This window comes from Pongo abelii, chromosome 20 (genome assembly GCF_028885655.2).
Source record: "Pongo abelii isolate AG06213 chromosome 20, NHGRI_mPonAbe1-v2.0_pri, whole genome shotgun sequence".
Taxonomy (NCBI): Eukaryota; Metazoa; Chordata; class Mammalia; order Primates; family Hominidae; genus Pongo; species Pongo abelii.
In genome coordinates, this window is record NC_072005.2 from 46,209,015 (window position 1) to 46,460,908 (window position 251,894).

Below are 251,894 nucleotides of genomic sequence, written 5' to 3' on the forward strand. Positions count from 1 at the left end.
AGCCTCCTGAGTAGCTGGGATTACAGGCGCCTACCACCACACCCAGCTAATTTTTGTATTTTACACTTGATCTTAGCCAAAAGGCCAAGAAGCGATAATTTTGTATTTTTAGCAGAGACGGGGGTTTCGCCATGTTGGCCAGGCTGGTCTTGAACTCCTGACCTCAGGTGATCCACCCGCCTCGGCCTCTCAAACTGCTGGGATTACAGGCATGAGTCACCACACCTGGCCTGTTGTGAGTTCTTATCACGAATGGTGTGTCTCTCTGTGTGTCTCTATCTTTGTGTCTCTCTGTTCTTCTGTTTCTCTCTGTCCTTATTCTTTGTCTCTCTTTCCTAGTTTCTTTCTGTTTCATTCTGTCTGTGCGTTTCTCTCTCCCTCTCTCTCTCTGTCATACTTTCCCTCACCCGAGGGGGTGTCGCCATGGGAAGCTAAGTTGGGGGTGGCACCAGTGTCCTGGTTCCGGCTGTGGCCACCGCAGTAAACACAGGACATCCTGTGAGGCTAGGGAAGGAGGTGGACACTTCTCCTCAGGGACCACCCTCTCCGGACCCAGTCTGAGCCAAGCAGGAGCCTTGGCCTGCCCTGCATGGCCTAGCCACTCCGCCCCACCCAGTCCAGCCAAGGGATACTGGTGTCTCCCTCGAGCCCACCCTTCACGCCCACCCCCACACCCCAGTCCTCTCTCCTGAGCTCTCGGCCCAGGGCCCCAGCAGCTCCATGCCTTCCCCTGGGTGTCTCCCCAGCCTCTTGCACCCACTGGGTCCCTCCCTGGCCCCAGCCCCAACCCCAGACTTGTTTCTCTCCCCAGTCGCCATCTCAGGGATGGCCCCAGTGTCTCCCAGTCCCCTGATTAGAGCCCTGAGCCTGGTCTAAGACCCCTCCTCCAGGCCTTGTCAGTCCCACAGCCTGTCTGCTGGGCCTCCTGAGTGCCTCTTCCCTTCCAACAGCTGCTCCGTCCTTCTCCAGATTCTCCACCCCTGGGATCCTGGGCTCCTGGCCTCCAGTGTCACCTCCCCAACGATGCCACCCACCTAGCGAAGGGATCCTTTTACTTCATGACTCCCCAGCGTCTTCAGAGTTAAGTCCCCCATCCAGGGTCCTGTATGCCCTGGCCCCTGCGGACCCTTCCAGTCTTGTCATTTACCTTACTGCTTTCCTCCTCCTTCCAGCCAAACCCAGCAGCTTAGAGATCCCTGAAAATGTTGTAGGGTCTCTCTCTCAGTGACCCTTGCTGTTTCCTTGCCCACCAGAACAATAGTTCTTTGGGGCAGATACTGTTACTGTTCCAGTTTACAGGTGAGGACCCAGAGGCTCAGAGAAGTTAAGTACCTTGCCTAGAGTCACACAGCCACAGAGCGGTAACTCTTTTTTCTTTTCTTTTCTTTTCTTTCTTTCTTTGTTTTCTTTCTTTTCTTTCTTCCTTTCTTTCCCTTCCTTCCTTTTTTCTTCTTTCTCTTTCCTTTCTTTCTTCCTTCCTTCCTCTCTCTCCCTTCCTTCCTTCCCTCCTTCCTTCCTTCCTTCCTTCTTTCTTTCTGACAGGGTCTTGTTCTGTCACCCAGGCTGGAGTGCAGTGGTGCAATCATGGCTTATTGCAGCCTCAAACTCCTGGCCTCAAGTGATCTTCCCACCTCAGCCTCCTGAGTAGCTGGGACTACAGGCATGAGCCGTCGCATCTGGCCAAAGCTGGGGTTCAAAGCCAGGCAGTCTGGCTTTCAGGAACAGTCTCTTCTCTCCAGCTTACTGCTTCAATAATATCTTTGTTAGATTTCTAAAGTGTGCTGGGACTGCATACCATAGGTGCTGAATAAGTGTTTTTAAATTTTGTTTTGTTTGTTTTTTTTTGAGATGGAGTCTCGCTCTGTCACCAGGCTGGAGTGCAGCAGCACAATCTTGGCTCACTGCAACCTCCGCCTCCCAGGTTCAAGTGATTCTCCTGCCTCAGCCTCCTGAGTAGCTGGGATTACAGGTGCGTGCCACCATGCCTGGCTAATTTTTGTATTTTTTAGTAGAGATGGGGTTTCACCATGTTGGCCAGGATGGTCTCAATCTCTTGACCTTGTGATCCACCCACCTCGGCCTCCCAAAATGCTGGGATTACAGGCGTGAACCACCATGCCCGGCCGCTCAGTAAGTGTCTAATGAATAGGGACAGAGGTAGAAGGTGAGCCTTGGAAAGTACAGAATTCAGACCCCAGAGAAGTGGGGTAATACGGGCCCAGGGGCAGGGGAGAGATGTGGTCAAATTTACCCTTTACATAGGGATAGGCAGTGCTCATAAAGTTCTGCTGAATGAAGGACAGGAAGAAGGGAGGGAGGAAAAGGAAACCAGATAGCTGGTCACAGCTCTTCCAGGTATCAGTGTGAGAGTGTGTGTGTGTGTGTGTGTGTGTGTGTTTGGGGGGTGTTCCTGTGAATGCCATGGAGGAAAGCTGGCCTAGGGGGTGTCATGGTGGGCATGCACAGAGGCTCTGTGAAAGGTGGCAGCTGCACCAGGGCTGGCGGCTCAGCTAGGAATGGTGTGGGCCCTGGAGTCTGCTGGCCAACGTGGTGTGGCCTCTTGGGGTTGAGCCTGAGGGTGGAGCAGCACACCAGAGCCAGGGAGCCTGCATAACCCATCTGGGGGTGAGACATGGGGAGAGGGGGCAGGTCCTCACGCATGAGCCATTCATAAACCTGAGGGCACCTGGCGGATGGGACCAGGGCTGATGTAGCCCATATAGTGCTTTTGTGTAAAAGACATGCCCCTTCCTGGAGGTACTTGACCTCCATCTGCTGGGAAACTTGTAATAAATACGTAAATGCAGGGTACCTGGAACACAAGTGGCAGCCCCTTACATATGGAGCCCATATGCAGTGCACAACCTATGCAACTGTACCTAGAGGCTCTGGGGAGAGGGGCCATCACTGGCGAAGCAGGCACAGGGGCAGATGGAAGGATCAGCTCACCCCCATATTGGGCCTCGGAGACATCAGAAACAGGTCCTTAGCTGGGCACAGTGGTTTGTGCCTATAGTCCCAGCTACTCCGAGGGCTGAAGCCAGAGGATACTTTGAGCCTAGGAGTTCAAGGCTGTACAGCACTATGATCACTCCTCTGCACAGACACTGCTCTCCAGCCTGGGCAACACAGCGAGACTCAATCTCTTTGAAAAAGGGGGGAAAGGAAAGAATAAGAAACAGGCCCACAGGAATCCCATAACTTTGGGAGGCTGAGGTGGAAGGATTGCTTGAGCCTGGGGGTTTGAGACCAGCCTGGACAACATAGGGCAACACTGTCTCTACAAAAAATTTTAAAAATCGGCCGGGCGAGGTGGCTTACGCTTGTAATCCCAGCACTTTGGGAGGCCGAGGCAGGGCGGATCACTTGATATCAGGAGTTCATGACTTGCCTGGCGAACACGGTGAAACCCTGTCTCTACTAAAAATACAAAAAATTAGCCGGGCGTGGTGGCGGGTGCCTGTAATCCCAGCTACTCGGGAGGCTGAGGCAGAATTGCTTGAACCCAGGAGACAGAGGCTGCAGTGAGCCGAGATCGCACCATTGCACTCCAGCCTGGGCGACAGAGCGAGAACCCGTCTCAAAAAATAAAAAATAAAAAATAAATAAAAATAAGAATAAAAATAAAATCAGCTGGGCGTGGTGGCACGCACCTGTAACCCCAGCTAATTGGGAGGCTGAGGCGGGAGGATTGCTGAAGCCCAGGAATTCGAGGCTGTAGTGAGCTATGATTGCACCACTGCACTCTCCAGCCTGGGCGACAAAGCGAGACCCCGTCTCTAAAAGAAAAAGAAAAGAAAGAAACAGGCCCGCAGAGTGTTGTAAACAGAGGGCGTTCATGATCCCTCGACCACTGGACAGATGTCTGGGGAACCCAAGACGGCGGCACCGCAGAGCCCGACTGGGCACCAGGGGGCGGTGCTGAGCTCAGCCCAGGCGCCCAAGTTTTGAGTCAGCGGCAAAACAGTCCGAGTCCCATTTGCCCCGGGGGGCTGGAGTCATTCGGGGTTGGAGTCAGGCGCCTGGAAGACACTCAGCCTGGACGACAGCTCCCCGCAGGCCATTTTCACCCGCTTCCGCGGCCCGCCTCATCCACTTCCAGAAATGGGCACAACTTCCTCTGCTCCTCCAGGAAGCGCCACTCTGCCCGCCCCTTCCCGGCCCCTGGGGCCGACCCGGGTTCCCCATCTGGCCCAGCTGCACTCCTGCCTCTGCCTCCTCGAGGCTTCTGGCCAGAAGCGAGGCTCTGGGACCCCACGATGGCGGCGTTTCCCTCACTCAAGGCTCCGCTGGCCCCTCGGATCACCGTCCAGCCCCCTGCGCCTCTCTGCATGCGCACCCGCAGTTTTCACGGTGACACTCCCTCCCCTCCGTGCACCCCCCCTCAGGCTCCGCCCTGTCCCTGCGGCCGTCAGGAAGGACGCAGCCTGGGTCCTGTGCCAGGCCGCTGAGTGTGCGGCCCCTCCCAGCCGGGCCTGGAATGCGGCTGGACCGCGGGGGCGGCCGCTGACACCCGGCGCTCCAGCCAGGCCCAGCACACGGGCAGGTGGCCCCAGCTCGTCCGGGTCTGGGTTTCTTCTAGAAGGAAGGCACAGCTGCCTGCCCTGAGCTCCCTCTCTGCAGTCCAGCTACCAAGCCTAGTGGCTTTATTTCAGACACAGCTCCAAGCGGCCCTATCCTTTGCCCAGAGATTTAAGACCAGGAGTGGATTTTATTTTTAAAAATGGGCTGTTGTCCCCCTTTCCTTCCCCCATTTTCCTGGAGAGCCGACTCTCAGGGCTCCTTGGAGAGGATCTGTCCAGGGTCCAGGTTTTGTGTTTTTATTTCTGGACCATTCTGAAAGCAATCTCCCCTTCTCTCCTCAGTAAATACAGGTAGACTCCAGGCGAGGACTTGCTTTCATTTTTAAAAATTTGCCTTGACTTCCTGCTAGCGAGGAAAAGAAATAAAATTTAAGAAAAAAAAAAAAAAAAAGGCCAGGCACAGTGGCTCATGCCTGTAATCCCAGCACTTTGGGAGGCTGAGGCAGGCAGATCACGAGGTCAAGAGATGAAGACCATACTGGCTAACACAGTGAAACCCTGTCTCTACAAAAAATATAAAAAATTAGTCAGTCCCAGCTAATTGGGAGGCCGAGGCAGGAGAATCGTTTGAACCCGGGAGGTGGAGGTTGCAGTGAGCCGAAGTCACGCCACTGCACTCCAGCCTGGGCGACAGAGTAAGAATCTGTCTCAAAAAAAAAAAAGAAAAAAAAAAAAAGTGGCCTGGTAGGAGGATCGCTTGAGCCCAGGAGTTTGAGGCTGTAGTGAGCCATGATCAGACCACTGTACTTCAACCTGGGTGACAGAGCGAGACCCTATCTCAAAAAAAATAAATAAATTAAGTTCATAATTTAAAACCCACCTCAAGTGATAATCTTGGAGCCTTGGTTTTCTCACCTGTAAAATGGGGATGATAATACTACCAATCTTGTAAGGCTGTTATAGGATTAAATGAGTTAACACACTGAAGTGCTTAGAACTGTGCCTCGTACACAGTCTACGCCCAATAAAATGTTTGATGTTTTTATCTCGCCTTCACATTTGCCCAGAGACAAAGCAGCACACGGATTTGGGATTTCCCAGGACTGGCTTTAATTTGAAAAATCTGATTGGGGTCTCTTCCCATATCAGAGAAGGAACAGCCCAAGCTATGACCCCAGGGCCAGGGAATTCAGTCCCCACCAGACCCTGTCATTCCATCACTAGGGGGTAATTCCAGGCTCCCCTGCCAGCCCTGAGACAGGAGGACGGATGTGAAGTTGCCTAGGACTGGATTCTGTGTCTCCAAAGTGGCCCAAGCCCTGTTCTCTGTACTAGGGAAGCCAGCTGTGTCTTTTCGAGGACAGTTGGTCCAGCCAGCAGGCTCAGTTCAGATACCAGACAACCATCCCAGCATGTGGGCTCAGCGCCCTGGCCCCGGCGGCCGCTCCAGTGCCTGTGTGCCCACCAGCACATCCATGAGGTAGTCCAATTCAGCCTCGTCCAGCTCCGGAGCTTCCTCCTTGCCCGGCCCATCCTCAGGGCCTGGTTTGAGGCCCTCAGAGGCTGGTGCCCAAAGTTCATTGTCATACATAGAGGTGTCAATATCCTCAAACAGGCCCTCGAGCCCATCGTCCAGTAGACAGCCAGTGGCTGGGCCCAGCAGGTCCAAGGCACCCAAGCTGGGTGCTGCTCCCCCGATGCTACGGCCTGGTGGCCCCTCATCTGCCAGGGGTTGGGGAGCCTGACTCAGGCCCTCAATGTGGCTGAGGTCCTCTAGGAGGCTGGCCATGGAGGCTGAAAGGGCAGCGTCCGAGCTTGCCAGTAAGTTGTCAGCCACACTGGGGGCTGCAGGTGGGCTGGGCACAGGTGGCAGGGCAGCCGCGGGTGCCATGGACGCCTGGATGCGCCGCAGAGTGTTCACCACCAGCACCAGGTGCCGCAGGTCCGGCTCACTCTGCTGCAGGCTGTGGTGGAGTTTGAGCACTGAGAGGTCAAAGAGGGAGCTAGAGGCCACGGCCGGGGGTGCCTGTGCCACTGCTGCGTGGCCAGGATCTAGCCACCAGGCGTCGACTGCCAGAGGTTCCTTCTCCTCCTCCTCCTCCCGTTTCCGCTTCAGACCCTTGCTCAGCATCTGCAGAGGGCAGGGAGTTATGGAGTTATAGTCAGTTATAGAAAACCAATGTTAAGTTCAAAGCCTGGATCTGACAGTTGCTACAGGTCGGATCTTGGGCAAGTCACTTAACCTCTCTGTGCCTAGCTTTTCTTAGGGAACTTTAAAGATATAGACAATTTTTATTTAACTGTATATGTATATATATAGATTTTTTTTTTTTTGAGATGGAGTCTCGCTCTGTTGCCCAGGCTGGAGTGCAATGCTGTGATCTCAGCTCATTGCAACCTCTGCCTCACGGGTTCAACTGATTCTCATGCCTCAGCCTCCCCAAAAGCTAGGATTACAGATGCACGCCACCACACCCGCCTAATTTTTGTATTTTTAGAAGAGGCAGGGTTTCACCATGTTGGCCAGGCTGGTCTTGACCTCAAGTGATCCGCCCACCTCTGCCTCCCAAAGTGCTGGGATTACAGGCGTGAGCCACCGCACCCGGCCTATAGACTTTTAAAATTTTAAATTTTATATTTAAGTATATTTATAGACTTTTTTATCTGGAAAAAATAAAGATGGGGTCACACTATATTGCCCAGGCTGGTCTCAAACTCCTGGCCTGAAGCGATCCTCCTCCCTCAGTCAATAAGTACTTTTTTTTCCCCTTTTATTTTTTGTAGAGACAAGGTCTCACTATGTTGCCCAGGGTGGTCTCAAACTTCTTGCCTCAAGCCATCCTTCTGCCTCTGCCTCCCAAAGAATTGAGATTACAAGTGTGAGCTGCCTCGCCCTGCCAATAAGTACACTTAATGATAACATTATTATTTCCTCAGTGAACCATGTGGAATGGCCAATATTCAACTTTTTCCCCTACAAAAGCAGCTGTTTCACATATTTTATTATAATAACATAATTATATCTAAATAAGTTATAATATTATAAATACTAGCTTCACATAGTTTAATATTGTCTACTATGTTTCAAACAGTAAATAAATAAGGAAACACAGGAAATGTACAGAGAATTACAGGAAGACACTAAAAGGTAGAGACCTTTTAGATGATCAGAGAAGGCTCCTGTAAGGAGGTGACATTTGAATGGAGCCCTCAGGCCAGAGAAGTCAGCCATGGGAGACCCTGGGAAAAGCATTCCGGGAGGAGGGAACAACAAAAAAAGGCAAAGAAAAGCCCAGAGGGTGGATGGGCTTGAACTGGAAAGAGACCAGCATGGGTAGCACACAGAGAGTGACATGGTAGGAGACCAGATTGGGGAGCAGCTAGGGGAACGGGCACAAGCCAGGTCACAGAAAGCCACATATGCAGAAGTAGGGAGTTTGGATTTTATCCTGAGTGTGGTGGGCAGTCATTAAAGGAATTTGAGCAGGGAGGGAATGGTGTTGTGAGCTGATTAGGTTTCTGGAAGATCCCCCCCCATGGCTGCTTCGAGGAAGACTGTGGGGGGCAAAAAGAGGGGGGATCTGAGACCCACTGGTAGGCTGTACTCGTTTGGGACGGACGATGGTGATGGCCTGGAGCAGGAGCTGGTAGTGGGCATTGAAGGAAGTCGGTCGAGTCAGGACTTATTTGGGAGGCAGAATAGACAGGGCTTGTCGGGAAATCGTGATCGGCACGGGGGTCAGTCACTGAGAGAAGTTTGAGGGTCCACTGTTCTTGGAGTGGCGGGGGTAGGGCTGGAGTTTTGGACCCCTGGCGCTACCTACTTTTTTGGGCCAGGAAGACTGTAGAGTCCAGTTCTGGGATCCTGCCTAGCAAGATTTTAAGAGTGGCCCACCACCCTGTTTTGAAACAGGGTCTTCGTCCCCTTCCCCGCAGTCCGGGGAGTCCGGAACCGCAGGAATTCCGCCCCCACCCCCGACTCCGCCCCCGAGTCCCGGCGCCCCCTAGCGGTGCCCAGGCCGGCTTTCCCCCGGGGATTCTGGCCTCTCTGACCCCAGGACCCCTTCTACTGCCCCGATTCCCGGCTGTGATTCCTGCCGGCCTCCCGGCGCCGTGCGAGCCGGGACCCCTGGCGGGCTGTTCTCTGCGCCCGGCCTCCGCTCGCTTCCGGCAGTGGAGGCGGCTCCTCCCGAAGCGGCGGCGGCGGGGGCGGGTGAGTCACGCAGCCGGAGCCAAGGAGCCGGCGCCTCCGCCCCCTTCTCGGACTGCGGCGTGATTCACCCGGCCCGGCCGGGGCAGACAGCACGTAGAGGCCCGTGCGTCTCGATCCCGGGCAGCCCCGGCGGGCACCTGTCGGACCCAGGGATCGAACTCTGTGAAGGACCCGGCCGCTGGTAGCCCTTCTCTTCCCAGGCCCCTTCATTTACATACCTTGCTCACTAGCGGCCAATCAGAACGAAGAGGTAGCCACCCACAACCAATCAGGAAACAGCAGCGGCAGCATCGCTTGCTGGCTCTCCTCCGGAAACCGGCGCCTGGGTCGGGAGACGCAGTTCTGACTCCGGCTCACGACTCCAGACCTCTAACTACCCTTAGCGACCGCCCACTCTCGTGGCTTCCCCGCCCTCCGCCCCAGGGATTGGCCCTGCATGGTGATGGGCGGAGCCTGTAGGGGGCGGATTCTGAAGGAGGGGCTTCAGGGCGCATGCCCGGGCAGCTGCGCGAGTGAGGGGTGGAAAGAGGTGGCTTTTTACTCCGGGGAACGGTGGCGAGTGGGGGCTTTTGCCTCTCAAAGTACGAGCCCCTCACAACTACCCATGCACCTGCCAAACCCGGCAATTAAGTTTCTTACACATCCAGCCCCGACAGGGGTCTACACTACAGATAATGCCCGGGTTCAAATTCCAACTCCGGATTCCCCACTCACTGGATGCGTGACCTTGGAAAAATGATCAACCTCTCCAAGCTACACAAAGTTAAATGGGGATCGTCTTGCCTACCTCTTGACAGGATAGTTTAAATAGGATCGTATCTGTAAGAACACAATACCACACTCAAGCAATGCTGGACAGTTGGACTTAATTGTGGTTAAAGGCGGGAGTGAGGTTGGAGTGCGATACCAACTGAATCACATCCCGGGCTCCATTCCCTAAGCAGCTGTGTGACCTGGGGCAAGTGTTTTAATCCCTTCTGGTCTGTTTCTCCTTTAAAATGAGAGAAAATAGCGCCTAGTTTACAGGATTGTTTTTAAGGATTAAATTAATTCATGCAAAATCTTCAGAGTGGGTTGCAACGTGTTTTGTGTTTTTTTTTTTCATTTTATTCATTTATTTATTTATTTGAGACAGATTCTCACTCCGTCGCCCAGGCTGGAGTGCAGTGGCACGATCTCGGTTCACTGTAACCTCCGCCTCCCAGGTTCAAGCAATTATCCTGCCTTGGCCTCCCGAGTAGCTGGGACTACAGGCTTGCACCACCACGCCCGGCTAATTTTTGTATTTTTAGTAGAGATGGGGTTTCGCCATGTTGGCCAGGCGGGTCTCAAACTCCTCACCTCAGGTGATCCGCCCTTCTCAGCCTCTGAATGTTAGGATTACAGGGGTGAGCTACCGCTCCCAGCTGCTTATTATTTTTTTCTTTACTTTTTATTTTATTTTATTTTGTTTTTGAGACAGGATCTCGCTCTGTCATCCAGGCTGAAGTGCAGGGGTGCCATCTCGGCTCACATCAGCCTCCCGGATTCAAGCCATCCTCCTGCCTCAGACCCCCAAGTAGCTGGGACTACAGGCGCACACCACCATGCCTGGTTAGCAGCGTGTTTCTTTGTTAGTAGTAATAGCTGTTGTAATAAGACAAGCTCTTCGTTCAAGGTGGATAGACATGCAGGATGGGGCTAGAGGTAGACAGGGTATAACACTCCTCACATGGCCAGATGCAGTGGCTTACGCCTGAATACTCTCTCACCTAGATTTAATTGCTAGTTGTTAGCTAGGCAACAACTGTAATCCAGTACTTTGGGAGGCCAAGGCAGGAGGGTCACTTGAGTCCAGGAGTTCACTTGAGTCCAGCCTGGGCAACATAGTGAGATCTCATCACTACAAAAAAATTTAAGAATTAGCCAGGCGTGGGCTGGGCGTGGTGGCTCACGCCTGTAATCTCAGCACTTTGGGAGGCCGAGGTGGGCAGATCACGAGGTCAGGAGTTCGAGACCAGCCTGGCCAATATGGTGAAACCCTGTCTCTACTAAAAATACGAAAAATTAGCCAGGTGTGGTGGCAGGCGCCTGTAATCCCAGCTACTCAGGAGGCTGAGGCAGGAGAATAGCTTGAACCCAGGAGGTGGAGGTTGCAGTGATCCAAGACAGCGCCACTGCACTCCAGACTGGGCAACAGAGCAAGACTCTATCTCAAAAAAAAAAAAAAAAAAAGAATTAGCCAGCCGTGGTAGCATGTTCCTGTGGTCCCAGCTGCTTGCGGGGCTAAGGTGGGAGGATTCCTTGAGCCCAGGAGGTCAAGGCTGCAGTGAGCCATGTTCATGCCACTGCACTCTAGTCTGAGTAACAGAACAAGACCCTGTATCAAAAAAAAAAAAAAAAAGTAATAGTTGGTAACATTGTGCTAAGTTGCCTTTATCTACCTATGTGTATATATTGTTTCTTTTGCTAAACCTTTGAAGAGTAAATTGCAAGCATCTTGATATTCTCCCCTTAACAGCTCAGCAGACATCTCTTAAGAATAAGGACATTAGGCCCTGTGTGTTGGCTCACACCTGTAATCCCAGCACTTTGGGAGGCCGAGGCGAGCAGATCACCGGAGGTCAGGAGTTCGAGACCAGCCTAACCAATATGATGAAACCCCGTCTCTACTAATAATACAAAAATTAGCTGGGCATGGTGGCATGTGCCTGTAATCCCAGCTACTCAGGAGGCTGAGACACGAGAATCGCTTGAACCCAGGAGGTGGAGGTTGCAGTGAGCTTAGATTGCGTCATTGCACTCCAGCCTGGGCAACAAGAGCAAAACTCCATCTAAAAAAAAAAAAAAAAGAATAAGGACATTCATGTACAAGCCACAAAAATACTATTTCACATCTAATAGAATCAAGAATTCCATAATATCACCTAATAGCCAGTCTATATTCAAATCTCTCCAACTGACCCAAGAATATCATTTATAGTTGCTTTCTTTTCTCCAAAATCAGAATCCAATGAAGGTTCACATGCTAATTTGGTTGTAATGAAGAAATTACATACTATATTTTATTCTTGAACATTCCCCCACCCAAATCCTTTTTTTTTTTTGAGACAGAGTCTCGCTCTGTCGCCCAGGCTGGAGTGCAGTGGCATGATCTCAGTTCACTGCAACCTCCATCTCTGGGTTAAAGTGATTCTCCTGCCTCAGCCTCCCGAGTAGCTGGGATTACAGGCGTGCGCCACCATGCCTGGCTAATTTTTTTCTGTTTTTAGTAGAGACAGGGTTTCGCCATGTTGGCCAGGCTGGTCTCAAACTCCTGACCTCAGGTGATCCACCCGCTTTGGCCTCCCAAAGTGCTGGCATTACAAGCATGCACCACCATGCCTGGCTAATTTTTTTGTATTTTTAGTAGAGAGAGGGTTTCGCCATGTTGGCCAAGCTGGTCTCAAACTCCTCACTTCAGGTGATCTGCCCACTTTGGCCTCCCAAAGTGCTGGGATTACAGGCGTGAGCCACCACGCTCAGCCTCAAATCCTTTTTTATGTTTTGTTGACATTGAATTTCTGGCAAAACAGCCTAGTCATGCTGCATAGTGTCCCACATTCTGGATTTGTCTGACTGTGTTTAATTTGTTCCTCTCTTTTTCTAATAAGCTGGAGGTTGGGTCTAGGGGCCTGGCGAGATTCTGCTTATGCAGTGAACAGGGAGACTCCACAAGGTGTGTCCTAATCCTTATTAATGTACTTCCTAATCCTAATGCATTATAGTAGTTGGTACCCAGTGTCAGGATGTCCCACCATTGGTAATGCAGAGTTTCATCACATGATTAAGATTGTGAGGGTTACATCGTAAAAGAAATTTATCTTTTCTAGTTAGCAAATAACGTTTGGGATGATGCTTCAGAGCCTGTCAAGATCCTATCTTCAGGATATATGTGGTGGCTCATGCCTGTAATCCCGGCACTTTGGGAGGCCAAGGCGGGAACTTGAGCCCAGGAGGTTTTGTGATTTTTTTTTTTTTTTTTTTTTTTGAGACAGAGTCTCACTTTGTCGCCTAGTCTGGAGTGCAGTGTCACGATCTCGGCTCACTGCAAGCTCCGCCTCCCGGGTTCACGCCATTCTCCTGCCTCAGCCTCCTGAGTAGCTGGGACTACAGGCGCCCGCCACCACGCCTGGCTAATTTTTTTGTATTTTTAGTAGAGACGGGGTTTCACCGTGTTAGCCAGGATGGTCTCCATCTCCTAATCTCGTGATCCACCCGCCTTGGCCTCCCAAAGTGCTGGGATTACAGGCGTGAACCACCGCACCTGGCCGGTTTTTTTTTTTTTTTTTTTTGAGATGGAGTCTTGCTCTGTCGCTCAGGCTGGAGTGTAATGGCATGGTCTTGGCTCACTGCAACTTCCGCCTCCCCGGTTCAAGCAATTCTCCTGCCTCAGCCTCCTGAGTAGCTAGGATTACAGGCACATGCTACTATGCCTGGCTAATTTTTGTATGTTTAGTAGAGACAGGATTTCACCATGTTAGCCAGGCTGGCCTCAAACTCCTGACCTCAGGCGATCTGCCTGCCTTGGCCTCCCAAAGTGCTGGGATTACAGGCGTGAGCCACCACGACTGGCTTTTTTTTTTTTTTGAGATGGAGTCTCTGTCACCCAGGCTGGAGTGCAGTGGCACAACCTCAGCTCACCGCAACCTCCGCTTCCACGTTAAACAATTCTCCTGCCTCAGCCTCCTGGGTAGCTGGGATTATAGGCGTGCACCACCATGCCTGGCTAATTTTTGTATTTTCAGTAGAGACGGGATTTCAACATGTTGGTCAGGCTAGTATCGAACTCCGCCCACCTCTACCTCCCAAAGTGCTGGGATTACAGGCATGAGCCACTGTGCCTGGCCAGAGCCCAGGAGTTTGAGACTAGCCTGGGCAACATAGCAAGACCCAATCTCCACAAAATACTGGTTTTTTGTTTTTGTTTTTTTTGTTTGTTTGTTTTTGAGACGGAGTCTTGCTCTGTCGCCAGGCTGGAGTGCAGTGGCACTATCTACAGAATACTGTTTTTAAAAACTTATCCTAGCTTGGTGGCATGCACCTGCAGTCCCAGCTTCTTGGGAGGCTGAGGTGGATCACTTGAGCCCAGGAGTTTGAGGCTGCAGTGAGCCATGATTGCAATAGTGCACGCCAGCCTGGGCGACAGAGTGAGACCCCAAAAAGATCCTGTTTTCCACTAACTTTTCACCCAACGGTTTGAGCATTCATTGACAATTGCTGCCTGAATTAAAGTGTAGTTAGCATTTTTGAGAACTTACTTTGGCCAGGAGCTTTATTCAAAACTAAAAGCTCTTCCCACAGCTCCGGAATTAACAAATGAGCTACTTGAAGAAGGTTAAGTCTCATTGCCAGTTTATGGGACGAGTATTTTTTTTTTTTTTTTTTTTTTGAGACGGAGTTTCGCTCTTGTTGCCCAGGCTGGAGTGCAATGGCACTGTTTTGGCTCACCACAGCCTCTGTCTCCCAGGTTCAAGAAATTGTCCTGCCTCAGCCTCCCGAGTAGCTGCGATTACAGGAATGCGCCACCACGCCTGACTAATTTTGTATTTTTAGTAGAGACGGGGTTTCTCCCTGTTGGTCAGGCTGGTCTTGAACTTCCGACCTCAGGTGATCTGCCCGCCTTGGCCTCCCAAAGTACTGGGATTACAGGCGTGAGCCACCATGCCCAGTCCACGCCTGGCTCTTAAATTTTTTTGTAGTGATGAGATCTTACTATGTTGCCCAGGCTGATCTTGAACTCCTGGACTCAAGTGACCCTCTTGCCTTGGCCTCACAAAGTACTGGGATTATAGTTGTTCCCTGTCCAACAACTATCAAATAAATCTAAGTGAGATAGTATTCAGATGCTCAGAATACTTTTTTTTCCCCATCTTTTCTACGTGCTTGAATTTTTAATAATAAAATTAAGGTAAGATGCTAATTAGAACCAGGCCCCCGCTAGGCAAATTCACATTTTCTGCCCTCCAGAATCCATTTTTATGGCTGGCAAAAGGGAGGCCTGGACCTGGAGTCTCCCATTGGCTTACTCCAGGTCATACACTGAAGGAAAAGGAAATTTTCCTTCATGCCTGTAGTTCCAGCTGCTTCAGAGGCTGAGGTGGGAGGATCGCTTGAACCTGGGAGACAGAGGTTGCAGTGAGCCAGGATCAGGCTGCTGCACTCCATCCTGGGTGACAGAGCAAGACTCTGTAAAAAACAAACAAACAAAAAAAAACCAAGAACAAGAACTCAGAGGAATCATCTGATTAATATATATTTATTAAGCACCTACTATGTAGTGGCCACTGTTGTAGATGGTGAGGATACAGCACTGGGTAAACTTCACAGAGTCTCCCCTCTCATGGATCAGGGTAGGAGGTGAAGAGAGAAAATATATTTGAAAACAAATGCATTCATTGATTTGCAAACATTTATGTCTTGAGCCCCTTTTGTGTGCCAGACACTGTTATAGGCACTGAAGAAAGGGCAGTGAAATTATAGATGAAAATCTCTTATGGGAGCAGATGAACAATAAACAAATTACCTTGGCCGGGCGCCGTGGCTCACGCCTGTAATCCCAGCACTTTGGGAGGTCGAGGCAGGCAGATCCCTTGAGGTCAGAAGTTCAAGACCAGCCTGACCAACATGGTGAAACCCCATCTTTACTAAAAATACAAAAGTTAGCCAGGTGTGGTGGCAAGTACCTGTATTCCCAGCTACTTGGGAGGTTGAGGCAAGAGAATCATTTGAACCCGGGAGGCAGAGGTTGCAGTGAGCTGAGATTGTGCCACTGCACTCCAGCCTGGGTGACAGAGCAAGACTCCATCCGAAAAAAGAAAGAAAAGAAAAGAAAACAATCTAAACAACAACAACAACAAAAATTGAAAAAAAGAAAGCAAATTAAATCAATTTAATTTGCATTTTTAGTAGAGATGGGGTTTCGCCATATTGATCAGGCTGGTCTCGAACTCCTGACCTCAGGTGATCCGCCTGCCTCGGCCTCCCAAAGTGGTGGGATTACAGGCATGAGCCACCGCGTCTGGCCAGTTTTTTTTAAATTTTTTATTTGTAGAAGCAGAGTATCCCCATGTTGCCCAAGCTGGTCTTGAACTCCTGGGCTCAAGTGATCCTCCTGCCTCCGATTCCCAAAATGCTGGGATTACAGGAGTGAGCCACCTGGCCGGGTCTACTTCTTTTGTTTCATCAGGTCTCTGCTGAATTGTCACCTTTTCAGACATGACACATCCTCCTCCTCAAAGCTGCACATCTCTCAGCTCACTGCAACCTACATCTCCTGGATTCAAGCAATTCTCCTACCTCAGCCTCCCGAGTAGCTGGGATTACAGGCGCCTGCCACCACGCCTGGCTAATTTTTTTTTTTTTTTTTTTTTTTTAATAGAGACGAGGGTTTCATCATGTTGGCCAGACTAGTCTCGAACTCCTGACCTCAAGTGATCCACCCGCCTGGGCCTCTCAAAGTGTTGGGATCACAGGCGTGAGCCACTGCACCCGGCCTGCTTTTTTCTTTTCTTTTGCATTTACCTGCTCCTAAGGTACTAGATAATTTGTGTGGTTGTTTTGGTTTTGTTTTGTTTTGAAAGTAGCCCGGCATGGTGGCAGGCGCCTGTAGTCCCAGCTACTCGGGAGGCTGAGACAGGAGAATTGCTTGAACCCGGGAGACGGAGGTTGCAGTGAGCCGAGATAGTGCCACTGCCGTCTCAAAAAACAAAACAACAATAACAACAACAACAAAAAAATTAGCCAGGCGTGCCTGTAGTTCCAGGTGCTTGGAAGGCTGAGGTAGAAGAATCACTTGAACCTGGAGTTTGAAACTGCAGTGAGCTATGATCGCCCCACTGTACTCCAGCCTGGGCGACAGAGAACGACTCTGTCTCAAAAAACGAACAAACCAAAACAAATGAGAGAGGTAGGAAACCTAGAGGAAGAGCATTCCAGACAGAGGCGAGAGCCAGTGCAGAGGCTCTGAAGTGCCGTCTGTCAGGAGACAAGGCCAGGGCAGCTGGACTGGGAGCTGCCGGGAAGGAGGTCCGAGAAGTGAGGCCTTTTAGCCTACTCTGTGGACCTTTGTTTTTTACTCCGAGCGGGATGAGAAGACCCTGGAAGATGAATCAATGAGAAAAATAATTTCCCTTTCCGTTCAGTGACTTGAAGAAAACAAAATAAGACGGGATAATCGCCTGTAACCAGGGTGGTCCTAGAGAGAGATTCTTCGAGGCGTTGACATTGGAGCTGGGGCCAGAAAATGGAGACAGAGCCAGGAATTCAAAGGCTGGGGGAAGGGAGAAGAGGAGAGGCCGGGCCTGGGGAAATGAAACCATCGGCGAAGCCACCGGGCCCGGCAGGCCTGGAGAGAAGCCTCCGCCTGCTGGGGCGGGAGGGAGGGGGGTCGGGAGGCGCTGCCCGCCCCGTCCGGCCTCTGGGGAGGGAGGAGGCGCCAGGCCGGCTCCGGGCCGCGGCCGCCTCCCGGGTACCCCGGCCGGCCCAGGACGGAGGGTGAGTAGCGGGGAGGGACCGGGCCTTCCCGCCACGCCCAGGGCGGGCCGCGGGCCCATCCCCCCCCGCAGAGGAGGGCAGGTTGGGGAACGTGGACGCTGCCCTCGGGGACTCGGTTCCTTCTGCAGGGCCAGCCTTTCCACTTCTGTGGCCAGTTCTTTTTAACAAGTGCGGTGTTAAGGAAGGCGCTGGGCCTCTCGGAGCCTCAGTTTTTTCATCTGGAAAGAGGGTGCTCCTCTTACTGGCCTCATCGCGGTGCTAAGGAACTGTGCGATTCCCCTTCCCAGGGTTATCTTCAGGGCAGGCAGAGAGCTGTAGGGAAAGGGGGAGGGCGGGGCACGGTGGCTCACTTTTTTGTTTTTGTTTGTTTGTTTCCAGACGAAGTCTTGCTCTGTCGCCCAGGCTGGAGTGCAGTGGCGCCATCTCGGCTCGCTGCAACCTTCGCCTCCCGGGTTCAAGCAATTCTCCTGCCTCAGCCTCCCCCGAGTAGCTGGGATTACAGGCGCCCGCCACCACACCCGGCTAATTTTCAGTAGAGACGGGGTTTCACCATGTTGGTCAGGCTGGTCTCGAACTCCTAACCTCGTGATCTGCCTGCCTCGGCCTCCCAAAGTGCTGGGATTACAGGCATGAGCCACCGCGCCTAGCCTGTTTGTTTTTGAGACGGAGTTTCGCTCTTGTCACCCAGGCTGGAGTGCAGTGGCCCCATCTCTGCTCACTGCAGTCTCCACCTCTCCGGTTCAAGCAATTCTCCTGCCTCAGCCTCCGGAGTAGCTGGGATTACAGGCACCCGCCACCTTGCCCAGCTAATTTTTGTATTTTTAGTAGAAATGGGGTTTCACTATGTTGGCAAGGCTGGTATTGAATTCCTGACCTCAAGTAATCCGCCTCCCTCAGCCTCCCAAAGTGCTAGGATTGTAGGAGTGAGCCAGGGCGCCCACCTGTTTTTGTTTTTGAAACAGGGTCTCGCTCTGTAGCCCAGGCTGGAGTGCAGCAGTGGGATCTCCTCTCACTGCAACCTCTGCCCATTCTGGGCTCAAGCGATCCTTCTACCTCAGCCTCACCAGTAGCTGGGACTACAGGCGAGCACCACCCACCCAGGTTTTTTTTTGGTGTTTTTTTTTTGTTTTTTTTTTGAGTAGAGACAGGACCTCAGGGCCTCGCCATGTAACCCCAGGCTGGTATCAAACTACTGGGCTCAAGCAATCTGACTGCATTGGCCTCCCAAAGTGCTGGGATTATGGGGGTGAGCCAACTTGCCTGGCCCTTCTTCAGGTTTTTACCCAAATGTCACCTTGTCTCAGACGCCCTATCTGGCCACCCTATGTAAATTGCAACACCCTCCTCACTCCCCTGCTCCCCGCCTGCCCCCACAGCATTTATCACCACCTGGCTGACTTACACATTTTCACTTCTTTTTTTTTTTTTTTTTTTTTGAGACAGAGTCTTGCTCTGTCACCCAGGCTGGAGTGCAGTGGTGTGATCTCGGCTCACTGCAACCTCCGCCTCCCGGGTTCAAGTGATTCTCCTGCCTCAGCCTCCTGAGTAGCTGGGACTACAAGTGTGCATCACGATACCCAGCTAATTTTTGTATTTTTAGTAGAGATGGGGTTTTACCATGTTGGCCAGGCTGGTCTCGAACTCCTGACCTCAAATTATTCACCCACCTTGGCCTCCCAAAGTGTTGGGATTACAGGCGTGAGCCCCCACACCTGGCCTTATTTTTCTTTTTATTTACTTAATTATTTTTGAGACATAATTCTACTCTGGTTGCCCAGGCTGGAGTGCAGTGGCCTGATCTCGGTTCACTGCAACCTTCACCTCTCAGGTTCAAGTGATTCTCCTGCCTCAGCTTCTGGAGTAGCTGGGATTACAGGCGCCCGCCACCATGCCAGCTAATTTTTTTGTATTTTTGGTAGACAGGGGGTTTCACTGTGTTGGCTAGTCTGCTCTTGAACTCCTTACCTCAGGTGGTCCACTCGCCTTGGCCTCCCAAAGTGCTGGGATTGCAGGTGTGAGCCACAGCGCCCGGCCCTATCTATTTATCTATCTGTCTGTCTGTCTGTCTGTCTATCTATCTATCCATCTATCTATCTATTTATTTAGAGTGGGAGTCTCACTCTGTCGCCTAGGCTGGAGTGCGGTGCTGTGATCACAGCTCACTGTAACCTCCAACTCCCGGGCTGAAGAAGGGATCTTCCCACCTGAGTCTTCTGAATAGCTGGGACTAGCATGTCCAGCTAATTTTTTTTTTTAATTGTTTTAGAGATGTGGTCTTGCTATGTTGCCCAAAGTGGTCTTGAATTCTTGGCCTCCAATAATCCTCCTGCCTCAGCCTCCTGAGTTACTGGGATTATAGTCACGTGCTGCCGTGCCTGGCACTATTTTTCATGTGTATTTCACTCTTCCCCCACTGTTAAACTTCATGAGAGCAGGAATTGTCTATTTTATTTATTTTCCTGCTGAAGAGTGCCAGGTCCACAGCAGGCACTCAATAAATCTGAGCCATTATTGGAATCCTTGGCGTGACTCAGGCTCCCTGACACTTTGCTGTGTGAGGCAGGTATTACTCCAGATCCTTCAGTTTGGAATATGGTGTATTTGAGGAACAGCAGGGAATGGTGTGGTGGGAGTATAAGAGTGAGGGTGTGTAGGGGAGATGAGTTCAGAAAGGTGGGAGGGAAAGTTAGTCATTGCTAGGTCTGGAGTTCATTTTTTTTTTTTTTTTTTGAGACGGAGTCTTGCTCTGTCACCCAGGCTGGAGTGCAGTGGTGCAATCTCCGCTCACTGCAAGCTCCGCCTCCCGGGTTCACGCCATTTTCCTGCCTCAGCCTCCTAAGTAGCTGGGACTACAGGCGCCCGCCACCTCGCCCAGCTAATGTTTTTGTATTTTTAGTAGAGATGGGGTTTCACCGTGTTAGCCATGATGGTCTCGATCCTGACCTCGTGATCCGCCCGCCTCAGCCTCCCAAAGTGCTGGGATTACAGGCGTGAGCCACTGCACCCGGCCATTTTTTTTTTTTTTTTTTTTTTGAGACAGGACCTCCCTCTGTTGCTCTGTTCCAGATGGAGTGCTGGAGTGCAGTGGTGCTATCTCTGCTCACAGTCTCTATTTCCTGAGCTCAAGCGATCCTCCCACCTCAGCCTCCTGAGTAGGTGGGACTACAAGGGCATGCCATCAGCCCAGCTAATTTTATTTTAGTTTTTTGTAGAGATAGGGTCTCCCTATTTTGCCCAGGCTGGTCTTGAACTGGACACAAGTGATCTTCCTGCCTCAGCCTCCCAAAGTGCTGGGATTACAGGCGTGAACCACTGCACCTGGCCAAGTTTTTCAACAACAAGTAATTTTTTTTTTTTTGAGATGGAGTTTCGCTCTTGTTGCCCAGGCTGGAGTGCAATGGCACGATCTCAGCTCACTCTAACCTGTGCCTCCTGGATTCAAGTGATTCTCCTGCCTCAGCCTCCCAAGTAGCTGGGACTACAGGTGTTTGCCACCATGCCCAGCTAATTTTTTGTATTTTTAGTAGAGACAGGGTTTCACCATGTTGGCCAGGCTGGTCTCGAACTCCTCGCCTCAGGCAATCCGCCCGCCTTGGTCTCCGAAAGTACTGGAATTACAGGCCTGAGCCACCACGCCTGGCCTGTACCTGGTTGCTTTCTTTAGATCCTCTGGGCCACCTCATTCCTCTCTCTCTGGATTGGCACCCACCTGTTCAGGTTATCCCTCCACTTTCTGACAATGACCCCTTCAGGCTGAGAAATCTGGCTTTGACCCAGAAACCACAAGCAAAATCCCCATCCTTTCTCCACCCATGGACTATACTCAGGTGTGGTTCCTCCTCGCAACCCTTCCAGAAAAGTCCCTGATGCTGTGTAGCTCACTTGCTTCATCTCTTCAAAGACCATTGTAGAGGCATAGCCTGTACAGGTATCACATTACCTCTTCCTTCACCTCCTTTCTCCTCTCCCGTATCTCAGCAGCCTGGGCTTGTACCTCCAAAATAAAGCATCAGCACAGGTCAGGCACAGTGGCTCATGCCTGTAATCCCAGCACTTTGGGAGGCTGAGGCAGGCGGGTCACTTGAGGTTAGGAGTTGGAGACAAGCCTGGCCAACATGGTGAAACTGTCTCTATTTTTAAAAAAATACAAAAATTAGCTGGGCATGGTGGCAAGCACCTGTAGTCACTGCTATTCGAGAGGCTGAGGCAGAATTGCCTGAACCCGGGAGTGGAGGTTGCAGTGAGCCAAGATCCTGTCATTGCACTCCAGCCTGGGTGACAGAGTGAGACTCCATCTCAATTAAAAAAAAAAAAAAAAAAGCATTAGCACCATAACTCTAATCTGGGCTCTGCTTCCTAGCCAACTCTCCTAAAGAGGTCTTTTAGTACTGGGGGTCTTTGGGCATTTTCTTGCCCCTCTGGGCTCAGCAGCACATTCAGTGACACATACTCCGTGTGACTCAGTTTCTCCCTCCTGTGCCCACCCACGTGGCTGGTGAGTCTAAGAAGCAACATTTATAATAGTGAAGGACAAGGCTCTGGAGGCCATTTCAGCCTAGCTCCCTGGTCCTTGTTCTTCCTAGCTATGTGCTTCTGAATTAAGTGACTTGTCCTCTCTAAACTTCAGGTTCCTCCTGTATAAAAAGTGGTAACAGTACTTACTTCTATATAATTACGAGGATTAAAAGACTTAATTCAAATAAAGTGGCTAGAACAATGCTCTTAACAAGCACTAATTTTTTTTCTGAGGCTGGAGTGCAGTGGTGTGACCATGGCTTACTGCAGCCTCAGCCTCCCAGGCTCAGGCGATCCTCCCAACTCAGCCTCCCCAGTAACTGGGACTACAGGTGCATGCCGCCATGCCTAGCTCCTTTGTGTTTTTTGTAGAGGCAGTGTTTTGCCACATTTCCCAGGCTGGCGTCGAATTCCTGGCCTCAAGCGGATCCTCCCAAAGTGCTAGGATTCCAAGTGGGAGCTAGAGCACTCAGCCAACAAGCACTCAATAAATGTCATGTACAATGATACACCTACCCCAACTATGGCAGGGAAGTGGTGCTGATGTTTAGGAACTTACTAGGTCCCTCTCACTGACCCAGTGAAGTTTAGAAACATTAGACAACATCACTCCTTCCAAAATACTTTTATTAAAAAAAATTACAAACAATCCAAAAAAAAAAAAAGCCACCACAAACTCTGCCTTTCTTTTAAATAACGTGGCATGGAGCAGTTTGGTTTCCACCCTATTGCACGTGGTCCGGCCTGGTTATGAAATCAGGAGCTGCTGAGACTGGGGTCCTGCCGAGGAAGTGGGGTTCAGCCTGGAGGGAGACCAGCCCCTCCCACCCCCTCAAGGTGCAAGAGGCAGAGCCTGGGTTTCTATAGCAACCTGGCAGCACATCCCTGTCATCCTTCGACAGGCCCAGCTTTCTTTATCTTCCCTGAGGCCCCATTGGTCACAGGGGAGTGGGAACTAGCAGGAAAGGTGGAAGAAATGTGTAAGTGGAAAATCAGACTCCCAGAAACAGAGTCTCGTTAAGGCATTTGGAATAGATAAATTAATTCAGGAAGACCCACCTTCACAGAAGGTCGGGGTAACCAGACACACACATGCAAGACAGTTTGTGGAACCCTGAAATGGGAACAAAGGAGGCCATAGTCACTGCTTAGAGCCCCCACAAAAACACACACCCAGAGTTGCATTCAGGGATCCAGGCCACCGAAGATGACATGAGGAAGGATCCCCTCTATCACAGTTTTAGGACCCCAGAATGATTTCCATGATGTGATCCAGTTCATTCCACTCCCAGGAACCTGGGGCACAGAAGAGGTTGTGAGGAGGCTCTGGTGGGGCCCGTGCAGGCTCCTTTTCTACCGCAGATGTGTCAATGTCCAGAAAGAAGTCATCCAGGCCAGAGTCCCCCAAGTACCGGGAGCTCAGAGCTTCTAAGAAGACTGGATCAGGCTGGGGTGGCACTTCATTCTGGAGGCTGAGGGGAGCCATTGGATTCTGAGGGGGCTCAGTCCCATCCATGGAGGTGTCCAGCTCCCTGAGAATAGAGCCAATGGTGGCTGACAGGGAGAAATCCTCCTCGCCCAGGAAGAGGGGCTCGGGGGGCAGGGCAGGGGCGGGAGCCAGGCGAAGTGCAGCCTGCAGCTGTTGAAGGGTGTTATGGATAAGGACATGCCTGCGGAGGCTGGGTGCTCGGGGGCCCAGACTGCGCTGGACTTTGTCTAGGGAGATGCGGAGCAGGGCTTGCTGGTAGCTCTGAAGGCCTGCTGGACTCCACTTCCACCTCTCCTCCTCCTCTTCCAAATCAGAGTGTTTCCTCTTCAAGCCTCCCACCATGATGCTCTGTAGAGAGAAGAGGTGCACAGGGGAAGGTCAGACACCGGACACCGTAGTGCTGGCTCAAATCCCACTTTCTCAGGCCTATTGAGTTGTTGGTGATTTTTAATCAACGGAATCTCAGTTTACTGATCTATAAAATGAAGGCTGTCTGAATCCCACAAGGCTAAGGAGGTGAGTACATATATGATTAAGAAAATAAGATCTGGCCTTAAGTACAGCTAGATTTAAATCTCACTTACTTGCCTGTTGTGGCCTCAAACAATGAATTTACATCCATGAGAATCAATTTCCTCATCTGCCAAGTTCCGATCCTAACTCAAGTTCCTCTGAGTCTTAAAACTGTTCTTCCACAATGTTAATTTCTTCAAACATGGAGCACGAAAGACAAGTGTGGAGCACAGAGATCTGGATTGGAAGTAGGGAACCCCAAATTTGAATTCTGTATTGGAAACTGCGTGATCATGGAAGTGATCTGAATGAGTCAATTCTCAGGGCCTCAGTTTCCTCATCTGTAAAACGGGGACTGTAAAAAAATACTTCTTACCACTTCTGTCAAGGAGATGCCACGTATCTATAGGGCCCACCACACAGGAAGTGCTTAATGAACAAGAGTTGTGTTTGTTTTTTGCTAGAGACAGGGTCTCGCTCTGTCGCCCAGGGCTGAGTGCAGCAGCGCTATCACAGCTCACAGCAGTCTCGAAGTCCTGGGCTCAAGCGATCCTCCCGCCTCAGCTTCCTGAGTAGCTGGGATTACCACCACACCCGGCCTCGATCAAGAGTTAATTGCCAGTTATTCGCTCAACAGATTTACTGAGTGTCTACTATATTCGAATCTCCTGGAGCCCTGTTGGGGAACCTATGTTGAGATTCTTCTTCAACAGTCAGGATATTTCTATGTCCTCTTCCTTAACCGACTGGTAGCGCTCCCAAGAGTAGGAAAGGGGCCTGTCTCATTCCCTCTGCCCGCACTTTCATATTCCCCCAAAGCGCGCCCCATAGGAAAACTTGCTAGAACTCAGCTCAGACCAAGCCCCGCCCCGTCGGGGTCCCACCCAATCAGACCGCGACACTGTAAGGCCCCGCCCCCACGGGTCCTTACAGAGCATCCAGGAACGCCCCAATTTGGCCCAGGGGCTTCTGGGAAACGGGGGCCAACAGCCGCCAGGTACACGAATTGACGTCGAGCACGCACTACAATCCCCAGAGGGCTCCGCCCGTCCAGGGGACGAGCCCCCCGCCCCTCCCCCGGCTCTCCCTCAGGGCATGCGCACAGGGACACAGGCGGGTGGGGGAAGGGAACCCGGACGTCCAGCTGCCGGCGCCCGCCGAGCCCCGCCCTCCGTTGCCTCCGGGGCGGCGAGTCTGAGCTCCAGGCCCGGAACACCCCTCCCCCACCCGAGACTCCGGCTCTAAATCTGCTTTCTCCCGGTCCCTCCGTTCCTTGAAAGTCCGGATTCTCCTTCCAAACTGCCCTTGGATCCAGAGACCCAGATCCGAACACATCGCTCAAAGACGACAATGCTCCGATCTAGTTCGGGAGACTACGTATCCTAATTTTGATACTTCCTCCCACTTCTCCTATTCTCCTGACTTTCAAACGCCCCTGGACTTCACCTCCAAACTCGCTGTCCGGCTCCAAGACCCGAACATTGAACTCTTCCCGGCAACCCCCCTTCCCCAGCCAGTGCGTCCTGGAGTCCCAAGAATCCTTGACCCTAGTTCTCTCGCTTCTCCAAATACTCAGAGCCTCAGCCCCAAACCTCTCACACCTTTTCCAGAACACGATAAAGCCCCGAATTCAACCCGTCCGGAAGACCCAAGTGGAATCGAATCTCCAGGTTCCCTGTCTCAAAAGTTCCTCCCCTCTGTTCTCTCGCTTCTTCAAACGCCCAACGTCCCAGCTTCAAACTCCCTCCACTTGAAAATACTGCCCCAACAACCTCGCCTCCCCTCCTGGGTCTCGAACTCAGTCTCAGGTCCCCAGACCCTCCCTATCATCACCCTAAATCTGAGGCCCCCTCCCCCGGTCCCACCCAGACCCCGCCTCCGCAAGTCGCCGGGGCGCGCTTCTCTCTCCCCCAGCCTAAGGTAAATTCCCAAGCCAGGCGACCACTCCTCACCCCAGCTGCCAGGTTCGCCACGACCACCTCCTGGAACGCCCACAGCGTCGCGACCCGCCAGTGCCAAGACCCACCAGTGACCGGCTAGGGCCTCGCTCACCTCGGCGGGGCCTCTCCGTCTGGCCTCTGGCCCACCAGCCCCGCCCCGGAGCCGAGCTGCGAGCCGCGATTGGCTGGAGTCCCGCCCGCCGCGGGGCGTCGATTGGCTGGGCGGAGCCATCCGCCCGTGCCCCCAGACACCGGACCCGCCCACCCCTCCCTAGCGCCCCGGGCCATTTAAAGAAGTGCAACTGGCAGGGGGCGGGGCAGCGCCTCCGGGGTGGAGGGCGGCCGGTCCAACAGAACCGCTTCCTTCCACTCAGCTACAGTCCTCGCTCCAAGATCGTCACCATTGCTCCCTGCGGTTCCTTTATGCCAGGCCTGGACTCCACCGTGGAGCCAGAGGGGCTGGCATGCCCCTCCCCAAGTCGCTGTGCAGGCGGGTGGGGCCGAGCAACCGGAGAAGGCCGCGCCCCCGGGGTTCCGAGGGCGGACGCTGGGGCGCGGGGTTGACGTAGCGAAAGACCAGCGAATAGTGTGGCGCGGCCCGCGTTGCCTAGGCGATCGTAGCCTCGCCCCCTTGCTGCCCTTCTCCGGCCCCCTATACGTTACCGCGCGGCCCCTTCTTAATCCTCAGGTTTTCTCAGCACGTCCTCTGGTGGTCCCACCTGGGTCTCCTGACACCCTCTCTCCTTCCCCGCTCCATCAAGATGACTCCTCTGCTACTGTTCATGGCTTCCTACCCACCCCGAATACAAACTTCAAACTCCTTCCTTTTGCCACAAAGCCCCTCACGACCTTGCTTGATTCGTTCTCCTGGTTCTCTCCGATCCTGCCCCATTGAGTCATTTCCAGTTTTTCTAAAATGGCTTCAAGCTCCCATTCACCCCATCAGGAAAACGAAAGGATTTTGTCTGTTTGTTTTCTTCCCTGCCTTACCCCAGTGTCTACAACAATGCCAGGTACATAATAAGTTCGCAAACATGACAATAAAAGGCCTCTGGATCCTTATTATTAATATTATTTTTTGCCGGGCGCAGGGGCGCACGCCTGTAATCCCAGCACTTTGGGAGGCCGAGGCGGGCAGATCACTTGAGGTCAGGAGTTTGAGATCAGCCTGGCCAACAATGGTGAAACCCCGTCTCTACTAAAAATATAAAATTAGCCGGGCGTGGCGGCGCACGCTTGTAATCTCAGCCACTTGGGAGGCTGAGGCAGGAGAATCGCTTGAACCTGGGAGGTAGAGGTTGCAGTGAAGGAGAGATTGTGCCACTGCACTCCAGCCTGGGCGACAGAGAGACGGGGTGGGGGAGGGGGCAGTGGGGGTTTTCTTGTGTTGCCCAGGTTGGTTTTGAACTCCTGGCCTCGAGCAATCTTCTCGCCTCTGGATATTTAAACTTGTTTCCTCATCCTGAAAATATACCCTCAATTCCCAGGCTGCTTCTCAGAACTCATTTCAAAGGTTTCCTCCTCTCCGAAACCCTCCCTGGCAGTCCAGGTTGGGTTAGGATCCATTCTAGGATTCCATGGCCTCCTGTGCCGCCATCCCAGTCCTGGACTGTCAGTCACTATATGGACTGAGGAACGCCCCGCCGAGGGCAGGTACCAAGGATATCTCTGTCAACCCCCGCTTGGTCTGCAGGATCACCTAGCACAGGGCTGGACACGTAGCAGGTCCCAGTGAAAGTTTGCTAAATGCTCAGGAATGTGACAGAAAAATAAGGCAGAAAGAAGACACTGCTTAACGTCCTGAAAGCCCACACCCGTAATGCCCCGCCCCTACAACGAGTTTCCCTAAGGGGAGGAGGCAGTTTTCTCCAGGCCACCTCTGGGAAGGGAGGTTTAAGCCTCCTCAGACCAGTTCTTGCCGGTTGGAGTTTGTCAACCAAGTCATCCTGATGTTTGCAGGATAAAGGGGAGGGGAATAGGTAGGTGGGTGGTGTGGGTTGGAGGTAGGGAGAGAGAAGCGTCTTAGCTCACCCAGGCCTAGGGAAGGTGTCCCCGGGAACTAAAGAAAGGGACAGTAGGTTCCAAAAAAGGACATAATTAGGAAGGAGCAATTCTTCCCCTTCCTCCTCCAAAACCTGCTCCTCCTATAGGGTCCACAACTCAGGAAAGCCCTACTGCATTTGGGTTTTTGTTTTTGAGACGGGGTCCCACTCTGTCGTGGATGCTGGAGTGCAGTGGCGCACCTCGGCTCACTGCAGCCTCAGCCTCCCTCCTGAAGCACTACTGTAACTCTGTCCCCGGGTTACAGCCCTGTGCTTCTTCCTGATGCCTCCCCTCCACCCCTCACCAGCTGTCCACACAGGGTCCCACGCATTCCTCCCACCCACTCTCTCCTCCCTTCCTTACGGCTCCTCCTCCAACTCCAACTCCCTCTGGGCTATCAGCCTCCATTCCTGGACCCTTCCTTTCCACCTTCACAGAGTAGCCAAAGGAAGCTTCAGAAAACACACACCCAACTGCCCCCCCGCCTTACCTCTCTGGTGCTCCACTCCTTGCATAAATCCTCAAAATAAAGCACAAACTTTTTTTTATTTTCAGAGACAGGGTCTGGATCTGTCCTACAGGCTGGAGTACAGTGGCCAGGCCTTGACCTCCTGGCCTCAAGCCATTCTCCCGCCTCAGCCTCCTGAGTATCTGGGACTACAGGTACACACCACCATGCCCAGCTAAGTTTTTAAAAATTGTTTTGTAGAGATGGGGTCTTACTATGTTGCCCAACCTGGACTCCTGGCTTCAAGCCATCCTCCCACCTCAGCTTCCTGAGTATCTGGGACTACAGGCGCACACCACCATGCCAAGCTAAGTTATTATTATTATTATTATTGAGATGGAGTCTCGCTCTGTCACCCAGGCTGGAGTGCAGTGGCGCGATCTCGGCTCACTGCAACCTCCACCTCCCAGGTTCAAGCGATTCTCCTGCCTCAGCCTCCCAAGTAGCTGGGATTACAGGTGTGCATCACCAGGCCTGGGTAATTTTTGTATTTTTAGTAGAGACGGGGTTTCACCATATTGGCCAGGCTGGTCTTGAACTCCTGACCTCAAGTGATCTACCCGCCTCGGCCTCCCAATGTGCTGGGATTCCAAGCGTGAGCCACCATGCCTGGCCAGACTCAATAAACTGTTACTGGGCTGGGCACAGTGACTCACACTTGTAATCCCAGCACTTTGGGAGGCCAAGGCAGGCGGATCACGAGGTCAGGAGATCAAGACCATCCTGGCTAACACGGCGAAACCCCGTCTCTACTAAAAATACAAAAAGTTAGCTGGGTGTGGTAGTGGGCGCCTGTAGTCCCAGCTACTGGGGAGGCTGAGGCAGGAGAATGGTGTGAACCTGGGAGGCGGAGCTTGCAGTGAGCCAGATTGCACCACCGCACTCCAGCCTGGGCGACAGAGCAAGACTCCGTCTCAAAAAAATAAAAAAATAAAAATAAACTGTTACTGAACAAATGAATGAATGCATACCAAGCAAATCTTACACAGAGGCAGGCAGACACACCAAAATACTCAGACAGAGGTAGAGAGAGGAGGAGTCACAGAGTCGGTTTCTCTAGAGTAATTTGAAGCTCTTGGCTCAACATTTATTGCCCCCTTCCTTTGCTCCTCATGTCCCAGAATGCCACCCTCCCAGATGGGGACAGAGTGCTACTGGTACTGGTGGGAGGGGTAGGTGCTGTGTCCGTCGTACTCATCAGTGGTGAGGCAGCGCAGCATGAAATGGCCCAGGTCATGTTTGGAGATGACCCTCGAGGGCCCTCGTCCATCCAGGGTCACTGTGTACGCCCCAGTTAGCGGCTGGTCTCCTGTGAAGTAAAGACGGAGGGGCTGGGTGAAGCAGACACCTTTCCCTTCCCCCAAAATTCGACCCCCAGAAAGACCTTCCCAGGGTGCCTACTGTGTGTCCAGCCTGGGTGGTGTCACAGCCAAGAATGGACTTTCCATATGCAGGTGCTCATCTATATCCTTTGCTTCATTCATTCGAGAAATCCTTATTGATTACCTATTATGTGGCCAGGTGCTGGGCACCCAAGCAAGGGACAAAGCAGACAGGAATCCCCTGCCCTGGCCAGTGGCAGTGGCTCATGCCTGTAATCCTGGCACTTTGGGAGGCTGAGACGGGAGTATCACTCAAGCCCAGGAGTTTGAAACTAGCCTGGGCAACACAGGGAGACCCTGAGTCCACTAAAAATACAAAAATCAGCTGGGTGCAGTGGCGTGCCCCTGTAGCCCCAACTACTCAGGAGGCTGAGGCTGGAGAATTGCTTGAGCCAGGGAAGTTGAAGCTGCAGTGAGCCATGATCGTGACACTGCACTCCAGCCTGGACGACAGAGCAAGACCTTGTCTCTAACAACAACAACAACAAATACATATACATATTTGTCATATATATATATATATATTTGTCATATATATATTTGTCTATATATATATATATATATATATATATATAAAATATCTGACAGTAACCAACTAAACTTAGGGATAAAATGTACCATCACCCAAACAGAGACAGGCTGGAATTACGCACAGTATGGAACACACACCCTTGGCTGTGTGTTTGCTTGGGACAAAGCAGACAGGAAGCTCCTGCCCTGGCTGGGCACAGTGGCTCACGCTTGTAATCGCAGCACTTTGGGAGGCCAAGGTGGGAGGATCACTTGAGCTCAGGAGTTTGAGACCAGCCAACATGGCAAAACCGCATCTCTACAAAAAATGCGAAAATTCGCTGGGTGTGGTGGCTTATGCCTGTAGTCCCAGCTACTTGGGCAGGAGAATCACTTGAACCCGGGAGGCAGAGGTTGCAGTGAGCCAAGATTGTGCCATTGCACTCCAGCCTGGGCAACAGAGGGAGACCCTGTCTCAAAAAAAAAAAAAAAAAGGAACACACACCTTCACCCATGTGGCATTCCTGCCCAACATGTTTAATCTGAATCTGTGACAAAACAGCTAGAAAAATCCAGAATGTGGGCCTTTAAAGTCACCTGGCCTGGTTAATGTTATGAGAAACTTAAAGAAAAAGGGCAGAGTGGGTTCAATTTTTTCTTTTTTTTTTTGGATACAGAGTCTTCCTCTGTCATCCAGGCTGGAGTGCAGTGGTGCAATCTTGGCTCACTGCAACCTCCGCCTCCCAGGTTCAAGCAATTCTTGTGCCTCAGCCTCCCGAGTATCTGGGATTACAGGTGTCTGCCACCAAACCTGGCTAATTTTTGTATTTTTAGTAGAGATGGGGTCTCACCATGTTGGCCAGGCTGGTCTCGAACTCCTGACCTCAAGAGATCCACCCACCTCAGCCTCCCCAAGTGCTGCGATTACAGATGTGAGCCAGCACGCTGGCCTGACAGTTGAGGAAATTTTACTATGGAGTGGATACTAAATGATATGACAGAGTAAATGTCACTTTCCTTAGGTGTGATCATGTTTTGTGTGCAAATATCTTTCTTTTAGGAGATGGCTGTCTAGGTATTTAGGAGTGAAGTGCGACAATGTTGCAATTCCTCTCAAATGATTAGCCAAATATATATATGCATATATTTTTTCACAATATATTCAGCAAAATCTATCTATATATTCATGGAGAGAGAGAGAGGAGGAGAGAGGGAGAGAGAACAGGACAAAATGCTAAGCATTGAACCTAAACAAGGGGCTTATGTGTATTCATAAACCTTTAATGCTTTCAACTCAGGAGGTGTGAAAGTTTTCACACACTTGGCTGGGCGCGGTGGCTCACGCCTGTAATCCCAGCACTTTGGGAGGCCAAGGTGGGTGGATCACGAGGTCAAGAGATCGAGACCATCTTGGCCAATATGGTGAAATCCCGTCTCTACTAAAAATACAAAAATTAGCTGGGCGTGGTGGCCGCACCTGTAGTCCCAGCTATTCGGGGGGCCGAGGCAGGAGAATCACTTGAACCCAGGAGGCAAAAGGTTGCAGTGAGCTGAGATTGCACCACTGTACTCCAGCCTGGCGAAAGAGCGAGACTCTGTCTCAAAAAAAAAAAAAAAAAAAAAAAAGCCAGGCGCGGTGGCTCATGTCTGTAATCCCAGCATTTTGGGAGGCCGAGGCGGGTGGATCACAAGGTCAGGAGATCAAGACCATCCTGGCTAACACTGTGAAACCCCTTCTCTACTAAAAAATACAAAAAATTAGCCAGGTGTGGTGGCGGGCGCCTGTAGTCCCAGCTACTCAGGAGGCTGAGACAGGAGAATGGGGTTTCACCATGTTAGCCAGGATGGTCTCGATCTCCTGACCTCGTGATCTGCCCGCCTCGGCCTCTCAAAGTGCTGGGATTACAGGCGTGAGCCACCGTACCCGGCCATTAATATCTATCTTTTCTTGTCTTTTTCTTTTTTTTTAGACAGGGTCTTACTCTGTTGCCCAGGCTGGAGTACAGCAGCTCTATCACAGCTTATTGCAGCCTTGATCTCCTAGGCTCAAGCCATCCTCCCGCCTCCCATTAGCTGGGACCACAGGTGTGTGCCACCACGCCCAGCTAATTTTTTTTTTTTTTTTTTTGTAGAGATAAGTCTATGTTGCCCAGGCTGGTCTCAAACTCCTGGGTTGAAGCAATCCTCCCGTCTTGGCTTCCCAAAGTGATGGGATTACAGGTGTGAACCACCATGCCTGGCCTATGTATCTATCTATCTATCTATCTATCTATCTATCTATCTATCTATCTATCTAATCTCTATCTCCCATACTAGAAATGTAAGCCATGGCCGGGCATGGTGATGCAGGCCTGTAATCCCAGCTACTCGGAGGCTGAGGCCCCAGAATCCATAGACATAATGAATTAAACCATTAGCCAGTGGTAATCCCCTCAACCTTCAATCTCTCACCACTCCCCAGAGGGGAAACTCCCAACCCTCTAATCCAGCCTTAGTCTTTCTGGTGACCAGACCTGAAGCTGCCTAGGGGCTGCCAGCTCTCAGTGAACTCATTAGCATAGAAGAAGACATTCATCATTTTGGAGATTCCAAGGATTTTAGGAGTTGTATGCCAGGAAACAGGGACAAAGGCCAAATATATATGTCACAACATCATAGGAAGGTTTGCAATTTTAGGGTGGTCAGGGAAGCCCTTGCAGATCTCCCCAGAGGGCAGGAGGGAACAGGCAGATGGCATTGGTGCCACTAGGTCCCTGCCCTGCTTACCTATGTGTGGTGGCATCACAGCCACGTACTTCAGGCCCGATTCCTGCAGCACCTTGTGCATCCGGATGTGGTCATCAGTCACAGCCTGCAGTCGTGGGGGCACCTTGGTAGGGTCCCAGAGCAGGAAAGCTGGAGGGGAACACAGGGCAGGATCAGCCTGGGCTCTCTTGTCTTTTTTTTTTTTTTTTTTGACACAGAGTGTCGCTTTGTCACCCAGGCTGAGTGCAGTGGTGCAATCTCAGCTCACTGCAACCTCTGCCTCCCGGGTTCAAGCAATTCTCCTGCCTCAGCCTCCCCAGTAGTTGGGATTACAGGTGCACACCACCAGGCCTGGCTAATTTTTGTATTTTTAGTACAGACAGGGTTTTGCCATGTTGGCCAGGCTGGTCTCAAACTCCTGACCTCAGGTGATCCACCCTCCTCCACCTCCCAAAGTGCTGGAATTACAGGCATGAGCCATTGCGCCCAGCCAAGGCTCGCTTGTCTTGATGCCAGGACAAAACCCTGCCATGGCTCACCATTGCTTTCCAGTTGCAAAAACAGGGGAGTCCTCTGGGCCTCCTCTTTCCCTCACACCCCAGGTAAGAGCTGTCTGCTGATCACAATAATTCCAAATCTGACCTCTTCTCACTCCGCCTGGTCCTGTCCACTGTTACCTCTTGCCTGGACCAGCCCAGCAGCCTACTCCCTGGTCTCTCAGCCCCTCCTTCCCTCCTTCCAAGGAGCCCATGAACACCCCTGTCAGTTCACATCCATAGCTCCATCTCACTCAGGGTAGAAGCCAAGTCCTCATGGCCAGCCCTCAAGGCCTCACCTGATATGGCCCCATCAGCTCTCTGACATCCCTGCCTACCCTGCCTAGCACTCTCTCTTACACGCCTCTGCTCCAGCCAGGTTCTGCCTCCCAGCCTTGGCAATGTCTGATTCCTCTGCCCCTGATGCATTTCCCTCTCTTTTTTATTTTCTCTGAGACAGGTTCTCATTCTGTTGTCCAGGCTGGAGGACAGTGGTGTGAACACGGCTCACTGCAGCCTTGACTTTCTGGGCTGAAGTGATCCTCCTGCCTTAGCCTCCTGAGGAGCTGGGACCACAGGGGTGAGCCACCAAGCCCCGCTATTTTTTTTTTTTTTTTTTTTTTGAGACAGAGTTTCCCTCTTGTCACCCAGGCTGCAGTGCAATGGCGCGATCCCGGCCAAGCCTGGCTAATTTTAAAAAAATTTTTTAGGCTGGGTCCGGTGGCTCGCCCCTGTAATCCCAGCACTTTGGGAGACTGAGGAGGACAGATCACCTGAGGTTAGGAGTTCGAGACCAGCCTCGCCAACATGGTGAAACCCCGTCTCTACTAAAAATACAAAAATTAGCCAGGCGTGGCGGTGCATGCCTGTAGTCCTAGCTACTCAGGAGGCTGAGGCTGGAGAATCGCTTGAACCCTTGAGGCGGAGGTTGCAGTGAGCTGAGATCGCACCACTGCACTCTAGCTTGGGAGACAGAGCAAGACTCCATCTCAAAAACAAAGCAGAACAAAACAAAACAAAAAACCAAAAATTAGCCAGGTGTCGTGGTTCATGCCTGTAATCCCAGCTATTTTCAGGAAGCTGAGGCAGGAGAATCCCTTGAACCTGGGAGGCTGAGGTTGCAGTGAGCCGAGATCGCGCCATTGCACTCCAGCCTGGGTGACAGAGCAAGACTCTGTCTCAAAAGAAAAATAAAAAAAAAAATTGTTTTGTAGCGATGGAGGTCTTACCAAGTTGCCCAGGCTAGTTTTGAACTCCCGGGCTTAAGCGATCCTCCCACCTCGACCTCCTAAAGTGCTGTGATTACAGGTGTGACCCAGGACCCTTTGCCATTTCCCTGTCGTAGCCACATGGCTCCCTGTTTTCTTTGCAGACTTTGCTCAAAGGTCACCTTTCCATGCAGCTTTTCTTGACTGTCCTGTTTAAAATTGCAAAATCCCATCTCCCCTAGCCCAGTTTACCCTTTTCTTGGGGCCTTGTTTTCTCCCTAGGACCCTTCCCCAGCCACCACACCCTAGAGTTATCCTGTGACTGTATCACATTTCCTGCTCCAATCCCAGCCCTTAGAAGCATCTGGAACACTGTAGGTACTTACTAAATATTTGTTCAGGAATTAGCTTTCAACAAGCTATAACTTGGCCAAGCTATACCAGCTGACATTTATAGAACTTTTACCTCAAGCCAAGAACTATGCTAAATATTTTTAGGAGGAGTTTGGTGAATAGTTAAAGAGCTTGGGTTTTGCCTAAAGTCAAGTTCTAGATCGACCACTGGCCAGCTTCTTGTTTCCTCATGTGCAAACTGGGATGATATAAATTATTCAAAGGCTGGGCAGAGTGGCTCACACCTGTAATCCCAGCACTTTGGGAGGCTGAGGTAGGAGGATCAGTTGAGCTCAGCAGTTCTAGACTCGCCTGGGTACAATGGTGAGACCTGTCTCTACAAAAAATTAAAAAATTAGCCAGGCGTAGGGACCTGTGGTCTTAGCTGCTTAGAAGGCTGAGGCGAGAGGATCGCTTGAGCTCAGGAGTTCAAGGCTGCAGTGAGCTGTGATTGCACCACTGCACTCCAGCCTGGACAACAGAGCAAGACCTTGTCTCAACAAAAAGAAATAAATAAATAGTTTGAGTAATGTTAATGGTTATAAAAAGGTGTGTCACAGAGACCAGCCTGGGCAACATAGCCAGACTGTTGCAACAAAAAAATTTTAAAAATTAGATGGGCATGGTGGCATATGCCTGTGGTCTCAGCTACTCAGGAGGATCCCTTGAGCCTAGGAGTTGGAGGCTGTAGCGAGCTATGATTACATCACGCTCACTGCAACCTCCACCTACAAGTTTCAAGTGATTCTCCTGCCTAAGCCTCCTGAGTAGCTGGGATTACAGGCGTGGGCCACCACACCCGGCTAGTTTTTGTGTTTTTGGTAGAGACGGGGTTTCACCATGTTGGCCAGGCTGGTCTCGAACTCCTGACCTCAAGCGATCCACCTGCCTTAGCCTCCTAAAGTGCTGGGATTACAGCGTGAGCCACTGCGCCTGGCCTAGGATTTCCTCTTTACAGATGAGAAAACTGCAGTGCAGAGTGTGAAGTGGGTTTTTGTCTGCAGCCTCCAGTCTCCAGTTCACAATCTCAAATCCAGTCTCTAACTTACCCTCGGTTTCTTTCTTTCTTTTTTTTTTTTTTTTTGAGGCAGTCTCACTCTGTCGCCCAGGCTGGAGTGCAGTGGCACGATCTTGGCTCACTGCAAGCTCCTCCTCCGGGGTTTACGCCATTCTCCTGCCTCAGCCTCCCAAGTAGCTGGGACTATAGGCACCCGCCGCCACGCCCGGCTAATTTTTTGTATTTTTAGTAGAGACGGTGTTTCACTGTGTTAGCCAGGATGGTCTCGATCTCCTGACCTCGTGATCCACCCACCTCGGCCTCCCAAAGTGCTGGGATTACAGGCGTGAGCCACAGCGCCTGGCTGTTTTGTTGTGTTTTGAGACAGGGTCTTGCTCTGTAGCCAAGGCTGGAGTGCAGTGGTGCCATCACGGCTCACTGCAACCTCTGCCTTCTAGGCTCAAAGGATCCTCCCACCTAAGCTTCCCAAGTAGTGGGGACCACAGGTGTGTACCACCACACCCAGCTAATTTTTTGTATTTTTTTTTTGTAGAGATGGAGTTTTGCTATGTTGCCCAGACTGGTCCTGTACTCCTGGACTCAAGCAATCCGCCCACCTTGGCCTCTCAAAGTGCTGGGATTACAGGCGTGAGCCACTATGCCTGGCCTTACTCTGGGTTTCTTTCTAATCCTCTCAGATGCCTCCATAAAAAACAATCCTCCCCAAGCCCTAATGGATAAACTCCAAGCTCCTTAGATGACAAAAATCTTTCTAATCTTTTACCTTGACATTTGAATATGGAGGGAAGATTAAACTCTAATAATTAGAGGCTGGAAGATAATTAAAGTGTGACAAAGCACTGTGGTGCTGGAAGAGAAAGGTCCTTTTTCTTGGGACTTGCCGAAGTTGTCTGTGGGTGTGCAACTCCATTTCAAATAGTTTAGGAAGTCTGGGTGCAGTGGCTCATGCCTGTAATCCAGCACTTTGGGAGGCCAGATCACTTGAGGTCAGGAGTTCTAGACCAGCCTGGCCAATATGGTGAAACCCCATCTATAGTAAATATACACACACACAAAATTAACCAGATGTGGTGGCAGGCACCTGTAATCCCAGCTACTCAGGAGTCTGAGGCAGGAGAATCCCTTGAACCCAGCAGGTGGATGTTGCAGTGAGCCGAGATCACGCCACTGTATTCCAGCCTGGGTGACAGAGTAAGACTCCGTCTCAAATAAAAACAACAAACAAAAAACCCAAATAGTTTAGGAGAACAAAAACAAAATCTATTTGTGTATGTGTATGTGCATAGATAAACCAATTACAAAACACAATCACAATTTTAAAATCAGGAATATGGCTGTTGGCCAGGTGCGGTGGCTCACGTGTAATCCCAGCACTTTGGGAGGCTGAGGCTGGCGGATCGCTTGAGTCCAGGAGTTCAGGACCAGCCTGGGCAACATGGCGAAACCCTATCTCTACCAAAAATACAAAAATTAGCCAGCCTTATAACCCGGTCTCAAAATAAATAAATAAATAGATAGATAGATACAAACTTAAAAATAAAAAAAGAAAAGGAATATGGTTGTTCACACGATTATTAACTTTTCTGTTTAAAAATTTTTATAATAAAAAGTTAAAAAGTATATTGAGGACCTACACATTGAAGTAAGCAGCCATGATGTATGTAAGCTAACTTCAAATGGGTCAGAAAAAAAACATTGTGTGTCTGTGAACAGAGGACGGTAGGTGTACTGGTGTCCTTTCAATTTTTCTGTAAGTTTAAGATCATTTCCAAATAAAAAGTTAAGCTGCACTCAATGGGTCATACCTGTTGTCCCAGCTATTTGAGGGGCTAAAGTGAGGGGACTCCTTGAGCCCAGGGGTTCAAGGGTACAATGAGCTATGATCAGGCCACTGCACTCCAGCCTGGGTGACAGAGTGAGACCTTGTCTCTATGTTTGTTTGTTTTTTTAAAAAAAAAAAAAAAATCCTGGCACACCTAAGACTTTAATATTTAGAAAACAATCTAAACAAAACAAAAAAAATGAGAAAAAAGAAAGCAAATTAAATCAATTGTACAGGTTTGTCTTTTTCATGGAAGCAAAACTTAACCACTTAAACTGGTTTTTAAGACATGGGAGAGTCTGGACGTGGTGGCTTATACCTGTAATCCCAGCACTTTGGAAGGCCGAGGTGGGAGGACTGCTTGAGGCCAGGAGTTCAATATCAGCCTGGCCAACATGGCAAAACCTTGTCTCTACCAAAAATACAAAAATTAGCAGGGCATGGTGGCAGGCGCCTGTAATCCCAGCTACTCAGGAGGCTGGGGCAGGAGAATCACTGCAGGCCATGATCTTGGTCCCAGGCACCATGAACCCGGGAGGTGGAGCGGCAGTTGCAGTGAGCTGATATCACACCACTGCACTCCAGCCTGGGCAATGGAGTGAGACTTCATCTCAAAGAAAAAAAGACATGAGAGAAAAAATTAACAGCAGACCATTCCAATCTGCGAACAAAAGTAAGACCTTGTCTCTACAAAAATATCAAAACATTAGCCAGGTGTGGTGGTGCATGCCTATAGTCCCAGCCGCTTGGGAGGCTGCAGTGGGGAGGATCCCTTGAACCCAGGTTGAGGCTGCAGTGAGCCATGGTTGCACCACTGCACTCCAGCCTGGGTGACAGAATGTCTCAGAAAAAAAAAAAAAAAAAGTGAACCATTCTGAAATCGCAAGTTTACTTGTATATTACTTTTCCATTTCAAAGCTTGAGGAAAAAAGCCATAAATGATTTTGCTTCCTACCCTCCAACTAGGTCTGGCCTCCAGGCCTCTTTGCTTGCTTTGTCCTCTGCCTGGAGTGTAATTACAATCATCAGGCAGCCCTCCCTCATGTCACTTCCCTTTCCAGAGAGGCAATTTGTGTCATGAAACACACTTGAGGTCAGGAGTTCGAGATCAGCCTGGCCAACATGGTGAAACCCTGTCTCTACTAAGAATACAAAAATTTACTGGGCGTGGTGTTGCACACCTGTAGTCCCAGCTACTTGGGAGGCAGAGGCAGGAGAATCACTTAAACCCGGGAGGCGGAGGTTGCAGGGAGCCAAGATCACGCCACTGCACTCCAACCTGGGCATTAGAGCAAGACTCCATCTTAAACAAACCTCAAAATAACTAAAAATAAATAAATAAATAAATAAACAAACAAACAAACAAATAAATAAATGATTATACAGGACAACTATTTGCTTAATGTCCGTGTCCCCATAATTGGGAGCTCTGTGAGGGCAGAGACCTAGTATATATCCACAGCTCTATCACTTCCTCTGGGAGGCCCACCCTGACCTCTCTCAGCCTGAGTCAGATGCCTCCTCTGGGCTCCCATAGTCCTGTAGTTTCTCCCATTGTGGCCCTATCCCCTCTGCCTGCCTCCCCCATCCCAGCTCCGATGATCTGGATGTCAGTTTGATCATGGATCTGTTTACCACCTCTCTCCTATCTGTGAGCCTTGTGTGTGCAGGGCCCAGGGCTGTACAGGTCACCACTGTGTCCCCAGCATCACCCAGTAAGGTTCAGGCACACAGCTGGTGCTCAGTAAATGCACAGTAACATGAAATGGCTTCAGCGTCACCTTTCAGAGGCCCCTGGGCTTCCTCCCCAGTACCCCCCAGTTCAGTCCCACCTCCATGATCCCACCACCCACCCGAGGTGCAGGCCACGACCTTGTCCACACCATGAGCCTTCATGGCTGCCACAATGTTCCGGGCACCCTCGGACATCACTGTCGTGGGACCTTAGAGGGGACAGAGAGTGGCTGTCACTGGTGGGCGGCGGTGGCGGCAGGGGTGGCAGGGGCGGGGCCGGGGGCGGGGGTGGCGCTGGGGGCCGAGGTGTAGGGGAGGGCCGTGGGCAGAGGGGGGGCTCAGTACTGAGGTCATTGCGGGTGCCCAGCAGCACGATGACAGCGTCCTGCCCAGCCACGGTCTTGTCCACATCGGCTGCCTGCAGAACATCCCCCACTACCACGTGGGCTGGCTGGGGCCCCTCTGATGGCAGCCTGGAGGAGTCCCGCACCAGCACTGTCACTTCGTAACCTGTGGGCAAAGAGGAGCAGAGAGCCTGGTCAGTGGGCTTGTGGGCTGGCACTCTTGGGCTCCAGGGGCTGGGTCCTAGAAGCCACCATGAACTCTCAAATCCATCCCCTCCTCTGTTCTGGGGAAGTGGTCTTCGAACTTTTTTGGTTTTTTGTTTTTGTTTGTTTTGTTTTTGAGACAGGGTCTTGCTCACTTGCCCAGGCTGCTGTGCAGTGGTGCAATCACAGCTCACTGCAGCCTCAACCTCCGGGGTTCAACTGATCCTCCCATCTCAGCACCCCAAGCAGCTGGGACCATAGTGTGCACCACCACACCCAACTAATTTTGCAATTTTTTGTAGAGAAGGGGTTTTGCCATGTTGCCCAGGCTGGTCTTGAACTCCTGGGCTCAGGTGATCTGCCTGCCTCAGCCTCCCCATAAGCCACTGCGCCATGGCCTTCAAACATTTTTGCCGGCATACCTACAACTGATGCTTAGTATTGGGCTGATTATTAAAATAGACCATACCTTGGCCAGGCATGGTGGCTCACGCCTGTAATCTCAGCACTTTGGGAGGCTGAGGCAGGCAGATCACCTGAGGTCAGGAGTTTGAGACCAGCCTGGACAACATGATGAAACCCCATTGGTACTAAAAATACAAAATTAGCCGGGCATGGTGGCACATACCTGTAATCCCAAGTACTTGGTAAGCTGAGGCAAAAGAATCACTTGACCCGAGAGGCAGAGATTGCAGTGAGCAGAGATTGCGCCAGTGCACTCCAGCCTAGGTGAAAAAGCGAGACTCTATCTCAAAAAAAAAAAAAAAAAGACCATACCTTCATGATAATTCATAAATAATCTGAACTGAAGCCTCCAAGCACCACACCCTGTAACTTCCTTACCTTCTATTTATTATTATTTTTTTTTGAGACAGAATCTCACTCTGTAACCCGGGCTAGAGTGCAGTGGCACAATCTCAGCTCACTGCAACCTCCGCCTCCCGGGTTCAAGCGATTCTTCTGCTTCAGCCTTCTGAGTAGCTAGGACTACAGGCACGCACCACCACTCCTGGCTGTCATTATTACTTTTTTTGAGATAGAGTCTCACTCTGTTGCCCAGGCTGGAGCACAGTGGCATGATCTCAGCTCACTGCAACCTCCACCTCCCAAGTTCAAGCGATTCTTCTGCCTCAGCCTCCCGAGTAGCTGGACTACAGGCGCACGCCACCACATCCAGCTAATTTTTGTGTTTCTAGTACAGATAGGGTTTCACCATGTTGGCCAGGCTGGTCTTGAACTCCTAACCTCAGGTGATCCACCCACCTTGGCCTCCCGAAGTGCTGGGATTACAGGTGTAAGCCACTGTACCCAGCCAGCAACTTCCCTATCCTCTAACAACTAAAGGATTAATGCAGGCATTGCACTGGTCTCTGTCTCCCATCCATGGTCCTGGAAGAAATTGAGGTCCTGAGGAGGACATGGGTTGCCTACAGACTGACCAGTGCTGGGATTGGTCCCAGCCTCTGCTGCCCAGCCTTACTGCTGGGAAGCCCAGCCCTCCTTTAGTGGTCATTAAATATTTTTAATATTGTCTTAGTATGTTCCTTCCCAAAAGAATTTTGGATAATTTTGTTTCTCTTCAACACACACACACATACACACACATTTTAAAGTTTACAACTAACATATTTCTTCCTTTGTTTTAAACATTGGCAGAGGATGTTAACATTTGGGTATACTGTAATAGCAACATATATATATATATTTAGAGACAGGGTCTTGCTCTGTTACCCAGGCTGGAGTGCAGGGGCGCCAATCATAGCTCACTGTAACCTCAAATTCCTGGGCTGATGCCTATTATAATCCCAGCGCTTTGGGAGGCCAAGACAGGAAGATTGTTTGAGGCCAGGAGTTTGAGACCAGACTGGGCAACATAGTGAAACCCCGTCTCTGCAAAAAAATAAAAAAATCTAGTCAGGTGTGCTGGCGCAACCTGTAGTCTCAGCTACTTAGGTGGCTGAGGCTGTAGTGAGCTATGATTGCACCACTGCACTCCAGCCTGGGCTACAGAACGAGACTCTGTCTCAAAAATAAATAAATAAAATAAAATAAACAAAAAGTTTAGGCTACTACCTGGCACAGAAATAAGAGTTACCTGGTGCTGGGTGCGGTGGCTCACGCCTGTAATCCCAGCACTTTGGGAGGCCAAGGCAAGTGGATCACCTGAGGTTGGAAGTCCAAGACCAGCCTGACCAACATGGGGAAACCCCACCTCTACTAAAAATACAAAATTAGCCAGGCATGGTGGCGCATGCCTGTAATCCCAGCTACTCAGGAGGCTGAGGCAGGAGAATCGCTTGAACCCGGGAGGTAGAGATTGCAGTCAGCAGAGATTGTGCCATTGCGCGCCAGCCTGGGCAATGAGAGCGAAATTCCATCTCAAAAAAAACAAAACAAAACAAACAACAACAACAACAATAAACACAAAAAACAAAAAACCCAAAAAGATACAATAAAAAAATTTAAAAAAGAGATGGGGTTTTGCATGTTGGCCAGGCTGGTCTCGAACTCCTGGGCTCAAGTAATCTGTCTGGCATGGCCTACCAAAGTGCTGGGATTATAGGCATGAGCTACCGAGCCTGGCCTATTACACCTTTTAACCATTTTGTGACTTTATCTCCTGGCCTGGTCCAGGCCTGCGTCTCCTTCCTGGTCCCTTTCCTGAGTCCTCTCTGGGCTCCTGGACCCAGTCCTGCCCTCTCCAATCCATATTCCACACAGCAGCCAGACAGAGTTTTCCACAATAATATTTAAGTGCCTCCTTGCTCAGTTGCCTTCCGCAAGCCTGAAATGCCCTGTGATAAAACCCATGCTTCTCATGCCAGCCTTCCAGGCCCCTCGGGATCTGGCTTCTCCTCTCCAGCCTCTGCTGAAGCCTCTGCCCTCTTCACCCACAGCACCCTTTTTTTTTTTTTTTTTTTTTTTTTTGAGACGCAGTCTCTCTCTGTCGCCCAGGCTGGAGTGCAATGGCGCAGTCTCGGCTCACTGCAACCTCTGTCTCATGGGTTCAAGTGATTCTCCTGCCTCAGCCTCCTGAGTAGCTGTGATTACAGGCGCCTGCCACCATGCCTGGCTAATTTTTTTGTATTTTTAGTGGAGATGGGGTTTCACTATGTTAGCCAGGCTGGTCTTGAACTCCTGACCTCGTGATCCACCTGCCTCAGCCCCCCAAAGTGTTGGGATTACAGGCGTGAGCCACTGCACCCAGCCACAACTGCTCTTCTTTCAGTTCCTCAAATGCATGGTGCTGCTTCCTGCCTCCTGGACTTTGCACGTGCTGTGCCCTCTGCCTGGAACACCCTTTACCCTCTTTACCCGGTCCCCCCAGTAACTTGTACTTCCTCTGTCACAGCCCTCTTTATGCTGACCTGCAGCAAACAAAGCACCCTGTGGGTCCAGGGACTGTGTCTTATTTTCTGCCATCTCCCTGAAACTTTATAAACACAAAAGCACAGGCATTACTGCCCCAGGGACCTTGGTCCAAACTCCAGCTCTGCCACTTACCAGCTGAAGAACCTCATGCAACCTCTTCCGTGATTGGACCTCAGCTTCCTCATCTCTGAAGTGAGGATCACAGCACCAGCCTCCCCATGCTATGTGACCACCTTTCATAGGGGAATGACACAAGATCTGTGCTGCCCTCACACATGGGGGAGCAGCAGGGGCTTGCATGGGGCCAATATGGGCATTCTTTTTTTTTTTTTTTTTGAGATGAAATCTCACTCTCTTCCCCAGGCTGGAGTGCAGTGGCGCAATCTCAGCTCACTGCAACCTCCGTCTCCCAGGTTCAAGCGATTCTCCCACCTCAGCCTCCAGAGTAGCTGGGATTATAGGTGTGCGCCACAACACCCGGCGAATTTTTTGTATTTTTAGTAGAGATGGGGTTTCACCGTGTTAGCCAGGGTGGTCTTGATCTCCTGACCTTGTGATCCGCCCTCCTCAGCCTCCCAAAGTGCTGGGATTACAGGCGTGAGCCACCGTGCCTGGCCAATGTGGGCATTCTTTAACTGCTACTGTATTGGTTAAAATGAACCCTAGTATATTGTAGGTATTATTATTATCATTGTATTATTATTTTATTTTTGAGACGGAGTCTCACTCTGTCACCCAGGCTGGAGTGCAATGGCGTGGTCTCGGCTCGCTCACTGCAACCTCTGCCTCCTGGGTTCAAGTGATTCTCCTGCCTCCCGAGTAGCTGGGACTATAGGTGCATGCCACCACACACGGCTAATTTTTGTACTTTTAGTAGAGATGGGGTTTCACTATGTCGGCCGGGCTGGTCTCGAACTCCTGACCTCGTGATCTGCCCGCCTCATCCTCCCAAAGTCCTGAGATTACAGGCGTGAGCCACTGCGCCTGGCCCATTGTATTGTTAGTAGAGACGGGGTTTCACCATGTTGACCACGTGGTCTCAAACTTCTGACCTCAAGTGATCCACCTGCCTCAGCCTCCCAAAGTGCTAGGATTACAGGCATGAGACACTGCGCCCAGCTATTATTATTATTTAAGAGACAAGAGTCTCGCTCTGTTGCCAAGGCCGGAGTGTGCAGTAGTGGGATCATAGCTCACTTCAGCCTTAACCTCCAAGGCTCCCATCTCCCACCTCAGCCTTCCGAGTAGCTGGGACTATAGGCATGCACTACCACGGCTAGTTTGTATATACATAATTAGAAACAGGTTGCTGCAGTCTGAATGTTTGTGGCCCTTCAAAATTCATATGCTGAAACCTAATCTCCAAAGCGATTGTATTGCTTCTAATAGGGCTTTTGGGAAGTGATTAGGTCATGAGGGCTCTGTTCTGAGAATAGGATTATTGCTCTATAAAAGAGATCCCTGAGATTGGGAATGGTAATAAAAGGAGTTAAAAAAAAAAAAAAAAAAAAAAAAAGCTGGGCATGGTGGCTCATGCCTGTAATCCCCACACCGAGGGAGGCTGAGGCAGGCGGATTCCTTGAGCCCAGGAGTTCAAGACCAGCCTGGGCAACATGGCGAAACCCCGTCTTGACTAAAAATACAAAAATTAGCTGGGCATGGGGCGTGTGCCTGTAGTCCCAGCTACTCAGGAGACTGAGGCATGAGAATCACTTGAACCTGGGAGGTGGAGGTTGCAGTGAGCCAAGATCATGCCACTGCACTCCAGCCTGGGCAACAGAGCGACATTCTGTCTCAAAAAAAAAAAAAAAATTTAATACAACTTACATTAAATTTAGAGAACCACACATGGCTTGTGGCTACCATACCAAAAAGCACTGTTTTAGAATTCACAGATTTTGGCTGGGCACGGTGGCTCATGCCTGTAATCCCAGCACTTTGGGAGGCCGAGGTGGGTGCATCACCTGAGGTCAGGAGTTCGAGGCCAGCCTGGCCAACATGGTGAAAACCTATCTCTACTAAAAATACAAAAAATATTAGCCGGGCACAGTGGCATGTGCTTGTAGTTCCAGCTACTTGGGAGGCTGAGGCAGGAGAATCATTTGAACCTGGGAGGTGGAGGGTGTAGTGAGCCGAGATGGTGCCACTGCACTCCAGCCTGGGTGACAGAGCAAGACTCCGTCTCAAAAACATAAATAAATAAGTAGAATTCGGCCGGGCGCGGTGGCTCACGCCTGTAATCGCAGCGCTTTGGGAGGCCGAGGTGGGCAGATCACGAGGTCAGGAGATCGAGACCATCCTGGCTAACACGGTGAAACCCCGTCTCTACTAAAAATACAAAAAAATTAGCTGGGGGTGGTGGCAGGCGCCTGTAGTCCCAGCTACTCGAGAGGCTGAGGCAGGAGAATGGCGTGAACCCGGGAGGTGGAGCTTGAGCCGAGATCTCGCCACTGCACTCGAGCCTGGGCGACGGAGCGAGACTCTATCTCAAATTAAAAAAAAAAATAAATAATAATAATAATAATAATAATAAGTAGAATTCACAGATTTTACTCTTTACAGAAAACAAGGGTATTTGTGAGACATTTCAAAACTTCTTTTTTTTAAACAAATTCCTTACTTTATTTATATTTTTCTGTTAATTTTTTTTCTTGAAATAAAACCAGACTTTAGAGAAGTGGCAAGGCCCAGATTTTTCTTTTTCTTTTTCTTTTTTTTTTTTTGAGAGAAGTCTTGCTCTTGCCCCCCAGGCTGGAGTGCGATGGTGCGATCTCAGCTCACTGCAACCTCCGCCTCCAGGGTTCAAACGATTCTCCTGCCTCAGCCTCCCAAGCAGCTGGGATTACGCCTGCCACCAGGCCCAGCTAACTTTTTTGTATTTTTAGTAGAGACGGGGTTTCACCATGTTGGCCAGGCTGGTCTCTAACTCCTGACCTCAGGTGATCCACCTGCCTCAGCCTCCCAAAGTGCTGGGATTACAGGCGTGAGCCACCAAGCCTGGCATGATTTTTCATATTTTCCTTTGCTCTATCCTTCTCTACCTATGTGTGTATATATATATATATATATATTATGTGTGTCTATATAAATATTAAATGTAGTATATATTACATATGATAAGTACATACATATGTATATAAATAAGTGTATACACATGTATATATATACTTTTTTCCTATTTTAGAGTAAGTTGCAGAGGTCGTGCCCTTTTTAATCTTTTTAATTTTTATTTATACCTTTTGTAGAGATGGAGGGGGGGGTCTTCCTATGTTACCCAGGCTGGTATCGAACTGCTGGACTCAAGTAATCGACCCACCTCAGCCTCCCGAAGTGCTGGGATTACAGGCGTGAGCCATGGTGCCTGGCCTCTTTTTAAGCTTTTTAAAAATCTCAGCCATAGGCCGGGCGTGGTGGCTCACACCTGTAATCCCAGCACTTTGGGAGGCCGAGGCGGGCGGATCATGAGGTCAGGAGATCGAGACCATCCTGGTTAACATGGTGGAACCCCATCTCTACTAAAAATACAAAAAAAATTAGCTGGGCATGGTGGCAGGCACCTGTAGTCCCAGCTACTCGGGAGGCTGAGGCAGGAGAATGGCATGAACTCGGGAGGCAGAGCTTGCAGTGAGCCGAGATTGTGCCACTGCACTCCAGCCTGGGCAACAGAGCGAGACTTCGTCTCAAAAAAAAAAAAAAAAATCTCAGCCATCAACACAAAAGATTTCATTGCCTAACCTGGTGTGCACAAACGCATACATATATAATTAAAATGAGTTTCACAAAACTAATACTTAACATGTGATACATTTTGATACTATGTCATCATTTGTTACCCTACATTGTTGATACACATTGTGACCATATGTTTCAGATCTCACTGTAACTCACAGTTTGAGAAGCATCAGGTTGCAACAACCCTGCAAGGTAGGTATCATTATCCTGTCCACATTGATGGGGAAACTGAGGCAATTTTAGGCAACCGGGCCAGGATCACACAGCTAGTAGGTAGAGAAGGTTGAATTTTTACCTAAGTAAGTCTGATCCAGAGACTGCAAAATTCAATGATAGTCTAAGTACTTCCTATATAAGATCTCATTTAATTATCCCAAGAGCCCTAGGGGCAAGTACTACCAGTTTTGTCATGATCTTACACATATCTAGGTACACAGATGACAAGGCATTTGGTCACACAGGCTGTAAGCCACAGAGCTGGTGACTTGAATGTGGGCAGGCTGGCACCAGAGTTCATGCCTGTCAAGACTCTTGGCCCTACAGAACCATTGTGAACTCCAGTTAATCCAAGCCCCTTCTCCCTCTCTTCCTCCCTCCCTCCTTCCCTCCCTTCCTTCCTTCCCTCCCTCCCTCCCTCCCTTTCTTCCTTCCTTCTTTCCTTTCATCTTGCTGTGTTACCCAGGCTGGAGTGCAGTGGTGCAGTGATGCAATCTTAGCTCACTGCAACCTCCCAGGTTCAAGCGATTCTTGTGCCTCAGCCTCCCGAGTACCTGGAATTACAGGCACGTACCACTGTGCCCAGCTAATTTTTTTTTTTTTTTGAGACAGAGTTTCGCTCTTGTCGCCCAGGCTGGAGTGCAGTGGCGTAATCTCGGCTCACCACAACCTCTGCCTCCCAGGTTCAAGCTATTCTCCTGCCTCAGTCTGCCGAGTAGCTGCGATTACAGGTGCCCGCCACTATGCCCAGCTAATTTTTCGTATTTTTAGTAGAGACGGGGTTTCACTATATGGCCAGGCTGGTCTCGAACTCCTGACCTCGTGATCCACCTGCCTCCGCCTCCCAAAGTGCTGAGATTACAGGCGTGAGCCACCGCACCCAGCCTCTTTTTCTTTCTTTTTATGTATTTTTTTAAATTTTAGAGACAGGGTCTCACCCTGTCACCCAGGCTGGAGTGCAGTGGTGCAAACACAGCTCATTGTAGCCTTGAACTCCTGAGCTCAAGCAATCCTCCCACCTCAGCCTTCTGAGTAGCTGGGACTACAGGCATGCATCACCACACCCAGTTAATTAATTTATTTTTTAAATATTTTTGTAGAGATGGGGTCTTGCTATGTTGCCCAGGCTAGTCTCAAACTCCTGGCCTCAAGCCATCCTCCTGCCTTGGCCTCCAAAGTGCTGGGATTATAGGCATGAACCACCGTGCCTGGCCAGCCCTTCCCTTTGCTGACGGGGACAGCAAAGCGGAGAGCTGGGAAGAGATTTTTCAGAGCCACAGCTCTGAAGCTCCCTAGGCTCCAGTTCTTAATCCCCTGAGTGCAGGCCCAGCTATGACCAGCAGGGTGAGCGAGTGGAATTCGGTGGAATTAGTGGATTTCCAGGTGACTCAGCACCTCTCAACTTCTCTCTCTTACTTCCTTCTCCATTACTCCCAAATAAATGCTTATCAGCAAACTGGTTTTTACTGAGAGGCCCACAGCTCCCCCCTCTCCACAAGTCAAGATCCTCACGTGGTCTCCCTGGGGAAGGGGAAAGTTATGGACCTAGAGAAGAACTTTCAGAGTCCCTCCAAGAGAGACAGCAGAGTGGGGTCCTGGTGGCCTCCACCCTTTTGGGGCACGCAGATAGTCAATATCTTCAGCGTCCCCAAGGCCTGCAAGGGTGGGGCCCCGTATCTGGAAGTCCCAGGCCCAGCTGGGAGTTGGTCAAGTCTGGACTGTGGGGGCAGGGAGTGCTGGGGGATGGTTATCCTCTTTTCTGCCCTCTCTCCTGGGGCAACTCCAAATTTTCAGCCCTCATTGACTTTCCCAGGACTGCTGTCCCCAAGTCTTCACTCATGTCTCTCTGTGACTCCTTCCCATTAGGTACTCACAGCAACCTGACCCCCCAACTTTTTCAGTTTCCAGCGTGGGGACTTGTGGTGGCTAAGAGCATGAGCTGAGTTCAAATCCCAGTCCTGTCAGTTAACAGCTGTGTGATATTGGGTAAGTCACTCTCTGGGTCTCAGTTTTCTCATCTGTCAAGCAGGGTGATACTAGTTCCCACTCCAATTTGAAAGCTCTCGTGTGAAGAGACGACAGAGCAAGCTTGGCTTAGTAAATCCTCTCTGGGAGTGCGAACAACCACCACCACAACCACAATAATGACAACCGCATTGCATAAGAGCCCTGGACTTACACACGACTGTGCCACTGGAGTCCTCCCGGGGCTCCCGGGGCTCCCGGGGCCAATTCCTCTCTGGCTTGGACTCACATAAACTTGGATCTCACATCTTTCCCCATTTCTGCCCCCGTGGCCACTTGCTTTGGCCCCTGAGTCCTCATACACCTGGCTGGGGCACTCATGGCCCCAATCAGCCTCGGCCCGATCCCATGGTGCCCCTTCCTAAAGTTCTGCTCGTCTGTCCCGTGACATGCCCCGCCCGCCCCGGTTCATGCCTGCTTGCACCGCCTGCGCCAGGGTGGTGAGCCCGGTCTGGCCAGTGGCGCCGAAGATCGCGATCTTCTTGACGGCCATCCTACGGGATCGTGGGGGTGCAAGGCCTCAGAGTCTCGGCACGCGCGGGAACCCACTGGCTGCTGTGCGGTGCTCTCTGCCCTACTCAAGCAGGAACAACGGGGCGGAGCTGGCTCGAAGGGCCAGGCCTCAGCCTCGCTCCGCCCGCGGCTCAGGTCAAGGGGCGGGGCCTAACGCGGGCGGGCGGGACAGGAGTCAGCTTGCATTCGCTCACCCTCCAGCACCGGCCTCTCTGCCCGCCACTTAGACTGGAAGGCGGGGCCACAGAAGGCCACGCCTCCACATAGCAACAAATAGAGTGGGCGGAGCCGAGATAACTTGTCACTCAGCGCCCTGCCTCCGCGCTCCACCTCCCGGAGAGGGGCGGGGCCAGGCGAGCCACGCCCACGGCCTCTCGTAGCTCACGCCCACTCTCCCAGAGCCTGGAGCGGATCTGGGGCGCACTCTAAGCCCCAGGGGCTCCCAGAACCAGCAAGGGGAGAAAGTTACATGTGTGTGCACTTGCATGTAAGACACTATGTCGCGGCGTACCTATGCACTTATATGACCCTGTGTGACTCAGTGACCCGGAGGGCAAGCTGGACTGTGGGTGACACCTTGTGTCATCCTCTGAGTGTGATCGCGTGTTACAGTGTGACTACACGTGCGTGACACCACGTGTGGCAGGCATTGATTCTGTTCTTTTGTGACCTTGTGGTGACACCGTGGGTGACACTGCGTCAGCCTGTACGATAGGGTGGGGGACGTGTGAGGTGTGCTACCTGGAAGCGTGAGACTATTAGACTGTGACGGTGTGTGACACCACATGTCTCGTGTAAGGATGTGTGACACTGGGACCCCATTCGAGTGTGTGGCTGTGGGTGTCTGTGTTGCGCTGCTGTTTGTGACCCCCTGTGACTATGATGTGTGAGGTGCGGCGGTGCAGCATGTGTGGGGCGACTGCTGTGAAGGTTCGAGTGTGTAGAGTGTGTGACACTGTGGCTGTGAAGCTGTGCGTGATGTGTGGGCCTATGACACTGTTTGTGACTGCCGGGGAGTGTGCGGCTGTGTGTGACAGGTGCATTTGTGTGTGACGCCGCGTGGGCGGTGGTGACCCTATTGGATTTGTGTGGTGGTGGGTGACACCGTTCCAGTGTGGACGCCGCGTGTGATGGCGTAAGGGTGTGACCCCGTGAGACCCCACAGGAGGGAGTGACGGCGCGCGAGCGCGTGGATGCGGGGGTGAGTTTGTGCGCCGAGGCCCCCGCGAGTATGGCAGCGTGGCGAGCGTGACCCCGTGGGAGTGTGCAGCGCGTGACGCCGCCGTGCCCGCGCGAGTGCAGCCGTGCACCCCACGCCGCGGCCGGGTGTGACTGCGCGTGGGCCTCGGGCGGCGGGGCGCGGGGACAGCGGGCGGGAGGGGGTCCCGGGGGCGCGCTGAGAGCGGCGGCGGCGCGAGAGAGGTAGGCGCGGCGGCGCATGCGGGTCTGGCTGAGCCGCGGGCCGGCGGGGCCGGGCTGAGCCGGGCCGAGTCGGGCTGGGCCGGGCCGGGCAGGGCAGCGGACGCCGACAGGGAGGGCGGTCGGTCGCAGCGAGCAGCGGAGACAGCGACGCTGGCGGCCGCGGGCCCAGGTGAGCTGTTGGGGGGCCGACAGCCCCTCCCCCAAGCATGTCCCCACCTGGCGAGCATCCCTCCTCAGCGCGCGCGCGGGGCATGGCTGGAACCCCGGGTCTTCCCGGCTGGAGGGAGGCAAAGGGTCGAGGGCAGGACGAGCCCCCAACCCCCCCACCCGGTCTAGCTTCCGCGCCACGCGTGGGTCTTACCCCCAGGCCTTGTCCTTCCCAGGCCCGCTCCTTGGGCGCAGTGTATGGACCGCAGGGAGAGAGGCGCGGCCTCGGAAGGGTTAAAGCCTCTGATGCCACCGCAGCCCAGCGCCCCACCAGCCTTTGCCGGGGGGTGGCGGGGGGAGCTCGCAGGACACCCCTTCCCGGCTTGCCTATTACCTGCTCTCTTCCTTCCCATTCAATCGCGTTATGGCCAGAGCTGATCCTCGGCCTGGTCAGAGGGCTAACAGGAGTGCTAAGGGCCTCCCCATCTCTAAGTGTCCTCCACTGAAGAAAACAGTTGTAAGCCACCGTTTAACAGGAGGGAAACTGAGGCACAGAAAGGCCAAGTTAAAGATACTCGGTTAAAGATACAGCAAGAATAAAGCGGAACTTGAACTCATTTCTGTCTGACTCCAGAAGAGGCAAATCGATTTGCTGAGATATGTGAGGAAAAGATGAAGAATAATAGCAAGGAACATGTATCGAGGGCTTGCAGTGTACCAGATACCATGATCCCTGCATTAATAACTTACCTCTTCAAACACCGCTAAGAAACGGGTACGATTATCATTACTTTTTTTTTTTTTTTTTTTGAGACGGAGTTTCACTCTTGTCACCCAAGTTGGAGTGCAATGGCGCCATCTCGGCTCACTGCAACCTCTGCCTCCCGACTTCAAGCAGTTCTCCTGCCCCAGCCTCCCAAGTAGCTGGGATTACAGGCATGAGTCACCACGCCTGGCTAATTTTGAATTTTTAGTAGAGATGGGGTTTCACTATGTTGGTAAGGCTGGTCTCCAACTCTTGACCTCAGGTGACCCACCCACCTCCTCGGCCTCTCAAAGTGCTGGGATTATAGGCGTGAGCCACCGCCTGGCCTACTCTTTTTTGTGTGTGTGACAGAGTTTCACTCTGTCATTCAGGCTGGAGTGCAGTGGGTCGATCTCAGCTCACTGCAACCTCCATCCCCCAGGTTCAAGCGATTCTCCTGCCTCAGCCTCCCAAGTAACTGGGACTACAGACATGTGCCACCACGCCTGGCTAATTTTTGTATTTTTTTTTAGTAAAGACCGGGTTTTGCCATGTTGGCCAGGCTGGTCTCAAATTCCTGGCCTCAAGTGATCCACCTACCTCGACCTCCCAAAGTGCTGAGATTATAAGCATGAGCCACCATGCCAGGCCATCATTACTATTTTGCAGATGAACAAACTAAGGCCCAAAGAGTGGAAGTATTTCAGGCAAGGTCGCACAGGTGGTAGGTAGCTGTGTGCTCACTTTCACTTCTCCATGGAAGGAGGGAAGAACAAAAATGGATTTGGGACTGGGCACATGTGTAACCCCAGCACTTTGGGAGGTTGAAGTGGGCAAATAGCTTGAGCCCAGATGTTTGAGACCAGCCTAAGCAACATAGTGAGACCCCATCTCCACAAAAAATACAAAAATTACCTGGTCATGGTGGAGCTTGCCTCTAGTCCCATCTACTCAGGAGGCTGAGGTGGGAGGATCGCGTGAGCACAAGAGTTGGAGGCTACAGGGAGGTATGATTGTGTCACTGCACTCTAGCCTGGGTGATAGAGCAATACCTTGTCTCAGAAAAAAAAAAAAAGGATTTCAATGTGTCCCCCTAAGGGACAATTTCCACTCTACTCACTCTACTGACCAAGACTTAGACCGTGCCTTCCTAGAATTCAGTGGGTTGGCAATTGTCTGGGTCTTTTGAGGACTTTGATCTACCAACTTCCTCCTTTGTTAGTCTTTTTTTCCCCTTTTTCTTTAGAGAAGGAGTCTTACTCTGTCGCCCAGGCTAGAGTTTAGTGGCACAATCTCGGCTCACTACAACCTTCGCCTCCCAGGTTCAAGCAATTCTCCTGCCTCAGCCTCCCGAGTAGCTGGGATTACAGGCACCTGCCACTTCGCCCAGCTAATTTTTGTGTTTTTAGTAGAGATGGGGTTTTGCCATGTTGGCCAGGCTGGTCTCGAACTCCTGACCTCATGATCCACCCGCCTCAGACTCCCAAAGTGCTAGGATTACAGGTGTGAGCCACCGCGCCCAGCTGTTAGTCTTAGAATCAGGCCTGGGGGCCCAGAAGGTAGAGGAGATACATCTAATGTCACTTAACCCTTTAAATTTCTTCTCTTTTTTTTTTTTTTTTTTTTTTTTGAGATAGAGTCTCACTCTCTCACCCAGCCTAGAGTGCAGTGGTGCGATCTCGGCTCACTGCAACCTCCGCCTCCTGGGTTCAAGCAATTCTCCTGTCTCAGCCTCCCGAGTAGCTGGGATTACAGGCATGCACCACCATACCTGGCTAGTTTTTATATTTTTAGTAGAGTCAGGGTTTCACCATGTTGGCCAGGCTGGTCTGGAACTGCTGACCTCAGGTGATTCACCCACCTCGGCCTCCCAAAGTGCTGGGATCACAGGTGTGAGCCACTGTGCCCGGCCAATTTCTTCTTTTTTTAAATAATTTTTTGTTTTCTATTTTTTTATTTTCATTTATTTTATTTTTTCTGAGATGGAGTCTCACTCTGTCGCCCAGGCTGGAGTGCAGTGGCGTGATCTCAGCTCACTGCAACCTCCGTCTCCCAGGTTCAAGCGATTCTACTGTCTCAATCTCCTGAGTAGCTGGGATTATAGGTGCACAACACCATGCCTGGCTAATTTCTTGTATTTTAGTAGAGATGGAGTTTCACCAAGTTGCCCAGACTGGTCTCGAACCCCTGAGCTCAGGCAATCCACCCGCCTCGGCCTCCCTAAGTGCTAGGATAACAGGCATGAGCCACCGTGCCCGGCCTATTTTTATTTTTTTTATTTTTGTTTGAGATGGAGTCTCGCCCTGTCACCCAAGCTGGAGTGCAGTGGTGCCATCTTGGCTCATTGCAACCTCTGCCTTCCCAGGTTCAAGCGATTCTCCTGCCTCAGCCTCCTGAGTAGCTGGGATTGCAGGCATGCACCACCATGCCCAGCTCATTTTTGTATTTTTAGTAGAGATGGGGCTTCACCAAGTTGGCCGAGCTGGTCTTGAACTCCTGATCTCAAGTGATCCGCCTGCCTCAGCCTCCCAAATTGCTGGGATTACAGGTATGAGCCACTGTGCCTGCCCCCTCCACTTAAAATTTTTTTTCTTCTTCTTTTTTTTTTCTTGGGAATGAGTCTTACTCTGTTGCCCAGGATAGAGTGCAGTGGCACAATCTCAGCTCACTGCAACCTCCGCCTCCTGGGTTCAAACGATTCTCCTCCCTCAGCCTCCTGAGTAGCTGAGATTACAGTAGCCCGAAACCACGCCCAGCTAATTTTTGTATTTTCAGTAGAGACAGGGTTTCACCATGTTGGCCAGGCTGGTCTAGAACTCTTCACCTCGTGATCCGCCTGCCTCGGCCTCCCAAAGTGCTGGGATTACAGGCAGGAGCCACTGTGCCCGGCCCCATTTATGCAAACATTCTATCACCTTTTTTTTTTTGAGACGGAGTCTTGCTCTGTCTCCCAGCCTGGAGTGCATTGGCATGATCTCGGCTCACTGCAGCCTCCACCTCCCAGGTTCAAGCGATTCTCCTGCCTCAGCCTCCTGAGTACCTGGGATTACAGGTGCGTGATACCACGCCCAGCTAATTTTTGTATTTTTAGAGACAGGGTTTCACCATGTTGGCCAGGCCGGTCTTGAACCCCTGACCTCAGGTGATCCACCCATCTCAGCCCCCAAAATTGCTGGGATTACATGCATGAGCCACCGCGCCTGGCCCTATCATCTGTGTTTGAATCCGAGCTACTAACTGGCTGTGTAACCTTGGAAAAATAGATCAACTCCTCTGTGCCACAGTTTCCTCCTCTGTAAAATAGGTGTAATAATAGCCAACTGTTAGGGAATTAAATTTGTGGAAATAATAAGAGAATGTACATGAAGTACTGACCACAGTGCAAGTGTTCAATATGTTCATTATTGCTATTACTGCATTACAGAACTTTATTGTTCTAATAATAACAGTGACAATTTGCTGAGCCCTTAATATGTGCCAGGGGCTAAGCCATGTGATTTATCACATCCTGTGAAGTGGTGAGGGTGAACATTATTATTATTATTATTATTTATAAATAGGGTCTCGCCATATTGCCCAGTTTGGAGTGCAGTGTCACTATTATAGATCACTGTAGCCTTGACTTCTTGGGCTCAAGTCATCCTCCTGCCTCAGCCTCCTAAATAGCTGGGACTACGGGTGGCAACCACCACATTTGGCTAATTTAAAAAATTTTTTTAAAGACAGTTTCTGGCTCTGCTGTCCAGGCTGGAGTGCAGTGGCACTATCTTGGCTCACTGCAACCTCCACTTCACAGGCTCAAGCCATCCTCACACCTCAGCCTCCTGAGTAGCTGGGATTACAGGCACGTTGCCACCACATCCAGCTATTTTTTTTTTTTTTTTTTTTTTTTGAGACAGAGTTTCGATTTGTTGCCCAGGCTGGAGTGCAATGGCATGATCTTGGCTCACCACAACCTCCGCCTCCCAGGTTCAAGTGATTCTCCTGCCTCAGCCTCCCGAGTAGCTGGGATTACAGGCATACTCCACCTCGCCTGGAGAATTTTGTATTTTTATTAGAGACAGGGTTCTCCATGTTGGTCAGGTTGGTTATGAACTCCCAACCTCAGGTGATCCGCCCGCCTCTGCCTCCCAAAGTGCTGGGATTACAGGTGTGAGCCACCATGCCCGCCAATTTTTGTATTTTTTGTAGAGACAGGGTTTCACCATGTTGCCCAGGCTTGTCTCGAACTCCTGGGCTCAAGCAATCCGCCCTCCTCAGCCTCTCAAAGTGTTGGGATTATAGGCTTGAGCCACTGCGCCCAGCTTATTTTTGTTTTTATAGAGATGAAATCTTGCTATGTTGCCCAGGCTGGTCTCCAACCCCTGGGCTCAAGCGATTCTCCTGCCTCTGCCTCCCAAAGTGCTGAGATTACAGGCATGAGCCACTGTGCCTAGGCCTTATCATTATTATTATGTCCACTTTAAAGACAGAGAAATTGAGGACAAGAGAGGGACAGGACTCAAAGCCAGTCACTGTTAGAAATGGGACTTGATCCTAGACCTAACCTACCTCTCCCTATGTCCAGGCCTCACCTTTCCCGATGGCGCAGGTACCAGGGGAAGTGGACAACATGGAGGGCCTGCCTGCCCCTAACAACAACAACCCTGCCACCCGCTGGGAGAGTCCGGATCGGGGCTGGGAGCGGGAGCAGCCGGCTGCATCCACCGCAGCAGCCTCGCTCTTTGAGTGCTCCCGGATCAAGGCCTTGGCAGGTACCTGGAGGAGGGCTGGGGTGGGATGAGGAGGAGGGGGAAGGGGGAAGGGTGCCCGAGAACCTTGGTGGCTGGGAGGGTGGGAAGAGAGACCAGCACTGTCCAATAGAACTTTCCATGATGGTGGAAATAGTCTATATCCATAATGTACAATATAATAATCACTAGTCTATGTGACTTTTGAATGCTAGAAATGTGGCCAGTGCTATGTGACAGACTTCGAGTTTTAAATTTTATTTAGTTTTAATTAAATTTATTTATATATATATATTTTTTGAGACAGAGTCTTATTCTGTTGCCGGCTGGGGTGCAGTGGCGAGATCTTTGTTCACAGTACTCTCCACCTCACCGGCCCAAGCCATCCTCCTACCTCAGTCCCCTGAATAGCTGGGACTACAGGTGTGCGCCACCACACCCGGCTAATTCTTTTTGTATTTTTAGTAGACACGGGGTTTCACTGTGTTTGCCAGGCTGGTTTCGAACTTCTGACCTTAAGTGATCCACTTGCTTTGGCTTCCCAAAGTGCTGGGATTACAGGCATGAGCCACTGCACCCGGCCCAGTTTTTTTTTTTTGAGACGGAGTTTCGCTCTTGTTGCCCAAGCTGGAGTGCAGGGGCGCCATCTCGGCTCACCGCAACCTCCGCCTCCCAGGTTCAAGCAATTCTCCTGCCTCAGCCTCCCTAGTAGCTGGCATTACAGGCATGTGCCACCACGTCCAGCTAATTTTGTATTTTTCGTAGAGACAGGGTTTCTCCATGTTAGTCAGGCTGGTCTCAAACTCCCAACCTCAGGTGATCCACCCCTCTCGGCCTCCCAAAGTGCTGAGATTACAGGCATGAGCCACGGCACCCGGCCTGTTTTAATTACATTTAAATAGCCAAATGTGGCTTGTGACTGCTGTATGGGGCAGTGCAGCCTTAGAGCCTTAGAAATGTATAGTCCCACAATGGTGGGACTTTGTAAGCATATTCCCTTAGAATCCTAAAATGCAGAGCCATCAGATCCTTGGAACTTGAAATGTCTAAGAGATTCTTAGACCTCTTGAAATGAAGAAGACCTCTGGCCGGGTGCGGTGGCTCACACCTGTAATCCCAGCACTTTGGGAGGCCAAGGTGGACAGATCTCTTGAGTGCAGGAGTTCGAGACCAGGTTGGCCAACATAGTGAAACCCTGTCTCTACTAAAAATTAAAAAAAAAAAAACATTAGCTGGGCGTGGTGGCATGCATCTGTAGTCCCAGCTATTCAGGAGGCTGAGGTGGGAGGATGGCCTGAGACTGTGAGGTGGAGATTGCAGTGAGTCAAGATCGCGCCACTGCACTCCAGCCTCAGCAATAAAGCAAGAACCTATCTCAAAAAAAAAAAAAAGAAAAGAAAAAGAGCTTTGGAAATGTGGAACGTTATCGTCACAGACCTAAGAAATTTTAGTCATTGTTCCCTAGGATCATAGGCCCTTAGAAACCGAAACTGTGGGACTTTATAATACTAAACCTTTAGAGTTTCCAATTAGAAATGTGGATCCTGAGAAACTTGACATAGAGTGACCAAAACCTTCCTGCTTTTACCATAAAAATTCTCAGCCTTGGGCCAACCGGTACAGTGGGTCACCCTACCCATTTTTTTTTTTTTTTTTTTTTTTTTTTTTTTTTGAGACAGGGTTTCACTCTTTCACCCAGGCTGGAGTACAGTGGTGTGATCATGGCTCACTGCAGCCTCGAACTCCTGAGCTCAAGTGATCCTCCCACCTCAGCCTCCTGAATAGCTGGAACTACAGGCATGCGCCACCATGCCTGGCTAACTTTTGTATTTTTAATTGAGGCGGGGTTTCACCATGATGGCCAGGCTGGTCTTGAACTCCTGGGCTCGGGTAATCCACCCACCTCGGCCTCCCAAAATGCTAGGATTACAGGCGTGAGCCATGGCGCTGGCTCAAGAAACCTGGCTGATCTAGAAACCTGTAGTCCCAGCACTTTGAGAGGCCGAGGCGGGCAGATCGCTTGAGCCCAGGAGTTCGAGACCAGCCTGGCCAACATGGTGAAACCCCGCCTCAACTAAAAATATGAACATTAGCCAGGTGTGGTGGCACATGCCTGTAGTTCCAGCTAGTCGAGAGGCTGAGGTGGGAGAATCTCCTGAGCCCGGGAAGCAGAGGTTGCAGTGAGCCGAGATCGTGCCACTGCACTCCAGCCTGGGCAACAGGATGAGACCCTGTCTCAAAATAATAAGAAATCTGGCTAGGCACGGTAGCTCACGCCTGTAATCCCAGCGCTTTGGGAGGCCAAGGTGGGCGGATCACTGGAGGTCGGGAGTTTGAGACCAGCCTGGCCGGCACGGCAAAACCCTGTCTCTATTAAAAATACAAAAATTAGCTGGGTGTGGTGGTGTGTGCCTGTAATCCCAGCTACTCAGGAGGGTGAGGCAGGAGAATCGCCTGAACCTCAGAGGTGGAGGTTGCAGTGAGCCGAGATTGTGCCATTGTACTCCAGCCTGGGCGTCAATAGCGAAACTCTGTCTCAAAAAATAAATAAATAAATAAATAAATAAAGAGAGAGAGAGAAATCTGTATGTACCACAAAGTATGAACCAGATTCAACTGGTGGATTGCCAGCTTTGTCTGATCTAGAAACCTAGGCTGATGAAAACATACACTCATGTAAACTTAACAGTCATACTTTTAGAGCCTTAGAACCTTGAAAAGATAGGAACATATCAACTTAGAATTCTAGAATTTACTAATTTAGTGTAAGTGAGTTTGTTTTTACTTTTTTGTTTTGTTTTGTTTTTGTTTTTGAGACGGAATCTCGCTCTGTCACCCAGGCTTGAGGGCAGTGATACTATCTCGGCTCACTGCAAGCTCTGCCTCCCGAGTTCACGCCATTCTCCTGCCTCAGCCTCCCGAGTAGCTGGGACTACAGGCGCCCGCCACCACGCCCGGCTAATTTTTTGTATTTTTAGTAGAGATGGGGTTTCACTGTGTTAGCCAGGATGGTTTCGATCTCCTGACCGCGTGATCCGCCCGCCTTGGCCTCCCAAAGTGCTGGAATTACAGGCATGAGCCACCGCGCCCGTCCTGTTTTTAGTTTTTGTTTGTTTTTTGAGGAGGAGGGGGTCTCTCCATGTTGCCTAGACAGGTCTCAAACTCCTGGTGTCAACTCATCCTTCTGAGTAGCTGGGATTACAGATGTGTACCACCACTCCCAGCTGTAGAATTTATTATTATTATTATTATTATTATCATTATTATTATTTGGACTGCTGCCCAGGCTGGAGTGTGGTGATAAAAATCATAGCTCACTGCAACCTCCAACTCCTGGGCTCGAGCAATCCTCCCACCTTAGCCTCCCGAGCAGCTGGGACTACAGGCATGCACCACCATGCCCAGCTAATTTTCTTCTTATTTTATTTTTTTGTAGAGACAGGGCCTCACAATGTTGTCCAGGCTGGACTTGAACTCCTGGACTCAAGTGATCCTCCCACCTTGGCCTCCCAAAGTGTTGGGATTACAGGTGTGAACCACTGGAATTGATTTTATCTAGAAAATATTAATTCAGTGCCTGCTGAGTGCCTGGCCCATGCTGGACAACATGAGGGGCATAGTGGTGACTGAGGCAGCCCGGGTCCTGCCCCCACAGGGCTCTCTCAGTGAGAGAAAGAGATCCGGTTAGACAATGATGACCCAGAGGGGTCAGAGACAGGGTAGGGGAGGCACAGGCAGAGAGGTTGGGGCTGTTGACAGAGAGGCACAAGCATCAGGCTGAGATGGGGAAGCCCAAGGACTGTGGGAGCCCATAGGATGTACTTGATCCAGCCTGGAGAATCAAGGAGGGCTTCTTGGAGAAGGAGAGGCCTAAGTTCAGGCCTAAAGGATGAATTGGCATGAACACCGGAGTGAAGAGCGGAAGAGTATTCTAGGTAGAGGGAACTGCATATGCAAGGCCTCCAGAAGTTGGGAGTGGCTTGACTGAGAAGGATACAGGTGAGGAGTAAATGATGATGGGAGAGGAGCCAGTGGAAGCCAGATCCTTCTTTTTTTTTTTTTTTTTGAGACGGAGTTTCGTTCTTGTTGCCCAGGCTGGAGCGCAGTCTTGGCTCACTGCAACCTCCGCCTCCTGGGTTCAAGCGATTCTCCTGCCTCAGCCTCCTGAGTAGCTGGGATTACAGGCGCCTGTTACCTTGCCTGGCTAATTTTTGTATTTTTAGTAGAGACGGGGGTTTCACCATGTTGGCCAGGCTGGTCTCGAACTCCTGACATCAGGTGACCCACCCGCCTCAGCTTCCCAAAGTGCTGGGATTACAAGGATAAGCCACTGAGCCTGGCAGAAGCCAGATCTTAAAGGGCCTTGCGGGGTACCAGGGAGCTATGGAAAGATTTTAAGCAGAGGTGGGATATGGTAAGATGAGAATTAAGGACTCTCCAAATCTTAGAACCATGCTTCTGAGAGCATCTTGCCCAGGGAAATGTAGAAATCCGCTTTAAGATTAAAAAAAAAAAAATCCTCTCCAGTTTGGGCAACAAAGCAAGATCCTGTATGTATAAAACTTTAAAAATTAACTGGCCACAGTGGCATGTGCCTATATTACTCTGGAGGCTGAGGCAGGAGGATCGCTTGAGCCCAGGAATTGAAGGCAGTGATCTATGATAGCACCACTGCATTCCAACCTTCCAGCTTGGGCAACAGAGTGAGATCCCACCTTAAGAAATTATATTTTATTTTCTTTTTTTTGAGACAGAGTCTTGCTTTGTCACTCAGGCTGGAGTGCAATGGTGTGATCTTGGCTCACTACAACCTCTGCCTCCTGGGTTCAAGCTGTTCTTCCTCTGCCTCCCGAGTAGCTGGTATTACAGACGCCCGTCACCACGCTCAGCTAATATTTTGTATTTTTAGTAGAGACGGGGTTTCACCATGTTGGCCAGGCTGGTCTTGAATTCCTGACCTCAAGTGATCCACCTGCCTCAGCCTCTCAAAGGCGTGAGCCACGCCTGCCCTGTATAATTTTCATAAATGCTCACAAATGCACAACTCTGCTTAAATCTCCCGTGCTTAGGGTTCACATATAGCTCTACAAGTAAAACACATTTATAGAGGAACTCCAGACCCCAAACCAGTAACATTCAGCTTAATAGTAACTTCATGGTGCTGCTCTCCTGCTGAAACCACCTTGCCGCTCAAAGTGCAAATATGACATAGACCACTACGCTGCATTTCTTTTGCATCCCTTTGCCCAGCTCTCTCATGGTTTTTCTCCCTCTTTTATTTTGAGGCAGAGTCTTGCTCTGTCACCCAGGCTGGAGTGCAGTGGTTCGATCACGGCTCACTGCAGCCTCGACCTCCCAGGTCACCTGTAATCCAACACTGAGGCTGAGATGAGAGCATTACTTGAGCCCAGGAGTTTGAGACCAACCTGGGCAACATAGTGAGACCCTGTCTCTATCAATTTTTTTCAACATTAAGGAAAATTGTTTGGACCCCACATTCAGTGTGTTCTCCTACTCACCCTCCACAGTTTGTGGCTTACTACTGTCATTGATCTGTGTGACGCCTCTCTGCAATTCTCTTTTATTCCCAAATCTCAAATCAATTTCTTCTCCCCTGTAGGCAACCACTGACATTGTTTTGTTTTGTTTTTTAAATAAATATGGGGTCTTGCTATGTTGCCTAGGCTGGTCTTGAACTCCTGGGCCCAAGCAATTTTCCCACCTCGACCTCCCAAAGTGTTGAGAAGCCACTGCTTCTGACCCCATTCAGATAGTTTTTAATGTGAATCTTTTTCTTTGCATGAGGATAATTTTGCAAAATGTGCATTGCTAATGAGTAAGCATATATATATATATATATATATTTAACTTTTTATTATTAAAGTAGTTCATGACACAGAATGGCAGATAAATCATGCCAATATTTCCACAAATGAGTACTCTCTTGTAACCAGCACCCATATTAAAAAACAGAATATACAACGGGATGTGGTGACTCATGCCTATAATCCGAGTGCGTTGGGAAACCAAGGCATGATAATCACTTGGGGCCAGGAGTTCAAGACCAGTCTGGGCAACATAGACCCCGTCTCTACAAAAAAAAAAAAATTAAAAATTAGCTGGGCGGGGCCAGGCGCGGTGGCTCACTTCTGTAATCCCAGCACTTTGGGAGGCAGAGGCGGGTGGATCACGAGGTCAGGAGATTGAGACCATCCTGGCTAACACAGTGAAACCCTGTTTCTACTAAAAATACAGAAAATTAGCTGGGCGTGGTGGTGGGCACTTGTAGTCCCAGCTACACGTGAGGCTGAGGTAGGAGAATGGTGTGAACCCGGGAGGCAGAGCTTGCAGTGAGCGGAGATCAAGCCACTGCACTCCAGCCCGGGCAACAGAGAGAGACTCCGTCTCAAAAAAAAAAAAAAAAATTAGCTGGGCGTGGTGGCATGAGCCTGTAGTCCTAGCTACTCAAAAGACTGAGGTGGGAAGATTGCTTGAGCCCAGGAGTTCCAGGCTGCAGTGACCTAAGAAGGTGCCACTGCCCTCCAGCCTGGGCAACAGAATGAGATACCATCTCTAAAAAACAAACAAACAGAATGTGACATATGACAGCTCCAGAAAAGCATCCTCATGCCACCTCCCTATCACTACAGTCCAAGGGTGTACTCTCTTAACTTGTAACAGCTCAGCTTCATTTTGCTGGTGTTTTAACTTTCTATAAATGGAATAATGCATTGTGTGTTGTTTTATGTCTGGCATTATTTACTCAACATTATGTTTGTGGGACATTCATCCATGTCTCCCTGTGCTTGTGGGTTGGTCCTTCTCCTTGCTGTATAGTGTTGCATGGTGTGAATGTACCACAGTGCGTTTATGCATTCACCTGTCGATAAGCATTTGGGTTGCTGCTAGTTCGGGGCTACTATAAATGGTGGTGTTGGGCCAGGTGTGGTGGCTCACGCCTGTAATCCCAGTACTTTGGGAGGCCAAGGCGGGCAGATTACTTGAGTCCAGGAGTTCAAGACCAGCCTGGGCAATACAGCGACACCCCATTTCTACTAAACATACAAAAAAGTTTGCTGGGTGTGGTGGTGCATGCCTGTAATCCCAGCTACTCAGGGTGCTGAGGCAGGAGAATCACTTGAACCCAGGAGGTGGAGGTTGCGGTGAGCCAAGATAGGGCCACTGGACTCTAGCCTGGGTGACAGAGTGAGACTCTGTCTTAAATAAATAAATACATAAAATAAATGGTGGTGTTCTCAAGTTTCTAGTAAACATTTTTGGTGGGCATATGTGCTTGTTTCTGGTGGTTTACACCCACCCAGGAGTGAAGCTGTCCAATCATCGGGTAAGGGTATATATTTTATTTTACATATATATGTATCTGCTCTTGTTAATTGAGACAAGATCCTGCTGTGTTGCTCAGGCTGGTCTCCAACTCCTAGGCTCAAGCAGTCCTCCTGCCTTGGCCGCCCAAAGTGTTTGGATTACATGAGTGAGCCATGCGCCCGGCCAAGTGAGTGTGTATCTAACTTTAGTAGAGACTGCCCGTTTGTATCGTTTTATATTCCCACTAGCAGTGTACCAGAGATTCAGTTGCTGTGCACCCCACCCTTGCGATGGTCAGTTTTTTTTTTTTTTTTTTTGAGACAGAGTCCCACTGTGTCGCCCAGGCTGGAGTGCAGTGGCGCGATCTCGGCTCACTGCAACCTCCGCCTCCTGAGTTCAAGCAATTCTCCTGTCTCAGCCTCCGGAGTAGCTGGGATTACAGGCGCACACCACCATGCCCAGCTAATTTTTGTATGTTTAGTAGAGACGAGGTTTCGCCATGTTGGCCAGGCTGGTCTCAAACTCCTGACCTCAGGTGATCTGCCTGCCTCAGCCTCCCAAAGTGCTGGGATTACAGGCATGAGCCACTGTGCCCAGCTGATGGTCAGTCTTTTTAATTTTAGCCATTCTGGTGGCTGTGCATTCTGTTGTGGTTTTACTTTGCATTTTCCTGATGACTAAGAACAGCGAAGAGGGTGAAGCACATTTTCATACATTTGTTGGCCATTCAAATATCCTTTAGTGAGATGGCCATTCAAGTCTTTTTTTTTTTTTTTTTTCTTTTGAGATGGAGTCTTGCTCTGTTGCCCAGGCTGGAGTGCAATGGCACAATCTTGGCTCACTGTAACCTCCACCTTCCGGATTCAAGTGATTCTCCTGCCTCAGCTTCCTGAGTAGCTGGGATTATAGGCGTGCGCTACCACACCTGGCTAATTTTTGTATTTTCAGTAGAGACAGGGTTTCATCATGTTGGTCAGGCTGGTCTCAAACCTCCCAAAGTGCTGGGATTACAGGCATGAGCCACTGAGCCCGGCCCCATTCAAGTCTTTTGCCCATTTTCTTATTAATTTGTCTGCCTCTGATTAACAGAAATGTTTTTTCTTTTCCTTCCTTCCTTCCTTCCTTCCTTCTTTCCTTCCTTCCTTTTTTTCTTTCTTTCTTTCTTTTTCTTTGAAACAGAATTTCGCTCTTGTTGCCCAGGCTGGAGTGCAATGGCATGATCTCAGCTCATCGCAACCTCCGCCTCCCGGGTTCAAGCAATTCTCCTGCCTCAACCTCCCGAGTAGCCGAGATTACAGGCATGCACCACTACACCCGGCTAATTTTTTTTTTTGTATTTTTAGTAGAGACGGGGTTTCTCCATGTTGAGGCTGGTCTTGAACTCCTGACCTCAGGTGATTCACCTGCCTCAGCCTCCCAAAGTGCTGGGATTACAGGCGTGAGCCACCACGCCTGGCCTTCTTTTTTTTTTTTTTTTTTGAGACAGGATCTCACTGTCACCCTGGCTAGAGTGTAGTGGCATGATTTCGGCTCATTGCAACCTCCACCTCCGGGTTCAAGTGGTTCTCCTGCCTCAGCCTCCCCAGTAGCTGGGACTGCTGGTGCATGCCACCATGCTTGGCTAATTTTTGTATTTTTGTAGAAACAGGGTTTTGCCATGTTGGCCAGGCTCATCTTAAACTCCTGACCTCAAGTTATTCTCCCACCTCGGCCTCCCAAAGTGCTGGAATTACAGGCGTGAGCCACTGCACCCAGCCTAAAAGTCTTATTTTAGTCCTTTCACATTTGGATTTGTAAGCTGAATGAAATTCATTTGTATGTATTATTGTGTGCAGTGCAGGTCAGTTTGTTTTCTTCTCCCATATGGATATCCAGTTGACTCAGCTCCATTTATTTATCCTTTCCCTACTGAACTGCAATGTCGCTTTGTCATAAATCTGAGAGCCACTTATCTATGCGTTTCTGCATGCAGGTATTGCTAACTGATACAAGTTTTATCATGTTCCAGATTGCATTGTTAGCTTTTTTTTGTTTGAGAGAGTCTTGCTCTGTCTCCCACGCTGGCGTGCAGTGGCACAATCTCGGCTCACTGCAATCTCCGCCTCCTGGGTTCAAGCGATTCTCCTGCCTCAGCCTCTGGAGTAGCTGGGATTACAGGCGCACACCACCACACCTGGCTAGTTTTTGTATTTTCAGTAGAGACGGGGTTTCACCATGTTGGCCAGGCTGATCTCGAACTTCTGACCTCAGGTGATCCATCCATCTTGGCCTCCCAAATTGCTGGGATTACGGCTGTGAGCCACCACGCCTGGCCACATTATTATTTTTTTTATTCAGAACTCTGCCTTAAGTCTCATCCACATGTCTCTGAATGCATTTGTTTATTTATTTAATTCTAAGACAGGGTCTTGCTCTATCACCCAGGCTGGAGTGCAGTGGTGTGATCTCGGCTCACTGCAACCTCCAGCTCCTGGCCTCAAGTGATCCTCCTACCTCATCCTCTCCAGTACTACAGGTACTTCAGGACTGCAGGTGCACCCCACCATGCCTGGCTAATTTCTATATTTTTGTAGAGACGGGGGTCTCCCCTGGGTTTGAATTCTTGGGCTCAAGCAATTCTTCCTCCTTGGCCACCCAACGTGCTCAGATTACAGAACCATAATGAACCACTGCACCCGGCCAAATTAAAGTCTTATCCTAAGGAAATGTGTTTCACTTGTGATTGTTGTTGGAGAAAAATGTATAAATGGTAAAAAGCTGGGCATAATAGTACTTGCCTATAGTCCCAGCTACTTGGGAGGCTGAGGGTGGGAGGATCATTTGAGCCCAGGAGTTTGAGACCAGCCTGGACAACATAACAAGACCCCATCTCTACAAAAAGTAAAAATGAAAAACATAGCCAGCTGTGGTGGTGCACGCCTGTAGTCCCCTCAGGAGGCTGAGATGGGAGTGTCCCTTGAGCCTAGGAGGTCAAGGCTGCAGTGAGCCGTGATCGTGCCCCTGAACTACTGCCTGGGTGACAGAGTGGGACTGTCTAAAAATAAATAAATAAATAAATAAATAAATAAAAAGAACTCAATATAAGCACAATAGCAGACAGAGGAAACTCTCATTTGGCCTGGAGCATTTTTGTTTGTTTGTTTGTTTGTTTTGAGACAGGGTCTCCTTCTCTTGCCCAGGCTGGAATGCAGTGGTGCAATCACAGCTCACTGCAGCCCCGAACTCCCAGGCTCAAGCGATCTTCCTACCTCAGCCTTCTGAGCAGCTGGCACCACAGGTGGACACCCACCATGCCTAGCTATTTAAAAAAAATTTTTTAAGAGATGGGGGCCTCACTATATTGCCCAGTCTGGTCTCAAACTCCTGGGCTCAAGTGATCCTCCCACCTTGGCCTCCCAAAGTGTTCAGATTACAGGTGTGAGCCACCTCGCCCAGCCTGGCCAGGAGTCTTGAAACCCCAAAGGTATCTGTGTCAGCTACGGTCCTGGCAGGAAGCAGATGGCATCCCACAAAGGGGTAAAGTTGGGGCAAGTTTAATGAAGGGACTATTGACATAGAGGTGGGCTGGGTTAAGGGAACCTACAAGGGCAGTGGAGACCCGCAGTGACTGGAGCAGAGAAGGGAGTGGTGACAGAGGAGAGAGGTGTCACCAGCAGGAGCTGGGGATGTAGAGAAAGAAACCAGGCACTGCCAGGAGCAGGTCAGACAGGGAGGGAGGGAGCAGGAAGGAATAAAGCCCTTGACTCCTCTGATCTCCTGCTGGCCAAACCCAGCTGGAAGTCTGAGGGACTCTGAGGGTTGGGGAGTCCATTCATACAGTCCACACTGGCCAGCCTCCCTGGACCCACCACAGCGCGGGGAAGAGGAGTGGAGGGTGGCACCAGAGAGGGAAACGGAAGACCCCCACACAGTAAACACACCAACACGGTCAACATTCAATGTCATCTCAGGTCAGGGCAACACTCTGAGAATTTTTTTTTTTTTTTTTTTTTTTTGAGAGAGTCTTGCTGTCGCCTAGGCTGGAGTGCAATGGCGTAATCTTGGCTCACTGCAACCTCCACCTCCAGGCTCAAGTGATTCTCCTGCCTCGGCCTTCCGAGTAGCTGGGATTACAGGCATGTGACACCACGCATGGCTAATTTTTGTATTTTTTGGTAGAGAGAGGATTTCATCATGTTGGCCAGCTGGTGTCAAACTCCTGACCTCAAGTGATCCACCCACCTAGGCCTCCCAAAGTGCTGGGATTACAGGCATGAGCCACCATGCCCAGCCCCATGACAATACTTTTTGTTTTGTGATTTCATTTTGATGATACCCAAAGAAAGTGAATAGAAACTGATCCTGAGCTGGGTGCGGTGGCTTACACCTGTAAGCCCAGCACTTTGGGAGGCTGCGGCAGGAGGATTGCTTGAGCCCAGGAGTTTGAGGCCAGCCTGGGAAACATGGCAAGATCCTGTCTGTACAAAAAATACAAAAATTAGCCAAGTGTGGACATGCGCCTGTAGTCCCAGCTACTGGGGAGGCTGAAGTGGGAGGATTACCTGAGCCCAGGGAGGTTGAGGCTTCACTGAGCCATGATCATGCCACTGCACTCCAGAGCCTGGGTGACAGAGTGAGACAAAGAAAGAAAAAAGAAAGAAAGAAAGAGAGAGAGAAAGAAAGAAAGAAAGAAAGAAAAGAAAGAAAGAGAAAGGGAGAAAGAATGAAAGGAAGAAAGAAGGAACAAAAAAGGAAGGAAAGAAAGAGAGAGAGGGAGGGAAGGAAGGAAGGAGAGAGAAAGAAAAAAAGGAAAGAAAGAAAGAGAAAGAAAAGAAAGAAAAAGAAAGGAAAGGAAAGAAAGAGAAAAGGAAAGGAAAGAAAGAAAGAAAAGAAAGAAATTGAGCCTAGACCATCTGAATGGCAACTTCATAAAGGATTATATATATATATATATATATATATATATGCATATATTATATATATGTAGTTTTTGAGACAGAGTTTCACTCTCTCACCCAGGTTGAAGTGTAGTGTTGCAACAATGGCTCACTGAAGTCTCAACCTCCTGGGATCAAGGGATTCTGCCATCTTAGCCTCCTGAGTAGCTAGGACTATAGGCACAGGCCACCATGCCTGGCTAAGCTTTAATTTTTTTTTTTTTTTTTTGAGATGAAGTTTTACTCTTGTTGCCCAGGCTGGAGTGCGATGGCGCAATCTCAGCTCACTGCAACCTCCGCCTCCCAGATTCAAGCAATTCTCCTGCCTCAGCTTCCTGAGTAGCTGATTACAGGTGCCCGCCACCATGTCTGGCTAAGTTTTAATTTTTTTTTTTTTTGAGACGAAGTTTTACTCTTGTTGCCCAGGCTGGAGTGCAATGGCGTGATCTCAGCTCACTGCAACCTCCACCTCCCAGGTTCAAGCGATTCTCCTGCCTCAGCCTCCTGAGTAGCTGGGATTACAGGCGTGTGCCACCATGCCTGGCTAATTTTTATATTTTTAGTAGAGATGGGGTTTCACCATGTTAGCCAGGCTGGTCTCGGACTCCTGACCTCAGGTGATCCACCCACCTCGGCCTCCCAAAGTGCTCTGATTACAGGCCTGAGCCACCACGCCTGACCTGATTTTTAATTTTTTATACAAATGGGGTCTTGCTATGTTGCCGAGGCTGGTGTGGAACTCCTGGCCTCGAGCAATCCTCCTGCCTCGGCCTCCCAAAGTGCTGGGATAATGGGCATGAGCCAGCATGCCTGGCCTGATTTTTCTATTCCTGATTACAGTCTTGTTAGCATGGAGCAAGATTTGAGAACTGAAGTGCCCACCGAGACCAGATGGGCTGCATACACTGAGAGAACTGGGACCTCCTGTAAGACGGCAGCGGCCACGCAGCCGCCACGATGGCAGCCTGGCAGGAATGGAGGTCCAGGGTTGCCGTATCATGTAATATTTCATAAGAAGCCAAAAATCTAAATTTTTTAAAGACAAAATCTTCCTATTTTAAAATATTGGCAACTGATTTACATTTTTATAAAACGCAGTGGGGGTGCAACCAAATATATCTCAGAGGCTGGGCTCAGTGGCTCATGCCTGTAATCCCAGCACTTTGGGAGCCGAGGCGGGTAGATCACCTGAGGTCGGGAGTTCAAGACCAACCTGACCAACATGGAGAAACCCTGTCTCTATTAAATATATAAAATTAGTTGGGCGTGGTGGCGCATGCCTGTAATCCCAGCTACTCAGGAGGCTGAGGCAGGAGAATTGCTTGAATCTGGGAGGTGGAGGTTGCAGTGAGTCAAGATTACACCACTGCACTCCAGCCTGGGAGACAGAGGGAGACTCCATCTCTAAATAAATAAATGAATAAATAAACAAATAAATAAAAAATATATATGTATACACATATGCACACACACACACCCCAACCCCTACCTCTCTGAAGTATGAGTTCCCCAAACCGATGATTCCCCCAGAATCCATTGAAGAAAGCCAAATCTAGTCCAAATCCCTCTTTTTGCAAATGTGAAAACTGGGGTCCAAAGAGGGAGATGACCTCGAGAAGTCACCTGGCCAGTTATTAGTAGAGACAGGGCAGAACCCAGTTGTCCTCATTCTGGTACCACTCTGGGGATGCACTAAAGTTCCACTTTGGCTTTAGTACTAGCCAAAACCTGCTATTTGGCGTGGGCATCATCTGTTAGAAGGCAGAGGAATAAATACTCAATTTAGCATCTTTTCTGCCATCACTTTCTCAGGTATGATTGATGATCAGTATTCACGTAGGGTCCCATCTTATCTAAACAGCACAAAACCCACATTGACACAAACAAGATATTTCCTTTGCATTTACTGTTAATATTTGCATATTTGTTTTCAAACTAGAGGTAAACATTCAAGGTGCAATTTAAAGTTAAAAAAATACAGATAAGTAAATGTATATTTTCTACTGCTAGAGTAAGAAGCAATATTTTTTTAAAAAATTGTATTTTTAATTTTAGTGGGCACATAGCAGTTATATATATTTATGGGATAGATACTTTTGTGTTGCAGACAATCCAATTATACTCTTTTAATTATTTTAAAATGTGCAATCAGGCCAGGTGCAGTAGCTCATGCCTGTAATCCCAGCACTTTGGGAGGCCAAGGCGGGTGGATCACTTGAGTCCAGGAGTTTGAGACAAGCCTGGGCAACATGGCTAAACCCTGACTCTTCTAAAAATACAAAAACTAGCTGGGCATGGTGGTGCATGCCTGTAGTCCCAGCTATTCGCAAACCTGAGGTGGAAGGATGGCTTGAGCCTGGGAGGCAGAGGTTGCAGTGAGCCATGATCTCACACCACCGCACTCCAGCCTGGATTTTATACCGGGCAGACCCTGTATCAAAAAAAAGAGAGAAAAACAAGTACAATTAAATTATTATTGAATATAATCATCCTGTTGTACTGATATCAAATACTAGATCTTATTCATTCTTTCCATATTTTGTACCCATTAACCATCACCCCTTCCCTTCACCCCACTATTATAATGTTACAAAAGGTAAATTTTATGAAAAAGGAAATTATTGAGAGATTTCAAATGGTTGAAGGAGAAATAAACTGGAAATATACATCTTTATTCCTGAATTAATGGAAAACTTAATAGGAAACTTAATATTATTTAGTAATGGGATTTTAACAGTAACTGTACAGGCTAAGCTGCCAACAAATCGACTTAACAGTACAGTGGCTTAATGGAGAAGCTATTTCTCCCTCCCGGATAACCTCGAGATGATCAACACAGTTGGCAGGAAGACTTAGCTCAGAGAGGTCAGTGTAGATTCCAGGTTAATTTCATCTTGTATTCTGTAGACCTTGACCTTGGTTTTCCAGTTTATGGGAGTCAGGGGAAGAAAGAGGAAGGCCAGGCAGCAATTTTCTTTTTCTTTTTTAAACTTTATTTTTGGCCGGGCGAGGTGGCTCACGCCTGTAATCCTAGCACTTTGGGAGGCCGAGGGGGGGGGCGGATCACGAGGTCAGGAGATCGAGACCATCCTCGCTAACATGGTGAAACCCCATCTCTACTAAAAAAAAACAAAAAAAATTAGCCGGGCGTGGTGGCGGGTGCCTGTAGTCCCAGCTACTCAGGAGGCTGAGGCAGGAGAATGGCGTGAACCGGGGAGGCAAAGCTTGCAGTGAGCTGAGATCGCGCCACTGCACTCCAGGCTGGGCGACAGAGTGAGACTCCGTCTCAAAACAAACAAATAAACAAAAAACAAAAAAAAACCACTTTATTTTAAAATAATTCATTTATTTATTTTTTTGAGATGGAGTCTTGCTCTGTCACCCAGGCTGGAGTGTGGTGGCACGATTGCCACTCACTGCAACCTCTGCCTCCCGGGTTCAAGCAATTCTCCTGCCTCAGCCTCCCGAGTAGCTGGAATTACAGGCACCCACCACCACGCCTGGCTAATTTTTGTTTTTCTGGTAGAGATGGGGTTTCACCATGTCGGCCAGGCTGGTCTCGAACTCCTGACCTCAGGTGATCCACCTGCCTCAGCCTCCCAAAGTGCTGGGATTACAGGCGTGAGCCACAGTGCCTGGCCTAAACTTTATTATTTATTTATTTTGGAGGCAGAGTCTTGCTCTGTAGCCCAAGCTGGAGTGCAGTGGCACGCTCTTGGCTCACTGCAACCTCCATCTCCCTGGTTCAAGCGATTCTCATCCCTCAGCCTCCTGAGTAGCTGAGATTACAGATGTGCGCCACTAAGTCCTGCTAGTTTTTTGTATTTTTAGAGGAGACAGGGTTTCGCCAAGTTGCCCAGGCTGGTCTTGAACTCCTGAGCTCAGGCAATCCGCCTACCTTGGCCTCCCAAAGTGCCAGAATTACAAGTGTGAGCCACCGTGCCCGGCCTTTTTAAAACTTTAGATTATGAAATAATTACAGATTCACAGGAAGTCGCAAAGATAGTAGAGATGATAAAAAGACATGTAACTGGCTGGTTGTGGTGGCTCGAGCCTGTAATCTCAGCACTTTGGGAAGCGTACATGGGAGGATTGCTGGAGCACAGAAGGTTGAGACCAGCCTGGGCAACATCGTGAGACCCTTGTCTCTACAAAAATAAAAATAAAAAAATCAGACGGGCATGGTGGCATGTGCCTGTAACCCCAGCTACTCAGGAGGCTGAGGTGGGAGAATTGTGTAAGCCTGAGAGGTTGAGGCTGCAGTGAGCCACGATTGTGGCACTGCACTCAAGCCTAGGCGGCAGAGTGAGATTGTGACTCAAAAAAAAAAAAAAAAAGAGTAATTCTACTAAAAAATGTCCAAGGGATTTGAATGACGTTTCTCCAAAGATATACAACTGCCTGATGGAGCATGAAAAGATGCTCAACATCACTAGCCATTAGGGAAGTGCAAAAGAAAACCACAGTGAGGTACCACTTCACGCCCACTAGGATGGCCATAAAAAAAAAAGAAAAAAAGTAGAGGGAAATGACCAAGCGCAGTGGCTAACACCTGTAATCCCAGCACTTTGGGAGGCCTAGGTGAGTGGATTCCTTGAGCCCAGGGGTTTGAGACCAGCCTGGGCAACATAGTGAGACCCCTGTCTCCACACCGAATACAAAAATTAGCCAGGCCTGGTGGCATGCTCCTTTGGTCCCAGCTACTTGGGAGGCTGCGATGGGAGGATCACCTGAGGCTGGGAGGCAGAGGTTGCAATGAGCCAAGATTGCACCATTGCATTCCAGCCTGGGCAACGTAGTGAGACCCCCGTCTCAAGGGAAAAAAAAAAAGGAGGGGTTGGGAAATAGCAAGTGTTGGCAAAGATTTGGAGCCCTCACACATTGCTGGTGCAGCAACTTTTTTTTTTTTTTTTTGAGACAGGGTCTGGCTCTGTCACCCTTGCTGGAGTGCAGTGGCATGAGCACAGGTCACTGCAGCCTCGACCTCCCAAGCTTAAGCGATCCTCCTGTCTCAGCCACTCAAGGAGCTGGGAGTACAGGGGCATTCCACCCTGCCTGGCTAATTTTTTGTATTTTTTTGTAGAGACAGAGTCTTCACCATGTTGCCCAGGCAGGTCTCAAACTCTTGAACTCCAGCAATCCACCTGCCTTGGCCTCCCAAAGTGCTGGGATTACAGGCATGAGCCACCATGCCTGGCCTATGGTGCAGTTACTTTGGAAAACAGTTTGACAGTTCCTTAAGGCCGGGCGCGATGGCTCATGCCTGTAATCCCAGCACTTTGGGAGGCTGAGACCATGGCTGTATTTATCCGTGTCCTCTCTGAACTGAGCTCTGTGAGGGCCCTGCTGTATTCACAGAGCCTTGAACAGGCACAGAGTGTGCATTCGAATATTTATTGAATGAATGAATGACTAGAGCCAACTGGGGTCACAAGCAGGGAAGGCTTCCTGTGCAAGTGACATCTCAGGAAAACTTCAAGGGACAGGAAGGTTGTCACCAGGTGGGTGGCAGAAGGTAGGGGAAGGCATCCCAGGTAGGTGGAGACATGGTTGCTGAGGCTGGACTCTCTCTCTCTTTTTTTTTTTTTTTGAGAAGGAGTCTTGCTCTATTGCCCAGGCTGGAGTGCAGTGGCGTGATCTCGGCTCACTGCAACCTCCGTCTCCCTGGTTCAAGCAATTCTCCTGCCTCAGTCTCCCGAGTAGCTGGGATTACAGGCATGCACCACCATGCCCGGTTAAGTTTTTTTTTTTTTGTATTTTTAGTAGAGACAGGGTTTCACCATATTGGCCAGGCTGGTCTTGAACTCCTGACTTTGTGATCTGCCCACCTCGGCCTTCCAAAGTGCTGGGATTACAGGCGTGAGCCACCGCACCCAGCCGACTTACTCTTTTTTTTTTTTTTTTTTTTTTTGAGATGGAGTCTTGCTCTGTCGCCCAGGCCGGAGTACAGTGATGCGATCTTGGCTCACCGCAGCCTCCGCCTCCCAGGTTCAAGCAATTCTCCTGCCTCAGCCTCTCCAGTAGCTGGGACTATGGGCGACCGCCACCATGTCCGGCTGCTTTTTGTATTTTTAGTAGAGACGGGGTTTCACCATATTGGCCAGGCTGGTCTCGAATTCCTACCTCAAGTGATCAGCCTGTGAGGCTGGACTCTTGCAGAGAGCTGGGCCTGAGCAGGCTTGGCTTGCGGAGGGCTGGGGTGAAGGTGGAAGCGCCTGGGGGCTCATCAGGGCCTGTCCTCCAGATGAGCGGGAAGCCGTGCAGAAGAAAACCTTCACCAAGTGGGTGAACTCGCACCTCGCCCGCGTGGGCTGCCACATCGGGGACCTCTATGTGGACCTGCGGGACGGCTTCGTACTCACGCGGCTCCTGGAAGTGCTGTCTGGGGAGCAGCTGGTGAGGGGGCCTGAAGGGCTGGGGCAGGGTTCCTCCCTGGGATCTCAGGCTGGGGGTTGGGCTTCTCTGGAAGGGCTGAACTGCAAGCAGGGGCCTGGCTCATGGGCGGGTGGAACGTGCTGGAAGGGCCCTGTGGGTAAGAGGTCCCTCTACTCGGGTGTGTGGGGCTGTGGCGCTGGGGTGGAGCTTGGTTGTGAGAAGCCTGGGCGCGTGGCTGGAACCGAAGCTGATGGCTCGCTAGCTACGGTTGCGAGGCGGGGCTTCGGTGGAAGGGGCCGGGCTCTGTTGCAAGGGACAAGGCCATTAGAGGAAGGAGGAGCTTTGTTAGAAGGGACTGGCCCGGGTTATGAGCTAGCAGGGGCATGCTATAAAACAGGGGCAGAACTGTGTTGCGGGTTGGGGGTGGGTAGTGGATGAAGGTGCGGGGCTCTAGGCTAGGGGGCAGTGTTCGTTGGTAGGGTGACACCTGAGGTCGTGGGTGTCTAGGGACGCAGACGGTGTCCTGGGATGTGGCTTGTATGGGTTGGGGCTGTGTCTCTGGGCTTGAATGGGGTTTCATGTAAAAGCGTGGGATTCTTATGGGGTAGAGATTCGTTAAAGGACTGGAGCCTGGATCTCAAGGAATTGTGAGGGGCATGGCTATAGAATAGGAACAAACAGCTGGGCGGTGTGGCTCATGCCTGTAATCTCAGCACTTTGGGGGGCCAAGATGGGAGGAACACTTGAGCCCAGGAGTTTCAGAACAGCCCGGGCAACATAATGAGACCCCCGTCTCTACGGTTTGTTTGTTTAAATTAACCAGGCATGGTGGCGCAGGCCTGTAGTCCCAAGTACCCAGGAGGTTGAGGCGAGAGGATCGATTGAGCCTGGGAGGTCGAGGCTGCAGTGAGCGATGATTGCACCACTGCTCTGCAGCCTGGGCGACAAAGCGAGACTCTGTTTCTCTCTCTTTTTTCTTAATTTTTTTTATTCTTTTAAAGAGATACGAGGCGTCACTATGTCGCCCAGGCCGATCTAGAACTCCTGGACTCAAGCAATCCTCCAGCCTCGGCCTCCCAAAGTGCTGGGATTAGAGGCGTGAGCCACTGCGCCCGGCAGAGACCCTGTCTCAAAACAAACAAACAAACAAACAAAAAACCCCGAGCGCTGTGGTGAGACCCGTTTCTACAAAAATTTTTTTAAAAAATCAAAAAGCATTAGCCGGGTGTGGTGGCGGGCACCGGTAGTCCCAGCTGCTCAGGAGGCTGAGGCAGGAGAATCGCTTGAACCCAGGAGGCAGAGGTTGCAGTGAGTCAAGATTGCGCCACTGCAGTCCAGTCTGGGCGACAGAGTGAGACTCCGTTTCAAAAACAACAACAAAAGCAAAAAAAAAAAAAAAAGATAGGAACCAACGCTGTTGGAAGGAATTGAGCTATAAACAAGGGGAAGAGCACTGGGGCAGGGCGGAGCTTGATTGGGATGGGCGTGGTTTTAGGTAGGGACCCGAAAGGGAAGCAGCGAGGGGTGTGACGCAGGAGTTTTTGTTTGTTTGTTTGAAACGAAGTCTCGCTCCCTCACCCAAGCTGGAGTGCAGTGGCGCGATCTCAGCTCAACTGCAGCCTCCGCTTCCCGGGTTCAAAGGATTCTCCTGCCTCAGCCTCCCGAGTACCTAGGATTGCGGGAGCGCGCTACCAAGCCCGGCTAATTTTTGCATTTTTAGTTACAGACAGTGTTTCGCCATGTTGGCCAGGCTGGTCTCGAACTCCTCGCCTCAAGTGACCCACCCGCCTCGGCCTCCCAAAGTGCTGGGATTACAGGATTGAGCCACTACGCAGGGGCGGCCATGGGATTAGTGGCAAAACATTGGTAGAGAGGGATCCAATGGCAGGGCCAGGGCTGAGACTATGGGCTAGGAGGGCGGGGCTTCATGATAGGGGGCGTGGTTATCAGGTTCAAAGTGGGGCGCCCGTGGAAGGGGCAGAGCCAGGGACGTGAATAAACCTTGAAGGGATGTGATTCTTTAAAGGGTCTGGCTATGGGAAGAGACAGGGCTTCTTTAGAAGGATTGAGTCCTGTGTCTTGGATAAAATGAGAGGAGGACGGCCTGATCCTGGACACTCAGGGGGCGTGGCCATGGGAGGCGGGCTTCTTTGGAAGCAGCGGGGCCGAGGGCGCCATGCTCCTGTCTGTCCAGACCCCCGATCGCCCACCGCCCCTGTCGCCCTAGCCCAGGCCCACGCGCGGCCGCATGCGGATCCACTCACTGGAGAACGTGGACAAGGCGCTTCAGTTTCTGAAGGAGCAGCGCGTGCACCTGGAGAACGTGGGTTCGCATGACATCGTGGATGGGAATCACCGGCTGACGCTGGGGCTGGTCTGGACCATCATCCTGCGCTTCCAGGTGACCCTCGAGTGGCCCCTGCCAAGCCCCGCCACGTGGGACTTAGGAAGGCGTTCCCCACCATTTACCCATTCATGCATTCCTTCCAATAATATCCTTAATATGCTGGAATCCTATTCCAGGTGGTAGGGATGAAAATAATGATAAAAATAATTGTCATGATCACCACCATCACGATAATCATTTTGTATCGACCCTGTTCCAAGCACTGTTCTAAGCACTTGACATTTAATACACACAACAACCCCATAAATTAGATACTATTTAGTACCCCGTTTTACCAGTGAGGAAATGAAAGCCCAGATAGGTGGTGTCATCTGCCCAAGATCACATATAGCTGGGCGTTGGAGTTGAAATTCGAATCCAGGCAATCTTGATCCAGTATAGAGACAAATAGACAAAGATGTGCCTTTTAGGAGCTTACACTGTGGTGAGGAAGACAGATAATAAATACATAAATATGTAAAGAAGTCATGTATGGAAAAAGGACCAGTTCTAGTTAGAGAAGTTTAAAAAGCTATGCAGGGCCAAGTGAAGTGGCCTGTAATCCCAGCACTTTGGGAGGCTGAGATGGGAGGAACACTGAGGCCAGGAGTTTGAGACCAGCCTGGCCAACATAATGAGACCTTAGAAAAATTTTAAAAATTAGCCAGGCATGGTGGTGCGTGCCTGTGGTCCCAGCTACTCAGGAGGCTGAGGCAGGAGGATCACTTGAGCCCAGTAGTGTGAGGCTGCCGTGAGCTATGATCGTGCCACTGCACTCCAGCCTGGGCAACAGTGAGACCATGACTAAAAAAAAAAAAAAGCTACCAGAAAAATACAGATGATGATAAAACAGTAATAGGAATATAAAATGTCAGTTGGTGGTGTTGAGATTTTAGATATGGTGGTCAGAAAAGTGCTGTCTGGGAAGTTGATGGCTCAATGACATACAAAGATGAAGACAGAATGCATTTCAGGCAGGGGGCACAGCAGATGCAAAGTCTGCTGAGGTAGAAATGAGCTTGGCATGTTGGAAATACAGGAGGAAGAGCAGTGTGGCTAGAGAATGGGAGGCAATGGGAGACATGGAGGAGCTGATGCTCAGGGGATGGAAGGGGCTAGGTGATCTATGATGAGTAATTTGGATTTTATTCTGTCTGAGATGGGGAGAGGTTGCAACATTTTATCAAGGGGAGGTGCATACAAGTTTAGAAAAATAGATCCCTTTGGCTGGGCATGGTGGCTCATGCCCATAATCCCAGCACTTTGGGAGGCTGAGGCAAGAGGATTACCTGAGTTTAGGAGTTCGAGACCAGCTTGGCCAACATGGTGAAACCCCGTCTCTACTAAAAATACAGAAATTAACTGCACTTCCTGGTGCACGCCTGTAGTCCCAGCGACTCAGGAGGCTGAGGCAGGAGAATGTGAGCCAAGACCACACCACTGCACTCCACTCCAGCCTGGGTAATAGACAGAGACTCTGTCTCAAAAAAAAAAAAAAAAAAAAAAAAAAAAAAAAAAAAAAGTGGCCAGTCTTGGTGGCTCACGCCTGTAATCCCAGCACTCTGAGAGGCTGAGGCAGGTGGATCACCTGAGGTCAGGAGTTCGAGACCAGCCTGACTAACATGGAGAAACCCTATCTCTACTAAAAATACCAAATTAGCTGGGCATGGTGGCACATGCCTGTAATCCCAGCTACTAGGGAGGCTGAGGCAGGAGAATCGCTTGAACCTGGGAGGTGGAGGTTGTGGTGAGCTGAGATCACACCATTGCATTCCAGCCTGGGCAACAAGAGTGAAACTCTATCTAAAAAAAAAAAAAAAAACAAAGAAAGATCCCTCTGGGTTGGAGGTGTTCACCAACATTGGGAGCTGAGAGCCCAGGGAGGAGGATGGAGTTGGACCAGGGTGGGACTATGGGGAGGCAAAAAGGGGCAGGTGGGGAAGACACTCAGGGAGTGGAGTGGACAGGCCTTACAGGAGGGGAGAGGGAGAGGGTGTCTAGGGAAAGACTCAGAGCTCTGGCCTGGGGACTGGAGGATGATGGGGCTGCCCTGAGGCAGGGACAGGGAGAAGGAGCAGGTTTGAGGAACACCCTGAGGCCAGTTTGAGATGGGTCCAGTGGTTATGGGTCTAGGACATTGGAGTTGGGGATGTTGCAGGTAGATGGAACAGCCAGTGCTAAAGGACCAAGGAGGGAGGATGCTTGTGATTCAGGGAAAAGGCCAGCAGGTATGGAGTGGAGTGAGCTGTTGAAGATGAGGTCATCAACTTACTGATGGGAGATCATAGGAACTTTTACTTTTACCTTGAATGAAACAGAGATACGGAGGGTGTTGAAAAGAGGAGCAAGGATCTGATTTGAGTGTTCGCAGGGTCCCTCTCTGCCATGTGGGGAACAGACTGCCGATGCAGGAGTGGGGAGATCAGCATGAAGGCCACCGCACTAGCCTAGGCAGGAGACGGCAGTGCCTTAGACCAGGAAAGTGGCCCAGATGCTCAGTTTGGAGGCTTCCTTGGAAACAGAGACCTGAGTCCTAACTGCTCCCCTAATTGTGGATGTCCTGGCCCTCAGGACTTATCCTCACACTCCTGAATCCCCACCCCCAGCCAGAAGCTGCCTCCCCCATCTCCTCTGTCACCTGCCACCTTCTCTGGTAGCAGATGTTGGGTGGGGGGCATTCGAAGCCTCAAGCTCTCCAGGCCCTGGTAGCCATTTTTTGTATCTTCACAGATTCAAGTCATCAAAATTGAGACTGAGGACAACAGAGAGACACGCTCAGCCAAGGATGCTCTGCTCTTGTGGTGTCAGATGAAGACAGCTGGGTAAGCACCCCCACCACCTTCCTTAGGAGGTTAGGCAAGTGGTCCCCTAACCTCTGCAATTCCTTCCCAGACAAGAGCTCAAGGGGCAGCCCATGTCCTCAGGGTCAAAAAGTTACATCTGAAACTAACCAGCTGGTAAATAAAATATGTCCACTTCTCCAGCCTTGACTAATAATCCTTCCTAACATGCTGGAAGGCCAAGTTCAAATTTCTTTATTTACTTAGAGACAGGGTCTTGCTCTGTCACCCAGGCTGGAGTGCAGTGGCATGCACTGAATAGCTCACTGAAGCCTTGACCGCCTAGGTTCCAGTGATCCTTACTCCTCAGCCTCCCAAGTAGCTGGGACCACTGCACCCCACCCAGTTTCAAATGTAGAACTCTTGGCCTCACTGGGGACAGTGTCTCATGCCTGTCACTTCGGGAGAATGAGGTGGAAGGATTACTTGAGGCTAGGACTTTGAGACCAGCCTAGGCAACATAGCAAGACCCCATCTCTACAAAAAGTTGTGGGGTTTTTTGTTTGTTTGTTTGTTTGTTGTTGTTGTTGTTGTTTTTTAATCACAGGCATGGTGGCACATGCCTGTAGTCGTAGCTTCTCAGGTTCCCAGGAGGCTGAGATGGGAAGATCGTTTGAGTCCAGGAGTTCAAGGTGCAGTGAGCTACGATCATGCCACTGCACTCCAGCTTGGGCTACAGAGCAAGACCCTGTCTTGAAAATAAATAACAAACACATAAATAAATAAACAAACAAATAAATAAATATAAATAAAATAGAACTCTTGGACTCCTCAGAGACCAATGCTGGAAAGAGATGAACTGTCCCCAGCCTGCTCTCTTCTCTCTCTCCCCCATCCCATTTCATCCTACATTTCAAGAGATCTCACATTCACCTATGTGGACCCTCAGTGCTATGTCCAAGCTCTGGCCACCCTCTCCCGCTGTGAGCATCACCCTTCTGCCTCACAGGGCATACACAGGAAAGTTCAAAGTCCTTGGTCGCTTCAGTGTGGCTGAGCTGGTGGCGGGGTGGGGTGCAGGCTCTACTGGGAAGGTTCCCTTTGGCCCCAAACTCTCTGCCCTGCAGGGAGCAGTAAGACCTGAAACTCAATTGTCCTCTGTAGAGCAGCCCCTGGGAGCACAGAGGGAGGGCCAAGTATGGGATGGAGGTGGGCTTCTCTGACTGTCATCCTTCTGGGCTGTCTGTCTTGCAAGGGAGATCGTGGGGACTTTTGCCATCTGTTTCTCCATGTGTCTATCTCTATATCTGCTTTTCCTTGTACTTATCTCTGCTGTCCCTCCTTCCCTCCTTCCCTTTTCCCTTCTTTCATGTCTTCTTTCTCTCTCCTCTCCTTTCCCTCCCTATCTCTGTCTATATCTTGCTCTCTCCCTGTCTTGCTATCTCTCTCCTTCCTCTCTCTCTCCTTCCCTCTCTTCTCTCTTCTTTCTTTTGCTTCTCTTTTTCTCTCCTCTCCTGCTATCTATCTATCTATCATCTATCAACCTATATCAACCTATATCATCTATCAACCTATATCATCTATCAACCTATATCAACCTATATCTATTATGTATGTATGTATGTATGTATGTATATATGTATGTATGTATGTATCTATCTATCTATCTTCTATCAATCTCTATCTATCTATCTATCTTCTGTCAATCTATATATATCATCTATCAACCTATATCTATTATCTATCATCTATCTATCTATCATCTATCTATGTATCTACCTATTTCTCTCTCTACCCACCATCTATCACCTATCTATCTATCTATCATCTATCTGTGTATCTACCTATCTCTCTCTCTACCTACCCAACACCCACCCATCCATCCATCTTTCTATGTTCTGCCCCCTCTCTCTCATCTTCCTTCCCTATCATTCGGTCTCCCTCTGTCTTTTTCCCCTTTCTTCCCTCCTAACTCTCCCCATCTCTGCCTCTGTCTCTCCCTTCACCCTTCCAGTTACCCTGAGGTAAACATCCAGAATTTCACCACCAGCTGGCGGGACGGCTTGGCCTTCAATGCCCTCATTCACCGGCACAGGTACCACCTGGCCTGGGGCAGCCCAGTTCTGCCCTTCACCTCCCCCATATCCCCGCAGCTGCACACCTGTACATGTATGTGTGTAGATGGCACACACAGACATAAAGACCCATCCCTTCACCTGTACACAAATACACTTTTCTTTCCCTTCACACACATGCCCTGCACATTTACACACATGAACACACACCCACACAGGCTCCTGTCCAGGCCACATACCCTGTGCACGCATGGACACACATGAGCCCTCGCACAGATGCGTGCACACACAGATACCCAAGCACGTGCACAGCCTGCCCGCAGGGTAGGGAGCTCGCTCCCCTGTCACTGTCATGCTGCTGTGTACCCAGCACCTCCTCCTATCAGAAAATGCTTTCTCAGGCCAGGCGCGGTGGCTCACGCTTGTAATCCCTGCACTTTGGGAGGCCAAGGTGGGAGGATCACCTGATGTTAGGAGTTCAAGACCAGCCTGGCCAACATGGCAAAACCCTGTCTCTGCTAAAAATAAAAATAAAAAATTAGCCAGGTGTGGTGGTGCGCCCCTGTAATCCCAGCTACTGGGGAGGCTGAGGCAGGAGAATCGCTTGAACCTAGGAGGCGGAGGTTGCAATGAGCTGAGATTGTGCCACTGCACTCCAGCCTGGGCAACAGAGTGAGACTCCACCCCCAACCCCCGCCCCCCCAAAAAAAAGAAAGAAAAAAAAAGAAAACACTTCCTCAAAGTGAGCCCCTAGTGTTCCCGTCCCTGTACACCCACGGATTCATACCTTGGGGCCTGACATTGAAATGGCTAAGGGTCAGATACCCACACAAATTAGACACACATCATGATAATTCACATGACATATTGGGGAAACTGAGACTCAGGCGCAGGAAGGGGCTTGTGGTGGTGTAGCTGAAGCCAGAACCCAGCTTTTTCTGTTGTGGACACCTGTCCACTCACAATCCCTGCCTGTCACACCTACACACACTCGTACACACATGGGGAGACCCAGACCCACCTCCATACACAGAAACTCACAAGCTGCCCCAGGGTCATCCTCACACTAGGTGACATTTGCTCAGTGTTTTCTATGCACAGGCACTGTTCTAAGTGCTTCCCACTAAAACATTCAATATGTCCAATCCACCTGTGGGCAGGTGCTATTTTTATTTATTTATTTATTTTGAGGGTGAGTCTCACTCTGTCGCCCAGGCTAGAGTGCAGTGGCACGATCTCGGCTCACTGCAACCTCTGCTTCCCAGATTCAAGTGATTCTCCTGCCTCAGCCTCCTGAGTAGCTAGGATTACAGGCGCCTACCACCACACCTGGATAATTGTTGTATTTTTAGTAAAGATGAGGTTTCACCATGTTGGCCAGGCTGGTCTTGAACTCCTGACCTCAGGTGATCCACCCACTTCGGCCACCCAAGTAGCTGGGATTACAGGCATGTGCCACCATGACTGGCTAATTTTGTTTGTTTAGTGGAGATGGGGTTTCACCATTTGGGCCAGGCTAGTTTCAAACTCCTGACCTCAAGTGATCTGCCCAACTCAGCCTCCCAAAGTGCTGGGATTACAGGGATGAGCCACCATGCCCGGCTGGCAGGTGCTATTATTATCCCCATTTTAGAGGAAACCAAAGCACAGAGAAACGCAGTAGCTCACCTAGAGTGACACAACCAGGATGTGACCAAGCTGGGGCTCAAGCTCTGATGAACTGGCTCTGGTCCTCACACTTCTAACCACTGCATAACTCTACATAAGAATCCCCAAAGTAAGCATATGTGTGTCAGAGGTACATGTGTCCTGGCCAGACGCAGTGGCTCACACCTGTAATCCCAGCACTTTGGGAGGCCTAGGCAGGTGGATCACTTGAGGTCAGGAGTTCGAGACCAGCCTGGCCAACATGGTGAAACCCTGTCTCTACTAAAAATATAAAAATTAGCAGGGCATGGTGGTGCACACCTGCAATCCCAGCTACTTGGGAGGCTGAGGCAGGAGAATTGCTTGAACCTCGGAGGTTGAGGTTTCAGTGAGCTGGGATGGGATCACGCCCCTGCACTCCAGCCTGGATGACAGAGCGAGACTCCATCTCAAAAAAAAAAAAAAAAAAAAAAAGAAGTACAAGTGTCCTCACGCAACACACATAAGGGCTGTACACACTTGTATTGTCATATGATTTCACAGAGACATACACAGGCAGGCACCGTGTGGGCTCATCTCTTCCAAGCAAACTCAGGCTGGCCTGCCCATTCGTCTGTGTGCACAGGCCGGCCCAGCAACAAATGCACATGCACACACACATTCCCTGGAACCCACAAAGACCCACAGAGACATGCCCGCATCCATCACACTCACATCACAGCTAAATGCTGCACAGCACACACAGCTTGCTCCTTGGCTAGACTGTGCCCTTCTGCCCATTGCCCTGGGCGGTGCTCAGACAAGGGTGGCTTCTTCCCTGATTGCCCGCCGGCTCTGGAGCCTGCCTGCTGCCTGCCTGCTCTGTGCCCCTGCCCAGGCCTGATCTCGTGGACTTCAGCAAACTCACCAAGTCCAACGCCAACTACAACCTGCAGAGAGCCTTCCGCACAGCTGAGCAGCACCTGGGGCTGGCGCGGCTGCTGGATCCTGAAGGTGAGCCTCGCGCGGGCCCAGCCCAGACTTCCTCTTGGGGGACTCCCAACCCCAATGCCATGTCAGACTCAACTCCATCCCACCCCAGCACCATCCCAAATCCTGAGGCCTCTCCAAATCCCAACTCTCTCCTCAGCCTCCTCCCCTTGTGCCTCCCCTTCCTCATGTGCGATCCCTCCCACATCCCATCCTCACACCTCTTCCTCTCTCATCCCCAACCCTGTCCCAACATAACCCCTCCTCTTCCCCATTCTCAATTTCCACCCATCCCCAACACCCTCCCCAACCCCGCTTTCAACCATCTCCCCGCCAACCAGCTCCCGCTCCCCTACCCCAGCCCTAAACCCAATGGCATCTCCAATGCCATCCCCACCCCTAACGCCAACCCCATCTTCAAGTGTCTCCATCCCCACCATATCTTTGGCTCCAGCTCCATTCCTATCCCCACCCTAATCCATTTCCAACCTCATTTTGCCCTAGCCCATCCCCATGTCTATCTCTCCCACAACTCCATCCTCATCTTCAGCTGCTTTTCCATTTCCAGTCTATCCCTAACCCCATCCCTGACTTCAGCCTCAGCCCCAATCGAGGATCAGCCCTGACACCCATCTCTCATCCCGAATCAAAACTGCTCCCTTCCTCTGAGCTCAACTATGTGCCAAACACATGGCTGGAAGCTTTATCAGAGCTGTTCACTTTCATCTTCACACTGACCTGGTTAGAGAGAATTTATCAACCCTGTTTTATTTTATTTATTTATTTTATTTATTTATTTATTTATTTTGAGACAGAGTCTCGCTCTGTCACCCAGGCTGGAGTGCAGTGGCGTGATCTCGGCTCACTGCAAGCTCCGCCTCCCGGGTTCACGCCATTCTCCTGCCTCAGCCTCCCAAGTAGCTTGGACTACAGGCGCCCGCCACCACGCCCGGCTACTTTTTTGTATTTTTAGTAGAGACGGGGTTTCACCGTGTTAGCCAGGATGGTCTCGATCTCCTGACCTCATGATCCACCCCCTCGGCCTCCCAAAGTGCTGGGATTACAGGTGTGAGCCACCTGGCCCGGCCTATTTATTTAATTTTTGAGATGGGGTCTGGCTCCATTGCCCAGGCTGGAGTGCAGTGGTGCGATCTCGGCTCACAGCAACCTCCACCTCCCAGGCTCAAGTGATTCTCCCATCTCAGCCTCCTAAGTAGCTGGGACTACAGGCATGCGCCATCACACCTGGCTAATTTTTGTATTTTTAGTAGAGATGGGGTTTCACTATGTTGCCCAGGCTGGTCTCAAACTCCAGACCTCGGGTGATCTGCCCACTTCAGCCTCCTAAGGTGCTGGAATTATAGGTGTGAGCCACAGCGCCTGGCTATTTTATTTTATTTATTTATTTACTTATTTATTATTCTTATGTTTATGTATTTATTTATTTGAGACAGAGTCTCGCTCTGTCACTCAGACTGGAGTGCAGTGGGAGCGATCCTAGCTCACTGCAACCTCTGCCTCCCGGGTTCAAGTGATTCTCCTGCCTCAGCCTCCCAAGTAACTGGGACTACAGGTGCACGCCACCAAGCCTGGCTATTTTTTTTTTTTTTGTATTTTTAGCAGAGATGGGGTTTCACCATTGTTGGCCAGGCTAGTCTCAAACTCCTGACCTCAAGCGATCTGCTCACCTCGTCCTCCCAAAGAGCTGGGATTACAGGCGTGAGCCACCACACCTGGCTTACTTATTTTTTTTTTATCCAACTGAATTTAATATTTAAACCCTGTTTAATTATTATTATTATGTTTGAAACGGGGTCTCACTGTGTTGCCCAGGCTGGAGTGCAGTGGCCTGATCTTGGCTCACTACAGCTTCAACCTTCTGTGCTCAAGCAATCCTCTCACCTCAGCCCCCTGAGGAGCTGGGGCTATAGGTGTGCACGACCATGCTCAGCTAATTTTTGATTTTTTTTTTTTGTAGAGGTGGGGTCTCGCTATGTTGCCCAGGCTGGTCTCAAACTACTGGACTCAAGCGATCCTCCCACCTTGGCCTCCCAAAGTGCCTGGTATTACAGGCCTGAGCCACATGCCTGGCTTAACCTGTCTTCTAAAGTGATGAGAATGACAGCTCAGGGATGTCGTCACTTGCCCAGCATCACACTGAAAATCAGGAAACCAGACCTTATGGCTCCAGAATTCATGGTCTTAATCAGTCCTCTTATAGCTGTAACCCTGCCTCTTATAGCTGTATCCTATGCTCAGTGCCTGGTATGTAGTAGGTGCTAATGGATGTCAGTTGGACAAGGCAGTGAAGAATAAAGGCCAGGTATACTGTTGTGCATCCAGTGGGTAAATTAAAATGATATCAGTCAGTCATGGTGATGGCTTATGCCTGTAATCCCAGCACTTTGGGAGGCTAAGGCAGGAGGATCGCTTGAGGCCAGTTCAGGACCAGCCTGGGCAACATAGTGAAATCCCATCTCTACAAAAAAAAAAAAAAGAAAAGAAAAATCTTAGCTGAGCAGGGTGGCACACACCTGTAGTCCCAGCTACACAGGAGGCCAAGGCAGGAGGATCACTTGAGCCCAGGAGTTCGAGGCTGTAGTGAGCTCTGATTACAACACTGCACCCCAGATCCCAACTCAAAAAGCAAAAAACAATGACCAATTAAAATGTTAGAATTTGTTGAGTTTCCCCTCTGTGCCAGGCTAGTCTTTCTAATACTTACATTGTTCCCAGGAGGCAGGAACCATGATAATCTTTATTATAACAATGGGGAAACTGAGGCTTAGAGAAGCTAGGTTATTTTCTAAGGACATGCAGTGAGTAAGTGTTGAACTGGGATCCAAGTGCATGCTGCCTCCAAAGCCTATGTTCTTCACATCAAGCCTCATGCACCATTTGCAAGCTAACTAAATTTTAATTTAGCACCTACTGTGTGCTGGGTAAGACAGAACAGTGATAAAGAAGATAGGCATATGGCTGGGCATAGTGGCCCACGCCTGTAGTACCAGCACTATGGGAGGCTGAGGCAGGAGTATTGTTTCAGCCCAAGAGCTCAAGACCAGCCTGGGCAACACAGAGAGACCCTGTCTATGTTTTATAAAAAGAAAAAGTCCATTAAAAAAATTACAAAAAATTAGCCGGGCATGGTGGTGTGTGCCTGTAATCTCAGCTACTTGGGAGGCTGAGGCACGAGAATTGCTTGAACCTGGGAGGCAGAAGTTGTGGTGGGCCAAGATCATGCCATTGCACTCCAGCCTGGGCAATAGCTTGAGACTCTGTCTCAAAAAAAAAAAGAAAGGAAAAGAAAAGAAAGGAAACGAAAGCAAAAGAAAGAAAACAGACATAGTGTTTGTCCTTATGAAGCTCAAGCTCTAGATAATGACATAATCACATAAGTGAATATGTAATTACAAATTGTGATACATTCTGGAAAGGACATCATAAGATGCTAAGAGGAGAATAACATGAGGATTATCAACTATAGACAGGGTGAACATGGAGGCTTGTCTAAGGAAATCTGAGTTGAGCCAGGCATGGTGGTGCACACCTTTAGTTCTGACTACTCAGGAGGCTGAGGTGGGAGGATTGCTTGAATCTAGGAGCTCGAGGCTGCAGTGAGCTATGATTGCACCACTGCGCAATCAGCCTGGACAACGGAGCCAGACTCAGTCTCTTGAAAAAAAAAAAAAAAGTAAAAAGTTGAGTTGAGCTCTGAAGAATAAGTGGGAATTAGGAACACAGAAGAGGAACAGTGCTCCAGACAGTGAGAACAGCACATGCAAAGGCCCTGAGGTGGAAGGTAGATAGGTGTGTTCAAGAAACAAGTATAGGCCAGGTGCGGTGGCTCACATCTGTAATCCCAGCACTTTGGGAGGCCAAGGTGGGCGGATCACCTGAGGTCAGGGGTTCGAGACCAGCCTGACCAACATGGTGAAGCCCTGTCTCTACTAAAAATATAAAATTAGCCGGGCATGGTGGTGCATGTCTGTAACCCCAGCTACTTGGGAGGCTGAGACAGGAGAATCGCTTGAACCTGGGAGGTGGAGGTTGCAGTGAGCCGAGATCGTGCCATTGCACTCCAGCCTGGGCAACAAGAGCAAAATTCCATCTTAAAAAAAAAAAAAAGAAAAGAAAAGAAAAAGAAAAGTATAGCTTATTTCTCTGTGGTGGTTTATATGTGTCAGGCACTATTTAATTCCAGGAGGTAGATTTCTATTTGACGGATACAAAACCTGAGGAACAGAGAGGTTAATTATCTTGCCCAAGGTCGCACAGTTAATGAGAGTGGCTTCTCCATCCCTCCATCCAATACCTTCAAGCACTCTGTCAAAGTGCCCACTGTCTTGTTTCTCCATTCCCTCTTCCTTCCAGATGTGAACATGGAGGCTCCAGATGAGAAGTCCATCATCACCTACGTAGTCTCTTTCTACCACTATTTCTCCAAGATGAAGGCTCTGGCTGTGGAGGGGAAGCGTATCGGGAAGGTATAAGGAGCCAAGGAGTGGGTGAGTGGGAAGCTGGAAGCTAGTGGCAGGCATGGGTGGGATGAGGCTGACCCCCGCTTCCTCTGCTGTGTCAGGTCTTGGACCAGGTGTTGGAGGTGGGGAAGATCATAGAACGCTACGAGGAGCTGGCAGCCGAGCTGCTGGCCTGGATCCACCGCACCGTGGGCCTCATCAGCAATCAGAAATTTGCCAACTCCTTAAGTGGGGTGCAGCAGCAACTCCAGGCTTTCACAGCCTACTGCACGCTGGAGAAGCCTGTCAAGTGAGGCCCAGCTCTGGAGGGAGGGTGGGCAGGGGTGGCATGATGGCAGGGCTCCTGAGCTCATGCCCCTTCAGGTTCCAGGAGAAGGGGAACCTAGAGGTGCTGCTCTTCAGCATCCAGAGCAAACTGCGTGCCTGCAACCGTCGCCTCTTTGTGCCTCGGGAGGGCTGTGGCATCTGGGATATTGACAAGGTGAGGCCGGGGATGCAGGGGAGAGGCAGAGCTGCACTGTGGAGTTGTATAGGTTGCACACTGCTCAAGGGAATCACTCACATTGTAGACATGATGGATTAGATATTAATTCTGACAGTTTTTCAGTAGTAAAGTGTCATAAGGAAGCAAAATTTTTTCCAATTTGCATGAAGTTGCCATAATGCTATGAGTGACCTGAGACTAAGTCGAGACCATTAAACTGTGGGGAGCTGTCAGAGTCTGAGTGCCTCCTCCCATCTCCTGCAGGCATGGGGTGAGCTGGAGAAGGCTGAGCATGAGCGGGAGGCTGCCCTACGGGCTGAGCTGATTCGGCAGGAGAAGCTGGAACTACTGGCACAGAGGTTTGACCACAAGGTGGCTATGAGGGAGAGCTGGCTGAATGAGAACCAGCGTCTGGTCTCCCAGGTACAAGGTGTAGGGCTTGGCTCGGGGGAAAGGGATGGAGGGCGGGGCTGATGGTCCTGGGACCAGAGAGGGAGACTTGATCTTCTAGGCAACAGGGAAGAGTTAGATTAGTCTCCTGGTGATAAATGAGGATGGGAAGGGAGACTTGGCCTTCTAAGTGATTGTTGGGTGAGGGGAATGGGCCTGATCTCCAGGGTAATGGGAGAGTGAGGCTGGTCTCCAGGGTAACTAGAGAGGGCAGAATTCGTCTTTTCAGGAATAGGGGGAGTGTTTTAAGTGACAAGGGAGGTTGTATCTTGTGTCTAGGGTAACTCAGAAGGATAGAATTGGTTTCCTAAGTAACAGAGTCAGGTAAACCTGGTCCCTAATCTCCAGGACAGGGGAAGCATGGGCCTCCTTCCTGGGTAACAAGTTTAAGGTTAGAGATGTAACAGGAGGGTGGGACTTGTTTCCAGGGTAACTGGAGAGACTGGGGCTGGTCTCTGGGGAAACGGGAAGGTGGGGTTGGTCTCTAGGGCAACAGGGGAGGGTGGGTCTGGTCTCCAGGGTAACTGGGGAAGATTGGGCTGGTCTCCAGGACAACAGGGGAGGGTGGAGTTGGTCTCCAGGATAACTGTGGAAGATAGGCTGGTCTCCAGGGCAACAGGGGATGGGGGGTTGGTCTTTAGAGTAACTGGGGAGGGTGGGGCTGGTCTCCAAGGTAATAATGGAGGGTGGGGCTGGTCTCCAGGTTACCTGGGTAGCAGCGGAGGGTGGGGCTGGCCTCCAGGATAACTAGAGGGGGCAGGGCCAGTCTCCAAGGTAATGGAGTGGGGAGTCCCCAGGGTCACACAGGGTCAAGGTAACAGGTGGACTGCTGAGGCAGCATGGGTGAGTGTCTGGCTCACTGCCCCAGGACAACTTTGGGTATGAGCTGCCCGCAGTGGAGGCAGCCATGAAGAAACACGAAGCAATCGAGGCAGACATTGCAGCCTACGAGGAGCGGGTGCAGGGTGTGGCGGAGCTGGCCCAGGCATTGGCGGCCGAAGGCTACTACGATATCCGGCGGGTGGCAGCCCAGCGTGACAGCGTCCTGCGCCAGTGGGCCCTGCTAACTGGGCTTGTGGGTGCCCGGCGGACACGGCTTGAGCAGAACCTGGCGCTGCAGAAGGTCTTCCAGGAGATGGTGTACATGGTGGACTGGATGGAGGAGATGCAGGTGCCAGGCGGGGGGCGGGGATGCGGGTGGAGTGCCAGGAGGGAGGGGAGGATGCAGACGCTGAAAGAGTTGTCAGAGAGCTGGAGATGGAGAGGGAAGGGCAGAGATAGAAGAAGATAGAGAGAAAGCCAGGAAGACAAAAAGAGAGAACGAGAGAGAGAGGGAGAGAAAGATACAGAGATGGACAAGAGAGGCAGACAAAGAAACACAGGATGAGAAAGAGACAGAGACGAATAGAGAAATAGAAACATGCTGGACACGGTGGCTCACACCTGTAATCCCAGCACTTTGGGAGGCCAAGGCAGGCAGATCACTTGAGGTCAGCAGTTTCAGACCAGCCTGGCCAACACGGTGAAACCCCATCTCTACTAAAAATACAAAACAATTAGCCGGGCATGGTGGCGTGTGCCTGTAGTCCCAGCTATTTGGGAGGCTGAAGCTCAAGAATTGCTTGAATCCAGGAGGCAGAGGCTGCGGTGAGCCAAGATGGTGCCACTGCGTTCCATCCAGCCTGGGTGACAGAGTGTGATTCTGTTTCAAGAAAAAAGAGGGAGAGAAATGAAAAAAGACATAGAGATATAGAAACAGAATAAGCCAGGAATGCAGACAGAGAGATAGTGACAGTTTGAGAGAGAGGAAGAGAAATCAGAGAGACAGAGAGAGGGGAAGGCAGACACAAAGGTGACCATGGAAATCTACATGGCTACAGAGAAAGATACAGGAAGATGGAATCAATTTGAGAGAGAGTCCTACCAGATCTAGAGAGAGATGAGACAAGAAAGGTAGAAGCCAGCTGGGCATGGTGGCCCACACCTGTGGTACCAGCACTTTGGGAGGCCGAGGTAGGCAGATTGCTTGAGCCCCAGAGTTTGAGACCAGCCTGATCAACATAGTGAGATCCTGTCTGTACAAAAAAAAAAAAAAAAAAAAAAAAAAAAAATTAGCTAGGCGTGGTGGCGTGCGCTTGTAGTCTCAGCTACTCTGAAATGGTAGGATCGCTTGAGCCCAGGAGGTTGAGGCTGCGTGAGCCATGATTGCACCACTACACTTCAGCCTGGGTGACAGAGTGAGACCCTGTCTCAAAAAAAAAAAAAAAAAAGAAGAAGAAGAAGAAGAAGCCGGGTGCGGTGGCTCACTCCTGTAATCCCAGCACTTTGGGAGGCTGAGGCGGGCAGATCATCTGAGGTCAGGAGTTCGAGACTAGCCTGGCCAACATGGCAAAACCCCATCTCTATTAAAAAATACAAAAATTAGCCAGGCAAGGTACATCTACTCGGGAGGCAGGAGAATCGCTTGAACCTGGGACGCGGAGCTTGCAGTGAGCTGAGATTGCGCCACTGCACTCCAGCCTGGGTGACAGAGCCAGACTCTGTCTCAAAAAAAAAGAAGAAGAAGAGAAAAAAAAAAAGAATGAAAGGGAGGAAGGAAGGAAGGAAGGAAGGTGAACAGGAGACACAGACAGAGAGAAAGAGAAAAGGGTAGAAATGTAGAAAGAGAGGCAGAGAGAGATGGAGACAAAGATGTATAGATAAGTAAAACATGGATGCAGAGAGACTGAGCCACTGTGACAGAGACAGAGCCCAGAAATGTGGAGTCCATGAGAGATGGAAACATTCAGAGAGAGACTGGTAGAGAGAGAGGGAGACAGAGACAGAACATCATGGCTAGCTGTGAGAGCTGACAGCAGCCGGGGCTCGGCTTTTTTGTTTCTGATGAGGAAACTGAGGCCCAGGCCAAAGAGCTGGTAAGAGAGTCTTGAGGCTGGTCCATATCTCTCCAAGAGGGTCAGAGTCGGGAGTGATGGTGCAGAGCAGCAGGGGCTGGCACAGGTGATGGGGAAGAGGTGAGTGGCCCGGGGCAGTGCCAGAGGTGTGCTCAGTGCTGTCCCCGCTTGTAGGCTCAGCTGCTGTCCCGGGAGTGTGGGCAGCATCTGGTGGAGGCAGACGACCTCTTGCAGAAGCATGGACTGCTGGAGGGAGACATTGCGGCCCAGAGCGAGCGGGTGGAAGCTCTCAATGCCGCTGCCCTGCGCTTCTCCCAGCTGCAGGGTGAGTCTTGGGGCTGGGGCTGGGGCTATGGGTGGAGACTCTCAGGACTGGTGCTAATAGAGGCAAGAGTGACTCCTGAGAGGAGGAAAGAGTGAGCTCCTTGTCCTTGGAGGCATTTAAGCAGAGCCTAAGATCACGTTCCACTGGGGAAGTCATGGGGAGAATCAGGGCCCTGAGTGGCAGGATGGGCCACTCGACCTCTTCCTGCTTTAGATTCTGCAGTAATAACCCACATTTATTGAGCACTTGTTATGTGCCAAGCCCTTCACAGATTGATCTCAATGAATACCATTTAAAAATACCTGTGTGGGCTGGGCACGGTGGCTCATGCCTATAATTCCAGCCCTTTGGGAGGCCGAGGCAGGAGGATCACTTGAGCCCAGGAATTCAAGACCAGCCTGGCCAACATAGAAAGACATCATCTGTACATAAATAAATAAATAAATAAATAAATAAATAAATAAATAAGCCAGGCACGGTGATACAAGCCTGTAGTGCCAGCTACTTGGAAGCTGAGGCAGGAGGCTCACTTGAGGCCAGGAATTGGAGGCTTCAGTGAGCCATGATCATGCCACTGCACTCCAGCCTGGGTGACACAGTGCGATCTTGTCTCTTAAAAAACAAAAAAGAAAACTTGTTCTAAGTAATGTTAATCAGGGCCTATTTAACAGCAAGTGATAGAAACTCAGTTCAAATAGCTTAAGGTGAAAAGGAGTAGATTGGCTAATGTAACCAAAATGTTCAGGGAAGCCTAGTCAACATGGTGAAACCCCGTCTCTACCAAAAATACAAAAACTTAGGTAGGCATGGTGGTGCACGCCTGTAGTCCCAGCCACTCCAGAGGCTGAGGTGGGAGAATCACCTGAGTCTGGGAAGTCGAGGCTGCAGTAAGCCAAGATTGTGCCACTAAACTCCAGCCTGGGCAACTGGACTGAGACCCTGTCACCAAAAAAAAAAAAAAGTCTGGGGAAGGGTGGGTTTTACCTCAGGCATGGCTGGATCCAGGTATGGCTCAAGGGTGCTTTTAGGACTCCACCTGAGACCAGGCATGGTGCCTCATGCCTGTAATTCCAGAGCTCTGGGAGGCTGAGATGGAAGGATTGCTTGAGGCCAGGAGTTTTGGGCAACATAGCGAGACCCCTTCTCTATATCAAAAAAGAAAAACAAAAAAAAAAAAAAAAAAAAGAAAAAGACTCAGGCCAGGCGCGGTGGCTCGTGCCTGTAATCCTAACACTTTGGAAGGCCGAGGCAGGCGGATCACTTGAGGTCAAGCTTTGGCCAACATGGTGAAACCCCGTCTCTTCTAAAAATACAAAAAAAAATTAGCCAGGCATAGTGGTGCATACCTGTAATCCTAGTTACTCAGGAGGCTGAGGTGGGACGATTGCTTGAACCCTGGAGGCAGAGGTTGCCGTGAGCCGAGATTGCACCACTGCACACTCCAGCCTAGGTGACAGAGCGAGACTCCTTCTCAAAACAAAAACAAAAGACTCCATCTCTCTCATCTCTCTCCATCACTAGACTCTGTGTTGGTGTCACTGTCGAGCAGTCCTGCCCCTTGTGGTATAAATCTGGGATCATTCCGCCCCAAATATACAGCCTAACAGGTTAGCAGAGCCAATGGGACACAGGCCCCTTTCTTCCAAGAGTTCTGACAAAAAGTCCTGGGAGAGCTTGCATTGGCTCACAGTGGGTTCCATCATTGCTCAGCCAATCATTGTGGCCCCAGGGCATGCAGTGATCTAATTGGCCACGTGCATGTGACATGCCTACCCCAGGGCCAGGAGAGGGGTTCAGCCCATTCCAAAGACTTAGACTGAAAAAGAGCAGAGAGGGACGCCCTTACCAGATATGGATGGGACATGGATGCTGATAGGCAAAACCAAGACTGGCTCTAATAAGGTTCCTGTCTTACTTATGTCAATGCCTTCCAGCCAGAGACTACCAGGAGTCCCTCTGTGGTCAAACCAAGTTGGGTTTGGTGGCTCTTTACACACAGCATGGGGAGCTATGGGGCATCTCAGCAAGAAAGTATAATGGGGGGCCAGGTGTGCTGGCTCACCCAGCACTTTGGGAGGCCGAGGTAGGTGGATCACATGAGGTCAGGAGTTCGAGACCAGCCTGGCCAACATGGTGAAACCCCATCCCTACTGAAAATACAAAAAATTAGCTGTGTGTGGTGGCATGCACCTGTAATCCCAGCAACCCGGAAGGCTGAGGCAGGAGAATCGCTTGAATCTGGGAGGCGGAGGTTGCAGTGAGTCTAGATCGTGCCACTGCACACCAGCGTGGGCAACAGGGTGAGACCTCTCTCAAAGAAATATATATATGTATGACTGGGGGCTTATTGTAGGATTTGGGCTTGTATTAGGTGATTTGGAAGATGATTCAGTGTAGTGAGTTTTGCTGTGGATTGGATGCTGTCAGAATATGGGGGTGACTAGGTGATCGGGCATCTTAATCATTTTGATCTAGGTGGTGGGAGGAACAGAAGGAGGCTGTTGCAGTCATTGGCAGCTGTCATTCATCTTAGCCGGTGCGGGGGATGCGTGGTCATTTTTGTGGTTTGCACAGTGACGTTGATTTTGTCTGTGCTCAGGCATGATTATGGAGTGAGTTTGGTTTTGTCCTACTCCATCGCGGTCAGAGTGGCCCCATCTGATATGAGTGTTCTGTGAGATTTTTTTTTTATTATTGTTGTTGTTTACTGCTTTCTTTTTTTTTAGACACTTGTTCTCTCTATGTTACCCAGGCTGGTCTTGAACTCCTGGGCTCAAGCAATCCTCCTGCTTCCACCTCCCAGAGTGTTGGGATTACAGACGTGAGCCACTGTCCCTGGCCATTTCTGTGAGATTATTATTTTTATTTATTTTATTTATTTATTTTTTTGAGATGAGTTTTGCTCTTATTGTCCAGGCTGGAGTGCAATGGCGTGATCTCGGCTCACTGCAACCTCTGCCTCCTGGGTTCAAGCTATTCTCCTGCCTCAGCCTCTTGAGTAGCTGGGATTACAGGCACGCGCCACCATGTCCGGCTAATTTGGTATTTTTAGTAGAGACTGGGTTTCTCCATGTTGGTCAGGCTGGTCTCGAACTTCTGATCAAAGGTGATCTGTCCACCTCAGCCTCCCAAAGTGCTGGGATTACAGGTGTGAGGCACCGCACCCGGCCTGTGAGATTATTTATACTCCTCAGAACACCATGGCTAGCCCTGAGTGCTGATGGCAGTCGGGGCTGCTTTTTTTGTTTCTCACTGATGAGGAAACTGAGGCCCAGGCCATGGAGCTGATAAGAGGGTCTTGAGGCTGGTCCGTATCTCTCCATTAAGATGTTTTCCTCCTTTATCTGGAGCCCACAACCCTTTGGAATCTTGGAGCATTATTGGAAAAGGAAGAACCTGTCTGGTTTGCAGGTTGCTGGGGAAGTTTCTCACCCTAGCCCACCTGGGTCACATCCTAAATGCAAATGTTGAAGTTTCCCTCCACGCCCTGGTGTGGACATCCTGACCCTGGCTCAGCTCCCTCCCATCCCCATCTCACCTCCAGGGGAGGTTGTTGGGACCCTCTCCTTCACCTTAGCTAGGTTTGTCTCAGGAAGCTCCCTTTGCCCTTGCCTTGTGAGTTCTCGGCTCCTGTGACAATCAGCAGCCCCGAGAATTCAGCAGAGAGGGGAGTGCGAGTGTGGGGAGTGCGTTGTCATGGGGATGGGAGGCAGCGCTGCCTGATGGGTGGTCCAGAGTGTGAGCTCCTGATGGACCGCTTGCTTCTTAGCTGATCCTAGGGCAATCCTTCCCCTCTCTGAAGCTCAGTCTCTTCATCTGGAAAATGGGGCTGATAAGGATACTGGCCTCATAGGATGGTTGTGAGAATCAAATGACATTGTGTCAGAGTAAGGGCTGCGTACATGGAAGCTGTTTTTTTTTTTTTTTGTCGTTGTTGTTTTGTTTTCTAAGACAGAGTCTCACTCTGTTGACCAGGCTGGAGTACGGTGGCTCTATCTCGGCTCACTGCAGCGTCAACATCCCTGGCTCAAGTGATCTTCCCACCTCAGCCTCCCGAGTAGCTGAGACTACAGGTGCACTCCACCATGCCCAGCTAATTTTTGTATTTTTGGTAGAGATGGGGTTTTGCCATGTTGCCCAGGCTGGTCTCAAACTCCTGACCTCAAGTGATCTGCCTGCCTCGGCCTCCCAAAGTGTTAGGATTACAGGCGTAAGCCACTGCGCCTGGCAAGAAGCTGTTGTTATTGTAACTATTATTCAGTTGGATACCTTGCGGTTTGAGTCAACATCAGCAAATGTCCAGAATTACAGAAATCCCGCATTCCACCTAGGGCAGTGTCTCACTTTTATGATCCAGTAAGAAATACACAGCCAGGCAGTGGCTCATGCCTGTAATCCCAGTACTTTGGGAGGCCAAAGTGGGTAAATTGCTTGAGCCCAGATATTGGAGACCAGCCAGCGAGACTCCATTTCTACAAAAAACTTAGAAAAAACATTAGCCAGGCATGGTGTTGTGGGCCCATAGTCCCAGCTACTCAGGAAGCTGAGGCGGGAGGATTACTTGAGCCCAGGAGTTGGAGGCTGCAGTGAGCCATGATCATGCCACTGCACTCCAGTCTGGGTGATAGAGTGAGACCCTATCTCTAAAATAAATAAATAAGTAAATACACTTACCTTATGACTCAGAGTTCACATGCATACATGAGCACACAGGCTAACACAGAGGTTTTATAAAACAATACTTCCAGGCTGGGCGCGGTAGCTCAGGCCTGTAATCCCAGCACTTTAAGAGGCTGAGGGGGGCAGATCATGAGGTCAGGAGTTCAAGACCAGTCTGGCCAACATAGCGAAACCCCGTCTCTACTAAAAATACAAAAAAATTATCTGGACATGGTGGCGCGCGCCTGTAATCCCAGCTACTCTGGAGGCTGAGGCAGGAGAATCGCATCAACCTGGGAGGTGGAGGTTGCAGTGAGCTGAGATCAAGCCATTGCACTCCAGCCCAGGCGACAGTGAGAGACTCTGTCTCAATAAAACAGACAAACAAACAATACCAAAAAACAACAGCAACAACAACAACAAAAATACTTCCCCTGACCTTGTTTTGCATTGTGATATTTTCCATTCCTTCTATTCTATTCCACCAAACAAATGCTGGCTGTGACCCATTAAATTAACTTCACTGTTTTCTAGTCGCCAACCAGCCATCCAGGAGGAAGGTGAAATATTTAAGGAAAAAGAGGGAGTTCGGGGTTAAGCACGGTGGCTCATGCCTATAATCCCAACACTTCAGGAGGCCAAGTGGAAGGATTGCTTGAGGCCAGGAGTTCAAGACCAGCCTGGCCAACATAGTGAGATCCTGTCTCTATTTTAAAAAGAAAAAGGAGTGCAGATAACCACTGGGATCGATAGATAATGCAACAGAGGATGACAGAGGAAACCTAGAAATATGGCTTAAGAAAAGAGAAGTTGGCCGGTAGCAGTGGCTCATGCCTGTAATCCCAGCAGTTCAGGAGGCCAAGGCAGGTGGATCACTTGAGGTCAGGAGTTTGAGACCAGCCTGGCCAGCATGGTGAAACCCCATCTCTACTAAAAATACAAAAATGAGCCGGGCGTGGTGGCGGGAGCCTGTAATCCTAGCTACTAGGGAGGCTGAGGCATGAGAATCGCTTAAACCTGGAGGTGGAGGTTGCAGTGAACCGAGATCGCGCTACTGCACCCCAGCCTGGGCAACAGAGTAAGACTCTGTCTCAAACAAAGAAAAAACAAAGAAGTTTCATTTGACTCAGTTCTGACATAAGCACAATTTTCACTCAAATATACAGAATCTGAGATGCTCTGAATCCATCCATCATTCAGTCAACAAATCACTGCATTCACTAGGCTACAGCTCTGGGTGCCACCCTTTGCTGGGCAGTGTTTGGGATAGGGTGTGACAGCCCCAGGTCCTGCCCTTAAGGAGCTCTCAGTCCAGTGGGGGAGACAGGACAAGGCAATGACAACACAGAGTAGTCAGGGCTAGGATGGGGAAGCAGAGAAGCCTGAGAGGGTCGAGGAGGAGCCTGCTCCAGCCTTGGGGTGTCAGGGAAGGCTGCCTGGAGGAGGAGCCACGTGACCCGGCATCTGATGACGTCACACCAAGGACAGGGTAGGTAGCCCGCACGATCCTCTCTTGGGCGCCCCTTGGCTTGTGACCAATCCTGGATGCTCCCCTTCTCCTGGTTCAGGCTACCAGCCCTGCGACCCGCAGGTCATCTGCAACCGCGTGAACCACGTGCACGGCTGCCTGGCGGAGCTGCAGGAGCAGGCAGCGCGGCGACGCGCGGAGCTGGAGGCCTCGCGGAGCCTGTGGGCGCTGCTGCAGGAGCTGGAGGAGGCCGAGAGCTGGGCGCGCGACAAGGAGCGTCTCCTGGAGGCTGCAGGCGGCGGCGGTGCGGCGGGCGCGGCGGGTGCAGCGGGCACAGCGGGCGGCGCGCATGACCTGTCCAGCACCGCGCGCCTCCTGGCCCAGCACAAGATCCTACAGGGCGAGCTGGGCGGGCGGCGGGCGTTGCTGCAGCAGGCCCTGCGGTGTGGCGAGGAGTTGGTTGCAGCCGGCGGTGCCGTCGGCCCGGGAGCAGAGACGGTGCACCTGGTGGGCCTGGCAGAGCGCGCGGCGAGTGCCCGGCGCCGCTGGCAGCGGCTGGAAGAGGCGGCTGCACGGCGAGAGCGGCGGCTGCAGGAGGCGCGGGCGCTGCACCAGTTCGGCGCTGACCTCGACGGGCTGCTGGACTGGCTTCGCGACGCTTACCGCCTGGCAGCCGCCGGTGACTTCGGCCACGACGAAGCTTCCAGCCGCCGCCTGGCACGCCAGCACCGCGCGCTCACCGGGGAGGTGGAGGCACATCGCGGGCCCGTGAGCGGCCTGCGGCGCCAGCTGGCGACACTCGGGGGTGCCAGTGGCGCAGGGCCACTGGTGGTGGCGCTGCAAGTGCGCGTGGTGGAAGCAGAGCAGTTGTTCGCTGAGGTGACGGAAGTGGCGGCACTGCGGCGCCAGTGGCTGCGGGACGCGCTCGCAGTCTACCGCATGTTTGGCGAGGTGCACGCGTGTGAGCTGTGGATCGGCGAGAAGGAGCAATGGCTGCTCTCCATGCGTGTGCCGGATTCACTCGACGACGTCGAGGTGGTGCAGCACCGGTGAGCGCGCACATGCGGGACTCCGGGGTCCCCTTCCTCATGCACCCAGTCTCACCTTCATTGGTTCAACAGTTTCCATGTTCGCCAGCTGGAACTAGGGGTTCCAATCCCTGCTTCACCCATAGCCAGCTTTGTGACAGTTCTGCAACCTGCCTAACCTTCCTGAACCTCAGCTTGCCCACCTGTATAATGGGGGTAATATTAGTCCCTACCCAGGCTTGTGATGAACGGTAAATGAGTTCATACATGCAGAATACGAAGCAAATGCCTGGGGGTAGAGGAAACATTCCCCCAGCATTTGCTCTTGTTACCCAGGCTTACATTCGCCAAGCATGAAATCAATGACCTATGCTTCTACACGGACACCTCAGCCTGGCCCCTCTGCTGGGAGGCCTCCCATTGCTTCTACACAAATGTCACCTCCCTAGCTACTAAAATAGCTCTGACCCTTGTTATTTTCCATTGCTTCATCCTGTTTTACATTCCTTTGTAGCACTTACCATCCCATGACATATTGTATACTGACTTGTCTGTTGGCTGACTTAGCAATGAGTTGTTCAATTAGTGGGTGAACAATGCCTATTCCCCCTCTGCACCACTCTCTCTGAGCATCTTATTCATCCATACATTCATTCAGCAGGTGTTTACTGAGTGCCTATGCCTTTCTAGGTCTTATGCTGGACACTGCTGGAAACACAGAGCTGCTCCTTGCCCCTACTGTGCCCGCAGTTGCCCAGTTCTTTGAAACATTGATTTAAAGATGGGAGGACCATGTCTAGCTTAAAATAGACCTCAGTGGCTGCCGTGTGGAGGGCGGGCTGGAGCGGGTGAGAGTTGTGGCTGGGAACACAGAGAGGCAACTGGGGTGGGGACCCAGATGGAGCGGAACAAGATTAGACCAGGGCGGGAGGTAAGTAGACAGGCCATGGAGACCGATGGGCCGGAGCGATTTTCCAAAACAAAGCCCAGGGCTCTGGCCTGGCAGATGACAGTGCTGTCCCCAACATGGGGGCCCAGAGGAAGAACAAATTTGAGTCAGGTGGGTGTGAATAGCCCCAAGAAGGTATACAGCAGGCTTTGAGGTTGAAGACAGGTTCAAAAGGTAAGAGGTTGAGGCTGGAGACTGAGGTGTGACTGTCATGAGTTCAGGGGCGAAGACCAAGGCTGTGGGGTTGGGTGGAATCGTCGAAGAAGGGTATGAAGGAAAACCCAGAGGGCTCAGGGTGGAGTTGCTGCTGAGTAATCTCACATTTAAACATCAGGTAGAGGCTAGGCGTGGTGGCTCACGCCTGTAATCCCAGCACTTTGGGAAGCCGAGGTGGGTGGATCATATAAGATCAGGAGTTGGAGACCAGCCTGGCCAACATGGTGAAATCCCGTTTCTACTAAAAATAGAAAAGTTAGCTGGGCATGGTGGCGCATGCTTGTAATCCCAGCTACTTGGGAGGCTGAGACATGAGAATCGCCTGAATCTGGGAGGCAGAGATTGCAGTGAGCCACAATCGTGCCACTGCACTCCAGCCTGGGTGACAGAGCGAGACTCTGTCTCAATACATACATACATAAATTAATTAAATTAAATTAAATTAAATTAAATTAAATAAACAGCAAGTAGAAGAGAAGGAGCCCACAAAGGAGGCTGAAAAGGAGGGTAGATTGAGAATTAGGAGTAGAACCAGTAGAAGGCATTTCATAAAACTAAGGTCCGCAGGGTTCGGGTGTCTGAGCATCTCCATCCTCCTTCTGCAGATTCGAGAGCCTGGACCAAGAGATGAACAGCCTGATGGGCCGCGTTCTGGACGTGAACCACACGGTCCAGGAGCTGGTGGAAGGAGGCCACCCCAGTTCAGATGAGGTGCGTTCCTGCCAGGACCACCTCAACAGCAGGTAGGAGGGCCTGGGGCTGGGAGTCCCTCCCGTCCTTCCCTTCCACACTAACACAACCAGGGACAGCAAGATGTACAATCTCAAACCCCTGGAATCATAATGGCCACCTGATAAATCAACAAAATGTTGACCAAAAATCATAATCCCTAATACTGGTGATGATGTGGTAAAATTAAAACAGACATTTCAGTTGGCTGTTCATTTATTTGTCCAGAAAGAATTTATTGGATATCTATAATCTGCCAGGAGTATTCCCAAGCACTTTATATACCTTTCTAAAGTATCCCAACATTCTTCCAGACACAGTGGCTCATACCTGTAATCCCAGCACTTTGGGAGGCTGAGATGGGTGGATCGCTTGAGCTCATGAGTTCAAGACCAGCCTGGGCAACATGGTGAAACCCCATCTCTCTCTCTACCAAAATATATATATACGTATACATATATGTATATATACATGTGTATATATATATGTGTGTGTGTGTGTGTGTGTGTATATATATATCTATATATATGGCACATTTGTAGTCCCAGCTACACGGGAGGCTGAGGTGGGAGGATGCCTTGAGCCCAGGAGGTAGAGATTGCAGTGAACAGAGATTGTGCCACTGCACTCCAGCCTGAGCAACAGAGCCAGACTTTGTCTCAAAAAAAAAAATTCCCAATATCCTAATTTCCATAGTAAAGGTCCTAGAATTCAGAAAAAACTCTCTCTCTCTCTCTCTCTCTCTCTCTCTCTCAACAGGATCTTGCTTTGTTGCCCAGGCTGGAATACAGTGGTGTGATCATGGCCCATTGCAGCTTCTAACACCTAGGCTCAAGTGATCCTCCCACCTCTGCCTCCTGAGGAACTGGGACTACAGGTGCACACCACCATGCCCAGCTAATTAAATTTTTTTTTTGTAGAGACGGGGTCTCACTATGTTGGCCATGCTGGTCTTACAACTTCCGGGCTCGGCTGGGTGTGGTGGCTCACACCTGTAATCCCAGCACTTTGGGAGGCCAATGCAGGTGGATCACCTGAGGTCAGGAGTTCGAGACCAGCCTGACCAATACGGTGAAACCTCGTCTCTACTAAAAATACAAAAATTATCCGGGCATGGTGGCATGCGCCTGTAGTCCTAGCTACTCAGGAGGCTGAGGCAGAAGAATTGCTTGAACCCGGGAGGCAGAGGCTACAGTGAGCCGAGATCACACCACTGCACTCCAGCCTAGATGACAGAGCAAGAATCTATATCAGAAACAAACAAACAAACAAAAAACAAAACCTCCTGGCCTCCTCCCACCTCGGCCTTCCAAAGAGCTGGGATTACAGTGTAAGCTACTGCTCCTAGCCCAGAACTCTTTAAGATAAGTAACAAACTAATATCAGTACCTCTGGAATACTACCAGCAATTCTCCCAGTGCAGGTGGGGTTCATAGATGGAAGATACAAGTCCAAAAAGGTGAACTCCTTATCCGAGATTACTCAGTCTATAAGTAGGAGTCAAATGCAGTTCTGGCTGAATCCTGAGCTGGAGCTGTTTATCTAATATATCCAGTCTTCCTGGTAACACAATGGGGTGGAAACTACCCTACATTAGAGAGGAGAAAACTGGATCTCAGAGAGGTGAAGATGGAGGCCCAAGGTTACACAACAAGTTAGGGGATCAAACCAGGCTTTGAAGATGGATATGTTTGACTTCAAAGACTGTGCTCTTTTTTTTTTTTTTTTTTTTTTTTTATTTCTTGAGACACGGTCTTGCTCTTTCACCTAGACTGGAGTGCAGTGATACGATCATGGCTCACTACAGCCTTCACCGCCCCCGCCCTGAGCTCAAGAAATCCTCCTGCCTCAGCCTCTTGAGCAGCGGGACTATGGATGCACACCACTGCACCCAGCTAATTTTTGTATTTTTTGTACAGATGGGGTCTCACTTTGTTGCCCAGACTGGTCTCGAACTCCTGGGCTCGAGTGATCTTCTGCCTTGGCCTCCGCAAGTGCTGGAATTACAGGCGTGAGCCACTGCGCCCCACCCAAAGACTATGCTCTTGACTCTGTGCTGTAAGACTCCAATATCCAGGGATTTTAAAACCTCTGTAGCCGAGGCCATCGCAAAGCATCCAGGCCTAAAAAGATAACTACAACAGTAACGATTTACAGCATGTAGAGAGATCTATATGCCAAGTGCTTTAGCCACATCATCTCATTACACACTCAGTGAAGTGGACTTTATTATCCCCATTTTCCAGATAAGGAAACTGAAGATCAGAGAAGGAAATGATTTGCCCAAGGTCACATGGCAAATCTGGCCAGAGCAGAACTTGAACTCGGGTCCGTCTGATTTCAGAGTCCTAATCTCTGTCCTTGTGGTGTGTCCATTCTAGAGGGAGCAGAAAGACAGTTAAATACACTAATAAATGAACAAAATATTTAGAGAATCATAATGGCTTTATGCAAGAAACAGGCAGGGCATGGTGGGTCACGCCTGTAATCCTAGCATTTTGGGAGGCCGAGGCAAGCAGATCACTCGAGGTCAGGAGTTTCAGACCAGCCTGGCCAATGTGATGAAACCCCATCTCTATTAAAAATACAAAAACTAGCCGGGCATGGTGGTGCACGCCTGTAATCCCAGCTACTTGGGAGGCTGAGGTAGGAGAATCCCATGAACCTGGGAGGCGGAGGTTGCAGTGAGCTGAGATCGTGCCACTGCACTCCAGCCTGGGCAACAGAGCAAGACTCTGTCTAAAAAAGAAAACAAAATTTAAAAAACCCAAACTATTGAGGACCCCAAGAGCTTGTTTTAGTGGGTCATATCTATTGCTATTTACTATATTAGAACTTAATACTGAGAAAATTTAAAATGTTTTTATTTTTATTTGTTTTGAGACAGGGTCTCTTCACTCTGTCACCCAGGCTGGGAGTACAGTGGCACAATCATGGCTCACTGCAGCCTCGACTTCCCAGGCTCCAGCAATCCTCCCATCTCAGCCTCCCAAGTAGCTGGGACCATAGGTGTGCACCCCCACACCCAGCTAATTTTTGTATTTTAGGAGTCTCACCATGTTGCCCAGGCTGCACTCCAACTCCTGAGCTCAAGCGATCCACCTGCTTCCACCTTCCAAAGTGCTGGGATTACAGGTGTGAACCACTGCACCCGGCTGAGAAATTTGAAAACATTATTTAAAAATAACAATAAACTGGGAGTGGTGCGTGCGTGTAGTCACAGCTACCCGGGAGGCTGAGGTGGGAGGACTGCTTGAGCCTGGGAATTGGAGGCTTCAGTGTGCTATAAACAAGTTCATGAATAGCCACTGCATTCTAGCCTGGGCAACATAGTGAGATCTCATGTCTTAAAAAAAAGTTTTTAAATCTAAATATCTAATATGTTAATATAACTAACATTTTTACAAAAAATAACTTTTCATGACAAAAAAATGTGCTAAGAGTGGCATTGTTTCGTACCTTTGCAAATCTCTTTAAAGTTTGGTTTAAGAGATGGCAGCTGGGCTTCTCTGAAGTCAGAGTTGGCTTCTGCACTCAGTCTCTCTTGCTGCCTCTGGAAAACTCCACTGAACACTCGGGAAAGAATGAGAGTGAAAAAGCAAATAGCGTCTTAACACATTTTTATGCAGACAGTTTTGTCCTCGATCAGATTACATGTTGAGAACGGCTGCCCTAAGCAAAAGTGCTGGGTAGGGTTCCATTTTACACCGGCAGAAACTAGGAAAACTTTCTGAGGTCCCACAGTGGCTGGGTGGCTTGGGCCTGGATTCTACCCTGGGTCGGCGGGCCCTCCGCGCCCAAGAGGAGTCCCTGTCCTCCTCAAGTCACTCTCTTTCCCCTGGGCAGGTGGAACCGCATCGTGGAGCTAGTGGAACAGCGCAAAGAGGAAATGAGCGCGGTGCTGCTGGTGGAGAACCACGTGCTGGAGGTGGCCGAGGTGCGCACCCAAGTGCGTGAAAAGCGGCGAGCTGTGGAGAGCGCGCCCCGGGCCGGCGGCGCCCTGCAGTGGCGTCTTAGCGGCCTAGAGGCCGCTCTGCAGGCGCTGGAGCCGCGCCAGGCGGCCCTTCTGGAGGAGGCAGCCCTACTGGCTGAGCGCTTCCCGGCGCAGGCTGCGCGGCTGCACCAGGGCGCGGAAGAGCTGGGGGCCGAGTGGGGCGCGCTAGCCAGCGCGGCTCAGGCCTGCGGCGAGGCGGTGGCGGCAGCAGGGCGCCTGCAGCGCTTCCTACATGACCTCGACGCTTTCCTCGACTGGCTCGTGCGCGCCCAGGAGGCGGCGGGCGGCAGCGAGGGGCCCCTGCCCAACAGCCTAGAAGAGGCGGACGCGCTGCTGGCGCGCCACGCTGCGCTCAAGGAGGAAGTGGACCAGCGCGAGGAAGACTATGCTCGCATCGTGGCGGCCAGCGAGGCGCTGCTGGCCGCCGACGGCGCAGAGCTGGGCCCGGGCCTGGCACTAGACGAGTGGCTGCCACACCTCGAACTTGGCTGGCATAAACTGCTCGGCTTGTGGGAGGCGCGCAGGGAGGCGCTGGTCCAGGCGCACATCTACCAGCTCTTCCTGCGGGATCTACGCCAGGCGCTCGTGGTGCTGCGTAACCAGGTGCCCACTCCGGGTGTACATTTGGGAGAGGGAGAGTACGAGGCCGTGGGGGGATTGCAGGGACAGGGACATGCGGAGGTGGGGAGGAGGGTGTTTCCTGGGACCACTGGGTTCTCTGAGGTGGGTGGGAGGTGAGAGAGTATCCGGAATGGATAACTGAGTTTGTGGATCATCCAGTGTGTGTGGAAGCGTGTATGTAACAGAATTTGAGGAGTATGATCAGTGGGGTATGTTGGTGGCTTATCGGAGGTGACAGTTTGTGGGCTATCTCGAGTAAGTAATGCACAAGGATATTTATTGGAGTAGCTTCCTGGGTTCGTGGATTATCTGAAAGGAAATAAGACTATGAGGTTGATTGGTGATGGTTAAATGGGATTCAAAGAAGATCTTGGTATGGATAACAAAGGATTAGGATTATGGAGGTAGATAACAGGCTGAGGGGTTGTTGGATTCAGTCAGTGATTGTGGATTACAAGATGTGGATACCTAAATTAGCACAATATCTTCATTTCTGGGGATGACAACTATGGATTCTCTGGAGAGAGTAACTGTGTCTGTGGCATGAGGAACCAAGTGCAGTGGTTATCTGGGAACAGCCAATCCAGTTTGGAGATCACTCTGGGATGGGAACCAAGTTTGAGAATTTTGGCAAGATAGAACAGCCAGTTTTCAGATTGTCCAGTGTTTGGGGATCATCTTAGAAAGGGTGCCTGCCTATACTGGTTATATAAGGGATGCTGACCCAGTTTGAGGATTATCTACGCAGTGGTCCCCAATCTTTTTTTTTTTTTTTTTTAGATAGAGTCTTGCTCTGTAGCTAGGCTGGAGGGCAGTGGCGTGATCTCAGCTCACTGAAACCTCAGCCTCCCGGGTTCAAACGATTCTCCTGCCTTGGCCTCCCGAGTAGCTGGGACTACAGGTGTAAGCCACCACGCCCAGCTAATTTTTGTATTTTTAGTAGAGATGGGGTTTCACCATGTTGGCCAGGATGGTCTCGATCTCTTGACCTCATGATCCGCCTGCCTCGGCCTCCCAAAGTGTGGGGATTACAGACATGAGCCACTGCACCAGGCCCAGTCCCTAATCTTTTTGGCACCAAGGACCGGTTTTCTGGAAGACAATTTTTTCCACAAACCAGTGGGAAAAGGAGGAATGTTTTCAGGATGATTCAAGCGAATTACATTTATTGCGTGCTTTACTTCTATTGTTATTACATTATAACATATAATGAAATAATTATAAAACTCACTATAATGTAGAATCAGTGGGAGTCCTGAGCTTGTTTTCCTGCAACTAGACGGTCCCATCTAGTGACATCTAGGGGTGATGGGAGGCAGCAACAGATCATCAGGCGTTAGATTCTCATAAGGAGTGTCAACCTGGATCCCCCACATGCGCAGTTCACAATAGGGTTTGCGTTCCTATGAGAATGTAAAGCTGCTGCTGATCTGACAGGAGGCAGAGCTCAGACAGTAATGGTCACTCGCCCCCCCACCTCCTGCTATGGCGGCCCAGTTTTTAACAGGCGATGGACTAGTACCCCTCTGTGGCCCAGGGCTTGGGAAATCCTGATCTAGGGAGTGGAGGAGAAAGGATAGAAAGCCCCTGAATCATAAGATTACTAAATATGGAGCTGAAGTGGCCTTGAGAGACCCTTTCCGACCCACCCATTTAAAAAATAGAGACAGGATCTTGCTATGCTGCCCAGGCTGGTCTCCAGCTCCTGGGCTCAAACAATCCCCCTGCTTTCGCCTCCCAAAGTGCTGGGATTGCAGGTGTGAGCCACCGTGCCCAGCCCTGACCCACCCATTTTACTAGTTAGAAAACTAACCCCAGAGGGAAAAGAACTTCCTTGAGTTCACACAGTACCCAATTTAGTTGTCTTCTTTTTTTGAGACAGGACCTCACTCTGTCACCCAGGCCAGAGTGCAGTGGCACAATCACGGCTCACTGCAGCCTTGATCTATGGGGCTCAAGCAGTCCTCCCACCTCAGCCCTCCAAGTAGCTGGGACTACAGGCACGTGCCACCAGGCCTGGTTAATTTTTTGTATTTTTAGTAGAGATGGGATTTCACCATGTTGCCCAGGCTGGTCTTGAACTCCTAGGGTCAAGAGATCCTCCCGCCTCTGCCTCCCAAAGTGCTGGGATTATAGGCATGAGCCACCATGCCCAGCCTTCAGTCTTCATATTAACCAAATATATATATATTTTTTGAGATGGGGTCTTGCTCTGTCACGCAGGCTGGAATGCAGTGGCGTGATCTTGGCTCACTGCATCTCCTCCGCCTTCTGGGTTCAAGCTATTCTTCTGCCTCAGCCTCCTGAGTAGCTGGGATTACACGTGTGTGCCGCTACACCCAGCTAATATTTGTATTTGTAGTAGAGATGAGGTTTCACCATATTGACCAGGCTGGTCTCGAACTCCTGACCTCAGGTGATCCACCCACCTCGGCCTCCCAAAGTGCTGGGATTACAGGCATGAGCCACCATGCCCAGCCTAATATTAACCAAATATTTACTGAGTGCCTCCTCTGTGCTGGGCACTATTTTGGGGCTGAGCACACCTCAGGCAACAAAATACAAAATCCTGCCCTCATGTGGTTGACATTCTAGTATGTGGGGGAGGAGAGAGTAAACAAGTCAATGCATCACTAATATTGCCAGGTACATGCTATGAGAAATAATACAGGAGGGTTGGCCGGGTGTGGTGGCTCACGCCTGTAATCCCAGCACTTCGGGAGTCCAAGACAGGTGGATCACCTGCGGTCAGGAGTTTGAGACCAGCCTGGCCAATGTGGTGAAACTCCATCTCTACCAAAAATACAAAAAAATTAGCCAGGCATGGTGGTATGCACCTGTAATCCCAGATACTTGGGAGGCTGAGACAGGAGAATCACTTGAACCCAGGAGGTGGAGGTTGCAGTGAACCGGGATTGCACCACTCCGTCCAGCCTGGGCAACAGAGTGAGACTCCATCTGCTCCCTCCCTGCGAAAAAGAAATAATACAGGAGGGTAGTGGGATAGGGCTGGGGTGGGAGTTGATAAATTTGGCAGGGTGGTCAGAGACCTGAAGAAAGTGAAGGAGCCAGCCATGGGGGTATCTGGAGGGACAGACTGCCAGGCAGAGGCACCAGCATGGGCAACGGCCCCGAAGTGGGACCACAACTGGAATGTTCTATGCTTGCAAGGTTGCGGGGAGTGGTGGCAAGCCAGGCTGGCAGCCTCTCCCAGGTCCTGGAATGGAATGAGGCTGACCTTTGCACCATGCTCCCTCCTCCCCAGGAGATGGCGCTGTCTGGTGCGGAGCTCCCGGGCACAGTGGAATCAGTGGAGGAGGCCTTGAAACAGCACCGTGATTTTCTCACCACCATGGAGCTGAGCCAGCAAAAGATGCAGGTGGCCGTGCAGGCTGCAGAGGGCCTGCTGAGGCAGGGCAACATCTACGGGGAGCAGGCTCAGGAGGCTGTGACCCGGCTGCTGGAGAAGTAGGTCCCCCAGACCCATCCACCCCAGGGAGGGGGCAGAAGATGGGGCCCAGCATAGGGGAGTGGTGTGGGAGGCCAGGGTCCCACTCCTTTCATCACGATTTCTGCTTCTCTGGGGCTCTTTCCTATTTCTATTTAATTCCATGTTGTCTTAGATTTGATTTAAGTGGATTTTTTTTTTTTGAGACGGGGTCTCACTCTGTTACCCAGGCTGGAATGCAGTGGCACGATCTCAGCTCACTGCAACCCTCACCTCCTAGGTTCAAGTGATTCTCCTGCCTCGGCCTCCCGAGTAGCTGGGGCTACAGGCATGAGCCACCATGCCCGGCTAATTTTTGTATTTTTAGTAGAGACACAGTTTCACCATGTTGGCCAGACTGGTCTTGAACTCTTGACCACCTGCCTTGGCCTCCCAAAGTGCTGTGATTAGCCGCATGAGCCACTGCACCTGGCCTTAAGTGGATATATTGTGAAAAGGTAACCTGAGGCTGTCAACCCAAAAGATACAGAAGGATATACAATGAAAGGTTTCTTTCTCAAGCCTGCCCTCAGCATGGGATAGCTGGTCCTGTTGTTAAAATGTTAGGCTGGGTGCAGTGACTCATGCCTGTAATCCCAGCACTTCGGTAGGCTGAGACGGGAGGATTGCTTGTGCCGAAGAGTTCCAGACCAGCCTGGGCAACATAGTGAGACCCCTTCTCTAAAATTAAAAAAAAAAAAAAAAAAAGCTGGGCGTGGTGATGTGTGCCTGTAGTCCCAGCTACTCTTGAGGCTGAGATGGGAGGACTGCTTGAGTCCGGGAGATTGAGGCAGCAATGAACTGTGATCACACCACTGCACTCCAGCCTGGATGACAGAGCAAGATTCTGTCCCCCCTCCAAAAAAAAAAAGTGTTAACTTACTTCCCTAGATGCCCCATTATCCATCCTGCTCTTCTGCACCCTCCTTGGGAACCCCCAGACCTCCCCAGATCCAGCAGCTAGAGGCCAGGCACAGGTGTGCTCCAGCTTTCCAGATGGGACAGTGTCCCCTGCCAGGCTGGTTGTCAAATATTTTGCATAAGCACCTCTTCCTGGCCCCAGCCACTCTAAGAAGCATGCAGAGTGAGTGTCCGCGTGTCTCTCTGTCTCTCTCATCTCTTGAACCTCATCGTTCTCTGCTTCTGTCACCATCTGTCTCTTGCCACCACTCTCGTCTGTCCTCGCACTAATCAAGTGAAGACATTTATTGAGTATCTACTGTGTGCCAGGCACTATTGTAGGTAGGCCCTGAACAAAACAGCACCACCACCTCCAGCCATCATGGGAAGTCCTTTCTCGTCTTCCAGACCCAGTTCTGTCTGTCATTAGAGCTGTTTCTGCTCCTCCTGGTGACCCTAAATTTCTCCTCTCAGGCTCTCTGGCTCTCTCAGGCATGATCCAGGTCAGAAGAGGACCCAGTACCCCTCCTTCTGTCTTTCCATCTCCTGACAGAAAGTATCCCTGGTCACTTCACTGTGCCACCCCCAGCCCCAAGACCGCTACCCCTTTTCTGTTTACAGCTCAGACATCCTTTCCTTAGATTTATCTGGGGCAAGGCAGCATGTTTCTAAAGGAAACTTTTATGGGAATTCTGTTCTTGAGGATGCAAACTCATCATTTAGTGCCCCCTTTTCCATCCAGGCCTGGATCCTTCCTTTGTTCCACCTTTTTTTTTTTTTTTTTTTTTTTTTGAGACAGGGATCTTACTCTGTTGCCCAGGCTGGAGTGCAGTGGTGCAATCATAGCTCACTGCAGCCTGGAACTCCTGGGCTCAACCAACTCTCCTGCCTCAGCCTCCTGAGTAGCTGGACTATAGGTGTGAGCCACTGAGCATGGCCTGTTCCACATTTCTTGAGCATCTGCTGCACGCCAGGCTCAGCAAAACGAGGAGGAGGAGCCCGGGGGACTGTTCATTCCATGATTCATTCATTCATTACTTTTCAGTCATTCATTAATTGCTCCTTTCACTCTATTGTTTATTCACTCATCCTCCAGTCAATTAAACATGTACTGAGCCCGTGCTCTGTACGGAGTGGGGGTGTGGTCACAGAGATGACCAGGACAGAACATGATTCCTGCCTCACAGAGCTCGAACGTCATCTGACAAGGATGGCCCAGAATGCTCGGGGCTGGGATGGAGGAAGCCCAGGCAGAAAGGTCAGGGCCCGGATGGGAGACGTGCAGCCACTGTGGGAGAGGCAGCATTTGCCCCAGGCTTGTGGTGGGTGAGGCGTGGACACAGAGGGATTGAGACGGACTAATCTCTGCACCTTCCCACCATCCCAGTCATTGATTTGTCTAGGGACACATTTCCCACCCTGTGGGAGGAGTGGGAGGAGTTGCCACATCCGCAAGGGGGCAGAGCCATACAGAGCTGGGGACTTGGGCCCGGGGGGTCTTAGACCTGGCTTCACCCCTGAATCTGTGACATTCAGGGCAAGTCACTTAGAGCTTCAGCTTGCCTGGCCCCTCACCTGGAACCCGTGTGTGAGGTGCTGTTCTTTTTTTTTTTTTTTTTTTTGAGATGGAGTCTCGCTCTGTCACCCAGGCAGGAGTGTAGTGGCGCGATCTCGCCTCACTGCAACCTCTGTCTCCAGGGTTCAAGCAATTCTCCTGCTTCAGCCTCCTGAGTACTGGGATCACAGGAAATAGCCACCATGTCCAACTAATTTTTGTATTTTTGGTAGAGACAGGGTTTCGACGTGTTGGCCAGGCTAGTCTCAAACTCCTGACTTCAAGTGATCCACCTGCCTCGGCCCCCCAAAGTGCTGGGATTACAGGCGTGAGCCACCGCGCCCGGCCGCTAGGTGCTGTTCTTATCTGCATTTTGCATGTGAGGCTCAGAGGGGAAAACTGACTTGCCCAGAGTCATGGCCAGGAAGTGCCACAGCCTGGATTTGAACCCTGTTGCTTTCTTTTCTTTCTTTTTTTTTTTTTAAAGACAGGGTCTTGCTTTGTTGCCCAGGCTGGAGTGCAGTGGTGTGATCACTGCTCACTGCAGCCTCAATCTCCTGGGCTCAAACAATCCTCCTGCCTCAGCCTCCTGAGTAGCTGAGACTACAAGCATGTGCCACCTTGCTCGGCTAATTTTTAATTCTGTTTTTGTAGAGAGGAGGTCTCACTATATTGCCCAGGGTGGCTTCAAACTCCTGGGCTCAAGCAATCCTCCTACTTTGGCCTCCCAAAGTGCTTGGATTACAGGCGTGAGCCATCGCGCCTGGCATACTCTGCTGTTCTTTCACCCTCATGGAGACTCAGGGTCTTCCTCATCTCTAGGACTAATGCTTTACAGTTTGGCTGCTGAAGGCCTGGAATGATTGATTTCAGCTCAACTTCAGAGGCATTTTGTCTTTCCTGGCTCCTGAGATAAGTCGGGCAGGAGGCAGTCAGTGCTTCGCTTGCTTGTCTCAGGCCCTTCCTGTTCCTTCTCTCTGGTTCTGTCTCTGCAACTGTCTCCTATACACTCTGTCTCTTTGCTTCCATCTATCCATCTATTTCTGTATCTCTGTTTCCTGCTCCCTCTCTGTTTTTCTCTCCGTTTTTCTCTCCCTCCATCTGCACCTCTCTAACCCTGTCTTTTCTGCCTCTGTCTTTCACAGATACTGTACTTTTGTTTCTCCCATCTCTTTTTTCTCTCTGCCACTGTTTCTTGCATTCATTCATTTAACAAATATAAGTCGAGCGTGTACTGTATGTCAAGCCCTTTTTCTAAGCATTGGGGACACATCTATGAACAAAACAGACAAAAATCCCTGCCCTCGTGGAAATGATATATCCTAGCATGGGAGACAGCCAAGATAAATAAATAACATATAGCACGTGTTAGATTGTGTTAAGTGCTAAGGAGAAAATTAAAGAAGGGAAGAAAGCCAGAAAGTGTTGGGGAGTGGTCAGGAGGGACCTCATGAAGAAGGTGATCTTTGAGTAGATGTTGGGGGAAGGAGCATTCCCAGCAGAGGGAACAGCTAGTGCCAAGGGCCTGAGGCTTGCTGAAGGCACAGCGAGAAGGGCAGTACAGTTACCACAGAGTGAAGGGGAAGAGTGCAAGGAGAATAAGAGTTTGGAAAGGTGGGGGTATGGGGCCTGGAAGGTCAGAAAGGCCTCTGAGATTGGCTGAGTGCAGGAGCTCACTCCCATCCCAGCACTTTGGGAGGCCAAGGCGGGCGGATCACTTGAGGTCAGGAGTTCGAGACCAGTCTGGCCAACATGGCGAAAACCCGTCTCTACTAAAAATACAAAAATTAGCCAGGCCTGATGGTGGGCGCCTGTAATCCCAGCTAGTTGGGAGGCTGAGGCAGGAGAATAGCTTGAACCTGGGGGGTGAAGGTTGTAGTGAGCCAAGATCACGCCACTGCACTCCAGCCTGGGCGACGGAGTGAGACTCCATCTCAAAAAAAAAAAAAAAAAAAAAAAGGATTCTTAAGGACTCTCATGGAGACCCTGGGAGGATAGTCTCATTCTCTCTCTCTCCCTGGGGGAGACAGATAGCAACAGGACAGGGACGCATGGGAGCCCATATGGGATGCCCCAGCCCCATCCACCAGGCCTCTTGGGCACTTTGCCTTGCACTGTGGGCAGGAGGCCAGACTGCCCGGGGCCCATGGTCCCAGCTGGCTCCAGGGTGGTACAGCCTGGGTCCAGCCTGGTCAGTTCAGTCAGGCCAAGGGCCTGGCTCTGCCCACAGGAGTGCCCACTTCAGCTTCTCTGCGACTCTGCTGTCATCTCTCCCCACACTCTGCTCTCTTCCCTCTCTCCAACTCTGTGGCCCCCTGGTCTGTCTGTCGTCTGTGGGGCTGTCTTTTCCTGGTGGCATTTGCCACTCCTCTGCCTGTCTCTCTCTGACCGGACTCCTCCTGTCACTTTCCCTCTCTCTGCCTCCTCTCTTTCCTCCTCTGCTGCTCCCTGAGTATCCTTCTGGCTCTGCCTTGCTCCATCTCCTTTCTCGTCTTATTTATTCTCTCTCTCTCTTTCTGGTGTCTCCTCTCACTTTCTCGTTTGTTTTGTTTTTGTCCCTAGGTATGTCTGTCTTTACTTCTCTGTTATCTTTCTCTCTGGACTTGCCTTTTTTTCTCTCTGTCTATATCTCTTTCTTTCTAAGTGCCTGTCTCTGCCTCTCCCTTTCTCTTCCTCTGTCTGTCTGTCTCTCTGCCCTTCTCCAGCCCCGTTCCTGGCTTTGCCCCACTAATTCCTCTCTCTCTTACATATTTTCCACGCCCTTCTTCCCCTACCCAGCCCAATGCCCTCACAGTCCTGCTGCCAGCGCCGCCCCCTATCCCCCGGGGCCTTTCCCCAGCCCTTATCTCCCCATCCCCAGGAACCAAGAAAACCAGTTACGGGCCCAGCAATGGATGCAAAAGCTACATGACCAACTTGAGCTGCAGCACTTCCTCCGAGACTGCCACGAGGTAGGAACTCCAGATGTGCTGGGGACGGAGACATCCCCTTTAGTCGGGAGGGAAGTGCTTCTCGGCCGAGGTGGGGGTGGGGACGCCCCGTCTAAGTGGGTCGCGGAGCGATGCTCGCTTTAAGCCGCCAGGGGGCGCGCGGAGCCGGGTCTCAGTGCGCATACTCCGCAGGTCCCTGCCCGCCCACGCCGACTCCGGGGAAGGAAGGCGGGGCCCCGGGCGCCCCTGGCAACCGCGCGTGTCCGCGCCTACGGGTCCCGCGGGGACGCGCGCTGATCTCACCTTTCTCTTCTGAGATTTGTGAGACTCGCTCTACCCCAGGAGAGGGGCGGGGCGGGCCGTGGGGATAAGGGCTGAGGGCCGTGGGGGGGCCAGCGGCCCTGCGCCCTCCTGCAGCCAGCGATGGCTCTGAACCAAGCCCTCGCCCCTTTAAACGTGTTCAGGAATCAAGCCCCTTCCCTTAGGGATGATCTGCACACATTAGGGACGATCTCCCCTAATCTGAGATGGTCCAGGCCCCCTTCCTTATTAGTGACGGTTCAGGAGACCTGCTGTCTTCCCCTCCTTCCCTTGCATTCCATAGAAATGATTCTAGACTTTGGCCACATTAGAGATGGCCTAGTAAACATTTTCCTAAACCCTAAACAGAGATAGGCCTGGCCCCGAGCCCCTCCATCTGTGTGACCCAGGATCATCCCCTCCTCCATCATCACCCCGTACCTAAGTTTCTTCCAACCAAAGCTGGTTCAGGAACCAGGTGTAACCACTAAACCCCTCAGCCTCAATTAAAGATGATTCCACTCTGCCCCCTATGTTTAACGCCCATGGGAGATTGCTCTCTCCGCATACGAAATAAACAAGGGCCTGCATACCCTGCCTCCCTCCCCGATAACTGGGGTAGGCCGGGACTTGAGCCATTGGAGGAACCCCCTGTTCCCCCTCGCCCCCACTGGAGATTGTGAGATGTTCCAGGTCGCCCTCCCATATCCCCTGTCCACATGTGGTGGCCAGGAGCCCGCGCTTCTTCCCATTAGAGATGGTTCAGGAGGCCCCCACCCAGCCCCTCACCACAATCCCCACTCCCATAGTGAGGCAGTCCAAGCCCCAGGCGCCCCCTCCCGGCATTAGATTTGGTCCAGGAGCACCCCCCATCCCTCGTGAGATTGTTCTGGATCAGGTAGCAATCATCTGAGATGGCGCAGAAGCCCCCCACCCGAAGCCTTGGGGCGAGTGGTGGTTCCTCCTGCACCCCCACCTGGGGCCCCGCAAAGAGGCGGGCAGGGAGGCAGGAAGGGGGCGCACGCGGGCGGGCGCGCGGCCGCGGCGCGGGGGCGAGGGAGGGGGCGCGCGGCCGCCGGAGCCTCAGCCTTCGCCGCCGCTGCCGCTGCCGTCGCAGTTGAGGGGCGAGCGCCCGCCCGCCCGCTGCAGGGACGCCCCGCCAACGCCACTGCCGCTTCAGGTCTCAGGGGCGCCCAGGGGAGGGGGTTGGCGCGCACCCCGCGGACGCAGGCAGGGGAGGGGGCTCGGGCGCGTGCCCGCCCGCCGTGGCCGCGGGAGGGAGGGGCGGGGCGGCGCGGGGGCGGGCCGGGCAGGCGCCCGGACCCCCGCCCTGGGGGAGGGGCAAGGACGCCGGGAGCTGTCCGCGGTGCTGGCGCGGGCGGGACTGAGGGGCCGGCCCCCAAGGGAGGGGAGCGAAGCGGGGGGACTTCTAAGACCACTTCTAGGGTAATCTGGATTTGCCCTAAGGGTTCAGGGCGTCTCAGCCTTTCTAGGAGGGGCTCTTCTCCGGGTAGTGGGGCATCTAAGATTTGCCCTGGGGTTGGGGGTTTCTCAACCTTTTGGGGGGTTTCTTTCTTGTTTTGGGAGGATCTGTATCAGCCTTGGATGATGGAGGCGAATCACTTTTGGGGGACTCTGCCTTGGATGATGAGGGGCCTTGGATTTTCTCTGGGTCTAGGGGGCTCTGACTTTGTGGGGCTTTTCCTGGGTTGTTGGATAGTCTGGTTTTGCCCTCCATGATGAAGGAATCACTTTTGAGGGGGCTTTACTTTGAGGATGGGGTACCATCTCTTTAAGGGCTCTGCTTTCACTGCGGGCTGTGGTTGCCGTTGGACTCTTCCCTGCGCGTCGGGAAACTGTGAATTGAGTTGGGGGGTTCAGCACTGGACTTGGTTCTAGTGTGTGTATGAAGGAGTGTGATGCTGTCCTGGACCCCTGGGGAGCACATGCTCAGGGGACATGGGCTGGGGTTTGGCCGGCTGGGGATCTGGGATTTGTCCTTGGCTATGACTGCATTTGCCTCCCGGGACCGCGGAGCTGGAGTCCAGTGTTTGTTTTTTTTTTCTTTTTGCAGGAGGGAGGAGGGAGGATCTTGTGACTGGAGTGGGGAGGAGAAAGGGGAGGAGCAAACTGTTTCAGGTGCCAGGTTTGGTCATGAGTGGGGAAGTTCTGGCTTGGAGGATAAGTCTGGTTTTTTACTGGAGGGGGCTGGGGGAGGCTTAAAAAGCAGCCTGTGATTGATCCTCTCCAGTGCCGTGAGAGGGGCCCACTCTTGGTGCTTGCGTTTTGGATGACTGGTTTTGTTGGTGGGTAGGAGGACTAGAACTGGCTTTAGTTGTAGGGGTGGGGGTGCTGGCCGGGCTTGGGAGTTTCTATCTGATCCACGATGAAGAGTCTGTGGCTAGATTTTGGGGTAGACTGGTTTGGAAAGCCAGAACACAGCTTTGTTTTTCACATTTGGCTGGGGTTGGCTTTGGTTGAGGGCTAGAACTGGTCATGGTTTGGGGATCTGTGGTCTTAGAGTTCCAGGGCTAGAATTGGGGAGCCCTGTGGGCTCATTAGGGGTGCTAGATCTCGATTATGGAGGATGGGTCTACTCCAGATTGGAGGGTTAGTTTAGAGAGAGCTAGAGTTGGCTTTAATTGGGAGGTTGTTTGGGGGGTTGATCTGGCCATACTGGAGGAACTGGGGCTAGATATGGGGGCTTCATTTGATACCCTTGGGAATGGGTTGAGGCTCTTGAATTGGTCCTTATTGGGGGTTGGCTAAGATTAAATGAAGGGTCTAAGTGTTGCTATGGGACGGGGGGTCCTGGGGATGAATTGGGAGTTAGCTAAATTGGGTTGGAGAGCTTGTTTTGGGGGGGTGATCGGTCCCCAAGTCTAAGAGGGTGACTGGCCCTGCCTTGGGGGCTTGTGGGGAGTTGAGGAGGGCTTCCCTCAGGACAGGGGACGGGGGCAAAGGATTGGGCATTCTGGGGACCCTTCCATCCATCCTGTATCCAGGAAAGAGCTTGAGCTGCACCCACCCCCAATATAAAGGCTTCACTTGCAAAGGTTTTTTCATCCTGTCCTATTCCTTCCACCCATACACCCTAGCAGCCCAGACCCTGAACCTGGGACTTCCTGAAGGGGATGGGGGGCTGTGGCAGGTTGAGGGAACCGGCTGAGCCCTCCTGCCCTGTTCTGCACAGCTGGATGGCTGGATCCATGAGAAGATGCTGATGGCGCGGGATGGCACGCGGGAGGACAGCCACAAGCTGCATAAGAGATGGCTCCGGCACCAGGCATTCATGGCCGAGCTGGCTCAGAATAAGGAGTGGCTGGAGAAGATCGAGAGGGTGAGGAAGCTGATGGCCCCTCTGCCTGTACCAGGTGCAGGAGGCCTCCAGGGAGCCCACGTCTCACCTGCTGCACCTGCTGCTGCCATCCTGCTGGTCTTACACCTCTGGACTGACTCAAATCGGCTCCAGATCTGCTCCTAGCTATGTGGCTTTGAGTGATTCATGTAACCTCTTTGAGCCTCAATTTGCTCATCTGTAAAATGGGCAGCATCGCTTCTGAATGGTGCCTGTGTTCTCCTGTTTGTTAAATATTTCACTTCTTCATATAACCTCCTCTACCAGGTTCCTTCCATACCATTTGGGGCATTTAAGATAGAAGGTTGGGGAGATGGGCTGGGACAGCCCCTGGGAAGCCCAGGGTTAAAGTAAACTTCGGATTCTTAGAGCCCTGGGTTCTAATTGTTTCTATGCCTGTTACCAACTGTGAGGCCTTAGGTAATTGTGTTAACCTCTTGGAGCCTCAGTTTGCTCTTCTATAAAATTAAGGAAATAATAAATATAGCTACTTCCTGGGCTCTGTGCACATAAAGTGCTTAACACAAGGCCACGCACGTAAGAGCTGTAATTATTATGGTCTAGTTACTTTTAATACTTAATGTTACCTAAGTAGCTCTGGGCCACTAAGAACATTGACTTCAGTCTTGGAGGGACTGAGGTAGATATTTGCTGCAAGCCTCAACCCTCAGAACTTCCCCCTACTCTGGCTGAACCCCTAGACCTGCAGCCCTGAATGTACATCTTCTGACTCACACAGAGACACTCAGGTTGGCCTTAAACCCTTAAATGGTCATTGATGTTTCATAAATGGTGGCATATGGCAAAGGCAGTATTCTTGACTTTGAGTTTAATGGAAGTTCATTCTCTCCCTGCCTCTCTGGCTCCCTCTTTCTTTCTTCTCTGTCTGTCCTTCTATCCTTGTCTGTCTTACGGTCTTCTCCCCATGTTTCTGATTTTCTGTGCCTGTCTCTCTGTTGATCACTCTGTGACTGTTTGTCTCTCCCTGACTCCTTCCCATGTCTCTGTGTCCATCTCCCTCTCTCTCCATCTCTCTGTCTCCCTGCCCTCACCTATGTCTGTCTGTCTCTTCTTGTCTCTCTTCTTTGGTTCCTTCCATTTCTGGGCCTATCTCTGCATCCACCCCTCATGTCTCTCTCTCCCTATGTGTCTCCAACTCCCTGCCTCTGATTCTCTTTTCACATCTTCCCCTGTGTCCTGTCACTCTCCCACACTTCTCTGCTTCTCCCCACAATCTATCTTTCTTCTCCATCTCCTGCCATCCACCCACTTGGGGCAGGAGGGCCAGCAACTGATGCAGGAGAAGCCCGAACTGGCGGCCTCCGTGCGGAAGAAGCTGGGCGAGATCCGCCAGTGCTGGGCGGAGCTGGAGAGCACCACCCAGGCCAAGGCACGGCAGCTCTTTGAGGCCAGCAAAGCAGACCAGCTGGTGCAGAGCTTTGCTGAGCTGGACAAGAAGCTCCTTCACATGGAGAGCCAGCTGCAAGACGTGGACCCTGGAGGGGACCTGGCCACCGTCAACAGTCAACTCAAGAAGCTGCAGGTATGGCCTTCCTGGCCCAGATGAGGGCTCCCTATGCCACATGGGGGCCAGGTGAGGGTCCAACTCCACTCAAGGTATGTCAAATGGAGGGGATTTAATACAGGGATTTATTTCAAACTTGTAGAAGAGCAGAAAGGGAATACTGAAGCAATCCAGCTAGTAATAACTGCTGGAAGCAGCCACCACCCCCTAAGGTATGGAGTACAAAGGGAAAAGGAAGGATCTAGAGCCACAAAGCAGTAGATAAATGACTAGCATGCTAAAGGTTTCACAGGACCCTGACACTCATTTCCTGGATGGAGAAACCAAGGCCCAGGGGTATGGGAATGGCTTTGCATGGAATAACAGTGACATTCATTGAGCATTCCTCTACCAGTCTCTGGGCCAAGCACTCACTGACTCCTCCCAGCCACTTCTGGAGATTGGTACTGTTATTATCCCATTTTACCAATGGGGAAACTGAGGCACAGAAAGTACGGCACCTGGCCCAAGGACACACAGCTGACTAGTGTCTCCTTTATGAAACAGGGCACTGTTAGAGAACAGACGCAGCGTCTGCTTTGTATCTGCTCCCAGCTTGGCAGCTCCATGCTTGGTACACAGCAGTTCACGTGGAATGACCAGAGGTGAACATAGCCATTGTTTCTCACCTCCCAGGGAGTAATGGCTCCTGCCTTTGATTTTCTTTTTTTGTTGCTGTTGTTGATGTTGTTGTTTGTTTTTTTCTTCAAGATAGTGACTCACTCTGTCACCCAAGCTGGAGTACAGTGGCTTGATCTCAGTCCATTGCAGCCTGAAACTCTTGGGCTCAAGTGATTCTCCCACTTCAGCTTTCCAAGTATCTGAGACCACAAGTGCATACCACCACATCTGGATAATCTTTTTAAATTTTTTATAGAGACAGGGTCTCACCATATTGCCTAGGCTAGTCTCAAACTCTTGGGCTCAAGCAGCCCTCCCGCCTCAGCCTTCCAAAGTGCTGGGATTACAGGTGTGAGCCATGGTATCTGGCCCATGTGACTCCTGCTTTTACCTGTCAGGAACAATGCCTGACTGACTGATGGGAAACTGAGGTTCCAGGAGGTGAGAGGTGAACTTACTTGTCCAGAGTAGCAAATAGCAAAGCCTGGATTTCAATCCAGGGCCCTTGACTCTTCACTCCTCCTTTTTGACATATTTCCTATGTAGTTATATAGTGCTTGGCATAGTGTATGGCAAAAAAAAAAAAAAAAAAAAAAAAAAAGCTAGTAAGAAATACATAATGACGCTGATTAGTATGTATTCATTCATCTCTGTGGCAAATAATTATTAGGTACCGGCTGGGCGCGGTGGCTCACGCCTGTAACCCCAGCACTTTGGGAGGCTGAGGCGGGCGGATCACGAGGTGAACAGTTCGAGACCAGCCTGACCAACGTGGTCAAACCCCATCTCTACTAAAAATACAAAAAAAAAATTAGCTGGGCATGGTGGTGTGCGCCTGTAATCCCAGCTACTCAGGAGGCTGTAATCCCAGCTACTCAGGAGGCTGAGGCAGGAGAATCACTTGAATGGGGAGGCGGAGGTTGCAGTGAGCTGAGATTGCATCACTGCACTCCAGCCTGGGAGACAGAGCGAGACTCCATCTCAAAACATAAAAAAATAAATAAAAATAATTAGGTACCTACTATGTGCCAGGCACTTTTCTGGGTGCTGGGATATAGCAGTGGGCAAAATTGATGAAAAGTTGCTGCCTTCATCGTGATCCCATTCTGGTTGGGGGAACAGGCAAAAGAACAAAAAGACAAACAGATCTGAATGTGATGGCCAATGAGTCAGCTCGTTCTTTCTCCCTCCACTCCCCTCCCCTTCCCCTCTCTTTTCTTTTCTTTTCTTTCTTTTCCTCTCCCTCCCTCTCTTCCTTCCTTCCTTCCTTCGTTGGAGTCTTGCTCTGTCACCCAGGCTGGAGTGCAGTGGCGCAATCTCTGCTCACTGCAACCTCTACCTCCCAGGTTCAAGCAATTCTCCTGCCTCAGCCTCCTGAGTAGCTGGGATCACAGGCATGTGCCACCACGCCCAGCTAATTTTTTTATTTTTAGTAGAGGTGGGGTTTCACCATGTTGGTCAGGCTGGTCTCGAACTCCTGACCGCAGGTGATTCGCCTGCCTTGGCCTCCCAAAGTGCTAGGATTACAGGCGTGAGCCACTGTGCCCGGCCAATGAGGTCACTACTTTTTATAGAATAGCAGTTCTCAAATGTCTGGGTCTCCAGGAACCCCCTTACACTCTTAAACCGCATTGAGATCCTTAGAAAGTTTTGTCTGTGTGGGTTAGACCTATTGACATTCACTGTATTAAAAATGAAAATCGAGGCCAGGCATAGTGGCTTATGCCTGTATCCCAGCACTTTGGGAGACCGAGGCAGGAGGATTGCTTGAGCCTAGGAGTTTGAGACTAGCCTGGGCAACAGAGCAACAGCCTGTCTCTATTTTATTTTATTTAGTTATTTGAGCCAGGATCTCACTCTGTCAGCAGTCTGGAGTGCAGTGGTGTGATCACGGCTCACTGCAGCCTCAACCTCTGGGGCTCAAGTGATGCTCCTCCCTCAGTCCCGCAAGTAGCTGGGACTACGGACCCACACCACCATGCCTGACTGATTTTTTTTTTTTTTTAAGAGACAGAATCTCACTATGTTGCCCAGTCTTTATCTCTATTTATTAAACTAAAAAAAAAAAAAAAATTAAAACGGAGTCTGGCTCTGCCACCTAGGCTGGAGTGCAGTGGCTTGATCTTGGCTCACTGCAACCTCTGCCTCCTGGGTTCAAGCAATTCTCCTGCCTCAGTCTCTGGAGTAGCTGGGATTACAGGCCTGTGCCACTACGCCTGGCTAATTTTTGTATTTTTAGTAGAGATGGAGTTTCACCATGTTGCCCAGGCTGGTCTCGAACTCCTGACCTCAGGTGATCAGCCTGCCTTGGCCTCCCAAAGTTCTGGGATTACAGGCATGAGCCATGGCACCCAGCCTGTAGTTTTCTTTCATGTCTAGAATAGAAGAGAGCTAGCTTCTCCCATCCGTGTCTGTATTCAATCCATTTCACTAGCACAGGTCATCAGGTCTCTGAAAAACACTGCTGCATGCTGGGGAGAGAATGAGAATGGTGAAGGCAAATAACATCTTAGTATTTTTATAAAAATAGTTGTAACCTTGCAGATGCCTTGAAAAGATCTCAGGGATCCCCAGGGGTTCCTTGGCCACAGTTTGAGAACTGCTGATGTACACAATGTGCTGGGCACTGTTAACTCCTCTTTCCTCCCCAACAGCCCCATGAGGGAGGTCCTGTTATTATCCCCACCCAGGAGAAAACCACAGCACAGAAAGGATCTGTGGCTCACAGAGGTCACATGGCTACCAAGTGGCTATTCAATACCACCTTTAGTCCCTCCCTGAGCCTGTCCTCCCTCTTAAATAGGACGCTGTCATCAGTGCAGGTCTCCCAGGGCCAGGTGGGGATGTGCACAGAAAGGAGCCACTTAGCGCAGTGCCCAGGATGTGGCAAGCCTGCAAGAAAGGGGCATCTGACTGTCAGGGTCCCAGCCAGAAACAGAAGGCAGGCTCACCTGCAGAAAACTTGAGTTTCTTGACAAAGGTGTGAGTGGAGAATGGGGAAGCTGCAGGAAGCATATAGGGCTGTGGGACTCATGGAGGGGAGCTTTTGCTCCTCCCTAGCCAGAGAAGGCAGAGAAGGAAAAGTTATTGGAACTTGGAAGGGGAGAGTTGCCAGACAGGAGCTGGCACTCTTAGTCAAGAACGGCAGCCATGGCCAGGTGCGGTGGCTCACGCCTGTAATCCCAGCACTTTGGGAGGCCAGGGCGGGTGGCTCACTTGAGATCAGGAATTCAAGACCAACCTGGGCAACATGGCAAAACCCCGTCTCTACTAAAAATACAAAAATGAGCCGAACATGGTGGCACATGCCTGTAATCCCAGCTACTCGGGAGGCTGGGGCATAAGAATCGCTTGAACTTGGGAGGCAGAGGTTGCAGTGAGGCAAGATCGCACCACCGCACTCCAGCCTGGGTGACAGAGTGAGACTCTGTCTCAAAAAAGAAAGAAAGAAAGAATGGCAGCCAGACCATGGCACCATAGCAGGGAAGAGCTGGGGAGATAATACCCTAGACTCACTTTCCTCTGGACTTCCCTGTGTCAACCAGGGCTGGCTTCATGGGTGTTTGCCCGTGCAGTGACACAGGGCTCCATGCTTGGTTTAATGCCCTACTATTGATGTCTTGAATTTTTTTGTTTTTGAGGCAGTTTCTACCTCTGTCGCCCAGGCTGAAGTGCAATGGCGTGATCATGGCTCACTGCAGCCTTGAACTCCTGGACTCAAGTGAACCTGTCACCTCAGCCTCCTGAGTAGCTGGGACTACAGGTGTGTGCCACCACGCCCAGATAATTTTTGTAGTATTTTATAGAGACGGGGGCCTCACTGTGTTGCCCAGGCTGGTCTCAAACTCCTGGCCTCAAGTGATCCTCCTATGTTAGTCTCCCAAAGTGCTGGGATTACAGGGGTGAGGCACTGCCCCTGGACAAAATTCTTAATAAATATTTGAACAAGGGACCTTGTGTTTTCATTTTGCACTGAAAATTATAAGCCATTTTTGAGGCCAACCCACGTGGAAGCCAGAGGATAGGAGGGCTGGTCCATGCAGGTCAGTCTTGCACAGGGCAGGGTGAAGAAGCTTGGACTATGGGTCTCAAGCTCCCGGGCTGAAGCAATCCACCCACCTCGGCCTCCCAAAGTGCTGGGATTCCAGGCGTGAGCCACCACCCCAGCCTATTGCTAGGATTCATAATTATCTTGCAGTGATTACTAATTCTTCCCCAGCAGTGTATTGCAGTGGCTGAAGGCACAGACTTGGGACTCCAGCAGGTCTGGTTCTGAGTCACAGCTCTCCCACTTGCTGCCTTTGTCTCTCCCTCTGAGCCTCGGATGCCTTCTCCTTGCAAAGGGAAGGACCTCAATGCTCACCCACTGGTGGATAGCAGGAGTGTGGGAAGCAGCACAGCATCTCAGTGAAGGGCATGGACGCTGGAGCTGGGCGGCCTAGGTCAAGCCCTGGCTCTGTGCCTTATCACCTGGGTAGTCCAAGGAGGTTACTTTTCTCTCTGTGCTTCAGTTTTTCTTTTTTTTAAGAGGGAGTCTCACTCTGTTGCCCAGGCTGGAGTGCAGTGGCATGATCTTGGCTCACTGCACCCTCTGCCTCCTGAGTTCAAGCAATTCTCTTGCCTCAGCCTCCTGAGTAGCTGGGCTTATAGGCACCCGCTACCACGCCTGGCTAATTTTTGTATTTTAGTAGAGACGGGGGTTTCACCATGTTGGCCAGGCTGGTCTCGAACTCCTGACCTCAAGTGATCCACCCACCTCGGCCTGACAAAGTGCTGGGATTACAGGCATGAGCCACCGCGCCCGGCTGTGCCTCATTTTCTTCTTCGGTAAAATGGGCATAATGATATTTCTGACCTCATAAGGACATTGTGAAGGTGAAAAGACATAATGCATTAAGTGGTTTCAGAACTGCTGACCTAACAAATCTAAGATTCAGTATTTATTCACAGGTCTTTAATTTTTTTTTAGATCAAGTTTTGCTCTTGTCGCCCAGGCTGGAGTGCGATGGCACAATCTCGGCTCACTGCAACCCTCTGCCTCCTGGGTTCAAGCGATTCTCCTGCCTCAGCCTCTCGAGTAGCTGGGATTACAGGCACCCGCCACCATACCCGGCGAATTTTTGTATTTTTAGTAGAGATGGGGTTTTGCCATGTTGTCCAGCTGGTCCTGAACTCCTGACCTCAAGTGATCCACCTGCCTTGGCCTCCCAAAGTGCTGGGATAATAGGCGTGAACCACTGTGCCTGGCCGGTCTTTAATTTTAACTGTCATAAAACTGAGAGCGTATCACCATCACTCTACTGTTTTCAAAAGCTAGTTATTTCACCTTCACTTTGGTTGTTACTTATGTGATACACAGTTACTTCATTTGTTTTTGTTCATATTCCATTTGGGGCATTTACCCCTCTCCATGCTGCTTTTTAATTTTAATTTATTTTTATTTTTTAATAGATGGGGTCTCGCTATGTTACCCAGGGTGGTCACAAACTCCTGGGCTCAAACAGTCCTCCCACCTTAGCCCCGCAAAGTGCTGAGATTATTCACGTGAGCCACTGCACCTGGCCCCAAAACACATTTTAAAAAAGCAACATGGATGATTGGGCACAGTGGCTCATGCCTGTAATCCCAGCACTTTGTGAGGCCAAGGCAGGGGGATCGCTTGAGCCCAGGTGTTCTAGACCAGCCTGGGCAACATAGTGAGATCCACATGCCTGTGGTTCCAGCTACTCAGAAGGCTGAAGTGGGAGGATCACTTGAGCCCAGGAGGTTGAAGCTGCAGTGAGCTGTGATCGTGTCACTGCACTCCAATCTGGTCGACAGAGTGAGACCCCCATCTCAAAAAAAAAAAAAAAAAGTAATTTGGAGGTGGTAAATGAAATATTTATATAGTGTTAAAAGTTAGAACCATCTTTAGCTCACTTGCTTTTGCCAAATCGCCTGCCCAGGTCCTTCTGTGGCTGCTCACTCTCTCCCCAGCAGTACACACGAGCTCCTGTTTCCTCTCATCCTTGTCAACACTTGGTTTTGTCAGACATTTTAGATCTTTCTCAGTCCAATGGCTGGGAAGTGGTATTTCACTGCAGTGTGTGTATTTGTATTTTTTTCCAATGCAACTAGTGAGCTTGACCATCTTTGACCTTCTTTTGTACTATTTAGGTTTTAGAGGAAGGAGTTGGGGCCTCCTGCTTTAGCCAGAGTACAGAGTTAGCTCTTCCCTCCCTGTAGGGGGTTCAGTCTCAACCAAGCCCAGCAAACCATGAGACGGGGGTCCCCATTGTTCAAGGGAGGGGCTGAAGCCCAGAGGAGACAAGGGAGTGGCCCTGGGGTCACACAGTGATGGGTGCCAGAGGCAGGCTCCAGCACGAGACTCCTGGGTCCTTTTCCCAGCAGAGGGAGCCCAAGGTAGGAAGTGACTGTGTGGGCCATGGCACCCAGACGGAGCCCAGCTGCCCCTCAGGAGCTGCTACTGGGGAAGGGACCTGCCAAGGCCCCGCTGTCCCCTGGGGCATACACAGGAGAGGGGTCAGCTGCCATCCAGCCTGGCACGTTTCCTGGCTGTCCCATCCACCCTTAGGGCACTGGGGCCAGGCTGGGCTGAGGGAGGTACTGGCTCGGGGTCTGAGGGGTGTAGTAGTGTGCGGTGTGTGAGTGATCTGTCCCCCTCAGCCTCTCTCCTGTCCTCCCGTCGCCATCTCTGTGTCTCTCTCTTCCCTTTGTGTCCCTCTCTGTCCTACTCTCTCACTCCCTTCTCTCTGTCTCTTTATTTATGTATTTTGAGACAGAATCTTACTCTGTCACCCAGGCTGGAGTGCAGTGGCGCGATCTCGGCTCACGGCAATCTCTGCCTCCCAGGTTCAAGCGATTCCCCAGCCTCCCGAGTAGCTGGGATTACAGGCACCTGCCACCATGCCCGGCTAATTTTTGTATTTTTTTTTTATTTTTTCTTTTTGAGACGGAGTCTCACTCTATCACCCAGGCTGGAGTGCAATCGCGCGATCTCAGCTCGCTGCAACCTCCGCCTCCTGGATTCAAGCGATTCTCCTGCCTCAGCCTCCCAAGTAGTTGTGAGCCACCACGCCCGGCTAATTTTTGTATTTTTAGTAGAGATGGGGTTTCACCATGTTGGCCAGGTTGGTCTTGAACTCCTGACCTCAGGTGATCTGCCTACCTTGGCCTCCCAAAGTTCTGGGATTACAGGTGTGAGCCACCACCCCAGTCTCTCTGTCTCTTTTTATTTGACTTCTCTGTCTCTGCCTCCTTCCCTTGTTCCTGATGTCCTCCTCGTGTCCTCTCCCTCATTCCCCACCACACCCGCTGCTGCAGCAGGCTCTCTGGGACCCCACCTCCCAGGTCCTGGCCACGTGACCCAGAATCCTCTCTCGGGGCCTCTCGCCAAGCTGTGCTTTCTGGCCAAGAAGCCAGATGGTGGAGTCTCAAGTCCTGGCTCCCCAGCCCTCAGGGACCTGGCCAGCTGGTTGGCCTCGGCCACAGACTCCTGCTTGGAGAAGTGGGGGACTGGTCTCCTGCCAGATGAGAAAATGCACTGGAGGCTTTGCAACTGCCAGGCTCTGTCCCTGGGGACCCCACACTTTTTCCAGGCCCACCCCCACCCTAAGCAAAGCTCTTTCTCTGGCCAAGGAAACACCCTCCTCCCCCTGTTCTGCTTCTCTGTCCCATGTTTTTGTATCCAGCTCAGCATGGCCTGGGAGAGGAGTGCACATTCAGGGGCTATACAGTCCCAGTCCTTGCCCTACTGGGACTCAAGGCAAGGGACCCCATCCTTTCTTCCTTTCTTTTCTTTTTTTTTTTTTTTTTTTGAGACAGAGTCTCACTCTGTTGCCCAGGCTGGAGTGCAGTGGCGCAATCTCGGCTAATTATGTCTTCCTCATTCACAAATTATGTCTTCAATTTATGAAGGTGCTGGCTCGGGGTCTGAGGGGTGGAGTGATCAGTAACTCAAATTATGTCTTCACAAATCTCCTTGTCTTCATTTCTGAGCACCGCTTTCTTCTGTGTTGGCCTCATTGTCAGAGAGTCCCTGATGTTGGCAGGATGACCCCAGGATGCCCAGCCTACCTCCTCCCAACTTAGGAAGCCCATGGGAAAGAGAGCATCTCTTCTGTGCACACACACTTTCCTGGCAAAAGTGGGGAGAGTGGCCAGGCACAGTGGCTCACACCTGTAATCCCACACTTTAGGAGGCCAAGATGGGAGGATTGCTTGAGGCCAGGAGTTGGAGACCAGCCTGGCCAGCATAGTGAGACCCCACCTCTACCAAAAAAGAAAAAGTGGGAAGAGTTTTCATTGGCCCATCTAAGGTCACATGCTCATCTCTGACCCAATCTTTATGACCAGGGTGTTTTCAGTGGTCTGATTGGCCCCACTTGGGTCATGTGATTACCCATGACTCTCTGGGTTTCATTTGCCCTTTAGGAAGCTCAGGACCTGAGAGTGAGTTTTGATGTATTTGGAAGGAGAGGATGGATTTTGGGCAGGCAAAACCAACAACTCTGCACTACAGAACCTTGAAACAAGAAGTCTTGGCTTGGTTCTTGAGTTTGGGGTTTTGTTTTGCAGTCATTTGCGGTAATCTGCTACCACTTAATTTTTTAATTGTTATGTTGTTTTCTTCTCTAGCTTTCCTCCATCTGTTTAGAATTACAAGGGTAATATATGAATATATTCTTTTGGGAAAAAATTTTACTAACCCAGCAGTCTTCAGTAAAACATAAAGTCTCACTCCGATCTGCCTCCCAATCCCACATCCCAGAGAGCCTCAGTTATTTGGTGTGCATCCATCTAGACCTCTTTCCGTGCATTTACAAGTGTACCTATATGGATGTTTAATGTTTTTATATTATTTGCTTTTCATGTTTAATTTCAATTTTTGAATAAATAAATTTTCATGGTTAAGACATCAAAACCTCTAGGGAAATCCCATGGGAAAATTATCCTCTTCATCCCTGTTCCCCATTCATTAAGTTCTCATCCCCCCAGTAAGTACCATCTGTTATGAACTTCTTGTTTACTCCAGGGAATTTTTATGCATGTGCAATCCACTATAAATTTATATTCATAGGTAGGTTCTAAATTGCTTTTTCTTCTTCTTTTTTTTTTTTTCTTTTTGTTTGTTTGTTGTTGAGACTGAGTTTCACTCTTTTAGCTCAAGCTGGAGTGCAATGGCGCGATCTCAGCTCACTGCAACCTCCGCCTCCCGGGTTCAAGCAATTCTCCTGCCTCAGCCTCCCAAGTAGCTGGGATAACAGGCGCCTGCCACCATGCCCGGCTAATTTTTTGTATTTTTGGTAGAGACCGGGTTTCACCATGTTGGCCAGGATGGTCTCTATCTCCTGACCTCATGATCCGCCCGCCTCGGCCTTCCAAAGTGCTGGGATTACAGGCGTGAGCCACTGTGCCCGGCCTTTTTTTTTTTTTTTTTTTTGAGATGGAGTTTCGCTTTTGTTGCCCAGGCTGGAGTGCAGTGGCATGATCTTGGCTCACTGCAACCTCTGCCTCCCGGGTTCAAGTGATTCTCCTGCCTCAGGCTCCCGAGTAGCTGGGATTACAGGTGTCTGCCATCACGCCTGGCTAATTTTTTGTATTTTTAGTAGAGACAGGGTTTCACCATGTTGGCCAGGCTGGTCTCAAACTCCTGACTTCAGGTGATCCACTCGCCTTGGCCTCCCAGAGTGCTAGGATTACAGGCGTGAGCCACTGCACCCAGCATGCTTTTTCTTCTTAACAGTAACACTTGGCTATTATTCCATACTGGTCTGGATTTGTTTAACCATTTTACCCTTTTTTTTTTTTTAAAGAGAGGGGGGTCTAGCTGTGTTGCCCAGTCTGGTCTCGAACTCCTGGGCTCAAGCATTTTTCCCACCTCAACCTCCTAAGTAGCTGGGATTACAGGCATGAGCTGCTGCACCTGACTTAACCATTTCTCTCTTGATGGGCATTGAGGTTGCTTCCAGTTTTTTCCCATTACAAACTCTGCTGTGATACTACAACTTTGTACATCTGTGCCAGTATTTCTTTTTTTTTCTTAAAAAAATTTTTTTATTATTATTATTTAAATTTTTTTTTTCAGGATGGAGTCTTGCTGTGTCATCCAGGCTGAAGTGCAGCGGCGTGATCTCAGCTCACTGCAACCTCCAACTCCCAAGTTCAAGTAATTCTCCTGCCTCAGCCTCCCAAGTAGCTGGGATTACAGGCATGCATCACCACGCCTAGCTAATTTTTGTATTTTTAGTAGAGACGGGGTTTCATCATGTTGGCCAGGCTGGTCTCGAACTCCTGACCTTGTGATCCGCCTGCCTTGGCCTCCCAAAGTGCTGGGATTACAGGCATGAGCCACTACACCTGGCCTATGACAGTATTTCTTTAGTTATATTACTAGAAGTGCAAGTGCTGGGTCAAGCAGATGCATATTTTGCATTTTGATGCAAAGACCTGCCAAATTGCCTTCCAAAAAGGCTCTACCAATTTACACCACCACTGACAGTGGCTGAGTGTGCCCATCTCCCAGCATCTTTGCCAGCATTAGGTACTATAAGTCTTTTACATTTTTGCCAACCTAATGTGTAGAAAAGAATGCCTTGGCCAGGCGCAGTGGCTCACTCCTGTAATCCCAGCACTTTGGGAGGCCGAGGTGTGTGGATCACCTGAAGTCAAGAGTTCAAGACTAGCCTAGCCAACATGGTGAAACCCCATCTCTATTAAAAATTCAAAATTGGCCAGGCGTGGTGGCTCACGCCTGTAATCCCAGCATTTTGGGAGGCCAAGGCGGGCAGATCACGAGGTCAGGAGATCGAGACCATCCTAGCTAACACGGTGAAACCCCATCTCTACTAAAAATCCAAAAAAAATTAGCCAGGCGTGGTGGCGGGCACCTGTAGTCCCAGCTACTTGGGAGGCTGAGGCAGGAGAATGCCATGAACCTGGGAGGCAGAGCTTGGAGCTTGCAGTGAGCCGAGATAGCACCATTGCACTCCAGCCTGGGTGACAGAGCGAGACTCTGCCTCAAAAAAAAAAAAATTCAAAATTAACTGGGCGTGGTGATGTGTGCCTGTAATCCCAGCTACTCGGGAGGCTGAGGCAGGAGAATCACTTGAACCGAGGAGGCAGAGGTTGCAGTGAGCCGAGATCATGCCATTGCACTCCAGCCTGGGCAAAAAGAGTGAAACTCCATCTCAAAAAAAAAAAAGAAAAAAGAAAAGGAAGTCTTGTTTTAATTTCTATTTTCCAGCTGATTAATAAGACTGGGCATCTTTTCATATGCTTGTTTTGTCTGTTGCCTGTTCACATCTGATGCCCATTTCTCTTTTTGGGCAGTCCTTTTTTTTGCTGATGTCATTCATGTATGCATTGAACAAATCATAACTGGAGGCCTATTGTGTACCAAAATTGTTCTAGGCTTTCAAGAATATAGCAGTGAGTGTGACACAGCCCCTCCCATCATGTGGGTCATAGTCTGGAAGCAGGGGACCAATAAAAATACACAAGTACCTGAGTGCAGTGGCTCACACCTGTAATCCCAGCACTTTGGAAGACCAACGTGAGAATAGTTTGAGTCCAGGAGTTCAAGACCGGCCTGGGCAACATAGCAAGACCCCATCTTTATGACAAATTTCAAAAATGAGCTGGGCATAGTGGTGTGTGCCTGTAGTCCTAGCTACTTGGGAGGCTGAGGCAAGAGGATCCCTTGAGCCCAGGAGTTTGAGGCTGCAGAGAGCTATTATCTCTCTACTGCACTCCAACCTGCATGACAGAGCAAGACCCTGTCAAAAAAAAAACAAACGCACAAAAATCAAGAGAGTTGTCTGATGGTGGTAAGCACTGTGAAGACAAAGGAAGCAGGATGGAGGGAAATTCTTTGATTGTTAAAGAAACTAGTTCCTTGCTCTGATACATATCAATTTTTACAGTTTGTCATTTGCCTTCTAACTCATGAAATTTTGGTTGATGCAGAAGTATTTTTTTAATTATACTTTAAACTCTAGGGTACATGTGCACAACGTGCAGGTTTGTTACATATGTATTCATGTGCCATGTTGGTGTGCTGCACCCATTAACTCGTCATTTACATTAGGTATCTCTCTTAATGCTATCCCTCCCCTCTCCCCCACCCCACGACAGGCCCTGGTGTGTGATGTTCCTTGCTCTGTGTCCAAGTGTTCTCATTGTTCAGCTCCCACCTATGAGTGAGAACATGTGGTGTTTGGTTTTCTGTACTTGCGATAGTTTGCTCAGAATGATGGTTTCCAGCTTCACCCATGTCCCTACAAAGGACATGAACTCATCCTTTATGGCTGCATAGTATTCCATGGTATATATGTGCCGCATTTTCTTAATCCAGTCTATCATTGATGGACATTTGGGTTGGTTCCAAGTCTTTGCTAATGTGAATAGTGCCACAGTAAACATATATGTGCATGTGTCTTTATAGTAGCATGATTTATAATCCTTTGGGTAAATACCCAGTAATGGGATCACTGGGTCAAATGGTATTTCTAGTTCTAGATCCTTGAGGAATCGCCACACTGTCTTCCACAATGGTTGAACCAGTTTACATTCCCACCAACAGTGTAAAAGTGTTCCTGTTTTTCCACATCCTCTCCAGCATCTGTTGTTTCCTGACTTTTTAATGACCGCTATTCTAACTGGTGTGAGATGATATCTCATTGTGGTTTTGATTTGCATTTATCTGATGACCAGTGATGGTGGCATTTTTTCATATGTCTGTTGGCTGATGCAGAAGTATTTTATGTGATCAAATTATAAATCTTTCCCTTTATGTTTTCTATGCTTGGAAAGATTTTTCTCCATCCCAACATTATAAAAGCATTTGCCCAGGTTTTCTTTTAGTGCCTTATGGATTTACTTACTCCGTTTAAGGCTTTAATCCATCTGGAATTGTTTTCAGTACAAACAGCAAGGAAAGGATCCAGCTAAATTGGTTAGCCGTTGGCCCATGACCATTCATTAAATAATCCATCTTTCCCTTGGGGATTTGAATTGGCACCTATGAAACACATGAATTTTCCTGTGTATTTGGGTCTGCTTTTGCACTTTCTGTCTATCTCTATGACACAGCAGCCATCCAAATTACATAGCTTTGCATTTATTTTTGATAATTTCTTACTATCAAATTTTTTTTTTAGCCGGTAATCCCAGCACTTTGGGAGGCCAAGGTGGGCAGATTGCTTGAGGTTAGGAGTTTGAGACCAGCCTGACCAACATGGTGAAACCCCATCTCTACTAAAAATACAAAAAAAAAATTAGCAAGGCATGGTGGCAGGTGCCTGTAGTCCCAGCTACTTGGGAGGCCAAGGCACAAGAATCACTTGAACCTGGGAGGTGGAGGTTGCAGTGAGCTGAGATTGCCCACTGACTCCAGCCTGGATGACACAGTGCCCAGGCTGATTTGTTCTTCCGTCTCCAAAAAAAAAAAAAAAAAAAAAAATCCAGCTGGGTGCGGTGGCTCACGCCTGTAATCCTAGCACTTTGGGAGGCCAAGGTGGGCAGATCACCTGAGGTCAGGAGTTCAAGACCAGCCTGGCCAATATGGTGAAACCCCATCTCTACAAAAATACAAAAATTAGCCGGGCATGATGGCGAGTGCCTGTAATCCCAGCTACTCAGGAGGCTGAGGCGGGAGAATCGCTTGAGGCCGGGAGGTGAAGGTTGCAGTGAGCCGAGATTATGCCATTGCACTCCAGCCTGGGCAACACAGCGAGACTCTGTCTCACAAAAAAAAAAAAAAAAAAAGCGTTAACAAAAAATTATTACTACATTTGATAGTAATAATTTTGGAAAGTTGACTCTTTGGACAAATTCTTTAACTTCTCTTGGCCTCAGTTTCCTCCTTTGTAAAACAGGGAGACTACCAACCTTGAAGGGTTGTTCTGGGAATTAGTGAATTAATGGACCACTTTAGTTCCGGGGTCAGGTAAGCCTCTTTAAGAAGGTAATGATAAGGAAGAGCATGCCTGGCAGAGGAAACAGCAAAGGCAAAGGCTCCGAGGCAGGGACTAGCTTAGTGTGATGCAGGTTCATGCGGAGCGCATCGCTCCTGGAGGGGACTGAACAAGGAGAGGGTGGAAGGGTAGGCCGCGGTGAGGGGTCTGGCTGTCACCATAAGGGTACTGGAGAGCCACAGCAGGATCAGGAGGGCGGGTGGGGCCCACTGACCCTGCCTCTGTCCCCACAGTCCATGGAGTCGCAGGTGGAGGAGTGGTACCGTGAGGTGGGAGAGCTGCAGGCGCAGACGGCAGCGCTGCCGCTGGAGCCGGCGAGCAAGGAGCTGGTGGGCGAGCGGCAGAACGCGGTGGGCGAGCGCCTGGTGCGCCTGCTCGAGCCGTTGCAGGAGCGCCGCCGCTTGCTGCTGGCCTCCAAGGAGTTGCACCAGGTGGCGCACGACCTGGACGACGAGCTGGTGAGGCCAGCGCAGGGGCCTGGGGCGGGGCGGGGGGCGGAGAAGGTGGGCACGGGGCGGGACTGAAAATGGAGAAGGCTGAGACCCTCCCACTCATACGCTGAAAGACGCATTCAGCCCTTCACTGATTCGTTCATTCACACTCATTTACTCACTTCGAATCATTCGTTGATTTATTCATGAAGTCACTCATTTATTTATTCACTCATCCATCGTTTGTTCTTTCCTCCATTCATTTATTTACTTATTATTCATTCATTCATTCCTCTGTTCATTTCCTCATTCCATCACTCAATTTCCTGCTTTGCTCATTCATTTGCTCACTCAGTTGATCATTCTGGCCCCAGCCCTGTGTTTGGATGATACTGGGGCCACAGGGGTGGCCAAGGCAGACCCCATTGTGCCCCAGAGGGTTCAGAGTCCAACGGGGAAAACAGACTTGTCCCCAGACAGTGACAATTCAGGGTGGTTAGGAATATGATAGGAAACAAGACCTGTATGTGCAAAGGCCAACGGTGTGAGCCTGGCTTAAGTGCAGAGAGCAAGACAGAGTATGTCAACAGAGGAGACCGAGACAGGTGTGGTGGTGCCTGTAGTCCCAGCTACTTGGGAGGCTGAGGTAGGAGGATTATTTGAGCCTGGGGATTTGATCCCATCTCAAAGAAAAAAAAAATGGAGGAGGCTGAAGATTCAACTGGGCTCTTAGGCAAGGAAGGGCCTGGGATGCCGTGCAGGTTTAAAGTTTAGTTGCGATGCAGGTGTTCTTGGATGCATTCTCCCCTTGACCTGCTTCCTGTGTCCTCTCCAGGCATGGGTTCAGGAGCGGCTGCCACTGGCCATGCAGACAGAGCGAGGCAACGGTTTGCAGGCGGTCCAGCAGCACATCAAAAAAAACCAGGTGAGCAGAGCCAGGTGAGGGAGCGAGTTAGGACACATTTGGATACACGTGATAGAAAACAGCTGAAGGTGGTTAAAGCCAAAACAATGAATTTATTGGCTTTTGGAATTAACAAGACTGTGGACAGCAGATACAGATGTATCCAGGTACTTCCATATACTTTCATGACTCTTGGCTCTATTTTTTTTTTTTTTGAGATGGAGCCTTTGCTCTGTTGCCCAGGCTGGAGTTTAGTGGCACAATCTTCGCTCACTGCAACCTCCACTTCCTGAATTCAAGCGATTCTCCTGCCTCAGCCACCCAAGTAGCTGGGATTTTAGGTGTGCACCACCACACCTGGCTAATTTTTGTATTTTTAGTAGAGTTGGGGGGGGTGGGGGTCTCACCAGGTTGGCTAGGCTGGTCTCGAACTCCTGGCCTCAAGTGATCCACTCGCCTCAGCCTCCCAAAGTGCTGAGACTACAGGTATGAGCCACTGCACCCGGCCTGTTTGTTTTTCTACATGAGCTTTCTTCTTAGGCCAGTCCTCCTCTCCTGGTGATAAAAGGCCTCCAATAGATTCAGGTTTACCTCTCACCAGCAAAACTGAAGAGAATTTCCCACCTCAATAATGTCAGCAGTAGTCTCAGGAATAACTCTCATTGGCTCACCAAGCCCATGGCGTCCCATGCCCATCCCTGAACTAATCATGATGGATTGGGATTCCGACTGCTCCTTGGGCTGGCCTGGCTAAGCGCCCTCCCCTGGAACCTGCTGCTGGAATCAGCCTTAGCTTAATTACCAAGGCTGAGATGGAGGCAAAGGGAGTTCCCCAAAGGAAAATCAGGGGCTTGAGACTAGAAGGAAGGGGAATAGCTATTGGACAAGGAAAAAGTAAAACAACAACAAACAAAATCACAAAACATTGAGTTAGCCTGGTGTGGTGGTGTACCCCTGTAGTCTCAGCTACTCTGGAGGCTGAGGAGGGAGGGTCCCTTGAGTCCAGAGGTCAAGGCTGCAGTGAGCCTTGAACACACCAGTACACTCCACCCTGTGCAACAGAATGAGACCCTATCTCTCTCTCTCTTTCTCTCACACACACACACACCCCAAAAGAAACAAACAAAAAACACCCATAGGGACAAAGGACAGAGATAATCAGCAAGAGGGTACTACTGTCCCCTAACCTGAGCAAGGTGGGGGAGGGGGCTTTTGAGCTCCTAAAAATTCTCTGAATCTCTGTTAATTCCTCTGGGGCTCAGTTTCCACATCTAAATAAGTAGAGTTGGTTTAGAGCAGTGGTTCTCAAACTGCACAGCAAGGGAACCCGTTGGTCAAAGCAACTATTTCACCAAAGCCTAAAGCAAGACACATAAAAGAGGAATAATAATAATAAGGCATTGTGCCGGGTGTGGTGGCTCATGCCTGTAATCCCAGCACTCTGGGAGGCCGAGGCGGCATGATCACTTGAGTCCAGGAGTTTGAGACCAGCCTGGGGAACATGGGGAAACCCCGTCTCTACCAGAAATACAAAAATTAGCTGAGCATAGTAGAAGGTGCCTGTAATCCCAGCTACTTGGGAGGCTGAGGCAGGAGAATCGCTTGAACCCAGGAGGCAGAGGTTGCAGTGAGCCAAGATCACACCACTGCACTCCAGCCTGGGTGACAGAGTGAGACCCTGTCTCAAACAAACAAACAAAAAAGCATCAGTTAAAGATTTACTATGTGCTGGCCAGGTGCAGTGGCTCATGCCTGTAATCCCAGCACTTTGGGAGGCCGAGGTGGGTGGATCACCTGAGGTCAGGAGTTCGAGACCAGCCTGACCAACATGGTGAAACCCTGTCTCTACTAAAAATGCAAAAAATTAAGGCCAGGTGCAGTGGCTCACGCCTGTAATCCCAGCACTTTGGGAGGCCGAGGCGGGTGGATCACGAGGTCAGGAGATGGAGATCATCCTGGCTAACATGGTGAAACCGCATCTCTACTAAAAACACAAAAAATTAGCCAGGCGAGGTGGCGGGTGCCTGTAATCCCAGCTGCTCGGGAGGCTGGGGCAGGAGAATCACTTGAACCTAGGAGGCGGAGGTTGCAGTGAGCCAAGATTGCACCATTGCAGTACAGCCTCAGTGTCAAGAGCGAGACTCCGTCTCAAAAAAAAAAAAAAAAAGATTTACTATGTGCTAAGTACTATCTTAGGGTTTATGCTGATTATTTAATTTAACCCCCTCTATAACCCTATGAGGTGGATATTGTCATTATCCTCATTTCACCAAACAATGTATGTTGGAAGAATAGGGCACTGAAGGATGGTGGGGAGGTGGGTCCACAGATTATTTTGGAAGCTTCCTGAGCATTCTGCAGTAGGTGGAGTTCTTTAAGAGACTGGAGTTTTGCTGAGATTTTGTTTTCCTGTCTTGAGGAAAATACTCTTGGCTGTCAACAGTGTTGGGGACAGAACTGGCCTATCGTTGTCATGGTTGAGGAAACTGATCAAGTGCACTTAGCACTTAAAATTGGGGGAGCTCAGCTGTGTATGCAGTGAGAGTGCTGGATACACAGGGGCTGTTAAGCAAAAAATAGCTGCAAATATTATGCATTTGCTGCATGCAGGCTCAGTTCCAAGTGCTCCATAGTTTATCACCTTACAATAACCCCACAAGGTAGATCATCTCAGCCTGATACTAGCTGTGTGACTTTAGCAAATTCCTCACCCTCTCTCTGCCTCAGTCTTCTCATCTGTAAAATGGAGATGGTAATGTTGTCTGGCTCCATAGGTTGGGAGTGAGGAGGTGTGAGGCTATATTATGTAAAGCTCTTACTTAGCAAAGCACCTGGCAGGTAGCAGGGTAGCAGACACTCAAGAAGCTTTGGCTGGCCGGGCACAGTGGCTCATGCTTATAAGCCTAGCACTTTGGGAGGCAAGGTGGGAGGATCGCTTGAGGCCAGGAGTTCAAGACCGTCCTGAGTAACATAGCAAGACCTCGTCTCTCCAAAAATATTTTTTAAAATAGCGGGGCATAGTGGTGCACACCTGTAGTCCCAGCTACTTGGGAGGCTGAGGCAGGAGGATCACTTGAGCCCAGGAGTTTAAAGCTGCTGCATTCCAGCCTGGGTGATAGAGTGAGACCCTGTCTCTAAAAAAGCAAAATAAGAAGAGGACGTGGTGGCTGTTATTATCTTTGTTTACCAGTTGAGTCACACAAAAAGTTAAATAAGGTTAAGGCACACAAAAAGTTAAAAAAGACACACAAAAAGTTAAATAAGGTACTCTGTAAGTAAATAAGGTTAAGGCACACAAAAAGTTAAATAAGGTACTCTGCAAGTACAGAGCTGGTTGAGGGAACCTTCTCGGGGATGGAAGTGTTCCGCATGCTGATCTGGGCACACCGGTGTATGCGTCTGTACAAATGTGTGCAACTGTATACCTAAGATTTGTGCACTTCACCGTATATAAATGATACCTCGGCTGCTAAGCTGCAGGGTTTCTGTATTAGGGCCGATCTTGGGTCGGCAAGCGGCTTGGCTCAGAGCACAGTCTCTGGAACCAGCCTCCTGTGTTCAAATCCTGTCACTCCTTACTGGCTGCTTGTTCTTGGGCGCCGTACTTCGCCCCTCTGTGCCTGTTTTCCCACCTGCAGCATAGGGTTATGATGAGTGAGGGAGTATCAGTAAAATGTTTACATAGTCTTGGCACGTGGTAAGCGAGCTGGGGGTGCTTGTTAATTGCCCCGTGGGCCGTGCCAGTAGCAGAGGAGCGTGTGGTCTTGCAGGGCCTCGGAACGCCCCCTCTCCACCCACATCCCCCTACCTCCTGCCCCTAGGGCCTGCGGCGGGAGATCCAGGCGCACGGGCCGCGTCTGGAGGAGGTGCTGGAGCGCGCGGGCGCGCTGGCGTCGCTGCGCAGCCCGGAGGCAGAGGCAGTGCGCCGGGGCCTGGAGCAGCTGCAGAGCGCCTGGGCAGGATTGCGGGAGGCTGCCGAGCGACGACAGCAGGCGCTGGACGCCGCCTTCCAGGTGGAGCAGTACTACTTCGACGTGGCTGAGGTGGAGGCGTGGCTGGGCGAGCAGGAGCTGCTCATGATGAGTGAGGACAAGGGCAAGGTGCGCCCGAGCTGGGGGTGCTGAGGGCCTGGGGGCGCTGGAGCCGGGGGCCGCCGCTGCCGCCTCATCGTGGGTGCTTTGTGCCCCCAGGACGAACAGAGCACCCTGCAGCTGCTCAAGAAACACCTGCAGCTGGAGCAAGGCGTGGAGAACTACGAGGAAAGCATTGCGCAGCTGTCGCGCCAGTGCCGGGCGCTGCTGGAGATGGGGCACCCGGACAGGTGGGCGGGCGGGCGGGGGCGGGGGCGTGGCCGGTTCACAGGAATGGTCCAGCAGGACCTGAAGCTTCGCTGTTGGGAGTTGGCACAGCGCTGGAATTGGACGTTGGGTGGGAGAGGTCCTCCTTGCTGTGTGCTGGAGCCCTCGAATTTGGCAAGTGGGCGGGCCGGAATGGGGGGACACAGCCCAGGGATGGTTGAGAGGGTGGGGCCAGGAGCACCTGGATTTGAGTGTAGTAGTGGGGACCTTGTCGGGGGAGAAAAGAGGAGGCGATGTCTAGGACTGGGGTAGAGAAGAATTTGCTCAGGACAGGCAAGGGGCTCTTTCTATCCACTGTCTGGGAGGACAGAAAAGCCTGTGCTGAGATTGGCTATGGGGGTGGGGCTGGAGACCTCCTGGTGCAGTGGGGTGATGTTGCCTTGTGTAGGCAGGTGCTGAGCTCCAGGCCTGGACCAGGGATGGAATCTGAAAGGAGGTACACAGAGAGACCTCTGTCCAAGTGGGCTCAGAGATTGGGGCTAGAGGTGGGATGAATTGGCTGGGGACCCAACCTGGGAGTCCAGAGTCCCACCGAGGTTCCTGGATAGGAGGGGCGTGAGACTGAGATAGAAACTGGGTGAGGCTGCCGAGGTGGGCGGGTTACTTGAGGTCAGGAGTTGGAGACCAGCTTGGCCAACATGGTGAAACCCTGTCTCTACTAAAAATAAAATTTAGCCGGGCATGGTGGCACGTGCCTGTAGTCCCAGCTACTGGGAAGGCTGAGGCAGGAGAATGGCTTGAACCTGGGAGGCAGAGGTTGCAGTGAGCCGAGATCGCGCCACTGCACTCCAGCCTGGTGACAGAGCAAGACCCCGTCTCAAAAAAAAAAAAAAAAAAAGAAAGGAAACTGGGTGAGGCTGGATGGAGGTGAGCTTATCCATCTAGGGAAGCAGAGCTTTCCCTGCATGCTGAAATGCAGGGCTGTCTGAACCCAAGACTTGCAGAAAACAGAGTCCTGGCCAGGCATAGTGGCTGACACCTGTAATCTCAACACTCGGAGGCTGAGGCAGGAGGATCGTTTGAACCCAGGAGTTTGAGAACAGAGGGAACATAGTGAGACCTCATCTCTACAAAAAAATCAAAAAGTTAGCCAGGTGTAGCGTCACGTGCCTGTGGTCCCACTTGGGAGGCTGCAATGGGAGGATTGCTTGAGCATGGGAGGTGGAGGCTGCAGTGAGTTGTGATCACACCACTGCACTCCAGCCTGAGCAACAGAGCAAGACCCTGTCTCCAAAAAAAAAAAAAAAAGAAAAGAAAACAGAGCTCTACCTGGGGACACAGCCTTGTCTGAAGATTGCAAGGAAACACAGCCCTGTCCTGGGGAGGGGGTTTAGGGGGGTCACGCTCTGCCCCAGAAGTCTCAGGGGTCCATCCCTGCCCCTCCATGTCCCCCATCAGCGAGCAGATCAGCCGGCGGCAGTCTCAGGTGGACCGCCTGTACGTGGCGCTCAAGGAGCTGGGTGAGGAGCGCCGGGTGGCTCTGGAACAGCAGTACTGGCTGTACCAGCTCAGCCGCCAGGTGAGCGAGCTTGAGCACTGGATTGCCGAGAAGGAGGTGGTGGCTGGCTCACCCGAGCTCGGCCAGGACTTTGAGCATGTCTCGGTGAGCATCATTAGTAATAAGTGATACCAGGAGCTACCACTAAGGTTCTCTGGGCGTTAGTTTCCTCATCTGTGGTATGAGGATAATAACAGCACCTGCCTCATGGCTCTGCTGTGAGACAAATGAGTTAATATAATGTAAAGCACTGAGGATCCTGCTTGGCACACATGCTGCCTCACACAGTGTTACTTATTATTATCAGCTTATTGTTATTTTTATTGTTACTATTTTGTTACTATTCTTGCCAGGTGTTCCGTAAGTGTTAGATATTATTTTTTATGATGATGATGATGATTGTCATTACTCTTACCTGCCACAAAATGTTAGCCTCTGCCAGGTGTGGTGGCTCACGCCTGTAATCCCCAACACTTTGGGAGGCCAAGGCAGGTGGATCACTTGAGGTCAGGAGTATGAGACCAGCCTGGCAAACATAGTGAAACCCCGTCTCTACTAAAAACACAAAAAAATCAGCTGGGTGTAGTGGCGCACGCCTGTAGTCCTAGCTGTTTGGGAGGCTGAGGCAGGAGAATCGCTTGAACTGGGGAGGTGAAGGTTGCAGTAAGTGGCTGTTGAACCACTGCACTCCAACCTGGGCGACAGAGCAAGACTCTGTATCAAAAAGAAAAAACAAATTGTAGGCTGGAGGGGGCTGGTGTATGCTGCCCCTTTGCTCACTTTGCTGTACCCCTCCCCCCCACTTCCTGATGGCAGGTGCTGCAGGAGAAATTCTCAGAGTTCGCCAGCGAGACGGGTACGGCAGGGCGGGAACGGCTGGCAGCTGTGAACCAGATGGTGGATGAGCTGATCGAGTGTGGCCATACAGCAGCGGCCACCATGGCTGAGTGGAAGGACGGACTGAACGAGGCCTGGGCTGAGCTGCTGGAGCTCATGGGCACACGGGCCCAGCTGCTGGCCGCCTCTCGGGAGCTTCATAAGTTCTTCAGTGACGCCCGAGAGCTTCAGGGACAGATTGAGGAGAAGCGGAGGCGGCTGCCCCGCCTGACCACCCCGCCTGAGCCGAGACCCAGTGCCAGTTCCATGCAGCGGACCCTGAGAGCCTTTGAGCATGACCTGCAGCTCCTCGTGTCCCAGGTGGGGCGCCGGTGGCCATCAGGGCAGGTGGGAGGGCCTGGACAGCTGTGGGCAGCAGAGTGGGCAAAAATCAGGCTGTGGAGCAGGTCGAAATTAGGCAGTGGCACAGATAGAAAGTGGACTACAGAACAGGAAGAAATTAGATTATGGAGCAGATAGAAAATGGACTGATGGAATGGTATATAGAAATCAGGTATTGGCAGGGAAAAGTGGTACCTTAGAAGGTCTCACAGATATTAAACAGCTTCCAGCTGGGCGTGGTGGCTCCCTTTGGGAGGCCGACGCAGGCGGATCATCTGAGGTCAGGAGTTTAAGACCAGCCTGGTCAACGTGGTGAAACCCCATCTCTACTAAAAATACGAAAATTAGCCAGGTGTGGTGGCGGGCACCTGTAATCCCAGCTACACAGGAGGCTGAGGCAGGAGAATCGCTTGAACCCGGGAGGCGGAGGTTGCAGTGAGACAAGATCGTGCCACTGCATTTAAAAAAAAAAAAAAAAAAAGAACTTAGATAACAGGTCTCTGAGAGAAATCATATGACTTTTCTGAAAGTAATTTGATGGGGGTGAATTTAATGAAAAAGGCAACAGAGATATTAGAAATTAGGCAGAGGTTCTGGCCAGAGTTCGGAGGTGGATCTGAGCAGTCAGATGGAAATGAAGCTGCGGGCCCAATACAACTCAGGCAGCAGGAAATTGGGTTGCAGGTCTAATGGAAGGTAGAAGTTGTTGGGCAATTTTTTTTTTTTTTTTTTTTTAGACAGAGTCTCGCTCTGTCACCCAGGCTGGAGTGCAGTGGCGCGATCTCAGCTCACTGCAACCTCTGCCTCCCAGGCTTAAGCGATTCTCCTGCCTCAGCCTTCCAAATAGCTGGGATTACATGCACGCACCACCATGCCTGGCTAATTTTTATATTTTTAGTAGAGACAGGATTTCACCATGTTGGCCAGGCTGGCCTTGAAATCCTGACCTCAGGTGATCCACCCATCTCGGCCTCCCAAAGTGCTGGGATTACAAGCATGAGCTACTATGCCCAGCTGGCGATGAGGAGGAGGAGGAGGAGGAGGAGGAGGAGGAGGAGGAGGAGGAGGCAGAGTCTCGCTTTGTCACCCAGGCTGGAGTGTAGTGGTGTAATCTCGGCTCACTGCAACCTCCGCCTCCCGGGTTCAAGCGATTCTCCCGCTTCAGCCTCAAGTAGCTGGGACTGCAGGTGCGAGCCACCACACCCAGCTAATTTTTGTATTTTTAGTAGAGATGGGGTTTCACCATGTTGGCCAGGCTGGTCTTGAACTCCTGACCTCAAGTGATCTGCCCACCTTGGCCTCCCAAAGGGCTGGGGTTATAGGCATGAGCCACTGCGCCCAGCCCAGTTATTTTTATAAATCCTACAAATGACTTAGAAATCAGGCTGAGAGATTCATAGTAATAAGTGGTGGATCTGTTAGAGATGGGGAGGTCACACCAAAAGAAATCAGGAGATTGAACCAACAGAGTGAGCAGCAGGCTGAGCACAGTGGCTCATGCCTGTAATCTCAGCACTTTGAGAGGCCGAGCTGAGAGGATTGCTTGAGCCCAGGAGTTCAAGATGAGCCTGGGTAACACAGTGAGACTCCATCTCTATTACAACATATATGTATATATCCTGGTACAGTGGCATGCACCTGTAGTTCAGCTATTAGTAGGCTGAGGCAGGAGGATCACTTGAGCCCAGGATGTCAAGGCTGCAGTGAATTGTGTGTGTGCCACTGCACTGCAGCCTGGGCAACAGAGCAAGACCCTATCTCAGAAAAACAAACAAACAAACAAAAAACCCAAAACCCAAAAGATAGAGTGAGCAGAACTCATACAGCAGAATGAATGGAAATTGGGCAGGGGGCTAATGGCAATTGAACAGCCATCGTGTAGGAAACTGGGCTACTATGAAGGAGTGGGTTTGAAATAAACCGAGTTAAAACATTAGCACATCTAAAAGACATCAAAGTGGAAAGGGGTTTCCTGAAAGACCCAAGGTAGAGGCGGGCCTGCCTGAAAACATAGGTGATAGACCCAATAGAAATAAAGCTCTCAGACCAAAAGAAATCAGGCAGTGGGTTGAAAGAGACGTGGTAGTAGATCTAAAAGAAGTCAGAATGCGGGTAAGTCAAAGAGAAATCAGGCAGCAGATATGACAGGAGCCTGGCTGTGGGATCACAGTGTGAGGCTCCTTATATCTTGAGGTTCTGCGCTGGAGCAGATGGTGGGAGGGAGGGCACAGCCTGGGCCCCGTGGAGGGCTGGCGCCTGACCTGGCATGCCCCTCAGGTACGGCAGCTGCAGGAGGGGGCGGCCCAGCTACGGACGGTGTATGCGGGTGAACATGCCGAGGCCATTGCTAGCCGGGAGCAGGAGGTGCTGCAGGGTTGGAAAGAGCTGCTGTCAGCCTGCGAGGATGCCCGCCTGCACGTCAGCTCCACGGCCGACGCCCTGCGCTTCCACAGCCAAGTCCGCGACCTGCTCTCCTGGATGGATGGCATCGCCAGCCAGATTGGGGCAGCCGACAAGCCCAGGTGCCCCTCATCCCTCCTCGGGCTTCCTGCCTCCCCCTGGTGGCCTCCCCCAGCCACCCCCAGCCCATTGACAGCCCCCTTCTCAATGGAATGACAACAGCCAATATCTGTGTGCCAGGCACTGTTCTAGGTGCTTTGTGTGTATTCAGACCCCTTTTTTAGGCCTGTCACTGGGGACTTCAGTCGTGGGGCATCCTTCTGTCCTCTGTCCTTCCCAGTTGCCCATTATTACCCTCTCCATGGGATGTCGCAGCATGAAACAGGCTAAAGACAGGATGGGCAAGGGAGGTGTGGGACTGTATTTGTGAGGGTGGGTGAAGAATTCTAACAATTCCAGCATCTCAGTGGCTTCATTAGAAGGCATTGGCTTATTGCTTATGTAGTGGTTGGATGTGAGTGTCCGGCAGAATCCTGTCCCCTGGTGATTGGGAGCCAGGGTCCTTCCATCATGCCACGCTGGGAGTCACGTGCTGGACCCTCTGCATCCCGTTGCAGATGAGAAAAGACAGCAGGAGGATCACACAGAAGGTTTTAGGGATAAAGCCGGCACCCACACACTGCCAGCCCAGTGGCCTAACCTGTCTGCCAGGGAGGCTGAAAATTTTTTTTTTCTCTTGAGACGGAGTCTTGCTCTGTTGCCCAGGCTGGAGTGCAGTGGCATAATATCACCTCACTGCAACCTCCGTCTCCCAGGTTCAAGCGATTCTCCTGCCTCAGCCTCCCAAGTAGCTGGGACTACAGACGCCCACCACCACATCTGGCTAATTTTGTATTTTTAGTAGAGACAGGGTTTCACCGTGTTGGCCACTCTGGTCTCAAACTCCTGGCCTCAAGTGGTCCACCCACCTCAGCCTTCCAAAGTGCTGGGATTACAGGCGTAAGCCACCATGCCTGACCTAGCCTGGAAATTTTGTCTCATGGTGTGGCTAGGAAGAAAAGGACTTGGGGAACCAGGGACACCTGGCATTGCTTCTGGGAATGCAGGTCCTGGAGCCTGCATTCATTTACTCAGCAAATATGTATTAAATGCATATGGTGTGCCACGTGGTGAGCAAGGCCAAACCCTTGCCCTGAGACAGATTGCATTCTCATAGCACTTATTACTTTCTGAAATATAGTGTGGGGACAGGGCACGGTGGCTCACGCCTGTAATCCCAGCACTTTGGGAGGCTGAGGCAGGCGGATCACCTGAGCTCGGGAGTTTGACACCAGCCTAGCCAACATGGCAAAACTCTGTCTCTACTAAAAATACAAAAATTAGCCAGGCATGGTGGTGGACACCTGTAATCCCAGCTACTTGGGAGGCTAAGGCAGGAGAATCGCTTGAACCCAGGAGGTGGATGTTACAGTGAGCCAAGATCGTGCCACTGCACTCCAACCTGGGTGACAAGAGCAAAACTCCGTCTCAAAAAAAAAAAAAGAAATATAGTGTGGGTATATATACATAGGAAGGGAATGATAGCTGGCAAAGTCTCTCTGAGGATGTGCGTTTGACTGGAGATCTGAATGAAGTGATGGGTGAGTCAGGTAAAGTTTTGAGGGAAGAGTTTTCTAGGTGGAGGGACCCACAACTGCAAGGGCCCAGAAGTGGACTGTAGTTAGGCATGTGTGAGGAAGAGCTAGAGATCACTGTGGCCAGATGGAGGGAGGGAGTGAGGGAGTGTAGGGTGAGAGGAAGTCAGGTCAGAGGGGCACTGGGGCCCTGGAAACCACACATGGTGAGGAGCATGCCTTCTCTATGAGGAACATGGGAGCCATGCAAGAGTTTAGAGCAGAGTAGAGTGATGTGATGTGTACATTTGAGAAAAATAGGCCGGGCATGGTGGCTCATGCCTGTCATCCCAGCACTTTGGGAGGCCAAGGTGGGTGGATCACTTGAGGACAGGACTTTGAGACCAGCCTGGCCAATGTGGTGAAACCCCGCCTCTACTAAAAATACAAAAATTAGCTGGGTGTTGTGGCATGTGCCTGTAATCCCAGCTACTGGGGAGGCTGAGGCAGGAGAATTGTTTGAACCTGGAAGGTGGAGGTTGTAGTGTGCTGAGATCGTACCACTGCACTCCAGCCTGGGCAAAAGAGCGAGACTCCGTGTCAAAAAAAAAAAAAGGCCGGGCGCAGTGGCTTACACCTGTAATCCCAGCATTTTGGGAGGCTGAGGTCGGGAGTTCGAGAGCAGCCTGACCAACATAGAGAAACCTCATCTCTACTAAAAATACAAACTTAGCCGGGTGTGGTGGCACATGCCTGTAATCCCAGCTACTTGGGAGGCTGAGGCAGGAGAATTGCTTGAACCCGGGAGGCGGAGGTTGCGGTGAGCCAAGATTGTGCCATTGCACTCCAGCCTGGGCAACAAGAGCGAAATTCCATCTCAAAAAAAATATATATATATACAGGGAAGTAAAGGTAACCCACATGTGTATCGTGAACACTTGGCTTGAACAACCATCAACATTTGGCCAATCTAGCCAAGAGAGGTGGCTCACGCCTGTAATCCCAACACTGGGAGGCCAAGGCAAGAGGATCACTTGATCCCAGGAGTTTGAGACTACCCTACGCAACATAGTGAGACCCCATCTCTACAAAAAAGAAAAAAATTAGGCAAGCATGGTGGTGTGCATGCCTGTTGTCCCAGCTACTTGGGAGTCTGAGGGAGGAGGATCACTTGAGTCCAGGAGGGTCAGGCTGCAGTGAGCCATGATTATGCCATTTTTTTTTTTTTAATTAGCTGGGCATTGTGGTGCATGCCTGTAGTCCCAGCTACTCTGGAGGCTAAGCCAGGAGGATCACTTGAGCCCAGGTGGCAGATTCAAACTATAGCATGAAGCTATGATTGCCAACTGATGGAACCTTCAGAAACTTGGAATTTGTTTTGGACATAAGATGGCTTAGAATGGTGCTGTCCAATAGTTATATAACATGAGCCACAAATGTGAGCCACATATATACTTTAAAATCTTCTTGTGGCCATATTAACAAAGCAAAGCAAATAAAATTAATTTTAGTAATACATTTTTAGTTAACCTGACATACCCAAAGTATTATCACTTCAACAGGTAGTCAATATTAAAACTATTAATGAGGACAGGCAGTCTCGAACTTCTGGCTTCAGGTGATCCGCCCGCCTCAGCCTCCCAATCTCAGCCAAGCGGAGATCGCACCACTGCAGTCCAGCCTGGGTGACAGAATAAGATTCCGTCTCAAAAACAACAACAAAAACAGAAACAAAACTATTAATGAGGCCGGGCACAGTGGCTCATGCCTGTAATCTCGGCTGAGATTGGGAGGCTAAGGCGGGCGGATCACCTGAGGCCAGAAGTTCGAGACCAGCTTGGCCAACATGGCGAAAATCCATCTCTACTGAAAATACAGAACAAAAAATTAGCCAGGTTTGGTGGCGGGCGCCTGTAATCCCAGCTACTCGGGAGGCTGAGGCAGGAGAATTGCTTGAACTTGGGAGGTGGAGGCTGCAGTGAGCCAAGATCACGCCATTGCACTCCAGCCTGGGCAAGAGGAGCAAATCTCTGTCTCAAAACAAAAACAAAAACAAAAAACAAAAAACGGACGGGTGCGGTGGCTCACGCCTGTAATCCCAGCACTTTGGGAGGCTGAGGCGGGCGGATCACCTGAGGTCAGGAGTTCGAGACCAGCCTGACAAACATGTTGAAACCCTGTTTCTACTAAAAATACAAAAAAATTAGCCAGGCATAGGGCGGGCGCCTGAATCCCAGCTACTCAGGAGGCTGAGGCAGGGGAATCGCTTGAACCTACCTAGAAGGGGGAGGTTGCAGTGAGCGGAGATCGCACCACTGCCCAACAACAAAAAACTATTACTGAGACATTTTACATTCTTTTTTACATTAACTCCACAAAATCTGGTGTGCATTTTACACTTTACACCAAAATTCAGACTGGCCACATTTCAAGTGCTCACATGTCTAGTGGCTACTGCCTTGGAGAGCACAGACTTGGAACGTTAAAATCATTGGCTAGTGGAACCTTCAGAAGCATAGCTAGAAAAAGTTAGAAAATTTGGATCTTGGCTGGGTGTGGTGGCTTATGCCCATAGCCTCGAACTTTGGGAGGCTGAGGCAGGTGGATTGCTTGAGCCCAGGGGTTTGAGACCAGCCTGGGCAACATAGCAAAACCCTGTCTCTACAGAAAATGAAAAATTAGCTGGGTGTGATGGTGTGCACCTGTGGTCCCCGCTACTCAGGAGGCTGAGGCAGGAGGATTGCATGAGCCCAGGAGGTTGAGGCTGAAGTGAGCTGTGATCTTGCCACTGCACTCCAGCCTGGGCAACAGAGCAAGACCCTATTAAAAAAAAAAGGAAAATTTGGATCTCGGAATCCTAGAAGGTTAGAATCACCAAAGTGTGAAATTTTAGAAACTTGGAAAATTTGAATCATTGAATTAGTGAACCACGGACCCTCAGGACTTGGTCATCGAAAGTAGGTGTCTCAGTCTGGTTTGGTGACTCACGCCTGTAATCCCATCACTTTGGGAGGCTGAGACGGGAGGATCACCTGAGGTCAGGAGTTCAAGACCAGCCTGGCCAACATGGCGAAACCCCATCTCTACTAAAAATATAAAAATTAGCTGGGCGTGGTGGCAGGCGCCTGTAATCCCAGCTACTCAGGAGGCTGAGGCAGGAGAATCGCCTGAACTCGGGAGGTGGAGTTTGCAATGAGCCAAGATCTCCCCACTGCACTCCAGCCTGGGCCATAGAGTGAGACTCTATCTCAAAAAAAAAAAAAAAGGTGTCTTGAGGTGGTGTGGGATGTCAGCCTCAAGGATTCGGGGTCACCAGGAGCCACATGTATGGGGCAGGCTGAGGAGGCTCCCCGTGGCTCAGATCCCTGCCTGCCACCCACTGCAGGGACGTGTCATCAGTGGAGGTGCTCATGAACTACCACCAGGGCCTGAAGACTGAGCTGGAGGCGCGGGTGCCTGAGCTGACCACCTGCCAGGAGCTGGGGCGATCTCTGCTGCTCAACAAAAGTGCCATGGCTGATGAGGTGGGGAGCAGGGAGGGGGGTCCCCCTCTGCCACCCGGGCACATTGGGGTGGAAGCCATTCCACACCCTGACTTCCCTGCCACCCACCTGCCACTCCCAGATCCAGGCACAGCTGGACAAGCTGGGAACCAGGAAGGAGGAGGTGTCGGAAAAGTGGGACCGCCATTGGGAGTGGCTGCAGCAGAGTGAGTGGGGGCCCAGGCACACGTGGTTCAAGGGCACAGGGACATGCTCCAGCCTGTCCAGCCAAGGCCCAGAGGGTGACAGGAGCATGCTTTGCACCCTACCCATGAGTCTCCAGAAGCAAACATAAGGGCCTGGAAGGGTGGACAAGGGGGCTGCCTTGCCATTGAATACCCACCCCCGAAAAAAAAGTCTTAAAGTCCTGGGTTGGGGGACATTAAGGAAGGAGGAATGGGAGTCAGAAAGGAGGAATGATGCCCACTGAAATAGCCCCAGCCTCTGCCATTCCTGCAGAGCCCAGGATGGTCAGGGCTGGGGTATGGAAAGCCGGACGGGTGTGGAAGGCCAGGGGAAAGAGCCATTGCCCCCAGGAAGGGCCCCAGATGCCCCAGAATCCTTACCCTGCATGCCCCTCGTCAGTGCTGGAGGTGCACCAGTTTGCCCAGGAGGCGGTGGTGGCTGATGCCTGGCTGACAGCCCAGGAGCCGCTCCTGCAGAGCCGGGAGCTGGGCAGCAGCGTGGATGAGGTGGAGCAGCTTATCCGGCGACACGAGGCCTTCCGCAAAGCGGCTGCAGCCTGGGAAGAGAGGTTCAGCTCTCTGCGGCGCCTGACCACGGTCAGCTCCCCAGATACTGCCCCATTACCCCCACCCCCACCAAGACCCCCACACCCATGGCTCTATGTGAGACAGACACACCGAGACATGGTGCTTAGTCCTATGTTGTGTGAGTGCCAAGACAGACTCTTGCTAGGCTCCCAGTGGAGCAGAGGGACAGACCTGTCACCAGTGACAGCCCAGAATGTCAGGGATGTGATAGGGGAAGAACAAGCAGAGGGATAGTGCCTGGGATGGGGGAGAGGGAGGAGGAACTGGCCTGGGGGATTCTATTCTGAGACTTGAATAATTAGGTGAAGAGATTGTAGTAATAAAAAGGATTAGGCCGGGTGTGATGGCTCATGCCTGTAATCCCAGCACTTTGGGAGACCAAGATGGGTGGATCACTTGAGGCCAGGAGTTTGAGACCAGCCTGGCCAACATGGTGAAACCCCATCTCTACTAAAAATGCAAAAATTAGCTGGGCGTGGTGGTGCACGCCTGTAATCCCAGCTACTCAGGAGGCTGAGGCAGGATAATCGCTTGAACTTGGGAGGCAGAGGTTGCAGTGAGCCAAGATCGTGCCACTGCCTGGGCAACAGAACAAGACCCCATCTCAAAACAACAACAACAACAACAACAAAAACCCAACAACAACAAAACGCTTAAAGGCTGGGTGGGGTGGCTCACACCTGTACTCTCTTTGGAAGGCCTAGGCAGGAGGATCACTTGAACCCAGGAGTTCAAGACCAGCCTTGGCAACATACTGAGAACCCGTCTCTACCAAAACCAAAAGCAAACAAAGGAAAAACAGCCAGGCGTGATGGCACGTGCCTGTAGTCCCAGCTACTCAGAGGGGTGACTGAGACTCGAGGATCACTTGAGCACTGGAGGTCAAGGCTGCAGTGAGCTATGATCTTGCCTCTTGCACTCCAGCCTGGGCGACAGAGCAAGACTGTCTCAAAAATAAATAAATAAATAAATACATAAAGTCTTAAAGTCCTGGGTGGGGGGACATTAAAGAAGGAGAAATGGGAGTCAGAAAGGCACGTAGAGAAATTGATTTACCCAATTTAAAAAAAAGTGATTTAGCCAATTCTTAAAAGAGCAATAGGTGTTTGCCGGAGAGAATAGGCTTTAAGTTCTTGGCAGAGAGCAAAGCATCGCACAGGCCTGGACACCTTGCTTTTTCAAGGAATTGATCAATTGAGCGATGAGGCAGAAAACCCAGGCCGCCTCCCCGGACCTCCCCCTTACCCCGTCCCGGCCCCACGCCTCCAACCTAACCCTGGTCCCTCCATCCTCAGATCGAGAAAATCAAAGCGGAACAGAGCAAGCAGCCGCCCACCCCACTGCTGGGGCGCAAGTTCTTTGGGGACCCCACGGAACTGGCGGCCAAGGCGGCGCCCCTGCTGCGGCCGGGGGGCTATGAAAGGGGCTTGGAGCCCCTGGCCCGCCGGGCCTCGGACACGCTCTCGGCCGAGGTGCGGACTCGGGTGGGGTATGTGCGCCAGGAGCTCAAGCCCGAGCGCCTCCAGCCGCGCATTGACCGGCTGCCGGAGATCCCGGGGAGGGTGGAGCCCGCGGCCCTGCCGGCCGCACCAGAGGACGCGGCGGAGACCCCCGCGACCCCCGCGACCCCCGCGGCCCCCGTGGCGGCGGAGCAGGTCCGGCCACGGCCGGAGCGCCAGGAGTCAGCTGATCGCGTGGAGGAGCTGCCCAGGAGGCGGCGGCCCGAGCGGCAAGAGTCAGTCGATCAATCCGAGGAGGCTGCGCGGAGGCGGCGGCCGGAGCGGCAGGAGTCAGCGGAGCACGAGGCGGCACACAGCCTTACCCTGGGCCGCTACGAGCAGATGGAGCGGCGGCGCGAGCGGCGTGAGCGGCGCTTGGAGCGGCAGGAGTCCAGCGAACAGGAGATGCCCATCAGAGGAGACCTGGTCAAGGGGTGAGGCTCCCGCCTTATGACCAGGAAGTGAGGGGAGGGGAAAGCGGAGAGCTCCTAGAACCCCTCAGGCCCAGTGAAGGGGCTTCAGGGCTCAGAACTTCCCAAAGAAGGAGATATCGCCGAGGTACCCATTTTGCAGAGGTGTAAACAAGCTGCAAGATAATCGATGTGCCCATTATTACACAGAAAGGGAAGCCCTTCCTGTTGAAAGAAAAGGCAGAGTGCCTTTCTCCAGACGTAGGTTCTCGGCCCCTGGGTTGTGACTTCTGCATCAAGTCTCCCGGGTGCCCCGAGGCAGGGATTTTGTCCTCTCTGTGCCTCAGTTTGCCACTGGGCTAATGGTGGAACCCTCATCTCCTTGATTGGAGAGGAGACCCTTTATCACAGTTCTCTCAGCAGCCTTATGAAGTGGGGGCTGTTGTCTTCTCCATTGTATGACTAGGGCAACTGAGGCACAAAAAGGGCAAGCTTAAACGAACCAGGACTTTCAGAATCCAGAGTTGGCCAGTGTGTGTTGTGCAGATCTGTCCAATCAGCTGTGTGTGTCTCCAGAAAGAGGCCTTTGGTCAGGAGACAATGACTTCTTGACTCTTTTTAAATTTCACATTTCATGAACATTTGCTGAGTGCCCACTCTGCCTGGCATGTGCTGAGTCGAGCGGTGACTGAACCAGTCCCATCCCTGACTTTAGAGACTCACAGTCCATTGGGAAAAACAGGCTTGTCATCAATGATGACCCAGAATTATCTGGGCTGGAATGGGGGCGATTCGGGGGACTGGAGAGTCAGGGGTGGGTGGAGAAAGGCAACGTTTGCAAGTTGTTCTTTGTGCTGCTTAAAATTCAAAGGGGCGTCTGGGCGCGGTGGCTCATGCCTGTAATCTCAGCACTTTGGGAGGCTGAGGCGGGCGGATCACTTGAGGTCAGAAGTTCGAGACCAACCTGGCTACCATAGCAAACCCTGTCTCTACTAAAAATGCAAAAATTAGCCGGCGTGGTGGCGTACACCTGTAGTACCAGCTACTTGGGAGGCTGCGGCAGGGGAATCGCTTCAACACAGGAGGCAGAGGTTGCAGTGAGCCGAGATCGTGCACCACTGCACTCCAGCCTGGGCAACAGAGCAAAACTCCGTCTCAAAAAAAAAAAAAAAAAAAAAAAAATTCAAAGGGGCGAGAGGTTTGGTCCTCCATTCAGCAGACATGTCCCAAACACCTGTGGTATCTAAGGCGAGCATCTGAGAGAAACAGCTGCAGAAGTGGGCAGGGGTCTGGCACTTCCAGCTAAGAAGTGGAGGCTCCTCTGCCCAGCCAGGCAGGTCCGTGGGAGAAGGAACCCTGGTTTCATTGGGTCTTTCTGTCCCCCATCCCCCAGGAAGGCCACCCTGGCTGACATTGTGGAGCAGCTGCAGGAGAAAGAGGCAGGCCCAGGGCTGCCTGCTGGGGTAAGTTAAGCCTCAGATGGGTGGGGATACGAGGACCCCTTTTTCAGAGCAGGAGGCAGGATCTCAGAAACAGCCAGTGCCTAGCCCTGGCAGGACCCATTCCCTACCTGGACGCTGCAGAGACAGCATGGACTCTCAGGGTCCCCAGAATCTGAAAATGTCCCCCTTAGAAAGACGGCGCACCTACCTAAGAGACCCCTACTCCCTCTCCACAGACACACACACACACACACACAGACACACATACACACACACACACACACACACACAGACTCTTCCCACATCTGTCCTGGACTCCGTATTTTTTCAGCCCAGTGGGGTCCCAAATTTCTTCATAGCCTCGTACACACACACACACAGATTCCTCCTGCAGACAGCGGGGACACGCCCTGCTTGCACCCCCACCTCCAGAGGTCTGGCTGCCTCTTCCCACTACTGAGAGGGATTCCAAACCAATGAGTCCTAACAGACTCACTCCCAAGACCCATGGGGCCCTAAGAATTGGGCCTCCAACCCTGAGGTCCTCCCACACTCGCCTCCGAGACAAATGGCCCTGTAGACGGATGGGACCCCAGACCCATGACTCCCCCAAACAGATGACTCCCACACCCCCTCCATGGACAGCACCCCTCTTCCCCCTCCCTTCACACAGCCGTTGCTGCCTCAGCCACGCGAGCTTCCCCCAGGTCGCCTGCCCAACGGGCTTGAGCTGCCCGAGCGGACACCTCGGCCAGACCGGCCCCGGGCGCGGGACCGGCCCAAGCCGCGACGGCGGCCGCGGCCCAGAGAGGGTGGTGAGGGCGGGGGAAGCCGGCGCTCGCGCTCCGCCCCGGCCCAGGGCGGCTCCGTCCCCGCGCCTCTGCCACCGCCCACTCACACAGTGCAGCACGAGGGCTTCCTACTGCGCAAGCGCGAGCTCGACGCTAACCGCAAGTCGTCCAACCGGTGAGAGTGTGGGCGGGGCTTTGGAAGGTGGGTCTCAGGCTCAGGGTGACCAATGAGTGGAGCGGCGGGACTGAGGAGGGGGTGTGGCTCAACTTCAGGCCCTCCAGCAGGTGGGGGTGGTAGGTGGGGCCAGAGGTGGGGGACTTAAATCAAGAAAGGCAACCAATGAAAAGGAGGGGGTGTGGCTTAGCGTCAGGCCCTCCAACCCGTGGGAGCAGTAGGTGGGGCCAGATGAGGGGTGGGGCTCAACTTTGATTATTCCAACCAATGAACAGGAAGGGGTAGGACCTAAGGTTAGTGCATCTAATGGCTGATGGGTGGAGCTTAGGTGGGAACAGAAGGAAAATGTTATGAAAGTCAATAAATTGCAACCTAACCTCTTAGCAACCAACCCAGGAGTTGACTAGCTAAATAGCAAAGAGGGAGGCCTCTAGTTGAGAAGGTTTCAATGGCTTGTCGTGGAGCCTGGAGAGGTCACCCAACCAATGAGTGGGGTGGGTCCACCCTGGAAGTTTCAAATTGGGGGAGGGTCCGAAAACGGGCAGAGCCCAAACTAATGAGGGTAGGGGTTGGGAAGGGGGAGTCATCTCTTACAGGTTTCCAAATGAGGGTCTAGCCATGATGTGCCTGCTCTCGGAGTCCAGCTCCTGCTTGTCCACCCTCTTTTTGTCCAACTGAGAGGCAGAATCTGGGGACAAGTGGAGCCAAAAAGGGGTATCACCGGCCAGTAATGGAGTGAGGGCTAGTCCCAAGATATGAAGTGGGCAGGACAGATTCAGATTTGCTGGTGGAATCTGTAGGTGTTCTTTCTTCTTCGTACCTAATGCCAAGGTAGGAATAAACAAGGGTACCTAGTATGTCTTGCTTTTGGAGGGATTCCTCCAGGATCGAGGCTTTGGATGACTGGAGAGACAGGAATTCTTTATTCCAGACAGTAGACCAATAGACCTTCCTTGAGAAAGCTCCAAGAGTGGAGAGGATTGAGTGGAGCAAAGGCTTGTGGAGGAGACAGTTTAAGTATTACCTTCAGGAAATTCAGTATGGGAGGGGATAAGGAAGGGAAACCTCAGCCTGGGCAAAGGCTTGATACTGAGAGACTTAGATGCTTCCCTCAGGGCAGCAACAGCCATAAGGAAGAGCATTTTAGGCATATGGCCCAACTAGGGCGCAAAGGTCCAGAGGTAGGAAGGCTCAGGCATATTCAGCCCTTGAGGATGTTAATGAAGAGTTATCAGGCAGAGTGCTGCGGCTCTGCCTTGAGCCCCATCTTGTCGCTCCAGGTCGTGGGTGAGCCTGTACTGTGTGCTTAGTAAGGGGGAACTGGGCTTCTACAAGGACTCCAAGGGCCCGGCATCCGGGAGCACACACGGTGGGGAACCGCTGCTCAGCCTGCACAAGGCCACCAGTGAGGTGGCTAGTGACTACAAGAAAAAGAAGCATGTCTTCAAGCTCCAGTGAGCCCCCCAATGGGCAGGAGGGAGGGATCCAAGGCTCAGCTTCAACTCCCAGTGGGACCCTGGCTTCCCTGGGGGACACTTGGTGGGCAGGTGGGCTGGGCCTCTTCCCCAGATCTCTCAAGTCCTGTGTCCCTTCCTGCAGGACCCAGGATGGCAGTGAGTTTTTGCTCCAGGCAAAAGATGAGGTGAGATCTGGTCCTTTCCTCCCTCTGTGTGGACCTCAGTAATGACCTGGCTGTCTGGCTCCTGACCCAGAGTGATGGGGCTGTGAGAAGGGACACTCACAGGCCAGAGTTATCAGGGCTGTAATGGGAAAGCCCACAGGCACTGAGAGCCCAAAGGAGGTTTCTAACCCAGTGGGGAGTGGGAAGGGCTTCAGGGAGGGCTGCCTGCAGATCTTGATGACAAAGTCCAACATCTTTGCCGTGGTCACTCAGGTGAGACTGGAATAGGAGGGAGTTCGCTTTAAAAAGGGGTGATTTGGCCGGGCGCGGTGGCTCACGCCTTGTAATCCTAGTACTTTGGGAGGCCAAGATGGGCAGATCACCTGAGGTCAGGAGTTCAAGACCAGCGTGGCCAACATGGTGAAACCCTGTCTCTACTAAAAAATACAAAAATTAACTGGGCATGGTGGCAGGTGCCTTAATCCCAGCTACTCAGGAGGCAGAGGCAGGAGAATCGTTTGAACCCGGAAGGCAGAGGTTGCAATGAGCCGAGATGGAGCCATTGCACTCAAGCCTGGGGGACAACAGTGAGACTTCTTTCGAAAATAAAATAAAACAAAAATAAAAAGGGCGATTCAGAGGGGCGGTGGGGGTCTAAAAAAAGGAGTGATTCAGGTTGGGCACCATGGCTCATGCCTGTAATCCCAGCACTTTGGGAGGCCAAGGCAGGAGACTGCTTCAGCCCAGGACTTCGAGACCAGCCTGGGCAACACAGAAAGATCCCATCTCTACGGGTAATAATAATAATAAATTAGCCAGGAGTGGTGGCACATGCCTGTGATCCCAGCTACTCAGGAGGCCGAGTGGAAGGATCACCTGAACCAGGGAGGTCAAGGCTACAATGAGCTGTGATTGTGCTATAGCACTCCAGGCTGGGTGACAGAGTGAGATTCTGTCTCAAAAACAAGAGGGGGTGGGTGATCTAGGTAGAGGGAACTGCAAGTGCAGAGGACCAGAGGTGCAGTATTGCAAAGGGTTAACTGCTGGAGGACAGAGTTCCTGGAAGAAGGTCCCAGAAAGGTTCCTAGGAGATAGGTGTCTCAGGACACGATGGGCCATTTGGAGGAGACTGGATTTTTTACCTAAGGGCACTGGAGAGCTAGGAGGGATTACAGTGATGTGTAAAAAAGATTCCTGGCTGGGCACAGTGGCTTACGCCTGTAATCCCAGCACTTCGGGGGGCCGAGGCAGGTGGATCACCTGAGATCGGGAGTTCAAGACCAGCCTGACCAACATGGAGAAACCCCATCTCTTATGGCGCATGCCTGTAATCCCAGCTACTCGGGAGGCTGAGGCAGGAGAATTGCTTGAACCCGGAAGGTGGAGGTTGCGGTGAGCTGAGATAGCGCCACTGCACTCTAGCCTGGGCAACAAGAGCAAAACTCCTTCTCAAAAACAAAATAAACAGGCCGGGTGCAGTGGCTCACGCCTGTAATCCCAGCACTTTGGGAGGCTGAGGCAGGCGGATCACAAGGTCAGGAGATCGAGACCATCCTGGCTAACACGGTGAAACCCCTTCTCTACTAAAAATACAAAAAATTAGCTGGGCGTGGTGGCGGGCACCTGTAGTCCCAGCTACTTGGGTGGCTGAGGCAGAAGAATGGCGTGAACCCAGGAGGCAGAGCTTGCAGTGAGCCGAGATCGCGCCACTGCACTCCAGCCTGGGCAACGGAGCGAGACTCCATCTCAAAACAAAACAAACAAACAAACAAGACAAAACAAAAAAAGATTCCTTTGGCCACCTGGGTGGGTAGCCCAGGCCGAGGCCAGGGCAGGGACCCAAGTGGGAGAGTGCATGGCTGGGCCACACAGGCCTGTGGGGAGAGGAGGAAGAGGAGTCTGACAGAGGCAAGCATGGAGGTGGTTTGAAGAGATGTTGAGAGTAATAACTAACACTTGTTATCTCATTCAATCCTCACAAGATGCAATGAAGAAGTAGGCCTTTTTTTTTTTTTTTTTTTTTTTTGATACGGAGTTTCTCTCTTGTTGTCCAGGCTGGAGTGCAATGGCGCAATCTCAGCTCACTGCAACCTCCGCCTCCCAAGTTCAAGCGATTCTCCTGCCTCAGCCACCTGGGTGGCTGGGATTACAGGCATGTGCCACCATGCCCGGCTAATTCTTGTACTTTTAGTAGAGACGGGGTTTCTCCATGTTGGTCAGGCTGGTCTCAAACTCCTGACCTCAGGTGATCCACCTGCCTCGGCCTCCCAAAGTGTTGGGATTACAGGCGTGAGCCACCACGCCCGGCCAGAAGTAGGCCTTTACCCACTACATGACTTCTTTTACTTATCTGCACAATGAAGATTAAAAATAGTTTCTTGGCCTGGCATGATGCCTCACACCTGTAATTCCAGCACTTTGGGAGGCTGAGGTGGGCAGATCATTTGAGGTCAGGAGTTCGAGACCAGTGCGGCCAACATGGCGAAACCCCATCTCTACTAAAAATACAAAAAGTAGCCGGGCATGGTGGCGCGTGCCTGTAGTCCCAGATACTCGGGAGACTGAGGCACAAGAATCTCTTGAACCTGGGAGATGGAGGTTGCAGTGAGCTGACATCGAGCCATTGCACTCCAGCCTGGGGGACAGAGCAAGACTCTGTCTCAAAAAAAAAAAAAAAAAAAAAAAAAAGTTTCTTATCATAGGGTTACTGTGAGAATTAAATTGCTCCATGTTTAATTGATACATGATAAACTGATACTTAGCACAGGGCCTAGTAAATATCAGTGCTCTAGTAGTGCCTGCCCATATTATTATCATTGTTTGTGTCATTTATCTCTGTAGTAGGAAGTATATATAATCCTATTGCATAGATTTAAGGAAATTAATCCACTAAAGTGTTTGGAACAGAGCCTGGCATGTATTGGTATGTAACTGCATCATCATCATCATCATCATCCCTTTTTAATAGATGAGAAAACTGAATTTCAAAGAGGGTAGTCTGATCTGAAATTCACCTATTATTCCAGCTTCTCTCTTCCAAATACGGCCTCTGTGCCCTGTTTCTTCCCCCAGGAGGAGATGAACGGCTGGCTGGAGGCTGTGGCTTCCTCCGTGGCGGAACACGCAGAGATGGCCCGCTGGGGCCAGACACTACCCACTACTTCATCCACAGATGAGGGCAACCCTAAGAGGGAAGGCGGAGATCGCAGGGCCAGTGGGCGCAGGAAGTGACTTCCCACCCCCAGGACCTGACACATGTCGTCTCCCCTCTTTTCCGCACTGTGGGCACAAAGACACTTTTTCTTCCGCAGGGGCGGGAGCCCCTATTTCCAACACTGAGGACGCGTGACATGGTGAGCACCAGAAAGGAGGGGACTTCTCCTGCACCCCAAGAAGTGGTGGGAGATTGCTGCCCCTATAGCCATATCTCGGCCCCTTCCCACTCACCACCCCCACCCCAGGTGCTGGGGCTCCCTTATTTTTATGCAATAACTGAGCTTGATGGGGGTGGACAGGGGGCCAGTTGAGCCAAGCCCCCAGCCCCGATCTGCAGATCCTGCCCCAAGAAGCTGGGGTGGTGGGGGCGGTAATTCCTGCCCCCTCTCTGCCCTAGGGATGGGCACGGGGGCGCTGGTGAGGTCCCCTGGACCATCCAGGGTGCTAGGGGGCAGGGAGGGGACACCCCCTCCCCGCCTTTACCTCACTTCCAATGCTGCCTTGATCTCTGTGTGGGAGGGGGGAGTGAAGGGGCCCTAGCCCCTGCACTCCGCCGCCTCAGAGCCATGCGGTTAATTCCTGACTTAGTTTATTTTTGCAAAACGTCGATCTCCTCCTCCCCCGCCCCGCATCCGCGAAGGCTTTTAATGGGAGGGGCGTCAAAGCTCAAAACTGTTTTCCTCTCTCCTCCCCTCTCCAGTTGTAAATGCCACTTCATGAGGGGAGGGGCGAGGGGAGGCCCTCCCCCTGCATGCTTCTGGCTGGAGCACCTCCCTGGGGAGTGGGGAGATTGGGTTGTGGGCAGTCCCCATGGCCGCCTGGAGAAGCCGCTGGGGCCCGGGGGTGTGGGGCGGTGTGGCGGGCGCACACTGTATGTACCTATAATAAACCCTTTGGCTTTGACGGTCTATGGTCTTTTGTTTGGGTTTTCTGGGCTGCGCCCGGGAGGATTGAAAGGAGGGCTGTGGTGGCTGTAGGGGTGGGTGCGGGGTGGGGAGCGGGGCACGGGGGTACCGTGGCTGCGGAGAACATCCAGATGTACCCCTTGATGTGGACTTAATTTCGGGGTCTAAACACACGCCCCTTGACGAGAACCTAGAGGGATGGGGAATATTTCGTTATGCTTCGTAACAAACTTCCCTAAAGGAGACTCCGGGTCCGCCCCGTCAAGTTCAGGAAAGGCGGACCCCTTTAAGGAGGCGGAAAAGTTAACCGCGATGGGCAGGTGCTCTGTCCAATCGCTAGTGACCCCTGGAGTCTCTGGCCCAATGAGCAGCCTATGGAGGCGGGGTCCGGGTGCACACCCGGAAGTGGGTGCGGGCCAGCCGGCTCGCCCGGGGGCCATGGCAGCAGCGGCTACTGCAGCCGAGGGGGTCCCGAGTCGGGGGCCTCCCGGGGAAGTCATTCATCTGAATGTGGGAGGCAAGAGGTGAGTGTGGGAGACTCCTGAGGTCCCATCCTCGGGGGCGGGAAGCGGGGTGGGAGTATCCGCCTCTCCTGGGGGAATCCCTGTCCATCAAGGGTTGCTCCGCCCCCCGTTGGAGGCGCGAGATTCTGGAAAAACGCCGGGGGAGGGGGGAGGGGAGGGAACCCTGGATCCTCCGGGAGGGGGCCGCATTCCTCACCCGCTCCTCTTCATCTCTTGCGTCCGTTTACCTTCGCCGCCCAGATTCAGTACCTCTCGCCAGACTCTCACCTGGATCCCAGACTCCTTCTTCTCCAGGTGATCGGGAGAGCGAGTTTGGGGCGAGGGTAAGAGGGATGGAGGGGGCGTGGGAGACCTAATATCCACTCCCCCGGCCCGTGACGCCTGCTCGGTGTCCCTTCCCTGCAGTCTTCTGAGCGGACGCATCTCGACGCTGAAAGATGAGACCGGAGCAGTGAGTCGGACAAGAGCTGAAATGGGATGGGGGGAGGGGTTGGTAGGAAGAGGGGCAGGACCCCACTCAGTCCTGCCTTTTACCCCATCCATCCTCTGCCCCCCTTCCCCGCAGATCTTCATCGACAGGGACCCTACAGTCTTCGCCCCCATCCTCAACTTCCTGCGCACCAAAGAGTTGGACCCCAGGTTGGCATGGAAAAAGGGAAGGGAGTCCCTCACTGTCTTCATCCCCTGAGGAGTTCTTTCACCTCCTCTGAATGTCCACATGAGCTCTATTCTATTAGAATTCTCATTCAGAACCTTGATCACAGGCCGGGTGCGCCGGGGTTGCTTCCGCCTGTAATCCCAACACTTTGGGAGGCCGAAGTGGGAGGATCACTTGAGCCCAGGATTTGGAGACCAGCCTGGGCAACATAGCAAGACCCCATCTCTAAAAACGCAAACAAGCAAAACTTCATGAGAATCTTGATCGTGTTAAAATTATATGTCCTTCGATTTCTCCCTACACACACACACACACTCACATTTCCTCCACCCATATCATCACTCCTTAGCATCTTGATTCCATCAAAACTTTCTACGCCTTGACATTCTCTGTGCAGTTTTGAAAATTACCCTCTCAGCATTCTCTGCTCACTCCCACACCTAGACCCTGACCTCTAGTCAATTCTACTACCCAGGGGTGTCCACGGTTCCAGCCTCCTCCACGAAGCCCAGTTCTATGGGCTCACTCCTCTGGGTAAGTGGGAGCCCCCAACTATCATCCTCATTGTATAGAAAACCAACTCTATGATGCTATCTGCCCCTCTTCCCCTTCTCTCCTGAAAGAGGGCTGGGGTAGAGGTGGGAGGACTGGTTATGGCCCTGGCTGGGTCTGTATTGGTAATGGGAGGAGTATTGGTACTCTGTGTAGAAAGAAATGGGGAGGGGGAAATGGGGTGCCCTCAGCATCTCCCTAAGTCCCAGCCTTTAAGTCCTCCTGTTGCAGTTCGTCGCCTGCAGCTTCGAGAGGAATTGGATCGATCTTCTTGCGGAAACGTCCTCTTCAATGGTTACCTACCCCCACCAGGTAGGCACTCCCAATGGAATGGAGGGGCGCGGAGGTGAGCTAAAGACTACATTTCCCATAAGGCTGCAGTTCTTGGGTGCCTGTGCTGTGAGCCCTGAGATACAGTGGGAGGTGTAGTTCCTTATCAGATGCTTGGGCTGATGCTTGGAAAGGAAGTCGGAAACAGCATTTCCCATGAGGCAATGGGCCAGCTAGCTCTCGAGGCTCAGAAGGATGTCCAGGAGCCCCATGGGAGTTGTAGTCCAGGTTTGGTTTCTTTGTGGGGGGGCTTTGGAAGACCTGGGATTCTTTGCATGGAGGAGAGAAATATTAATAGGAAGTTATTGACAGTAATGCCCATGATAGCCAGCCCACTGGCCATGGAAGGTATGCCCCAGTGGTTATTGGAGCTAGGCTTTTCTGATTGATAGAAGGAACAGAGTAGAGAAATTTCATCTACAGCTTTATTTCCCTAACTGCAGTCAGTACCTGCTACCTTCATGAAAGTTGCCAGATATAAAGACCTGTAGTAGTATTTTTCCAACTTAGTTTTATCCTGTTTTCCAAAAAACAATCATTTCATTTATTTATTTATTTATTTATTTAGTTTTATGAGACAGGGTCTGGCTTTGTCACCCAGGCTGGAGTGCAGTGGTGCGATCTTTGCTCACTGCAACCTCTGCCTCTCAGGTTCAAGCCATCCTCCCACCTCAGCTCTGCCACCGAATAGCCGAGACTACAGGCACTCGCCACCACGCCCAGCTAATTAAAAAAATAATAATCATTTTAAATGCAAGCTTTATATTATAAATACAAAGTAAACATGAAAATAAAACCCAAACACAGCAGTGTTATTAAACTCTGGCCTGTAGCAGTGGATCACACCTGTAATCCTAGCAGTTTGGAGGCCGAGACAGGTGGATTACTTGAGACCTGGAGTTTGAGACCAGCCCAGGTGACACAGCAAGACCTCATCTCTACTAAAAATTAAAAAAAAATTAGCCAGGTGTGGTAGTATGCACCTGTGGTCCCAGCTACTTAGGAGGCTGGGGTGGGAGGATCGCTTGAGCCCAGGAGGTCAAGGCTGCAGTGAGCTATGATCACGCATTACACCCCAGCCGGGGTGACAGAGCGAGATGCTGTCTCAAAACAAAACAAAACGAAAAACAACTCTGGCTAGATGCTATTGCTTGCCAAGGGTGCAGTCTTCCATTTATTAAAAGTGATAATTAGGGCCAGGCACAGTGGCTCATGCCTGTAATCCCAGCACTTTGGGAGGCTGAGGTGGGTGGATCACCTGAGGTCAGGAGTTCGAGACCAGCCTGGTCAACGTGGTGAAACCCTATCTCTGCCAAAAATATAAAAGATTAGCCATGTGTCGTGGCGGGTGCTTGTAATCCCAGCTACTTGGGAGGCTGAGTCAGGAGAATCACTTGAACCCGGGAGGCAGAGGTTGCAGTGAGCCAAGATTGCACCATTGCACTCCAGCCTGTGTGACAAGAGTGAAACTCCAACTCAAAAAAAAAAAAAAAAAAAACGGAAAGTTGGGTAATACTGCAGATTCACTAATATCACAGCAGCACTAAACTCAATCTTCCTCTGTGCTGGGCTCAAGGGAACTGAAAGGGAAGTAACTTGCTATGTGGTTCAGTGTCATTTCATGCTGTGTCACTGCACCACCTAAAATCTTCACCCAGAGACTGTGTCCCACACATGGGGAAATCAATCACTGTCCTATTTTAAGTGCTTGCTATGTGACAGCCACGACTACAATGACTGTTACTCTACCTCTTATTCTCACTCTAGTGTTCCCAGTGAAGCGGCGGAACCGGCACAGCCTCGTGGGGCCTCAGCAGCTAGGAGGACGGCCAGCCCCTGTCCGACGGAGCAACACGATGCCCCCCAACCTTGGCAATGCAGGGCTGCTGGGCCGAATGCTGGATGAGAAAACCCCTCCCTCACCCTCAGGTACGTTTCTATCTCATGGAAGGTTGGGGCAGCTGTGGGGTCCCTGTGACCCTCTTCTGATCCCTCCTCTTCCCGTCAAGGACAACCTGAGGAGCCGGGGATGGTGCGCCTGGTGTGTGGACACCATAACTGGATCGCTGTGGCCTATACCCAGTTTCTAGTCTGTTACAGGTGCTTGGGGAGGGAGTGGCAGGAGGTCCCAGCCCTGTTGATGGGAAGGGCATGCGGTGAGGGTTGATGATGTCCCCTCGATCCTACAGGTTGAAGGAAGCCTCTGGCTGGCAGCTGGTGTTTTCCAGCCCCCGCCTGGACTGGCCCATCGAACGACTGGCGCTCACAGCCCGGGTGCATGGTGGGGCTTTGGGTGAACATGACAAGATGGTGGCTGCGGCCACCGGCAGCGAGATCCTGCTATGGGCTCTGCAGGCGGAAGGCGGTGGCTCCGAGATAGGTATGACCCCAAGCCTTTTCCAGAACCCTCTGTCCTTTAAATTCTACGGCTTGTTAAAATAACCCACCCCATAAAATCCTCAAACCCATAAGAATTCTCTGCTCTATTAGATCTCTTTGTGTCATTAGAATGCTCTAGCCCTTCAGAATTCTATATCCTGTTAGAATTCCCTGGCTTCCTAGAAAAATCCACCCACATACAATTCTCTCTCCATCAGAATTCCCTGCCCTGTTAGATCTCTTGGTTTTGTTAGAATGCGCTATTCTGTGTGGCCATGAGAAATCTCTGACTTGGCCCGGTGCAGTGGCTCATGCTTGTAATCCCAGCACTTTAGGAGGCTGAGGCGGGCAGATCACTTGAGGTCAGGAGCTCGAGACCCCCCTGGCCAACAGGGTGAAACCCCGTCTTTACTTAAAAAATACAAAAAAATTAGCTGGGTGTGGTGGCGCGTGCCTGTAATCCCAGCTACGCAGGAGGTTGAGGCAGGAGAATCACTGGAACCCGGGAGGCAGATGTTGCAGTGAGCTGAGATCGCTCCACTGCATTCCAGCCTGAGCGACAGAGTGAGACACCATCTCAAAAAAAAAAAAAAGAAATCTCTGACTTATGGCTGGGCACAGTAACTCATACCTGTAGTTCCAGCACTTTGGGAGGCCATGGCAGGAGGATTGCTTGAGGCCAGGAGTTCGAGGCTGCCGTGAGCTATGTAAGCCATGATTGTACCACTGCACTCCAGCCTGGACAACAGAGCAAGACCCTGTCTCAAAGCCACAACAGCAAATCTCAGACTTATTAATCTGTCCCCAAATAAATCTCAGCCCTCGTAAGAATCCCCTGCCACCACTGGAGGTTTTTTTGCCTTGTTGCAAAGCTCAGTGCTGTTAGAATTCCAGATCCCTTTAGAATCCCATACCCCATCAGAAATCTTCTGGCCCATTTTATCCTCTCTAATTCCTGCTGGAATCTTCACTTTTTTTTTTTTTAAATGGAGTCTCTCTCTGTTGCCCAGATTGGAGTACAGCGGTGTGATCTCGGCTCACTGCAACCTCTGCCTCCTGGGGTCAAGCAATTCTCCTTCCTCAACCTCCCAAGTAGCTGGGACTACAGGTGTGCGCTACCACACTCAGCTAATTTTTATATTTTTAGTAGAGATGGAGTTTCATCATGTTGGCCAGGCTGGTCTCGAACTCCTGGCCTCAAATGATCCGCCCACCTGAGCCTCTCAAAGTGTTGGGATTACAGGTGTGAGCCACCGTGCCCAGCCCCTGATGGAATCTTCTATCCTTCAAGGATTTTGTGGTCCCACTGAATCCTCTGGTCTTTGGAGTTCTTCCTCCCACCTCTCCTCCTCCATGAGGCAGGGTTCCAGCTGAGCCCTTTTTGCCCACTGTAGGGGTCTTCCATCTGGGGGTGCCTGTGGAGGCCTTGTTCTTCGTCGGGAACCAGCTCATTGCTACAAGCCACACGGGGCGCATCGGGGTGTGGAATGCCGTCACCAAGCACTGGCAGGTCAGAGTTCTGGCCAGCCTGGCTGCCCCCTTCCCAGTTTTCCAGACTGTACAGACCCAGGGAGGGGTTCACATCTGCCCCCACCCCCACCCCCTAAGCCTGGAGGAAGCCAGAGAACCAGCAGCTGGCCAGAGCCTGGGGATATCTGTGATAAAGGCCTAAGGAGCATCAGGGAAGCCTTCCTGGAGGAGGGGCTGCAGAGCCCACATAAAGCATGAATGGGTTTGAAAAGGAGGAGGGAGGATTTTCTTGGGACTGGGTGAGAGAACAGGTTAGGGGGGATGCTGTAGGAGACAAGAACTGGTTTGGCTCGGTGGCTCACACCTGTAATCCCAGCACTTTGGGAGGCTGAGGTGGGAGGATGGCTTTGGGAGAAAGACAGAGGCAGAGAAAGAGACAGAGAGGCAGAAAACCAGGCAAATAGAAATAGAAAATCAGAAAGAGGTGACAGAGAAGGGTAGACAGAGTCAAACCAGACTGAACCACTGTGGCAGATGGGGGAACTCAGAGAGAGAAAGGGAGATGAATTAGTCATGTCAGAAGTACAGAGTGGAGGCCGGGTGCAGTGACTCCCGCCCGTAATCCCAGCACTTGGGGAGGCCGAGGCGGGAGGATGGCTTGAGCCCAGGAGTTTGACACCAGCCTGGGAAACATAATAAGACTCTGTCTCTACAAAAAATTTAAAAAATTGAAACTTTAAAAAGTACAGAGTCCAGGAGAGGCCAAGAGTCAGAGAGACAGATGCATCAAAGGGAGGAAGGGAGGGAACAAGACAGGGACAAAGGTAGGCCTGGGGTGGATGGGGCTGGGGAGCAGTGGGGGGGGGTTCTGGAGGTGGAGGAGAGGGCCCATCCTCTGTGAGGGGTCGCCACGGAAGCAAAGGAGTGGAAGGGCTCCCGGCTGCAGCGTGTTCTGCCCCACCCCCAGGTCCAGGAGGTGCAGCCCATCACCAGTTATGACGCGGCAGGCTCCTTCCTCCTCCTGGGCTGCAACAACGGCTCCATCTACTACGTGGGTGAGCAGCAGCCTGTGTCCCAGGTGCCCGAGAGCCTCCCCTGGGAGAGGGGAAGGGAGAGAGAGAGGCTGGGGCACCTGGAACAAACCTGCTCCACCCTCCCTGCCCACCCCAGATGTGCAGAAGTTCCCCTTGCGCATGAAAGACAACGACCTCCTTGTCAGCGAGCTCTATCGGGACCCGGCGGAGGATGGGGTCACCGCCCTCAGTGTCTACCTCACCCCCAAGACCAGTAAGCTATGACCCGGCTTCCCCTGCTGCTGTCAACTGCCAGCCCCAGCCCCAGCCTGCAGCTGTCCCCCAGCTTGTGCAGCATGACCCAGAAGGGTTTATCGAGGGGCAGCAGATTCAACTCTCATTTTTTTTTCTGAGACAGAGTCTCATTCTGTTGCCCAGGCTGGAGTGCAGTGGTGCAATCTTGGCTCACTGCAACCTCCACCTCCTGAGTTCAAGTGATTCTCCTGCCTCAGCCTCCCGAGTAGCTAGGATTACAGGCACCCACTGCCACGCCTGGCTAATTTTTGTAGTTTTAGTAGAGATCGGGTTTCACCATGTTGGCCAGGCTGGTCTTGAACTCCTGACCTGAGATGATCCTCCCGCCTCAGCCCCCCAAAGTGCCGGGATTACAGACATGAGCCACTGCGCCCGGCCAGATTCAACTCTCATCCAGTCATTCAACAAATATTTACTGAGTATCCCTGTATATAAACACTGTTCTAGGTGCTAGATGGTGGCCAGCCTCTCCACCAGGGACAGAATGGACCATTAGGAGTTAATCTTTGTGTTTCTTTCCCATCTTTGTGATTAAGGCATGATGTTCACATGTTCATAAAACAACACAGATGCAGGTTTTACAGCAGATGAAGCTGAGTTCTCTTACTTGAGACAGTTTTTTGTTTTGTTTTCTTGACATCAAATGCAGAATGGGTTAATTTTTGAGACGTAATTCTCATACCATAAAATTTCCCATTTGAACGTGCACAATTCAGCAGATTTTAGTATATTCACAAGGTTGTACAACTATCACCATGAACAAATTCCAGAGTATGTTCATCACCCCCGTAAGAAACCCCCTGATCTTTAGCAGTAACTCTACATTTCTCACTTCTGATACCCTCTAGAAATCACTAATATGCTTTCTCTTTTTGTTTGAGACAAGGTCTCGCTCTGCTGCCCAGGCTGGAGTGCAGTGGTGTGATCTCAGCTCACTGCAACCTCCACCTCTTGGGTTCAAGCGATTCTCATGCCTCAGCTTCCTGAGTAGGGGAGGATTACAGGTGTGCATCACCATGCCTGGCTAATTTTTCTACTTTTAGTAGAGTCTGGGTTACGCCACGTTGGCCAGGCTCAATATGCTCCCTATACCTATGGATTTGCCTGTTCTGGACAATTCGTGTAAATGGGATCATACATTATATGGCCTTTTGTGTCTGCATTTTTCACTTAGCATAATTTTTTTAATGGTTAGTGTTTTCTGGGTCTTAAGATATCCTTACCTATTCTAGGTTACAAAGATCTTCTCCTGAATTTCTTCTAGGAGATTTACAGTTTTAGTTTTTACATGGAAGTCTGTTCTATCAGAAATTAAATTTTATGTATGGTGTGAGGCAGGGATTATTCTTTTTTTAAAAAAAAAATAGAGACAGGGTCTTGCTCTGTTGCCCCGGCTAGAGTGCAGTGGCATGATATCATTTCTCTGCAACCTCCGCCACTCGGGCTCAAGCGATCCTTCCATCTCAACCTCCTGAACAGCGGAACCACAGGCATGCATCACCACACCTGTCTAATTTTTGTATTTTTTTGTAGGGACAGGGGTTTGCCATGTTGCCCAGGCTAGTCTTGAGCTCCTGGGCTCAAGTGATCCTCACACTTAGGCCTCCAAAGCGCTGGAAATACAGACTTGAGTCACTGTGCTTGGCCATAGCTGCTGCTGCTGCTTTTTTTTTTTTTTTTTTTTTTTAAAGCAGAAATAAGTTAATAATACACCTAACTTCATGGCAGATTATCACCTTTCTTCTTTGTAAGGCCCTTTTCTTATTTCTTTTTTTTTTCTTTCTTTTTTTTTGTCTTTTCCTGAGACAGAGTATCGCTCTGTCATTCAACCCAGGGTGGAGTGCAATGGTGCAATCTCAGCTCCCTACAACCTCTGCCTCCTGGGTTTAAGCAATTCTCCAGACTCAGCCTCCCAAGTAGCTGGGATTACGGGTGCCTGCCACCATGCCTGGCTAATTTTTGTGTTTTAGTAGAGGCAGGGTTTTGCCACATTGGCTAAGCAGGTCTTGCACTCCTGGGATTCTCCTGCCGTGGTCTCCCAAAGTGCTGGAATTACAGGCGTGGGCTGCTGCACCCGGCCTCTTATTTCACTTACTCATTTCCTCCTCATCTCCCTTCCCACCATGTGCCACTATTATGTCATTTTTGTTTGTTTTTTGAGATAGTCTCGCTTCGTCACCTAGGCTGGAGTGCAGTGGCGCAATCATAGCTCACTGCAGCCTCACCCCCTGGGCTCAAGTGATCCTCCTACTTCAGCCTCTTGGGTAGCTGGGATCATAGGTGCATGCCATCACACCCAACTAGTTTTTTAAAAATCTTTTGTAGAGATGAGGGTCTCACTATGTTGCCCAGGCTGGCCTCAAACGCCTGGCCTCAAGCAATCTTCCTGCCTCAGCCTCTGTTCTCTGTTTTCTTTCTCTTTCCTCTCTTATTTGCTGTTTCACTGTTACAATTTCTGTCTCTGGGCCTCTCCTCCTCTGACCTGTGCCTTTGTCTCCCTGTTCCTCCATTTCCCACATCTCATCACCATCTTTTTGTGTCCTTCCCTCTCTCCGTGCTTTCTGACGGTGTCTCTGTTCTGTGTCTCTTTCTTTCTTTCTTTTTTTTTTTTTTTTGAGACAGAGTCTCATTCTGCCATGCAGGCTGGAGTGCAGTGGCGTGGTCTTGGCTCACTGCAGCCTCTGCCTCCTGGGTTCAAGCAATTCTCATGCCCCAGCCTCCTGAGTAGCTGGGATTACAGGTGCGCACCACCACCCCCAGCTAATTTTTGTATTTTTAGTAGAGACGGGGTTTCAGCACATTGGCCAGGCTGGTCTTGAACTCCTGACCTCAGGTGATCCACCCACCTCAGCTTCCCAAAGTGATGGCATTACAGGCGTGAGCCACCATGCCCGGCCTCTCCTTGCTTTCTGACTGTGTCTCTGTTCTGTGCCTGTTTCTTTCTCCCTGCACTGGTTTCTGTCTCTGTGGCCAAGGCCCTCTCCTCATCCTTGGCTCCTCACCAGGTGACAGTGGGAACTGGATCGAGATCGCCTATGGCACCAGCTCAGGGGGCGTGCGGGTCATCGTGCAGCACCCGGAGACTGTGGGCTCGGGGCCTCAGCTCTTCCAGACCTTCACTGTGCACCGCAGCCCCGTCACCAAGATCATGCTGTCGGAGAAGCACCTCATCTCAGGTGAGCCTCTGTGGGGTGCTCCAGTGCTGGGAGAAACAGCTCTGGAGGGGTCTCTGGAGAGACGGGGGAGGGGTCGGAGTGGGATGGGGGGACCAGGGGGAGGGGTCGGGGTGGGATGGGGGGACCAGGGGGAGGGGTCGGGGTGGGATGGGGGTGCCCAGGGGGAGGGGTCGGGGTGGGATGGGGGGACCAGGGGGAGGGGTCGGGGTGGGATGGGGGGACCAGGGGGAGGGGTCGGGGTGGGATGGGGGGACCAGGGGGAGGGGGAGGGGTGGGATGGGGGGACCAGGGGGAGGGGGAGGGGTGGGATGGGGGGACCAGGGGGAGGGGGAGGGGTGGGATGGGGGGACCAGGGGTCGGGGTCAGGGTGGGATTGGGGGGGCCCAGGCAGAGGGGTGGTGATGGGATGGAGGAGACCTAGGGAGCTGTAGGAGCCTTGCTTCAGCTGGAAAAGGGGCCTCGGAGGATGTTCTGGATGAAGGGACTCTGAGCAGAGACCTAGAGGACAAGTAGGAAGGAGCAGAAGAAAGAAGGGAGGGGAAAGGGGCCCCAGGCTGAGGGAACTGTATGTGCAGAGGCTGAGAAGGGCCAAATAGGGTCACACGGGAAGGACACGTGGGCTCCTGGGCTGGAGCACAGAACAGGAGGTGAGGATGGGGTGCAGATGTGGGCGGGCCTTGTCAGGCTATGGAAGGGCTGAGGCTTTGTCCTGTGTGGGGAGTGTGGAGACAGGAGGATGAGAATTTCCACTGGGGAGGGACATTGTATAGGAAGAGAGCTCTGGCAGAGAGGATTGACCTGGGATGGGACTGTAATTGCAGAAGTGAGAGAATACCATAGGGGATCAGTCTGGGGAAGAGTGAATCTGTGTGTGTTCGGGAATCCATCAATTCAACAGGGATTTACGGGGCACCCACCGTGTGCCAGGCATAGGGGATACAGTGATGAACAAGACAGGCCAAGTCCCTGCCCTCGTGGAGCTGACATCCTAGCGGGGATGGCAGACAATAAATATATAAAAATGGACATCAATGGCCAGGTGTGGTGGCTCACACCTATAATCCCAGCACTTTGGGAGGCCAAGGCGGGTCGATTACTTGAGGTCAGGACTTCGAGACCAGCCTGGCCAACATGGTGAAACCCCACCTCTACCAAAAATATAAAAAATTAGCCAGGTGTGGTGGCGCATGCCTGTAATCCCAGCTACTGGGGAGGCTGAGGGAGGAGAATTGCTTGAACCTGGGAGGCGGAGATTGCAGAGAGCCAAGATCGTGCTGCTGCACTCCAGCCTAGGCAACAGAGCGAGACTCCATCTCAAAAATAAATAAATAAAAATGCAAATCAGGCTGGGCACTGTGGCTCATGCCTATAATCCCAGCACTTTGGGAGGCCAAGGTGGGAGGATTGCTTGAGGCCAGGAGTGTGAGACCAACCTGGACAACAAAGTGAGACCTTGTTTCTACAAAAAATTTTAAAAAATTAGCCAAGTATGGTGGCACACACCTGTGGTCCCAGCTTCTTGCGAGGCTGAGGTGGAGGGATCACTTGAGCCCAAGAGTCAGGGGCTGCAATCGGCTGTGATTGCACCCCTGCACTCCAGCCCAGGCAACAAAGCAAGACTCTATCTCATAAAATAAAATATTAATAAAATAATCTAAATCAACACCAGGCAATGATAAGGGCTATGAATAAACATGAAGCTGTGTGTGGCTAGAGAGTGTCAAGTCACTGGAGAGGGGTCGTTCAGGGAAGGCCTGAGGAAGGACCTTTGAGCAGAAATAACGGAATGAGCAGTGCAGATTGGTAGGGACAAGCATTCAGGCTGAGGGAACAGGCATTGCAAAGGCTCTGAGGTGAGAGGATGCCAGAGGAAGTGCAGGGAGCCACTTGTGCCTGGAACAGAGTAAATGAGGGGGAGAATGGGAGGAGATGAGGGTATGGAGGTGACAAGGGCAGGAGCCACAGAGGGCTCCGAGCAGGGGAGGGACATGACTAGACTCAGGTGTCCACAGGCTCCACCTGGCTGCCTGTGGGAGCACACTGCTGGGATAGGACAGGAGCAGGGACCTCTGGGAGGGGGGTGCTGATATGGTCCAGGCAGGTGACGAAATGGATCAGGACCAGTGTGGGGCAGAGGACAGGGCAAGGTGAGATCAGGCTCTGGAACAGTTTTGGAGGCAGAGGCAACAGGGTTTTTAACATTTGGAATTCTGGGGAGGAAAGGATTCTCTAAAAAGGAAGAACTCAGCAAGGGCTGACCCTCCTGAAATGGGGCTGTCCTGAGGCTCTGGAGGGGCAGGCAGCATTGATGCCTGCACGAGGCCTGACTTCCTGCTCTCCTTGCGCCCCTCAGTCTGTGCCGACAACAACCACGTGCGGACATGGTCTGTGACTCGCTTCCGCGGCATGATTTCCACCCAGCCCGGCTCCACCCCACTCGCTTCCTTCAAGATCCTGGCTTTGGAGTCGGCAGATGGGCATGGCGGCTGCAGTGCTGGCAATGACATTGGTGCCTACTGGCTCCTGGCCTTCCCAGCCCACTGACCCCCTTACCTGACCCCTGTTGACCTCCACTGATTCCCACTTGCGGCCACCTGACCCAGGAGCCTGCAACGATTGGGGTGTCCTGATCCTTGAGGCACCTGAGCTCCACTGACTGCCGCAACCCCCCAGCCCTCTCTGGCTCTGCCCAACTCCAACAACCTGGGGATGGGACCGGGGTTTTGGGGTGGTGGGTTTCATCAGTGCGGAAGGAAGTCTGAGGCCGAGGGAATCCCAGCTGGCCCTGACCCCTGCCCCTGCCTGGCCCAGGCCCCTATGGCGAGCGGGACGACCAGCAAGTGTTCATCCAGAAGGTGGTGCCCAGCGCCAGCCAGCTCTTCGTGCGTCTCTCATCTACTGGGCAGCGGTGAGGACGGTCCTGTCCAACACGGAGGGAGGTCACGGGAGAGGGCAAGATGCTAGCCAGGTCACTGAGCCAGAAAGGGGTCCCAGCCAAGGAGCATTGAAGGAGCAAAGGCTGGGAGGGAGGACAGGCCTGGTGGGTTTGTCTTCTGGTATCAAAGGTGTGACAGGTGTCGGTGGGAGTGACCTGGCACAGTGCCGGCGCAGTGCAGGCAGGGCCAGGTTGAAGGCACAGGGGGAGGGGTCAAGGTGGGATGGGGGGCCCAGGGGGAGGGTTCGGGGTGGGATGGGGTCCCAGGGGGAGGATTCGGGGTGGGATGGGGTCCCAGGGGGAGGATTCGGGGTGGGATGGGGTCCCAGGGGGAGGGTTCGGGGTGGGATGGGGGGCCCAGGGGGAAGGGTCGGGGTGGGATGGGGTCCCAGGGGGAGGATTCGGGGTGGGATGGGGGGCCCAGGGGGAAGGCTCGGGGTGGGATGGGGGGACCAGGGGGAGGGGTCGGGGTGGGATGGGGGACCAGGGGGAGGGGTCGGGGTGGGATGGGGGGACCAGGGGGAGGGGTCGGGGTGGGATCGGGGGACCAGGGGGAGGGGTCGGGGTGGGATTGGGGGGGCCCAGGCAGAGGGGTGGTGATGGGATGGAGGAGACCCAGGGAGCTGTAGGAGCCTTGCTTCAGCTGGGAAAGGGGCCTCGGAGGATGTTCTGGATGAAGGGACTCTGAGCAGAGACCTAGAGGACAAGTAGGAAGGAGCAGAAGAAAGAAGGGAGGGGAAAGGGGCCCCAGGCTGAGGGAACTGTATGTGCAGAGGCTGAGAAGGGCCAAATAGGGTCACACGGGAAGGACACGTGGGCTTCTGGGCTGGAGCAGAGAACAGGAGGTGAGGATGGGGTGCAGATGTGGGCGGGCCTTGTCAGGCTATGGAAAGGGCTGAGGCTTTGTCCTGGGCGGGGAGCCGTGGCCACTGCTCGGGGGATGAAAGGAGGCTTGATGGGAGGCCAGGAGCCTACGGAGGAGGCCAGGAGGATGATAGGAGGTGGGGGAGCAGCTGTGACGGGCCTCGGGCCTTCCCTGCAGTGGGAGCAGGGAAGAGCGGAAGCTCTGGGAGACTCCCTGGGGGTTTGGGGCTGGGGTGTCCAAGAGCTGCTGGACCCTTGGGACTGGAACTCAAGAGAAAAGCAGGCTAGGGATGGATAAAGATTGGGGTGGCCCTGGAGAGGCAGGAACTGCAGCCACAGTGGTGGGGACTGGGACTAGGAAGGGTGAGAAAGCGAGGGTGACCACCTCCCCCACTGCACCCCTCAGGGTGTGCTCCGTGCGCTCCGTGGACGGCTCACCCACGACGGCCTTCACAGTGCTGGAGTGTGAGGGCTCCCGGCGGCTCGGCTCTCGGCCCCGGCGCTACCTGCTCACCGGCCAGGCCAACGGCAGCTTGGCCATGTGGGACCTAACCACTGCCATGGACGGCCTCGGCCAGGCCCCTGGTACTCCCTGCCCCACCCCAATCCCGTCCCAAGCCCCACAGCCTCACCCAGAACCACTCTCCACAGCCAACTTCTTGATCTCTCTCCCAGGCCCTTGCCCTCTGACCCCTTTTCCTTTGACCCCCTCTCTGCTCCCCATCCCTTCCTGCCCTTGTTTTTCAACCCCTGTCTCAGCCTCTGGCCCCCATGCATTAATCTCTGCTTCTCTCCTGTCCTGACCCTTGGTGCTTGCACTGCAATGCAACCCAGGCCCTTGCCCTATGACCCCTGTCTTGCCCCCTGACCATGCTTCTGTACCCCCCAGCAGGTGGCCTGACGGAGCAAGAGCTGATGGAACAGCTGGAACACTGTGAGCTGGCCCCACCGGCTCCCTCAGCTCCCTCTCGGGGCTGTCTCCCCAGCCCCTCACCCCGTATCTCCCTCACCAGGTAGCCACAACTCCACTTCCCCTTCTGTGCAATGGGGGGAGAGGGGACAGCGTGGTGGCCCCGGGGACAGAGTGGCCCAGCTGCCCCGTGATGACGTGCACTTACTGTCCTTACTTCCTCAGCCTCCACTCAGCCTCCAGCAACAGCTCCTTGTCTGGCCACCGTGGGAGCCCAAGCCCCCCGCAGGCTGAGGCCCGGCGCCGTGGTGGGGGCAGCTTCGTGGAACGCTGCCAGGAACTGGTGCGGAGTGGGCCGGACCTCCGACGGCCACCCACACCAGCCCCTTGGCCCTCCACCGGTCTCGGCCCTCCCCTCACACCTCCCAAGGTGAAGCTCAATGAAACTTCCTTTTGAACAACACAGCTGCCATGATGATGCCTTGGGATGCCCTGGTCCTGGGGGACTCAGGTGCCTCCCTGATTCCTGTGGGAACCCCGGGTTCAGGGCCAGGGCCTCCTTGGAATAAATGGTTATTGTTACTAGGTCCCCACCTTCCCTCTTTTCTTGAAGCCAAAGTCACCCTCCCCAATAAAGTCCTCACTGCCAACATCTTGCTTATTCTTAGCAGGTTTGGGACTCCCCAGGAAAGGGGTGGGGAAGATGTGGGACCCAACCTGATATACGCAAAATCAGGAACATCTACCTCTCTTGTTTAAGCAAAGGGAGGCCAGGCACGGTGGCTCACACCTATAATCCCGGCACTTTGGGAGGCCAGTTTGCTTGTGCTCAGGAGTTTCAGACTAGCCTAGGCAACATAACAAAACCCCATCTCTACAAAAAATACAAAAATTAAGCAGGCATGGTGGTGCATGCCTGTGGTCCCAGCTTCTTGGGAGGCTGAGGTGGGAGGATCACTTGAGCCTAGGAGGCCAAGGCTACAGTGAGCCATGATCATACCACTGCACTCCAGCCTGTCTCAAAAACAAAACAAAACAAAAAAGGTGTTGCAGGGAAGGAATGTGTTGGCTTTTACTCTGCCTTCAGGCATGGCTGGATCCAGGGGTTCAAACACTAATCCAGAATAACTTTTTTCTTTTTCTTTTCTTTTTTTTTTTTAAAGTCTCACTCTGTCATCCAGGCTAGAGTGCAGTGGTATGATCTCAGCTCACTGCAACCTCCACCTCCTGGGTTCAAGCAATCGCAATCCTCCTGCACCAGCCTCCCGAGTAGCTGGGATTACAGGTGCGCACCACCATGCCTAGCTAATTTTTTTATTTTTAGTAGAGACAGGGTTTCACCATGTTGGCCAGGCTGGTCTCGAACTCCTGACCTCAGGTGATCTGCCCACCTCAGCCTCCCAAAGTGCTGGGATTACAGGCGAGAGCCACTGTGTCCGGCCCAGAATATCTTTTTATCTCGTAACTTCACTTACCTCTGGAATGCATCTTCAATCAGGTTTTCTCTCTGTGGCAAGGTGACTCTAAGCAGCTCCTTAGCAACTCTTTTTTCCCTAGCAACAGCAAAAATCACAAGACTGATTCTCATTGGCTTGAATTAAGTCAGGTGGCCATTCCTGAACCAATTACTGTGGCCAGTGTGATGAAGGCCTTCCATTATTGCAGCCTGGATCATGTGTCCTGTTGTATTTTTAGTAGAGGCAGGGTTTCACCATGTTGGCCAGGCTGGTCTCAAACTCCTGACCTCAGATGATCCACCTAACTCGGCCTCCCAGAGTGCTGGGATTACAGGCGTGAGCCACCTTTCCTGGCTGGCCTTGGGATTTTTTTTTCCCCAAATAATGCCCGTTCCTATGGCACTTCCTTGAGGAGGTTTTCTGCATCTTTTTTCCTTGTGCCAATAAAAAAGGGACAGAAAGTGAGGACAGACTAGGAGGAGAGAATACTAGAACATGCTAATTCTAGAATTCCATAGTTTCTGGAATGCCAGAGTTTCTGAAACATAGTAGAGAGGGGTCTTGAATGTTAGGACATCTCGGACACAAAGATATTCTGGAGTGCTCATGGATTAACAATATTAGAGTTCTCCCCTGCTTATCAGAGAATCCAGAATGCAGAAGTTTCTGACAAAAAGGACCTGGAAAATCACTGATTCTAGAATAGGGGAGTGTCAAGGGGAGTTCATACCCATGAATCTCCACCGATAGGAATATCTTGCATGCCAGGATGTCTGGAATGCTGAGAATTATAGGATACAGAAAGGAATCTGGATTACTAGGAAATCTAGAGAATGGGAGAGATCCTGGACTATCTGCCCTTCCAGAGCACTGGAAGGTTTGTTTGCATTCCAAGAAATCCATAATGGCAGGAGGTTCCGGATTATCAGAGAATCTAGAACACAAATGGGAGACGTAAAAGGTGAGTGCCTCTGAAACCGGGGTGTTCTGAAATAGCTGTGCATCTCAAACCCTAGTTTTGTTTTTATTTGTTTGTTTGTTTTTGAGACAGGGTCTTGCTCTGTTGCCCAGGCTAGAGTGCAGTGGTGCAATCATGGCTCACTGCAGCCTCAGCCTTCTGGGCTCAAGCGATCCTCCTGCCTCAGCCTCCTGAGTATTTGGGACTACAGGTGTGTGCCACCACAACCAGCTACTTTTTAAGTTTTTTTGTAGAGACACTATGTTGCCCAGGCTGGTCTCAATCTCCTGGGCTCAAGCCATTCTCCCACCTTAGCCTCCCAAAGTGCTGGGATTATAGGTGTGAGCTACCATGCCCAGCCTCAGACTCTAGAACATTTTTTACATGCCAGGATATTCAGAATATTGGGGGATATTGGCATGTTAGGAAATCTAGTATGTAGGGGGAGGGCCTGGAAGGTCAGGAAATCTAGAATATGGTGGTGTTTTGTAATGCTCACAGATCTAGAATATTAGGGTCATTTTTTTTTCCAGGCCAGAGAATCCAGAACGCTCGTGTTGCTGGAATGCTGGTCATTCTATTTTTATTTCATTTTTAAATTTTTATTATTTTCTTTATTTCTTTTTTTTTGAGACAGGGTCTTTCTCTGTCTCCCAGGTTGAAGTGCAGTGGTGTGATCTCAGCTCACTGCAACCTCTGCCTCCCTGGTTCAAGTGATCCTCCCACCTTAGCCTCTTGAGTAGCCGGGATTACAGGCGTGTGCCACCATGCCTGGATAATTTTTGTATTCTTAGTAGAGACAGGGTTTCACTGTGTTGGCCAGGCTGGCCTGAAACTCCTGACCTCAAGTGATCTGCCCTCCCGCCTCGGCCTCCCAAAGTGCTGGGATTACAGACGTGAGCCGGCCTCATTCTGGGGGAGGGGGTGGGAGAGAGAGAGAGAGAGACAGAGAGAGGAGAATTTGGGATGTCAGCAAATCTAGAACACTGAAGAGCTGCGTTTTTTAAATGCTAGAGATAGTATTATCCTAGTATAGTATTAACTCTGTGTGTTTTTGTGCGTGAGCTGGCATGGGGGGAGGGGTGGAAGATTCTGGAACGTGGGGGGACTAGAACTCTGAGGGATTCTGAAGGGTTGAGATGAGTTAGGATCCAAGAGGTGATATAGACACGACCCTGGGAGACAGTGACACTGATGGGAGGGATGGGGAGCTGGGGACTCCAAATTCTAGGGGGAGGGGAGGCTAACGCCGGAAGTTGCAGTGGTGAGCCAGAGGCTGTTGCCTAGCAACAAGCATTGAAGATGCGCTGGATCCCGGACAGAAGGGAGAAATTTCAGCAGCGCCCCTAGCAAATGCTCCAGCCACAGGGTAGGAGGTGGTGAGGGGGGAAGCGGGTAGGGATATGCCGTCCTGCAGGGACATGTGAGCAGGGGTCTTGGTTATACAAAAACAGGGTCATGGAGTACAGTCATGGGGCAGAGCCGGGCTCTGGGACAGCCCACGGATGGCTGTGAATGGAGTGTGAGTGCCGTCGTCACCTGCCCCAGGGACTGTGTGTCCCTGGACGGTGCTGGACCCAGATTTCTGGGTGTCAGTGTGGGATGGAGGCATGGATTGCTGTAGGTGGCAGTAACGGTGTGTAGCCGTGTGAGTCAGCCTGTGTGTCTCACTGTGAAGGGGGGTGAAGGGCTTCCCCGTCAGTCCTGCACACCCTCCTGGATTGGAAGAAGGAGCAGGAGTGGGGGGGTGGGGAGTGCAACTGGATCAGTTGCCATTCTTGGTCTGGGGTGGGCTCTGTGGTCACGGCGTGTGGCCTAGTACCCTGTGTGGGTGGAGCCTGGGATCCACGAGGTGGGGGCGGGGCTAACGCTACAGAACGGGGAACCTTAAGAATCCAACTGCTGTGGGATATGGGGCCTGGAACCCCAAAGCGAAGCAAACATGAAAGGGGTGGGCTTGGGATCCTACATGTGGTCACGTCCCAGTTTTCTGTGGGAAAGGGTGTGGCCTGAAACTCAGTGGAAAAAGAGGTGATTAGGGGCAGAGTGAAGCTCTGAGGGTGGTGCCTTAGGGAGAGAAGGGGCTTGTATTTCAGAGAATATAGGGTGGAGCCTTGAATTTATAATGATCTTCTCAAAGAATTGATCCCCTCTCAAGGCCCTAGGCTTCAGGGGTTCCAGGCTCACCATCTGCAAAAGCTTGCTCCCCAAAGCTCTGTCCCTCAGTGAACCCAGTCAGGCTCTGCCCCTGACCCACAGGATCTGCTCCCAGGGGGCTCCTGGCTCTGCCCCCTCCTGCACCTCACTTATTGCCATCCCCAGAGGGTATCAGACCCGCTTCCTTGCCTGAGTCTTTGAATGCTCCCAAGAGCTTTCAGTCTCAAGCTGGGCTTGAGACCCTGAGTTTGAAGGCTTGAAACCCCGGTGTGGACGGGGTTTAAGGGCCCCTGTGGCTTGCAGCTCCTAGTGGTGGATACTCTTAGGCAAGGAGGGGATCGGTACTCTCTTTTATATAGGTTTATGTATTTATTTATTATTGAGATAGGGTCTCACTCTATCGTCCAGGTTGGAGTGCAGTGCAGTGCAGTGGTGCCATCTCAACTCACTGCAGCCTCCACTTTCCAGGCTCAAGTGATCCTCCTACCTCATCCTCCCGAGTAGCTGGGACTACTGGTGCATGCCACCAAACCCGGCTAATTTTTGGATTTTTAGTAGAGATGGGGTCCTATGTTGTACTATGTTGCCCAGGCTCTCCTCAAACTCCTGGACTCAAGCGATCCACCTCGGCCTTCCAAAGTGCTGGGATTACAGGCCCGCGCCAGGGCACCTAGCCGGAACTGGGAACTCTCTAAGGAGAAAGTCTGCAATTCTGGGTGGTGGGAGGCTGCTCTTGGGAGCATTCAAAGACTCAGGCAAGGAAGGGGGTCTGATACCCTCTGGGGGCGGAGATAAGTGGGGTGCAGGAGGGGGCAGAGCCAGGAGCCCTCTGGGAGCAGAGTTTGTGGTTCAGGGGCAGAGCCTGGCTGGGTTCACTGAGGGACAGAGCTTCGGGGAGCAAGCTTTTGCAGATGGTGAGCCTGGAACCCCTGAAGCCTAGGGTCTTGAGAACAGATCAATTCTTTGAGAAGATCCAATGTGAACTTGGGACCCTCAGAGGGGCAGGACCTGGGGGCTGGTGCAGGATTGGTGCTCCATTTGCAGAATCCTCAGTCTCTCTCGTGGAAAGGGGTACCCGTGGGGGGCTTCCAGCTTCCACGCCAGCAAGGGAGCTAAATTCTGACCGAATTCTCCCAGAACTGGGAGCAGAGGGCTGAGGACTGCCAGATGGAGTCCAGCTTAGGGGACCCTGCCCCCAACCTCCCTCCCGTATCCCTCCCATTTGTAAGCACCCCTACGCCTGGGACCTCTGCTCTATGGGAAGGTTCACGGAGCCAGTACCCGAGTCCTAATTTCCCCCCACCGCTTGGGGAACTCGAGGTCCCCCGCGCCCCCAGTCCGGCACCTGTCCCTGCTGCCTCCTGATTGGCCGCGCGGCGAGCGCTGGCGGCGCCGGGCTGTGATTGGCGGGAAGTTCGCAGTCCGTGGCTGGACTGTGGAGAAAGTGAGTCGGCCTCGGGCGGGGCCGGGGCGGGGCCGGGGCGGGGGGCGGGGGCAGGGGCGGGGCCGCGGCTAGCCGGACCCGCTGGACAGACCGCCCGCCCGGAGCGGGACTCGGCGCCCGACACGATGCGGAGGCCTGGCACCAGCGGCCGCCGCCCCCTCCTGCTGGTGCTGCTGCTGCTGCCGCTCCTCGCAGCCGCCACCTCCGCCGCCAGCCCCAGCCCCAGCCCCAGCCAGGTCGTCGAGGTCCCGGGGGTCCCCAGCCGCCCAGCCAGGTAAGCCCCGCTGCGCCCCCTGCTTCCTTGTGCCCCTTCCACCCAATAAGTCTGGTGGTCCAGGAGGACACGGCTTTCGGATTCAGGGGAAAATCGAACCCACTGCTTCGATGCGGAGATGCAGAGGGCCCTTGGATTTATTAGGCGCCCTCAGTTTGTAGGGGTTAGATTCGGGGAGTACTGAGATTTTTAGGGGAAAGAGTCCCCTTAATTGTGGAGGAGAAGGCTAAATCTCCAGAGAATCCTGGGGTTAGTTCGGGGAAAGGTCTCTAGTTTATTGGGGCGGGGGGTGGGGGGCTGAGCTCTCCTAGAATGATAGAGACGTGTGGGGTCTTCGAGCTAGGATGGAGCTCCTCAAGTTTCTTGGGCGCGTAAGGAGGAAAGGTGTTGGGGGATTCTGGAGGGACTTTATGAGGCCGCTGAGTTGTCCTGGTTTTCTAGGATTTGGGGGCTCTGTGTTCATGAAAAGCGACCTTTGGGTTTTTCGAATTGGTCAGGAAGACGTAGACTCTTGGGTTGATGGCGGAGGGGCTTGTGGGGAGTTGGGTGGGGTGGGGGAGTCCTCAGGCTTCAGAACGGTTGGGGATGCTCAAGTTTCCTAGAATTAGAGGACTCTGGGATTGAATGAGGCTCCAGTGATTTCACCGCGAGAGATCCAGGATTCCCTACAGATCTGGGGGCTATAGGCGCCCTTCCTGTCTGCGGGTGACGGGACTGAAGGAAGCCGTCTGCCCAGCACCCCCACCCACTCTCCCTGCCTGGCGGCCCGGCGCTCCGTTACAAAGGCCCCGGGCTCCTCTCCCGCCTGGGTCTCTGCGAATGCGTTTAGTAACCCGAGCCGCGGCGGGGGCGGGGCCGGGAAGGGGTTAACCTGGAGAAAAGGCGGGAGGGATGACGACAAGATCGGGGATCCCCGAGGCTCCCCACCAGATGGCCTCATCCTCCACTCGGCCCCACCAACCTGAGAGGGGCCCACGCGCTGGACAGCCCCCTCTACACCCCCCCACTGCTCTCCTCTCGGGGTCTGGGCGCGCGCCCTCGTCTCTAGCCCCCCCTTAGCCTGGGGATAATGGACTTGTCTGGGGGGCCCCTTCATTGCGACGCACTTGAACCGGAGCTGGAAGCTCCGCCACTGAGACCTTCTGGGCTGGGAGATGTCTCCAAGAACGGCACCTTTCTCCTGGTCAGGCGGGAAACTGAGGCCCAAAGACCAAGAAACACTGGCTTCTGGACACACATCGTGGAAGGGCAAGAACGGGCTAGAACTCAGGCTCTGGGATTCTCAGTCCTGGACTGTGACTCCCGTATCCCCCTCCACCTCAGCACCCTGCTGGACCCACAGTCAGAGGGAAGAGCCTTCCCTCCCCAGCTGCCGAGGCCTGTGAAAATGGCGCCACCTGTCGGCCAGGCTCAGGATGGCGTCTGAGTCCCGGACCGGGATGTGCGGGAGGGCGGGGTTCTAGATTCCCAGACAGTCCGGGCTTAGAAATGCTCTTAGAAATCGAGTCTTTTGTTTTTGTTTTTGTTTTTTAATCACTTTTAAAAGGCTTTAAAATAACATATTTTTTCAATAAAATCTTACCGCCAAAACCTCTTCATAAGACAAAAGTACGGTTTCTGTGCCCTTCAGCCCAAAGTCTAAGCCAATTTGCCTCCCATTGTACAGATGGAGAAACTGAGGCGTGGGGAAAAGAACCTCGTTAGTCATATACCTGTTTCAAGCCTCCTCAGGATTCGTCTTGGTTTCCCCTCCCCTGATTGCCCTCCTTTGCAGAGTTCTGGGTTGCTAGGGGCCTGAGTGACTTCCACTCCACTATTTATAGCGTTGCTGTTTGTCGCTGCTGCCCGGTCCAGACGTCTAGGAGGAGCCGCTGCATCCGAGGTTGGTTCTGGAAGATGGAGTATGAGTAGCGGGCAAAAGGGAGTAGGAGGAGAGGGGCAGGAAGCTCCCCATCCCGCCCCTCATCCCAGTGGGAGAGCTGGATGCATTTGGTAGAGAAGTACTTGGTCCCCTCCTTCCCCGCTTAGTCCCTGGCTGTCTCCGAAGCCTCCTGCAGGGTCCGAAGCTGCCAGCCCAAAAAGTGTGCAGGCCCCCAGCGGTGCCTGAACCTACTGCCTGCAGTGCCCAGTCCCAGCCCCAGCGTGAGGAAGAGACAGGTGTCCCTCAACTGGCAGCCACTGACGTGAGTGGGCAGTCCCTCCCCTACCAAATCCTCCCTCAGGAACTCCCAGCTTTGCCCCCGTTTCCGCTCCTCCTCCCTCCCCCCTCCCTCTCTCTCCCCACTCCCTCCCCGGCTCTTTCTTTTGCTATCAGCCTGTCTGTCCGTTTCTATTTCATCCCTTCCCTATCTATCTCAGGCTCTTCACATCTCTGCATTATTTCTGTCTCTTTCTGTTTCTTTCTAGTTACCTGTCTCTTTTCCTCTCTCTCTTTCTCCCTGTGTCTCACTACCTGCCTCTATGTCTAAGTCTCTCTGCCCCTTCTCTCTTTTTCTCCCCCAACCCCCATCATCTCTCTTTCTCTCAGGGTCTTTGTTTCTCTCCCACTAGAGGCCTGGTCCCCATAAATGGGTGTCGTGCGGGGAGGGTTGGGCAGAGCCGCTACTGAAAGACATTTTCCTGGCATGGAGGCCCTTTGGTGGGGAGGTCAGTTTAACCCGGTGACAGCAGCTTTTCCGTCCTCTCCCACCCAGGCTCCAGGAGGCCAGAGCTCTACTGAAGCGGCGGCGGCTCCGGGGGCCAGGGGGCCGGGGACTACTGAGAAGGAGGCCCCCACAGCGTGCCCCCGCTGGCAAGGCCCCGGGTAAGCACATCCTCCTTTCCTCCGCCTGGGGCGAGGGGGGTTCCGGGCCAGATAAAGCCGTCTGGTTCCCACGGTCCAGCCGCCGCCTACCCGCCCCCCGTTGTAGCTCAGCCCCCACCCCCAGGACGAGGCCCCCTCTAGGGACCCCAGCGTCCGGCCGTGCGAGGTGAGCCCAGGACAGAACCAGACACAGGCCAGAGGCACTGACCCGCGGGGGTGGGGCCGGGAAGCCAGGCGTCCGGGCTCCCCGCGGCCGAAGAGGGAGGGCGCTGGCCCATTAGAAAGCTCCGCCGAACCAGCCCAGACAACAAAAGCGATTGTGCGGGTTGGCGCCTGCCTGGGCACCAAATGCTCAAGATTGCGGGGCGGCTGGGGGCCAAAGGCCTCCTCCTGTTTCCCGAATCCTCTCCCTGCCCTCCTCCCACTCCAGCTCTTGACCCCTAGTCTAGAACACCCCTCATCTCAAACACCCTCAAAACCCTCCTCTTGCTGTAGCCTTCAGCCCAGATGTGACCCCTCCCCCTAAAGTCTTCCAGATGTGAGCCTTGGGCCAGATGTTAGTACCCCCGCCCACAGCCTCCCTTTATCCATTGTGACTTCTCCCGCCAGGTGTGGGGTTCTGGCCAGATGTGGCTACATCTTCACATGTATCCACCCACCTCCAGCCTCCTGCCCAGGATCTAGACGCCCAATTCCTTTATGTGCCCAGGTGCAGCGACCCTTCTCCCATCCCTCAGATGTCCCACCTGGCTGTCCAGATGTGCCATGGTAGCCCCCTATCAAGATGAAGCCCCTTTCTCTGTGCCCAGGGCAGAAGAGGATCAACTCTTAGCTGTCTCCCCAAATGTGGCCCCCACTACTCTTAATGGATTTCCTCTTTATGGATTCAGCTGTGTCTGGAGGGAAACCCGCTCGCCCCCACCTGTTCCCTTCCCCGCCGCTCCCCTACAGGCCTGGTCCTCTTGTTGGTGCGCGAATGGGGACAGAGGGGGCGCCCCGCACACCCCTGCGAGTCTAGCGCCCAGCCTGCGAGCCTCTGGCTAAGCGCCCAGCCCCACGCGCCCCCGCGCGGCCGCCGGGGAGGGAGTGGTGAGGAGGGGGGGGCCTGAGCGGGGGCGCGGCCGCCCTCCCCCGCGGGCGGGCGGGCGGGCGCGGCCGGGCCCCTCGGGCGGGCTGGGGCGGCGGCGCGGCGGAGCGCGGCGCTGCAGCCATGGCGGGCGGCGTGCGGCTGCTCTGGGTGTCGCTATTGGTGCTGCTGGCGCCGCTAGGGCCGCAGCCCGGACTGGGCCGGCCCGGAGAGCGTCTCCGCGTGCGCTTCACCCCGGTCGTGTGCGGCCTGCGCTGCGTCCATGGGCCGACCGGCTCCCGCTGTACCCCGACCTGCGCGCCCCGCAACGCCACCAGCGTGGACAGCGGCGCTCCCGGCGGGGCGGCCCCGGGGGGACCCGGCTTCCGCGCCTGTGAGTGCGGGGTGGTGGTCCCGAGAGAGCGGCTCCGGGGGGGTGGAGGATCCCTGGGGATGGAGGAGACAGTCCTCCAGGGAGAGGGAGCCCAGATTCCATATGCAACAGTGCAAGGGAATCTCAGGGGCTATTTGAGGAAGGGGGCCCCAAATTCCTGGCTTTTGGGGTTGGGTCCTGAGGGTTCCGATTTTGCAAGCAATGAGGGTTCTTAGAGGCCTGTGATGTCCCACGTGAGGGATTGGCGCCAGCTTTCATGCTTTGAGTCAAAATGGGGATCTCAGAATTGAGGGGCCTGAGAACTTTTGGGAGGGGGGCTCGAATTCTGAGACACTGAGTAAGGAGTCCCCAGGGACCAAGCAAGAGTCTCAGGACCGCATGGGGGACGTCTCAGTTTCTATGTCTTTGGGTGGGAAGGTTCTGTGTGGGAATGCCTATGAGGTGGGGTACTAGAGAGAAGAAAGTTGATCCGAAGAGCTAAGAGGGAGAGGGCACAGAGACGGGGGTTGTGTGTGTGTGTGTGTGTGTGTGGCGGCGGGGGTGGTGGTGGGGTGTCTCCGCAGGACCTGAGTTGCAGGGGTCCCACGTGTGACAGAAATCCAGATAAGAGGGCTTACGGAAGGGGCGCCCCCTGGGGGCGGAGGGGACAGGAGGTGTATGCACCAGGCACTCCTAGAGATGGGGAGCCTTGGGGGTTCAGGTGAGGTGGGGGAGGGCGCGCCACCTGTTGTTCCAGGATGCAAAAGTGGGCAGACTCTCTGGGATCGGGCCTCCCTGCCCCCTACCCCGCAGACCCTATGGAGTGGGGAGTGGGGGCCCCTGGCGCGGAGAACTCGCCCAGCCTGGCCCCCAGCCAGCCCAGCCCGGCCGGCGTGAGCTCATCTCCCGCCTGAGCCCCCGCCCGCTGCCACTCCCTCTCTCCTCCCCTTCCTCCCTCTTTCTTTCACTCTTTCCCGGCCCAGCCCCAACGTGCCTGTGCCAGGCGCCATGCCCAGGCGGGTGCCAAGCCCCTGGGGGTGCAAGGAGTGGCATGTGAAGTGGGGGCTGACCTCAGAGGGACCCCTATGTCCTCAACTCCCCGCTTGGCCAGGGCTGTGGGGTATGACGTTGGCTGTGGCCATCTAGTGGTCCACCCTGGGTGTAGGCACCCCCAGGGAGCTGGCCTGGGGGCCTGCATTCAGGCCAAGAGAAGGCAGAGAAATGCCTCTGGAGCCTGGGAAATACCCTCAGACCTGGCTGGTTTCCCACCCCCTCCATCAGAGACCCTTCCCATTTTGCAATTTTGATTCTTAGTTAAGCCTCTCCTAGGCCCCACTACTCAATTAAAAGCCCCCATTAGACCACCCTGGAGTCGTGGCCCCACACTCCTACCTAAGGGAGCCCAGAGTTTTTGCTCCAGGCCCTAGGCCCACTCTCCACCCCTGGCAACAGACTTTAGAGACCACTCCTCCAGTGAAGTTCCCTCTCATTCTTCACTCCAGCCTCCCAAACTGTGCCTTTCCCCAGATAACTGTGTAGTATTGTCCAGAAGTCCTGTTCTTCTAGCTCACCCCCTTCCCCAGGAACTTCTGATCCCATTTATCTTCAGAAAACCTCAGGGTTGGTCTTGATAAGTGGGTTCTCCCAAGAGGACTCCAGATACTGTGCTCCTCACAGGCAGCCATTAATAAAAAGCCTTTGGCACTTAATCCTTAGCTGGGAGGGGAGGGGATTCCACATAGGGACTCGGCCAATTGAGCCTCTTAAGTGCTGATGACTTCCAGGAATTCCACTTCACTGTCTAAACCCTGTTTTCAGCACCGTCAAACTGGTTGTCTCCTAGGCTGCACTAGAGTCCTGTTTTCTAGGTAACTGTCCACAAAAGGACTCCTGCTGAAAGGGCGCCTCAGTTTCCTCTGAGCTAGGTTTCTCCATCCCAGAAACCTCCAGCCGTCTTTGAACTCGAGAGGACTGCCCTTTAGTCGATCTCCTCCCAGGACTCCAGTCCCTTTATCCTTCTAAATGGAGGTGGCTCTCCGCGTCCTTTCCTCTCTACAGTTGTGGCTCAGAATCCCACACGCGCCTCCCCCGGCCGCCTGCCTCCTCCCTCCCCTCCGCACAGCTGTCTCCAGCTGTTCTCTGCAGCCCCGGGAGAGAGAGGGAGGGGGTGCCCTCGCAGGACAGCCCAGCCTCCTTTGGCTCAAAGGTCCCGGGGCTCCCCAAGGGTCCGGAATGCGGAGTCTCCGCCCTGCCCCCGCCGCACCTCTCTCTTTGTTTACCCCGCCGCACAGCTGGCAGTGCCCCGCCCAGAGGTGGCCTGGGGCCCAGCGACGGCGCGCAGAGGGGAGTGGAGGCGCGTTCCCGTTCGTGGCCCCGCCCGGGTGCTACTGGAGGCTGTAAGGCCGAGCTAGAACTCTAAAGCCCCAGCCAGAAAGAAGTTGGGCGGAGACACAGCCCGGTGGGCGGAACTAGGGCACCCGGACGGCTTGGAGGTGGGGTGGGAGGGGCGTGAACAAGTGAGCCGGGCGAATCAGAGTGCGGAAAGGGGGGTGGGAGGGGCTAGAGGCGGCAGGTTAAGCTCCTGGGTAGGCGGGGTTTAGAATCCCGCGGGTAGAAGGTAATATGAGAGGGGCTACAAAGGGAGCACAGCCAGGGGGCGGGGGTAGGACTTCGTGGACCAAGCAGAGGGAGTGTGGGCGGGCATAGAATGCGAAGGAGACAGAGTTGGGCGGGGAGTTATGCCAGGGAGTGGTTAAAATGTGGTTTGAGTCAATGGAAGGGATCAGCATTGGGTCGGAGGGGCTGGAAGAGCAAAGGATTCCGTCGGACTACGGAATGGGCGGGGTCAGCGCCGTCTGGGCTGGTCTGGAACTCCGTGGACTCAGCCAGAAATTGGGATCCGAGAGGCTGACATGAAAGTGAATAAACAGCCTGAGGGCTGGCTGGGCTCACGCCTGTAATCCCAGCACTTTGGGAGACTGAGGCAGAAGGATTGCCTGAGCCCAGGAGTTCAAGACCAGCCTGGCCAACATAGTGAGACCCCGCCTCTACCAAATTTTTAAAAAACATAGCCCGATGTGGTGCACGCCTGTCGTCTCGGCTACTTAGGAGGCTCAGGTGGGAGGATCACTTCAGCTTAGGAGGTCGAGGCTGCAGAGCCATAATCACGCCACTGCATTCCAGCCTGGGCAATAGAGCGAGATCCTGCCGACTTAGTGGGTGGGGCTGTACCTCTGATGGCTGAACAACTGGACTGGGCCAATGCTGATGCCAGAATTGGGGCGGGGCCACATGACAGCTGAGGGCGGAGCGACTTAGAAATGAATGATACCTTGAGGGAGTAGGGACCTCAGGAGAACCTGCCAGGAATGATGGCGCCCCTGAATGTCCTCTTTCTCTTCCCAGTCCTGTGTCCCTTGATCTGTCACAATGGCGGTGTGTGCGTGAAGCCTGACCGCTGCCTCTGTCCCCCGGACTTCGCTGGCAAGTTCTGCCAGTTGCACTCCTCGGGCGCCCGGCCCCCTGCCCCGGCTATACCAGGCCTCACCCGCTCCGTGTACACTATGCCACTGGCCAACCACCGCGACGAGGAGCACGGTGAGGAAAGTGTGGCCAGAGTCCCCTCCGACCCCTGTCAAGCATTTCACCTGGCCCCAGACCCTCATCTTTCCCGCCTTCCCGATCACCTTTCCCAGCTCCCCCCCCTCGCCTTGTCTAGCCCCAGCCCATAAGAACCCGTGTAGACATCCCTTTGCCCGGCGGTGCCTCCCCTAGGCGTGGCATCTATGGTGAGCGTCCACGTGGAGCACCCGCAGGAGGCGTCGGTGGTGGTGCACCAGGTGGAGCGTGTGTCTGGTCCTTGGGAGGAGGCGGACGCTGAGGCGATGGCGCGGGCGGAAGCGGCTGCGCGGGCGGAGGCGGCAGCGCCCTACACGGTGTTGGCACAGAGCGCGCCGCGGGAGGACGGCTACTCAGACGCCTCGGGCTTCGGTTACTGCTTTCGGGAGCTGCGCGGAGGCGAAGTGAGAGGAGGCCGGTGGGGAGGGGCCCGGAGCTTGCCTCCGCGCGGGGGCGCGCTCACCCAACACTTCCCCGCAGTGCGCGTCCCCGCTGCCCGGGCTCCGGACGCAGGAGGTCTGCTGCCGAGGGGCCGGCTTGGCCTGGGGCGTTCACGACTGTCAGCTGTGCTCCGAGCGCCTGGGTAAGCCCCAGGACATCCCAGAGGTGCTCGGAGCTGGGGAGGGGTGAGAACCTCACCGTTCCTCCTACTCTGCCCTAGATAAACCCAGTTCACAAATTGTAGCCACGCCTACCCTATTGTGGAGGCGACTTCCAGTCCTGAGCTTTTCATACCGCTCTGGGACCACCCACCCTATTTTCTGACTTTGGCCACTCTGTTCTCACCCTGCCTTTGTGCCTTGGCCCCCCACCATATACTTTGGGAGTCTCCAATGTTGCCATTTCAAACTGCCAACCTAAGGCTGACCCTGCACTCAAACTACAGCCAACATCTTTTAGTCCCTCCCACCCGGTCTTCGTCTCTGCCCACTCCATTCTTGCTCTGCCCACTTGTCCCTGGCCCACCCCTCTCCTCTCGCCACAGGGAACTCCGAAAGAGTGAGCGCCCCAGATGGACCTTGTCCAACCGGCTTTGAAAGAGTTAATGGGTCCTGCGAAGGTGCGATGGGGCAGGGGTGGGAGGGGCTTGGTTCTGGGGGCAGGATTTGCAGGGATCAAGCTCCTGACTCCACGGTGACCTCCCCAACCCTGGCAGATGTGGATGAGTGCGCGACTGGCGGGCGCTGCCAGCACGGCGAGTGTGCAAACACGCGCGGCGGGTACACGTGCGTGTGCCCCGACGGCTTTCTGCTCGACTCGTCCCGCAGCAGCTGCATCTGTGAGCAACCAGCAGGCAGCTGAGGCTGGGTCCCGCCCTCCCTGCCCTCAGACGTCCCAGAGCGTCCTGGGGCCTTTAATTCCCTCGGACCCCCCCAGACTCCCGGGTTCCTCTCAGTCAGCCTTAGAGCCCCCTCAGAACTTCTCAGATTCTTATACAGCTTCAGCATCCCTGGACCACCTTTAGACCTTTCAAACCTTTTGGATCCAGATCCCTCCAGACTCCCAGACTTTTTTTTTTTTTTTTTTTTTTTTTGGAGATGGAGTCTCGCTCTGTCGCCCAGGCTGGAGCTGGAGTGCAGTGGCACGATCTCGGCTCACTGCAACCTCTGCCTCCTGGTTTCAAGTGATTCTCCTGCCTCGGCCTCCCGAGTAGCTAGAATTACAGGTGGGCATCACCATGCCCGGCTAATTTTTTTTTATATTGTTGGTAGAGACAGGGTTTCGCCATGTTGGCCAGGCTGGCCTCAAACCCCTGGCTTCAAGTGATCTGCCCACCTCAGCCTCCCAAAGTGCTGGGATTACAGGCGTAAGCCACTGCGCCCAGCTCTCCCAGACTTTCTGGAATCCTTCTCAGACCCCCAAATCTTCTCGTCCCCCTCGACGACTCGACTATCTTCAGATCTTGAGATCCTTCTCAGAGTCTCTCATTCACCACTGACACCCCACTGAGGCTCCAAGCCCTTCTCAGACCTCCAGAGCCCACTGCTCTCCTTCAGACCCTCTCAGACCTCTCCCAAATGCCCCTCGCACCCACCAACCCCCCACCCCCAACCCCAGAACCATTCCCCTCTCTCCCAAATCCCTCAGTGCCACAGCATTCCCAGCCCCGCCCTGAAGGATTTCCTCCCTGCTCCTCGCAGCCCAACACGTGATCTCAGAGGCCAAAGGGCCCTGCTTCCGCGTGCTCCGCGACGGCGGCTGTTCGCTGCCCATTCTGCGGAACATCACTAAACAGATCTGCTGCTGCAGCCGCGTAGGCAAGGCCTGGGGCCGGGGCTGCCAGCTCTGCCCACCCTTCGGCTCAGGTGAGCCCCTGCGGCAGTGCCTAGCCCTACGCGCAACACAGGTGGCGCTCATTCTACGCCCCGCCCTCCAACCCTGAGTTCACCGCCCCTAACCTGGCTGGCTGGGCTCCAGCCTTGGCCACGCCGCAGCCTCTCAGACCCGCAGGCCTCAGACTGGACAGCATCCATGGCTCCACCTCCATCTGTAGCCACACCCACCCCTCCATCCGTAGCCACAGCTACCCCGGAGCCCCCAAGTTAGGTTTTGTCTCCTGAGCGTCAACGCCCAGTCCCACCCTGTCCCTGAGCTTTGACCAAGTCCTTGGCTTCTGAGACACTGCCTTCAGCTTAGCCCCACCCCAGGCATGCCCCTCCCTGAGACACCTCCCTGGCATTCTATCTTCTACTTAAAACTAAATCCCACAAGGGAGCTATTTCCTAGCCTCCAACTCTGTCCCTGTAGACCCAACCAGACCCTGCCCTCAACCCTGTTCCTACCACCATCCCAAATGTGGGAAAACGCTCTTGGCCCCACCTTTAGCCTCTGAGACATTCTACTCTTTGGCCAGGACACCACCCCATCCCAGCCTCCAACTCAAACCTCTGACACTCTGCAGCCAAGCCCTGCCCCTAGTCAAGGCCAGAGTCTGGGCTTGCCATCGTTTTCCTCCCGCTCTCTTGTCTTCTCTCTGTCCCTCTCTCTTTCCTGTTCCCAGAGGGTTTCCGGGAGATCTGCCCGGCTGGCCCTGGCTACCACTACTCGGCCTCGGACCTCCGCTACAACACCAGACCCCTGGGCCAGGAGCCACCCCGAGTGTCACTCAGCCAGCCTCGTACCCTTCCAGCCACCTCTCGGCCATCTGCAGGTGAGCTGGCTCTGGCAGAAGTGGGTGCCATCTTCAAGGGGCTGCCCCGGCCCCATGGTGAAAGGAGGCAAGAGAGGATTTGGGCTCCACTCGTTGATACCCCTTCTTTATCAGGCTTTCTGCCCACCCATCGCCCGGAGCCCCGGCCTGAACCCCGGCCCGATTCCCGGCCTGGCCCTGAGCTTCCCTTGCCCAGCATCCCTGCCTGGATTGGTCCTGAGATTCCTGAATCAGGTTTGCTAGAAAGAACTGAGGGCATTGGGCCTGGAGCAGTGGCTCACGCCTGTAATCCCAGCACTTTGGGAGGCTGAGGAGGGTGGATCACCAGGTCAGGAGTTCGAGACCAGCCTGGCCAACATGGTGAAACCCTGTCTCTACTAAAACTACAAAAATTAGCTGGGCCTGGTGGCAGATGCCTGTAATCCCTGCTACTTGGGAGGCTGAGGCAGGAGAATCGCTGGAACCCAGGAGGCAGAGGTTGCAGTGAGCTGAGATCGTGCCATTGCACTCCAGCCTGAGCGACACTCCATCTCAAAAAAAAAAAAAAAAAAAAGAATTCAGGGCATTGATGCGGGTATTACAGGTGGGATTCTGGGGTAAAAGACTCCAAGGTGAAGATTCCAGGTTACAGCAAATAGGAATGGTATGGGCAGAAATAAGCGTTTGAAGGGTTGGGTGGTAGTTAGATCAGGAGCTGGAGTCGGAGTTGGGCTCTTCTGTGTTAAATTGAGCAAGCCATTTAACCTCTGAGACTCAGTTTTCTCATCGGTTGAGATACCTCTGAAGTGTCTGACACCTAGTAAGTGCTCAGATACTTACGGTAGATAATTATTTTTCATTATCTAATATTAGATAATTATTTCTCAGGTAGGGCACTAAGAATGTATCTCAGGCGGAGGGTTGGAGAGCAAACTATTCAAAACCAGAGACCTTGGGGTGGCATGATGAGGGGATTCGGCCAAGGGTCTGATGAGAACGTTCCAGGATAAAAAAAAATGGAGATCAGGAGAAGACTGGGCTTGCTTGGGGAGGAGACATCCATGAAGGTGTTTTATGGATGTCTCCGGGGGTGGGGGTTTTACTGGGATGAAAGGAACGGAGGATTCAGAGATGGGGGAACCCTGGCTGACTGGACCCCCCAGGTCCCTCCTCCGGCATGTGTCAGCGCAACCCCCAGGTCTGCGGCCCAGGACGCTGCATTTCCCGGCCCAGCGGCTACACCTGCGCTTGCGACTCTGGCTTCCGGCTCAGCCCCCAGGGCACCCGATGCATTGGTGAGCAAGGCGGAGGGCGCGGAAGGAGGCGGGGCGGGGGGCTTTGCCTTGTCACCTTGTCACCAGCCCCCTCCGTGTCCTCAGATGTGGACGAATGTCGCCGCGTGCCCCCGCCCTGTGCTCCCGGGCGCTGCGAGAACTCACCAGGCAGCTTCCGCTGCGTGTGCGGCCCGGGCTTCCGAGCCGGCCCACGGGCTGCGGAATGCCTGGGTGAGAAATTTGCCCCACCCAGCTCCAGGCCCACCTCAGGGTCTCGCTCCTGCTCTCACTCCAGAGCCTCTCCAGCCCTCCCACGCTTCCCCTCTCGGGTCCCGCCCCAGGACTGCTCTGCCCTGGCCCTTGGCCCCGCCCTTCCCTCACCCGCCTCCACCCAGCTCCAGCCTCCCTTTGACCCCACACCTACCCAGCTCCCAAACTGCCAGTTTCTATCCGGGGCTGGTCGCGGCTCGTATTGCCCCGTCCCCACGCCCAGGCCCCGCCCTTATTGGCCACGCCCCTCCCTGACTAACTCCCTTCTCCAGGCCCCGCCACTGTCCTGCAACTGCGGCAACCAATCCCCCGACCACGACCCCTGATTCCAACCCTGCCACACCAGAGCCCTGTCCCCAAACTGCTCCTTTCTTCTCTAGCCCCTACCTCACCTTCCCTTTACTCGGTCCCCAAAGCTCTCCTTTCTGCCCTTGCCCTACCAAACCCTCCCCTCCACAATTGCCCCTCTCACTGTGCCCCTCTCCGGCTGTCCTGGCCGGGTCCCCAGCCTGGCTCTGGCCCAAGCTTGGCCCCGCTCCCGCTTCCCTCTACCCCCGCCTCCCTGCGTCGCTTCTCCCGGGACTGTCTGCCCCAGTCCCAGCCGCCTGGTCTGTGCCCACAGACGTGGACGAGTGCCACCGCGTGCCGCCGCCGTGTGACCTCGGGCGCTGCGAGAACACGCCAGGCAGCTTCCTGTGCGTGTGCCCTGCTGGGTACCAGGCTGCACCGCACGGAGCCAGCTGCCAGGGTGAGGGCCTGGGAGGGTCAGCTGGGAAGGGGTGTGAGGGGTTGGGTAGAGCGCAGTGATGAGGGCCAGAGGGAATGAACAACAGGGCAAAGCGAGCTGATTGATGGGAGACAGAGGCCAGGCTCTGGAGCAGATGTGTGGCCTGATGGCAGTAGAGAGAAACCTGGGATGGAGAGGCCAAGTGATGGGAAACAGAAAGGCTGAGTCATGGAAGATGGAGAAGCAGAGTGAGGAGGGATGGAAATGTCAGTAATCGGGTAAGGGGAGCAGAGTTATGGAGGACAGGGGAGAAGGAGGCCTTCTCATGGGGACTACAGAGACAGAACCAGCCAGGCAGCTTAGTAGGGATTGGTGGAAGATGCAGAGTCAGATGATGGTGACAAAGAGGAATAGTGATGGGGTCACGGGGACAGAATGTTGGAGGGTGGAAAGCCAAAGTGACAGAGGTCAGGGAGGCAGAGGGGAGCAAGTGACCCCGGGCCCCCTGCCCTGTGCAGATGTGGATGAATGCACCCAGAGCCCGGGCCTGTGTGGCCGAGGGGCCTGCAAGAACCTGCCTGGCTCTTTTCGCTGTGTTTGCCCGGCTGGCTTCCGGGGCTCGGCGTGTGAAGAGGATGTGGATGAGTGTGCCCAGGAGCCGCCGCCCTGCGGGCCCGGCCGCTGTGACAACACGGCAGGCTCCTTTCACTGTGCCTGCCCTGCTGGCTTCCGCTCCCGAGGGCCCGGGGCCCCCTGCCAAGGTGAGGGTGCTGAGCCCAGCCCTACTCCATCACTGTTTGCTGTGGACACTGCAGAGAGATTATTGAGGGGCAGAGAGGCGGAGTGTTGGGGCTCAGGGTTGGAGAACAGGGGCTGAGGGATGGGGGGGCCTCACTCCAGAGTCTTCTCTCCTTTCAACAAAATAAGATAGTCCTCCCCACCCCTCTTCCCTTTTTGAAAGATACTTTTGTGCTTATGGGAACCCTGAGGAGGGGGTCACCTGAGGCAGGGCAGGCAACATGATGTTGATGCCTTAGCTCCACCTTAGTAGCTGGAGAGACCATTGAATGGGGACACGAGGAAGGCGTCTGTCTTCCTGGGAAGAGGGAGCAGCCTGAGGCAAGTCCAGAAGGCTGGCTCAAGACTGGAATGCTGGGGTGGGTGGTGATGGCCATGGGGATGGATTCAGGCCCCTTCCTCAGCCTCATTGGTCCCCTCTGCCCCAGATGTGGACGAGTGTGCCCGAAGCCCCCCACCCTGCACCTATGGCCGGTGTGAGAACACAGAAGGCAGCTTCCAGTGTGTCTGCCCCGTGGGCTTCCAACCCAACGCTGCTGGCTCCGAGTGCGAGGGTGAGGCCAGGGAGGGAGGGAGGAGTGTGGATGGGTGAGGCGGGCGTTGGACCACTGCTTCAAGGCCACCCTCTCCCCTGCCCCCCAGATGTGGATGAGTGTGAGAACCACCTGGCATGCCCTGGGCAGGAGTGTGTGAACTCGCCTGGCTCCTTCCAGTGCAGGGCCTGTCCTTCTGGCCACCACCTGCACCGTGGCAGATGCACTGGTGAGACCAGGCCCTGGCTGTGACCTTGGGCCTGCATCATGTCCCCCGACCCTTGACCCAGATCACAACTATGACCTGGCCCATAACCTCCTGACCTGGACCTCAGTCCCTCAGTCCCCAGAGCCTGTGACTCCTGACCCTGACCTGGACCACAACTCTTGACCCTGAATGTGACTCCTGAGACCCAACTTGACAGTAACATTTGACCCTAACCATCACCCTTGATGATAGTCCCTGTCCATACCCTGATAGCAATTGTGACCCTGGTGACCTGGCCCTGAGTGTGACCTATAACTCCTGAATTTGACTGTGAAATTTGACCCTAATCATAACCACTAACCATAGCACTGACCATAACCTTGACTGTGTGACTCTTGATCCTGTTTCTTTCACAGCCCCTGCCGCTTCTCAGAATCCCTTCTCTGGAACCTGGTTGGGTTCATAATCCCTGACCCTGGCCCCTGACTTGAGGCAGAATTCTGGACCCTGACTATAACTTCTGATCCTAACTGGATTCAGATTCCAGTCACTAACTCTGAACCATGGCTCAGCCGAATCCCATCCAATGATCCTAGTTTATAATACTTGACTGGTCCCTTGCCCTAGTGCATTTCTGATCCCTGTCTAAGCTAGAGTCCCCTCTCCTGACTCCAAAATCCTGGTACAGGTAGTTCCTAGAAACCTAGACCCACAGGGCTTGCAACCATGGTCACCGGAACCCGGGAACCTTGGTCAGCCCTACCCACCTCTGCCATAGAGCCCTCCCCCAGCCTCCAACTCATGAGACTTCCCACCACCTCCCCCAGACCCCCTACTCCAAGGGGATTGGTCGGGTGTGTCCTGAGACTGGACCCTTTCTGAACACCCCCACCCCCCACAGATGTGGACGAATGCAGTTCGGGTGCCCCTCCCTGTGGTCCCCACGGCCACTGCACTAACACCGAAGGCTCCTTCCGCTGCAGCTGCGCGCCAGGCTACCGGGCGCCGTCGGGTCGGCCCGGGCCCTGCGCAGGTGAGCAGCATAGGGACCCGCCAGAGAGTCTGGGAGTAGGGCCTGGGTTCCAGGGCAAAGCCGGCTGGAAAGGTGGAGGCGGGACCAAGGCGCTGTGGGGAGGAGCTTAGAAACCCGGCATTGGTGGGGGCGGGGTTACTGCGATGTGGGCGGAGCTTGTGTCTGGGAGGCTGGGTCCCGTGACTCCGCCCAATCTCTCGTGTACCCTAGACGTGAACGAGTGCCTGGAGGGCGATTTCTGCTTCCCTCACGGCGAGTGCCTCAACACTGACGGCTCCTTTGCCTGTACTTGTGCCCCCGGCTACCGACCCGGACCCCGCGGAGCCTCTTGCCTCGGTTCGTACCCAGGCTGATCCTGGCCCCGGAAAGGGTGGGCTTAGGGCAGGAAAAGGCGGGACGGGGAGAAGAGGGCGAAAAGGGGAAAACAAGTTTTTAGCCGGGGTCTTCCAGCAGGATCGGGGCAGCGGGTGGGAGTCTCGAGGCAGTGAGGGGGGGCGGGGCGTGGAGAGGAAAGGGCGGAGTCTGGGTATTTGGACCGTGATTGTAAAGAAGCTGTTCCAACCCCGTCGGGGGGCGGCGTTTGCAGAGAGGGAAGTAGCGTGAGGCAGGTTGGGGAAGGCGTGAAAGGCCTAGGAGCACCGAGGGGCGGTGGAGGGGTGTGGCCTGGAATGTTAGGCGGAGCGGGAGGTGGGCCGGGCTTTCGGACGCCCTGTCCCGCAGACGTTGACGAGTGCAGCGAGGAGGACCTTTGCCAGAGCGGCATCTGTACCAACACCGACGGCTCCTTCGAGTGCGTCTGTCCTCCGGGACACCGCGCCGGCCCGGACCTCGCCTCCTGCCTCGGTGAGAGGCCCCGCCCCGGCCTGATCCCGCCTCCCTCTGACTCCCCGACTCGCCGATTGGCCTCCCACCTCTGTCTTTCCTCCTCCGCTTCTCCCCTCCCCTTACCTCTTTCCCCCGCCTCCTCTCCTAGCCTCCCCATCTCTCCTCTACCCCAATCTTCCCCTACCCTCTCCTCTGCTTGCCCGGCCTCCCCCTTCTGACTCTTCTCTCCCCTCCTTGTATCCCCCATCTTGCCTCCCTGCTTCCCACATCCGACCACCCAACCTCTCTCCTCAGACGTGGACGAATGTCGCGAGCGAGGCCCAGCCCTGTGCGGGTCGCAGCGCTGTGAGAACTCTCCCGGGTCCTACCGCTGTGTGCGGGACTGCGATCCTGGGTACCACGCGGGCCCCGAGGGCACTTGTGACGGTGAGCCTGCCTCCACCCGCCTTCGCTAGCGCTTGCAACGGGGTGCTGGAGGCTGCTCCCTTGGGGACCGAGGAGGGGCGCCCTGCTTCCCAGACTTAGGGGGAGGGAAAGAACACCCTCCCACCGTATCTCTGTAGTGGAAATAAGCCGCCACCGTGTCCATGTATTTTCTTGTGTCAGGATCACGGCCAAGCCTCCCTTCTACCCGCAGTCCATTCCCCCTCTGCAGCTGAAGCCCGGTCCACATTTTAGGCTACGCCCCCAGTAAGACACCTCCCCAAAACTGTTAGGCCCCGCCCCTTCCAATCGGCCTCTGGATTAAAACCCCCTCTTTAGGCCCCTTCTCTTCCTAACAGAACTTTGGACGCACCCTTTCCCCGCCCTCCACCAGTCCTACTTCCAGCCTTCCCTCCAAAGAGGCCCAATCCCGGCGGCCCTAGGCCCCATCCTTTTCCAATGAGAAATTCCCAAGGTGAAATTCTCCTAGCATTGGCCCCCGCCCGTTTAAGCTCTGCCCTTCCTCGGTCTCTCTAGACTGGGCTTTCCATTCGCTCACATGGCTCCAGTCTCTCGGAACACTTAGGCCCTCCCTTCCTATCTTTGCTCCTCCCACAGACCCGCCCCTTGCCTTTTCTCACTTTCCAGGCCTTCCCTCCCGCCCCGCTCTTTCACCCCTCCCGGGTCAGGCTCCAGCGAGGCAGGAGGGTGGGGCTAATCTTCCATACAGTATATATGTTTTTTTGTCGGGGGATGATGGTGTGTAAGTCCGCATCTTGTGGAACACATGAAACAAAACATCTGTGGGCTGCCGTTGACTCTGCTAGACCTCTGACTCATGGAAGTCTAGCTTCATAAGATCTCATTCATTAATTCCACAAGAATTCACTAAGCACCTACTCTATGCCAGCGTCTGGAAAAGGTAATAAGAGCAACAGGAAATAAGTCATATAAAAACCCCTGCCTTCCTGGAGTTATTGTGGGGTAATAAATATGTAAATAAATTCAAGATTTATACAACAGGCCAGGAGCTGTGGCTCATGCCTGTAATCCCAGCACTTTGGGAGGCCAAGGCGGATGGATCACGAGGTCAGGAGATCGAGACTAGCCTGGCCAACATGGTGAAACCCCGTCTCTACTAAAAATACAAAAATTAGCTGGGCGTGGTGGCATGCGCCTTTAGTCCCAGCTACTCAGGAGACTGAGGCAGAAGAATCGCTTGAACCTGGGAGGCGGAGGTGGCAGTTGAGCCGAGATCGTGCCACTGCACTCCAGCCTGGGCTACAGAGTGAGACTGTCTCAAAAAAAAATTTATACAACAAAAAACTGGGGGGCACCTTACTATGTGTTGGGCACTGGAGATGTAGCAAGGAACAAAACAGACACAAATCCCTGCTATTGTAGAGTTTGCATTCTAGAGAGGCGACATTTGGCATACCAATAAATACATACGTATAAGGTCAGGTTTAGGAAGGAAAACAAAGCAGGACAAATGGGACAGAGATGACAGAGCAGTGGAGGGAGGAGTGCTAGGAGGGCTTGACCTAGACACCAGACAGAAGCGAGGGAGGCAGCCATGCAGAGAGCTGAGGGGAGACTGTTCCTGGCAGAGGGAAGAGCCAGTGCAAAGGCCCTGAGGCAGGACCATGCTTTTGAGAAATGGCAGTGAGGACTTGAGAGTTATCAACTATGCTAGGTGTGGTGGCACATGCTTGTAATACCAGCTACTCAGGAGGCTAAGGTGGGAGAATTGCCTGAACCCAGGAGGTTGAAGCTCCAGTGAGCCATGATCCTGTCACTGCACTCCAGCCTGAGCAACAGAGCAAGACTCCATTTTTTAAAAAAAAAAAGGCCGGATGTGGTGGCTCATGCCTGTAATCCCAGCACTTTGGAAGGCTGAGGCAGATAGATCGCCTGAGGTCAGGAGTTCAAGACCAGCCTGGCCAATATGATGAAACCCCATGTCTACTAAAAAAAAAAAAAAAAAAAAAAAAAGTAGTGGCTGGGCGTGGTGGCTCACACCTGTAATCCTAGGACTTGAGGAGGCCGAGGTGGGCAGATCACTTGAGGTCAGGAGTTCGAGACCATTCTGGTCAACATGGTGAAATCTCATTTCTACTAAAAATACGAAAATTAGCTGGGCATGATGGTGCATGCCTGTAGTCCCAGCTGCTCTAGAAGCTGAGGCAGAATTGCTTGAACCCAGGAGGCAAAGGTTGCAGTGAGCCGAGATTGAGCCACTGCACTCCAGCCTGAGTGAAAGAGCGAGACTCTGCCTCAAAGAAAAAACAAAGTGTTCAACATTGTTGATCTTTAGAAGCTCAGGCTCCTAGAATACCAGATTGCTAAAGACTTCTTAGTCTTGGACACCGGAAGTGGTGTTAGAACTTCTGAGTTCAGGCCTTTGACTCCCCTTTCATCTCCTCCACACTCTGCAGATGTGGATGAGTGCCAAGAATATGGTCCCGAGATTTGTGGAGCTCAGCGTTGTGAGAACACCCCTGGCTCCTACCGCTGCACACCGGCCTGTGACCCTGGCTATCAGCCCACGCCAGGGGGCGGATGCCAGGGTGGGTGTCCATCAGGCATCGGGTGAGATGTGGAGATGGTAGAAGGTCCAGAAATGGCCTGACTGTCTGGTGGTTGCAGATGTGGACGAATGCCGGAACCGGTCCTTCTGCGGTGCCCATGCCGTGTGCCAGAACCTGCCCGGCTCCTTCCAGTGCCTCTGTGACCAGGGTTACGAGGGGGCACGGGATGGGCGTCACTGCGTGGGTACGGGACTTCAGGAGGTGGATGGGACCAAAGTGGGTGGGGGAGGTTGGTCAGGCCCTGTCCCTCCCTATATATCTGAACAAATGGGAACTTTCGGGTTGTGGAATTTAGACTTTGGAATATAAGATCATCTTCATGCCAGGCACTGTGGCTCACGCCTGTAATCCCAGTACTTTGGGAGGCCGAGGCAGGTAGATCACTTGAAGTCAGGAGTTTGAAACCAGCCTGGCCAACAATGGTGAAACCTCGTCTCTACTAAAAACACAAAAATTAGCCGGATCTGGTGGCGCATGCCTGTAATCCCAGCTACTTAGGAAGCTGAGGCACAAGAATTGCCTGAACCCGAGAGGTGGAGGTTGCAGTGAGCCAAGATTGTGCCATTGCACTCCAGCCTGGGTGACAGAGTGAGACCCTGTCTCAAAAAAAAAAAAAAAAAAAAATCATCTCAGAACTGTTGTAGTGGCTGGTGACAGAAACCTGACTTAATCAGGTTTTATTTTTGTGTGCATGCTTTTAAAAATGTATAAAGTATAAATGTATAAAGTGCTAATCTTAAGTGTTCATAAACATTAATCTTTCCTAACATTTTATAAGGAAAATTTCTAAACACAAAGCAAATTGAGAGAATCATAGAATGAATACCTACCTACTCATGGTCTAGATTATATTATCATTTTATTACACTTGCTTCCTCACATATCTATCCATTAATCCATCTAATTTTGTGGACAGAGTTAAAAGTAAATTGCAGGCACCAGTCCGCTTCCCCATAAATTCTTCAATATGCATATCACTAACCAGAGTTCAATATGTGTTTACCAATATATTCTTCTCTTCTCTCTCTCTTTTTTTTTTTTTTTTTTAACTTTGAGGTGGGGTCTTGCTCTGTTGCCCAGGCTGGAGTGTGGTTGTTTGATCATAACTTACTGCAGCCTCTAACTCCTGGGCTCAAGCCATCCTCCCTCCAGAAATGAGTTTCCGAGTAGCTGGTACCACAAGCACATGCAACCATGCCCAGCTAATGTTTTTAATTTTTGTAGAGATGAGTTTTTTTTTTTTTTTTGGAGATGGAGTTTTGCTCTAGTTATCCAGGCTGGAGTGCAATGGCATGATCTCGGCTCACTGCAACCTCTACCTCCTGGGTTCAAGCGATTCTCCTGCCTCAGCCTCCCAAGTAGCTGAGATTACAGGCGCCCACCACTATGCCCAGCTAATTTTTTGTACTTTGAGTAGAGACGGAGTTTTGCCATGTTGGCCAGGCTAGTCTTGAACTCCTGACCTCAGGTGATCCACCCACCTTGGCCTCCTAAAGTGCTAGGATTACAGGCATGAGCCACCACGCTTGGCCTGTAGAGATGAATTCTTGCTCTGTTGCCCAGGCTGGTCTCAAACTCCTGGCTTTAAGCAACCCTCCTTCCTTGGCCTCCGAAAGCACTGGGATTACAGGCATGAGCCATTGTACCCTACAGATATTTTCATTCAACGTTCAATTTATATACAGTGAAATGCAGGAATCTTAATTATACATTCTGTAAATTTTCACAAATGCCAACACAACAGGTTTTATTTCTTTAAAGGGAATTAAAACTATAAAGTCCTGGGATATATTTGAACTCTAGGCATAACTGGATCCAGGAATTTTAACAAGGCTATTTCTATCTTCTCTGAGTTCTGCTTTCTTCTATTGCATGATTTTCAGGCAGATTATTTTTCACAATGATGAAGGTGGCCCTAGAACATCTGGGCTAACATCCCCAGTTGGCAACCCTAGAGCTAAAAATGGAGGTTTTCAATATTTCTAGCAAAAGTGCCAGGCCTGGCTTTGACTGACCCAGCATGATCACTGCCTGTGTCTGAACCAGAGAAATGCCACCATCTGTTTGGTCATTCCTGGAACTTGTGCCCACCTCTCAGAGTAGATATAGCCTTACTCAAAGCACAGGATTGAAAATAGAGGAGCACAGGGTTCCCAAGGGAAATTCAAGGTTTCTCACTAGAAGAAAAACAGATGACGGGGTCTGGGCCATTAAATATACCCGTTATATTTGAAAGCTCAGACTTTTGGACCTTTGGAATCATAGAAGCTTATAACCACTGAGTCCCTCTCCCCTGTTGTCTCCTGCTTACAGATGTGAATGAGTGTGAAACACTACAGGGTGTATGTGGAGCTGCCCTGTGTGAAAATGTCGAAGGCTCCTTCCTCTGTGTCTGCCCCAACAGCCCGGAGGAGTTTGACCCCATGACTGGACGCTGTGTTCCCCCACGAACTTCTGCTGGTAAGACTGATGTGTCTATTTAACTGATGGCAGCTGGCCCTATGGGAAAATCATGTGGTCTAATCATTCCTGATGTGGACAGCTACCATCAGTTAAATACTGTTGTTTTAAACATCAACAAAAGACACATAAGTTAACATGGGTAGTGAGACTGTGTCAGAAGAATTAGATCCTAGTCCTGACTCTACCAGATTCTGTCATTCAACAAATGTTCACAGGGCATGCACTGTGTTCAGGCCATCTTCTGGGCACTGAGAACATAGTAGTGACCAGAAGGGATCACTGTCTGTCCAGTGGGGCAGACAGAGATATCACCAGATAGTGACAACCCAGAGAAATCAACAAGACTGTGATGGGGAAAGCCCAGGGGGGTTTTGGAGGAGGCTCCTGGCCCAGCATGAGAAGAGGGTTAGGGAGTTCTTCCTGTAGGAGAGGACATCTGAACTGAGAGCTGCAGGATGAGTAGAAACGAGCCAGGCCCGATGCGTGAGGAGGGCATTCTGGGCAGAGGACACAGCAAGGGCAAAGGCCTGGCAAAGCCAGAGAGCATCTGGCATGTGAGAAGAACTGAAACAGGTTCAACATGGCATGATTTAGAGAGAGGAAGGGGTGGGGAGAGATGGGGCCAGGGAAAGAGTCAGGTGCCCGATCACACTGACTTATCACAGTAAGAGAGCACTGCGGTACCATGGAAGGGGTTTCGGCGTTTTTTTGGAAATTTTTTAAAAAATATTTTTCTTTTAAGACAGGGTCGTACCTTCACCCAGGCTGGAGTGCAGTGGCGCGATCTCAGCTCACTGCAACCTCCACCTCCTGTGCTCAAGGAATCCTCCAACCTCAGCCTGCTGAGTAACTGGGACTACAGGCACATACCACTACCACAGCTAATTTTTGTATTTTTTGTAGAGATGTGGTTTTGTCGTGTTGCCCAGGCTGCAGTTTTTTGTTGTTTTTTTTTTTTAATTTTTAAATGTTACATATTTAGGCTAGGATTGGTGGCTCAAGCCTGTAATCCCAGCTCTTTGGGAGGCCAAGGTGGGAGGATCACCCGAGGTCAGGAGTTCGAGACCAGCATGGCCAACATGGCAAAACCCTGTCTCTACTAAAAATACAAAAATTAGCTGGGTGTGGTGGTGCACGCCTGTAATCCCAGCTACTCGAAAGGCTGAGGCAGGAAAATCGCTTGAATCCAGGAGGCGGAGGTTGTGGGATTGCGCCACTGCACTCCAGCCTGGGTGATAGAGGGAGACTCCGTCTCAAAAAAAAAAAAAAAAAAAAAAAGCTATGTATTTATTTATTATTTATTTATTTATTTTTAATAATTTCCATCTTTACTTTAGATTCAGGGGATACATGTGCAGGCTTGTTACCTGGGTATATTTCGTGATGCTGAGCTTTGGGATACAAATGATCCCGTCACCCAGATAGTAAGCGTAGTACCCAACAGCCAGTTTTTCTTTTTTTTTTCTTTGAGATGGAGTTTTGCTCTTGCCCAGGCTGGAGTGCAGTGGCGCGATCTCAGCTCACTGTAACCTCCACCTCCCTGGTTCAAGTGATTCTCCTGCCTCAGCCTCCTGAGTAGCTCGGATTACAGGTGTCCGCCACCACGCCCGGCTAATTTTTTGTATTTTTAGTACAGACGGGGTTTCATCATATTGGCCAGGCTGGTCTCGAACTCCTGACCTCAGGTCATCCGCCTGCCTTGGCCTCCCAAAGTGCAGGGATTACAGGCGTGAGCCACCATGCTCAGCCCAACAGCCAGTTTTTCGACTCTTGTACCTCTGTCCCTCCCCCATCTAGTGGTCCCCAGCAACTATTGTGGGCATCTTTACATCCATGAGTACCCACTGTTTAGCTCTCACTTGTAAGTGAGAGCATGTGGTATTTGGTCTTCTGTTCCTGCATTAATTTGCTTAGGATAATAGCCTCCAGCTGCATCCATGTTGCTGCTAAGGACATGATTTCATTGTATTTCACCGCTGTGTAGTATTCATGGAAGGGTTCTAAGCAGGAAAGATAGAATCAGATTTTGAAACCTCCCTCTGGCCGCCATGTGAGGGTGATTGAAGCGGGTGATATGGAGGCTGCGAGCTCAGGGAACAGGCTGGGGCAGGGGCCTGGACAGGAGAGGACAGGGCTGGACCAAGGCAGGGACTGTGGAAGGGGAGGAAAAGGTGGTGGGAGAAAAACCCAAGAGGCCGTGTGGACAAGCTGTGGATGTCTGGGTGGGGAAGCTGTGTCCAAGACAAGGCATAGGTTTTTTGTTTATTTGTTTTGTGACAGTCTCACTCTGTCGCCCAGGCTGGAGTGCAGTGGTGTGATCTCAGCTCACTGCAACCTCTGCCTCCTGGGTTCAAGCGATTCTCCTGCCTCAGCCTCCCAAGTAGCTGGGATTACAGGCATCTGCCACCATGCCCGGCTAATTTTTTGTATTTTTAGTAGAGACTGGGTTTCACCATGTTGGTCAGGCTGGTCTCAAACTCCTGACCTCAAGTAATCCGACCGCCTCGGCCTCCTGAAGTGCTGGGAGTACAGGCAGGAGCCACTGCACCTGGCGACAAATTGTAGGTTTTGAGATGAAGACTCAGCCAGTTTGGGACACACTGGATAAGAGACCCAGAGAGGCATCTGGGAAGCTAGGGAAGTTCCCTCACCACCCACCCGAGCTGTTAGCTGCGGTGACGGGAAAGTGTGAGGTGGGGAGGCAAGAGATGCAGAAATGACAGAAGGTGACAGTGGGAGAAAGAGAAAAAGTGACAGAGGAGTGTGAGAGGTGTGGAGTCTGGTTCTGCCACTGATGGCTGCCACCCTCTGTTTCCCCATCTATGCCGGCCTCAGTTTCCCCATCTATGATAGTGGCGGGGCTGGGGGTTCAGCCCACACTGGGCTAAAGCTCCTTGTCTCCCCAGGCATGTTCCCAGGCTCGCAGCCCCAGGCACCTGCCAGCCCCGTTCTGCCGGCCAGGCCACCTCCGCCACCCCCGCCCCGCCGACCCAGCACATCTAGGCAGGGCCCTGTGGGGAGCGGGCGCCGGGAGTGCTACTTTGACACAGCGGCCCCAGATGCATGTGACAACATCCTGGCTCGGAATGTGACGTGGCAGGAGTGCTGCTGTACTGTGGGTGAGGGCTGGGGCAGCAGCTGCCGCATCCAGCAGTGCCCGGGCACTGAGACAGGTGGGCATGGGCTGATGGGGACACAGGGCTGAGGGCTTGGATGGAAATACTGGGTGGGGTGTGGGCCTGGGACAGGGGACACTTTTGGACAGGGCCTTGAGGTACTAGTACTGTCAGGGCAAGGGCGAGCTGTCAGGCAGGTGGGCATGGGCAGGCATAAGGCTGAGAGGTGGGCACTAACAGGCACAGGGCCAGAGTGACTTTTGTGACAAGTGGGCACGAGCAGGTCAGGGCTGGGGCTGGGGCTCTGGTGTCCTGGCTCAGGCTTGTCTCTGTGTGTAGCTGAGTACCAGTCATTGTGCCCTCACGGCCGGGGCTACCTGGCGCCCAGCGGAGACCTGAGCCTCCGGAGAGGTGAGGCCAGCCTTTGACCCTCCACCCCACTCAGCTCTGAGGCCCAGCTCTGTCTCTTCCTGTTTTCTTTACCTGTCTCTCACCCTTTCTGTTTCTCTGTATCTGTCTCCCCCACCCCACCCATACTCTGTCTCTTTCTTTCTTTTCTTTCTTTTTCTTTTCTTAAGATAGAGTTTTGCCCTTGTTGCCCAGGCTGGAGAGCAATGGCGAGACCTTGGCTCACTGCAACCTTTGTTCAAGCGATTCTCCTGCCTCAGCCTCTGGTGTAGCTGGCTACAGACACCAGCCACCACGCCTGGCTAATTTTTTTGTATTTTTAGTAGAGACAGGGTTTCACCATGTTGGCCAGATTGGTCTCGAACTCCTGACCTCAAGTGATCCGCCCACCTTGGCCTCCTAAAGTGCTGGGATTTCAGGCATGAGCCACCGCTCCTGGCCTCTCCATCTTTCTTTCCCTGTCTCTACTTCTTAGTCTCTATCACCACCTCTGTCTCTGTCTTCCCTGGTCATGCCCTCACACACTCCACCTATCCAGCCTGCCCCCATCTCTCTCTCTGTTTTTCCCACAGACGTGGACGAATGTCAGCTCTTCCGAGACCAGGTGTGCAAGAATGGCGTGTGCGTGAACACGGCCCCGGGCTACTCGTGCTATTGCAGCAACGGCTACTACTACCACACACAGCGGCTGGAGTGCATCGGTACAAGCCCCACCTCCCCCAACCCCCGGGCAACTCTCTCCAACCCCTAGCCATGCCAGCTTCCCTCTGGAATGTGGCCCCCAGCAGAGGGAAGTCTTTTCTGGAGTCTAGACTCCATCCATCACACTGCCAATGTGCTGGGAAGAGAAATGAGAAAGGGTGGGGAGAGTTGAAGGGGATGCCTCTTAATCATCCTCTCCCTAGATAATGACGAGTGCGCCGATGAGGAGCCGGCCTGTGAGGGCGGCCGCTGTGTCAACACTGTGGGCTCTTATCACTGCACCTGCGAGCCCCCACTGGTGCTGGATGGCTCGCAGCGCCGCTGCGTCTCCAACGAGAGCCAGAGCCTCGGTAACCCCGCCCCCAAATCCGCTATGCGACGGCCACGCCCTACAAAGGCCACGCCCCATGCTCCTGGCTCGACCACACCCCACTGAGCCCCCACTCAGTCTCTGTCCCACTGTCTGTCTCTCTGAGGCGAGCTGGCTAGGTGGTTAAAAGCAAAAGTTTTAGAGGCAACCTTTGCATGTTGCCTCTTTGACTCCAGGTTCCTTTCTGCACACTGGGTGAATAGCCGCTACCTTATAGGGTGGCTGTGAGGAATTTTATTTTATTTAATTAATTTATTTATTTATTTTTGAGACGGAGTTTCGCTCTTGTTGCCCAGGCTGGAGTGCAATGGCGCCATCTCAGCTCACCGCAACCTCCGCCTCCGGAGTTCAAGCGATTCTCCTGCCTCAGCCTCCCGAGTAGCTGGGATTACAGGCATGTGCCACCACGCCCAGCTAATTTTGTATTTTTTTCTTTAGTAGAGACAGGGTTTCTCCATGTTGGTCAGGCTGGTCTCGAACTCCCGACCTCAGGTGATCCGCCTGCCTCGGCCTCCCAAAGTGCTGGGATTACAGGCGTAAGCCACTGCGCCTGGCTGAGGAATTTTATTTCATTTTATTTTTATTTTTTATTTTTTTAATTTTATTATTTATTTTTTACTAAGTGCCACATGAGTGCTACCTGTTATTATTTATCTGCATCTCTAGGTCTCTGTCTCTTTCTAGCTGTTTGTGGATTTCTGTCTTTTGAGTTTTCTCTGAATTTCTGACACCCTCTGGATCTTTGTTTTCAGGTCTCTTTCTCCTGCCTCTGTATCTTTGTTTTCCTGTTTTGAGTCTTTGACCCTTTGGATGTGTTTCTCTCTCTCTGGGTCTTTTTTCTCCCTTTTCATTTCTGACTATTTTCCTATCTCTAGGCCCCTGACAACTTCTGCTGAAGCTCTGTCTCTTGAACACTCTCTTTGTTGCTGTTTGTTTTCATTTTTGAGATAAGATCTCGCTCTGTCGCCCAAGCTGGAGTACAGTGGCACAATCACAGCTCACTGCAGCTTCGACCTCTCATGCCCAAATGATCCTCCCACCTCAGCCTTGCAGTAGCTTGGGAGTACAGGAGCCCGCCACCATGCCTGGCTAATTTTTGTATACATATTTTTTTTGTAAAGATGGGTTTTCGCCATGTTGCCCAGGCTGGTCTTGAACTCCTGGGCTCAAGCAACCCCCCCACCTCAGCCTCCCAAAGTACTGGGATTACAGGCTCCAACACACTCTCTCTGTGCTTCTTGCCACCTCTCTTTTTGCCCACTGTCCCAACCACTCTTCTCTCATTTCCTGCGCCTTCAGTACTTACCCCCAGACAGTGAGATGTCAGACAATGCTCAGAGAAGCAAAGCAACTGCCCCTAGGTCACACAGCCCTCCAGAGGCCAGACTTGGGTAGGCCCCTCTCAGGCCCTACCTCCCAGTCATTGGACACCTTCTTCTGCCCTCTCCTCCTATATGATAGTCTCGTTGTTCCTCAATCCAGAACCCTGGAGCGACCTCAGAGAACTTCCGGAGTTAGATCACAGCTGATGAGAAGGATTTGCTGATAGGCAGAGGGTGGCTGGGCTGCTCAGCAGGGGAAGGGTCCAGCCCCTGGGAGGACCTGAGTGCCAGGCCCACTCTGACACATGCTGTCTCCACCTGCAGATGACAATATGGGAGTGTGCTGGCAGGAAGTGGGGGCTGACCTCGTGTGCAGCCACCCTCGGCTGGACCGTCAGGCCACCTACACAGAGTGCTGCTGCCTGTATGGAGAGGCCTGGGGCATGGACTGCGCCCTCTGCCCTGCCCAGGACTCAGGTGCTGGCCCTGGCCTAGGCTGAACTCAGAGGCCTTGCCCCATGGGCTCCAAATCTAGGCCCTCAGATCCCCAGTCGCAGAACCCCCAGACTCTACCCAAACTCTGTCCCCTAGACCAACCCCCATGTCGCAGCCCATCCCAAAATCTTGGTCCCAGAGTCACACTCCAAAGACTTCCATATCTCAGCCACAGACATCCCAAGGCCTGACCCAGCAGATCCCATAGTACCAGACCCACAGGCCCCTGAGGTCTGGTCTCTCATACGCTCAGCTCCTGGTCTCTAGAACCGCAAGACACAGCCTATGAGATGTCCTCCTCTAAATCCTGGGCCCTTAGACCTGAAATACCAGTTGCTCAGACCTCACCATCCTGGCCCCAGGCCCCCTGGTCACAGCCCCACAGACCTCCAAGTCCCATTGCCTTAGACACCCTCCAAGTCCCATTGCCTTAGACACCACATCCGGGTGCCTAAGACCCCAACACACAGCCCCAGAGATTCCCAAGTCTTGGTTTCTACAACCTCTGAGTCCCTCAGTCCTCAGCCCTTAGGAACCCAGTTCCAAAGCCCCAGTCTTGGGTCCTCAGACCTCCAGGTCCCAGTGCCTCAGACCGTCTCCCATGCATCCTGCCCCCTCAGGTCCCCAGCAGCAATCCCTGGGATTCCCCAGTCCTGGTCCACAGAACACCCTCATCTAATTTCTTCAGGTCCCTAGTCCCAGCTCCCATGGGTCCCTCCAATTCTAGCCTCTCAGACCCTGATTCTTAGCAGCCTTCATTACCCTTGATCTCAGCACATCGGAATCCCAGTCTCAGCCTTCAGATTCTCAGTGCTGGCTCCAGAAACCCTGGGACCACCCAGGACCCTCCCCATCCACTCCTCTGCCTCCTCTCCCAAGGGGGGTATGTGAGTGGTGGGTGTGGGGGCCAGCAGGGGCTGATTGTTTGCCTTGGCTCCTGTTCCCAGATGACTTCGAGGCCCTGTGCAATGTGCTACGTCCCCCTGCATATAGCCCACCGCGACCAGGTGGCTTTGGACTCCCCTACGAGTACGGCCCAGACTTAGGTCCACCTTACCAGGGCCTCCCGTATGGGCCTGAGTTGTACCCACCACCCGTGCTACCCTACGACCCCTACCCACCGCCACCTGGGCCCTTCGCCCGCCGGGAGGCTCCTTATGGGGCACCCCGCTTCGACATGCCAGACTTTGAGGACGATGGTGGCCCCTATGGTGAATCTGAGGCTCCTGCGCCACCTGGCCCGGGCACCCGCTGGCCCTATAGGTCCCGGGACACCCGCCGCTCCTTCCCAGAGCCGGAGGAGCCTCCTGAAGGTGGAAGCTATGCTGGTGAGCACTGCCAGCCGATGATGAGACTGAGATGAGGGGTGAGGGGTGAGGTGTGCACAGTGAGAGGAGAGAGGGAAACAGAAGGTGGGAGGAGAGGTGGGACACAGGTGCAACTGGAGACAGCTACAGAGAGGGACAGAGAAGTGTCTGTAGCCCGGCAAAGAAAGAGAACGCGGCAGAGGGAAAGCTGGCGAGAGAACGAGGTAAGCTTACTGGCCCCGCAGCGCCCGCCACAGCCCTGGAGCGGGATGGACAGTTTACAGCAAGAAAGATGGAGCCAAGGACGCGCACCCACCGTGGTGGGTAAGGGGCAAAGGCAGGGACCTCGAGTCATAGGGTTCCCGCATTTCCCACAGGTTCCCTGGCTGAGCCCTATGAGGAGCTGGAGGCGGAGGAGTGCGGGATCCTGGACGGCTGCACCAACGGCCGCTGCGTGCGCGTCCCCGAAGGCTTCACCTGCCGTTGCTTCGACGGCTACCGCCTGGACATGACCCGCATGGCCTGCGTTGGTGAGGGCGGGCCTGGGGCCAGCATGCGCAGGGAGAGGCGAGGCTTGTCCAGGGAGGGTGGAAGCCCTGACTAGGGGGTGCTGGTCAGGGACGGGAAAGGACCTCACCACAGGGGACAGGCCAACCCAAAGGGGAGGAGTAATTCTTGCACCTGGGTGGGGCTTGACTGAAGAAGGCGGAGTCAGGGTGCCAGCAGGGTAGGGCTTGACCACGGGGCTGGAGCCGGGCCTTGAAGCAGGATAGAGGGATAGAATAGTGCTGGTGTGACTTGCAGTGCTACCTTGGGCAATCTGCAGGACCTCTTTGGAGAGCCTCAGTCTTCCCACCTGTAAAATGGGAATGTTAATCAAGTCTGCCTAATTTGGATGGCAGTAAGGACAAGTGATTAAAATCAAGAACATAGCCGGGCGCGGCGGCTCACGCCTGTAATCCCAGCACTTTGGGAGGCCGAGGCGGGCGGATCATGAGGTCAGGAGTTTGAGACCAGCCTGGCCAATATGGTGAAACTCCGTCTCTAAAAATACAAAATTAGCCGGGTGTGGTGGTGCATGCCTGTAATCCAAGCTACTCGGGAGGAACCCAGGAGGCAGAGGTTGTGGTGAGCCAAGATCGCTCCATTGCACTCCAGCCTGGGCAATAAGAGCAAAACTCCGTCTCAACAAACAAACAAAACTCAAGGAGCTCACATAGACCTCAGGCTCAGTCCAGCAACTTGCTGTGTGACGCTGGACAGGTCACTGTCCCTTACCTAATTTTTCTCATCTGAAAAATGGCTACAGTCAAAGATCCCATTTCATAGAATTGTGAATATTATTAACACTGATTTACAATAACATTGAGACTCATGTGCAAATGGAGGCACATGCGTAAAACAAATTACAGTACCTACCTAATAGGGGTATTAGAAGGACAAAGTTAATACTTGTAATGTGCTTAAAACAATGCATGAACATTTATTGTTGTTGACACCATCATCAGTATTATTTTCTTCTTTTTTTTTTCTTGGAGACAGAGACTCACTCTGTCGCCCAGGCTGGAGTGCAGTGGCCTGATCTCGGCTCTCAGCAACCTCCGCCTCCCAGGTTCAAGCGATTCTCATGCCTCAACCTCTGGAGTAGCTGGGATTACAGGCGCCTGCCACCACGCCTGGCTAATTTTTGTATTCTTAGTAGAGACAGGGTCTCACCATGTTGGCCAGGTTCGTCTCGAACTCCGGCCTCAAGTGATCCACCCGCCTCCGCGCCCGGCCACTATTATTTTCTTAACAAAATCCTAGTACCGTATGGGCCACCATATCCATCTTACAGAACACGAAACTGAAGCACAGAGAGGTTAAGCCACCTGGCCGGGCTCACACAGTTAGCAGATGGCAGAGGCCAGATTGGACTCCAAACCGCTCAGCATCTGTGCTCCTCTGTTCCAAGAACTTAAGGGGCCGAGGAGGCGAGCTTCTGGGGCCCAGCCTTCAGCAGCGATCCTTGTCCCCCCTCCACAGACATCAACGAGTGTGATGAGGCCGAGGCTGCCTCCCCGCTGTGCGTCAACGCGCGCTGTCTCAACACGGATGGCTCCTTCCGCTGCATCTGCCGCCCGGGATTCGCACCCACGCACCAGCCGCACCACTGTGCGCCCGCACGGCCCCGGGCCTGAGCCCTGGCACCCGCTGGCCGCCCACCCGCGCCTGCCACTCGGGGCCCCTGCCGCGCATCCTGCAGCCCGCTTATGCGTATGTGCACGGGGCTGCCCGCCTGGACCTGGAGAAGGGACCTACGGACGCCTGGAAGCCGCGACGCCCTGCACTGCCCCCGCCTCCCCAAGCGCCTCCCACTGATGTCGTGGTCCCAGGCCTAGCACAGGGGCCCCTTCACATGCCCTCTCCCTTTTATAAAATTTTCCATTAAAAACCACCTATTTTGTATCTTTTGCCTCCTCCTGTCTATTTCTCCAAGTCTACCTCCAGTTTGTGTTTTGAGTCACTAAATGACATTCCCTTCCCTGCTGACCCCTAGTTTCGTCTGTCTCTCTGCCTCTCTTGGTCTCTGTCTTCCTTCTCTGTCTCTGTCGTTCTATCTCATCTCTGTCTCTCTGTCTCTTTCTGATTTGTTTTCTCTGCCTAACCTCTACATCCTGTCTTTTCATCTCTGTTTCTGCATGCGTCTTTCTCTTTTCCCTTCTCTTTGGTTCTCTCTTTAATCTCGAGAGCAATCTTGCCTCTGGATTTTTTTTTTTTTTTTTTTTTTTTTGAGATGGAGTCTCACTCTGTCACCCAGGCTGGAGTGCACTGGCACCATCTCCATTCACTGCAAACTCCGCCTCCCAGTTTCAAGCGATTCTCCTGCTTTAGCCTCCCAAGGAGCCAGGATTACAGGCGCACACCACCACACCTGGCTAATTTTTGTATTTTTAGTAGAGATGGAGTTTCGCCATGTTGGCCAGGCTGGTCTCAAACTCCTGGCCTCAAGTGATCCACTCACCTTGGCCTCCCAAAGTGCTGGGATTACAGATGTGAGCCACCATGCCCAGCTTTTATTTTTTAGAGATGAGGTCTCCCTATGTTGCCCAGTCTGGTCTCAAATTCCTGGGCTCAAATGATCTTCCCACCTCGGCCTCCCAAAGTGCTGAGATTATAGATGTGAGCCACGGTGCCTGGCCTAGAAGTCTTAAGCTATCCTGGAACAAGTGGGGCAAGAGTAGGGAGCAGGAGTCCCTGGAGGGCCAAACCCAGACCTGAAGTTCCAGCTAGGAGTTGGCTGTGGATGGAGTATGGAGCAGCAGTCCTGACAGCTGGAGGCAGGAATGAGCTCTGTGTGTGATGGTCGAGGGCCCAGCACGGACCTCCTCCATGTGCCCTGTCTACTTACTGGCCGTGTTCCTAGTCCAGAATCCTCCTCCCTAAAAAACAAGAACGGCCTAGATCAGCATAAACTTAGGGCAGGAGTAGGGGTCGGGGATCGTGGGTGATCAACTTGGCACTGGGCCAAGCTGGAAAAAAAAAAAGTTAAAAAACTGTACCTCAGCCAGGCGCGATGGCTCACACATGTAATCCCAGCACTTTGGGAGGCCCAGGCAGGCGGATCACGAGGTCAAGAGACCGAGACCATCCTGGCCAACATGGTGAAACCTGATCTCTACTAAAAATACAAAAATTAGCCGGGCATGGTGGCGTGCAACTGTAATTCCAGCTATTCAGGAGGCTGAGATAGGAGAATCGCTTGAACCCAGGAGGCAGAGGTTGCAGTGAGCTGAGATGACGCCACTGCACTCCAGCCTGGCGACAGAGCGAGACTGCATCTCAAAAACAAAAACCCACAAAACTGTACCTGTCATTCTTCATCCACCAGTCAATTCTTGTGTCCCCAGGGTTTCAAACTCACATGCTGCAAAGACCAGACCCAGAAAGTTAGCAGGAAGCAGGGAAAATTGAGGCACACATTACATTCTGCCTAAGGCTTGGGTAGAGACTAGGAAGGGGAATTTTCCCCATTGTTAATACTTTTTTTGGCCTGACGGGGTGGCTCACAATTGTAATCCCAGCACTTTGGGAGGCCAAGGCAGGATGATCACTTGAGCTCAGGAGTTTGAGACCAGCCTGGCAACATAGTGAGACCCCAACTCTACAAAAAAGTAGCTGGGTGTGGTGGTACATTCCTGTAGTCCCAACTACTTGGGAGGCTGAGGTGGGATGATTGCTTGAGCCCGGGAGGTCAAGGCTGCAGTGAGCTGCGATCGTGCCTCTGCATTCCAGCCTGGGTGACAAAGGCATACCTTGTCTCCAAAAAAGTTTTTTTTTTAATGTATATTTTTAATAACTACCTGATATTGTTTGGCTGTGTCCCCACCGAAATCTCATCTCAAATTGTAATCAGAATTGTAATCCCCATGTGTCCAGGGAGGGACCTGGTGGGAGGTGATTGGATCCTGGGGGTGGTTTCCCCCATGCTGTTATCGTGATAGTGAGTGAGTTCTCACAAGATCTGATGGTTTTATAAGGGGCTCTTCTCCCTTGGCTCTCTCTCTCTCTCCTGCCGCCTTGTGAAGAAGTTGCCTGCTTCCCCTTTGCCTTCTGCCATGATTGTAAGTTTCTGAGGCCTCCCTAGCCATGCAGAACTGTGAGTCAAGTAAACTTCTTTCCTTTATAAATTACCCAGTCTTGGGTAGTATCTTTATAGCAGAGTAAGAATGGACCAACAGGGCCGGGCACGGTGGCTCATGCCTGTAATCCCAGCACTTTGGGAGGCTGAAACAGGTGGATGACCTGAGGTCTGGAGTTCGAGACCAGCCTGGCCAACACGGTGAAACCCCATCTCTACTAAAAATACAAAAATTAGCAGGACATGGTGGTGGATGCCTGTAATACCACCTACTCGGGAGGCTGAGGCAGGAGAATCGCTTGAACCCAGGAGCCGGAGGTTGCAGTGAGCCGAGATTGTGTCACTGCACTCCAGCCTGGGTGACAGAGCAAGACTCTGTCTAAAAAAAAAACCACAAAAACAAACAAACAAAAAAGGACTAATATAGTATCCTATGGGGCCTGTTTGGCCTGTGAGGCTCCAGTTTTAATCCTCTAGGCACTGCTGAAATTGCATAAATTGCAGATTGGAGGCTGCTTCTTGACCTGATCTCCAGCCCACCCGCTGAGTGTCAGGAGGGGTCACATCCTCAGCAGCCTCCTGTGCTATATCGGGGAATCATACTAAGAGTGCCTACTCTGCAGGATTGGTGGTGGTGGTGGTTAAATGAATTGTCATATATGTGCTTAGAATGTCACCTGGTACAGAGCAAGGGCTCAGTCATTGTTGCCGTAACCCTGGGACTCCCAGGAAATGCTGAGCTCTGTGGCTGGGCAGATAGTAAGGTCTTGTTCTTTTCTGTTTTCCTTTCCTTCTTCCTTTTCTTTTCTTTTTTTTTTTTTTTGACATAGGGTCTTGCTCTGTTGCCCAGGCTGGAGTGCAGTGGTGCCACCATGGCTCACTGCAGCGTCAACCTCCCAGGCTCAAGTGATCCTCCCACCTCAGCCTCTCAATTAGCTGGGACTGCAGGCATGTGCCACCATGCTCAGCTAATTTTTTAATTTTTATGTTTTGTAGAGAGGGGACCTTACTGTGTTGCACAAGCTGATCTCAAACTCCTGGGCTAAAGTGATTCTCCTGCACTTTGGCCTGCCAAAGTGCTGGGATTACATGTATGACCTATGGCACCCGGCCTGGCTAGGTCTCCTTCTTCACCAATTCTCCCTCCCAGGGTGGAGGAGGAGGCCAGACCCCATCCCCTTAAACAGGACACTGAGAAGCACCTAACACAGGGCCTTGGTGGGGAGGAGTGTCAGACAAGGAGTGGCTCAAGGCTCCACAAAGGGGTTACAGTTGCACAAAACTGTCTGTACCAAAAATCATTGAATTATACACTACACACGGGTGACTTGTGTGGTATGTGAATCATAACTCAATAAAGCCCTTCTTTAAAGACCCTGACTCTACAAAGGGTTTCAGGAAGTTACCCTCCAGCTGGTACAGGGAACCCGACCCAAACACTAATTCCTCAGTCATTCATTCAACAAATATTTTCCTGCTTTGCAATAAGTGAATTCGAGGAACACAAACTTTAACCCAGCCTTGAGGGGTGGGTAGAGAGGGCTCCTGGAGGAGGAGATGTTGGAGCTGAGAGTTGATCACTGTAGGGAAATGAGCAAGATGAAAGTGGTGCAGGTGCCTATAATCCCAGCTACTCCGGAGGCTGAGGCAGGAGAATCTCTTGAACCCGGGAGGCAGAGGTTGCAGTGAGCCAGGATTGCACTGCTGCACTCTAGCCTGGGCAACAGAGTGAGACTCTGTCAGAAAGAAAGAAAGAAAGCAAGAAAGAAAGAAAGAGAGAGAGGAAGGAAGGAAAGAAAAAAGAAAGAAAGAAAGAAGAAAGAAAAGGAAAGAAAGAAAGGAAGAAAGAAAGAAAGAAGGAAAAGAAAGGAAAGAAAATAAATAAAGAGAAAGAGGTGGAGAACCATGTTCCAGGTGGAGGGGACAGTGCTTCGAAGGCCTAGAAGTAAGAAAGCAAGTATCTGTTAGATGTCTTTCCTTTGGTATCTAAGGCCTGTATTGAACAACAATGGTGACAATCTTGGTGCCTGAGAAATCCCAGGCCCCTGCCTTCATGGGGGACACCAACACATCACCACACGTGAGAGCCTGTGCTGTACGGGGCAGGCACAGTCAGGGGTCAGGCTGGGGTGGGGGAAGATCAGAGGGCATGCGTGCCCAGAGAAGACACTTGATCCAGTCTGAGAAATGATCAGGGAAGACTTTCTGGAGAAAGAGACAGAGCTCTGAACAGTCTCTGTTTGGAAGTCTAGATCCCTTTGAGAATTTGTCGAAAGCTCATTCACAGAAGAAAAACTCACACAAACAAAGGTTGCAGGCAATTTCCAAGTATTCTCATCCTTCCTCGGAATCTTCTGTGGGTATCCCATTCCCACCCCCGCCCCCACAACCACCTTGCTGCATAAATGTCCCAGGAATTGCGACAGGGCTGGCCGACAGTGCTGGAAAACTGCAACCGAATTTCAGCATCCTGGGAGTGGGATCTTTCTTCTGAGATCTCACCCGCCGCCGGGCCTGGAGGGTGTGCCCCATGGATCTAATTGTTATCCTGCCTGCATCCCCTGCACTAACCCCCAGACCTGGCGTTGGAGCTTCTGGCGCTGGCCGGGACCGACGCGTTCTCCTCTGGAATGTTCAGAGGGAGGTAGTCCGGGCGGTCCCCGCGCTCGCCAGACAAGCAACGCAGCGCCCCCCGATGGCTACCGCGCGCCGGCGCAGCCCAAGCCGGCTGCGCGCCCTAGTGGCCGATGCCGGTAAAGTCTTCAGCGAGCCCTGAGCTCCTTTTGCTAGCCAGCCCTTGGTTTTGCAGGCTGGGGTCATCGTCGTTGTCATCGTTGTCATCACCATCATCATCATCATCATCATCATCATCATCATCATCATCATCATCATCATCATCAATAGCTAGTAGGCTGAGCGTGGTGGCCCACACCTGTAATCCTAGCACTTTGGGAGGCCTAGGCGGGTGGATCACTTGAGGCCAGAAGTTCGAGACCAGCCTGGTCTCGACCAACATGGTGAAACCCCATCTCTACAAAACAGTACAAAAAATCAACCGGGTGTGGTGGTGGGCACCTGTAATTCCAGCTACTCGGAAGGCTGAGGCATGAGAATAGATTGAACCTGGGAGGCGGAGGTTACAGTGAACTGAGATCCAACCACTGCACTCCAGCCTGGGCAACAGAGTGAGACTCTGTCTCAAAAAAAAAAAAAAAAAAAAAAGCTATGATCATCCAGGCAGTGATTCATGCCTGTAACCACAGGGCTTTGGGAGGCCAAGGCAGGAGGATCTCTTGAGGCCACGAGTTCTAGACTAACCTGGGCGACAGAGCAAGAGCTGTCTCTACAAAACAAAACAAAATGCTATAGGCCAGACGCAGTAGCTCACACCTATAATCCCAGTACTTTGGGAGGCTAAGGCAGGCAGATCACCTGAGGTCAGGAGTTCGAGACCAGCCTGGCCAACATGGTGAAACCCCATCTCTACACTTTGAAAACCACTACTTTAATGTCTCTCCTACAGGGAGAGCTGCCTCCTTCACTATCAGCTCATTTGGTTCACATGTTGACCCTACTGGAAGACTCCAGACCTGGCCAATGAGAGAATCCCTTTCCTTCAGCCTTTGCAACTGGCTCAGGGACAGGTATGTCCCTGAAGCCAGACTGATGAGCATTGGCTCTGGAACTACTGCTGATTGTTGAAGAAGGGGCTTCCTAGACATACTGTGCTGAAAGGGCATAGGCTTGGAGCACTGGGGTCTTACATGGGAGAAGAGCTGGCCTGAAAATGCAGCCAACTCGAGGGGAAACAGGGCTGGGAGAGGAACAGAGAGATTGGTGCCTGGCGCACGTCATCTGCACCTCTGTCTCACCCTTCTCCAGAACATTTCAGGAATGTGACATTTTCTTTGCATCTTACATCGAATTTGTCAGCAAATTCTGTCAGCTCTAGTTAGAAAAGGTGTCCCATTCTGTGTTGGAGGAAAAGCGATGCTATCTATCAGGACATTACTGGGTCAGTTGACAGAACTGGAATACAAACAGTCAATTAGAAAAATTCATGTACTAATATTAAATTTACTAAAGTTGATCACCATATTGTGGTCATGTAAGAGAACATCCCTATTCTTTTGTTTTGTTTTGTTCTGTTTTTGAGACGGAGTCTCGCTCTGTTGCCCAGGCTGGAGTGCAGTGGTGCGATCTCAGCTTCTGCAACCTCCTCCTCCTGGGTTCAAGCAATTCTCCTGCCTCAGCCTCCCGAGTAGCTGGGACTACAGGTGTGTGCCACCACGCCCAGCTAATTTTTGTATTAATATTTCCAGTAGAGATGGGGTTTCACCATGTTGGCCAGGGTTCTCGAACTTACGGCCTCAAGTGATCTGCCCACCTTTGCTTCCCAAAGTGCTGGGACCACAGGTGTAAGCCACCTCGCCTGGCCAGAAATATCCCTATTCTTTTCTTTTTTGAGATGGAGTTTTGCTCTTGTTGCCCAGGCTGGAGTGCAATGGCAAAATCTCGGCTCACTGAAGCCTCTGCCTCTGGGGTTGGAGAAATTCTCCTGCCTTAGCCTCCTGAGTAGCTGGGATTATAGGCACCCACCACCACACCCAGCTAATTTTTTGTATTTTTAGTAGAGACAGGGTTTCGTCATGTTAGCCAGGCTGGTCTTGAACTTCTGACCTCAGATGATCCGCCCCCCTCGGCCTCCCAAAGTGTTGGGATTACAGGCGTGAGCCACCACTCCCGGCCAAATATCCCAATTCTTAAGAAATACATAGGGCGCCTGAGCACATTATCTCATGCCTGTAATCTCAGCACTTTGGGACACTGAGGTGGGACGATCCCTTGAGCCCAAGAGTTCAAAACCAACCTGGGCAACATGGCAAGAACCCATCTCTCAAAAACTTTAAAAATTAGCCAGGTGTGGTAGCTGCAGTGTCAAGGCTGCAGTGAGCCAGGATCATGCCACTGCACTCCAGCCTGGGTGACAGAGTGAGACCCTGTCTCTGTGGAAAAAAAGAAAGAAAGAAAAGAAAAAGAAAAAGACATACATTACAGAAGTTTTTTTTTGTTTGTTTTTTGTTTTTGTTTTTGTTTTTTTTTTTGAGACAGTCTTGCTCTGTCGCCCAGGCTGGAGTGCAGAGTGCAGTTCAGCTCACTGAAATCTTGGCTCACTGCAACCTCACCTCCCGGTTTCAAGTGATTCTCCGGCCTCAGCCTCCTGAGTAGCCAGGACTACAGGCATGTGCCACCACACCCGGATAATTTTTGTATTTTTAGTAGAGACAATGTTTCTTCATCTTGGCTGGGCTGGTCTCGAACTTCTGACCTCAGGTGATTCACCTGCCTTGGCCTTCCGAAGTGCTGAGATTATAGGCAGGAGCCACCGTGCCCAGCCCATTACAGAAGTTTTAGAGGTAATGTTGTTTGTAACTTAGCCTTAAATATTTTTTAAAAAAATCAGAAAAAGAAAATACATAACAGAGAAGAAGGCAAGTGATAAAGGAAATGAGGTAGAAATGTTACCAGTCGAACCTGAGTATAAAATACAGGAGAGTTCTTTGTCCTATTATTTGTCTTGCAACTTTTTGGTAAATTTGAAATTATTTCCAAAGGAAAAGTTAAAACACTTTCTAAAATTGAGAGATCTAAAATCTTAGGCCAGGCACAGTGGCTCACACCTGTAATCCCAGCACTTTGGGAGGCTGAGGCAGGTGGATCACATGAGGTCAGGAGTTGGAGACCGGCCCGGCCAATATGGTGAAAACCTGTCTCTGCTAAAAATACAAAAATCAGCTGGGCATGGTGGGAGGTGCCTGTAATCTCAGCTACTCAGGCACGAGAATCGCTTGAACCTGGGAAGCAGAGGTTGCAGTGAGCCAAGATGGCGCCACTGCACTCCACCCTGGGTAATGGAGCAAGACTCCAACTCAAAAATAATATGAAATAAAATAAAATCTTAGACAACACTATCATTATAAGTAGGATTGGGGAGATCAAAGACAACATGCTCTGTGCTCCAGGTACTGTTTGGTATGACGTTGAAAATATTAGATTTTAAACTTGATTTTTTCTTTTTTCTTTTTTTTTTTTTGAGGCAGAGTGTTGCTGTGTCGCCCAGGCTGGAGTGCAGTGGCATCATCTTGGCTCACTGTAACCTCCGCCTCCTAGGTTCAAGCGATTCTTCTGCCTCAGCCTCCTGAGTAGCTGGGACTACAGGTGTGCACCACCACACCCGGCTAATTTTTGTATTTTTACTAGAGACATGGTTTCACCATATTGGCCAGGCTGATCTCAAACTCCTGACCTCATGATCTGCCCTCCTCGGCCTCCCAAAGTGCTGAGATAACAGGCGTGAGCCACTGCGCCTAGCCTAGACTTGATTTTTTAAATCTCTGTCCTCCAATAGAAATAGACCTGATTTTTAAAAATGTGCATGGCCAGGCACAGTAACTCATGCCTATAATCCTGGGATTTTGGGAGGCCAATGTGGGAGGATCACTTGAGCCCAGGAGTTGGAGATCAACCTGGACAACATAGCTAGACCCTGTCTCTACAAAAATAAAAATATTAGGTGGGTGTGGTCTTGTATACCTGTAGTGCCAGCTACACAGGAGGTTGATGAAGGAGGATCCATTGAGACCAGGAGTTCCAGCCTGCAACGAGCTAGGATCTCACCACTGCACTGCAGGCTGGGCAACAGAGCGAGACCCTGCCTCAAAAAAATAAAATTAAATTAAAAATTTTTTAAAAAAGCATGTTAAAATTTCAAAGATTGCTACAAAAAGAAAGAAATGGTGTATAGATTCCAAACTAGTAGAGGGAAAACAAAGAATAAGAAAACATAAGACAAAACTAAACAAAAAATGCAGCCAATTCAAAGAAGCTTACATGAGCATGAAAAAATAAATAAACATAGAAAAATGAGGACACTAGAATCACATAGCAAAATGGTAGAAGTAAATAAAATACATCACTAATCACATACACAAAAAATGTATTCAGGGCCAGGTATGGTGGCTCACACCTGTAGTCCCAGCACTTTGGAGGGCTGAGGCAGGCAGATCACTTGAGGCAACGAGTTTGAGACTAGCCCGGCCAACATGGTGAAACCCCATCTCTACCAAAAATACAAAAAAAAAAAAAAAAAAAAAAGAAGAAGAAGAAGTTAGCCAGGCATTGTGGTGCACGCCTGTAATCCCAGCTACTTGGGAGGCTGAGGCAGGAGAATTGCTTGAATCCAGGAAGTGGAGGTTGCAGTGAGCTGAGATCGCACCACTGCACTCCAGCCTGGGCGACAGGGTAAGACTCTGTCTCAAAAACAAACAAAGAAAAAATGTATTCAGAGGCCAAATACTTCTTACCACCTCCACAGCTGCCACCCATATCTTACCCTCCTCCTAGGGTTTGGAGTTCCTACTCCTGGCCCCACAATCTCTCCCCGTCATGCAGATAGAGGGACTTTGTGAATACCCAAGCCAAATCAACTCCCTCTGCTGCTCAAAACTTCTTGTGGCTCCATCTCACTCAAAGATTATTTTGCTCATTTTTTTGTTGTTGTTTGAGACAGGGTCTCACTCTGTTGCCCAGGCTGGAGTGCAATGGTGGAAGTCATGACTCACTGCAGCCTAGGCTTCCTCGGCTCAAGCCATCCTCCAGGCTCAGCCTCCTGAGCTGCTGGGACCTCAGGCACACACTACCACAACCCAGCCAATTTTTTGATAGAGAGGAGGCCTCCCTTATTGCCCAAGCTGGTCTTGAACTCATGGGCTCAACTTATCTACCCACCTCGGCCTCCCAAAATGCTGGGATTCCAGGCTTGAGCCACTGCGTTCCACCAATCTCATTCAAAGTAAGAGCCAAAGTCCTCATTGTGGTCCAGCAGATTCTGCACCATCTGCTTCTTTTTCCCTCTCTGACCTCACCTCCCCTCCACCCCCCCACACACTCCTCTGCAGCAACATGGATCTCCTTGTTGTTTCTCTAAGATCCAGACATGTTCCCACCCCAGGACCTTGGCACTGGCTGTTCCCTCTGCCTAGGGGACTCTTTCCACTAGGCTCAGTTTCTCTCTTTTTTTTTTTTTGAGACGGAGTTTTTTCGCTCTTGTTGCCCAGACTGGAGTGCAGTGGTGCGATCTCGGCTCACTGCATCCTCCACCTCCACCACCTGGGTTCAAGTGATTCCCTTGCCTCAGCCTCTGGAGTAGCTGGGATTACAGGCATGTGCCACCATGCCCAGCTAATTTTTGTATCATTAGTAGAGACGGAATTTCACCATGTTGGCCAGGCTGGTCTAGAACTCCTGACCTCAAGTGATCCATCTACCTCAGTCTCCCAAAGTGCTGGGATTACAGGTGTGAGCCACCGTGCCTGGCCCCACTTGGCTCAGTCCCTCACCACCAGCAGAAGAATGGATAAACTGATCCCTCAGTGGCCTGCAATGTGTGTGTGCTGCAATGAGAATAACCTGTAACTGCACACGACAACCAGGATGAATTTTTTTCACGGTGCTGAGTGAAAAAAGCCAGATGCTAAAAAGAACATATTTTCAGATTGCATTTACATGAATTCAAAACAGGCACAACCAATCTATGCTGTCAGAAGTGAGGGTGATAATGACCTTGGAGGGACGGCAGGTGATAAGGGAGCGCCGAGGGGGCTTCTGGGGGGCTGGAGATATTGCTTCTTGGGCTGGTGGCTGGTGACACAGGTGTGTTCAATCGGTGATAATTCCTCCAGCGGTTACACTTATGGTTTGTACTTTCCTGAATATGGGTCTACTTCAATAAACCACTGCTGAAAACAAGGAGCTGCACCCACCACCCAGTGGCCCCTCCACCCAGTTTAAGCAACAGGACATTCTCAGCCCCCCGGGATCCCTCCCTCCCAATGCAATGTGCTTTTATATCTTCAAGGGGCCTGACCGCCACCTTGGTTGCTTCCCCCAGCTTGCTATGCATGTCACCCCACGCGTGTTCCAGGCAGCTCCACAGAGGTCCCCAGAGAGAAGGCAGACTGTGGGCGGGAGGAACGGCAGGGGTGGGAGACGTGGCTTCCCAGCGGAGCCCGGGCAAGGGGAGGAAACATTTCTTCAACACCCCACACCAAGTCCTGACTTCGGGGGGGGCGCTTTGCAGGGTGAATTCTAAGTGCCCAGGGCCCCATATGAAGGGGTCAACTGTGTCCCGCTCTGTGTCTGTCTCTCTGTCTGTCTCTCTTCCTGTTTCCCTGCCTCCCTCCCAATTTCTCTCTCCTCAAGAAGAAAAAACTCACAATTATTTACATAACAATTTTATATCAGACTGTAACCCAAAAACCCAAGTTCCAACTTTGAATTTTTCAATAAACTTTGAATAAATAGTAGTGCTATTTTTCTTTCTTTCTTTTTTTTTTTTTTAGTACTGTAATGTTTACTTTTAAATTTAATTTTTACTGGCACGACTTTACATATATGAGGTTCAAGAAAAGAAAATCTCCACTGTTTACATTTCTTTTCTGACTATGAATATTGTTCATTTCATTCCCTGATTATTACTGGCAATAATTTTGTCCTATGGGGAAGGGAGGCGCTTGGCAGGCCTCGAGTTATCCTTTGAGACATGGCGGTCTGTGGTCAGATTTAGAAAGTGCTTGTGGGTGGCTCAGTGGGAGTGGGTCGGGGGAGACATAAGGGCAGGCTGGCGTCCAGGGAGGAGGCCGGCCGGGCAGGGACCCAGGCAGCGGAGACGGACAGGGCCGTGGAGAATCTGGGAGGTGCAGGCCCTGAGGACTGTGGGTTGGGGAAGGAGATAATTTTATTTTATTATATATTTTTTGAGACAGAGTCTCGTTCTGTCTCCAAGACTGTAGTGCAATGGCACGATCTCCACTCACTGCAACCTCTGCAGAAAATCAAGGGATTTTCCTGCCTCAGCCTCCCAAGTAGCTGGGATTACAGGCACACACCCCCACACCCAGCTAATTTTTAATATTTTTGGTAGAGATGGGGTTTCACCATATTGGCCAGGCTGGTCTCATACTCCTGACCTCAAGTGATCCACCTGCCCCGGCCTCCCAAAGTGCTGGGATTACAGGCGTGAGCCACCATGTCTGGCCTAATTTTTTGTATTTTTAGGAGAGACAGGGTTTTGCCATGTTGGCCAGGCTAGTCTTGAACTCCTGGCCTCAAGTGATCCGCACACCTCAACCTCCCAAAGTGCTGGGATTACAGGTGTGAGCCACTGCGCCCCGCCAAGGGAAGGCGAGAATTTGAGTGCTATTGAAGGTAGAAAACACAGAACATAGGCTGGGTGTGGTGGCTTACACCTCTAATCCCAGCACTTTGGGAGGCCAAAGTGGGAGGTTGGCTTAAGCCCAGGAGTTCGAGATCAGCCTGGGCAACATAGTGAGACCCCTGTCTCTACAAAAAATTAAAAAGTTAGCCAGGCACGGTGGCACCCACCTGTACTCCCAAGGCTACTTGGGAGGCTGAGATGGGAGGATCGCCGGATCCCAGGAGATCTGAGGTGAGCCGTGATCGTGCCACTGCACTCCAGCCTGGGCAACAGAGTAAGACCCTGTCTCCAAAAATAAAAAAATAATTTAAAATAAAGCACGGAACACAGTGTCAGGTTGTCTGTGGGGGAGAAGCGGGCAGGCCACCAGGAGGGCTGGCTGCTCTGTGCAGGGCTAGTGCCTGGGTCAGGATGACTCAGCCTCAGAGGCTGTAAATAAAGAAGAAAGAGGGCCGGGCGTGGTGGTTCAAGCCTGTAATCCCAGCACTTTGGGAGGGCGAGGTGGACGAATCACCTGAGGTCGGGAGTTCGAGACCAGTCTGACCAACATAGAGAAATCCCATCTCTGCTAAAAATACAAAATTAGCCGGGCGTGGTGGCGCTTGCCTGTAATCCCAGCTACTCAGGAGGCTGAGGCAGGAGAATCGCTTGAACCCGGGAGGCAGAGATTGCAGTGAGCCGAGATCACACCACTGCACTCCAGCCTGGGCAGCAAGAACAAAACTCCATCTCAAAAAGAAAAAAAAAAAAAAAGTAGAAGAAAGAAAGAGCTGCCACAGTTGAGAGCTTCCTGGATGCCTTTGTTAACTCTTGGGGTTTTCACATGCCCACCTTACAGATGGGGAAACTGAGGCTCAGAGAGAGGAAGGCCCAAGTGGAAGAGCAGGCCTGGAGCCCAGGTCTCCTCCTGCCTAATCCTGGGCTTCTGCTGGTGGACTCCCACCCAATCTTGAATAACTTCAGGCCTTAAACAACCCCCTACGATTGCTTTTCCTCCCATTAGAACAATAAATGCAGATACAAAAACCAACTATGCTTGTCTACAAAGCCCAAGAGAATTTTTGAAGTAATAAAACTGTCATGAATGCAGACTGTGGTGATTACATGACTTACGAATTTGTCAAAATTCAGAATCGAGCCAGATGAAATGATTCCTGCCTGTAATCCCAGCACTTTGGGAGGCCGTGGCAGGAGGATCACTTGAGGCCAAGAGTTCAAGACCAGCCTGGCCAACATGGTGAAACCCCGTCTCTACTAAAAATACAAAAATTAGCTGGGTGTGGAGGCACATGCCTCTAATCCCAGCTATTTCAGCAGCTAAGGCAAGAAAATCGTTTGAACCTGGAGGCTGAGGTTGCAGTGAGACAAGATCGTGCCACTGCACTGTAGACCCTGTCTCAAAAACCAAAACCAAAACCAAAAAAAGAAAAAAAACCCTTAAGAATCAGGCTTATACACGAGCACATGCACACTCACCCATAAATTTTACCATTTGTAGAAAAGAAGAAGAAAATTCAAAACCAAATACAATGAATATACTTTCACTGGATTCCAATTCACACCAAACAACTGTAAAAATCTGTTTTTGACACAATTGGGGAAATCTGAACACAAACTGGCTTTTTAGGAGATATTAAGGAATTTCGGTTAATTATGTTAGACTTGATAATGCCATTGTGGTTGGGTAATACCCACATACCATGCCTTGGCTGGGCGTGGTGACTCACACCTGTAGTCCCAGCATTTTGGGAGGCCCAGGTGGGAGGACTGCTTGAGCTCAAGAGTTCGAGACCAACCTAAGCAACATAGTGAGACCTCATCTCTACATAAAATTTTAAAAAACATTAGCCGAGTGTGGTGGGGTTCGCCTGTAATCTCAGCTACTCAGGAGACTGAGGTGGGAGGATTACTTAAACCCAGGAGTTTGAGGTTGCAGTGAGCTGAGATTGTGTCACTGCACTCCAGCCTGAGCGACAGAGCAAGACACTGTCAAAAAAATAAAGAAGGAAAAGAAAATGTACCCTATTCTTCTTTTCAAGATGCTCATTGAAGTATTTACAAATGAAACAACATAATACCTATCACCTGTAATTTTAAAAAATTTTTATTTATTAATTTTTTAGAGATGGGGTCTCATTCTGTTGCTCAGGCTGGAGTGCAATGGCATGATCACAGCTCACTGTAACCTCAAACTTCTGGGCTCAAGTGATCCTCCCGCCTCAGTCTCCCAAATAGCTGAGATTACAGGCACTGGCCACCATGCTTGGCTAATGTTTTTAAAATTTTTTTGTAGACACAAGACTATATTGCCCAGGCTGGTCTCAAACTCCTGGCCTCAAGTGATCCTCCCAACTTGGCCTCCCAAAGTGCTGGAATTACAGGCCTGAGTCACTGTGCCTGGCCAAATTTTTTTTCTTTGTTTTTTTGAGATGGAGTCTCGCTCTGTCGCCTAGGCTGGAGTGCTGTGGCACGATCTCGGCTCACTGCAAGCTCTGCCTCCTGCGTTCACGCCATTCTGCTGCCTCAGCCTCCCAAGTAGCTGAGACTACAGGCCCCCACCACGCCTGGCTAATTTTTTGTATTTTTAGTAGAGACGGGGTTTCACCGTGTCAGCCAGGATGGTCTCGATCTCCTGACCTTGTGATCTGCCTGCCTCGGCCTCCCAAAGTGCTGGGATTACAGACCTGAGCCACTGTGTCCAGCCCTGCCTGGCCTGTTTTTTATTTTTATTTTCTTTACAGACAGGGTCTCACTACGCTGCCCAGACTGGTCTCAAACTCCTGGGCTCAAGCGATCCTTCCGCCTCAGCCTCCCGAGTAGCTGGGACTACAGGGTGTAATTTTTTTTCAAGTATTCAAAAAAATGGGGAGGGGAAAGAAGATGAAATGGCAAAATATTGATGGTTCTTGAATCTGGGTGATGAGTATATGTAAGCTTATTGTCTCTTGACTTTTTGTGTCTGTTTGAAAATTTTCATGATATAAGAGTTTAAAAACTGAAAATAAAATTTATTAAAGGAGAGTTTGGGCTGGGTGCAATGGCTCGCGCTTATAATCCCAGCACTTTTGGAGGCCGAGGCAGGTAGATCACCTGAGGTCAGAAGTTCAAGATCAGCCTGGCCGACATGACGAAACACTGTCTCTACTAAAAATACAAGAATCAGGCTGGGTGCGGTGGCTCATGCCTGTAATCCCAGCACTTTGGGAGGCCGAGGTGGGTGGATCACGAGGTCAGGAGTTCAAGACCAGCCTGGCCAAGATGGTGAAACCCCGGCTCTACTAAAAATACGAAAATTAGCCAGGCGTGGTGGTGGGCGCCTGTAAATTCCAGCAACTCAGGAGGCTGAGGCAGAGAATTGCTTGAACCCGGGAGGCAGAGGTTGCAGCGAGCCAAGATTGCGCCACTGCACTCCAACCTGGGGGACAGGGTGAGACTCCTTCTCAAAAAAAAAAAAAAAAAAAAAAGAAAAATTAGCCAAGTGTGGTGGCAGGCACCTGTAATCACAGCTACTCGGGAGCTGAGGCATGAGAATCGCTTGAACCCAGGAGACGGAGGTTGCAGTGAGCCGAGATCGTGCCACTGCACTCCAGCCTGGGGTATAGAGCGAGGCTCTGTCTCAAAAAAAAAAAAAAAAAAAAAAAAAGGAGAGTTTGGCGTTCATTAAGCAACATTTGGAAACTACAGAAAACTAGCAAGGCAAAGACACCCCTCCCATCCCTAAGTCCTGTACCACTATGGTTGTTGACATTTTGATATATTTCCTTTCAGCCTTTTCTATTCTATGTGAGCTTTTTAAATGCGTGTGTTGTGTGTGTGCACGTGTGTGTTTTACATAACTGTGTGAGCAAATTGTTTATACAGCCCTGTTTTTTCCCCTCTTAAAATGTAAGCTGTTCCCCATCTTTGGATAAACACAATCTCTAATGTTTGCACTATGTTTATTCAAAAGGGCAGCATTGCCAGAGGTTGAAGCTGTTTCCAATTTCCTCCCATTATAAATAATCCCCTCATGGACCTCCTTGTGTGTCCCAGAGGAGGGATTCTTGGGCCAAAGGGTGCGGACCCTTTGGCAGAGCTCATGGTCAAAAATCTCGGCAGAGTTTCAGCCTGACCCAAAGCTAAGATGACCTCATACGGTTAAAGTGAGATTGGACTGCTGTTTATTTCCTAAACGTTTGATTCATGACCCAGGCTTGTCTTTTTTTTTTTTCTTCTGTATGTGCTTGGTTGCAAGAAACAGAAATCCATTCACACTAGCTCACGTCAAAAGGGCAGGAGAATCGCTTGAACCCGGGAGGCGGAGGTTGCAGTGAACCGAGATCGTGCCACTGCACTCCAGCCCAGGCGACAGTGCGAGACTCCGTCTCAAAGAGAAAAAAAAAAAAAAAAAGGGCGGGGGGTGTTGTATCCATCAGCAAGTAAAGCTCATATTCAGCTTGGACAGGCTGTCTGCGGAGCATGTTGTTGGGGGTATATCTAGGCTATGTTGACTGTTGAAATACTGAATTATTTCCGTATTGGTTGGTAAATCATTCTGTCTCAAGTCGCTCCAATGATGTCCTCCACCAAGGCCACTCCAGCTGCCCTGGTCCCTCTCCCAGGACTTCCCAGACCTCTCCACAATGCAGGAAGTAAAGGGTCAACATCGGGCACAGAAGTGAACCATGATGCTCCATCAGTGCCCAAAGTGTTGGTTGTGAAATTCATTTTTTCATTTTTTTTTTGGAGACAAAGTCTCACTATGGAACTCAAGCGATCCTCCTGCCTCGGCCTCCCAATGTACTGGGATTAAGGTGTGAGCCACTGCACCTGGACTGGTTGTAAAATATTTGATGATTCGCCTAGATGCAAGTACCAGAACAGCTGACTCAAATGGCTTAAACTGTAAGGGGAATTTGTGGCTGGAAAATCCACACGTGCTGGCTTCAGCCAAAGTTGACACAATGGCTCAGCCATGTCACCAAGGATCTGATCTCCTCTCCTCTCCTCTCCTTTTCTTTCTTTCTTTCTCTTTTTCTCTCCCTCTCTCTCTCTTTCTCTTTCTTTCTTTTTGACGGAGTCTGTCTGTTGCCCAGGCTGGAGTGCAGTGGCGCAATCTCGGCTCACTGCCACAACCTCCAGCTCCCCGGAATTCAAGTGCTTCTCCTGCCTTAGCCTCCTGAGTAGCTGGGACTATAGGCATGTGCCACCACGCCTAGCTAATTTTTGTATTTTTAATAGAGACCGAGTTTTACCATGTTGGCCAGGCTGGTCTTGAACTCCTGACCTCAAGTGATCTGCCCGCCTTGGCCTCCCAAAGTGCTGGGATTATAAGCATGAGCCACCGTGCCTGGCCAGACCCCATTTCTCCCATTTCTTTTTATCTCTCTGCTTTATCTTTTCCAGTGGAAGCTCCCAAGATGGCTACCTCCAGCCTCTGGCCAAAGGGAACCTTCTTCATATCCCACAAGCAAAGGAGAGCACCTTTGGCTCAGGTTTCCTGCCAAAGTAATGAGGCTAACTCTGATTGGGCCAACAGGGGGCACGTGTTCATGCAAGAGCCAATCACTGTGATCTGAGGGTCAGAAGGAAAAACCATAATGGCCAGATTGGCTGAGCCAAGTCACATGTTCCTCAACTAGTAAGGTGAGTGGCTCACACTAGGGCTGTGGGAGCCACACCTGGGTTCAATGTCCATTCCAAGCCAATTTCTGTCTTCTCTGCCCTGTTTCCCGTCAGTAACATAGAAATAATGAAGGCACTCATATGGTAGAGTTCCTGTGAGGATTAAATGAGTTAGTTAATGCAAAGCACTGAGAATGGTGCCCATATACAGAAAGCATTCAAATGTTAGCTTCTGTTATCGTCATTACATGGCCATTCTCACCTCTCAAGGCTGCTTTTCTTTGCACCCTCCTTATGCTCCACACATTTCCCTCTTTCTAGTTACTATTGCTTGGTAACAAATTACTCCAAAACATGGTGGCCCAAAACAACAACAGTCATCCTATTATTTTTCACTGTGTCTGTGGTCAGAGTTTTGGGAAGGACCCAACTGGGCAGTTCTGACTCGGAATTTCATATGATTGCAGTCACTTGGCAGCTGAAACTGGAACAGGGAAGCAGCTAGGGGTGGATGGATCTCTCTCTCTCTCTCTCTCTCTCTCTCTCTCTTACTCTCTCCCCACTCCATGTTGTCTCAGGGCTTCTCAATGTAGTCTCTCCACGCGAACTGGTTTGGGCTCCCTCACATCATGGCAGCCTCTGGGCAGTTGGACTTACATGGCAGCTTCGGCCTCCAGTACAAGTGTTTTATGAAAGTGGCAGCCCCGACCGCGTGCGGTTGCTCACGCCTGTAATCCCAGCACTTTGGGAGCTTGAGGCAGGCGGATCACCTGAGGTCGGGAGTCCAAGACCAGCCTAGAAAACATGGTGAAATCCCGTCACTACTAAAAATACAAAAATTAGCCGGTAGCACGGGCCTGTAGTCCCAGCTACTCAGGAGGCTGAGGCAGGAGCATCGCTTGAACCTGGGAGGCGGAGGTTGCAGTGAGCCCAGATCAGCCACTGCACTCCAGCCTGGGTGACAGAGTGAGACTCCATGGAAACGAACGAACGAACGAACGAAAGAAAGAAAGAGAGAGAGAGAAAGAGAGAAAGAAAGAAAGACAAAGAAAGAAAAAGGGTGAGAAAGAAAGAAAGAGAAAGAAAGGAGGGAGGGAAGGAAGGAAGGAAGGAAAGAAGGGAAGGGAGGGGCCTTATCTCTTCTGATCTAGCCTTGGAATCATGCAGCATTACTTCTGCCACATACTCTTTGTTACAAGCAAATCACAAACTGCCTAGATGTAAGGGGAGCTTACACAAATTCCACTTCCCAATGGAAGGGGTATCAAGGTTCTAGAGGAATATATGGGCTGGGAAACATTGTTGCCACCATCTTTGGAAGTTACATCTGGCTTTTCCTGGTACTGATTTAAGACCCACCTCTATAGAGCCTGTGCCCAATAACATCCACCCGGGCACAGCTCCAACTCCCTGTTCTAAACGGAAATAGTTTATTGATAAATCTCAATCCCTTGGGATCAAAAACATGACAGTTTCCGTTTGTTTTGCAGTGACTGCTCTCTACCTGCTATCTATTGTTTTCCAAGATTATGATCCAAAATCACAGCATCCAAGACTGTATCTTTTTTATTTATTGTTTTCAAGACAGGGTCTCACTCTGTCCCCCAGATTGGAGTGCAGTGGTGCGATCTCCACTCACTGCAACCTCTGCCTCCCAGGCTCAAGCAATTCTCCTGCCTCAGCCTCCTGCGTAGCTGGGATTACAGGTGCACAACACTACTGCCTGGCTAATTTTTGTATTTTCAGTAGAGATGGGGTTTCACCATGTTGGCCAGGCTGGTCTTGAACTCCTGACCTCAAATGATCCACCCACCTTGGCCTCACAAAGTGCTGGGATTACAGGCGTGAGCCACCACAGCCGGGCCCAAGACTGTGTCTTTATTATTATTATTATTTTGAGACAGAGTCTATCTCTGTCTCCTAGGCTGGAGTGCAGTGGTGCAATCTCAGCTCACTGAAACCTTCACCTTGCCGGTTCAAGCCATTCTCGGGCCTCAGCCTCCAGAGTAGCTGGGATTACAGGCACGCACCACCATACACGGCTAATTTTCATATTTTTAGTAGAGACGGGGTTTCGCCATATTGGCCAGGCTGGTCTTGAACTCCTGACCTCAAGTGATCCACCCACCTCGGCTTCCCAAAGTGTTGGGGTTACAGGAGTGAGCCGCCGCGCCCGGCCTATCTATTATTTTTATTTTTTAAAATAAATGTATTGTTAATTTCCTTTTTCCTGTTGGATAAAGGCTACAGGGAACCTTAATGACAATTTTGCTATTCTTTAATATTTCTCTCATTTTCATTCATTTAAAAACATAGCCTTCAAGCCGGGCGCGGTGGCTCATGCCTGTAATCTCAGCACTTTGGGAGGTCCAGGCAGGCGGATCACCTGAGGTCGGGAGTTCGAGACCAGCCTGACCAACATGGAGAAAACCCGTCTGTACTAAAAATGCAAAATTAGCCATGCGCGGTGGCGCATGCCTGTAATCCCAGCTACTCCGGAGGCTGAGGCAGGAGAATCACTTGAACCTGGGAGGTGGAGGTTGTGGTGAGCTGAGATCGCGCCATTACACTCGAGCCTGGGCAACAAAAGCAAAACTCCGTCTCAAAACAAACAAACAAACAAAGAAGCACAGCCTTCAGCCTAGACAACAAAGGGAGGCCCCCATCTCTACAAAAAATTTTTTTAAATATTAGCTAGGTATGGTGCACATCTGTAGTTCCAACTACTTGGGAGGCTGAAGTGGGAGGATCGTTTGATTCCAGGTTTTTGTGGCTGCAGTGAGCTATGATTGTGCAGCTGCACTCCAGCCTGGGCAACAGAGTGAGACCTTGTCTCAAAAAATATATATTAAAAAAAAATAAATGTTCAAAACATAGTTTTGGATACTAGATCATATTATGAAATTATTGCGGCCGGGCGTGGTGGCTCATGCCTGTAATCCCAGCAATTTGGGAGGCCGAGGCAGGCGGATCACGAGGTCAAGAGATTGAGACCATCCTGGCCAACCAACGTGGTGAAACCCTGTCTCTACTAAAAATACAAAAATTAGCTGGGTGTAGTGGCGCACGCCTGTAGTCCCAGCTACTCGGGAGCCTGAGGCAGGAGAATCGCTTGAACCCAGGAGTTGGAGGTTGCAGTGAGCCCAGATAGCGCCACTGCACTCTAGCCCAGGCGACAGAGCGAGACTCTGTCTCAAAAAAAAAAAATTAAAAAAAAAAAAGAAATTATTGCTCACATTTTTTAGGTGTAATCACGGTTTTGTAGTTGTGTAAGAGAATGTCCTTATTATTCTTAGGGGATATGTGTTGAAATATTTAGGGACCAAGTATCAGGATAATGCAGTAAATATTCATGTGTCCGTGAGCATGAGCGGATATTCAGGGAGAGAGAGAAACAAATAGCATGAAATGTTAACAACTGCTCATCCTAGGGAAGGAGAGACGTGAGTTTATTACACTATTCTCTCAACTTTCCCATGTATTTAAATGAATTTGAACTTTTTCCTAACAAATATTTGGAGGAAGAAAACTTTAGGCTGAAACCTGTTTCAAAGTTCATGGGGGGCTGGGTGCGGTGGCTCACGCCTGTAATCCCAGCACTTTGGGAGGCCTAGGCAGGTGGATCGCTTGAGGTCAGAAGTTCAAGACCAGCCTGGCCAACAGAGTGAAACCCCATCTCTACTAAAAATACAAAAATTTAAAAATTAGCCAGACATAGTGGCATGTGCCTGTAGTCCCAGCTACTCAGGAGGCTGAGGCAGGAGAATCACTTGAACCCAGGAGGCGGAGGTTGCAGTGAGCTGAGATCGCACCACTGCACTCCAGCCTGAGCGACAGAGTGAGACTCGATCTCAAACAAACAAATACACAAAAAAACCCACAAAGTTCATGGGGAGGGAAAGGTGTAGCCTCTCTTGAGAACTTTCCTCTCTCATTTTCCCCCCAAACAGGCTGATGCTTCCTTTCTCTTCTCTATCCTTTTCTGGACAGTCTTGGGTCCTCTCAGTAACTTATTTGGGTAAGTGGCTGGTTACGATGGCAGTGACCTCGAACTTAGGCTCTGGGGTAGTTGGCCACTTTTGTCCTCAGTTTTGGGCAGTAGTAGCAATTCTGGAAGTTCTAGGAAAAATCCAATTTGACATCATAGTACGAACCTGAAGGAAAGATCTTGATCCCGAAGAGCTCTCAGCAGCTCATGGCTGTGACTCTCATCCAGGGCCTGGGCCTGGGGAAATGTTTGGGGACCTGTGGGATCCTTTAGGGATTGTCACAGTGACTTGGGAAATGGTTGCTATAGGCAGCTGTTCTGGAACTTTTTGGTCTTAGGACTCTTTTACATTCTTAATAGTATCGAGGACCCCAAACAGCTTTTATTTGTGTGCGTTATAACTTTTTTTTTTTTTTTTGAGATGGAGTTTCATTCTTGTCACCCAGGCTGGAGTGCAATGGTGCAATCTTGGCTCACTGCAACCTCTGCCCCACAGGTTCAAGCGATTCTCCCACCTCAGCCTCCTGAGTAGCTGAGACTACAGGCATGCGCCACCATGCCTGGCTAATTTTTTTGTATTTTTATTAGAGACAGGGTTTCACTGTGTTGGCCAGGCTGGTCTCCAACTCCTGACTTCAGGTCATCCGCCCGCCTCGGCCTTTCAAAGTGCTGGGATTACAGGCATAAGCCACTGCGCCCAGCCTGTGTGGATTATAGCTATTGATATTTACCATATTAGAACTTAAAACTGGCCATATAAAAATTTTTTTTATTATTTTTATTGATTGATTTTTGAGACAGGGTCTCACTCTGTTGCCCAGAGTGGAGTGCAGTGGCACGATCACAGCTCACTGCAGCCTCGAAATCCTGGCCTCAAGTGATCCTCTCGCTTCAGCTTTCTGAGTGGTTGGGACTACAGGCGTGCACCACCACACCCAACTAATTTACTGATTTTTTTGTAGACACAGTCTTGCTATGTTGCCTAGGCTAAAACTGACAATATTAAAATCCAGCCATCCACAAGAGCACACTGCATTAGCTGGCAGAGCAATTATGTCATCACATGTCATGGAGCCATTGTATGCTCATAAATGAATGAGATTGAAATACGCAAAAAAATGTCCTGGTATTATTATGAAAGTAATTTTGGCCGGGCGCGGTGGCTCACACCTGTAATCTCAGCACTTTGGGAGGCCGAGGTGGGCGGATCACAAGGTCAGGAGATCGAGACCATCCTGGCTAACACGGTGAAACCCCGTCTCTACTAAAAATACAAAAAAAATTAGCCGGGGGTGGTGGCAGGCGCCCGTAGTCCCAGCTACTCGGGAGGCTGAGGCAGGAGAAGCGCTCGAACTCGGGAGGCGGAGCTTGCAGTGAGCCAAGATGGCGCCATTGCACTCCAGCCTGGGCGACAGAGTGAGACTCCATCTCAAAAAAAAAAAAGAAAAGAAAAGAAAATAATTTTAACTTTGTCGACAAAGTCTCAGGGACCTCCAGGGAACCCTGGACCAAACTTTGAAACTTGCTCTAAAAGCATTTGTAAGCCTGGGATGGTTAGGTATGTTCAATGTGCAGCCATGTAGGAGATAGCGCATGTCAAAAGGGCCCCTTTGGATGGGTTAATATCACTTTGGTTCAGTTATCTGTGGCCTGGAAGGGGTCCCTTGTGTACAAACAGAGCTGGGGAGTAGGAGGGAAGAATTTTTTTTTTTTTTTGAGACAGAGTCTTGTTCTTGTCCCCCAGGCTGGTATGCAGGGGCGTGATCTTGGCTCACCGCAACCTCTGCCTCCCAGGTGCAAGCAATTCTCCTGCCTTAGCCTCCCTAGTAGCTGGGGTTACAGGCACCTGCCACCACACTCGGCTAAGTTTTGTATTTTCAGTAGAGACGGGGTTTTGCCATGTTGGCCAGGCTGGTCAACCCTGACCTCAGGTGATGCACCCTCCTCGGCCTCCCAAAGTGCAGGGATTTACAGGTGTGAGCCACCGCGCCTGGCCCAGGAGGGAGGAATCATAACCATAATGCTCATCTTGTACTATATACTGGAAACCCTAAAAATACAGAGACCCTGGAGCCACTGCCTGGGTTCTACTCCCCTTCATTGCTTTCTAGCTGTGTGACTTTGGGCCAAGTTCCTTAACCACTGTGTGGCTCAGTTTCTCTTCTGGAAAATGGAGACAATAATAGTATCTGCCTCTTAGTGTTGTTACAAGTTACCTTGGAACACAGTGTTATGTGGGTGTTTACGCTGAGTATTACTGTTATTACAGTAATCATTCAAATCCGAGAAGCCATCACAGGTAAGATGCATTGTTTTTTATTTTATTTTATTTTTTATTTTTATTTTGAGACAGAGTCTTGCTCTGTTGCCCGGGTGGGAGTGTAGTGGTGCGATCTCAGCTCACTACAACCTCTACCTCCCAGGTTCAAACAATTCTCCTGCTTCAGCCTCCTGAGTAGCTGGGACTACAGGTGTGCACCACCACGCCTGACTAAGTTTTGTATTTTCAGTAGAGACGGGGTTTCACCACATTGGCCAGGCTGGTCTCAAACTCCTGACCTCAAGTGATTCACCCGCCTCAGCCTCCCAAAATGCTGGGATTACAGGAGTGAGCCACCATACCCAGCCAAGATGCATTGTTACTTCAGATCGCCAAGGGAGAAAAAACAGCTGCCAATTAAACTATGACACATAATCATTTATAAGACAATCCTGATTTCCAAGTCATTGAAAAGGGATGGGGAGGATAAATAAGTCAATTAAAAATGGTTTTATTCGGCCTGGCGTGGTGGCTCACGTCTGTAATGCCAGCACTTTGGGAGGCTGAGGTGGGTGGATCATGAGGTCAGGAAGTTCGAGATCAGCCTGGCCAACATGGTGAAACCCTGCCTCTACTAAAACTACAAAAAATTAGCCATGCGTGGTGGTACAGGCCTGTAATCCCAGCTACTCGGGAGGCTGAGGCAAGAGAGTCTCTTGAACCCAGAAGGCAGAGACTGCAGTGAGCCGAGATCGTGCCATTGCACTCCAGCCTGGGCGACAGAGCAAGACTCCATCTCGAGAAAAAAAAAAAAAAAAAGATGGTTTTATTCTTGAATAGGAGAGTATTTAAGGAAAGAAAACAAAACAGGAAAAAAAATAAATTTTAAGATTAAAAAAATGATTTTATGTGTACAGAAGAATTTAGCAACAAGGATGTCCACCACTGCACTTGTCATAATGGCAAACCTGCTGAAACCCCAACCATTATGGATTAACTACACAAGTTAAGAGAGAGCCACAAAATATTGTGACTGAAGGGGTTTTCAAAGATTGTTCCAAAACCCTGGGGATCCTCAAAAGTGAATCAATTTCTCTCTTTCATAATCTTTTTCATCTTCACTCTCCTATGAGTGCATAAAGCAAAAAATAAGTAATAAGCAGGTGACTTCTAAAAAGAAAAAACCTCTGGAAACTATGCCTCAACCCCATTCTAGAGCCTGCTGGCCCACTGCTCAGAGAAGGAAATGTTTGCCCCAGGCTGACCCACTCTTAAGCCAACCCATTCTCCACGTCTCTGCCTTCAGTTACACAGCTGTACCCAGAGAGCGGTCTTGTCTTTATTCAGCTGTCCATCCACCCTCCCTGTGTTGCAATGAATACATCCCTGGTATCTTCTGTGCCTGGCCCCAGCCCACCCCCTCCTCAGAGCTCCAGCCACACATTCCAGTGCCTTCAAGACTCACCTGTTTTGAAGGGCAGATCCTTATATTCAATTTTCTTGTTGAAATACTTCATGTGGTTTCTTTTTTCTTGACAAGCCTCTGACCAACACTTGGTGGTCATTCTTACTTAAACTGTTGATTTTTCCCCTTCACACCTGTTCCCCTCCACGATCACAATCTTCCCAGTCTCAAAAATGTCTCTACCCGGGACCTCAAGCCAGAAACCCAAGCAATATGGAGGCACTTCCTCTCCTCATTCCACATATGCCACTCATGGACAATTCCTGCTTTCCTCTAAGGCAGGTGCTTACCACACCCCTACCCCCATCCTTCTATTTACAAAATTTCTAAACATGCAAAAGAGTTGCAAGAAAAGTAGAAGATATAATAATATACTGTGGATATGGATTCACCAGGTTTTTGTGGTTTTTTGTTTGTTTTTGTTTTGAGACGGAGTCTTGCTCTGTCACCCAGGCTGGAATGCAATGGTGCGATCTCACTGCAACCTCTGCCTCCCAGGTTCAAGCAATTCTCCCTGCTTCAGCCTCCCAAGTAGCTGGGATTACAGGCACCCACCACCATGCCCAGCTAATTTTTGTATTTTTCAGTAGAGATAGGGTTTTGTTATGTTGGCCAGCTGGTCTTGACCTCCTGACCTCAGATGATCCGCCTGCCTTGGCCTCCCAAAGTGCTGGATTACAGGCGTGAACCATCACACCTGGCCTTTTGTGTTTGTGTGTGTGTGTGTGTGTGTGTGTGTGTGTGTTTTGAGACGGGGTTTCACTCTGTTGCCCAGGCTGGAGTGCAGTGGTGTGATCACAGCTCACTACAGCCTCAACCTGCTAAGCTCAAGTGATCCTCCCACCTAAGCCTCTTGAGTAGCTGAGACTACAGGTGCCCACTACCACACCCAGCTAATTTTTGTATTTTTTGTAGAGATGGGTTTTCACCATGTTGCCCAGGCTGGTCTCAAACTCCTGGGCTCAAATGATTCCCCTCAACTTGGCCTCCCAAAGTGCTGGGATTACAAACATGAGCCACTGTTGCTGGGCCTATTTCTTTGTGTTTTAAGAGGCAGGGTCTTTCTCTGTTGCCCAGGCTGGAGTAGGATGATTTGATCATAGCTCACTGCAGCCTCAAACTCCTAGGCATGTGAGATCCTCCTGCATCAGCCTCCCGAGCAGCCCAGACTATAGGTGTGTGCCACTATACCTAGCTAGTGAAAAGAATTTTTCTGTAGACATGAGTTCTCGCTATGTTGCCTAGGCTGGCCTGGAACCTCCAGCCTCAGGCGATCCCCTTGCTTCAGCCTTCCAAAGCAGTGGGGTTACAGGCATGAAACACCTGGCCTGGTCTCGCTCTTTCTCTTTCTATATCTACATTGATCTGTAGCTATCTACGTACTATAGATATCTAAAAGTTATGTAAATGTCTGCTTAAGCTTATAGGTATGAGCTACTGTATGCTACCTAAGCTTATATGTATGAGCTACAAATTGCTATTGTATTATGAGGGGAATTCAAAAAGTTGATGGAGAATGAAATTAAGAGATAAAAATTTAAAAAAAACTTTATTTCTCACCATAAACTCCATCAAGGTCAAAGTCAAGACACTTTTGTAAACCATTACACCAGCCATTTAGTCTATCCCTAAATAACTGAGGGTCCCAGGAATTTAATCATGTCAGTGCAGCCTTTTTACATTTTCTTTTCTTTTCTCTTTTCTTTTCTTTTCTTTCCTTTTCCTTTTCCTTTTCTTTTTTCTTTTCTTTTCTTTCTTCCTTCCTTCCTTCCTTCTTTCTGTCTGTCTGTCTGTCTGTCTTTCTTTCTGTCTTTCCTTCTTTCTTTCTTTGATGGAATCTCACTCTGTTGCCCAGGCTGGAGTGCAGTGGTATGCTCTCGGCTCACTACAACCTTCACCTCCCGGGTTCAAGCCATTCTCCTGCCTCAGCCTCCTGAGTAGCTGGGACTACAGGCATGCACCACCACGCCTGGCTAATTTTTTTTTTTTAGTAGAGATGAGGTTTTGCCAAGTTGGCCAGGCTGGTCTCAAACTCCTGACTTCAGGTGATCTGCCCGCCTCGGCCTCCCAAAGTGCTGGCATTACAGTTGTGAGTCACCGTGCCAGGGCTTTTTTTTTGTTCTTGTTGCCCAGGCTGGAGTGCAGTGGTATGATCTCGTCTCACTGCAACCTCCACCTCCTGGGTTCAAGTGATTCTCCTGCCTCAGCCTCCCGACTAGCTGGGATTACAGGCATGAGCCACCACGCCTGGCTAATTTTTGTATTTTTTTTTTTAGTAGAGACAGGGTTTTGCCATGTTGGTCAGGCTGGTCTTGAACTCCCGACCTCAGGTGATCCGCCCTCCTTGGCCTCCCAAAATGCTAGGATTACAGGCTTGAGCCACTCTGCACAGCCCAGTCTTTTTACATTATTAACTGAAGAAAAATGGGTGCCCTTCAAAGATTTTAAGATTAGGAAACAAAAAGTCAGAAGGAGCCAAATTGGGACTGCCAAGTGGATGCCTAATAATTTCCCATCAAAACTTGTAAAATTGCTTGTTTGATGAGCAGAATGAGCAGAAGCGTAGTCATGCTGGAGAAGAACTCTCTGGTGAAGCTTCCCAGGCTTATTTCTGCTAAAGCTTTGGCTAACTTTCTCAAAACACTCTCATAATAAGCAGATCTTATTATTCTTTGACCCTCCAGAAAGTCAACAAGCAAAATGCCTTGAGCATCCCCAAAAACTGTTGCCATGACCTTTGCTCTTGACCAGTGTGCTTTTGCCTTGACTGGATCACTTCCCCTCTCTGGGCAATCATTCTCTGATTACAATTTGTCTTTAGGATTGCACCAGTGAAACCATGTATCATTTCCCGTTACAATCCTTCAAGGAAATGCATTAGGATCTCACTTGTTTAGCATGTCCATGGAAAGCTCTGCTCTTCTCTGCAGCTGATCTGGGTGCGACCGTTTTGGCACCCATCGAGTGGAAAGTTTGTTTAGTTTTAATTTCAGTCAGAATTGTGTAAGCTGAGGCCGGGCGAGGTGGCTCAAGCCTGTAATCCCAGCACTTCAGGAGAATGAGGCAGGAGGATCACGGGCGTCTAGGAGTTCAAGACCAGCCTGGGAAACCTAATGAGACCCCATCTCTACAAAAAATACAAAAACTTAGTGTCAGGCCTCTGAGCCCAAGCTAAGCAATCATATCCCCTGTGACCTGCATGTATACATCCAGATGGCCTGAAGCAACTGAAGATCCACAAAAGAAGTGAAAATAGCCTTAACTGATGACATTCCACCATTGTGATTTGTTTCTGCCCCACCCTAACTGATCAATGTACTTTGTAATCTCCCCCACCCTTAAGAAGTTTCTTTGTAATTCTCCCCACCCTTGAGAATGTACTTTGTGAGATCCGCCCTCTGCCCGCAAAACATTGCTCCAAACTCCACCGCCTATCCCAAAACCTATAAGAACTAATGATAATCCCACCACCCTTTGCTGACTGTCTTTTCGGATTTAGCCTGCCTGCACCCAGGTGAAATAAACAGCCTTGTTGCTCACACAAAGCTTGTTTGGTGGTCTCTTCACACGGATGCGTGTGACACTTAGCTGAGCGTGCTGGCATGCACCTGTAGTTCCAACTACTCCGGAGGCTGAGGTGGGAGGATCGCTTGAGCCCAGGAGGTCGAGGCTGCAGTGAGCCACGATCTCACCACTGTACTCAGCCTGGGCAACAGTGTGAGAACCCTGTCTCAAAAGAAAAAAAAAAAAGAAAAAAGAATTGTACAAGCTGAACCAATTGAGATGTCTATGGTGTTGGCTATTGTTTCTGCTGTTAATTGTAAGTCCTCTTTAATGAAGGCACGAACAAATTTAATTTTTTTCTGCAAAAATTGATGTGGATGGTATGCCACGGTGGGCTTCATCTTCAGCATGACCCAGGCTGGAGTGCAGTGGCGCAATCACGGCTCACTGCAGCCTCTACCTCCCAGACTCAAGTGATCCTCCCACCTCAGCCTCCTGAGTAGCTGGGACTACAAGTGTGCACCACCACGCCTAGTTAATTTATGTATTTTTTGTACAGATGGGGTTTCACCAGTTGCCCAGGCTGGTCTTGAATTCCTGAGCTCCAATGATCTGCTGGCCTCAGCCTCCCAAAGTACTGGGATTACAGGCGTGAACCACCACGCCCGACCTTGTCCCTTCTTAAAACGAGTTATCCATTTGTAAATGGCTGATTTCGTTGGGGCACTGTCAAGTTTTTGGAAAACATCAATGATTTCATCATTCTTCCACCCAAGCTTCACCATCAATTTGATGCTTTTTCTTGCTTCAATTTTAGAATTCAGGTTGCTCTGATAGGGGCTCTTTTCAATCTGATGTTTTATTTTAGTGTCTCAAACTAGGTCCTGTTCAGACAAGTTATAATAAGTTAGTATGAATTTATTTTGGTGCAAAAAAAAATTGAACTCCATGCATAGTTTTTTCATAATACACATTTTCCATGAATTTTTGAAGACCCCTCTTTTTCTCTCTTTTTTTTTTTTCTGTAGAGATGGTCTTGTTGTGTCACCCAGGCTGGAGTGCAGTGGCACAATCATGGCTCACTGCAGCCTTGACCTCCTGGGCCCAGGCAATCCTCCCACCTCAGCTTCCTGTTACTGGGACTATAGGTGTGCACCACCACGCCTTGATAATTAATTTTTTTTTTTTTTTTTTTTAGAGATCGGGGGGTGGGGGGGGAGGGGCGGGGTCTCACTATATTGTCCAGGCTGGTCTTGAACTCCTGGCCTCAAGTGACCCTCCCCAGTCAGCTTCCCAAAGTGCTGGGATTACAGGCACAAGCCACAGTGCCTGGCCAATAAATGTTTTTTGAATGAATGAAGAAATTAGTGCGTGGACATATTTTCCCATCAGCTATTACAATAACCAGACTCTGAGTTCCCTGAAGGCAGGGCCTGTGAGTTTCATTGTGTACCCTCAGCCCTCAATAGCTGATAAAAATAAGTATTCAGAAAATGCTTGTAAAATGAAGAAGAGAATATGTATGGGACAGAAAGTAGACCAGTGGTTGCCTGGGGCTGGGACAGGGAATAGGGAGCGACTGCAAATGGGCAGAAGGGATCTTTTTTGAGTGATGGAAATGTTCTTGAATTGGCTGTGATGAACTGTAAAATCACCCAAAATCAGTAAATCACTTATAACAGGTGAATTTCATGACACGTAGATTATACCTCAGTAAAGCTGTTAAAACAAAACCAGTGTTGAGGGAGGAAATAAATGTTACCTTGGTAATACTGAGGACTCAGTGGTTATCAAGACAGCTCTCTTCCCTGCCTTCATGAGGCTTTCTGTGCAGGGCCGGGACCGACCCATTATAGACAGTGACAGCCTAGAGCCATTACGGCGGGATGGTGGGGAGGGGACAGGCAGAGGGGTGGGAGGCCAGGATGGGGGAAGCGCGGGCAGAGAGGTTGGGCTGGGATGGGGGGCACAGGCAGAGGGGTCGGGGCGGGGACTGGGGAGATGCAGGCGGAGGGCAAAGGGGTCGAGGTCCAGATGGGAGAGGCACAAGCAGACGGATCCGGGCCAGGGCGGGGAGGTACAGGCCGAGTTGAGGAGCATAAGTGAACCATAGGAGCCCAAAGGAGGCGCCCGACCAGTCAGGGAGGACTTCCCAGAGGGGTGAATGGCTGAGCCAGGGCCTGAAGTATAATGTTCATGAATGCGACAGCAATTATTATTATTTTTTTTTGAGACCGAGTCTCCCTCTATCACTGGAGTGCAGTGGCTCGATTTCGGCTCACTACAACCTCCACCTACCGGGTTCAAGCGATTCTCCTGCCTCAGCCTCCCGAGTAGCTGGGACTACAGGCGCCCGCCACCATGCCCGGCTAATGTTTGCATTTTCAGTCGAGACGGGGTTTCGCCATTTTGGCCAGGCTGGTCTTGAACCCCTGACCTCAGGTGATGTACCTGCTTCGGCCTCCCAAAATGCTGGGATTACAGGCGTGAGCCACCGCGCCCAGCCCAATTTTAATTTTTCTTAAACACTTTTCCTGCCTTAGCAAAATCTTGGACGGGCTGCAGCCCAGGCGCCGCGAGCGCACGGCCACGAGGGGGCGCTGCTCCACCACGCTAGGGGAGCGCTCCCGGCAACCACGTGGCCCCACAGGTGCGGGAGGTCGGCGAGCGCCCCTGGAGGGTGGATGGGGTCGGTTACAGCCAGGGAGCCCGGGGTGGCGCGTGACCCTGCGCAGGGCAGTGGAAGCAGCGGGCCCCAGGGAGCATGAGACGCCGCGCTCCGTGGGGCGGTCCCAGCGCCGTGCAGCGAGGGGCCAGGGCTGTCCCCGGTCCCGCGCGGGCGGCTCCCGGAGAAACTGTGGCCTCCTGGGGGTGGAGCTTTAAAAAAAACAAAACAAAAAAACCCAAAAACACCGAACAGGAAACGGGGTGGGGGCGCCCGGCTCTGTCACCCGTGGAATGCATCAAAATAGCCTGCGCGGCCGGGGGCGGTTCCGGGAGAGGGGCCGGCCGCGAGGGGCGGGGCTGCAGCGGAGGGCGGAGCTTCCCAAAGAACGGGAGAGAAGAGTGCAGAACCGGCACCAGGGGGACGTCCTCCTGTTCCCCCAAAATGACCTCGATAGGCGTTTGTGTGGGATGGGGTTCCCGGGTAGGGCGGGGCTTTCCAGTGCGGTGTCCCTGGTCTATTCTTAGCGGGCTGAAACCTGGAGAAGTGGGAGTGGGCGGTTGATCCGGGTTCCAGGGCCTCTTTGGAGCGAAAAGCTCCATGGAGAGCCAGAGTCTCCATCCTGGGCGTGGGAGGGAAGATGGGAAATGGGCCAAGAGGAGCCTGTGGGAGGTCCTCCCCGGGACGGCCCCCTTCCATCTGCATCCGCGGGGACCGTTGTGGGGGCAGCTCTGAGAAAGGCTGCTCTGGGCGCAAGGAAGGGTGGTTGAACGAAGAGATCAGTCAGGGACGGGGTGGGGGTGCCTTGACTGTGTCCCAGATTTGCTGCGTGCTTCTGACCTCAGTTCCTCATCCTTCCAGTTGTTCAAATCCTCTCTGTCCCAGTCCTAGGCCGTTTCTGCCCCTTTCACTTCCTAGTGGTTTGCAGAGGGGAACCACTGAGGCTGCCTCTTCTGTGCCTGGCCCTGTGTTGGCACGGGGAAGTGACTGAGACGCCCCAGACCCCCTTCTCCCTCACAGTCCAGTGAGGCAGATAGACCTGCCACCAGATAGTGACAGCCCAGAATGAGTCATTGAGAGGACGGGGGAGGCACAGGCAGATGGGTCAGGGCTGGGATAGGGGAGGACAGGGGCCTGTAGGATCCAAGGGGAGAGTGGGTGCTGCTGACTCAGTCTGGGGGGGGTTGAAGAGCTGCCTAAACTTAGACCAAAAAGGTAGGATGGGGCCGGGCGCCTGTAATCCCAGCACTTTGGGAGGCAGAGACAAGAGGATCACCTGAGGCCAGGAGTTCCAGACCAGATTGGACAACATAGCGAGACCCCCATCTCTACAAAATAATTTAAAAATCAGTTGGGCATAGTGGTGTACGCCTGTAGTCCCAGCTACTCAGGAGGCTGAGGTGGGAAGATTGGTTGAGCCCAGGAATTCAAGGCTGCAGTGAGCTATGATTGCCCCACTGCACTCCAGCCTGGGTGATAGAGTGAGGCCCCTGCCTCTAAAATAATAATAGCAAAAATACTGGGCTGGGTGCAGTGGCTCACGCCTGGAATCCCAACACTTTGGGAAGCCGAGGTGGGCAAATCGCTGAGGTCAGGAGTTCCAGACCAGCCTGGCCAACATGGTGAAACCCAGTCTCTACTAAAAATACAAAAATTAGCTGGGTGTGGTGGCAGGTGCCTGTAGTTCCAGCTACTTGGGAGGCTGAGGCAGGGGCATCGCTTGAGCCCAGGAGGTGGAGGCTGCAATGAGATCACACCACTGCACTCCAGCCTGGGCGACAGAGTGAGACTCTGTCTCAAAAAATAAATAAATCCTAATGAAAGGATAGGATGGGGCTCAGGGCCTTGGAAGAGGGTCACCTTCTAACAAAAGGTATTTGAACGGAGTCCTAAAGAATGAATAGCATTCTTCTGGGAAGTGCTGTGTCACCATGAAGGAAAGGGTGTTCTAGGCAGAAAGAATGACAAATGCAAAAGCTTGGAGGTGAGAATGTGGCTCATCTCTGGCAGGGTCCTCTGCTCCCTGCCTGGGACATCCCCCCAACATCATGCCCTGACAGAGCTGTCTTAGGTCTCCTAGTCCTGGAGTCCACAAGCAGGTTAATGGGATGTAATGGAAATGCTATAGAGGGCAGACCCCTAGGCTTGTTCCCTCACAGCCTGATGCTTTTTTGTTTTTGAGACAGAGTCTCCCTCTATTGCCCAGGCTGGAGTGCAGTGGCGTGATCTTGGCTCACTGCAACCTTGGCCTCCCGGGTTCAAGCGATTCTCCTGCCTCAGCTTCCCAAGTAGCTGAGATTACAGGCACCCACCACCACGCCTGGCTAATTTTTGTATTTTCAGTAGAGACGGAGTTTCACCATGTTGGCCAGGCTAGTCTCGAACTCCCAACCTCAGGTAATCCACTTGCCTCGGCTTCCCAAAGTGCTGGGATTAAAGGTGTGAGCCACCATGCCCAGCCTTTTGTTTTGTTTGCTTTTTTACACAGGGTCTCACGCTGTCACCCAGGCTGGAGTGCAGTGACTGCATCACGGCCACTGCAGCCTGGACTTCCCAGGCTCAAGCAATCCTCCCACCTTAATCACTCCAGCAGCTGGGACTACAGGCGTATGCCACCACGTCCACCTAATTTTAAAATTATTTTGTAGAGACAGGGTCTCATTACGTTGCCCAGGCTGGCCTCGAACTCCTGGGCTCAAGCGATCCTCCCACCTTGGCCTCCCGAAGTGCTGGGCTTACAGGCGAGAGCCACCGTGCCCGGCCTCAGCCTGATGGTTTCATGACTGCCTTTGACTTTGGCCCACACTAATCAAATGTATCACCGTGGGCCACTGACTCAACTTCCCCATCTATCCAGTGGGAACAGAATATTGGATTGCACAAAATCAACCACCTCATTTTAAAGAGCTATAATGAAACAAAATT

General features: G+C 51.6%; 6 protein-coding genes and 2 long non-coding RNA genes across 40 annotated transcripts; 3 read left to right on the top strand and 5 right to left on the bottom strand.

The window, feature by feature from the left end:
* Positions 1-5,609: 5,609 nt before the first annotated feature.
* SERTAD1 (SERTA domain containing 1) lies at positions 5,610-9,138 on the bottom strand. Its single transcript, XM_002829229.5, has 2 exons — positions 8,955-9,138; positions 5,610-6,654 (listed from the first exon to the last, which is right to left on the bottom strand). The coding sequence occupies exon 2, from the start codon at positions 6,652-6,654 to the stop codon at positions 5,944-5,946; it is 711 nt and encodes a 236-aa protein (XP_002829275.1). The 5' UTR covers positions 8,955-9,138; the 3' UTR covers positions 5,610-5,943.
* A 13,236-nt stretch (positions 9,139-22,374) lies between these two features.
* SERTAD3 (SERTA domain containing 3) lies at positions 22,375-26,763 on the bottom strand. 3 transcript variants are annotated; one of them, XM_009232611.3, is made up of 3 exons: positions 25,720-25,813; positions 23,839-24,004; positions 22,375-23,602 (listed from the first exon to the last, which is right to left on the bottom strand). In XM_009232611.3, the coding sequence occupies exon 3, from the start codon at positions 23,594-23,596 to the stop codon at positions 23,006-23,008; it is 591 nt and encodes a 196-aa protein (XP_009230886.1). In that variant the 5' UTR covers positions 23,597-23,602; positions 23,839-24,004; positions 25,720-25,813; the 3' UTR covers positions 22,375-23,005. The 3 variants fall into 3 exon arrangements, with proteins under 3 accessions (XP_009230886.1, XP_009230885.1, XP_002829277.1); XM_009232610.4 differs by lacking the exons at positions 23,839-24,004; positions 25,720-25,813 and adding an exon at positions 25,820-26,763; XM_002829231.5 differs by lacking the exon at positions 23,839-24,004 and having other exon boundaries at positions 25,720-25,855.
* A 2,557-nt stretch (positions 26,764-29,320) lies between these two features.
* On the bottom strand, positions 29,321-50,237 carry BLVRB (biliverdin reductase B). Its single transcript, XM_024237926.3, has 5 exons — positions 49,914-50,237; positions 39,952-40,116; positions 39,726-39,815; positions 32,917-33,045; positions 29,321-29,567 (listed from the first exon to the last, which is right to left on the bottom strand). The coding sequence occupies exons 1-5, from the start codon at positions 49,990-49,992 to the stop codon at positions 29,410-29,412; spliced, it is 621 nt and encodes a 206-aa protein (XP_024093694.1). The 5' UTR covers positions 49,993-50,237; the 3' UTR covers positions 29,321-29,409.
* Positions 50,238-51,293: 1,056 nt separating this feature from the next.
* On the top strand, positions 51,294-163,318 carry SPTBN4 (spectrin beta, non-erythrocytic 4). 2 transcript variants are annotated; one of them, XM_024237088.3, is made up of 36 exons: positions 51,294-51,603; positions 56,894-57,080; positions 75,543-75,694; positions 77,901-78,074; positions 80,790-80,881; positions 82,854-82,934; positions 85,439-85,554; positions 89,905-90,017; positions 90,113-90,300; positions 90,375-90,492; positions 90,760-90,918; positions 91,814-92,116; positions 94,014-94,164; positions 100,392-101,340; positions 103,090-103,227; positions 107,060-107,810; positions 111,094-111,296; positions 116,631-116,721; positions 120,194-120,340; positions 121,638-121,901; positions 136,753-136,977; positions 137,786-137,875; positions 141,676-141,954; positions 142,045-142,175; positions 143,611-143,815; positions 144,527-144,907; positions 147,206-147,450; positions 152,327-152,465; positions 152,566-152,650; positions 153,069-153,265; positions 154,552-155,189; positions 156,559-156,628; positions 157,281-157,573; positions 158,854-159,027; positions 159,173-159,215; positions 162,267-163,318. In XM_024237088.3, exons 2-36 carry the CDS (start codon positions 56,909-56,911, stop codon positions 162,423-162,425), a joined length of 7,716 nt encoding a protein of 2,571 aa, XP_024092856.2. In that variant the 5' UTR covers positions 51,294-51,603; positions 56,894-56,908; the 3' UTR covers positions 162,426-163,318. The 2 variants fall into 2 exon arrangements, with proteins under 2 accessions (XP_024092856.2, XP_024092857.1); XM_024237089.3 differs by lacking the exons at positions 51,294-51,603; positions 56,894-57,080; positions 75,543-75,694; ... (22 more) ...; positions 159,173-159,215; positions 162,267-163,318 and adding an exon at positions 118,081-118,180 and having other exon boundaries at positions 147,206-147,571.
* LOC134760716 (uncharacterized) lies at positions 162,265-163,505 on the bottom strand. The gene is made up of 2 exons (XR_010138624.1): positions 163,290-163,505; positions 162,265-162,378 (listed from the first exon to the last, which is right to left on the bottom strand). It is a non-coding gene; the product is annotated as an uncharacterized LOC134760716 (long non-coding RNA).
* Positions 163,506-163,700: 195 nt separating this feature from the next.
* SHKBP1 (SH3KBP1 binding protein 1) lies at positions 163,701-179,091 on the top strand. Of its 2 annotated transcripts, none has more exons than XM_024236523.3 (18): positions 163,701-163,839; positions 164,080-164,133; positions 164,245-164,290; positions 164,405-164,478; positions 164,973-165,031; positions 165,281-165,361; positions 167,147-167,308; positions 167,389-167,479; positions 167,569-167,759; positions 169,153-169,268; positions 170,196-170,283; positions 170,399-170,515; positions 173,562-173,732; positions 176,086-176,241; positions 176,544-176,640; positions 177,938-178,116; positions 178,421-178,544; positions 178,667-179,091. In XM_024236523.3, exons 1-18 carry the CDS (start codon positions 163,754-163,756, stop codon positions 178,896-178,898), a joined length of 2,124 nt encoding a protein of 707 aa, XP_024092291.1. In that variant the 5' UTR covers positions 163,701-163,753; the 3' UTR covers positions 178,899-179,091. The 2 variants fall into 2 exon arrangements, with proteins under 2 accessions (XP_024092291.1, XP_024092292.1); XM_024236524.3 differs by having other exon boundaries at positions 163,711-163,839; positions 178,424-178,544.
* A 5,420-nt stretch (positions 179,092-184,511) lies between these two features.
* Positions 184,512-217,034, top strand: LTBP4 (latent transforming growth factor beta binding protein 4). Of its 28 annotated transcripts, none has more exons than XM_024236526.3 (33): positions 184,512-184,731; positions 186,555-186,613; positions 186,779-186,914; positions 187,425-187,534; positions 192,379-192,570; positions 192,748-192,995; positions 193,072-193,174; positions 193,577-193,651; positions 193,748-193,870; positions 194,733-194,897; positions 195,593-195,742; positions 195,857-195,976; positions 196,885-197,016; positions 197,101-197,226; positions 197,888-198,013; positions 198,511-198,753; positions 199,219-199,344; positions 199,433-199,552; positions 200,433-200,564; positions 200,775-200,900; positions 201,285-201,407; positions 201,684-201,815; positions 204,251-204,382; positions 204,462-204,587; positions 206,717-206,863; positions 209,773-210,039; positions 210,322-210,393; positions 210,963-211,091; positions 211,296-211,442; positions 213,109-213,261; positions 214,227-214,607; positions 214,964-215,116; positions 216,612-217,034. In XM_024236526.3, exons 1-33 carry the CDS (start codon positions 184,583-184,585, stop codon positions 216,764-216,766), a joined length of 4,878 nt encoding a protein of 1,625 aa, XP_024092294.3. In that variant the 5' UTR covers positions 184,512-184,582; the 3' UTR covers positions 216,767-217,034. The 28 variants fall into 28 exon arrangements, with proteins under 28 accessions (XP_024092294.3, XP_063576163.1, XP_063576157.1 ...); XM_054540433.2 differs by lacking the exon at positions 184,512-184,731 and adding an exon at positions 185,364-185,979; XM_063720087.1 differs by lacking the exon at positions 210,322-210,393 and having other exon boundaries at positions 184,519-184,731.
* Positions 208,985-239,360, bottom strand: LOC129051978 (uncharacterized). 2 transcript variants are annotated; one of them, XR_008516599.2, is made up of 5 exons: positions 239,242-239,360; positions 235,745-235,882; positions 218,437-218,493; positions 215,268-215,442; positions 208,985-209,414 (listed from the first exon to the last, which is right to left on the bottom strand). It is a non-coding gene; the product is annotated as an uncharacterized LOC129051978 (long non-coding RNA). The 2 variants fall into 2 exon arrangements; XR_008516600.2 differs by lacking the exon at positions 218,437-218,493.
* Between the last annotated feature and the right edge of the window lie 12,534 nt (positions 239,361-251,894).

Bases quoted from the DNA above. Each gene is read 5' to 3' on its own strand.
- SERTAD1 (XM_002829229.5), bottom strand. From the start codon at position 6,654: ATGCTGAGCAAGGGTCTGAAGCGGAAACGGGAGGAGGAGGAGGAGAAG.
- SERTAD3 (XM_009232610.4), bottom strand. From the start codon at position 25,939: ATGGCTCCGCCCAGCCAATCGACGCCCCGCGGCGGGCGGGACTCCAGC. The intron at 23,603-25,819 runs GTGAGCGAGGCC...TTCTCTCTACAG, and splicing joins GACGGAGAGGCCCCGCCGAG to AGCATCATGGTGGGAGGCTT.
- BLVRB (XM_024237926.3), bottom strand. From the start codon at position 49,992: ATGGCCGTCAAGAAGATCGCGATCTTCGGCGCCACTGGCCAGACCGGG. The intron at 39,816-39,951 runs GTACTGAGCCCC...GTCCCCTCTAAG, and splicing joins GGGCACCCGCAATGACCTCA to GTCCCACGACAGTGATGTCC. The intron at 33,046-39,725 runs GTGGGTGGTGGG...GTTCCCCTCCAG, and splicing joins GGTCGTGGCCTGCACCTCGG to CTTTCCTGCTCTGGGACCCT.
- SPTBN4 (XM_024237088.3), top strand. From the start codon at position 56,909: ATGGCGCAGGTACCAGGGGAAGTGGACAACATGGAGGGCCTGCCTGCC. The intron at 103,228-107,059 runs GTAGGAGGGCCT...TCCCCTGGGCAG, and splicing joins CAGGACCACCTCAACAGCAG to GTGGAACCGCATCGTGGAGC. The intron at 155,190-156,558 runs GTGAGGCTCCCG...CCCATCCCCCAG, and splicing joins AGAGGAGACCTGGTCAAGGG to GAAGGCCACCCTGGCTGACA.
- SHKBP1 (XM_024236523.3), top strand. From the start codon at position 163,754: ATGGCAGCAGCGGCTACTGCAGCCGAGGGGGTCCCGAGTCGGGGGCCT. The intron at 164,479-164,972 runs GTTGGCATGGAA...TCTACTACCCAG, and splicing joins ACCAAAGAGTTGGACCCCAG to GGGTGTCCACGGTTCCAGCC. The intron at 178,545-178,666 runs GTAGCCACAACT...TTACTTCCTCAG, and splicing joins CCCCGTATCTCCCTCACCAG to CCTCCACTCAGCCTCCAGCA.
- LTBP4 (XM_054540433.2), top strand. From the start codon at position 185,801: ATGGACTTGTCTGGGGGGCCCCTTCATTGCGACGCACTTGAACCGGAG. The intron at 194,898-195,592 runs GTGAGCCCCTGC...TCCTGTTCCCAG, and splicing joins CTGCCCACCCTTCGGCTCAG to AGGGTTTCCGGGAGATCTGC. The intron at 198,754-199,218 runs GTGAGGGTGCTG...CCTCTGCCCCAG, and splicing joins GCCCGGGGCCCCCTGCCAAG to ATGTGGACGAGTGTGCCCGA.